Source organism: Mauremys reevesii, linkage group 2, assembly GCF_016161935.1.
Source record: "Mauremys reevesii isolate NIE-2019 linkage group 2, ASM1616193v1, whole genome shotgun sequence".
NCBI lineage: Eukaryota > Metazoa > Chordata > Testudines > Geoemydidae > Mauremys > Mauremys reevesii.
The window spans coordinates 242,752,807-243,041,164 of record NC_052624.1 but is presented as its reverse complement, the minus strand read 5'-3'; the positions used below and the strand labels follow the sequence as shown (position 1 = coordinate 243,041,164).

The following is a 288,358-nucleotide window of genomic DNA, read 5'->3' as shown; positions in this document are numbered from 1 at the left end:
TAGTGTGCCTCAGGCAGGTGCAGGGTAGAGTTAGTGTCCCACATTTAAGGTAATTTGAGTGAGGAGTTGTGGAGATAGTAGCAATTTTTCAAAAAGTTTATAGGTGGGTTTTTTTGCGCAGAGTTAAAGATCAAACTATTGATGAGCTATGGGTCAAAATGGTCTCAACCGGTTGAGTTTTACCTCAGGTAGAACATAAATCTTTGGGGGAGCCCACACTGAGGTTTTTGTTTTATGGGGAGGTTTACTGTGAACACAGCAGAATAGTCAGCAGCTGGTCTAACCAAAATGTTTGTTATATTGAGTGGGGAAGAGTCAGAGAGAGAGGACTGTGTGTATGTATGGCGGGTGAGGACAAGGGGGAAAAGATGAGGGGACAGAGGAGTTGCAGCTGCAGAGGGGGTAGGAAATGAGCCCTGCTGATAGGTAAGCCTTGATTGGTTATCTGACAAGTTCTATATTTTACTAGTCCCTTGAGGAGGAGAAGGTCAAGTTGCTACTTCCTGATCTAGGTGCAGATTAATGTGGTGTTTCCAAAGACACACAGCGTGAAGGTTTGGAACCGACAGTGCAGGGGAAAAGCAATATTGCATCGCCAGGATTGCCAGCATGTGGATTCTGGGCAGTTCCCAGATCATGAAGTTGCAGAAGTTTGTGGGAGAACATGGGTACACCATGACGTGGGCTTGGTGACTCCAGCGTGATTTGGGTGAAGAGAGGTGATCTGTGTTGGCATCATGCTTTGATTACACTGCAGCATCTAACCAGTGACTTAGGCGTTTGTGATCTACTGGACATTGTGTAATGGACTGGGGCATAGGTCGTGGCTGGGCTGAGGTCTGCCCTCCAGGGGTGGTAGTCTCTGGGCAGGAGCTGGAGGAATTGCAACGCCAGATTCCATAAGCAAGAGTCAGGGTCAGGAGCGCTGGAACCTGAGTAGAAGTGTGTGTGTGGGGGGCACCAGCGTTGGAACTGCGGCCCCGGGGCAGGGCCTCATGGTGTGTGGGGGTGTCTAAGATCCACCTCTGCCCCGCATTGGGAAGAGTCTGTCAGGGGCTGTGCTTCACAGCAGAGGAGCTGATCACTTTATCAGCTCTGCTGCCATGAAGTGCAGCCCCTGCGCCGCCACTCTGTGCCTGCCTGAGGCTTCTGTCACTCCGTGCCTGCCCATGTTAAAAAGTGAGCAGGCATGGCCCTCCAAGTTAGGATCAAGAGGCCAGAATCAGGGTTGGAGTCAGGCTGGACTTGGAGACTGGAGATTAGGAGATCAAGCAGGGTCTGGTGTTACGATTGGGCCAAAGTCTGTGTGGTTGCACAGACAACTTCCTGGGGCAACCCCCGGGGTTATTCCTTGTGTACACCTCATACAAGGTCTGAGAGCCAATTTGGACCACATCAGGGATTTGTGTCAAAGAGCTGTGATAGTTTTCTCTGAGTTGGCCGAGAGTCTGAGTAATTGCTATAGTGACAATATGAACGCTATTTAGGGCATCAGGCTCTGAAATAGAAGAAACAAAAATAGTCTCTTTTTTAGGGTTTTTTTGTGATGAAAAGCTATAATAAAAATTCTCATTCTGTATTATAGCATATTGTTATATACTGTAAATATAAAATGCATTTTTCGTTCAATATGTACCATTTCCTGTAATGTTAATGCTAAATTACTAAACCAATCAAAATTATACTTTACTTGTAGTACTTCAGGTTTCCACAGGATGGCAGAATGATGACATTTTAAACCAGATGTTCAATCCTTAAATGCCCATATCAGAGTTCCTAGTCTGAAATTTGTTCCTGTAAAGCACATTGTGTGTGTGTGTGTAGGAACAATTTTTCTCTTCACTAGCCACATCTTGTGATATAAATGATATTTCAAGGCTTTTAGTTATTATGAAAATCAACTATTTGATATATTAGTAGTTATCTTCCAAAGTGCTGAGTTGTGATTGGGAAAAATACTTAAAATAATACTCCCTTTATATTTCTGTCATAGTCTTTTTCTTTAAAAAAAAAAAATCAGTGGAAACAACTGGATGGCTTTCTGTAGGCTCTGCATCTCCTTCAGTTCTTTCTATACTGCAGATTATCTTTGCCTGCCTGCAGGACATCAGATTATTTGAGCTCCTTGTTCCCCGGAACTGTACTTTTCAGTTGTACCTATAATATCTGCCTTAGGCACCTAGCAGCCCATTGTACTGCAATGCCATTCAAAAGGCATTTTATGGCACTTTACATATTGTTTTATGGCAGTCATTACATTGCCACTGAATCAAGTGTAAGTAAACACTGATTCAGTAATATTTTTGAAAATAACACTGAGTTCAGTTTGCTGTTTTGTAGGATCATATTATCTTCCATTTGTGGGTGTATGGACAATTGCCAGTTATCTGTGAAAATGCTTATGAATGTTGAAATAGTCACAGATTTAGCATAAATGATTATTCATCCAAAAGTGTATATCAGAAGTTTGTTATTCTCCTGTTTGAAAAGGTTCAGTCATCCAGTTAGGGAGCAGAAAAAATACTATCTGACGTGCATGACCAATCACACAGCAAAAATAGTTAAAGACCACAGTCCATCCATACTTAAGACTAATGAATAAGGCCCAGATCCTGTAATGACATCCGTGTAGGTGTGTGCAAGAATCTGCCCACACAGGCTTTGTTGCAGGACTGAGGCCTATATTTGCAGAAACCAGGACCAAAAAAGAGGCTAAATCCATAAATCCAAATAGTTCTGACCAAACTTCAAAACATTTGGAAGCTGGAGTTGACTCAGATAACCAAAAAAAAAATTGGATGTTTAGTATAGGAAACTGGAATTGGAAATCTTCTGATCACAGGCTTTCTTACAAAATCTTCAGCATTTATATTTATGACCAGGACTGGACATACCATGAGCTGTCTTTCATGGTTTGGCACTTTTGGTTCAGACCCTAGTTGGAGACCAGGAAGTATCCAAATATTTCATAGTCCTAGGAGAGATTGGTTGAAATTTAGCATTAGAAATGGGTAAAGGTCGGAGTTTCTTGACTTTTTCCAAACCAATTTGTTCATCAGTATTGTCATCCACTTGATAAGATTATTGGCCAACCCTAAAATGCGAGGGAGCCAAAGTGTATGGACATACCTGAAACAGCTAACCTCTCTGATATAGTTAGACTAGAACTGGTATTCATAGGCAGCTGGTTTGTATAATTTTTGGTGGGGCCCAAAATGGTGATGCCCCCCCACTCCTGCCCTGTAAGCCGATATAAAATGAAGCTACAACGCGTCAGTGCCACAAGATTACAAGGGTCAATTAAAAGTGGAAAGTCAGAAGCAGCACTTGCCTACTTCAATATAGAGTATTATATTTTGTTGCACCTGTTGTGATGAAGTGGGAATGTTCTTAATATTTTCTCTGAATACTGTGTGGGTGCCTCAGTTTCCCCTGTGATGCCAACTGAAGGTGTTGGGGACAAAGAGATCAGGTGGCCTCCTTGTCCGGAAGAGACACAGAGGCCAGAGGAGGGAGTGTCAGTTTGGAGCTGGCTGGGGAAATGGGCAGAGACCCAGAACTTGGTTCTGGGCTCCCCAACCCCAAAGATGGACCTGACAGAGGGGTTCTGTTTTCTGTACCAACAAGCTCTGTTTAAACTGTGTTTCCGTCCTCTAATAAACCTTCTGTTTTACTGTCTGGCTGAGAGTCACATCTGACTGCGGAGTTGGGGTGCAGGGACCTCTGGTTGCCCCAGGACCCGCCTGGGCAGACTCGCCGTGGAAAGTGCATGATGTGGAAGGGCAAGCTGAATGCTCCGAAGTCAGACCCAGGAAGGTGTAAGCTTCTTGCCCTGGAGACAGTCTGCTCAGAGAGAGGAGGCTCCCCCAGAGTCCTGAATGGCTTTGTATGGAGTTGTTCCAAAGCATCACAGCATCCCCTTCCACACCATGCACTTCCCAGAAGTCCGCACAGGCACTGACACTCCCTCCTCTGGCCTTTGTCTCTTTTCCAGACATTAGGAGGCCACCCGATCTCTCTGTTCTCCAACACCTTCAGTTGGCACCTTGCAGGGGAAACTGATTTGAGAGAAATGAAGTAAAAGCTGCCCAAACCGAGCTTGAGCACTCCTGAATTTTGAGGTGTTCAAATCTGGAAGGCAGGTGCTGGGGGTGGCTGAGGGCAGGTGCTGGGGGTGGCTCCATGGGGGAGCATGGCAGCAACTATCTGGAGCTGCACGGAGCCAGACACGCTGGTCTGAGTGGCACAGTAAGCGGTTTGGGGGTTGGAGAAGGGGTAGGGGGTTCCGGGGGGCAGTCAAGGGACACGGAGCAGCGGGGGTGGGATGGGGCAGAGGTTCGGAGGGGCAGTCAGGGGATAGGCAGCAATTGGATAGGCATGGGAGTCCAGGAGGTTTATCAGGGGACAGGTAGGGGGTGGGGTCCTGGGGAAGTGGGGTGGGGTCTCAGGAGGGGCAGTTGGGGACAAAGAGAAGGGAGGCTTAGATAGGGGCTGGGGTCCCAAGGGGCAGTTAGGGGCAGGGATCTGGGGAGGGGGCAATCGGGGGACAAGGACCAGTGGTGCTTAGATAGAGGGTGGGGGTCCTGGGGGGCAGTTGGGACAGGGGTCTGGGGAGGGGGCAATCAGCGGCCAGGGGCTGGGATTCAAAGGGCTCTGGGCTACTGGCAGCCGCAGGGAGCCCTGAGCCCTTTAAATCCCAGTCGCCGCCACCGCAGCTGGGATTCAAAGGGCTCTGGGCTCCCTGCCCCTGCGGGCAGCGCAGAGCCCTCTGACTCCCGGCTGCGGCTGAGATTTAAAGGGCTCTGGGCTCCCCGCGGCTGCCGGCAGCCCAGAGCCCTCTGATTCCCGGCCGCGGCTGGGATTTAAAGGGCTCTGGGATTTAAAAGGCTCTGGGCTCCCCGCGGTTGCAGGCAGCCCAGAGCCCTCTGACTCCCCTGCGCTCCAAGCAGGGGAGAAACCTAGCTCCAAATATTGGTGGAGCAGAACCCCTGATTGTCAATATTCCTTTCTGAAAATAGTGTTTGAAACTAAGCGATTTCCCTCTCCCCTCCATGGGTGGCAAGTTTGTAGAAATTTTGGTGGTGCCCAAAACCTGCCCCCCCAACTCCACCCCCCCAAACTCTGCCCCCACCTGCCTAAGGCTCTGGGCGGGGTTTTGGGGGGAGGTCTGAGGTGCAGGTCCTGGGCTGAGGATTAGGGTGCAGGAGGGGTGCAGGCTTTGGGATGGAGTTTGGGTGCAGGCTCTAGGCTGGGCATTAGGGTGCAGGAGGGGTGCAGGGTGCAGGCTCTGGGAGGGAGTTTGGGTGCTGGGTGCAGGCTCCGGGCTGGGAGTGGGGGTGTAGGAAGAGGGAGGTGATGCACGCTCTGGGAGGGAGTTTGAGGATAAGAGAGAGTGCAGGGTGAGGGCTGTGGGGCTGAGGATGAGGGATTCATGATGCAGGAGGGGGCTCAGGGCTAGGGCAGAGGTTTGGGGTGTGGGGTGAGGGCTGTGGGGCTCATGATGTGGGGGGGGCTCAGGGCTGGGGCTGAGGATTAGGGTGCGGGGGGATGCGGGCTCTGGCTGGGGATGAGAGTTTGGGGCATTGGGGAGGCTCAGGGCGAGGGTGGAAGGGCAGGGTAAGGGCAGCCTGCCCTGCCATTAGCGAATGGCGGGCGCTAGGACCCTGGGGCAGCAGACAGCAGTTCTGCCAGGAGCCGATCTCCGGCAGCACAGAGCAGGCAGGGGAGAGGTGCGCGCTGCTTTCTGTCAGGCAGAGATGCAGCGGGGAGGGGAGGGGGACACGCGGGGCGGGGGTGGCAGGCGGGGGCTGGGACCTGCTCCAGGCAGGGCCGGGGGAGAGACCCAGCTCCAAATATTGCTGGAGCAGGGCCCCAGCCCTGAATATTCCTGGAGCCCGGGCACCGCACACATATATAACCTGCCGCCTATGCTCCCCTCTTCCAGCGTCGCAAACAAAGCTTTGGCCAATATGTTCAGTAAAGCTTCAGGGGATAAGGTTGAAGTGTAATCTCAATAGATGCATTTCACATATTTTTAAGCATATCTTCTACATCATGTTTCCAAAACAAGCCATAAAAGCCATACCATACTGTTGCTTTGAGGTTTTGTTTTGAAATTTAGTGTTCCCAATTTTCATTTATTCAATCATACATATGCATAAATCGTTTTTACATTCAGATAACCTGCTGGAACACTAGAGTTTTATCTCTAGTAGTCATGAAGAAGTTGCTCCCTGAATTGGGTCTGCTGGAAGTTACAGTTCCTTTATAAACAGGGTTTTGAGTTAATTAAATTCAAACAGTCTCTTCAAATGGTGATGTCTGTTGCACATTAGATAAGAAAGAATAATAAATATTCCATAGTTTTTTTAATATAGACCCCTACAGTATCTCTCAGGAGCCGTAGCCACAATACCCATTCAAATGTCAAGAAGAAAGGCTTGCCCAAAGGTTGACTTCCGGGTCGGATACCTTAATGGGACATGTTCATCTGTAATTAGTTGCAATGTAATAAACACAAGACTCTACAGATGGACCCATTGTAAAGAATAAATCTCTAGACTTTGAATCTATTTCATGCATGAGTCAGTGCAGTCAAAACAGCTTTAGACTCCAGAAGTTTAGGGGAGAAAATCAGTGGGCAACAGATTGAGTGACATCAATGGTCTCACGCCAGCAATGAATTTGTCCCAGGATTAACCTCTCTAAGACTCAGTGATTTTGCATAGTCCCCACATAACGCAGACATTTGCCTTACTTTTTCTTCTGAGTTACACTTTTAGGTTGGCATTTGGTGATTAAAGGTGAAACTCAGTGGGGCAAATCCTGACCTCATTTGCCCCTGTGCAACCCCATTGACCGCAGTAGGATTGAACTATTGAAAATGAGGGGAAAATCTGGCCCAATATTTGCAAACTTCCATAAATCAAAGCCCCCCCGAAATTTGTCAAACCTATATGAATGGAAACTGCCACAGCTCAGATTTCACTGGAAGATTCCTACCCATTTCATCTAAACTTTATTTGATTAGATATATCCATTTACCTTGTTACAATACATTACGTATTGCTTATATTAACTTATTTGACTACATTTCTTGTAGAGGAGACAAATGTCCCATCCCCCCCATGGAAGAATTTTGTGGGGCAGCTCTCCCATGAAGCTCCTCCCCACAAATCCTCAAAGGGAAGTGATGCAAACCCCATCCTGGGAGACATTTAAAAACTACATGGCAAAAAGCGATTGAATATGTACCATAGAAAGGCATCCTTCATTGCAGGGTAAGTCTAATTCTTAAAACTACTGAAAACCAACCATGAACTAAGTTGATTTTCAGGTTTTCAGATTCAAGAAAGCTGAGCAGGGAGTTTGAAATGGTCCATTTATAAGGTCAGACATGTGGAACATTTCTGTTGCTGTGCATTGTTTCAAGAAAGGTGACAAGACTTTTGAGGCCAGATAAGCTGTAATTTATTTATTTCAGATTTATACACATTGCATCTCCCCTTTGTTCTAGGCACGCCCTGGTACAGTTTAAAAATGCGATGATAAAAATAGAGCGCACTACTGACCAAATTTCCCTCCCCCCTCCCTTCTTATATTTTGTTGAAGTTGAGTTGATAATGCCCCTGTTATCTGGGATCAGGGAGTGCATTTATGTAGATTTTTGTGTATTAGAGTCTGAACAAATAGAAATGTGAAGGACTTTGTTGCTGTGTCTCCTCATCAAAGGGGAAATTTGAGAAATTAGATGAGAGGAGTAAAAGGGACTGACAGGAGGGGGGAATAAAGAAACAAGAAAAAACTGGAAAAAAACAGAAAATGTAAAGAGGAAAAAAGCATAATACCAGATGTGAACAGAAATAGAGCACAATGGAGCTGCACATCATGACACTTTCTTTAAAGGGAAAGTCAGACTGAAGATGTATTTCAAAGGGTGCTGTATAAGGATAAAGGAAGCCTGAAAAGAAGAGACACACAGAACAAAGACATAAAAGACAGATGGCAGTTTTCTTTCTTTTTGTTTATGAATCAGGCCTTCAAGCCTTTTTGCATTTGGTTTCCTGAAAAGTTTGAAATCTCAAAAGGTCATAATCATCTTTTCTTTTTGCTTGTGAGAGAGCGAAAGCAGAGCACACTGCGTTGCATAGAGGGCCTTTAACAATAAAATGGCTCTCTAGCAAGAGGACTAGGCAGACCAGATCAACTGCACGCTGAATATTACTCCACACGCAATAGAAAATGGGGGTCAGGTCAGGCTTTGATCTCAGTTACTGATTTTATCCAATGGGGCACATTCTTCCCTAGTATCATTTGAAAGAAATGGAGTTATACCAGGCATAAATCTGCCCCAATATGAACTTTGATCCATACTCATCATTCCTAGTAACTCCACTTTATTTCTCCGTCACCACCACCCTATCTCCTTGGCTTGCAACCTTGGAATTCTCTTCAGTTCATTTTTCTCTCCCCTATCTAGGCTGTCCCCAAGTCCTGCCACTCTTCTATAATATCACCAAAAACAATCCCTCCCTATCTGATCCTGCTGCTAAATTCCTTGTCCAACCCTTGGTTGTCTTCTGAGTTAATCACTGTAACCTCCCCTTCTCTGGTTTCCTGCATCTCACCTCTCCCCTGACAATCTGCATAATGCTGTTTTGGCCACATCGCCCCATCTAAATTTCTTTCACTGGCGTCATGACATTAAGTTCAATCCACTTGCGCCCACTTACTGCTACCTCATTTCTGCACTTATTTCTACCTGTTTCTCCCTTACTCATTGTGTTACATGGTGTCAACTGAACTCTCTTTTCATCTCCTATTCCCTCCTTCTGCTTCCTGCCCTCTTTCATGCTGCCCCCTGCACTTGGGAAAGTCAGTAAGAATGATGGGACAGGTACCATCTCTCAGTCATACCCCTTCTTATAGCTCATTTCTCCCATTTAGCCTGTTCCCTTGGTATTTTCATGATCTTTCCCCACACCTGCCCTGTTGTTTATTATTATAAACACCATAGAGGCAGCACCATAAATGTACACGGCACTTTACACAGGAAACTCAATGACACAGTCTGATCTAGAGTCTTGCAAAGACTTATACATGTATTTAACTTCAAGCACATTTAAATCCCCCGAGTTTGAGACTATTCACATGCTCCAAGCTAAACACCAGCTTTGCTGGCTCAGGGCCTTAGTCTCTTAGGGCAGGTCTACACTTAAAACGCTGCATCGGTGCAGCTACGCTGCTGTAGCGCTTAAGTGAAGACGCTCCTATGCTGATGGGAGAGCTCTCCTATTGGCGTAGTTAATCCACCTCTCTGAGAGGCAGTACCTATGTAGACAGGAGAAGCTCTCCCATTGACATAGTGCTGGCTATGTGAGGGGTTAAGGTTGGTATAACTATGTCACTCAGAGGTGTGGATTTTTCATTGACATAGTTCTGTAGTGCAGACTGGCCTTAGTGTAAGGCCATTCACTGTGCCTTATTGTAGTACAATGTAAATTTAGGTGACATCTACTCTGTATACCTCTGGCAGTGGCAGGTAGGATATGTATAGCTTTATGCCACAGTGAAAAGAGGCTGTGTCCATACTGCGGTGAGTAGCTACATGTGTCAGTGAAAGGCTCTGGTGAGGGGGAGGTACTGGGGAAAGGCTCTGGCAGCTGGCTGCAGTGGGGTAATCTCTGGCAGCAGGATACTACACTGCTAAACATGTTTGGTTTTTTTGCCATTTAGTTTTCCTAGTTTTTTTAAACAGAAAGAAAAATGTTTGTTGGTAGGAGTTGTGGTCATTTAGAAATTTGTAGTTCTAACAGCTTTTAGAGCACTAAGAAGAGTTGTCCTTTTAAGAGGAAGGGATTCTCAATCATGCACCACTCTAATATTGTAGAAATTAGAGGGGGAATAGAGAGGAGGGGCTCTACACATTCATCAGGCCCAGAGAGGTGTTAAATGGCCCATTCTCCACAATGAGGTGTTCTCAATTGAAAGAGAATACCTGCTGAAGATGAATACAGCCTGAGACACCAGCTCTTCCTCAGCCCCCAGGTATTCTTTTCTTTTGTTTTTGTTTTTTCTCTCTGCCCTCTAAAGCAGGGGTTCTCAAACTGGGGGTCAGAACCCCTCAGGGGTCGCGAGGTTATTACATGGAGGATTGCAAGCTATCAGCCTCCACCCCAAACCCTGCTTTGCCACCATTTATAATGGTGTTAAATATATTAAAAAGTGTTTTAATTTATAAGAGGGGGTCACACTCAGAGGCTTGCTATGTGAAAGGGGTCACCAGTACAAAAGTTTGAGAACCACTGTTCTAAAGCATCAGGAATGGCCCCAGCTGGAGATGGGCCATCTGACAGGGTGGGCGAGAGCTTGGAGGTTACATGGATCATTTGCTCAGGTGCTTGGCTGACTAGTCCTTGCTCACATGCTCGGGGTCTAGCTGATCAGCACATGTGGGATCAGGAAAGAATTTCCCCCCAGGTGACCTGGGTCAGGTCAGATCAGGGCCGCCCAGAGGGGAGGGCAAGCGGGCAATTTGCCCCAGATCCCGGGCCCCACAGGGGCCCCCACAAGAGTTTTTCGGGGGCCCTGGAGCGGGGTCCTTCACTCCCTCCGGGGGGCCCGGAAAACTGTCGCGGGGCCTGGGCCCCCGGAGCGTCTTCTGCTCCGGGTCTTCGGCGGCTGGGGGTCCTTCTGCCCCGGGGCGGAAGGACCTCCCGCCACTGAATTACCGCCGAAGTGGGACCCACCGCCGAAGTGCCGGGTCTTCGGTGGTAATTCGGTGGTGGGGGCCCCTGCCGCAGGTCTTCAGGGCACTTCGGCGGCAGGTCCTGGAGCGGAAGGACCCCCCACCGCCGAATTACCGCCGAAGCGGGGGGCCCCCCGCCGCCAAAGACCCCAGGCCCCCTGAATCCTCTGGGCAGCCCTGGGTCAGATTGTCAGTGACCTTGGGTGGGGGGAGGGGGGATCGTCTTCTTCTGTAGCATGTGGGTGCAGGTCACTTGCCGGGATTATCTAGATACATTTTACTTAATCATCTCCCTGCCTTTGCAGGAGTCTTGGGCACTGGTCACCTGGGTTCCTCCTATTCTCAGCCTGTGGCATATAATAGTCTAGTCTCCTGTGGGCTCTAATACCTTGGTCTAATTTTGGTTTAATTTCACATCATGGGCAGGTATGGGTGGATGGCATGTTAGACACAGGAAGTCAAACTAGATGATCTGAGGGTCCCTTCTGGCCTTAAACCCTATGATGTGTGAACTGCTCTGCTCATATCAGTGAGTGTTCCCTTCCCCTGTGTCCAGTGATGGAGAGTTTCTGATGTGTGCCAGTAGTGTGCTCTTGGTGCACACTCCAACCCACCCATACGCAAAGTACACAGCTGCATAGGGCACCAGGAAATGTGGGGCACCACATTTTCTGGTGTCCTGTGCAGCTGCGTGCTGCTCCAGTCCCTGCTCTGCCTCTTTCCCATGGCCCCCGCCCCTGCTCCACCCCAGCCCCACCCCCACTCCACCCTTTTCCCCAGCCCCTGCTCCGCCCCAGCCCCTCCCCCACTCCCCAGAGGACTGCTGCAGGGGTCGGGCCTGCACTCACCATGTGGTAAGTGGAGTGACCCAACCCCAGCCTGCTCCACTCCCCTGGCTCCCAGCCACACTGCCCCCCAAGGTTGGGAGCCAGGAGTGCAGAGTGGAGCAGGCTGGGGCTTGGGGGGTAGTTCCCTCCTGTCCTCCAGGCTCCCCCGTGGAGGCCTGGGGCCCCTCACACCCCCCCATGGGGCAGCTGCGTAGGGCACCAAAATAGCTAGGGATGGCTCTGACTCCAACCATGACTGTTCTCAGCCCTCATCCAAAGGGTTAGGGCTTCCCCAGATCTTTGCTCACAGGAGGAGATAAGGCTGGGGTTCTCAAACTGGAGGTCATGACCCCTCAGGGGGTCACGAGGTTATTACATGGGGGGGGGGATCGCAAGCTGTCAGCCTCCACTCCAAACCATGCTTCACCTCCAACGTTTATAACAGCGTTACATATTTTTAATTTATAAGAGGGGTCACACTCAGGGGCTTGCTGTGTGAAAGGGGTAACTAGGAGAACAGTTTGAGAACCACTGGGCTAGGGAGATGGGCAGACCCCCATAGATGAGCATTGGCCCCCAGATCCTGGCACACTCACAGAGGGCAGGGAGCAGCACTCAGAGAACTCCAGGAGACAGTGACTCCCAGCAGAAGTAGATTAGGGGTTTGTGGGGCCCTGGGCCAGAGCAAGTGGGGGGCCCCTCCCCAGTCTTCCACCTGCAGTCTCCCCTGCCAGCTCCCCCACACTCCTGCCAGGAAGCTGGATCAGGATGCGGGGGCTTCCTCTGTGCCCTGGCAGGAGCACTGGGTGGGCGGAGCGTGGAAAGCCCAGCTCCCTGACCCCACTCCCTTGCAGGAGTGCTGGGTGGGTGGGCAGAGCAGGTCAAGCCCCCGAACTCTGACCCCGTGTGATGGGTTGGGTCACAGAGACCCCCTTGGGACTACCACCTGATGCGCTGAGATTACCTCTAAGCCCGTTTTCCCTGGCAGCTTGGGACTTCAGTACTCTGTCTCATTGAGCCAGACACGCTAGCCTGCTACAAACACAGACCCAGGTCTGAACCACATCCCCCAAAAGCTGCAGACTTAACAGAAAATGGCTTAGAAAGTGCTCCTGTCACTAGCACCCAGATACCCAGTTCCCAATGGGGTCCACAGCCCAAATAAATCCATTTTACTCTGTATAAAGCGTATACCCTCTATAACACTGCTAGAGAGATATGCACAGCTGTTTGTTTCCCCAGGTATTAGTCACTAACTCTGGCTTTAGTAATAAGCAAAAAGTGATTTTATTAAATATAAAAAGTATGATTTAAGTGGTTCCAAGTAATAACAGAGAGAACGAAGTAAGTTACCAAGTACCAAGCAAAATAAAATAAAACACACAATTCTAAGCCTAACTGATTACAGATGAAATTTCTCCCTCAGATGTCCCAATAAGCTTATTTCACAGCCTAGACTCCTTTCTAGTCTGGGCACAATCCTTTCCCCTGGTACAGTCCTTGTTCCAGCTCAGGTGGTAGCTAGGGGATTTCTCATGACTGCAGTCCCCTTTGTTCTGTTCCATCTCCTTATATACCTTTGGCACAAGGCAGGAATCTTTTGTCTCTTTGGGTCCCCACCCCTCCTTCTAAATGGAAAACACCAGATTTAAGATGGATTCCAATACCAGGTGACATGGTCACATGTCCTGTGAGACCCCAAGCCATCATTCTTCCCAGCCTGACTCACAGAAAGGCTTGCAAGTAAACAGAGCCATCTACAGTCAATTGTCCTGGTTGATGAGCGCTATCAAGATTCTAAACCACCATTAATGGCCCACGCTTTGCATAACTACAACAGGACCTCAGAGTTATATTTTATATTCCTAGTTTCAGATACAAGAATGATACATTCATACACCTAGGATGAACACACTCAGTAAATCATAAGCTTTGTAATGATACCTTACAAGAGACCTTTTGCATGAAGCATATTCCAGTTACATTATATTCACACTTATTAGCTTATTTTCATAAAATCATAGGGAGTGCAACATCACACTCTGCTTCTCTGCAGGAGGGTGGAACAGGCTGGTGGGTGGAACAGGTCTGGGCATGGGGGCACCCATTTTTCTAGGGGGCCCCTACTTGCCCAAGACACCTGGGCAGAGGTCCCACTGGCCCAGTGGTTAATCCGCCACTGACTCCTAGCTCCCAGATCATGTGAAAGGGTTGAGGAGTGGGCGGTCAGACCCCGGAAAAGGAAGCCTCCTCCAGAACATGGCATACATGAGGGAGCAAGGAGGGAAGTGCGACTGTCATAGATGGGCAGGAGCCCCCAGCAGCCTGGCACATACACACAGGGGGCAGGGAGCAGGGCTCAGACACCCCCAGGGGGCAGGGACCCTCAGATTCCAACTCACATGGGGGACAGAGAGAGAGAGGCTCAGGCCTCCACCCAGATGGACAAGCCCCTTCCAGTAACTGACACATATGAGGGGGAGCAGGGAAGAGGGGGTCACACCCCTGTATACTGGGGGACCCAGTTCATGGCACACACATAGGAAGAATATGTGGGGCTGACAGACACCCCTGTCCCTATTCTCCCCCAGTCTCTGTCACTCATCCCATGTCCCCCTCCTAGTGTCCTACTCTTCTCCTCCCTCCCATTCCACCTGATCCCAACCCCTCTCTCCCTGTTCTTCCACCCTGATCAACCTCCCCTCCCAGCAAGCTTTTGCATGTGTCGTTTATCTTCTTTTCTAAACAATAGTTCCAGTGCCTTCTGAACACTCTGCGGTATGCTCAGTACTTTTCCCAAAATAAAAATCCCCCTTTGATAAAGGCAGATGGGAGACATGTGTATCTGTGTTCACTACTGCAGATTTTTGCCCTGGTGGATTTCAACTCATACTGTCTGGGGAGAAAGAACAGGAGTACTTGTGGCACCTTAGAGACTAACAAATTTATTTTAGCATTTTAGTAGAGGGCTTCCACATCCATAGTGGCCAGAATGGTGTTTTCTGGAAGATCACCAGCTATCTTTGAGACACCACTGACTTCCTGAGGAAACTACAATCCATCGGTGATCTTCCAGAAAACACCATTCTGGCCACTATGGATGTAGACGCTCTCTACACCAACATTCCACACAAAGATGGACTACAAGCCATCAGGAATAGTATCCCCGATAATATCACGGCTAACCTGGTGGCTGAACTTTGTGACTTTGTCCTCACCCACAACTATATCACATTTGGGGACAATATATATCTTCAAGTCAGTGGCACTGCTATGGGTACCTGCATGGCCCCTCAGTATGCCAACATCTTTATGGCTGACTTAGAACAATGCTTCCTTAGCTCTCGTTCCCTAACGCCCCTACTCTACTTGCGCTACATTGATGACATCTTCATCATCTGGACTCATGGAAAAGACGCCCTCGAGGAATTCCACCGTGATTTTAACAATTTCCATCCCACCATCAACCTCAGCCTAGACCAATCCACACAAGCGGTCCATTTCCTAGACACTACTGTGCTAATAAACGATGGTCACATAAACACCACCCTATACCGGAAACCCACTGACCGCTATACTTACCTACATGCCTCCAGCTTCCATCCTGGACACACCACACGATCCATTGTCTACAGCCAAGCTCTAAGATGCAACCGTTTTTGCTCCAATCCCTCAGACAGTGATAAACACCTACAAGATCTCTATCAAGCATTCTTAAAACTACAATACCCACCTGCTGAAGTGAAAAAACAGATTGACAGAGCCAGAAGAGTACCCAGAAGCCACCTACTACAGGACAGGCCTAACAAAGAAAATAACAGAACATCACTAGCCATTACCTACAGCCCCCAACTAAAACCTCTCCAGCGCATCATCAACGATCTACAACCTATCCTTAAAGATGATTCCTCACTCTCACAGATCTTGGGAGATAGGCCAGTCCTCGCTTATAGACAGCCTCCCAACCTGAAGCAAATACTCACCAGCAACCGCACACCATACAACATAAACACTAACCCAGGAACCTATCCTTGCAACAAAGCCCGATGCCAGCTCTGTCCACATATCTATTCAAGTGACACCATCATAGGACCTAATCATATCAGACACGCCATCAGGGGCTCTTACACCTGCACATCTACCAACGTGATATATGCCATTATGTGCCAGCAATGCCCTTCTGCCATGTACATTGGCCAAACCAGACAGTCTCTACGCAAAAGAATAAATGGACACAAATCTGACATCAGGAATCATAACATTCAAAAACCAGTGGGAGAACACTTCAACCTCTCTAACCACTCAGTGACAGACTTGAAGGTGGCAATTTTGCAACAAAAAAACTTCAAAAACAGACTCCAAAGAGAAACTGCTGAACTCCAATTAATATGCAAATTAGATACAATTAACTCTGGCCTAAACAGAGACTGGGAATGGTTGGGTCACTACACTAATTGAATCTCATTACACTAATTGAATCTATTTCCCTATGTTAAGTTCTCCTCACACCTTCTATGGGTCATCTTAATTATCACTTCAAAAGGTTTTTTTCCTCCTGCTGATGATAGCTCACCTCAATTGATTAGACTTTTCCTGTTGGTATGCATACTTCCACCTTTTCATGTTCTCTGTATGTATAAATATCTCCTGTCTGTGTGTTCCATTCTATGCATCCGAAGAAGTGAGCTGTAGCTCACGAAAGCTCATGCTAAAATAAATTTGTTAGTCTCTAAGGTGCCACAAGTACTCCTGTTCTTTTTGCGGATACAGACTAACACAGCTGCTACTCTGAAACCTGTCTGGGGAGAGTGCTCCACGTTAAGTACCATAACACATCTTCAGAGCCACCCAGACTCTGTGTCACAGAGTTCATTTTCCAGACAGCCTCTCTCTGTGCACATACTCAGTGCAATCCATTAGCCATACAAATAAGGGTGTGAGTTCTAGTATGCCTAACTGGAGAAGCAACTCTCTCTTTTTCAAATAATATTTTCATTTGATTTTCCCCAAAGGGCTGGTGGGTGCCATACACTCTGCTGGGATAACCCTCAAGCATCTGAGACCCTGGTGCAGTGATCTTAACTGGCATCACAGAGAGTTGGTGGGAGCAAGAGAAAGACAATGGAAAGGGTAGGCCCTCTATTTAAAAGGGAAAGGGAGTTAATAACTGTCAGTCTTCTTTAAAAAGGCTAATGGTGACCAGATATGCAACACAATTAATATTAACAACAGGGGAGGGAGGAATAGGGGAAGAACAGGTTAAAGACTATTTAGATAAATTAGATTTGTTCAAGTTAGCAAGACCTGATGAAGTTCATCCTAAGGTTCTTAAGGAACTAACAGAAGCAATCTTGGAAACATTAGCAATTATCTCTGAGAACTCATGGAGGATGGGTGAAGTCACAGAGGACTGAAGAAGGGCAAACATAGCACCTATCTTTAAAAAGAGTCAGAATTACCTGGGAATTACAGGCTGGCTAATTTAACTTTGATAATTGGAAAGATACTGGAATAAATTATTGAACAATCAATTTTAAGCACCTAGAGGATAAATAGGATTATAAAGAATAATCAACATGGATTTGTCAAGAACAAATCATACCAAAACCCTAATTTCCTTATTTGACATGTTTACCAGTGTCATGGATGGGGGGAAACAGTAGATGAAATATCTCTTGATTTTAGTTAGGCTTTTGACACAGTCCCACATGACATTTTCATAAGCAAACTGGGGAAATGTGGTCTAGATAAAAATTGCCATAAAGTGGGTGTGAAACTGATTTAAAGGCTGTACTCAAAGAGTAGTTACCAATGGTTTGCTGTCAAACTGGGAGGGCATATCCAGTGGAGTCCAATGGGAGACAGTTCTGGGTCCAGTACTAGTCAATATTTTAATGAATTACTTGGATAACGGAGTGGAGAGGATGCTTATAAAATTTGCAGATGGCACCAAGCTGGAAGGGGTTGCAAGCACTCTGCGGGACAGTATTAGTACTCAAAATAACCCTAACAAATTGGAGAATTGGTCTGAATTCAGCAAAATGAAATTCAATTAAGACAAGTGCTAAGCACTACATTTACGAAGGAAAAATCAAATGCACAAGCACAAAATAGGGAATAACTGGGTAGGTGGTAGTACTGCTGAAAAGGATCTGGGGGTGATAGTGGATCACAAATTGAATATGAGTGAACAATGTGATGCAGTTGCAAGAAGGGTTACTCTCATTCTGGGGTCTATTAACAGGAGTATTGTATATAAAACACAGGAGGTAATTGTCCAGCTCTACTTGGCACTGGTGAGTTCTCAGCTGGAGTACTGTGTCCAGTTCTGGGTGCCACACTTTAGGAAAGATGTGGACAAATTGGAGAAGGTCCAAAGGAGAGCAACAAAAATGATAAAAGGTTTAGAAAATCTAACTTGAAAGGTTAAAACAACTGGGCATGTTTAATCTTGAGAAAAGAAGACTGAGGGAAACTGTGATGAGGTGTCCACCCCACACAAGGCCTGAAGGGGTTAAGGTGACCAGGTCAATTAACTGCCTAGGCTGCACCTAGAGGAGAAGCCAGGGATCAAGGCCTAATGAGACACAAGGCTCAGCTGGACAAGAACAGGAGGGGGCTGTATAAAGCCAAGGAGCTGAGAGAGAAATTGCAGTAACTCCCAGTGTGAGAGATGGTGAGGTAGGAAAGTAGCTCAGGGATACAGCAGTAAGGTCCAGGACTGTACAGAACTTGACTGCTTGTTGTATGGTCCCTGGGATAGAACCCAGGGTAGAGGGCAGGCCTGGGTTCCCCTACCAGCATTGGGCAGTGGTGTCATTAAGGGGCAGTAAGAGAAAAACTGCCTGGGACAGTGGGTCCTGAGATCCTTTCATACCCTGGAAGGGGATGACTACTGTGGCCTGGCTGGTGGGCCAAGCAAGTGAGTCTTGAGAGAATGAGACTGCAGGAGTGATGGAGTGCAACAGCAGGAAGGTGCATTGGCCTAGCAGAACGAATCCCGAGGAGATGCTCCAGCAGAGAGTAGAGTATCCCATGACAGGGACTGATAAGTCTTCAAATATGTCAAGGGCTGTTATAAAGGGGATTATGATCAATTATTCTCCATATCCACTGAACAAAGGGCATGAAGTAATGGGCATAATCTGCAGAGGAAGGTGGAAGCTAGATATTAGGGAATTTTTTTCTAACTATAAAGGTAGTTAAGCTCTGGAATAGGCTTCAAAGACAGGTTGTGGAATCCCCACCATTGGATTTAAAAGAACAGATTGAACAAACAGCTGTCAGGGATAGTTTAGGTTTACTTGTTCCTGCCTCACTGCAGGGAGCTGGACTTAATGACTTGAGGTCCCATCTAGGGCAGCATTTCTATGATGCTATGGTCCGAGCCCTGGTTGGGTCTCTATCTGGGAGCAAAAAAATATTGCCAGAATCTGTCAACTTTTAAGAAAAGCTTTATTTTATTTTATTTTAATTTTTAATGGGATTTCTGAGATACAGATAGCTGTATCTCAGGAATCCCATAGTGGAGTGCCCTCAAATTTGGACCACTGACCATATCTTGTTCTGCTAGGTGGCAATTCAAATTTCAAGGCAATCTGACTAACCATACAGATTTTAGAACAGTCGAACTTTCAACAGAAAGCTCGTCTGAACCTTAATACTTAGCTATAATCTACGACCATAGAATCACAGAAGATTCATCTAGTCCAACTCCCTGCTCAAAGCAGGACAAACACCAACTAAATCATCCCAGCCAGGGCTTTGTCAAGCCGGGCCTCAAAAACCTCTAAGGATGGAGATTCTACCACCTCTCTAGGTAACCCTTTCCAGTGCTTCACCACTCTCCTAATGAAATAGTTTTTCCTAATATCCAAACTAGACCTCTCCAACATACCTTTTCTTTAGAAAATTAACTTTTTACAAAACAACAAACAATGAGGCTATATAAATTCTTTTGTGCCAGGGACCACACCCCCTACTATGTTTGAAATTTACCTATTACATTGTGAGCGCTACCAACCACAAATAATATTGAAATGAAGCTTTAAAAACTCAACTTTAATCAGAAGTTGATTAAAAGAAGTTGGACCCATGGGAAGGAGACTCTGGAAAAATTCCACCATGATTTCAACAGCTTCCACCCCTCCATCAATCTCAGCCTGGACCTATCTACACGGGAGGTCCACTTCCTAGACACCACACCGGTGCAATAAAGTGGTGGTCACATACCACCCCACCATATTGAAAAAACCACCTACCCTTCCTGCCTTCCTCTTCATGCCTCCAGCTTCCCACACCACAACATCCATTGTTGCCAGCCAAGCAGCCAAGGGTGACGTACAACAACTAATCCACCTGACCCGCAGACCAGAACAACACAAAAAGCATTCTCAGCTCTCTCAAGACTACAGACTACAACAGGAAAGGGAAATACAGAACAACCAAGCCAGATGTGTGACCAGAAGAAGCCCAAGACTGCAAGAAAAAAGAAAAAAACCAAACTACACCACTGGCCATCACATACACCCCCAGCTCAGCCCCCAACTCATCATCCAAACTCCTCATCTCCCCACACCCATCCTGGAGAATGATCCCACACTTTCACAGGCCTTGGAGGCCAGCCCACAGTCACCCACAGACAACCTGCCAACCTGGAAGCATAACACCACCAACAACTGCAGTAACAACTGTAACTCTAGCTCAGGAACCAACAACACCAACAACCCACCTGCACCACACATGCCCACACATACACCACCAAGCAAACACCATCACAGGACCCACACCATCACCCCCACACCATCACCGACGTCCACACCACCAATATACAATATCATGCCATATGCATAATATGCCATAATGCCCCTCTGCACTGGACATCGATACAAATGGGCAACTCTAAATGAAATAGACAAAAGGACAAATGGACACAAATCACAAAAAAAACACAAAATATACAAAACCTCACTTTAGCCACACACTTCCTGGCTTTAAGGTCCTACAGCAAAACTGCAACAAAAACTTTAATCAAAAGACTTTAGAAGAAGACAGACTGGAGAAACTGCTTCCAGTTCATCCATCACCAGCAACAAACACTGTGAACTCCACACTTGGATGGCTTGCCAATTACAGAACTGAACAGTTTCTCCTCCCCTCCCTTCTCACAACCTCAACAGGCTAGCTGCCTCCTCCTGCCCTCTATTCTCCTGCCCTGCTTCTCCTTGCTTGCTTATATATTCACCTGCCCTGCCTCCAAAATTTCTGCTCAAGAAGTGGGTATTCACCCACAAAGTCACAGCTGCAAAACGTCTGTTACACTTATATCTGCCAAGCTTTAATCAGTAAACTCTAAGGCTGGGGTAAATGTTTTACTCCCTGCCCTTTGGTGGAACAGATGTTTTTTTACATCCCACACTTTGTCCCAAGGCTGAGTAACTTCTTCACTGATTCCCCTTAATACACCACAGTGTTAGAGCTAACCTCTCTAGCACTTGTTTGTAAAGCAGTGGCTGTACTTTCACATCACCATCTCACTGAAGGACATTGCGAAGGTAAACACAGGAGCCTCCAAAGACTGAGGGTATGTCTACACTACCCGCTGGATTGGCGGGCAGCGATCAATCCAGCGGGGATCGATTTATCGCGTCGAGTTTAGATGCGATAAATCGACCCCCAAGTGCTCTCCCATCGACTCCTGTACTCCAGCTCAGTGAATGGCGCAGGCAGAGTCGATGGGGGAGTGGCAGCAGTCAACTCGCTGCGGTGAAGACACCATGGTAAGTCGATCTAGGTACATCGACTTCAGCTACGTTATTCATGTAGCTGAAGTTCATAGAATCATAGACTTTAAGGTCAGAAGGGACCGTTGCATAACTTAGATCGATTTTCCCTCCCCTCCTCCCCCCATGTAGACCAGGCCCAAGAAGGTCCCAGATGAAGCAGTGTTGGTGATTCCCTAGGTGGCACTCTTCGTCCTGAGTCAGTGCTGAGGCAATGTCCCAGCACAGTGCTATGATCTAACCTTCTGCTAGGTGCATTTCTGTGGTGAGGGAAGATAATTTTGTATGTAGTTTGTAAAATCAATTTGTGCAGCAATTTGGTTGCCTTCCAGAAGAAAGATGTTATATAAATGTGCATCATTATTTTTGACATTACTCCAGGGTAGATAAGGATACTAATATGCATGTATTTTCAATACCACTGTGACTGCAGTTGCCTGTAAACTAATTTAAATGTAATTTGTTTGGTACAACTGCTTGCTTATGGGCAAGAGGTAATACAAACACTGTATCTCTCAATTACATTTGAATTTACTGTTTTAGAATCTGTATTAAACTAAGTAAATTTAAGATCAGAGGCATAAGATAGTAGGATATTTTAAAAAGGAGTCTGTGCAAAGACATGGGATGGAAAAATGAATCTTCTGGTATTCAGAGATAACATTATACTAGCAAACTATTGCAGAAATACATTATTTCTGCATTTTGCTTCACCTTCCAACTAGAGCTTTCAGAAGCTGAAAGAATAATAGACACTATCATTGGAAGGGCAGTGAAGAATTGTTCTTACAGTTTATTTTGTGGGCTTTTCACACCTCTAGATAAATGTCCCAAACAAAGGAGCTTCCTCCATTTCCTTTTAGAAACTATTCCACAATCTAATATCTCTCATTATTGAGAAAACACATCTGCTGTTCAACCTGAATCATCCTTTTGGTAATTATAATCATCTTGGTTCTAGATATGTCTCTCCCTTGCTACCCTAAATAGTTCCTTCCCCACCCCTGTTTTTAATCTTCTTCAAATATTTGTAGATTGCAATCACTTCCCTCTTAGTCATCATTTAGCTAAGCTCTCTGTATTCAGGTCTTCAGTCTTTCCTCATATTAATCCTTCCAGCCACTTAACTATGGTTTTGCTCTTCCCTCAGTGCTCAACTCACCATCCACTGAAGTCAGTGAAGACTCCCACTGACTTCAATGGGCATTGGAATGGCCACTGAATATCCTATAACTTATGTCTTTCTAGTACTGAAATATCCAGGGCTAAGCAATATAGTTTTCGATCTAAATATAAAGGGTGAAATCCTGATTTCCCTGAAAGTCAATGGCAAAACTCCCATTGACTTCCATGGGACCAGGATTTCCACCAAGGTGTCAAGAAACAATGTGCAAGAAAAGGTGCATGTCTAAAGTTAATTTCAGAATTTCAATAGTAGGCTCTGAGGTTTTATTTGAGCGCTAAATAGTAGTTCTGTGTGGCAACCAGAACTTCTGTGCTGTGGAAAATTTCACAGTTCTGAAATGTTTTTCAGGCATACCAGAACAGTTGCCAATGTAAAATGTTTTGTGAAGCAGAAATTTTTGAGAATTCCATTCTGGAAGAATTTAAAATTTCTAAGCTGGACAGCCAGCTCCCTGACAAGTGAGCTGGGCAAACCAGGGAAACAGTTGTCCAGGGAGTGGGCCAGCCTACCTAGCAGCAGGGGGAGCCAGCCAGCTCAACTGAACTTACACACTGCTGTTTTGGTTCTGCCTAATCAGCATTTTCCAACCAAACTTCCATCAGAAATTTTTCAACCAGTGCTTGCTACTCCCCTAAAATCCACTCTAGTTTTTTATACCACTAATAATGCTACCACAAAAAAATCCACAACCTGGCCCACTGTGGATCAGCTAGAAATATAAAATGAACAACAATTTTCAGTTCCCAATTTAATTACAGGGGATGTGATGCGTGGTGCTAAAATACCTGACCAGGCTGGTCAAATTGGTAGGAATCAACAAAACACTGTTGGTATCTGGGAAACTCAACCTACTTGCTAAAAATCATGAGCTGGGTGGTTCGATGTCTAGAAATATTATTTGACAAGTGATTGACACTACATCAAGACAGAAGGAATGACCATAACATAGTCAGAGTTGCTGCAGTATTCCAGTGTGGTGCACTGAAGGAAAATCCATCCCCACTGTGCTTGCAGGTAGTGGCATCTATTAGATTGGCATCCTTATGGAGCCCTTATAAAGGATGCCAGTAAAAATCAGCACATTGGCTTAATTGGCCTATATTATTAATTAGCAGCTGCTCTCTTTAAAAGGACTAGAGTGAAATCTGTGCAAGCTGCATGGACACTTTTCAAAGACACCATAACAGAGGCCCAACTTAAATGTATACCCCAAATTAAAAAACACAGTAAAAGAACTAAAAAAGAGCCACCGTGGCTTAACCATATAAAAGAAGCAGTGGGAGATAAAAAGTCATCTTTTAAAAAGTGGAAGTCAAATCCTAGTGAGGTAAATAGAAAGGAGCATAAACACTGCCAAATTAAGTGTAAAAATATAATAAAAAAAGCCAAAAAGGAGTTGAAGAATAGCTAGCCAAAAACTCAAAAGGTAATAACAAAATGTTTTTTAAGTACATCAGAAGCAGGAAGCCTGCTAAACAACAAAAGGAGCATTTAAAGATGATAAAGTAATTGCAGAGAAACTAAATGCATTTTTTGCTTCAGACTTCACGGCTGAGGATGTTAGGGAGATTCCCAAACCTAAGCCGGCTTTTGTAGGTGACAAATCTCAGGAACTGTCACAGACTGAGGTGTCACTAGAGGAGATTTTGAAATTAATTGATAAACTTAACAGTAACAAGTCACTGGGACCAGATGGCATTCACCCAAGAGTTCTGAAAGAACTCAAATGTGAAACTGAGGAACTACTAACTATGGTTTGTAACCTGTCCTTTAAATAGGCTTCTGTACCCAATGACTGGAAGATAGCTAATGTAACACTAATATTAGAGGTGATCCCTGCAATTACTGGTAAATCTAACGTCAGTACTGGGCAAATTAGTTGAAACAATCGTAAAGAATAAAATTGTCAGACACACAGAAGAACATAAATTGTTGGGCAAAAGTCAACATGGTTTCTGTAAAGGGAAATCATGTCTTACTAATCTATTAGAGTTCTTTGAAGGGGTCAACAAACATGTGGACAAGGGGGATCCAGTGGACATAGTGTACTTAGATTTCCAGAAAGCCTTTGACAAGGTCCCTCACCAAAGGCTCTTACATAAATTAAGTTGTCATGGGATAAGAGGGAAGATCCTTTCATGGATTGAGAACTGGTTAAAAGACAGGGAACAAAGGGTAGGAATAAATGGTAAATTTTCAGAATGGAGAGGGGTAACCTTGTGGTGTTCCCCAAGGGTCAGTCCGAGGACCAATCCTATTCAAGTTATTCATAAATGATTTGGAGAAAGGGGTAAACAGTGAAGTGACAAAGTTTGCAGATCCTACTAAACTGCTCAAGATAGTTAAGACCATGAAGAACTTCAAAAGATCTCACAAAACTAAGTGATTGGGCAAGAAAATGGCAGATGAAATTTAATGTGGATAAATATAAAGTAATGCACATTGGGAAAAATAACCCCAATTATACATACAATATGATGGGAGCTAATTTAGCTACAACTAATCGGGAAAAAGATCTCCGAGTCATTGTGGATAGTTCTCTGAAGACGTCCACACAGTGTGCAGCTGCAGTCAAAAAACCAAACAGGATGTTAGGAATCATTAAAAAGGGGATAGAGAATAAGACTGAGAATATATTATTGCCCTTATATAAATCCATGGTACGCCCACATCTTGAATACTGCGTTCAGATGTGGTCTCCTCACCTCAAAAAAGATATACTGGCATTAGAAAAGGTTCACAGAAGGGCAACAAAAATGATTAGGGGTTTGGAATGGATCCCATATGAGGAGAGATTAGAGGCTAGGACTTTTCAGCTTGGAAAAGAGTAGACTAACGGGGTATATGATAGAGGTATATAAAATCATGAGTGATGTGGAGAAAGTGAATAAGGAAAAGTTATTTACTTGTTCCCATAATATAAGAATTTGGGGCCAGCAAATGAAATTAACGGGCAGCAGGTTTAAAACAAATAAAAGGAAGTTCTTCTTCACACAGTGCACAGTCAACCTGTGGAATTCCTTGCCTGAGGAGGTTGTGAAGGCTAGGACTATAACAGGGTTTAAAAGAGAACTAGATAAATTCATGGAGGTTAAGTCCATTAATGGCTATTAGCCAGGATGGGTAAGGAATGGTGTCCCTAGCCTCTGTTAGAGGGTGGTGATGGACAGCAGGAGAGAGATGACTTGATCATTAGCTGTTAGGTTCACTCCCTCTGGGGCACCTGGCATTGGCCACTGTCGGTAGACAGGATACTGGGCTGGATGGACTTTTGGTCTGACTCAGTATGGCCATTCTTATGTTCTTATTTTCTTATAATTTTTCAACATGGGCAAAACAATGTCATGTTTCCTAGTCTTGTTCTTAGAAACAGCTGAACTATTTTGGCTATAATTTCCCAAAACAATTCATCCTGAGTCAGACACCTGGCCTGGGACCTTTTAGACCAACCAGTTGAAGTCTGGTAAAATTATAAGCAACTGCAAACAGGATGTGATAATGGAAAGTGCTAGGAAAGCTTAATAATATGGATGCTATTAGCCTCACCTATAACAACAGCAACAACTAGCAGGCCAGATCTTGCAGTCCTGCAGATCATACTCGGGCAAATAGCCATACTGGAATCAATTCTAAGCTTTCCTCCCTTGGAAGAAAGCCCAATGAGATCCCCCTCATGGATTTCCTTGCCAGTTCTTCCATTGGAGTAGAGGATTTGGCCTTCCTTAGAAAAAGTGTGAGTATTTTACTGGCTTTGTTGCTGACACAAGAACTTTCAAAACACAATGTATTTTCTAACTTTTTGTTCTTGGCAAATGACTTTTAAATTAGCATCTCTTATAATACTGCAGTGACATGGCCTCTGCCCTGAATGTGCCCTGGCAGAGCAATTAAAACAATTATTGACTGATCTGTGGAGACACCTATTAAGGCACGTGCCCTGAAATCTGAAAATATAGTTCAGCTCAGGGGAGGGGACTCACTTTTGCCTTCCCCTCATCTTGGCTAGCCGGCAACCATACACTCATAGTGGTTAAGGAGAAATCCAGCACACAAATGCATAAATCCAAAAGTATATTAATATTCAAAGAAATGTCCTTGGATGGGCAGATTTATCTGTGGCCATGAACAAATACAGTATTGGCACAACAGCATTCAACTTCATAGCCATTAAACGTGCCCTAAGTGACCACACAAGGGCTCGGCAAAAATCAGCTGCATGTCAGAGGTAGTGTTCCAATAAAGGGGGAGCAAACTTGGACTCAGCAGCTGGGAGTTAACTTTGGGATGGTCTTCAGGAAACTCCTTGTCTTCAGAAAGGATCCTCTGGTCTCTTCTGCAGCTTTTACTCTACTAAAATTAACATACTTTTCTTCAGCTTTCAATACAGATGAGTATCTCTGCTCAAATTATTATTATTTGTATTATCATGGCACCTAGGAGCTCCAGTCATGGATCAGGACCCCATTTTGCTAGGTGCTTGTGAGGGGAGGGGGCCCTGTTGTTGGTCTGGGCTGCCCCTGTTGGCCCAGTGAGAGGTTGTTGAGATTCCTTGTTAGATCCGGTAATTGGAGTATGGTGGGCCCTGGTGGAGCTGAGCAAACAAAGTCAGTTGTCTCTGAGTCTCTGGCCTGGGGCCGACAACAACTTCTGGAGTTCTGGCCCTCTGGGTAGGATGGAACAATGGTCAGCCTGTAGCCAGGGCCGTCCCTAGGGAGATGCAAGGCCCGGGGTGGAAGTGATGTCACTTCCAAGTCAGAAATGACATCATTTCTGGGACCAATCGTGCTGGGGGCGGGTAGGGGAGGCTAGGGAGGTGGTGCCTCCCCAAACACCCAGGCATGGCCCCACCCACACTCCATCCCCCCAGGGCCCTGCTTCGATGGCACCGCAGGGCTCCAGAGGGCTGGGGCCATGCCACCCACCTTCCTGGGGCTGGGGAGGCTGCAGCAGCGCTGCTGAGCACTCTCCCTCCGGTGGAAGGGGCGGGGCTCCCCCAGCCAGCGGTCGGGTTCACCCACCGCCTATGTGGTGCCAGCCAATTGTGCTGGCCCACGGGGACCTCTCAAAGTGTGGGGCCCGGAGCGGTTGCCCTGATTTGCCGTCCCCTAGCGATGGCTTTGCCTGTAGCCCCCGGGCGGGGTTGAGCAAACAGTCTATGGCCCCCAAGCCTCCTGGCTGGGGCAGGCAGTAGTAATTGGGGTTCTGGCCATTTGGGTGAGACTGAACAGCAATCAGTCTATAGCCCCCGGGTGGAGTAGGGCAAATAATTAGTCTATAGCCTCTGAGCCTCCTGGCTGGGGCAGACAGTAGCAGTCGGGGAATTGGCCCCTTGGGCAGAGCAGAACAGCAATCAATCTGTAGCCCCTGAGTGGGGCAGACCAAACAGTCTATGGTCCCTAAGCACCCTCTGTGTACCTGGAGTGGCCACCAATACCCACTACAGCTACTTTTTTGTTCAGATTAAACATAAAAAATAATAGCTTGTAACCCCTACAGTTTGATTGGAAATGTGCAATCACCAGAGGTGCCTTCCCTGGCCTCATGCTCTGCTGCCAACTAGTCCTGTGAAGGGATGGGCTCCAGAGTTAAAAACAGTTCTTGGCTGTCGGGGAAAATGGATCCTCTGCTTATCCGCCTCACATTCTCCTCCTCCTCCTCTTTCTTGTCAACAATGTCCTCCTCATTGTTGCTCGAGGTCACCTGAGGCTCCTGGGAAGTATCCACAGAATGTTTTGGGGTAGTGGTGGGGTCACTGCCGAGAATCACATGTAGCTTCTCATAAAAGCAGCATGTCCATGAGGCAGAACCAGAATGACTGTTTGCCTCCTTTGTTTTCTGGTGCGCTTACCGAAGCTCCTTTATTTTCATGCTGCACTGCTGCGTGTCCCTAGTGTAGCCCATTTCCTCCATGCCCCATGCGATTTTGTCATAGATGTCAGTGTTTCTTCTGCTGGATTAGAGCTCTGGCTGACTAGGCTCTTCTCCCCACACAACAGTAAGATCCACCATCCCCTGTGTACTCCATGATGTTTGTGTTTGTGGCCTTGAGTCTCCATGGTCAGCTGTGCTGGTGAGCTCTCCACGCTGATCAAACAGAAAATGAAAATTCAAAGTTTTTGGGGCTTTAACAGGGGAGCGAGTGGCTGTTTCCTGTGTACCTGGCTGACGTGCAGTGGAGTTGAAAGTGCTCTCCAGAGCGGTCACAACAGAGAACTGTGGGACACCTCCTGGAAGCCAATTCATTTGAATTACACAACATAGTGTATACACTATCCCCATGTCGACCTGTAGATGTAGTATCAAGTGCTATGCCTCTCGCACAGGTGGAATACTGAAGTTGACTTTACAGACCACTTAGGCTGGCGGAAGGGACTCGGTAGTGTAGACACATGCATTATTAGATCTACTTAACGCAGCTTCTGTTGACCTAAGTTTGTAGTATAGACCAGGCCTAAGATTTGCTCTTCATCTTGCCAACTATCAATTTTAATGGCAGTTATATTACCCGATTTAGCTGTTCTGGCTCTTGCCCTGGGTACTGGGACCCACCTTCAATTCTGATCATGTGTTTGTTATTATTTATTCATACATTTAAAGAAATTTACAAGAAAATACCCATCATAGATAATATATAATTTCAAAGTCTTTTAATAAATAGATTTAACTCATTGGGCCAGATTCTGCTTTCTGTTACACCATTACACATCTGGAGTTAACTCCTTTGAAGTCAATGAAATTATATCAGCAACAAGAGAATCCCACAGTTAGCAAGGGAAAGAAGTGTACCATTTAATCATATAATCACTAAATAACCCTAATTAATTAAGACAGGATTAATTATCACCTAGGGAGAAGGTTGCTGTGAGGTGGTTGCGGCTTTCTCTCTGTCCCTCAGGGAGGGAAACTATGGCCCCTCGTTACAGTCACATTATTATAAAACAAATAGGAAAAAAAACCTTACTACCTTCCAGTGAAGACCAAGCATGGCTATAAGAAACCCAGTTGTAAAACATATCAGTTGATGGAGAACTATCTACAGATATCTACACTTCTCTCCTGGGCTGGCCTCAGTCACCTGGAACCAAGCACATAGTCTGAAATAGCATAACACAGGAAATATGCCACAGTAAATTACAAATTGTCAACTTTAAATAGTAATAATTGCTTACAAAGGTACCCTAAAGGTAGTCTAAAGCAAAGGAGACCAAATGTTTTTAAACCATTCAGCTCTGTATAACGATGAGCATGAAGGCAGTGGGTCAAAAGTAACAAACTACCCCCTACTCCTCTCAAAAAACTATAACAGAGCCATATTGTACCGTTAGTTTTTAAGCAGAAGTCCCTGATGGAGTCAACTGGGATTTGTGCTTAAAAATCAGTGGCATGATACAGCCATAGCCTGTGCCAGTTCCTTTGTTTGTACATTGAATCAACATCCCCTACCCTTTGTGTTTGAGTCTTTAGATTGTAAACCCTTCAGGGCAGGGGTTGTCTCTTCTGTGTTTTTACTGCAACCAGCAAAATGGGTCCCTGGGGCCTTCTGGGGACTTACTGCTGCTACTGCTAATAATAGGCCACATACAGCAGCCTACAGCAGCCCTGCAAAGGGGTCACTGACAGCAGAGCAGCACTAGAGAACAGGTGTTCTGGCCAGCCTTAGATGCTATAGCAAGTGCAGCATTGAAGAAAATTCTTTACACAATAGTGCTTCCCTGCTCAGAGGCACATTACAATCTGAGTTTAACAAACAGAGCTGGTTGGAAATTTTCCAATGAAACAGTTTCATCAGAAAAATGCTGGTTCATTGACCCTGAAACATCTCACAAAAGGTTTCATGAATTGTCACCAAACCAGAGGCAGGTTCCTGGTTCCCTGCCAGCTCACCTGGCAGCCTGCTGTGGAGCCTGGGATTCCAGGGTGTGTGGCTCTGGGGCAGCACTGGGGATCTCAGGTCTCCAGTGGAATCTGACTAGAATGTAAAGTTCAGTCAGCAGCTGGCAGACGGAGAGAGCATATTTCATTTTGGAAACACCGTGTGTTCGTGTTTCTGAAGTGAAAATTTTTCAAGATTTTCAGTTTGCAAGAAAACTCAGAAAAAATGGTTCGGATCCAATTTGGAATGAAACCAAATTTCAAAATATCAAACTGGAAATCCTGAGATTCAGCCAAGTCTTCAGAGCAGATATCTGGGCTTATTTACTAACAGTTCTGTTTCATATTTTATCAGGTTATACCATTCTATTAAGTGAGGATTCCAGCTATTTAGATTTATAATTTGGTTTCCTCAGCCTCTTCTCTGTGACTACTCTCAGTATAGTTCATGGTGGTTCCCCATTGTTTGCACTGGGCCTGATCCCTAGACATTCCCAGTGAAATCAATGGGAGCTGTGGGCTTTCAGCTACTTTTAAAATAAGCCAGTCTCTTTTTAAAACAGGCCCCTAACTTTAGGCACCTATATTTGAGAATTTTAACTTCAACTTTTCACTGCCTTAGCTCGTCATTCTGTAAAATGGGGATAACAACTTGTCTCACAAGGATGTTTATGAAACTTACCTAATGTACATAAAAGATCCTAGAGATGAAAAGTCTCATTAGTACAAAGTATCATTAATACAATAATGTATAAAACATTTATAAAAATTGAAAAAGTGCAAGACAGCCAGAAACTCTGAATATTTTATGTTGTTTGTTGTTTTTTAATTTAATATTGGTGAATTTTGTTCAGTGTCTTTTTCTTTCTTTGTTATAGGATCACAGTAAATATCCAAAACCTATGCAAACTCTAGCATCATATTTGACTGAAAGTACTAATGTAATATGAATGTTTACTAATTACAATATCAATAAACATTTCACCTCCAGGTCACCCAACCCTTCCTCTGGAGAGTAAAAATAATGTTTTACTGTTTGCAAAATCTATAAGCCTTTAAGCTATTTAATGTCACTGTCAAGGTAACACAGTAATTACCTTAGCACTAGCACATTTAGTTTTTTCCTTAGTTCAACTAAAATGGGTTCCCATATTGTGCTCCCTCTATAAAAGCAGTGGTTAGAAGTGTGGTAAGGGAACCCTATCCCAGAAACAAAGGTTTGACATATTTGAGGATGCCTGTTAACCTTTCTGAACAGGCTTGAAATACTTTACCCTGACTGTCTAATAATATGAGGCATATTGGGAATTATTTATAAGTCTCCATATGTATTCAAACAAATTAGTATAAAACTGCATTAAAACTGTTATATTCCCATTCACACTAACAATTTACTCTTCCCCTGCAGTCTAAGGACTCAACTATTACTGAACTTTAGATATACACTTTGCACAGTCTGAGGATACTAATGTGGGAAAGGATGAAGTACGGATACTTAAGAATTCTCAGTGACTATATATGCAAATAGGTGAGATAAACCTTTGAAGTGCTGCAATATTTACAAGTTACATGACAGATAACTAATATTTGGCTAACAGCTTATGGGCTAATCAGTTTAGAATCAGGACAACAGGGCTGGCTCCAGCAGCTAAGGAAGCAGGTGCTTGGGGTGGATAATACAAAGGGGTGGCACTCCATCTGGGTCTTCGGCAGGAATTCGGAGGCGGGTCCCTCAGTCCCTCTCTGCCTCTTTGAGCTGCCACCAAAGTGCCGCCGAAGAGGAAGGGAGGGAGTGAAGGACCCACCGCCGAGCTGCTGCCAAAGAGTGGAGTGGCGCGACTGAGCTGCCACCAAAGTGCCGCCAATCGGCCTTTTTTTTTTTTTTCTGACGCTTCGGGCGGCAGAAAACCTGGAGCCGGCCCTGCAGGACAATGATGAAAAAGTGATGGATGTAGAGCTGTAAATTAACATTTGGAAATTCAATTATCTTGATGTTTTGTGTATGTCTGAGAGGGGGCTGAGATTTTTTTTTTTAAAGCTAGAACTTCCGGCCTTGCCTTCACTGCAGAATTTTGTCGCCAAAATTTATGCCATTTTAATTAAAGCACTTTAATTAAATCGCTGTTGCATGTCCACACTATGCTCCTTGTATTGGCAGAGTGCACCTACACTAGCAGCTCTTGCATCGACACAGAGACCAGTGCACTGTGGGTCATAGGCACTGACTTCAGGGGTACTCTGGGGCTGGAGCACCCACGGGGAAAAATTAGTGGGTGCTCTGCGCCCACCGGCAGCCAAGCTCCCCCCTCCTTGCCTCCTTCTCCCCTCCCAAGTGCACTGCATCCCTGCTCCTCTCCCTCCCTCCCAGAGCTTCCTGCCCCCCTGCTGCCTAACAGCTGTTTCACAGTGCTTAGGACTTTCCAGGAGGAGTGGGAGGAGTGGGGACGCGGCGTTCTCAGGGAAGGAGGCGGAGAAGAGGCAGGGCAGGGGAGAGGACTTGTGGGAAGAGGGTGGAATGGGGGTGGGGCAAGGGCAATCCAGGGGTGGGGCCGGGGGGAAAGGACCCACTGGGCAGAGGGCAAGTCGGCGCCTATGCTGTGGGTAGCTATCCCACTGTGCAACTGGCCACAGAGTGCTTTGGGAAGGGTTTGCAATGCCTCACGGGGCAGGGACAGCATCACATGATACAGGTTTCTCAATCCCATCATTCCATGGGCATCCTACTAGATTGCCAGCTGCTTTTCAACTGAAGTGTGGGGGAGGAGGAAGACTGTATGACAGGGAGCATGTGTGTGTATGAAGGGAGAAAGAGAGCCAGAGCGTGTGTTGGAAGAGTATGTGAGAGAGTGGGGGCGGGGGGGAGTGTGTATGTGAGAGAGACAGTGTGTGTTGGGGGCGAGTGTGTCGGCACACTGTCTCTAATTTCAGACAGCCACAGGAAGCAACCAGTCCTGAGGAAGGAAGAGCGGGACTCCCCCCTCGACATCAACCCCCACCTCCCTCCCTGACTCTGCACAGTACGGCAGACTCTCTCTCTCTCTCTCTCACACACACACACACACACAGAAACACACATCCGCCCTTGCCTGCCTGCTTCTGTGTTCCTAGTGTTGGAGGGAGCAGCATTCCATGCTAGTGATTTGCTCTTTGCTGCGGCAGTTGAGTGGCTTGCTCAGCTGTCAGAACTTCCCGGAGCTTTGAAAGGGGAGGGGTGCATGCCTGTGTAGCCGGAATGCAGGGCAGCCAAGTTTAAAACAGTGAGCAGAGCAGTCACAGCGGGCATTGTGGGATACTGAGGGAGGCCAGTTATGATGATATAATGAACAACATCTACATTGATACTTTATCACTTTTAGTTTGCCACAAAAAGCTTCATGATTCTCGTCGAGGTGGTTTTATTTTGTCGCTGAAACTGAAGAGTTTTGTCGCCAAAAGTGGCATTGCAGCGTGTACACCTCCACTGTTTCATCGCCAAAAGCTGCCTTTTGGCAACAAAACTCTGCAGTATAGATAAGGCCTTACTGAAGCTGTGTGTCAATGATAATGTTATCTTAAGGGTGTATTAATATGGCAGGTTTGGTAATTAACTGTTTTACATGCAATAGGCCAGACTGTTCTTGGCTTTTGCATGTGGAGAGGGCATAAGGACCCTTCCTTTCTCCTACCCTAAGACATCTCATGTGAGGGCTACACTAACCATAAGGAGTAGGGCTGGCCAGAACCCAGAATTCCCATTCTGTTGGAAATACTGAAATTTCAAAATAAATCAATTAAATGTGTTTGGCATTGGAACAGAACCTTGAAGACTGGAATTTTCCCATTGAAAGGGAATTCCAAATTTCATTCTGAAAAAAATCAGAACACCATTTCATTTAAACTTTTTTTGAAACAAAATTGAGGAGGTGCCCTAAGCTGCCTGGAGAACCCCAAACTCTGCTTCTAGACTTCTTGCTACACAGCCAGGAGCCTGGCTGCCCTAGAAGCCATGGCTTGAGCCTGGGACCAACCCCTGAAAGTTCACTTGGATGTTTGCATTCCACATGAACCTTCTTCTCTTCCCTCAACTCGTCCCAAAGATATTGAAAGTTAAGTAATCGAGCCAAGAAAGTTGTGCAGCTGAAGGCAAGCTGTAAAGTGGTATGACTGGGCATAAAGCATCAGCCCAGGTTCAGGAAATTCGCACAGTCTGGTCAGAGCTTTGCAAGAGCAGGGGGTTGGACTAGATGATCTCCTGAGGTCCCTTCCAACCCTGATATTCTATGAGTCTAAGAGCAAGGAATGCCAAGCACTAGTGACTGAACACTCAACCCATGTGACTGGGGGTTGGATTGTGGGCTCTATGCCAACCTTATCTGACAGTAACTTAAATGAAAAAAAAAAAACCTCCACAAGTACTAAAATGAAATGAGAACTTTTGAAATGTGATAGGGAAAAAAGATTTTATTGCTCCTCTCTCTCAAAAAACCCCAAACAAAACAGCATAACTGCAGTACTTTGATTAGATGCTGTATTATCTAGCTCCAAACCATGATCTCTTAAAAATAATTTAACAGTAACCACCTCTGGTCATAACAGTAAATCAAGATCTTATCTTGTTTTAAAGGCAGCTTGCTGAATAACATTATCCGCATGTTACTTACTGTTTGGGAAAGTTTACTATATATAGCTTGATTCTACTGCTCATTAAGATCAGCTGGCAATTTTTCTTGACTGCTGAGCTCAAGCTTCCTGCAAAAAATCTTAACATCTCCATGAAGAAAAGTTGTTAGAATACTATGTTAAACTCAAACTCATCCCCCATACTGTGATGGTTTGGGGAATCTATGTACAGCATATGAATTCTGATTGATTTTCCAAACTCTCTATGTAACTCTAACCCTCAGTGTATATTGAATCAGCCATTTGTTTACAGTGACCATATCACACGTACTGTCTGGAAGCAGCTACAGGAGAATCAAGAGTGGTTAATATGGAATGACTCTGCCGTGGAAGAACAATGAATTTGCTAAAGAGGTTGGCCAAGCTAAATGAGCTTGTCTGCAGGGAGGTGGGTTGGAGCAATTGAAATTCTCCAGCAGAAAGGAGAACAAAGAAAGAGGTGTCAGATGCTGCTGTTAAAAGGGGCATGCTCTCTGAGCTAGGAGGAAGCTGTTGACCACTGGACCTGAACAAGCTAGGAAGAGCTTGTTTGTTGCAGGGGAAGGGAGTGAGAACCTGAAAGCTGAGAAGGAGGGTCTTGGGTTCCTGAGAGGACTGACCAAAAACCCAAAGGGCTCTTAAAGTGGTGAGGACACTGGAGGGTTTGCACATGCAGCTTTTGTTGCTTTTGCATGGATCTGTAAATCTCTAGGCTTTCATTAGGAATAAAGTGTGTGTGTGTGTGTGTGTGTATAAGAACTTACTTTGCAAAACCTCTGATTTCATTGCTGTAACTGTCATGAGGCCCCAGTGGCAGAACCCAGAGAGGGCAGAAGGGGCAGTTGTCCCTCACCCGGAATCCTTTAGGTGTATATATGTCACCTTTTGAAACATATTTTTCAGTTGAAAAATGGCCACCAATGACTCATCACACCCCGGTTCCCCTTAGTTACAAAACCTGGCTCTGCTACTGTGTACCCCCAAAGGTTTAACCTGTAAACTGGACTACCCGGGGGGTGGAGCTCTGGGAGAGGATGTGCTTAAGCTTCTGGGGAGACTTAGAATCACAGGGTTAGAAGGGACTGCAAGGGTCATCTAGTCTAACCTCCTGCCAAGATGCAGGATTTGTTGTGGTTACACCATCCAAGATAGATGACTATCCAGCCTCCTTTTGAAACCTCTAGTGAAGGAGCTTCCACAACCTCTTTTAGTAGTCTGTTTCATTGTCTTACTGTTCTTACAGTTGGAAAGCTTTTCCTGAGATTTAATCTAAATCTGCTATGCTGTAGAAACCATTGCCTCTTGTCCTGCCCTCTGTGGAAGGAGAGAACAACTTTTCTCCATCTTTTTTATGGCAGCCTTTCAAGTATTTGAAGACCACTATCATGTCCCCCACTTAATCTCCTCTTTTCCAAATCAAACATACTCAGTTCCTTCAGCCTTTGCTCATATGGCTTGCATTCCAACCCTTTGATGATCTTTGTCACGTGCCTCTGGATCCTTTATGTACATCTTTTCTATACATTGGTGACAAAAATTGGACACAGGACTTCAGCGGAGGCCTAAGCAGTGCCAAGTAGAGCGGGACTATTACCTCCTGTGCCTCTGTTAATGCAACCTAAAATTGCATTTGCTTTTTTTTTTTTTTTGCAACAGCATCACATTGCTGACTTATGTTGAGGTTGTGATCTACCACTATTCCCAGATCCTTTTCAGCAGTGCTGCTGCCAAGCCAGTTATCCCCCATTCTATATTTGTACATTTGGTTTTTCTTCCCTAAGTGTAGCACCTTACATTTGTCTTTAATTTAATTTTCTTATCTATAGCCCAGTTCTCCAATTTATCAAGAGCCCTCTGAATTTTAGTTCTATCCTCCAAAGCGTTGGCAACCCCCCCTAGCTTTATGTCATCTGAAAATTTGATCAGTATCATACATCCAGGTCATCAGTACAGATGTTATAAAACACCGGACCCAGAACAGATCTCTGTGGACAGGGGTGCTGGAATGGGGTGGCCGGGGGCCATGGCCCCATCACTTTTTACCAGCTGTAAGGGTGAGCGATGGCAGGGGGGGCTGGAGAAGCAAACAGGGGGCAGGGTCTGGGGGAAAAGGTGGCATGGGAGTGGGGCTTCAGGGGAAGAGGCATCATGGGGGGTAAGTGGCTCCCCCCACTTTTAGGGAGCTTCCGCCACTCCTGCTTGTGGAACCCACTTGAGACTTCCTCCACTCTGACATCATTCCATTAACAGTTACTGTTAGTATCCACTTAACATAACCACTTAATAGCAGTTCTGCCAAGTCCGCATTTCTCCAGCTTACTTATCAGAATGTCATATGGGGGACTGTGTCAAAAGCCTTGCTGAAGTCCAGGTATATTATGTCCACCACATGCCCCCTATCCACCAAAACCGTTATCCTGTCAAAGAAGGAAATCAAGCTGGTTTGGCATGATTTGCTCTTGGTAAATCTATGCTGGCTGCTAGTGATCACCCCTTCAGCCTCCAGTTATTTGCAAATTTAATGTTTAATGTTATAAATTGCACTAGCAGCTTCCCAGGTACCGAAGTCAGGCTGACTGGTCTATATTCCCCGGTTCCATCTTTTCCCCCCTTTTAAAGATGGGCACTACATTATCCCTTCTCCAGTCTTCCAGGACCTCTCCTGTCATCCATGACTTTGCAAATATTATTATTACCAATGGCTCTGAGATTTCTTCAGCTAATTCCTTCAGTACCCTCGGGTGAATAGCATCAGGCTCTGCTGATATGAATTCATTCAAATTGGTTAGAAGATCTCTGATGTGTTCTTTACTTATCCTGATCTGCATCCCTTCCCCTTTATAGTCTATAGTAACATTGGTAGTCATCCGGTCATGTTATTTTTTGTGAGACGACTGAAGCAAAGTAGGCATTGAGCTGCTCTGCCTTCCTATCATCTTCTGTTATCAGCTCACCATCTCCACTGAGCAGCGGACACACACGGTCCTTGATCTTTCTTTTTTGTCTGTCATATTTGAAGGAACCCATTCTTGTTGTCTCTAACATTCATTGCCAGCTGTAACTCATTCTTGGCCTTGGCTTTCCTGATTTTTGTCCCCACACACTTGTGCTATTCCCATGTATATCTCCTTCCATTTCCTGTATGTATCCCTTTTGGGTTCTGGATAGCTAAAAAGCAACTTGTGCAGTCACACTGGCCTCCTATGACTCTTATCATTCTTCTGCATTGGAATAGCTTCATGTTGAGCCTCTAGTCTAGTTTACATCTTTTAGAAACTGCCAGTCCCCTTTGACTCCTTTTCTTCTTAATTGGTCTTTCCATGGGACCTTGCCTACTGTTTCTCTAAGTTGGTTGAAATGTGCCCCTCTGAAGTCCAGTGTCCTTATTTTGCCATTCTCGTTTTGCTGTTCTCATATCCTCTTTTCAATAGAATCTTGAATTCTATCAGATAATGATCACTTTCTTCCAAGCTCCTGACCACCTTCACATTCACAACTCATCCATCCCTGTTGGTCAAAAACAGATCCAAAATGGATGACTCCCTAGTTGTTTCATCAACTTTCTCAATCAGAAAGCTGTCCCCTATGCATGCTAAGAATTTGCTGACCATATTATGTTTTGCTGCAGTAGTCTTCCAACATTAATACTAGCTCATGTGTGTTAGCAAATCTTCTTACCTGCATGTAGAATGACTCATGCACTTCCTCTTCCTGATTTCGGTGGTCTATAATAATAGACTTGGTGGGTTTAGCACTGGCCTTAGCGTCTAGGGCAGCTGGACTGTGGAGGGGTCTCACTTCTGAGAAGGGGTAGTAGACAGGGTGTCTGCACCCTGGGAATGAGCCTGAGAGGCCAGAGACAGTTGCCTGGATGCTGCTCAGACTTAGTAGCCTTAGGCCACGCTGGGTGTGTGTGTGTGTGAGATTGACTTAAGATACGCAACTTCAGTTACGAGAATAACGTAGCTGGAGTTGACATATCTTAGGTCAACTTACCTCATGTCCTCATGGTGCAGGATCGACTGCCGCCGCTCCCCTGTCGACACCGTGGCGAGAGGCGGAAGTGGAGGAGTACAGGAGTCGACGGCAGAGCGATCAGGGATCGATTTATCGAGTCTACACTAGATGCAATAAATCAATGCCCAACAGATCGATGTGTAGACATACCCTTAGAGGCACACAGGAGCTGGTGTTGGGAACCAAACACAGCAGCCTTGTTTGTTCAGCATTGGGAGCTCAACCAGGTCAGTCACACACATATTAGAAAGAAAGAATAGATTCCTACAGCACTTCATAATTTGGGGACTATTGCACAGGCTTTACTTACAATTAGCATGAAAGATACCCTTTATTCCACTTTATTATTCAAGAATCAAACCTTATCTTCCATCTAGCAAAGAGGGCATGTGCTATATATTGAGCTCTATCATTTCAGAGACCCAGTTAAGTCTACTAAAAAAGGCACTTGTGAAAAATCCCTTTCCTTTTTCAGCTATTATCTTTGACTGTAGCAATGACTCACTTGCTCCAACCTGAAACCCAACTGTTTTGAGTATTAGCCCAATGCGTCTTTAAAACGATTACCTTTGTAAACCACAGGGATTGTATTGCAGCTGCCTACTTCTATTAAACACAACAAATACAATAAGCTGTGACAAGCCTAACGTCTTCCTGGTCTGTCAATGCCTAATTATAAAATGTTTTTGAAATAGTGTCTGATAGTGTCTGTTAGTGCTACTGTGCAATGACTATAGTTATGGCTACGTTTATGTCACAAAGGCCATAGAAATCACAGAATCCCTGACTTCCAGAGACCTCCCTGACATTCTTTGCTTCAGTCCCAGGGGCTGCAGGACTCTGGAGCTGGCATCCAGCAGGACCCTGGCAAGGTTCCAGTGACAGGTGACAGCACAGAGAGGGGGACGCCTTGGCGAGTGGCTGGGGGTGTCTCATTTTCTCTCTGGGAAATATGGTTATCCTGCAGCTCCCAGCTGCTGTGGGTGGAGGGTGCACCCCTGAAGCTTCCAGCTGCTGTGGGTAGAAAGGGAACCCCACAGCTCCCAGCCACCATAGTGGCAGAGTAAACCAGGAAGCCGCAGCAGCAAAAGTCATAGACAGGTCACGGTCTTCTATGAATTTTTGTTGATTGCCCATGACCTGTCTGTGACATTTACTAAAAATAACCATGACAAAATCTTAGCTTTAACTATAGTTAATCTGTTTCCATTATCTACTTCCAGGGGTTTATAGTCAACCCTACGGATGACTATGATCAGCTGATGTGATTTGAAACATGACTTTCCCTGTCTACATGAGATGACATGAGGGGCAAAGTCCTCTTTAAAATCATGTTAGTTAACAAATTTTACAACAAGATCTAATTTCCTAGTCCAGGCATGACTTTAGCACCTCCTGAAGCACTAGCCATAGGGCAGGATTCATGGGAGAGGCATGTTTCACCTCCCTCCTGGAAGGTGTGGTATGCACACTCCCGCTGCACACTTGTTAGCTCCTGGGAGAAACACAGATGCTTGCTAAACTCTCCTGGGTAGTTAAGCCCCCAACATGAACGAGTGTCTATCAATTATATGGATCATGTCTATCAGTAATATAGTCATTTTGCAGATTAGCCAACTGCATGAATGAGAAATGAGAATCTCAAACCCATGTTCTTATGGCCTCAGACAATTCTGTTTTAGTATAACAATTGTTACACAAATTCTGTCCTTTCCTCCACAGTGGTTTCTGGTTGGAGCCTGCCTCCACATTTGATGTCCTCCCTCTCCAAAAAGTCCTACATTATCTCCCTGGTCAGAAAGTCCCTGACAACTAGTGTTTCTCCCCAATTTCCACTACAGTAGAACCTCAGAATTATGAACATCAGAGTTACGAACTGACCAGTCAACTACACACCTCATTTGGAACCAGAAGTATGCAATCAGGCAGCAGCAGAGACAAAAGGGGAAAAAAAGCAAATACAGTACAGTACTGTGTTAAATGTAAACTACTAAAAATATAGGGAAAATTAAAAAAAAAGATTTGATAAGGTAAGGAAACTGTTCCTGTGCTTGTTTCATTTAAATTAAGATGGTTTAATGTAGCATTTTTCTTCTGCATAGTAAAGTTTCATTTCTCCAGTTTGTCCAGATCATTTTGAATTTTAATTCTATCCTCCAGAATCATTTGCTATCCCTCCCAGCTTGTTATCGTCCACAAACTTGGTAAGTGTACTCTCTATCTCATTATCTAAGTCATTGATGAAGATATTGAACAGAACTGGACCCAGAACTAATCCCTGCCGGACCCCTCTCATTATGCCCTTCCAGCTTGACTGTGAACCACTGATAACTACTCTATGGGAATAGCAGCAAAGAATCCTGTGGCACCTTATAGACTAACAGACGTTTTGCAGCATGAGCTTTCGTGGGTGAATACCCACTTCTTCGGATGCAAGTGGTGGAAATTTCCAGGGGCAGGTATATATATATGCAAGCAAGAAGCATGCTAGAGATAACGAGGTTAGTTCAATCAGGGAGAATGAGGCCCTGTTCTAGCAGTTGAGGTGTGAAAACCAAGGGAGGAGAAACTGGTTTTGTAGTTGGCAAGCCATTCACAGTCTTTGTTTAATCCTGAGCGGATGGTGTCAAATTTGCAGATGAACTGAAGCTCAGCAGTTTCTCTTTGAAGTCTGGTCCTGAAGTTTTTTTGCTGCAGGATGGCCACCTTAAGATCTGCTATTGTGTGGCCAGGGAGGTTGAAGTGTTCTCCTACAGGTTTTGTATATTGCCATTCCTAATATCTGATTTGTGTCCATTTATCCTTTTCCTTAGAGACTGTCCAGTTTGGCCGATGTACATAGCAGAGGGGCATTGCTGGCATATGATGACGTATATTACATTGGTGGACGTGCAGGTGAATGAACCGGTGATGGTGTGGCTGATCTGGTTAGGTCCTGTGATGGTGTCGCTGGTGTAGATATGTGAGCAGAGTTGGCATCGAGGTTTGTTGCATGGACTGGTTCCTGAGCTAGAGTTACTATGGTGCGGTGTGCAGTTACTGGTGAGAATATGCTTCAGGTTGGCAGGTTGTCTGTGGGCGAGGACTGGCCTGCCACCCAAGGCCTGTGAAAGTGTGGGATCATTGTCCAGGATGGGTTGTAGATCCCTGATGATGCATTGGAAGGGTTTTAGCTGGGGACTGTATGTGATGGCCAGTGGAGTCCTGTTGGTTTCTTTCTTGGGTTTGTCTTGCAGTAGGAGGCTTCTGGGTACACGTCTGGCTCTGTTAATCTGTTTCCTTATTTCCTCGTGCGGGTACTGTAGTTTTGAGAATGCTTGGTGGAGATTTTGTAGGTGTTGGTCTCTGTCTGCGGGGTTAGAGCAGATGTGGTTGTACCTCAGTGCTTGGCTGTAGACAATGGATCTTGTGGTGTGCCCGGGATGGAAGCTGGAGGCATGAAGGTAGGCATAGCGGTCGGTAGGTTTTCGGTATAGGGTGGTGTTAATGTGACCATCACTTATTTGCACTGTGGTGTCTAGGAAGTGGACCTCCCGTGTAGATTGGTCCAGGCTGAGGTTGATGGTGGGGTGGAAGCTGTTGAAATCGTGGTGGAATTTTTCCAGTCTCCTTCCCATGGGTCCAGATGATGAAGATGTCATCAATGTAGCGTAGGTAGAGAAGGGGTGTGAGTAGACGGGAGCTGAGGAAGCGTTGTTCCAGGTCGTCCATAAAAATATTGGCATATTGTGGGGCCATGTGGGTTCCCATAGCGGTGCCACTGATCTGGAGATATATATTGTCATCAAATTTGAAATAGTTGTATGTGAGGAGTTTTCCAACCAGTTATGCACCCACTTTATAGTAGCTCCATTTAGGTTGCATTTCTTTAGTTTAGTTATGAGAAGGTCATGCAAGACAGTATCAGAAGTCTTACTAAAGTCAATATATATGCCACATCTACCACTTCCCCCGTTCACAAATCTTGTTACCCTGTCAAAGAAAACTATTAGGTTGATTTGATATGATTTGTTCTTCACAAATCCATGCTGACCGTTACTTATCACCTTATTATCTTCTAGGTGTTTTGCAAAATGATTGCTTAATTATGTGCTCCATTATCTTTCTGGGTACTGAAATTAATCTGACTGGTCTGTAACTCCCCGGGCTGTCCTTATTTTCCTTTTTATAGATTGGCACTATATTTGCCCTTTTCCAGTCTTCTGGAATCTCTCCAGCCTTCCATGACTTTTCGAAGATAATCACGAATGGCTCAGATAACTCCTCAGTCAGCTCCTTGAGTATTCTAGGATGTATTTCATCTGGCCCTGCCAACTTGAAGACATTTAACTTGTCTAATTGTTTTAACTTGTTCTTTCCCTATTTTAGCCTCTGGTCCGACCTCCTTTTCACTGGCATTCACTATGTTAAACGTCCAATTGCTACAAACCTTTTTGGTGAAAATCGAAACAAAAAAGTCATTTAGCACTAATGCCATTTCCTCATTTTTTGTTATTTGTTTATATTAATCCTTTGTCATTTGACCTAGTTTCCACTTTTTGTAGGACTCTTTTTTGATTTTTAGATCATTGAAGATCTTCATGCTGGTCTCTTGCCATACTTCCTGTCTTTCTTATGTAGTGGGGTAGTTTGCTCTTGTGCCCTTAATAATGTCTGTTTGAAAAATTGCCCCCTCCCTTGAGCTGTTTTTCCTGTTAGATTTACTTCCGGTTGGATCTTACCTACCAACTCCTTGAGTCTGCCGAAGTCTGCCTTCTTGAAATCCCTTATCTTTATTGTGCTGTCTTCCCTCCTACCATTCCTTAGAATCATGAACTCTACCATTTTATAATCACTTTCACCTAAGCTGCCTTCCACTTTCAAATTCTCAACCAGTTCCTCCCTATTTGTCAAAATCAAATCTAGAACAAACAGCCTCTCCCCTACTAGCTTTCTCCACCTTCTGAACTAAAAAAATTTCCCCAATACATTCCAAGAACTTGTTGGATAATGTGTGTGAAATCCCTGTAGCTACTCATTTGAAACATCTCTTTCCTGTAAAACACAAGCCCACAGAAAACGTTCTACAAAGCAATGACGATATGTGACAATGAATATGTTAACTATAGAAAAACATGTTTTGAATTCAGCACAATGACTACACTAGCATGGGTGAACTTAAAAAATGGGGAATTACTGTGGGAGCAATCAGGAAGCCCCATCTATCTCCAGTAACAGATGATCCTTAGGAATGGATTTCAGCTTTCCATTTGTTGAAAGCCTTTCTGCGGAAGGAATATTGATAACTAAAATGTTAGATAAAAATATTCAGGAACACTGCCAGAAAGACAATCAACAATCCCTTTGCATCTGTTCTTTATATTAGAGAAGCCATCAGAGACCAGACAAAGTTTGATCAAATGTTATTTAGCTATTTGGAATGGATGAAAAACTGGCTGGTGCATTTAAGAACCAATATTCTCTTAGCTAGAAGATCCACTCAGACAGAAACATTAATTAAAGCTAGAAATAGAACAGAAATGCATTCAGATGTTAGTTGTGCTTAAATCTAAATGATTACAAGTATATCCAATATCTTATGCAAGGTAGTGTTCTGAGATTACCATGGAAAAACTGAGCCCACAAATAAAATCTATATTACAGGTTAGGATAAATGAGTTTGGAATAATTCAGATGAACTCACCAATGACATTTTGCAGCACTGTAGAGATAGGAAGCTATAAATCTACTTTGCTGAAAAATATATGGACTAGTGTAAGGTGACTAGAAACTGGTATAAGTGTTCTTATATGTACAAATGTCAAAATGCATAAATGTTATGTAGTGGAGAGAATTTTTAAGGAGAGTTGGGAACAGAACTCAGGCCATTCTGTCTCCTAATCCAATGTGCCTTATCCTAGCTTGAGTCAGGAGAAACCCATTTTAACCTGAATTGCTTTCAAGGTAGTCCTAGTTATTGTCAAATTGCATCCGATGAAGTGAGTATTCACCCATGAAAGCTCATGCACCAAAACGTCTGTTAGTCTATAAGGTGCCACAGGATTCTTTGCTGCTTTTACAGATCCAGACTAACACGGCCACCCCTCTGATACTAGTTATTGTCAGTAATTCAGAGGACTTAGTATGGTTAAGTTACCTAGGCACAACTAAACCTTCCTTAGGGGCACACTTATGAAACTGAGCTTGTGTACACACAATGTACATATATGTATAATATATACATGCTCATTGTCACAGTTCCCAAGGTAACTGCCTCTGTGATCCATTTGTGGCCTCTCTGAGGGCATGCTGCTTTGGTCTCAGGCCTCTACACATCACCCTTCTCAGGGACAGATCCCAGGGATCCTGGCCCTCCAGGCTGGGGGCTTAGTCTGCAGACTCCTGCAATTCAGTGTGATTAGCTCAGCAGGTCTGAGTTTAGTTCAGCACCTGCAGACCTGTTCTCTCAGGGGCAATGAGGGAGTTAACCAGTGACCAGCCTGCTTGCATAAAGCAAAGTACTACTTATTCAGAACAAAAGCATTACAGAGAAGACATAGCATAAAACAATAAACAGCCTAAATTCAGGTCTAGCTTACCAGGCAGCCATCCATCTTCCTCATGGAAACCCTGATAGGGTTAAAATACTTCAGGCACTTTCAGCAGTGTTTGTCTCTCTTGGTCACGGTTTCATGTCAGTACTTGGATTGGGTGTGAGTGACCTCTCTCTCAGATCAGGGCAGCTACTTTATACAGTCTCAAGTCCTTTTTGTTTGTAGGCTTCTTGAACCAGGTCAAACCAATATATGCTATGTCTCCAGGGGTAAAACTTCCACAGACTTGTTACCTGCATTAGGGATTTGCATTAATTACCCCCCGCCCCCAAGTGAATTTGGTTCCTGTAGGAAATGATCCTTTAGCTCACCCAGTGAGAACAGGAATACAATCTCAGGCCAGACCATAAAGATACACATAACATTTATAAAGTCTCTGAATTATCCACATGTCCATAACATCTGTCACAGCCCACTATAATAGTCTTTGAATATTCCATGTTTCCAAAGCATCATATCTGTCACACTCATTACATTATTTTCAGATAAAAAACAGTTTCTTCCAGACCATGGTTATACACTGATGCTCAATGAGGGCTATTTTCAAACTGGACTTCAACTTTCTACCTCAGGCTTTTTCAGCTGTAGGGCTGTTCAAAAAGGGTTTTGTCAATATATATATTTTTAATACGGGGAAGAGCATATTCTTTCATTCTTCTCTCACTCATGTCTAGCTGATCCTTTTTTGCTTAATCTTTAGGAAACAAATCACCTTCAGGAAGAATTCAAGAATGAAAAATGTCATCCCCTAAAGGTTCAGAAAGTTATAGGTCTCTCACATCAGGGGGTTAGAAAAAAAATAGACCCTTAATTGCAGCAGGTCACAGCCAGTTCCCTGCCATCTACATTTACCTCCACACATCTATTAATATACACAGAAGGGGGTTATGAAGGGAATTTCATAGATTCCAACAGCAGAAGAGACCACTGTGATCATCTAGTCTAGCAGTTCTCAAACTGTGGGTCAGGACCCCAAAGTGGGTCATGACTCTGTTTTAATGAGGTCACCAGGGCTGGTGTTAGACTTGCTGGTGCCAAAGCCCAAGCCCCACCGCCCAGGGCCGAAGCAGAAGCCCCACCATTGGGGCTGAAGCCAAAGCCCGAGGGCTTCAGCCCTAGGGTGTGGGGCTCAAGTTACAGGACCCCTGCCTGGGACTGCATCCCTTGGGCTTTGGCTCCCCCACCCAGGGTGGTGGGACTCAGGCGGGCTCAGGCAGGCTCAGGCTTCAGTCCCCCCTCCTGGGGTCGTGTAGTAATTTTTGTGGTCAGAAGGGGGTCACAGTGCAATGAAGTTTGAGAACCCCTGAGCTAGTCTGACCTTCTGTATAACACAGGCCATAGAACTTCCCCAACATAGTTCCTAGAGCAGATCTTTTAGAAAAACATCCAATCTTGGTTTTAAAATTGTCAGTGATGGAGAATCCACCACGACCCACAGTAAATTGTTCCAGTGCTTAATTACTCTTACTTCATTCCTTATTTCCAGGGTGAATCTGTCTAGCTTCAACTTCCATCCATTAGATCATGTTATATCTTTCCCTGCTAGCTTAAAAAGTCCATTATTAAATATCTGTCCCCATGTAGATACTTACAAACTATAATCAAGTTACCCCTTAACTTTCTCTTTGTGGAGATAAATAGACTGAGCTGTTTGAGTCTATCACTACAAGGCTTGTTTTCTAATCCTTGAATCATTCTTGTGGCTGTTCTCTGAACCCTCTCCAATTTATCAATATCCTTCTTGAATATTGGGCATCAGGACTGGACACAGTACTCCAGTATTTAAACTGTGTAAAGCACAGATAGATATGTGATTATTTGAAATAAAAAATATCACAAAATTAAAATAATTGGAATAGGAAGCAAAACCATAATAATAATTTCCCTCTCTTGCCCACCCCACTCACTGTTCTATTAGAAATCAATCCTGTTTTCTTCAGAATTGATTTTCCAATTCCTACTGTTTATTGGTAGCTACCAGTAACCAGTGAGGCTGAAATGCTATTTTTACATTATGGAGGCTCTTGTATTGTCATTGCAGCTAACCTGTGGGTGAGTCACCCGTACAGATGACTTCACCACAAAGTTATTTCTTGTTACCATACCTTTTGGAGTTCAGGAGGCACAGTTACAGACAGAGTATCCTTTCTATATATATTCTGTTTAGCAAAGATGTTTCAGACCTTCAGTAATAGTTCAAAGAGCAAAATCAGAATAAACCATCATGAAAATATGCAATACGATAAAAAGAGAGAGCCAGATATTCTGCAATTTATACACAGATGATGCAAACATCTTCAGGAAAAGCATAATTAATGTAACTATTATTTCCACCTCCCTGCAATCTTAAAATGTGTATTGGAGTACAAGAGGTGGGAGAGGAAGAGTTTTGAGGCAGGTAAAGAGAAGAAAATACATGCTTTCCCGACAACCCTGAAGTACCTTGCTCCTTTCCATTATTTTTTTCATGATTTGTGGTCACAGTGACAATACAATTGATCCGGATTATAATCTCCTTGAATCTTAAACACAGTTTCTATGGCACATGCCCTTGCAGTCATGTAAGAGGAGTTTGGGATATTCAGTAACATTCATATCAGTTTAGAAAATAGTCTTGAATATTCATGATTTATTCCTGTCCTGGTATGTGAAGATTCAGAAGGTGCCTTTGCTACCTTCTCCCAGCGATGTACACAAATTCCACCAGTACCCACAGCACTGGAGATGACTGAAGCAGCTTATTGTGTATGACATGGACATATCAGAAGCATCAACAAATTATAGTAGGTATTTAAGATGTTTCCCAATGGGTTCATATTCATCTGCTTTACTCATTGATACTGGCTGATTGATTTATTTTCTTTTGTCACAATGTACATAACTCTCATAGACACTGTGCTGTCCCCCTTTACCTGCCAATGAGATCATGCAAAATAAATTCTTGGCTAAAACTGAAATTCCAGTCCTCAATGTCAGTATGTTTTCATGTATTCTGAGGTTCAAAGCCTTGCAGGATCTATGCAAGGGACCAGAGGAGATATATGTGAATCAGAACAAAAGATCAGAGTGCTCCAAAATATAACCTGATTTGACTGAAATAACCCTTTGTGTTTTTCAGAATCAAAATGTAATCCCTGCCACAAGACAGGAGCTCTCATGAGACCGTTACATACAAACAAATATAAATAAATTGGAGATTTCATAGTAATTTAAAGATCTAACAAAGTACCTATAAGTACAGTTTCCTGTATAGCATGTTAGAATGGAACAGATTTACTTTAAGGATTATAGACAAAACATTCAACATTTTGGCTCCAGACTTAATTCTCCCTGAATTTTCTGTCATTCCAGGCAAAATTATTTTTTCTACCAGCAAATCCTTAATTTTCAACCTTCACTTCAGCTCATCTTTCACCTTCAGTCTAAATGCACACAAGCTGTCCCTTGCAGCTGTGGCATTTCCCTGTGGCAGCCCTTTTTATTCTGTAAATTATCGGGAGAGTAAAAGAGAATGATGATAAAGCCTGCACATGGAAAGCACACAAATGTATGTGTATGCCTATGAAGAATGCAGAAATTGCAAAATCAACATTGACAGCTATGAAGTGGGGCATGATAGCAGACAATACTGTTTATATAATACTAGGTTTAGCAAAAGACCCATTATCCTAGGAGTAAGGATTTATTATTTTTAACAGCAATGAGATATGGTATGTGTGTGAGATCCAAAGGTAGAATACACTCACCAGCAGGTCTGCTCTGCACCACTCGCTTGAGCCGATCTTCTGTACATGAGTGAATTTCACTCCAACTATTTACTAGATCTGAAACTATTTGAGCGCTTTCATTTGTAATTGTCCTGCTTGCACCGCTGCGTGGAAGACACATTGAACTGACATGTAGAGCTGAGTGAATAATTGATTCCAGGGCCAAAGCAAAAAACAGAGACAAAAATTTCATTTGTGTTGAACAAAATATTTCAAATGGCGATTTGAATCGATATTTTGTTTTGAAACTGTTGATTTGAAACAAAATGTCGAAACAAAATGTTTCACCATGTTCATTTTTTCCCAATTTTTTTTTGGCCAAAAGTATTTGCTAAATTCAATCCAAATTTATGAATAGTTTGAGTGCCCCCCAAAATGGATTTTTTTGTGAACAGTAAATTCATCCCTCCCCCCCCAAAAAACAAGTCAGACAGCTCTACTGGTAAAAAAATAAATAAAATGCAAATTATTTATTTATTTATTTATTTAGGTTTGTGGTACAGTTCAGAAAGACTGCATTTAAATAGGATCAATTTTATGGATAAAAAAAGGATTAAGAGGTGTTCTAAGACAGAAAAGCCATGTAAGATGAATGGCCAAGAAAACAGTGGATAGACTGTATACAAGAGAAAGAATTGAGTGGATATGAAGCAAACATTGGACTGGGAAGCCTGGAAAAGACTGATCTGGTGACCTGATCCCAGCTAACCAGGAAAAGAAGAAGTGGTGATGAAAGAACAGGTTAAAGACTATTTAGAAAAGCTGGACATATACAAGTCCATAGGGCCGGATGCAATGCACCCGAGGGTGCTGAGGGAGTTGGCTGATGTGATTGCAGAGCCACTGGCTGTTATCTTTGAAAACTCGTGGCTATTGTGGGAGGTCCCAGATGATTGGAAAAAGACAAATATAGTGCCCATCTTTAAAAAAGAGAAGAAGGAGAATCTAGGGAACTAAAGACCAGTCAGCCTCACCTCAGTTCCTGGAAAAATCATGGAGCAGGTCCTCAAGAAATCCATTTTGAAGCAGTAGTGAGGAGAGGAAGGTGATCAGGAACAGTCAACATGGATTCACCAAGGGCAAGTCATGCCTCACCAACCTGATTGCCTTCTACAATGAGATAACTGGCTCTGTGTATATGGGGAAAGTGGTGGACATGTTATACCTTGACTGTAGCAAAGCACAGTATTCTTGCCAGCAAATTAAAGAAGTATTGATTGGATGAATGGACGATAAGGTGGATAGAAAGCTGGCTACATTATTGGGCTCAATGGGTAGTGATCAACGATGTGATGTCTAGCTGACAGAAGATATCAAATTGAGTGCCCCAGGGGTCAGTTCTGGGGCCGGTTTTGTTCAGCATCTTCATTAATGATTTGGATGATGGGATAGATTGCACCCTCAGCAAGTTCGCGGATGACACTAAGATGGGGGTAGAGGTAGGTATGCTGTAGGGTAGGGATAGGGTCCAGAGTGACCTAGAAAAATTGGAGGATTGAGCCAAAAGAAATCTGATGAGGTTCAACAAGGACAAGTGCAGAGTCCTGCACTTAGGATGGAAGAATCCCATGCACAGCTACAGGCTGGGGACCGACTGACTAAGAGGCAGTTCTGCAGAAAAGGACCTGGGGATTACAGTGGATGAGAAGCCGGATATGAGTCAACAGTGTGCCCTTGTTGCCAAGAAGGCCGATGGCATATTGGGCTGCATTAGTAGGAGCATTGTCAGCAGATTGAGGGAAGTAATTATTCCCCTCTATTTGGCACTAGTAAGGTCACATCTGGAGTACTGCATCCAGTTTTGGGCCCCCCACTACAGAAATGATATGGACAAATTGGAGAGAGTTCAGCGGAGGGCAACAGAAATGATTAGGGGGCTGAGGCACATGACTTATGAGGAGAGGCTGAAGGAACTGGGTTTATTTATTCTCCAGAAGAGAAGAATGACGGGGTGTGACGTTCCCCTATGGTGTTATCTGGACCGGTGAATTGCTAGGTCACTCCAATCCTTGAATGTGGGAGCCAGCCTTATCCTGCTCTGCTGTGAGAACTCCCACTCTTGGGCTGTTCACGCACAGCCTCTGGCATGTAAGCTGCTCCTTGGATTGTGCAGCCAAATGACACTAGCCAATATCTCTGGTCCCAGACACAACCCTAGGAACCTCCGTCTTGCAGTGTCCAGTTGTGCCTGCTGAACACTGCAAGCTTATATAAGTTCATCAATTTAACAAAGAAATTGATATGCAGTGCATTTGTTATCCCAAGGGGAGTCTCTGACACGCTTTAAACCAGACGCACTGCTTCAGGGAGAATTAAACAAACAAAATTTATTAACTACAAAGATAGATTTTAAGTGATTATAAGTGATAGGCAAAAAGTCAGAGTGATTACCAAAAAAAAGAAAATATAAGCACGCAGTCTAAATTCTCAACCCTATTAGACTGGGCAACATCTAGATTAAGCAGTTTTTCTCACTCCACTGGATATTGCAGTCCTTAATATACAAGTTTGGCCCAGGTTTAAGGAACAACCTCCGCTGTTGAAGTCTTGTCTTCTTCTGAGTGTCTTAGATGCTTGCAACGAAGGTGGGGGCAGGAGAAGGGACCAGTATGTGTCCACTCTGTCTATTTTATACCTTCAGTCCATGTGCTTGGGGAGCACAAGTCCAGTCATGTCTGGGGGGCTTTGCTGAGACTCTCCAAGCAAGGTTGAGCAATTCCCCTGGTGTGGCCTCATGCAGGTGAGTCATTGCATTGCTGGACAATGGTTGTTGATGGTTGTTTGACACCCTGCCCGGGTGTTGGTTACTTTCCTTGCTGTTGCCTCTGGGGAGCTAATATCTGGCTGATTCCCCAACTTACAGCATGTTTTAGTGACCACCATACAACACAATTCTTATAATTTCATATGCATTAATGATACACATATATGGATAGAGAAATGACTTTCAGTAGATCATAACCTTTCCCCCGATACCTTACAAGGCATGCTTAATATGTAAGATCACAATTATATGAAAATGAGGAATATGAAGGTTATAGTACTCTCCTCCAAGGTATAGAATGTCACAGGGGGAATTTGATAGCAGCCTTCAACTACCTGAAGGGGGGTTCCAAAGAGGATGGAGCTAGGCTGTTCTCAGTGGTGGCAGATGACAGAACAAGGAGCAATGGTCTCAAGTTGCAGTGGAGGAGGTCTAGGTTGGATATTAGGAAAAACTATTTCACTAGGAGGGTGGTGAAGCACTGGAATGGGTTACCTAGGGAGGTGGTGGAATCTCCTTCCTTAGAGGTTTTTAAGGTCAGGCTTGACAAAGCCCTGGCTGGGATGATTTAGTTGGGGTTGATCTTGCTTTGAGCAGAGGAGTTGGACTAGATGACCTCTTGAGGTCTCTTCCAACACTAATCTTCTATGATTCTAAGTAAGATGGAAAATCAAAGATTGGTCAGAGATAGTCAATATGGTTTCAGAAGGTCTTATTAGCCTTGTAACTGTTTCATGGGATTTCTGCTGAGGTACATTAAGAAAGATGAAAATATGTATTCTTATGGTAAGTATTCAAAGATATCTTACCACAACAGGGATTTACTACTGGCCAAATCTGGAAGGCCATACTCAGAACTAACTTCTGTTCTCAGTCACTTAATTGTAAAGCCAAAGGGGTACTTCTAGATTTACACAAGCATGACTGAAAGCAGAATTTGGCCTTCTGTTTTTACTCACAGGCAAAACTCTCATTGTCTTCAATGGCAAGACTTAGTGAGGATTTGGCATAAGGCAACTTCACACCTTTGCAAAAAATGTGGTAAAGATCTGCTCTCAATTAGTCCAGGTTCACACTGGTGTACCTAAGAGGAGAATATTGCCCAAAGTTTTGCTTGCAGTAATCAAAAAAGTAAATACTAAATCAAGGTCAAATACCAGGAGACAAATAGCTACTATAATTGGGACCTTTTTTAAGATGTGGAAAATATAATAATTTGACACTAATTTCCAAAAAAGATTAAAGGTTCAATATGACATATCAGCTTTTCATTATTTAAAACAACAACTACTAAGAGAATGGCATGAAATGTAAGAGTTGTAACTTATGTAACAATCTGAAGGATGTGTATTGTAAAAAAATGACTCATTGGTTACATATCACTCAAAAATCGCCCCCGTACTCCACTGCTTCTAGGCTATTTTTGTGTTGAAGCAACAGAGAGCAAACTTAGCCTTACTGCAAACTATATGGCTTAGTTTTATATTCCAGTTACTATCCTCATCACAAATACCAAGGATTTTATTTGCATTCCTGTGGAGCGAAATTCTTAGTATCTGTGTGGGTTGGGACCAGTGGAGATATGTACAGTTATATATGGAAAGTATTCTGTGTGAAATACTGGTATGTACATTAGGGTAGAACAGAGAGAGTACATTGCCTGGTCTCCACATTCAGAGGAAGAGTAGATGCTACTGGATTTTCTTTACTGGAAGTAGAGAAACAAAAATTTTATTGATCTTTTGCTTTTGACAGTGTTTGGTGGGTCTGCTAGACACTACCAGGGAGTAAACATGAACAATCAAGAAGGCTAATGAACATTGCACAGAAGGTAAATAATTTCTTTGTATGAGTCTTTACTCCAGAGGCTGTACTCTTTTCAGGTGAGCACTGTCGGAGAGATTCACAGGTCAAAAGAAGAGGTGCTGGAATATATTGATAAGTTAAACAGCAGCAAGTCAACAAAACTGGGTGGGTGGTGCACACTAGAGTGTTCTGAAGGAATTTAAGAATGAAGTGATTGAGCTGCTGACAAATTAAAAAAGAATTTTTTCATTAAAGCCAGCTACTTTTCTGGGGGATAGCAAACGTTGTACCCATCTTTAAAAGTTAAATTGGTTGAAACAATAATTTAAGAAGATAAATGATAAAACATAAGACAAATGATAGCATTTCACGTTGATCCTTTTATTAACTATTCCACAAATAATTTGGTCTCTAACCAGTCCATATGTTAACTGTTCAAATTTGTTACATTCCATGCAGACTCATTGCTCCCATGTGATATTGTCCTCACAGAATGCTTTGTAACAGCTTCTCACAGTGTCATCTATTAAGTGCTATTACTTACACTTCTGTAACAGGATATAAATGGGCAGACATGCATGCATGGAGTCCCACTGACTTCAATTAATCTCTGTGCAGGCGTAAGCGCCTGACTGCATGGATCCAATAGCAAGTATTGGATCCGTATTCATATAATACTGGGGGTACACATGGCATCTTTCACCTCTACAGACAACTGTATCCCTAGGGAATTTACAATCTAGGTCAAGTAAGCAAGTTTATTATATAGACTATTAAAGAACATAGCTGCATCTAACAACCTTTTCACAGAATGATTTAAAACATTTATAAAGGTTGCCATAAATGATGTGAATGTCTATTACACTGGGACTCTACTCAGTACTTTTAAAGTAATACCCAATTGGCAGAAACACCTCGAAGGGTTAACGCCCAAGAAGAACATTATACTCTATCAGCTTTTTTGGCAGCTGCCTTTTTTTCAAGTAGGCAGAGATAATTAACTGACTCAGTTTGCTGCAAGTGGGAGACACAAAGAAAGAACCTCAATAAAAACTGAGAAAAAACTTCAGATGAAGATTTGGTTTCTGAATGATGGAATTGATACAAAGTAGGTCATTTCATCTCAGATCCATATCAAGAATAGCTTTTAGATTTTCCTATATGTGAAGAGAGAGACTGTAATTTTTACTCTACAGTCAGAAACTAGAAAACCTCTTTAGAATAAGAGAAATGGCTTACAAAGCTTTCAGTGTGTTAAGCAATGACACTTCAGACACCAGAATGATATCCCAGGAGGAAAATAGTTATGTGAAGGCAAGTGGCAACTACTTCTAAGTTTTTATATATATATCTATATCTATCTGCAATGGGTTTATAGATCATTACACAGGAGTGAGGGATTAGCATAAACAGAGCTGCATAAAACAGATTTTTTTTTATTAGTATCTGATGTAAAATAATGTTGGCAACTTCTCTAGGTTTTAAACTGGAAAAGCCACAAGGCAAAAATGTTAGGGTAAAATATTCCTTAATAGAGAGAGAGAAAATATATTTTAAATAGGAGATGAACTGGTCACCTAAGGTTCATGTTTTAACAAAGAAAATTATTGTATATTCAGAACAAACATATGAGGATGTGCCACCGCATCAAGAGGGAGGAGGATCAGATGAAGAGGCTGCAAGGCTCTCCTTGGAATGAATAAGGCCTGGCTGGCATCCAACATCATTTCAAAGTCTTAAGTGTAGGATTCACTAGCTTGCTTTAATCATACTAAATGAAGACACTTTGTTAGGGTCATGCTGTTACTTTCTCCTGCTCATTCTGACAGGGATGCTGAGGAGGGGAGCTTCTAGCAAGGTAATGAGTTGCAGCTCCATTTTTCTTTCTGCCCTGCTTCCTCGCGAACCAAGTTGACAATAATGCTGTCACGTACGTTCAGCTCAGATAGGAAAAACCCTTAGTGGTGGCAACAAAAGGGAGTTGTAACCTGTGGAAGTCAGTTGTGGTTACAACCTCCGTCTCACAAAATGGCCTCCTTCAGCAACAGCTGGCTGTTTTTCTGAACCATAAAGGACCTACTGCCGGAGGGGATACATAATGGGAAAGGCTTTGGGATAAAAGATGCAAGCCCAGAAATGAGGGAATTGTGACCAATCAGTCAGGGTTTGTCTGCACATAACGGTTGTATCACTTTAACTACATTGGTATAGTCAAAGCAGTACAAGTTGTATCAGTACCAAAGTGCTTGTACTAGTATAGATGTTCCCATACAGGAAGGGAAATAACTAGTCTGGAATACGCCACCTTTGTATCAGTGTTCACACTACAGCTTTTACTGGTATAAATATTCTAGAAAAAAAATCCCATCCCTAACTGAAATAGTTATGCGGGTACAACTTTAAAATGTAGCCCAGGCCTTAGTAACATCTTCACTCTGGGTTAGCAAGGGATAGCCTTAGGCCCTGAATTTTAACACGTGTGTGTAGCCTCATTAAAGTCAAACAGGGCTACCAGGGGCAGCTCTAGCGATTTCGCTGCCCCAAGCACGGCGGCATGCCGCAGGGGGCGCTCTGCCGGTTGCCGGTCCCGCGGCTCCAGTGGACCTCCCGCAGACGTGCCTGCATAGGGTCCGCTGGTCCCGCGGCTCTGGTGGACCTCCCGCAGGAGTGCCTGCGGATGCTCCACTGGAGCCGCGGGACCAGCGGACCCTCCGCAGGTACATCTGCGGGAGGTCCACTGGAGCTGCCTGCCGCCCTCCCGGCGACCGGCAGAGCGCCCCCCGCGGCATGCCGCCCCAAGCACGCACTTGGTGTGCTGGGGTCTGGAGCCGCCCCTCAGGGCTACTGTGCACTTTCTTGTATCTTTGCAAGAGTAGAGCCTTAGCAAGAGAAACTGAGGTTTTGCTCACAAGGGACACCAGTTCTTTTCGCTTGCTTGCATTGTGTTGATCTATGGCTAGCTAATAAAAAATAGGATGCTTTCATAAGCTCCTGCATTCTCACTGACACATTCACAACTACACCCAGACCTATGTTACCAGAAGTGTGGGGCTGATACTGTAGTGATTATCCAACCCAGATGTATGAGTTTGGCAGCCTCCGCTCATCAATTCTCTAGTCAGTAATACTGGATGTAAAGAAGTCAGCAGGTATTTCCAAGAAATGTGTCCCTTAACTGACACTCAGGAGGCCACCTGGAACAAAATGAGTCAGCTTCATAGTAGCCTTAAAACAATGGTGGAAAAATATTTCTTGATTGCTGCCTAGCCTGAGAAAATAGCAATGAAAAACAAATGTTTAGTATTTTGCTTACTGCATGAAATGACATGCTACAATTGGTAGATTCTTTTCTTTTTTTGCATTGTGGGAATGGCTTTTACCTTTTTAGGTCCTGATCCTGTAACTGCCCCTCCATGGGTGGACTCCTGAGACTGCATGGTGTCTCTCCGACTTTAAGAGGGCTCCAGATTGACGGAAGGGTGTGCCTGCACAGCTTTAGTCTGTAACTCAGAGGACAGGCTCTTTAAAATATCTGAAACCATAACTCTGTGGCAGTAGAATGCCATTTTAACTGTAAAATCAGTTTTAAAAGGTTTCTTTTTGTTTCTCTGTCAGCTGTATGTCACTTGGCAGGAATACTGGTTGTATTTAAACTTTAAGTGTGATAGGGAAGAGAATCTTGGAAGAAAATAGAGTTTTACCTCAGCAAACCAGAGTGTAACATTTATTTACTTCTGCTACACAGAAAAACTCATTGGATTCCCCTCTTTTTCTCCCAGCTGTGCCTTCACATAGGATGCTGGTTTTGACCATTCCAGATAAATCATAAAAATGTTGCACACATTAGCTCTAACCTCCAACTGTTAATATTTCACAGCTCACTGAATCAAAACTTCATAGGGACATTTGCTTTGTTGATATCCTCACCAACCCCTCTGAGCTCTAAAAAAAAATCAGACAGCCCTGATAATAAATATTTATAAGGTCAAATTGTATCTTCACATGGAAATTCTTGTGAAAGGATAAGCATAGGCCCAAGAAACTCCATGAAAGTCACCTTATGAAGTGTCTATCATATCTTCCCTTAAAGGAGAAAGGCCTTAGGAGGCCCCCAAAGGAAGCAAGAGGTGCAGCCTTCCAGCTTTGCAAATCCCCAAGACCCATAGAGAAGGGAACTCTAGACCCACAAAGGGGCTCTCTTTACGCTGCTCCTCCAGTCATTGTCCTGCCAAAGTTCCCCGACCATGGCACGATGGCAGCTGGAGAAGTGACTAGCAGGAGCTGATGATGTTTGCATTAACTAATGTTAATGGGACTACTCATCTGCTTAAAATTAAGCATGTGCTTAAGTATGTTGATGAATTGGGACCATAATTGTTATTAAATGTAACCCTAGAATGCCAGGTTGTGCACTGCAGCAGGATTTTCAGTTCTCTGTTGTGTGTATTAAAGGTGACTAGTATTGAACTGGAATTGAATGTGTTGGTGAGAGCATTCATGTGTTGGTATGATGGAATATTACAGTGGCCGTGGGCTAATGATTAGAGAGTTGGGCGTGACTGTTGCCTTCTTAACATGATTTTGTAGAGTTTGCATTGTTCTGAGGAAATGTATTTGTGCAAGTGTAACTCTGAGTCAACAAAGTTGTTTGCATGGGAACAGATGTATAATACCACTTAGTATTTATCATATTAGACTTTAATCTTTATATTAAATGAAAAGAGATTTACTGGATGAAATACATCCCTGGTGTAACATCGCTTATACCAAGAGAGTTACAACACAGCAGAATTTGGACTATTGTGCCTCTTTAGTATTTGCTCTTTCTTCCCATCTTAGTCTTTTTTCTGCCCCTGCCCTTCTGTATATTTTGGCACATATTTTCTCTTTATTCTTTGTAATATTTATTAATGACTTCTCTTTCTTTCTGGGAAGGAATGCCATTCAAGATAAAAATCATATTAAATTGAATACAAATATATAGAAAGGGAAATGTTTATATGGGGAGCCATACTCTGATTAAACCAACAGTTCAACGAAGGAAGAGATTCCCTGAAAAGGAGGAGGCGGGTAACTAAAAACACTTCAGTCTGAACAAGGAAAGCTATATTCAACAATTGTGTGTGTGTAGACGCAGTGCTAGCCACCACCTTACTGCTACTTATATATGTATTCAGCCTTTCATGTTAGCAAATAACTTTTGATCTTGTTTACGTCTCTCAAATGCTGCATAGGGGGTCCAGACCTCAGTGAAAGAGGTCTTCTGTTTGTAAAATAGCTAGAGAGGAAACAGAGATAAACTTACTGCAAGGGCCTGAGGATGAGAAAACATAAGAATGGCCATACTGGGTCAGACCAAAGGTCCATCTAGCCCAGTATCCTATCTTCCGACAGTGGCCAATGCTCCGGCTCCACTCCAGCTCCAGGCAAAAACCTGCAGCTCCACTGCTCCCCACCAATTTGTTATCAGATTTGCCCATTTCTTTGGGGTATGCTCATTTATTCGGGTTATTCTTCTGGGGGAGGGGATTCTGTAATTCTATCAATGTACTGCTTGTGTCACTTGTGTTTTCATATGGAGCACTACTTCTCCCTTCTGCAAGTCCCTTCCCAGTGGAGCTATCCTGCAGGACCTAGGTTCCCTAGGGCTGGGTTTCTCCTGCCCCAGAACTGGATGAACATACCCACACCCACACATGCATTAACAGAGCAAGTCTGAGCAAACTGGGTCAGTCAGCACTGTCAAGCTGACCCCTTATATGTCTCTGGACTCACTGGGCTGGATGAAGCAGCACTTTCAAGCTGCCTCTCCTTATATGCCCCTGGGCTCCATGGACTGGGTCAAGCAGCACTTTCAAGCTGTTACCCTTATGCATCCCAGATTCAGCACGTCCCTATCCCCACTCTCACATCACAGTTGTACTGGCAGTAACCTACTTGATGAGCAAATCCCACAGTATTTTGGGCACTGCAGGGACCTTTAGCTTAAGTAAAAGAAGCGTTGCTGTAGAGTGAATGGGGGAAGCCAAAAACACAAAAGAGTAAAGTTCAGCAAGAGAGAGAGAAGCAACCAAAAAGAACAAGAGTACTTGTGGCACCTTAGAGACTAACAAATTTATTTCAGCATAAGCTTTCGTGGGCTACATAAAGCTTATGCTTATGCTGAAATAAATTTGTTAGTCTCTAAGGTGCCACAAGTACTCCTGTTCTTTTTGTGGATACAGACTAACACGGCTGCTACTCTGAAAGAAGCAACCAAGTTAACCATAAAAGTAATTTATTTAATAGTGATAACTACACAAGGAGGGCTAAACCAACATAACATACATTATTAAAGGTTAATACCTAAGGTAGAAAGGAAAACAGAGAGAGAGAGAGAAAGAGGGGGATCTCACCCATCCATGAGGCTTGAACTGGTCAGGGTTCCCAGGTGATGGTGGTAGCTGAGGGTCCTGAGTGCGGAGACAGACCCCCAGCATGATCAGCTAGGAGAAGATGGAGTCCCAGTGGAACTGATGCATAGTTGAATCTAAGCGTCAGAACACTGACTGGAGGGTGAGTATGGATTTTTGTAGATAAAATACAACAGTTCAAGGGAGAACACTAGATTTGTTTATAGGTATGACTCAAGGGTTGTCTTTAGGCTAGACAATAGGAGCTGATCACTCTTGGCTATGGGTGGTGTTTTCTTCCAGGGAGCTCACAATGCAACTAGGCAGGGCTGCTTCAGTATTTTGGATATCAGTCAAGGATTCATTACTAAAATTGGTCTGATAACTGCTGAGCTGGGTGTGTGCAGGCATAGGTTCATTAGTATCTGGAGCAGAGATTCTCATGATGCAGCGCTTCCCTGCTTTTTCTGGTCCCAGAGTTCAGTGCGGTTCTCTGTTCTCCATTCTGTATGCAAATTGAGATGTCTCCCTGTCCCATCTCTCATGCAGATGAGGCTAGGGGAGTTGTCTCTGCTCTCCATTTTGTATGCTAATGAGATGTCTTAATCTTGTCACCCTTATCGGGATGGGTCTAGGTGTGTCTCCCAACGCCCTTCATTGCTCTCTGCAAGTCTTTTCTCTGATGGGTTTTGGTTTAAGCAGAGGCTGGGGGGTGGGAGGGAGAGAGGTCTTTCATGAGTCAGACAGGCTGGATACTGTGCCCTGGTTCCCCAAGAACACAGAGCTGACTGGTATCACACCCAGACATATAGATATGGAAGCACCCATAGAAAGTTACAATTACCAGGATCCTCATGTGGAAGAGGCTTAGATATCTGGCATGCTAGATATGCAAATACTGTGCTTTATTGTTTAAGATCTGTTTTTCTCTGAAATGCTTTTGTTCTAAATAAATAACGCTTTACTTGAAGATGGCTGCTTGGTCACTAGTTACCACAGTCATTGCTCCTCCAGGGAACAAAACTGCGGGCACTGAAGATAAGTCAGGCCTGTTGAGGTGACCATGGCTGATCACAGAGGACTGCAGCCCAGAGAGTGGTCTGAGATCCTGACACCCCCCAGAGAGAGGTGATGGTTTGAAGTCTGAGATCTAAGGGGTTGTACTCAACAGGGGCGGCTCTAGAAAGTAGGCTGCCCCAAGCAGCGCGGAGCGCTGCGCCGCCCTTCCCCGGTCCCGCGGCGGGTCCCCTCTTCCCGCGGCTCCGGTTGAGCTCCTGCCGGCATGCCTGCGGCAGGCCCACCGGAGCCCGGGTTCCGCGGAGCTGCCGCAGTCCGGCCTGCGGGAGCTCAACCGGAGCCGCGGGAAGACGGGACCCGCCGCAGTCATGCCTGCGGCAGGTCCGCTCGTCCCGGGCTCCGGTGGACCTGCCGCAGGCATGCCGGCGGGAGCTCCACCGGAGCCAAATGCCGCCCCCCCGGGAAACGGCCGCCCCAAGCGCCTGCTTGGCGCGCTGGGGTCTAGAGCCGCCCCTGGTACTCAAAGAGACCGGGAGGGGTCAGAAGTAACTGGGACAGAGTGTCCCTCCTCAGCCTGTACTTGTCTTCTATTGCTCCCATCCCCCACAGCTTGCTCCTATCATTCCCAACCTATACCTTCCCCCCTCTTTTCCTATGTAGATGTAGAGGTCCCCCTTAGCTCCTGGGATGGAGCATGCCCAGTCAGTCTGTGGGAATCATATATGACGAGTCCAGTCAGCACATAGAAGCTGGGAGGGGATGAATTAGAGTTAGAGCAGATGGAATCTTTGGAGAATAATGCTGGCAACCTCTAACAAACCTTGACTGACCATGCGTGAACTGTGATTTTCAGAGTCTTACAACTCAGCCAAATGTGGGTGAATTTTCCTGGGGATGGCAAAAGGCACATACAGGACACCAGGGTGACTCCCCTGCTAAATATCAATTAACTGCTCCAGAACTTGGAAGTGCTGGAGCTTTTTAATAAAAGAAGATCTAAGATTCAAAACTTTGTAAAATGAGCAAACATATTTTGCCTACCTCATTCACAGGAGTGATGAAGCATGTTAGCTGAAGCATACCCCCAAATGCAGCCTGATGCAGAGACCTGGCATAAAAAAATTCAGCCTGAAGAATTTAATTTTGATAAAGTTATAAGAAATTGAAAATTGAATCTTATATGGAAAGTATTAGCTAACCTTAACTATGAGCATTGCCGCCAGTAGCAACTACAATAATATTGAAAATATATTGTGTTCTATTTTGGTAAAATAATAAAATCTTAATAAGATGAGACCTCACTGCAGCACTCCACTATTAAATCTTTGAGAGCTGGGAAGCAACTTAATATTTTTGTGTGAACATTTTGGTGTGAATTTAGCAAAATTCAAATTAGCAAATGTATTATGGATTACTTTTCACAGAGTACATGAAGCATAATTTGGACAACTATTTCTTGTGACTAAGGGCCTGATCCAACATCCATATGACTTCCATAGACATTGGATTAAGCCAAAAGTTTGCAGTATTCTAGTGACGATAACTTCAATAAGAATAAATAACGCTAGCAACTGCTTTCAGGGTAATAATGCGTGTGTGACACTTTGGGGTTCAACCCAGATCAGCAAGGGGTTGTGGCACTGCCTGACCTGTAACCCCAGATGTGTCTGTGCTGTGACTTTAGGCAAGTTGCTTAGGGTATGTCTACACTACAAGACTATTTCGAATCAACTTAAGTCGAATTTGTGGAATCGACCTTATGAAGTCGAATTTGTGTATCCACACTAAATACTGTGTGAGTCCACAGTAACGGGGCAAGCGTCGACTTTGGAAGCGGTGCACTGTGGGAAGCTATCCCACAGTTCCCGCACTCCCCGCTACCCATTGGAATTCTGGGATTTCCCCCCAATGCATGCTGGGGGAAAAAATGTGTCGAGGGTGGTTTGGGTAACTGTCATCATTGAACCATCAATCACGCCCTCCCTCCCTCCCTCCCCGAAAGCGCCTGTGGGCAATCTGTTCGTGCACTTTTCTGCTCAGTGACAGCGCGGACGCCACAGCACTGCGAGCACGGAGCACGGTGCAGTTATGGCCGTTGTCAACTCCTCGCACCTTATCGTCCACCTCTTCCACAGTCAGCTGCTGAGAAATAGGGCTACTTTTCAATGGTGCTGCGAGCACTGGTGGACCATGGGGGACGTTTTACCAACAGCAACGTTGGGTGGCCAGCCAAAGTTCATGACGCGCGTGTTTTCAGGAACTCTGGTCTGTTTAGACGCCTGCAGGAAGGTAGTTTCTTCCCGGACCACAAAATAACTCTTGGGGATGTGCAGATGCCTATAGTGATCCTCGGGGACCCAGCCCACCCGCTAATGCCCTGGCTCGTGAAGCCCTATGCAGGCACCTTGCCCAGCGACAAGGAACTCTTCAAGTACCAGCGAGCAGCGAGCAGCGTGACCTGTGACTGTTCAGTTTCTTTACAGAGAAGCTGAACCTGCCCCTGTTTCTTTACCAAGTTACTGTTGACTAGCATCTGCAGTTACATACCCCGTCCACCCCGCTTCCCCCACTTCCAACACACGTTTAAAAATAAAATACATCTTCCACTGTAACTTTACAAAGGTTTCTTTATTGATGACTTTGCATTAAAGGGTTGAAACTGGGACGCAGACTGTGCTGGGTAGGGTGTGCGGTGATGTAAAGACCGCCTCTAAACTCGAGGAATGACAGGCTCCTGCTCCCAGAGCGCTCTGCAGTGCCGGACTGGTTGTTTCAACGGAGCCTGCCATCCCTCCTTTTTGGGACTCTGTGTGCAGGGGCTATGTGGCCTTGTGGCGGGGGAGGACGGATACAGATTCCTCTGCTGCGTGGCTCTGTGGTCCAGGACAGGGACCATTGCATGAGATCTGTAACCTCCCTCCCCCGCTACAAAGTCACGTACCCCCCCACCCACACAGAACCTGCAAACCACGTTCCATACCAACCAGGGTGCCTACTGACTGCACTGTGTGTGTGACCTGCTGCTGATCCTGCCCCCGTCTCTGTACCCTGCTAAAGGTGACTGTCCTATGCAATACCCTACCCCCTTCCCCACCCACCCACCCACCCACTCCTTCAAACACAGTGTTGTGTAAAAAAGCATGACGGAAACAGTAATTAACAGCAAAGTATTTTTAATAATTAACCAGACAGTCAGGGGATGAAACTGGGATTGGGGCTTGGGTGAGTCAGGAAGGGAAGGAATTCTCAAAACTTAGGGTATGAGAGCTTTTGGGTACTTGAGCACTCTGCTGGAGTGCAGTGACAGTTTTCACGGCCCCTGGCGCCACTCCTTCTGGTTACTTTGGGTGACGGGAGGTATGGGACTTTGTGGCGGGGGAGGGAGGTTGCAGATACACTGCGGGGGGGCTCTGTCCTCCTGGCTGCGGTCCTGCAGGACATCCACAAGGCGCCGGAGCGTGTCCGTTTGCTCCCTCATTAGTCCAAGCAGCGTTTGAGTCGCCTGCTTGTCTTCCTCACGCCACCTCTCCTCCCGTTCGCTGTGTGAGCGCTGGTACAGAGAGATGGTCTCCCTCCACTGGCTCTGCTGGTCCGCCTCAGCTCGGGAGCACCCCATAACTTCAGTGATCATCTCGTCCCGTGTCTTTTTCTTTCGCCGCCTAATCTTTGCCAGCCTCTGTGAGGGGGTTGCTGTGGCAGGTCTGGAGACAGTCGAAGCTGTGTGATGGGAAAAAGGGAGTGAATTCCTTGCAGAGATACATTTTTGCGAACAATGAACACAGTCTAGTCTGTCTCTGTGAATTCTGGGTTGAGATCCCAGTGCCTGATGGGGCAAAAAACATTTTCACGGGTGGTTCTGGGTAAATGTCGTCAGTCATCCCTTCCTCCGGGAAAGCAACGGCAGACAATCATTTCGAGCCCGTTTTCCCTGGATTGCCCTGGCAGACGCCACAGCGTGGCAACCATGGAGCCTGTTTTGCCTTTTGTGCCTGTCACCGTATGTGTACTAGATGCCGCTGACAGAGGCGGTCCAGCAGCGCTACACAGCAGCATGCTTTTGCTTTTGCATGACAGCAGAGATGGTTACCAGCCATACTGTACCATCTACCATACCATAAATTGGTAATAAGATGATCATGGTTACCAGTCCTTTTGCACTGCACCATTTGCTGCTGTCATAAGTGCCCCTGGCTGAGATCAGCCAGGGGCGCAAAAGCCAAAATTGGGAATGACTCCCAGAGTCAATCCCTCCTTTTTGGTATCTAAAAATAGAATCAGTCCTGCCTAGAATATGGGCAAGTGTACTAGAGAATCACTGTATCATAGAACCAGAGAGCACAGCTGCTCTGTGTCAGATCCTGCAGAAATTATGAGCTGTATGCTATTCACAGGGGGTGCTCCTGCAACAACCCTACCTGTTCATTCCGTTCTTCCCCCAGCCTTCCTGGGCTACCATAGCATTGTCCCCCCACTTGTGTGATGAAGTAATAAAGAATGCAGGAATAAGACACAGTGACTTGTTAGTGAGAAATGAGTGGAAGGCAGCCTCCAGCTGCTATGATAGTCCAGACAGGACATTAAGGAGTGTGGAGGAGAGGAGCCCAGCATCCCTCTGCTAGTCCCGGGGCAATTGAATCTTTTCTTTACACATGAAGGGTGGGGGCTGATGGAGCTCAGCCCCCTGTTGCTGTGATGAGGACGGTTACCAGCCATACTGCACCATCTACCAGGAAAAATTAGGACCAGGCGCCCTTGATCGACCTCACTGATGCTAGTCGGCATGGTTAGCAGTCCTTCTGCACTGTCCCATGTGCCAATAGGCTGATGATGACAATGGATATCAGTCATATTGTACCATCAGCCACCCATGGCGGGGGGGGGGGGAGCAAGGATATTGGTGTTGAGTGCTGCAGCATTGCATCTATCTGCAGCATTCAGTAAAGATAGGGTGACATGTAAAAGAGTCAACAGAGGATTGTTTCCCCTTTCACTTCTGGGGGTGGGGGGGGGTGCGTAAATTGCCGAGCTATGCCCTGACCCACCGCGGACACTGTGTTTGACCCTAGAAGCATTTGGAGCTCAGCCAAGAATGCAAATGCTTTTCGGAGACAGCAGGAACTGTGGGATAGCTTGCGTCCTCAGTCCCCCTCCCTCCATGAGCGTCCATTTGATTCTTTGGCTTTCCGTTACGCTTGTCACGCCGCAGCGTGCTGAGTCTCTGCTACGCCATCTGTCTGGAGATTTTTTAAAAATACTTTGGACCAGGCGTAACATTACAGTAATTCCCCTAATTAGATGCAGGAGTCTCCGAGCGAGATCACCCTGAGGATGGTCACTGAAGGAGATAGAGAGCGCATGCTGCGTGAAAGCCAGCACAAACCAGGGGCCTATGCAGCCGTGCTCGGGGAGGCAATGCTCCCTGAGTACCTTATGAAAGCCTGGGGCGGAAAGGTGTGCTACCACGGAGCACCCAGTAAGGCAGCTCTCCCCAGGAACCTCTTGTGGAGGCTTTTTGATTCCCTCCTGGAGAGCTTCGTGGAGATCTCCCAGGATGATTTCTGTTCTATCCCCATATATAGAGAGACCTCCTTTTCACATACTTCAGATTCCTGTAATATTAAGAATAAAAGTTTACATGTTTAAAGCACTTACCGACTGCTCCTTCCCCTGATTCAGGGTCCGGGTTAACGGCCGGGGAGGGTTGGTAGGGGATCTCCGTGAGGGTGATGAAGAGATCCTGGCTGTCGGGGAAACCAGCGTTGTAAGCGCTGTCGCCTGCCTCGTCCTCCACAAACCCTTCCTCATCTTCCCCGTCCGCGAACATCGCCGAGGAACTGGCCGTCGACACTGTCCCATCGTCAGAGTCCACGGTCACTGGTGGGGCAGTGGTGGCAGGCTCCGTAGCGTCCGTTTGCCGCTTTGATTTTTTGGTAGCCTTGTCTGGGGTCCTTGATTTTCACGCGGCGCTGCGTTGCATCACGGCTGTATCCTCTGTCTCTCATGGCTTTGGAGACCTTCTCGTAGGTCTTTGCATTCTGTTTTTTGGAGCGCAGCTCCAAAAGCACAGACTCCTCGCCCCACACACCGATCAGATCCAAGACTTCCCGGTCAGTCTATCTTTCTATTCAAGACTTCCCGGTCAGTCTTTCTATTCAGAGATTACATGAACTCCTCTGCTGGAGAGCTCTGCATTGCTGCCGGTGCTGCTGAGCTCGCCCCGATGTCCAACCACGAAATGAGATTCAAACTGTCCGGACAGGAAAAGGAATTCAAATTTTCCCGGGGCTTTTCCTGTGTGGCTGGTCAGAACATCCAAGCTCGGACTGCTGTCCAGAGCGTCAACAGAGTGGTGCACTGTGGGATAGCTCCCGGAGCTACTAAGTTCGATTTGCATCCACACCTAGCCTAATTCGACATAGCCATGTCGAATTTAGCGCTACTCCCCTCGTCGGGGAGGAGTACAGAATTCGAACTAAAGAGCCCTCTATGTCGAATTAAATGGCTTCCTGGTGTGGATGGGTGCATGGTTAATTCGAATTAACGCTGCTAAATTCGAATTAAAGTCCTAGTGTAGACCAGGCCCTAGTCTCTGTTCCCATCGGAAAAATAAGAATAGAGCACTTCCCTACCTCACAGTGGCATTGAGAGGATAAATATATTAAAAAATCATGGAGTACTCATGTACTATGGTAATAGTGGCCATATTGGTACCTAAAATAGACAGAATTTCATGGGGAATCCGGTGAACCTACTGGGACTTCTTGTATGAATAGAGTCAAATCTGTGATTAATGCTTTGCAGCCGCAGGCTCTAAGTCAATAAAGTATTTCACTCAGCCATCAGTTGGGAGGAAAAATAATACATACGTATAGTATTTCTTTTGTTTTTTTTTTATAGTGCAAACACTTGTAATAAAAAAATAAATATAAAGTGAGCACTGTACACTTTGTATTCTGTGTTGTAACTGAAATCAATATATTTGAAAATGTAGAAAACATCCAAAAATATTTAAGTAAATGATATTTTATTAATGTTTAACAGTGAGATTAATCACAATTAATTTTTTAAATCGCTTGACAGCTCTAATATTATTAATTTGCTTCTGGTACTTCCCACAATGTACTAGGTGCCTTCCAAATGTCAAATAAACACTGCTCTGAAAAGCATACATTTTAGGGTAATAAAAGAGAAGATAACTGAAAACTATTTGCTAGAAAAGCCCAATTCAATCCCCAGGGAAAAATTAGGTTGCAGTTGTGTGAATGGAGGGCTCAAAATAGACTTAGAAGATAGTAGAAGATTATATAAATGAGTCATATGCTGGAAAATACAGTAGAAATGTGTCGAGTGACCTACTCTGCTAAGTGAAGTTACTGAAGTTAAAATGCTTGTTTCATCCAAGAAACAATTAAGCAGTGCCAATGGGAGTGTGATCTGGAGAACTGAAAGAGAATGAGCTTAGATGACCAGAATGCCCTTTTAATATTCTCCCTTAATTTGTTATTATGTTCTTACAACTCTGGTCTATAAGGAACAATTTGAAATGAAGGATCTGATGCTCTGCTGGAGGTCAGTCTCTATTTTCTGGTTACTCAGCATCATTAGCTTTAATAGCTTATAGCAGACTACAGTGGAGTCACTGCAGATTTACACTGATGTAACTGTGATCAGAATCTAGCCCAGTTGCCACATATAAACACTATACTTTTAAAAAGTCAAACACAGCACTATTCAGAAGGAAGGCAAGAGTTAGTCAGTTTCCAGTTAACACTTAAAAATAAAGTGCAATATGAACTGAAAGAGCCTAAGCAAAATTAATAAGTTAAAAACCCCTGCATAGCTATATCCACTTCCTAAATTCTTTCTAAAGGTATATTTAGAGATACAAAACTGTAAAGCTGGCAATCAAAATGCAATATGCAGGATAATTTTTAATTAGCTTCAGTGTTTATAGATTCTATAATATTTTAAATATTTCGTGCCTTTTATTTATATATAAATTCAAATCATATTAAAGGGGATAATTCAAGCTAGTGACATTCAATTTAAGAGACCACAATAGAGAGAGACAGTACGGCATAGGTATCTTTCCATTTTAGTCATATTGGTCTGTCTTGATTTTTATAGTGATAACCATCACTCTAGTATCTATTTGTGGAGACAGACTCCTGGAAGCAACAGCTGAATTTTGTAGCATGGAAAAACAGACCAAGAATGAAGAAAAAATACTGTAGGATATTCCAGTGCATTATTTGAGAAATAGGATGAGCTCACATAATTACAGCCTGTATCATAATGCATGCACATCAAGGGGAAGAGTAAAGTAGTGTATATTACCTCAACTGTGTCATTTCCTGACTTTTGAGTGCTTCACTTTGCAATCATAACACTTTTTAATGTACTTTTTTCCTGTATAGGATATGTAACTATCACAGTGAAATAAGAAAGAAAATGGCATACACCAAAAAGGGGGCTAAAAATAGAACATTTTTGTTGCTTTCTTCTGATTTTTCATTTCAAGTATCTAGTGTCAATGGAGTAAATCACTCCCTAATAAAGAAAAATAGTAATTAAGAAATTAGGAAAATATTTCAGAAAATAAAATAGATAAATGGGGTCAGGAGAGGTGAACTAGATTTAAATTCAACCGATATTGTGGACATGCTGGATTCTTACATGCCAGTTACAGTGGTGGGGTGATGCACTGAAATCTATGGAATACCCTGATGCATTTCTATTTGTGGTGTCTGTTGAACTGTTCTAGAATGAACTGACAGAAAATGGAATCACATAATCCTCTCCTAAGAGAAGGAGTATTTTGTATTCCCTTTTACAAGTTCAAAGATATAGCCAGCCAGCAGGTTGCCCTAAGGAGACAGCCAATCATGGAGCAGCAGAGGAGTTTCACAGAGAAATAGAACAGGTACATACACAAGACTCTAAATTTAACAGGCATCCCGCTGAGGAAAGGTTGAGAGACTAACATGAGTCACCTTGAAAGAACTGTCATGAAGAAGAGGACAGGAGAATAGAGACTCCAGGCAAGAATTTGAAAATTTAGAAAATTGCTTCACTGTGCCATTTTGGAAGAGAGATGTCCTTGGACATGAGCCTTCTAGAAATAACTCTTCACTGATGGAAATAATATTTTATGGATCTATCATATTCTGACTACTTCTCATTTTTGCCATATACACTCCACTATCTTGTATTACTTAACTCTGCCAAGCATTTTAGGTTGCTGACCATGTGAAAGAACAACTATAATTGAGTTGTATTTGCATTTACCATGATGTTGGAACACCTAATCCTCAGCGAACCTGAGCTTTACAACAGCAATACTTTTGTTTCAGGTTTGGCTGAAGGAAATCACCTCTGTTGACTGAGTGACTAGGTGTTATTACTATCAGAACTAGAGGCTGTATGTCAGGCTAATAATGCTGTCTTTTCCCAAGTGGGACACCTGATCTTGAAAGAGAAGTTACTCCTGTAACTTTGATCTATTTTATTAACATTCAGGATGCTGTATATATGTACACATACTCATATTATAAGCAAGACTGGTAGCACCACATAGCAGTAACGTTGCCTGACACTTCCCATTCAGACCCTATTTTCAGTTGTCTATATCTTTGCCACAATGTAACCAGTTGAGTTGAAATTTTCCAAGCAGGAGTCTGTCCTAAGGATAAATGTTTCTGGAAATTTTCAGCCAAAGCAATTCAACCATTTCCAAGAATGAAACTAGGAAAAAATAGGTTGCTTTGCCCATGTTAAATTCTGGTGCCTATTTTTCTTTTGAAAGCCCTAAAATCCCCATGCTTTGAAGCACAGACTTGAAATTTGACAGGGGATGGCCTTTGTGTCAGGGATGTGTCTTTAGCCATCTCGGCGAAAATCCACTCAAATTTTGCCAAATTATAAGCCTCTGAACTATAGAAGTTCACACATGCTCAGTAGAGACTTTGAGTTTAGCTGCTAAATTGCCCAGAGATGCTGTCTGTATTGGCTGAGCAGGATTTTCCCTGCAGTTGTAGGTCTGAGCTGCTTCAGGCTATGCTGGCTCTGGGTGCGGGCACCAGAATTGAGAGCAAGGAACTTGCCTCTTCTGTGCTCCTAATGATCATCCTGTTGGGTCCTAGCAGGAGGAAGATATCGGATCCATGCAGAGTGGGCAGGAGCCAGATGTGCAGAGGTGGGAGAGCGGTGTGGGAGACTGGGACTGGAGGGAGAGAAGAAGAATATTGGGACTTAAGGGGGTAATTGGAACTTAGACTGTGAGACGGGGCAGAGACTGAGAGTGGGAGCCAGGGAAGGCTGAGACTGGCTGGGCAAGGAGACTGGGACTGAGAATAGTGGGGGGAAAGAGGTGAGATGGGAGGGGAGACAGATGTGACCAGGAACAGGGGGAGAAGTGGCACCGGCTGGGAAAAGAGAGTGGGACAAGAATCCAGGGAAATGGGGGAAGTATGGAGATTGGATGAGAAGCCCAGGATGGGAAACTGGGATTGGGAGCCACTGGGGATGGGGAATGTGGGTGAGAGGCTGACTGGAGTCCAAGGTGGATCAAAGACACAGATTGGATGAGGTGCTAGAGGAGGAGGGGAACTGGGACTAACTGGGAAAGGATACTGGGGGATACGAGGATGGGGAACCCAAAGGGGTGAGACTAGGCCTTGCTGGGAAAGGAGACTGGGGCCTGGACGAGAAATCTGAGGACTGGAGCCTGGGTAGGTAAAAAAAATGTGATTGGGACAAGGAGATGGGCTGGGGAAGAGACAAGACGGAGAGGTTGGAGGGGATTGGGTAGAAAAGAACACAGTGGAGCAGAGGAGACTGTGCCCACTAGAGCACGCTCAATGTTCATTGGGGCAGAGAGCGTAAGAGTGACTCCAGAACCTGGCGGTTAGGGTAGTCACCTGGGATGGAGGACACTTGAGTTCCCATCACTACACAAAGTGGAACAGCTTCAATAGGAGAGATTGGGAGACTCCCCCCCGCCATCCCAGAATATTCCATAGCCTGGGTTAGGGTGCTCACCTGGCATGTGGAAAACAAGGGTTCAATTGCCACCTCTAAGGTGGGGATTTGAACCCGGGTCTCCCACATTCTAGATGAGTGGGGTAATCACTGGGCTTTGGGATAACATCGTTGTCCAGAGGTCACTTTGCACTGCCTCTGCTGGGAAAAAGTGGGTGAAAATCAGCCATACCCTTCCCTGTCCCTCAGGAAATACTGCCCAGAGTAGGAGCCCTCCTCAGCAGGCATAAAGTTGGTGTGTCCCTGCCTGTAGTGTCCCCTGGTGCAAGAGGTGGACTAGGGAAAGGAAGAGGCATAGCTACGGCATCTCTATACCCAGGGTATTCCATGGTGGCATAGTGCCCACAGGAGCAACGATAGCTGGGGCATAAGTTAGAGCAGGCCTTACCGGTGATGCAAACCATCCCCACTTGGTCTCTGTACTGCACTCGGCACAGATGTGGGGATAAATTCCCCTCTAACACACCAAATTGCCTAGAAATGGAGATGCTCCTTGTGAGCTGCAAGAAACAGCTCAGCAGGCCTCACACAGTTCTCAGGTTGTACTAGACGATAGGGTTGTGGCACACAATGCATCCCAGTTCACTAGAAAGGCCCCTAGCGGGGGAGTTAAAGGAGGCATGTGGAGGAGCACCTTCTAACATGGTTTTGATCTGAGCCCCTTCTCACTGCTGGGCTCCCTATGGTAACACTAATTACATCTTCTCTTTAATAGCACTGCCTTTAAAGTAAAGCTTTAAATAAAATCATTTTCAGCACTGTGGATAAACTGGCCCTCTCCCAGCCGCTGGTTTCATTGCCTTGCTCTTGCTGCTGCCTCAATTTACAGACTTCCCGGAGCAACACAAGCTAATTTATTCCCATATTAGATTTATATATATATATATTGGGCTTTTAAAAGCCTTTGTGCCGAGCTCAGCTGGATCCTTCAATGATGAAAGCAGTGAGAACAAGTCTGCCTCTGTGTTCAAAAGCAAGGATGCATCTTCCCCTACCTACTCTCCCTTTCCACACAGTGATGCCAGGGGGATTTCACCAGTCTTAAAGACATCAAAGAGCATTTGTATAGTCAATGAAATGAGAGAGATTTTATTTTCCCTTCTAATGAGTAAAGTGAAGTGGACAACAGGAGCCAAACTCAGGAATCTGACCTTCACAAACCTCCAAAATATTTGACTACTCCATTTATACAGTGAAATGCTAAGGGAAGTTTATCACGATATTTCATATTTCATATAATCATAATTCCAATTCATATATCATATCTGTTATTTGCTCTCAGAACATTCAAAACACTTCAGTTAATCCCCACAGGAGCCCTGGGGAATGGATAATTATTACTGATCCTATTTTACACACAGGTAAACTGAGCCAGAGAGTATCACAGCAAGCCAGTGCCAAGAAGTAGCACCCAGAAGTCCTGATTCTCAGGCCCTTGATAGAATCATATAGAAATTTAGGGCTAGTCCATCCCCCTCCCACATTGAAGCAGGACTGAGTATATCTAGACTATCCTTGACAGGTGATTGTCTAAGGGCTTGGCTACACTTGCAAGTTACAGCACATTAAAGCAGCCCCGGGCGAAATGCCCTAGCGTCAGTGTGGACAAGGTGTTGCATTACTGCCCTGTGATTGGCTTCTGGAAACGTCCCATAATCCTCTGAAGTCAAGTGGCCACTCTTCTCATTGTTTTGAAAGCTCTGTTTCTGACAGCCAGCATGCTTATCTGCTCTGGGACAAAACAAGCCATTAGTGTGGAATGCTGCTGTTGTAAGTGTGTGTGTGAGAGAGGGGGGTCTGCTGCTGTCTGAATTTACAAGACAGCATGCTGACAAGCTCTCAGTCCCCAAACCATACTGTCTCTCCCTCCACATACACACAACACATTCCCTGTCACACTCCACCCCCTCATTTGAAAAGCACGTTGCAGCCACTTGCACACTGGGATAGCTACCACAATGCACTGCTCTTTGTGGCGTTGCAAGAGCTGCTAACGTGGCCATGCCAGTGTGCTTGCAGCTGACAGTGTAAACACTCGGCAGCATTTTCCCTGCTGCGGTCTCCGAAGGCTGGTTTAACTCCCGGCACTCTACATCTGCAAGTGTAGCCATGCCCTAAGCTATTAAAATCTTAAAATCTTCTAGTGACAGGAATTCCACAGCTTCCCTAGGTAACTTATTGCAGTACTTAAACATTAAAAAGTTTTTTCCTAATATCGAAACTAAATCTCATTTGCTCCAGATGAAGTCCATTACTTCTTCTCCTACCTTCAGGGGACATGCAGAACAACTGAGAACCATCCCCTTTATAACAGTCCTTGACCTATTTGAAGACTATCAGGTCCCCCCTCGGTCTTCTTTTCTCAAGACTAAATATGCCCTGTGTTTTAACCTTTCCTCATAGATCAGGTTTTCTAAACCTTTTATCATTATTGTTGCTCTCCTCTGGAGACTCTCCAATTTGTCCACATCTTTCCTGAAGTGTGGTGCCCAAAACGTGCACATTTCTCCAGCAGAGGCCTCACCAGTGCCAAGTGGAACAATTATCTCCTGTGTTGTATATAGGACACTCCTGTTAATACAATCCAGAGCATTTGCTCTTTTTGCAACTGCATCACATTGTTAACTTCTCTCCAATTTCTTGGACAAGCTGTACTGCAGCAGCATTCTACAGGTTGGCTGATAGAGAATTCTCTTCAGAGCATTGTAACTTTCCCCCAAAACACTGCCATAGTTATGACTCAAAGCTTTCCTTCCCCAGAGAGTTCTGAGCATCACCTCTTAAAAGGTCTCCTTTCAACTTGCTTGGCTTCTAAGGTGTATTTTGTCTAGTGCTTTGATACAAACTATTTCCAAGTACTTTGCAGAGTTAAATAATACAATTAAGGAATAAGAACTTATGCTGTCAAATGATCTTGTGAACCAGGTGGTGTGTGAAGTCTACAAATTGCTTACCATTCTCTTCAACACTGATTCCAGCTGCAAAGTCTCAAAGATAATCAATGTGAGACTCAGCAAGTTGGGGGTGGGGGTGGCGGTGGGGGTGGGTGTGGGAGTGGGAAACCAAGTTAGGAATGAATGAACCCAAGGGGATTTTGGTTCTGGTTTCAAGCTATAAATATTGATGCCTCCTGAACACAATGTGATGTGGGGATTGTTGTGTTCACAGCATACATACACAGAAATTAGATAACAAGCATCAATGCTCTTGCTGGAAGCGTGCAGTGTAATATGACTTTATTTCTTAGAATTCAGAATAACACACAAGAACCCAAAGAGAGAGAGAGAGAGAGAGAAAACAGGCTGCTCCTTAAGGCAGCAAGGCATAACTCATCCCACCTTGCTTTAAACTGGCTCTTTCCAGACTGATTCTGATTGCATCTTTGACACAGAGCCCCTTAGCCTGCAGACAGGACCAGGAATGCTCCTTCCCACCCCCTGCTCTTAAATGATAGCATGCAGTCCTCAATACACCACCAGAATGACAGCAAGTCTTTAGATTGTATCTTACAGATTGTCATTAACTGTAGTAGGCCTTGGGCTCACCAGTCCTCTCCAGTCTATCCAAAATGCTGCTGCTTAAAAAATCTTTCTTCTGGCTATATGGTTCCCATCTTCAAATCTGGAGACTAGCTTCCTTGCCCCACTTTCTACATCAAGCTAACATTTCTCCTTGTTACCTGCAAAGTTTTGCCTTTGCTTGCAAGTCTGGTATCTTCCTTCTCCCTCACACTGCTCTAGTGAAGCCTCTTTACTAAATGACCCTGTGATAGGGTGTACCTGGCCCTTTGAGGCTCCCTGTTGGAGGCCCCACAGTCCTATTATGCCTTGTCCCAGGAAAGAGCAGTAGAACTGGGTCCTCCGGGCTTTCCTAGAAAGGCTGATCAGATGCTTCAAATCAGAGTCCAGCAAACTCAGATAAAAGGAGCTGCAGGAGGACCTGAGCAGGTCAGTGCCCAGCTGGGACCAGAGAAGCAATAAAGAGTGCTTCTTTCTGGTCATAGGTGCTTGAGGGAGAACTAGAAGATAGATTCTGGTGGAATTTGCATTTAGCAAGGAGGATGAGGATCTGAGAACTTCAGCCTTGAGGTGAGGATGAAGAGAGAGGAACTCTGTGGGGAAAGGCCCAGAGAACAGCAGCAGCGAATTGGAGGCAGAGTATGTGGTGGCTGTTCATAGGGTCCCTGGGTTGGGACCCAGTGTAGATGCAGGCTCAGATTCCCCCATCAGCCATTAGCAGAGTGGCCTAAGCCCTGAGAAGGGGGCATGTTTCCTTTAGAAGCCCAAGTGAAGGGGCTGGATTTAAAGAGCCCAGAGGTGGGGCTGAAGACCCAGGTGAGGGCAGATAGTTTGTTGGACTTTCCCTACCCCAGAAGGGATTCCCCTATTGTTGATTGTGTGACTTGGCCAGAGGACTGAGCCACTAAAGACCTGCCTAGTGAGGTTAGAAACTGACAGGGGGAACCAGAAATGGGGAAAAGAGGGTTACTGCATCCCACCCAGCTGATGGGAGGTACTCATGACAGGTGAGTGCCCCATCACGGACCCTTTCATAGCTTTCTCTCTGTCTTGGTATTGTACCTAGCATAAGGAACAGAATGGCAGACTGCACAACCCCCCAACCAGCTAGTGTATCAAACAGCCTTCCTGTTCCCCTTCAAAACTATCCTCAAAACACACGTCTTCTTCCATCAAGCTCTGCAAGATCCATCACTATCACCTTGAAGTAAAGCTGACACTGAAGTGATAATGTTCTTTATGTGGCTGAAATGTCTTACCCGTGGATTGTAAATGTCTGAGAGCAAAGACTATATTTCTAATGTGATAACACAGCAGCAAGCACACTTTCAGCACTCAATAATTGACCCCTTTGCTAGGAAAGGGTTGCTTTGTGGTTAAGAGTGTGGGATGACGCTCAGGAGAACTTGGTTCAGTTCCGGGCTCTGCCACAGACTTCCTGCATGACCTAGGGAAGTCGCTTAATCTCTGTGCCTCAAGTTCCTCATCTGTAGTATGGGATAGTAATTTCCTCCTATCTCACAGGGCTGTTGTGAGAGTAAATTCATGCATGTTTGTGAAGTGCTCAGGCACTAGGATGATGTAGGGGGGAGGGGAGGACTAGTAAAGTACCTAGATAGATATTTGAATGGTTCTGAGATTGAAACAGGTGGTATTTTGCTTGCTCATACTATTATCCTCTTTTTATCACAGTCTTTCAAGGACTGTTCTACAGTTTAATGTGATGAATATTCAAAATCAATCAGGAAAGCAGAGTTTCATTAAATTGTCTGAAATGCTTATTGTAATTACACTTCACCAAGTACTCAGTCACATCTTCTGAGTTATTTCTCCAGTGAACAGTGTTAAGATAGCCAGCATTGTTGCTGCTCCAACTTGACAACAAATGTTCCTACCTTGGCATAACACTTACATTTGCAGAAAACAGCAGCTAAAATATAAAATCTTGACTAAGTACTGAACAGTTCTTTGGCTTTCCTATACAAATAATTAAGAAACTGATGTCTATATACAATTAAAAAAAAACCCTTGGACTCAGTCTTTTGATTTTGTGATCAGTGCTCCATCCCTCCTTGCAAGAGAAGAGAGTTGTTAAGAGGGTTCGATTCCTCGGCCCTCTTTCTCTGCCCACAAGATCTGCAAGGGACTACAGAATTGGTTCTTCATATACAGCTCCCTCTGGAGAACTTTAGAACTGCATGGGTGGGATAATGAAAGCCCCATGTAGGACTCCCAGGCAGTGATGTGATTGGAGGGGATCCATCAGGACAGTTTTGTTCAGATTCAGCCACCAAGCTGGTGGGAGGATTGAGGTGGTTTCCGTGGTTGTGTTGAAGCTCACATTTCTCTCTGGATACTGTTAAATCATCCCTGCTCAAGATCACTTTTATCCATGGGGCTCATAAAGATACTTCTGAAGAACAAATGGTTTGGCCTTGGGATTACACAGCAGTGCTCCATGCACCAGATAATTTCAAAATAAGTTTTCCTGTGACTAGACTCTATAAAGTCCATAACTCTCTTCCCTCCATTTCAAATGGCTCAAGTGGAACAAAGTGCTCATCTGTCAATATACTTGGCATATTTTTCAGGAGGATTTAATTATACTTGGTTAATTAAATGAGTGTTTAAGTAACTTTCTGGCAAGAGTTAATTGTGCTATTGCCTCTCTCCTATGAAAAAGTGGTTGAATAGGAAAACCCTTCTTCTTTACCACATATATCTCTACTATGAGGGGAAAAGTAGATCTTTGATAAAACACTGGTGGATCATCACCGCCAGAAGGAAGGTCACTATGGGTCTATCTACACTGCATTGTAAACTCGGGTTTGTGGGACCCAGGATTGTGGACTCAGTGTTTCCAAGCCCATGCTTGAGCATCCAAACTGCATTGTAATCCTGTGTTTACAGTTGCTGGACCTGGGTCTCAGAGCCATGCTAATGCATCGATATTGCACCATGCAGACCTTCTGGCTCAGGTCTGTAGCTTGGGCTGTGTCCACACTGCAAAGTGAGAGGGCTTGGACTTGAGTCACAGCAGGACTGGGCTCTGACCAATCCTCTAGCAGGGTCCAAGGACCCAAGTCCTGAGTGCTTGATGACGTGAGTCAGACTGACTTGTGTGTGGATGGAAGCGGGGGCTTGGGCTGAAACCTGAGTCAGATCCCGTACTTAGTGTGCAGCGTAGATACACCCTTGAATGAAGTGCCTTGATGGTGACGGTAGCAGGGAGGAATTGAGTAGTATTCTTTTAAATAGTTTGGGAGTCCTCTGGTGGGCTTCCCTGTCTTCTAGTGCAGAAACCAGCAGAACCCAGCAGTCTACCAGTGTATATACATCGCTAAGCCTTGTATGTTTGTATATAGTTAATAAACATGGTTATTTGGAACCTGGCTGTGTCTGTGGTTTCTACCATTGTGTAGAAAGCAAAGACACAGCAGTGATGGAAACCAGAACAAAGCCGTGATCATAGAGTTTTGGAAAGCTGTGGAGGATCAACTGAATGTCCTAAATGAAAAATCCCTGTCTTGTAAAGTCATGTGCAGAGTTGCTGATGCTATCGTGATGAATGGTGATGTGTGGCCACACAAATGAGATCAGGATTGGACCTTGAAAATATTGCACATGTGACCAAAATCACATTGCAGTTTATTTTCTTTCATTGAAATAGCAGTGATCCAACCTGCACAGCCAGTGTTAGTGACTACCAAAGTGCAAATACAGCGGTAAACCCACATGGCTAAAAACAGAAGCCATGATTGCTTGTACTGCTGTAAAATGAAACTGATGAATTTCACAAAGCTTTGTCTACAACTTCTTGTTGGCTACAGGGTAATGTTTGGAACACTCACTTTTGGATCTACAATAGGTGGCTAAATATGTAAATGCTATTTAGTATGCAATCTAAAATAAAAATAAGAGTTAATTTTTTAAAGACAAGTTAGTTGCCTTAAAATAGAACTTAAAACTTTTTCTGAACAAAGGCAGTAGATCTCCCCACCCCCAAATCATCCAGTTGTCTGATCTCAAGATGTGCAGTTTGTGCCCTTCCAGACCAATCCTTACTTTAAGCTTTATTACTTGGTGTTGCCATGGCTACAGACCAGGAACTGAAATTGCTGTGTAATACACTTTATTTCCAGCTATAATTGTGCTGAGAGTCTAACAGTCAGTTTCCAGTAATGAAAGGAGACAAGCTCTAAAGTGGACTTGACAGAAGCCTCTAACGCTACAGGTGGTAAAACACGACCGGTTTATTTTTATTTTTTATTTTTTGAACTGCTTGTTGTTGACTTAGAAGCTGCATTAGTATAGCCAATGTAATTGCAGATGCAGCCAAAAGTGGAGTAAATCACTTTGGCTATAAATGGCATCCTTTCATGGAATTAAATGGCAGTAACTTGGGGCAGTAAAGTCCATATTCAATGGAATGATTCTGATCTCACTCCCGCCAGTTTTACACTGACTCTATGACTATTGGCATTACTGCTGATTCTCACTGCTAAAAGTGAGATAGGAATCAAGCCCAGAATGAATACGGGGATTTTATATTCCGTGTTCTCCTATTACTTACAGCCACTATTGTTGTAATCCTTCTTGTAGGATCTTTGTTCTGCTGATGTCATTTCAAGCTCTGCAGAAGATTTCACAACAGTACCACCTTGTTCTCCTCTCAGAATTCAAAGTTAACCGGGCCAGGCTGGAGTAAGTTATCTCCTTGGAATACTTTTGTTGTAGGAAGTTGGGCTGGTGACTGTGACACTCTTCCATTTTGAGTAAGAAATGAATCAATGCTCCATAGAAAGCTAGACAACAAACACTGTGCTGTTGGAGGTGCTGTCTTTCAGATGATATGAGACACTAATTAAAAAAAAAAACACCTCACAGCATTTTTTGTAGGAGTAGGTTTGGTGACCCAGATGTCTTGAACAAATTCCAACTCAGCTGATTACACTCTGTCAGCCTAAATGTCTCTTGTTGTTTCAGCTGGATAAGGTATTGAATGTTGTTGTGTTCCATCACAGTGCTAACTGCATTTCAGTGGTGAATGAAACAATCCTGGTGTATCACTTGCTTACCCTTACAGAGGGTTGGTGCAGCTTAATGAGTTAATGTTTGTAAAGCACTTGAAGAGCACAATCCGAAAATATGTCTAGAAGTGCAAAGTAGTACACTGATTACCCAGATGTTAGGGAGAAGTGGGATGTTTTCCGGTAGTTAGTATTATATCAATCATTTACATTTGTTTTCAGTGAGAGCCTCCACATCAATTTCACCAAAATCATCGGATATGCCCCACTGCAGGCATGGAGCACATAATACACAGAATTCACTGGTCCAAATTTAAATGCAACCCATGTTCTCACCCAAGGGCACTGTAACAGTGGGGAAATCACTGCACGTGAGGAAGGTTTTGCTTAGTGATTAGCAACAAAATGCTCAATAAGACCAGCTAAAAGTAAGTCAGCTTGACAATGGGGCAGCACTTCCAGCTACTGCCTGAGAGACCCTAGCTCAGGAAAGACTGGAGCTCTCCTGCTCCTGAGGCTAGTGGTTTTCAGGCATATTGCAGAGGTGATCAGAACTCTGACACCATCTGTGTCTTTTAGGGCTGCCATCATTGCCTCTTAGGTCTGCAAGTTGTTATTGCTTATGCTTTGGTGGCCCTCAGCATGAAACTCACTGCCCTTTGGCATTCATCTAAATGCATTCTTCCCCACTTTTAAATAACAGCTTTAAAACTGTTTTCAAAAGGTGTTATAGGCATGACCTTTTGTGGCTCTTTAGGTATATATATCCCCCCCTCTCTTTCTCCACTATTGTCCTTGCCAGATGTGCCTATTCCTTGATCAGGATGGTTTTATGATATGATTTTATTATTTATCAGTTTATATTTTGCATTGTAAAATGTGCCATGCCCTGACTGCCTCCTTGCGGGGCTCCTTAGAATTGAAATTATTGTGCCAAATTCAGTGACGTTACAGCAGGGATGAATGTGGTCTGTTGTCACTGGCCTGTCCTAGTTTGGAGCGTTTGTTGAAAAGTGATCACGTACTCCTTATGCTTCACACTGGCTTAGATCCTCGCTGGAGGGAGAGTGCTCTGACTTTGGTCTTCTGGAAAGAGCTTTTAAGGGGGTTCACAACAGGACTGCTAGAAATACCTCTTACCCTGTGTTCTGAAATCCTAATGCCTGTCATTTTTGGTGACATCTTTCCCCATTCTAACACTCTCCCAATGCTACAGTTAGGCCAGAGGTCTTCAATCTGTGGGACATGCACCCCTAGGGAGGTGCACAGTAATATTTGTGGGGAGCATGGCTGGAGACCGGACCAGCCCCCAAAACGGGGTGGGGAGGAAGTGGTGCCCAGCTCCACTCCTGGCCCTGTGCTCGGGGTCCTGGCCTCGGACTGGGGATCTGCTCCCACCCCTACTCCTAACTGTGTCCCTGGCCTCAGCCCTCTTACCGCTGTCCACATTCCCCCTTTCTGGAGCCATGGCCTGGCTCCTGGCTCCATGGGAGGGAGTGGACAAGGGTAAGAGGGGGGCATGAGGTAAAAAGTTTGGGGACCACTGCTTTAGGCTGTGAACAGAAATGTTTCCCCATAACTATTGAAATACAGGTTCACCATGGTAGCCCCTCATCTCCAAGCACAAGCATCTTACCTGATGTGCTTCCAGGGGTGAAAGTATCTTAAAGGACTTACCGGTACGCCGGAGTCCTGAGCGGGGGGCGGGGCCTCAACCGGAAGAGGTGGGGCCTTTCAAGATTTAAAGGCCCTGGGGCTCCAACTGTGGCTGGGAGCCCCAGGGCCTTTAAATCACCCCAGAGCTCCCAGCTACAGAGGCGGTTGGGAGCCCTGGGGCTCAGGGGCAAATTAAAAAGCCCGGGGCTCCAGCCACCGCGGAGTTCTGGGCCCTTTAAATCACCATGGGAGCCCAGCTGCAGGAGCTCCAGTGGGGATTTAAAGGGCCCGGGGCTCCCTGCAGCGGTCGGAGCACCAGGCCCTTTAAATCCCCTCCCGAGCCCAGCTGCCAGAGCTCTGGCGGGGATTTAAATGGCCTGGGGCTCCCCGCAGTGACAGGAGCACCAAGCCATTTAAATCACTGCCCAAGCCTGGCTGCTGGAACCCCGGCAGTGTTTTAAAGGGCCAGGGGCTCCCTGCAGCAGCTGGAGCCCTGGGCCCTTTAAATCACCGCCGCAGAAGCCGGTCCAGTCCGGCACAGCGTACTGGCTCTTGCCGGTACACTGTACCAGACCATACCGGCTTACTTTCACCTCTGTGTGCTTCTTGAGAAAGTTTTCCCAGACTATTTCTGAATATGTACTAATATAGTGTGCTCAGGACTTTGTGTGTTGTGACCCAAGGTGACTCGGGTGGCCCACACTGAAAATGCCAAGGGCCGGGCAGGCTGCAGAGAGGAGAGCAAATTCTCCTCAAACTGGTGATTAACATTATAGTTAGATTCAACAACCAGTCCCAAACTGTGCTTCTGATCCACCCTACTGGTTATGAAGAAACTTTAAAAAAATCGCACAGCCCCCTTTATTGCATTCCAGTCTCCGGCTCCCAGTCAGTAAATAGGTCCAGTAAAGGGAAAAAATATTTAAAATTCTATTCACTCTACAAAATATTCTTCTTATCCTAAAGGACCAGTGACATTATCAGATCAATATTAGTTTGGATCTTACCCAAAATACCACGCTGCCAGCCAATCCTTTAGTATCTCAAAACTAAAGGTTTTATTATAAATGAAAAGGAAAGAAAGAGAAGAGAGTTGTTAAATGGTCAAGCAATCAGATACTTACACATCACTTCAGAGTCAATATATCAGGTTCTTAGCAGCATTGGTGAGTTTGCTGGCTTGTAGAGTCCCCCTGGAACACATCCAAAGCTTGGTTCTATGATGGGTCTGTCAGTCCTTTGTTCAAAGCTTCCGTTTGTAGAGAAGTTACAGTACTCTAGAGGTGAGAAGCAGGACTGAAGACAAAGTGGAAAAGATGCAGCTGCCTTTATATATTCTCTGCAATGTGGCTTGTACATCCTCTGGCCTTGGCTACACTTGCAAATTTGCAGCGCTGCAGCAGGGTGTGAAAACACACCCTCTCCAGCGCTGCAAATTGCGGCGCTGCAAAGCGCCAGTGTAGTCAAAGCCCCAGCGCTGGGAGCGCGGCTCCCAGCGCTGTACGTTATTCCCCACAGGGAGGTGGAGTACGGACAGCGCTGGGAGAGCTCTCTCCCAGCGCTGGCGCTTTGACTACACTTAGCGCTTCAAAGCGCTGCCGCGGCAGTGCTTTGAAGTGCAAGTGTAGCCATACTCTCTGTCCCAAACACACTCTCGCAGCACATGAGTATGGAAAAGTATTTGGAGTCCATAGACATGTCCCTACATAACTGGTTCTCACAGAGGTAGGCAGAGGTCTTCCAAGGGGTACATAAACTCATCTAGATATTTGCCTAGTTTTACAGCAGGCTACATGAAAAGCACTAGTGAAGTCAGTACAAACTAAAATTTCATACAATTACTTGTTTATACTCCTCTATATACTATACACAGAAATGTAAGTACAATATTTATATTCCAGTTGCTTTATTTTATAATTATATGGTAAAAATAAGCAAATTTTCAATAATAGTGTGCTGTGACACTTTTGTATTTTTATGTCTGATTTTTATAAGCAAGCAGTTTTTAAGTGAGGTGAAACTTGGGGTACCATACACAAGACAAATCAGGGGTACAGTAATCTGGAAAAGTTGAGAGCCACTGCCCTACATGTCCATTAGACTCATAGGCGTAGCCCCAGGCTTCTTCCAATGAGTTCTCTCACTATACAGCTGATTGCCCTTGATGGGCCATCAAGTGGGCTGGGTAGTGCTGATGTCAAACTGTTTGGGAGAGTCACATAGATACACAGCTCAAGTTGAAGATATAAATATACCACACATTTATAATTCATGATACAAGGATGGTACATACATATAAACAAGATTATCATATTTAGCAAATCATAACTCTTCCACTGATACCTTACATGGCATATCTGGTAAGATTCAATGTAATATTGTTTCAGAGTAGCAGCCATGTTAGTCTGTATCCGCAAAAAGAACAGAAGTGTTTGTGGCACCGTAGAGACTAACAGACTGATTTGAGCATAAGCTTTCATGGGCTACAGCCCCTTCATCGGATGTAGCCCACGAAAGCTTATGCTAAAATAAATTTGTTAGTCTCTAAGGTGCCACAAGTACTCCTGTTCTTAATGTAATATTGGTGTCAATAATATTGTAAATAGTCCAAACCGCATTACTGCTTCTGAGTTCTGTTATATGCCGCATGGTTTTATACCTCATGGAAAGCAATGTGGACATTAGAGCAAAATTCAGTGACTCCCCAGAAATGCAGTGGGGTGGAAGTAGATAATCCAGCTAATGGACTAATGCCAGTCCTGATTCATAGTTGGTAAGCAGCATAGTACACTACAGAAGGTCCCCTGGATGGTTTAGTAGCACCTTGGCTGTTGTGCACCTGTGTATTACTGTAACATCAAGGAAGTAAGTGTGGGTTTTTTGGTTTATTTTTAATTGTCTCCATAACACCTAAAATAACATCTTGATTTTTGCAAGTGATTTGGTATTTAAAATCAATGACCAAAATTTTTTGTTTCATATGGTAATAGGCCAAATTCTACCTTCATTTACACAGGTAGAAGTCCAGAATAATTTACTGAAGCCATTGTCACCAAGATCAACACTAGTTTGTACAGTGAAATTCTCCACTTTAATTGAAAAGAAAAAATGTTGTGCTAAAATGACTCTTAATACCAAACAAAAAGGTTGGATCTTTTAGTGATAAAGATGCTGATAACAACTACCCCATGCCCTAGAATATCTGGATGTACCAAATAAATGATAGAAGTCAATGGAGGATCCCTGCCTTTCTAGTTTGCTTGTAGTGGTGGAATCAAATTAATCTGAAGCCTGACGCTTGGTGGTGTCCTGCCAAGTTATGTTGAAAATAATAATTATTCTGACTTGATTTTAAGTTTTGAACTTACTGTTTCAAAGCTACTTAATTTCATGACAAAGGTCAAAGGAAAGTCAGTTGTATCACTTTCTACAAACAGTTTCTAATGCTGTAAAACACTCTCTACTCTCTTGTAACTGTTCTTCTATTCAAAATATTAACACATTCCTGTGAGTTATATAAAGGAGGATGAGACCAGTTTTGATGCAGATCTCCTCTTCTATGTCAGCAGGAGTATGATTGTTCTGGACAGTGATTTCTGCTTCAATGAAAAAGTTGCACACTGTTTTCTTTAAAAACATGACAAAGATCTCTATACAATCCTCTGCAGGAAGGGCAACATTTTGCACTCAGAGCTGTATGGTGAGATTATGCTCATACTCCCTGAATGAAAGTGCCACTGATGTCACTGGAAGTTTGATTCACAGAGCTGAATGTGCCATGCAGATCTGAGAGCAGAACTTTGCCCAGACCTTGTATTGTACAGATTGAACCAATGTACTACACAAATGCTCTGTCACTCCAGATAGCACTGAGATGAGATGCCATGTACAAATTAAAATTTGACAATTATTGAATTTTAAAAAGTATTTTATAAGTAAGACTTTGGAAGCTGGGCTTGGTCATTAGAACCACAGTCAGAAGCCCTGAGTCCTATTCCCAGCCCTCCGACTGACACATAATATCACCAGTTCTCAGAGGTAGCCAGGCTGCGTGCCACTCTTCACCTCTCCAGTCCTGTGACCAGCAGGGGATGGTCCAGTCCATAGCTCAGGTTAGCACAGCCTCTGAGTTGCTCTAATTTGTGCACAACTACTTATGGCCCAAAGGGGCCCTTATGGCAGCTGGGCATGACTTGATCACAGTATTGCTCTGGCCACGTGCTCCGTGCCCAGCAAGGCCTCTTACATTGGGGGCTGGAAGGTGGCTGGGGATGAAATAGAGTCAGATATGCCAGCTCTGTGTAGTGCAGAGATTCTGCCAGTCCCAAGGGAATTCTCTGATGGCTGGATGTGACTTCCCCTTAGCACCAGAGACTGTGCATCCAATTCAGCAACTCAGTCCCGTATCTCACTATCTCCCTCTATCTCCCGCCCTGCCCCAATTGTTCTAGTAGGCACCAATACCTGGACTAATAATTACATGTTCTGCCCTCTCCAAAAACAGCTCATCCACATTATATAAAGTGCAAAAGCTAAACCAAACCCTTAATTTTAACACTCCTCTCACACAAAGTATCAGTAAATGTCTCCTCAGCAGCTCCACTCTACCCTTGCTCAGCTGCTAACAATAGCCATCCAGTTGTAGTGGAATGTTAAACTGTTTAATACAGTTCTGCCACTAGGTGGCGCTGTGCAAAATACCTTACTTAAAGCTAAACTTAGCCATACTTGGCAGAACATTAAAAGATCTTATGATGAACATATCTGGCGTGTATAAGCAAGCTTTGTAGCCAGTCCATATCTAATACAGGAGTAGGTGAAACCAGTGCTGCTCCAACTCTCTGGATCCTGGCTCTCTCAAAGCCACACCATCCTGCACTCTCGCCACAGTCTAGCAAACTGCCTTGCCTTCTGCAGGCAATGAGCATCTTGACTGTTCTACATCTTCTCATGTCCCTATTTCTCTATGCAGGGGCTCCCTTAACAGACATCTGCAAAGGTGCCAAAGTGCAAAACTCAAAGCAGCAAGGGTCATGCCGGTACACCCCTGTATCGCCTCCCCAAATATTACAAAGCATATTGTTACCTACTGTCAGGGGTGCTGAGTTTACTTCATGCACAGGCCTTGCAATCTAATAAATTTCACACTACTTGCCCTACTGTTTCTGTGACTATTTTCACAACTTTTCACTCACCAGTCCTCTGCAGAGATATTGGCTTTTGGCCTATCTCTAGCTGTTCTGAGGCTAGTCCCTGGTGGCTGCTGGGATTTTCCTTCAACTCTGCTACTGCTGTTAACCTCTATCGACCATTCCTATAATTCCACTCCACCAAACCCTTCTCTGCCTCAGCACCAGTTGCTGGTGTCACAAATTCAGTTATGTGGTTTTTTTTCCTATGAGCAGCACACTCCACACCTCATGGCAGCGTACCAGCAGTAGCCTGTTTGATCATTTCTGGGGCATAGTGATGCAGACTCCTGAATCTGTCTGGGGAGGCCACATGTTTTCTAGGGGATCATCCTGTTAAATCAACAAATTCCAAACTTGGTTATAAATAGTGTCCACACCATTGCTGCCTTTCACCGTATTATTTCACAGTGGCTGCAGATTATTGGGATGCTACGCTGTAGAATTTATGAAATATGACAAGAAGTTGGATTTATTGCTTTGTTGGAAAGGGAGCGCATTCACCGTAGGTATGTCAATCAGATTATGCAACAATGAAAGGAGAATGGCAGCGTAAGCCTCTAGAAATTCGGTAGGCTTTTGATATGATAGTCTCAAGCTTCCCTGCTTACAAACAGTGTAATAAACTGAAGAAAGACCATGATAACGTCAATCACAAACAGGGAATTTGATATACTTTCAAAATGTCATTGGTGGCACATTGTAAAATTCAGAAGGGCTTAAAATAATTGAATTGTTCTCTGACCATAAAAGCTGATTATGTGAATAAATGATTGCTGAGGAAAATAGTGTTTGCTTTTTCCTAATTAAGATAACTTGACTGACTGACCGGGGACTGAGAATGTTCAACTTCTTTTGACTTATTGCTTCATTAAAAAAGATAGCCAGAGTACCAAAATCCTGATGTTTGACAAACAAGATGGGACAGTGGCACTGACTGCACATATTGTCTGTGTCACCCAGAGAACAAAAGAGGCAATGGGCTGGGTCCCCAAACCTGATTAATGCTGCGACCCCATGTGCCACGTTACCATGCCTGAAGCCAGGAGCCTGGCCCTGTCCTGTGGGACAGGAGCTGGGCCACCACTGTGACCCCAAAACCTCTGTGCAGCCCTGTGTATTATAAAAGCAATATTGCACTGGGAGAATGAGTATTTTAGTTTGGCACCTTTTCTAATGTACTGTTAATGAGAGAGCCATCCAGGGGCTATAAAGTCAACCTGGAAAGCTGTAACATGTTTTTTCTATACACAGAGTACAGCCATTTATTTTCACTCTAAATTAGTTACAAATTTTAGATTAAGGAAAATAATAAGAAAGAACAAAAGTAATGTCTCCAGAAGAGAGCACAGAGTGTCTTCTATGCAACAGGTTACTGAAAGCAAGAGAACAAAATGCTCTATACACAGATTTCTTAGTCATGTAAACATGATACTCATAACACAAAGGCATGACAATTTCATAATTGTATAAACTGCAGCAATGACATATTTAAAAAAAATACATGCAAGTTAGAATTTTACATGCCCTTTTAGTTTTAAAGCTTGGATGCAAACGCTGTTGGTTGAACATCAAAATCATGGAGATTTTACATTTTATTCCTTCAGTCTTCCCCTTGAAGACTGAGACCACTTCACTGACTATAACACTCTGATAACGCACCTGGCCAATGGAATGGAAAGTGTGAGTGAGGATGTGAACCTGAGTTTCCCACAAACATCGCCCTTTCCCTACCACAGCCTGCCACTGGCTGCTCTTTTTATTGAAGTCCTATCCCCAAAACCCAACTTAGCCACAATAGGTCAGACCTGCTTTTCATGGGTGTCCAATTCTGGTCTGCTTTCTGGCTGGCAATGGGTTCTCAAACACTAGCTTCAATTACTTAATTTTTTCTAGTAGTTTAAAAATGCTCCGTGATAGAATTCAACTTTATTGGCAATAATTAAGGAATACAAAACTTCAAGAGAGGCCTGTTTCTTAGTCCTGAGAAAGTTAGAAGCTAAAATGGCAAGAAAGAGGCAACCTCCATGGGATGGTTAAATATTTTTTTCTAGGATTTTCAACAAGAAAAATAAATCTGAAAAATATTGCTTTACCCTCTTACATTTAATCCATAAAAATGCTATCAGATGGCAAATTAAGTCTCATCAGTTTCTTCATCTTTATGGAAAACATGGACATTAGTTTAATAGAGAATGGAATTTATTTTTTAAATTGACCTATGGAATGCTATAAATATGAGAGTGTTCTGAATTAAATTCTATAGAATGGTTTTAAAAAAATACCTACAGAAAGATGAACATTTTCTATTAAATATTATAGGATTTTTTCCATAAAGGTTAAGGCTCTGCTCCCACCTATGTCTCAGCTCTTGTTTCTTCCAATGACCCTTAAGTTTTGATCAGTCCTCTCTTCCTAAAGTTCCCTCTGTCTAATCCTCCCTCATCTGACCCCATGGCCTAATCTTAATGGCAACCCACCATTGTGCACCAGCTCCCCAGTCAAATCTCTCCTTACTGGGTGTTGTTCCCTGAACATCAACAGTGAGAATCAGAGCCAGTGTTTCCTATGAACAGGTGTGAGTCTATGATTTTTGCCGCCCCAAGCATGGCAGTCAGGCAGCCTTTGGCGGCATTTCTGCAGGAGGTTCGCTGGTCATGTGGATTTGGCAGCGGCTCTGCGGGTGATCTGCCGGTCCCACACCTTCGGTGTACCCACCGCTGAATTGCTGCCGAAGCTGCGGGACCGGCGGACCTCTCGCAGAAATGCCGCCGAAGACTGCCTGACTGCTGCCCTGACGGCGACCGGCAGGCCGCCCCTGGCACACACTTGCTGCCCTGGTGCCTGGAGCCGCCCCTGCCTATGAACCATGTACAGGCCTAGATACCACAGTGACAGGCATTTCAGAAATGCTCTATAAATAGTTATGGCTATATTATTAATTCATAATTTTAAAATGATGGCTGTTCGGTAATGAGAGGAAGGATGGCTCAGTGTTCAGGATACTAGCGTGGGACTCAAGAGACCAAGGTTCAGTTCCCTAGTCTGCCAGAGACACTTGTGAGACTTCAAGCATGTCACTCAGCCTCTGTGCCTGAGTTCCCGACCTCACAGGGTTGCTGTGAAGATAAATACAGTAATACATGGTGAGATGCTCAGATATTACAGGAATAGGGGCCTGTGATGGGGCTTAAGCCCCATCACTGGCAAGGGAAAGAACCCCAATTAGTCATGCCCTGCATGTATGGGGTAATTAATTAATTGTTTGTGGGCCAGAGGAGGCAGAGCTAGGCCTTATAAGTAGACCAAGGAAGCTCAGCGGAGATAGGTCTCTCTGGTGGAAAGAAGCCCTGGGATAGGGTTTGACCAGACAGGTGGTAACTCTATAGGCAGAAAACTGAACACCCTTGCCCACCCCCTGCCATGCCCCTTCTCTCTCCATCCCCCTCCATCACTCACGCATCTCCACCCTTACTCACTCATTTTCACCAGGATGAGGCAGGGGGAGGTGGGGGTGCAAGAAGGGGTGAGGGCTTCAGGTTGGGGGGATGAGCTCTGGTGTGAGGCCGGGGATGAGGGGTTTGGGGTTCAGGAGGGGGCTCCAGGCTGGAGCTGTGGGTTCGGATATGGAAGGGGGCTCCCAGCTATGGGAAGGAGTCAGGGCACGAGAGGGGGCTCCAGGTTGGAGCACAGGACGGGGCTTGGAGTGCAGACTCTGGGCGGCAATTATTTAAATGAACATATAGGATTTCTGCTGCATTAATAGCCAGGGCCGCCCAGAGGGGGGGCCAGTGGGGCAATTTGCACCAGGCCCCGGGCTCTGCAGGGGCCCCCACGAGCATGGCTGAGGCTCCACCTCCTGGAGCCTCAGCCCATCCAGCAGCGTCCCGGACAGCTGCAGTGTGGCTCTGGCGGGGCCCCTGAGCCCCGCCCTGCTCAGAGCCGCGTGGTGAGGAGGCGGGGCTGCGAGCTCCAGGCTGAGCGGAGAGAGCTGAGCTCAGCGTGGAGCTCCCAGCCCCGCCCCCTGACCATGTGGCTCTGAGGGGGGCAGAGCTCAGGCCCCACCGGAGCCACGCTGCAGCTGTCAAGTGAAGCTCCTGGATGCGCTGAGGCTCCGGGTGAGAGGGGAGCCAGGGGTAAGGGGCCAGGGCTGGGGGTTGGCTAAGGGGCAGGGAGTCCTGGGGACAGGGAGGGGGCAGAGGTTGGGGGCGGGCCGGGAACGGGAGGGGTGGATCGTGGGCGTTCCAGGGGTCTGTCAGGACTCAGCAGGGTGGGAGGTGAATAGGGGTGGGGGCAGTCAGGGGACAGGGAGCAGGGGTGGGGTCCTGGGGTGGTAGTGGAGAGTCTCTGGGGATGATGAGGGGCAAGGATCAGGATGGGTTGGGGATTCTGAGGGGGGGCGGGCAATCAGGGGGCAGGAAGTGGGTGGGGGGTCAGATGCGGGTAGGGCCAGGCTGTTGGGGAGGCACAGCCTTTCCTACCCTAAAGCTCATTCAGCAGTTTGAGGCTTGCAGAAGAGGCAAGCTGTTAGCTTTTCCATTAGGGCTACCATCCCTTTCACTTCTCAAATGCCAAATTATAGTCTATATTTAATTTCAGTGCTATAGGGAGAGTCATGTCAGGGGAAGGTAGCTTCATTTAAAATTAGCCACTGGGGGAGGGATCACATGAGAAGAGCAATATCCTACACCACCTACCTCCTTCCCAACCCTACCAAGGGAACCCTCCCCCTACATTTCCTGAGACTCCAGAGGAGTTAATTCAGTGGTTCTCAAACTTTTGTACTGGTGATCCCTTTCACATAGCAAACCTGTGAGTGTGATCCCCCCCCTTATAAATTAAAAACACTTTTTTATATATTTAACACTATTATAAACGCTGGAGGCAAAGCAGGGTTTGATGTGGAGGCTGACAGCTCGTGGCCCCCAGTTTGAGAACCCCCAGGGTAATTTAATTTTAACACCCTGTGTCCATTCACATGCATGTGCTATTTTGAGCATTTCAGTTTTCACAACATAGGCTCATCCCAGATTTGGAACAAGCTCAAATGCTCAGTTTGTGGAGTATGTACATAAGCTATAGTAAAGAAAAACCCACAGTAACCGTCTCCAGTTTGTGAGGGACCACATGGAGCCAGTCTCTAGGAAACAGATAAATGCATGGAGGTTAAGTCCATTAATGGCTATTAGCCAGGATGGGTAAGGAATGGTGTCCCTAGCCTCTGTTTGTCAGAGGGTGGAGATGGATGGCAGGAGAGAGATCACTTGATCATTACCTGTTAGGTTTACTCCCTCTGGGGCACTTGGCATTGGCCATTGTCGGTAGACAGGATACTGGGCTGGATGGACCTTTGGTTTGACCCAGTATGGCTGTTCTTATATTCTAACCTAAATGAACCCAAAGTTATGGAGACAGATATGATGAGTCAAGGAAGCCAGCAGAGTATCAGAAACTTGGAAAAATCTCTGACTGGATGGGCTCAGGAGTTTGGTCGCAAGCTGAGGTGGTTCAAAAAGTTTTGGATTTTTTTTTAAGCAGAATTTTTTTATTGTTTCTTTAAACAATCAAACACAGCAAGCAGCAGATATTTGGCCACACACTTCTGAAACTCCAAACCATATTCAGGTTATGGCAGACTAATTTCAGCTTTTCAATAAAAAAAAACACAACACATTTTGAAGGAAAGCAGATGTTGTCCATGATTTTTTTCTGCTTTTTAAAAACCCCTAGTTTTCGATCCAGAAACAGTTTTGATGGCACATATTTGTCCAACCCTTTTAATGAGCTTTAGTGCCTTTTAGCACTAGCTGATGTTGAGAACCAGTGATACCTTGTAAAGAAGTTTTCTCAAAACTGGATTTGTGCCGAGATGCAGAAGGTTTATTTTTCCCAGGGGCGCCCATGGATGGGGGAGCAAGTGGGGCAATTTGCGCTGGGCCCCGCAGGGACCCCCATGAGAATATAGTATTGTAATTTTTTTTTATGGAAGGAGCCCCCAAAATTGCTTTGCCCCAGGCCTCCTGAATCCTCTGGGCAGCCCTGAGCTGCACCTCAGAGCCCTTTGCAATCCCTCTTGACTTCACCCCTCAGGGGACAGGCTTTGCTTACTTGATCTCTCTCGAGGGTGGAAATACTCTTAGACTGGTTCTCTGAGTTGCTGTCCTCTTTTTCCAATGTTGTTAACATGAGAGGCCCATGTATGTATCTGGCACCAGCAAAAAGTTACCTTCTGTGACCAACAAGTGATTAAGGTGGTTCAAAACAGCTTCTTCAATACAAATGAGTTAAAACAACAAAAGGCCATTTCTTTCACCTAGCTTCCCAGATCTATGCCACAGGACCTGCATCTCAGTACATCTGCTCTCCAGGAACAGCCCCTCCTTCTGTAGAGTAAGAGTTTTTAACTGTTCGGTATCTTAGGCACTTGGCCTTGGCAACCCAGCTGTGTAACTCTGCCTGGCACCTGGAAATATAGTAAAGCCTGTCAAAAGTGACCACTCATGAGAGTTAGCAAAAGTGGTCACTTGTAAGAGGTGGTTTCTCTTCAAAGGTTTGCTATAAAATGGCATTGCCACCCTTACTTCTGTGCTGCTTTTGGCAGCCATGCTGCCTTCAGAGCTGGGTGCCTGGCCCTCAGCTGCCGCTCTCTAGCTGTCCAGCTCTGAAGGCAGAGCCACCACCAGTAGCAGCAAAGAAGCAAGGGTGGCAATACCATACCATTTCACCCTTACTTCTCTGCTGCTGCTGCTGGCAGCCGCTCTGCCTTCAGAGCTGGTTGACCGGAAAGTAGCAGTTGCTGGCTGGGTGCCCATCTCTGAAGGTAGTGCCACTGCCACCACCACCAGCAGCCCAAAAGTAAGGAAGATCAGTTTCTCCTACAGGTTTGTTTTTCTGGATGGGAGTGAGAACTCACTGGCAGCAGATGACAGGTTGTGGCTCTTCACGGTTTCTTCATGATTAAATTTTAGGGGAAAATGTTCTGTGGCCTCTGCTAGTCGCTCGTGACAAGTAGGCTCTCTTCAGAGGTGGTCACTAAGGCAGGCTTTACTGTAGCATCTTCTCAAACAGTGGCCCAGCCAATGTTATCTTACTGCTTGAAGTTGTTCACCCTGGGGTGTCTTATTTCTGGCCATTGTTTTGTTTCCTGCTTGCTCTTCCATAACAGCCTCTTTTGCTTTACAACATGCTGTCAAACAGAATATTACCAAGCAGACAAACTGAGGTACAGATAATATTCATACAAAAATACAGGTATCTCCCTCAGTTGCTTACAGGGCTACGATAGATGAAAGCATTCCATGGTTAACACCCTACACACCGATGCCTATAAACAAATTACTAGTATCACACTTTGCTGCAATACTGATATTGGTGAAGCCTTCCAAAAATCAGAGCAAGAACATTATCAATCAGCTAGTTTCTTCCTTCTTCACTAACAGAGCCATGTAAGACTTTGTCTACATTTGCAGGGTACATGTAGGCACACGCCACAATGAAAAGCAGGCACGCTGTGGTGGGTATCCCCACATGGCAATGGGGAAAGCCTATGGAAGTGGGGATGTAGTGGGGAGAGGCTCCAACATCAGGGAACTGCTGGAGTCTTTCCCTGTTGCCTTCCCCTTGTCAAAGGATTTCCGCACTGCCAGAATCTTTACCTGCTGCAGCAGTGGGGAGTTGCTGCTAAAAATATCAGTGTAGACAGGGGAAGCAATGCTTGGGTGTATAGAGAGCTATGTATGCTATATACTCTAAAGTTCTGGGGTGTCTTTACTCTACTCATCTAAACAGTGCCTCACCATCTACACTGCTATGTATACATATGGGGGGGGGGAAGGGATGCAGACTGCTACATATGTACTCTATATGCCACCATAAGCGTGGACATAGCTTAAATCACACTCAGAAGTTGGGAATAGATTAGCTAGATTCAAACAGATGGTATGATAATTAAATATACATTACATATACTTCAATCACGTAATCAGACACTACAGCAGAAAGAGCACACATGATACAAAAGTCTCATGCTTAGCCATATATTTGTGTCCAGTAAAACTAAAGCATAAGTGCCATCATTTTTTTCATATATTTCAACTGCAAAATTGCTAGATACCTGCCAAACCAGTAATCATTCCTACTCCATTTTTTACTGTAGCCTTTATTACTTGATCATTTAACATGCTCATTAGCAACCCTCACAACTATCCAGTTCAACCCCAAGTAAATGTATATTCTCTTCTCTGCTATGCTGCCTAAAAAAAATTGACAATGGTTAGGCAACTATATGCTATCACCAATGCTTTTCACGCTGACCAGTTTTGTCTCTTTGTTTCCTTGTCTCTCCCTTGTCTTTGTATGTATCTGTTTTCTGTCTCCTATCATATTTAGGCTGTAAACTCCTCTGGGCAGGGACTGTCTTTTTATTATGTTGTCCAGTTCCTCGTATAGTTAGGTGCCAGTTTCTGATTGGGGTCCCTGGGTACTATCACGATACAAACAAAATTAGAAAATGACAGTATGTAATGGTAAAGATTAAGTGGTATTTTCACGAAGGTCAGCAGAAAGCAATCCTAAACCTGGCAGAGTCAGACCCAGGAGTAGCTCTTCTGCAAAGGGCTCCTCAACTGGCCTTGAGCCTCTAAAGCAATTCCTACACTGCCCCTCTACTGACATGGGCTGTGAATAGGGGCAAGAAACACCTGCATGCATTGCATTCAGCCTGACTGCCTAAAGGCTGCATTTACTTGTGCCATAGCACAAAAGGTACCTTTCCACTCATACCCGGTCCCACACCCAGCTGTTTGGAAATCTTCTACTGTGTAGAGGTAACCTTTATCAAAAGCATGGCTTGGAAAAATATTGTAATTTTAATCAAATCAACTAAGTTCTCACTGAAACCCTGTATCCAAGGGATGAGACTTTTGACTAACTTGTCACTTTCACTCCATAGTTGCAATGGTGAAGGTGATGTCTTATTTCTAAGAAATACAATCCAAAGATTTTTAAAGAGGCTGACATTTGGATAACAATGAGGTTCAAAATGAAAATAATGAGGGTGGTCACAAATGAGTATTTGGTATAAAGGTTTTGCTTATTGGACTTTAATGAATGCAAAGATATGCAAAACGATCAGGGCAAGGACTCCAGATGAGACAAATTAGAATAAATTAAAATATTGCTCAACAATACAATTAACCTTTCAAAATTGCAAAAGAAATACAGCAATAATAATGTGCTTGCATTAGCTTGATAAAATATTATATTATTAAAAGGGGACAAAAATTTACGCTTAATTAGACTGGTGTAAATCCAGTGTAAGTCAGCTGACTTCAGTGGAGTTCCAGATGCACGCCAGTGTTGGAGCAAAATTGGCCCACTCACTATAAAGCCATTTCCTCAGCTGGTGCAAGTCAGCATAGTGCCAATGAAGTGCTGCTGCAGACACATGTTAGCTGAGGATCTGGCCCAGAGTTTTATATTTATCGTTTGTCTCACAACCAGACAGATTTAATTTTCTAAGGTGGCAAATGCTGTGGGTAGCAAAAGCACCTGTTTGCTGGGCCCCAATCCACCCTCCTTACATGAACTAGTACCTAACTGAGGAAAGTAGTCCTATACAAGTAACGCTGTATGTTACACGGGACTGTTGTGTCTGTGACTAAGGACCTAATCAAGGTAGTGGGGCCAGAATTGGGGCTCTTGAGATGCTTTCATCTCTAAGGATTTTAAAGCACTTTAGAAACCTGCCTGGGCTTTTCAGAGAAGCCTGAGGGAGCTGGGTGCCTATGAAAGGAACCAAGGAACCCTGCTCCCTAAGGATATGTCTACACTGCAATAAATAAATAAATAAATAAAATTAAATAAAAAAAAAAATCCTGCACCAGCAAGTCTCAGAGCATGGGTTAACTGAGTCAAGGTCATGCTGCTGGGCTAAAAACAGTAGTATAGATGTTCCTACTTGGGCTGGAGCCTGGGCTCTGAGACCCTCCTCCCTCGCTGGGTTTCAAAGCCCCACCTCCAGTTTGAGTGGGAATGTCTACACTGTTACTGTCTACACTACACTGGGAATGTCTACCCCTCGCATCACCGGCTTTCCCTCCATTCCTTCTCTTCTCCTTCCAAGGCTTTGGCTCCTGCAACCCTCTTCCCCATTTGTCACCCCTCTGCATTTGAGTCAGACAGCCTTGGGTGACAGCAGAGGGAGCATTGAGAACACAAGAGAGACACAGTCTCCCTGTTCTTAGTTTCAGTTGCCCAGCACTGCACAGCCCTAGGCTGCCAGGAGCGGCAATTGCAGGGAACATTATGCCATGCCCCTGCAGCCCAGGATGGAGCGTGCTGAGTCCAGACGGAATGCTGGAAGAATTTAGCTGCCAAACTTTAACAAGTCTCTATGGAGATTTTTCAAAGGCTTGTAACTTAAGATAGCTTTTCACAGGGATAGCAAATGACACATTGCTGACAACAATGCAACTCCATCTGTCAAATTTGATATCCCTGCTCTGGTATATGGAGTGCTAGAGCTTCTCAATGAAACAGCTGTAAGATTTTTTTTTTTAATATAGGCAAAATTATGTATTTCTCCCTAGTCTCATCTCAGAAATGACTGGACCACTTAAAAAAATCAGCCAGAGATAGGAATCCAGCAAGTAAAATTTCAGCCCACGTGGTTAAAGTTTGGCATAGTTATAAGCAATTTAAAACAGAGTCTTATAATGGGAAGTGTTAGGAAATTTTTATTATAGTCAGTGCTACAGGGTCCTCTAATGATGCACACAGCACAACTTCACTGTCCCCAGGATGGCAACCAATCAGCATTCAGTGCACCGGTATGTGTGTTGCTCCACTAGACACTTGAGGCTGCATAATAAAAGACTCTTAAATAAGTATTTAAAAACAAGCAGTGACGCAGCCAGTCCAGTCTGCTTCCCTGCTGAAGAGATCCACTCAAGCTCACCATTCATCCCTGTGCTCTTTATTAAGCCCAGGCCTTGGTCAATGAGTTACTTGTCCCTTCCCAGGAACGGTGTTTTAACACTGAAAGTTTGTGCCTCTGTCATTCCTTTCATGTTCTGCCAGAGAGGAAAGGAGGGATTTTGACTAAAGATGGATGCACTTCAACCAGCAACTGAGCTTTGAACAAAATGCATCAGAAAGTTGAGAAGATGGGTACAACGTTTCCAAATATATTTCAGTGTAACAGCAAAAGACACCCCCTCCCCATCTGACCAAGCTGCAGATCTCCACACGACAGCATTGTGCAGGAGAACAAGCCCAGGAGACTTATGACACAATCACATTGACAGACCGGACCAGGCTGGATTTATTTGTTTATTTATTTATCAACTGCTTGAGGATTATTGTAGTCTAAAGAAAAATATCACCTTTCAGTACAGTTGATCAACATTTGCAAACAAAACCAAGATTAAACAATAAATAAGTACCAGCTCCTTAAGTAGCCTCAAAAACCTGCCTATGAAAGTCAAATGGACGTACTAATTTGTTATTCACCAGATGTACCCTGATTAGCACTGTTGTTTTGTCCAAAAAAAAAAAAAAAAAATTCAAGTAATCATGGATGACACATTGCAAATTGTGATGAAATTATGGGTTGGTGACTCAGCTGTGATTTTTTGTTTGTTTGTTTGCCACCTGTCTCACATACCGGGGCCAAGAGTGATCACAGGGGATCTGTCTTTTCATTTTCTTTGTAAGGCAAAAAAAAAAAAAAAAAAAAGGAGAAACTCTTCCTCTTGTGATGCAGCTCTGTGTGGTGTATTGGAAAAAATGTGTTAAAATTGTGATCTATCACTTTAAATTCTCTGGGTATTTTCCTGATCCTGCGTGCAGGTGGGATGGCTCTGTTGTGAAGTGTGTAAACTGGGTTTAGCAGTGGTCAGTTAGTAGACAGGCAGCCTAAAGTGAGGTGGGGCAAGTTGTGCCTCTGTTTTAGGGTGCAGCCTTTGTCTTTCTCTGTTTTAAGGTTCGTGTGTGTTATCACTTTAAATTCTAAGAAATAAAGTAGTTGTGTTGCAACCTTCCAGCAAGACTCTTTATGCTTTTAGCTAATCTTGTTGTGTCTACACCATAAACCTAACACAGAGAGGTATGGAAAGTCCTTTCCCTCTCACTGGGTGCAGAGAGCAAGAGTGGTGGATTCTTCATCTCAGTATGCAGGATGGAGGGCAACATAAGCCAGAGTGGCTGGTCTCTTCTCCCCCCTGCAAGGCTTTGTGACAATGGGAGGAAGCTGTTGGGTCATGCAAAAAAGAAAAAAATAGGGAGTCATGGAATCTGTGACAAAACAACAGCCCCACCTATGATCAGCTCCAGAAGGAATGGGAGAGGGCAACAAAAACTAGGATGGTTCACAGAAAGATGCAGGCCTTAGAGAGCCCTCCAAGGAGTGAAGGGGAGTAGGATTACTCAATCTTAACACACTGTATAATATGTATTAGTAGGCATGGGTGTGGAAGCTAGGATGCCTGAGTTCTGGTCACAGCCCATAAATCAAACCACTTAATCTCTCTCTGTTTCAGTTTCTTCCTCTGTAAAAATAAGACTGTGATACTTACCTACCTCACAGGGGTATTGTGAGGATTAGGTAGTTAATGTTTGCACATAGCTTTAAAGATGTGAAGCAATGTATAAGGGCTAATTCCTGATATTATTGGCTAATCAAAAGACAGAGCTATTTGCTTTTTTCTCTCCAAACCTGCAAAACTGTAAGTTATTCCTGTTTAAATCTTCTCTTTGGCCCATATGCAAAGTCTAACTTCAGCTCAGACACACTCCCAAGGCAGAGGTTCCTCTCATAGACACCTGACTGCACACAGTTAATAAAAGGGTGAAGTTCCAGCTTCCTAGCATGACTTCCTTCCTGGCTGCGGAATCCTTATGATAATCTGTGGTAGGTTAGTTCTTAGCAATAGGGTCAGTGGGCAGACAGACCTAGAGCTCATTCCAGTCCTCATTCAATTCAAACTGGTCCACCAGGGCAAGATTGTGGTTTAACTGTTAATGAATGACAGAAGGAATGGTAAAGAGCGTTTCTAGGCTCAGAACAGCTGATGCAGGCTGATATCAGGCTCAAGACAAAGAGAAAGCCTCAGGGGATGACTGCTGAGGATCAGGAGTTTGATGAGCCATTCACTTCAGCTCAATTGAGAACTCTCCAGCACACTCATGGCTAGCTTTTGAAGAGAGTGAGACAGTGGCCTTATGATAATGTAATGATTACTGTAGACAGCACTTCCATTGATTGGTGGTGCTGTATCTTTATCTTAATGGTAAGTTGTCTTGTTTTGTTGTAACACTGCTGTATCTGAGGGTATGTGCGGGTAGCGATCGGTTTATCGGGGATCGATATATCGCATCTCATCTAGACGCGATATATCGATCCCCGAACGCGCTCCCATCAACTCCGGAACTCCACCAGAGCGAGCGGCGGTAGCGGAGTCAACGAGGAGCCGCGGCCGTCGATCCCGCACCGTGAGGACGGGAGGTAAGTCAAAATAAGATACTTCGACTTCAGCTACACTATTCACGTAGCTGAAGTTGCGTATCTTACATCGACCCTGCCCACTAGTGTAGACTAGGCCAGACTGGGGAGATGGATTGTACACTTCATCTTGCTTGTGTGTGCTGCAGTTATTTGCAGGGTTCCAATAAATCCTTTGGTTTCTAAAACTGAATATTACACTATTTATTTGGACCATGCAAAATGCTCCACTTAAGGAAGGAACAATCAGTTTCACACGTACAGAATGGGAAGAGACTGTCTATGAAGGAGTACGGCAGAAAGGGATCTAGGGGTTATAGTGGACCACAAGCTAAATATGAGTCAACAGTGTGATGCTGTTGCAAAAAAAGCAAACATGATTCTGGGATGCATTAACAGGTGTATTGTGAGCAAGACACGAGAAGTCATTCTTCCGCTCTACTCTGCACTGGTTAGGCCTCAACTGGAGTATTGTGTCCAGTTCTGGGCACCGCATTTCAAGAAAGATGTGGAGAAATTGGAGAGGGTCCAGAGAAGAGCAACAAGAATGATTAAAGGTCTTGAGAACATGACCTATGAAAGACGGCTGAAATAATTGGGTTTGTTTAGTTTGGAAAAGAGAAGACTGAGAGGGGACATGATAGCAGTTTTCAGGCATCTAAAAGGGTGTCATAAGGAGGAGGGAGAAAACTTGTTCATCTTAGCCTCTAAGGATAGAACAAGAAGCAATGGGCTTAAACTGAAGCAAGGGAGGTTTAGGTTGGACATTAGGAAAAAATTCCTAACTGTCAGAGTGGTTAAACACTGGAATACATTGCCTAGGGAGGTTGTGGAATCTCCATCTCTGGAGATATTTAAGAGTAGGTTAGATAAATGTCTATCAGGGATGGACTAGACAGTATTTAGTCCTGCCAAATGACAGTATTAGGGCAGAGGACTGGACTCGATGACCTCTCGAGGTCCCTTCCAGCCTTAGAATCTATGAATCTATGAATCATCACATGATGGGCTGGAGCCTCCTCCTAGGATCCTCTAGCATTTGACATAACAAAACAAGTTAATTGAATTTGTTCTCTTATGACTTCAGGACAAAGGACTTTTACCAATTATAAAAATGTGTGGTCATTAAAAGTGTTCTTAATGATGCAAATCCAGTAGCAAAACTGAAATACAATAGGGCCTCTAAGAGTAGACAGAAAAATGTAAGTAATCCATTAAAGGAGGGAGATTTTACACTGACGTAATCTTGGCAAGAGTAAATATGTATACAATAAGAAATATGGTTTGGCCGGATTTTCTTTTATTCTCTTTCTTACTGAAGATACTCATGTAATTATTAACAGTCTACATCCCAATCTAGCTGCTAGAGCCCTGCCCCAATGTGATCTACTTGAACCTTGTCTTCTTGGTCTTTCTATGTCTTTTCCCATCTCCTTTTCTTATTCCCTGTTATCTTGACTTCTCTTCCTGTATTCTTAATCTCATGCTGCGTAACATGGACATTACCATTAGGATCATAGCCTGCTACCACTAATCAAAACTGTTTACCACCAAAGCCTATTTTGTTAATGGATATTCCATGAGAGCATAGAAGCCTACTTTCTTAAGGCTCCCCGCAGATCCAGGCTAGGACTTGAGTTCTTTCTGTACCAATATTGATCAGGTTCATAATTCAATGACCATCACTGGTACACTGTATGCCATGGTCACCCAAGAATGGTGTATTAGCCAGGCAAGAATGTTCAGGAGCCACTATATGAGATAGTCAAGGATAAAAGATTATCAGAGAATCCTGCAGGACCATCAATAGAATTGTTTACTGTTTGAGCATTGTTATCTGTCAGAGATATATGGAACCTAGCTGGGCCCATCATTCTCCTTAGGGGGACCATTAAAGTAGAACTTGTGCATGTTCTGTTGCAATTTATAACCTGTATAAACATCAGCAGCTTTTCCAAGTTTTGCAAGTACAGTTCATATTTGAATGATGCTCTTGAGGTTACCACAACAACACTGTGAACTGAACAAAGCAGTGTCAATCCCATCATGTCTTTTGTACTGGAGTCCCAGTCACCACTCAGGATTTATGACTAGAATGTGGCATTTAAGCATAACCCTGCACTGGGAGTGATGTAAAATCAGCCTGCCCCATGGGAGCAGCAGGAGGCATTTTGCTTTGCATCCTGTTCCTACACCCCTTGTAGGGTGCAGCTTATTCCTCCCTGTGCTCCTTGATACAGTGCAGAGGTGGAGCAGAGTCATGGCCTTACCTCCGGGGAGTTCAGAGTCTGTAATTCTGCCTGATCCTTGAGTGGGCCATGCAGGGCGTGGGGGAGGAAATCTCCTCACGCTCCCATGCAATATGCAATTGTATAAGAGCTAAGCCCTTAATGAACCAAATGAGACTATTGGTACGCAAGCTTGAAAATCTCTCTGATGGCCCTGAAAGAGAAAATCACTGAAAAGAAAAAAAACCCGATAGTACTGTTTTTTCTGATACAGACACTATGACCTCAACTGTCAGGGACATTAACAAAGGGGGAATGATGGGGGTTGGCCATTGCATTGACAATAACAAGATTGCAAAGCTGGAATTCTACCATTTGAGAGAAGAAAAGTATTTCCATGGTAACCGCAAATACATTATTCAATGAGAGAGGGAGAGAAATGAGGTTTCTTAAAGGGGGGCGATTCCAATGAGAATTGTTGAGTCTGTCTCCTAAATGGAAGTACACCTTAAACACGGGGAAGCAGGAATAATGTCTGTGTGGAACACAGTAAAAGTGTTGATTGGTGTGTGTTTAAATATTTTTTCTAAGTCTAAACTTTGGCATTGAAAACCCTATATCTGGAGCATGTAAACATGAGCTAGACTAGACTGTTTAGGTCTTTTTGTCATCCACTAAAAGTTCCTGATGTAAGAAAACAATGATTATTTTTCAGTTTGTGTCTTTAATGTATTTGTGGAGAATTTCACTCCTTGTGGTTTATATTTTCACCTCGGTATCGTTCACACTAGTTCTCTCCAATAGCCTTCATGGCAGCTGATTGTGTTCTATTCTACTGGCATCTAGGTTCTTATGCCAGGCCTGTAATCGTGTTATTGGAGCACTGTCCATAGAGGAATTAAGGAACTTGGCTGGCCCCTGTCCATCAGATCTCCATTTCTCTCCCAAACAGGAGGAAAAACTGCATATGGATGTTGTTGCTCTTATGAAGTGCTGTGCGCTTTTATTTCGAGGGGGCAGGTCAAACACATGCCCCTTGCAGCTGGAGCAGAAACGGGTGAGGATTTGCAATGGTCCGTGAATTCACCAGATTTGGACTGGCCCTCTGAGGAACCTCCATCTCCTGCACAGATAAGCTTTCCCCCAGCACTGTGCCATTCTGGTAGGTTCTCAGCTGGAGAACCAGAGGACAAGTAACTAGGTATATTAAGCGGGGTAAATATAAGTAGTTGAATAGTCCAATACATCACAACAACAACAACTCACATTCGTAGTAGTCTCCTGAATTCCAAAGGATCACAAAACAATTAGGAGTTGTACAGGCCATCAGCACAAGCAGCATTTCACTGCTCTTCACTCCTCCCCACCCTCACAGCTTCTGGAGAAGTTGTAGGGCCTCCTCATCAGTCCCTCCATAGACTCCCCATAGTAGCTGGGGGGAGAAGATGCAGACAGCTGAAGTCCTCCGCTCTGCAGCCATGGGGAGCGAAGATGGTAATTGCCAATGTTCCTCACATGGCTGAGAGCTGCAGTTATATTATGCACAGTCATGCAAGGTGCAACATGTGGGAAGCACTGATACTCTCAGCTTCTCTCCGCACCTATGGGCTCCTGAAGTGCCCATCTTCTTTTGGTCATTAGCATTCACAGGATGCTTCATAGAACACAGGTCCCAGGTGGAGATGTGATTGAAAGGAGGAATCAGGGTGGGTCCCTTCCTCACTCGCCGGCGCTGTGCGGGAGTGCCAGTGGGACCCATCCTCACTCCCTGGGGCTGTGGGGAACCTGGTAGCCCCTCTTTATTTTACACCTCTGCTGGGGCAGCAGTCCAAACTCTTTTCTCCTCCTTGTGATTCCTTTGCATTGGAATGAAGGCTGGGAAGGTACAGCCCTTACTGCTGACCAGGTAAGTAAGAAATGCTGAATTTACTTATGCAGCCACTCATCACTATAATTTGAGGGAAATGTCACAATAAATGGAATGTATCTTCAGTTGAAGTGAATGAAGGTCCCTTTAATTACAATGAAGCAATTTGGGACTTTCTTTCCGTTTCTCCTCTCTCACTTTGCTGTGCAGGTTCATTATAAAGACATTCCTGTTAAAACAACTCTGTGCACAGGCAGCTTTGTTCTTTTTTATGGTTACAGGTGTGACTCTTTTAGTCTGGTAGTTAAGTCATTGACTGAAGGATAATAAAATACCATCTCTTCCACTTCATCTGCAAAGAGTTTTACCTTAATACCTCCCACTATTGCTAATTCTGAGGGAATGCATGGGGTTAGTGAGACTGGAAATAGGCTAGCCTTCTGGGCAGGGCCCCTGGATGGGCATTCAAGTGACCTAGGTTCAATTTCCACTTCTTCTACAGGCCTGCTGGGTGAGCTTGGACAACTAATTCCCCCCGTGCCTCAGTTTCCTCATCTATAAAATGGGATCATGATTTGACCTCCTATATAAGAGCTAGTGCAATTGTGGGAATTCTTCCTAAAATGGCCCACGTCAAAGCAGTCATATGTTGATCCAGTACAGCTGGAGATTCCATTCATTTGAAAGGACATTCCACTTTGCTTTCCACAATGCTTTTTGTGACAATAAAAATAGCAGACCATGCACAGGCTGATACCTGAGTGACTATCAATACATATAAGATAGGAACATTGTACCAAAGATAAAGAAACAACATTACATAGTGGGCCAAATTCAGCCCTTGCATCAAGGGGCACAAGTCTATTGACTTCAGCTGAATTCCTTTTGCTTACTTACACCATGAGTGAATTTGGCCCAGTGTTAATATTTTACTTTTCATTTTAGTGTATATTTAGTAAACTGACTGTATCAGGAACCTAGATTTTTGTTACCTAGCAACATTGTGTGAGGGGTTATAACCAATGTCACGAACAGTAAAAAAAAAAAAAAAAAAAAGAGGAAAAGAGAGAGGCGATTCCAAGGCTGTGAGTTTTAAAGATGAAAATTCAATGCCATAGCTGGTGAAAATTAGTGGAGCTACAACAATTTACACGGCTGGAGATCTTTACATGCTGTGATAGATATTTCAATACAAGGCATCTTTCCTCTGACCAGCCAGCACAGGGTTACCATCATTCCAATCTACCAGTTCAAACCTCAGGTTTTGCCTCTGTTGCAATACATCCGTCTCTTTGGCCTGCAAACAGAACTCTTCCTGCTTGTCAGATCCCCTAACTCTGTCCCAGATGACTCTGTGCTAAGCTTCAATGCCTTGCACCATCTGCCAACTTGCCCATTGCATTAAGTAGAGTGAGATGCACTCACCCCTTGTGTTCAGCTATAATGCTCACACAGGTATTTGGAAGGGTCCAGGCCCCACTGCACATATCATTATCCCCATTTTCCAGGCAGAAACACCGAGGCATGGAGACGTTAAGTGAGCTTCTTGGGCCGGTAGGAGTGGGTGCACTGTGTTTTAGTGGAATATGCATGAGAATTGGAGGCAGAAGACCTGGCTGCTAACTCTGGTTCTGTAATGACTTAACCTATCTAGGCATCAGTTTTCTCATCTGTAAAATGGGGATAATGATATTTGCCTTCTTCATAGGAGCATAAGCTAATAGCCAGGGATGCAGCCCCATGTGCGGAGTGTCCATAGCCTCTGATTCTCAGAAGCTGGGAGTGGACGAGAGGCAATCACTGAATGATCACCTATTCTGTTCATTCCCTCTGAAGCGCCTGGGACTGGCCACTGACAGAATTCAGGATTTTGAGCTAGACAGACCATTGGTCTGACCTGGTATGGCCATTCTTATGAGTGTTACAAGACCTAACCACATAATCCTTGTAATATGCTATGTCTCTGTGCTCTTCCCTCCTCCTATTTAGCCTGAGAATGGGCACCACCAACATAACGATTGTCCACAGAATTCATAGGAAGACTTCAAACAGCAAAAGCAAAACAATTTGTGACAAATATTTTGACCAGCTCTAGTGGCCGCTCAAACCACCTTAGAAACCACTGGCAGCCGGCAGTGTGCAACACAACCACACAGATTATGAGACAAAAGAAAGTGCTAATGTGGCCTTTTAAAAGATCATTCATCCCTTATTCCCATCAAACACCCATGACATTAGTCCTAGCTTGTCATCTTCCTACTGTTTTATTTTTTACCAAATATAGTAACATAGGGGGTGCGTGCGTGCTTGCATATATTATTTAGTGAAGTCAATTAAAAAGATGACGAGAAGGATGACAATGAGATAGAGGGTCTTCTAAATGCCTTTTACAGCCTGTTCAGTGTTCATGCATAAAAAGGTGCCGAGCCAAGAAATGACAACATTCACGCTTTATTCCTTCTTCCACATCTACTGTGCTCCCTCATCAAGTGCTTCCTGAAAGTAACATTCTCTACATTCCTATGCACAATCATACTATACCCCAGCCCCCCTCCACCATTGGGAAGCTATTCATCATAACACACACCACAGTTATCACCAACAATTCATATACCTGGAGACTGCTACTGCCTGAGCTGCCCCCTGCTGCTTTCTCCCTGGAGCATGTTTAACTATATTATGTAGCTTCCTCTGTGCCTGACCCATAAAGGATGTGAGGCTATTATGAGGTTGTGTATAGGGGTCTATTACAGGAGTGGGTGGGTGAGGTTCTGTGGCTTGCAATGTGCAGGAGGTCAGACTAGACGAGCATGATGATCCCTTCTGACCTTAAAGTCTATGAGCCCAGCTAGAAAGCCTAGTGCACGCTTCAGTCTTGTGCTTTCAGCTCTAGAAGCTGCTGGTTCAAGCCTCAGTCTTGGCCATCACACATACACAGGAGCAGAATAAGTTCTTCCTGAGAGATTTCAAGACCTGCTCTTCCTAGAGGACGCTTAGAGTCAGTTATTTCTGTAACTTGAATCCTTGCTGGAAGTGAAAGAAGAAATTCTTTGATTCTTCTGCTGCATAGTCTCCCTTCGGTACATCTGTAAGAAATGACAATTATCATCTCCCTGTCAGACTGGCATATAAGCCTACTTCTACCATATATGTAGTACTGGGAAACTTCTGATTTATTTTTATAAAGGAATGTGTGTGACCATAGGTGTTGACTCTGTGGGTGCGCAAGCCGGCGCCTGTGTGTGTGACTCAGTTTCCCTTCTTATCTTGTATGGTTAACCACTGGGTGTGAAGAGGTTAACTTCTTTCTTGAAACAAGATAGATGAGGTAATATCAAAAGATATTGTGTCTCTCATGTACTAGGACCAATGCCATTATAACAATATTGCAAACAATTCTTCAAACGAGACAACCAATGCAGAGACCAAGGGGAAGTCACTAAGAATAAATGAACTATTAGGAACTAACATTACCAGGGGAGTAATTAATGCAAATCTCTTGCTAGATAAACACATCTGCGGAATTGCCGCCCCATAAAGGGAATTGCATATACTGGTTTTGACCAGGTTCAAGAGGCACAACAGACAAGAACTGAGAATTGTATAAAGTGGCCAGGGATACAGAGGAGGGATCACCCTCACTGGATCCAAAACCTGACATGAGACTATAACCAAGAGTGACAGGCCTTGCTGGAAAGTTTGAAGGACTCAGAAATCTATCAGGGTGTCCATGTGGAAGGTGGGTGACACTTGGTCAGACTGGCATGCGCATGAGTATCAGCTTTTGTTTTCAAGATACAGTTTCTCTGTTGCTTTTGTTCTAAATAAATATGTTGCTTTATGCAGGCTGGCTAGCCACCTGTAAACCCACATGTAGCCCCTGAGAGTTAGCAGAACTGCAGGTGTTGGACTAAACTGAGACGTAATATGGTCACAGTCACTGCAAGAGGAAATTGCAGCCCAAATACCTGGTCTGGAGGGAGAGGAACGCAAGTTTCCACCTGAAGAAAGGTGACAGCGAGAGCCCTGATTCACACAGTTAAGAAAGTAATGATTCAGAGACTAGGGTTTCTGCGATGGAAGGATGCAATAGTAGTCTGTATGCTACAATAAACTGTATCATAACCTGCCTGAGCACCAAATGGAGAATTAGTTTAAAAACACTTAGTGGTGTCATTATAAAAGACAATGAATTACTCCTCCGAAAATCAAGAAACCTTGAAACTTTCATGTGATAGGTCAAAATTTTGCAACTGCTTCTTGTCATAAAGTATCTTCCTTCCTGGAGCCCAAGTTACAACACAACTTCATTTTCAAATTCTGTTCCTCAAATTATTAAGTTTCAGAGTGGTAGCCGTGTTAGTCTGTATCAGGAAAAAGAACGAGGTGTACTTGTGGCACCTAGAGACTAACAAATTTATTTGGGCATAAGTTTTTCTGGGCAAAACCCCACTTCATCAGATGCATGGAGTGGAAAATACAGTAGGAAGATATATATATATATACAGAGAACATGAAAAGATGGGGGTTGCCATACCAACTCTAATGAGACAAATCAATTAAGTTGGGCTATTCTCAGCAAGAGAAAAAAAACTTTTGTAGTGATAATCAGGATGGCCCATTTCAAACAGTTGACAAGAAGGTGTGAGTAACAACAGGGGGAAAAATTAGCATGGGGAAATAGTTTTTAGTTTGTATAATGACCCATCCACTCCCAGTCTTTATTAAAGCCTAATTTAATGATGTCCAGTTTGCAAATTAATTCCAGTTCTGCAGTTTCGCGTTGGAATCTGTTTTTGAAGTTTTGTTGTTGTTGTTGAAGAATTGTGACTTTTAGGTCTGTAATCGAGTGGCCAGAGAGGTTGAAGTGTTCTCCAACTGGTTTTTGAACGTTATAATTCTTGAAGTCTGATTTGTGTCCATTTACTCTTTGCATAGAGACTGTCTGGTTTGGCCAATGTACATGGCAGAGGGGCATGGCTGGCACATGATGGCATATATCACATTGGTAGATGTACGGATGAACAAGCCCCTGATGGTGTGGCTCATGTGATTAGGTCCTATGATGGTGTCCCTTGAATAGATATGTGGACAGAGTTGGCATCTGGCTTTGTTGGAAGGATAGGTGCCTGAGTCAGGTAGTTAGACACCTAAATTAATTTCCAATGAGACTTGACTCCTAAGAGCTTACATCACCTTTGAAAACGGATTTGATTTAGGCTCCTAAATCACATAGGAGCTTTTGAAAATATTACCCCAAGTCAGCTTTTCCCATGTTCTTTAAGATTCTGTGGGTTCAGTGTCATGCTCCTGGTTTGCTGTCACTACAATATAGGGATCTCAGCTCTGATACCAATGTAAATTGATTCTCCCTTACCATCAACCTTGTCTGGGTTTAAAATAATTGTTTTTAATGTATAGTATCTCTAGTTTCAATTATGATGCTAGGACTGGCCTATTATAAACCCTAATGCATCTTGTCAAGTGTCAATGGGCTTTCAAAGGCAGCTGAGAGTCTGTGATGTGTTTCACAGCAAAGGGCAGGAAAAGAAAAAGCCATTCTAAAATGAATACATTGAAGTTGAGGGGCACTACTGTAAGTATAGCAGTGGCTTCACACTTAGACATCTACTTTCACACTATGCAGAGCTGCATAACGCTCTCGCAGAATGATGCAAGTATTGATTAGCTTTCTACAATACTCTAGTTTATCTAAATTGCTGTTAGTGTTATTTGGCACTTAATTACAAGAGTCTGTTAGAGAAACTTCAAACTATCTGGAGAGATCAAACCTGAATAGAACTGGAGTGTAACAGCAAGAAATGTTTAATCTGACACACATATTTTCAGGGCTCAAACTTTGAGGGGTGGGATGAGAAAGTGTCTCTAAATTATTTTCTGATACCCTGAACCCGGGCCAGCTAAATGCCAAAGTGGCCCTGGCAAGAACTTAGAACGTATGACTTCACAGCGACTGAAAGGTGGGAGGGACCCAGAGCTTGGGCACCAGCCTTAGCCCAGAAGTCTACACAGCATTGAAACAGCCCCACAACCGGAGCCCTGTGAGCCCGAGTTGGCTGGCATGGGCCAGCTGTGGGGCTCTCTTTGCTGTGACACCTCATATTTCACACACAGTCAAATTTCAGCTGCTGTCAATCAGTATTGATAGACCTAGGCTGATTTACCCCAGCCTAAGATATGGCCCACCGTTTTTACTACCAATGAATATTTTTTTCAAATCAATCCAAGTTCAAGTTCAAGTACAGCTTGGGAGCCTGCCAGCTAACCCTTTTCTAGGGTGCTTAATAAATGAGTAAGGCAATCGCCACAGTGGAGATGAGAGCTTCACTTTTCCAGAAACGATTTCAGTTTGTCTCTAATAATTCTTCACTAGAACTGATGATGCTGTACACTTTTAAAAGGATCCATTTTCTAGAAAGACCAGGCCACTTTGTGGTCTGATTCAAGATCCGTCTTTCATAGCTGTCTGGTAGGCTTGTAAGTTGTATACTCTACACAGGGCAATGTAGCATCCAGGAATTGAGTAGTATCCCTTTAAATAGTGTGTGAGTCCTCTGGGAGGCCTCCCTGCTGTCTATGTTTCTGAAGCCACCAGATCTGTTCCAGAGCATCAGTGTGCATATATAGCTAGGCCTTACATGTTCTATATGATTATTAAACACGGTTATTTGAACCCCACTGTGCCTATTAGGTTTGTTCTGAAAAGAGCAAAGGACACAACAGGTTGCAGCTCAGCTTGCAAAATTCAGATTTGGATCCAACTATCACCAGGTGCAGATGGGAGCAGGTGTCTCATCGGCTGTTCCAGTTTCTGCCCATCTCTAGTTATAACATTTAATAAAATGCTTGAAGCACAAGTAGCGACTGCACAGTTTTGTTTGTTTGTTTTACAAAGCTGAGATTTGAGAGTCTACCAGACCCTCAGACTATGGGGCTGGAATATGAACCATTTCCTTCATCTTTTCCTAACCTTGTAAAGCCATTCATTGGAGTAGTCTTCTTGCAACATTCCCATTAAAATGCTATCACAAAACATTGCACGCCCACTTAAGCAATCAGTAGCCTTGTGCATCACTGATTTTAAATTACCTAAGGCTGTGGTTCTCACCCAGGGGTACGCGTGCCCCTGGGGTTACGCAGAGGTCTTCCAGAGGGTACATCAACTCACCTAGGTATTTGCCTAGTTTTACAACAGGCTACATAAAAAGCACTAGCAAAGTCAGTTTAAACTAAAATTTCATACAGACAATGACTTGTTTAAACTGCTCTATATACTATACTCTGAAATGTAAGTACAATATTTAATTTCCAAATTATTTATTTTATAATTATATGGTAAAAATGAGAAAGTCGGCAACTTTTCAGTAATACTTGTATTTTCATGTCTGATTTTGTAAGCAAGCAGTTTTTAAATGAGGTGAAACTTTGGGGTACGCAAGACAAATCAGACTCCTGAAAGGGGTACAGTAGTCTGGAAAGATTGAGAGCCACTGACCTATGGTACTAGGCTTTAAAGAAAAACTGTAGTATAATGGATGGAAAAATCTGTGCTCGCCACTAGAGCCAATCCATACAAGTCCAAATCACTCATAAACTGTTTTTTAAAATATAAAATATACTAAATAATGATTAACAGCCAGAAATGAAGCTGCCAGCTTCTCAGGTGCCTTACAAAGGCAGCTGCCATTTTTGTGAAGTATTCCCTTACCTTATCTTTGAAGTAACGTTACTGGGCTGTCAGATTCACATTCATTGAACTTTTCAATTTTGGGTGGTGAACCACCCATGTAAGACTGGACCATAATGGGAGTGGAGTAGTTTAATCTCCAGCAAGGCTCTGGATGCTGAGGAGATATAGCACCAATTCGGGGAATTGTATAAACAGGAAACAATCTCATTTTATTAAATGATGCGAAAGTCATGGAGCTTATCAAGTAACCAGCGTAGCCTGATATTTTTAAACAAGGGAGTTTCTTGGTAAGACAATCTCATTTTAGCATGAGTAACTTTACATTCACATTGGTCATTTTGTAGCTTTTTGCATTACTAGAACAAGGAATGGGAGCTTCACATTACGTTAAAATTCAACCACTTGCAAAGGGCCAACAGAAGAACAATCAGGCAGAAAGGAGAATACAGAGATGGTCGTAGTGATTCTTCAAACCTGGGCCTAGCCTATGCCTGAGCTAAAAGTTGCTTAAGTTTTCAAAATTAGATTTAAGTGGTCTTAAGAAGTGCATATAGACCTTGAATTGGCCCTCTGCACAGGAATGGGTTCCCCCATTTGGAAATGAATCACTTGTCATAGTGTCATATGTTGCTGATGGCCTGTTATACCTAGTCAAATCAGGAGCATCTCTACCTGCCTTTCGACAGCTACTTGAGGGCAATTGATGGCTAGAAATCTTGCCATAAGAGGATACAGAGGAAACTGGTTATCCAACATTGAAGTCAATGGGTGTGCATTAGTGTCACTGAGATAAGAATCTGGTCATTGTCTCTGGATCTTTATCTTGGGTTCTCTCATTAACCCATTTAAGAAACACTTTAGACTATCAAAGAGTTTGAGAAAGGGCCTCACTGATGGCATGGAGTTAAATGAAAAATCATAAGAGATGCTGTACCTAGGTTTCTAAATGAAAACCAAGAACTTTAATGCTATTTTAACATCTCTTTCATATTTAGTAATGCTTATTTTTTTTAAATTGTGATGCTGTCCTCAGGGAGCCCAGAGCCATAAGCCACCGTGTTACTACTCTGCCTCAGCAAGAATGAGCAGTCCTGGAGATTAGACTGTATGACAGCTCCCTGCCACACCAGTCTGCCTGCCTTACTAATAAACTCCTTGAGACTCTTCCAGTCTAAACCTTGCCTTCCAGGTAACACCCAGTGAACCCCAGTTCCCTGGACGTGTCTTTCTGCAGTGTCCAGTCCCTCTCACTGGAGACACACAGAAACTAAACAATCCCCTGGCTCCAAAGAGACAGAATGCAGACCAGCTTTCAGCTGGGGAAGCACACCTTATTTTAATTATAGCAGTACTTAGATGGTTATTAGTAAAACTAAGAATACGTTTATTAATAAAGAGCAGAGATTTAAGTGATACTAAGTACGAGAAAAAGACAGGTAGGGCTACAAACAAAACAAAAATATCAGACTTAAAACTTAATTCTAGCAAGCTACATCTTTGTCTAAAACAGATTCTCACTTACATCAAGCTGTCAGCAACTCCAGTCCTTCAGGTAGGAGGATCCACCTTTCACAGAATCAGAAGGTGCTGTTCTCTTTGTCCCCAAAGTGATGGGAAACTAAAGGGTTCTCTTTCTTCCCTTTTATAGTCCAGAAAAATCTTTGAAATGTATTCTCTGAGAAGTAACCCAGACAAAGTTCCTCGGCCCTGCTGCACATTCTTCAGAGTGCGGATACCAAGCCCCTTCTTCATCCAAATTGCTTTTTTGATTGGCTTAATCACTTTGTTTACCTTCTATGTAGATGTACTTTCATTTAAATAAAGCCAGGCACATTAGTAATGCCACATTCTTTTATCTAGAGCAGTTGTATTTATCCACTGCCTCTAAAACAAACATATTTCCAGCACACACACATAACTCTCTATATACAACCCATACATACATCAAACAATGATATTCATGATCAGTGTGCCACCTGTATTTAAATGATACCTCACAAGACACTGTTTGGCTAAATATTCTGACAAGAGTGTATTGATTGTGCTGTTTGCTGATTTGGCATAAAGAAGCACTTTGGGTCATAAAAATCTTCTAAACTATTTTGTCAAGACATTTTTAACAGCCCCCTTTGATAATTACATTACATTAAACCACTATAATGATATGTAAAGTCCACTAGTTTGGACATTTTTGCAGTAGAAGTGTGCTAGTACTATATAGATGAGTTTCTAATCTCCTGTGTCTCTGAGACAGACTTGCCTTGTTGGCTGGCAGAGAAATGCATTTTCAACTCTATTTTTGTAATAACAGGTTTGTTGCCTTCCACTGGTTAATTATATTAATTACATGTGACTATTTTCCACTGTTATCTTCTGTTTACCTATTGAGTGTCCAACTGCTGCAATATAGAGCCAACCAAAATGTCATTTGGGCCCCAATCCTGAACCCTATGGGCCTTAGAATTCACAGTTGAGCGCCATGTGGAATGAAAGATAATACTGAAATAGCACTGTCCTGTGATACTGTAACTTGAGGAACAGATGGCATGATACTGAGATTATCCAATCTTAATTATCCACATTTAGTTTGTGAGCTGAATGAATAGTGGATGGTGTAGCTCCGATATGATGCACTGAATATAGTAATAAAATAGTAAAGACTCTTTACATTTATAAAACAAATACAACATCCAATTGCCAGAATTTGTGCTTCGGAGAATGCCTACAAATTGCTTATCAGTGACACACAGCACCTGGTTCACAAGATCGTCTGACAGCACAAGTTCTTATACCTTAATTATATTATTTAACTCTGCAAAGTACTTGGAAATAGTTTGTGTGAAAGGCACTAGACAAAATACAGCTTAAACGCCAAGCAAGTTGAAAGGAGACCTTTTAAGAGGTGATGCTCAGAACTCTCTGGGGAAGGAAAGCTTTGAGTCATAACAATGGCAGTGTTTTGGGGAAAAGTTACAATGCTCTGAAGGGAATTCTCTATCAGCCAACCTGTAGAATGCTGCCTCAGTACAGCTTGTCCAAAAAATTTGAGAGGAATTCTCCAGCTTGAAAACACAGGGCATGTGTCTTGGGACGAGCGCCAGCAGAGAGGGAATTTCAATGGACGAGAATGCAGACATGTAAGCAAATTCACGGTAAAGCCTCAGACCCATTGCTAAGTCTATATTCCTGATGTAAATCAACAGGCTTCTGACACAATCCCACATGACATTCTCATAAGCAAACTAAGGAAATATGGTCTAGTTGAAATTACTAAAAGTAGTCTAGCGACAGTCCAAGTTAGAGTGGAGTAGAAGGCAAATTCAAAAGCATTGGTGACCCAAGCTGACCTAAGCATGCCCACTGATTTCAATGGAATTGAATGAACTGAATTGAAATCAACTATGCAAGCAGTGAATTTGGTCCAGTCTATTTCCTCAGGGACATAAGTTTCCAGACATAATGCCACTAACAGATGATCTGCTTTTAAGAAATGAAGGGGTTTCATATTTAACCAGCACCTATTAGCCAAGAGAATCCCAGCTCACATTACATAGGTTACAAATAGCAACCCTGATGATCAGCTATGGCATCTCGGGTGGGGAATGCACAGCTGGCTTTTGTGATCCCTTGATCCTAGGCCCATCCTATGCAGGGCTGATCCCCTGGCATTGCTCCAGCAACCATCAGAAGCTGAGGTGGCACTCAGAGATCAGCAGGTTTTAGGAAAGTCCCTGTCACATACTTTCCCCTTGGCCATGCTCCATACCTTACCCTGGCAGCAGGGAGGAGAATGGCATGGGAGCTTCAGCAGATCCCCCTATGACCTGATCCTTTTTTTTATCTCAGATCTGCTTAACCTTGGTCAGGAGAAGCTTGAGATGCAAGACTGCGGTCTCCAATGCCAGTCTGGATTATCGTGGTATTTCTCATGGAAAAATGTGTACAGACTCTGCACATGGACTTCCTATTGGATTATAACCTATGGAATTGATTCTGAAAGAACTTTTTGCAACTCAGCAGCTCACCATCTCTACTATGAAACTCACCTAAGAACTTTATTCATATCTGTATGTACAATACTCTCTCTTTTTTAATAAATCTTAATACGTTAATAAGAATTGGCTGTAAGCGTGTATTTGGGTAAAGTCTGAAACATTAACTGACCTGGTGGGTAATGTGTCCGATCTTTTGGGATTGATAGAACTTTATATATAGTGAATAAGATTTTAAGTAATCCTCACCATATTGGATTTGGTGGAACTGTCTGGGTGGGAGCCTAAGGCTGGATTGCTTTAAGGGGACTGTGGTTTTGGTTTCTTGGTAACCAGTAAGGCAGCAGTCCTCAAATTGTGGATTGGGACCCCAAAGTGGGTTACAATGCCATTTTAATGGGTTTGCCAGAGCTGGTATTAGACTTGCTGGGGCCTGGGGCTGAATCCTGAGCCCACTGCCTGGGGTTCAGGCTTCAATTTCAGCCCTGGGGTGGCGGGGCTCAGGTTACAGGCCCCCCCCCGCCTGTGGCTGAAGCCTTTGGGCTTCAGCTTTGGCCCCCCTGCCTGGGACAGAGGGGCTCTGGCTTTGGTTTTGGCCCTCCACCTGGGGTGGTGGGGCTCGGGCGGGCTCAGGCTTCAGTCCTCTGTCCTGGGGTTGTGCAGTAATTTTTGTTGTCACAAGCGGGTCGTGGTGCAATGAAGCTTGAGAACTGCTGCAGTAAGGTATTGTGTATATATATATACTAGGAGCTATACCAATCTCCTAGAGCTGGAAGGGACCCTGAAAGGTCATCAAGTCCAGCCCCCTGCCTTCACTAGCAGGACCAAGTACTGATTTTGCCCCAGATTCCTAAGTAGCCCCCTCAAGGAGGGAAGTCACAACACTGGGTTTGGCAGACCAGTGCTCTAGCCACTGAGCTCTCCCTCCCCTCTGTAGAAGCTGTTTTGTTGGTGGCTTGGTGAATCTAATTATTAGACTAACCACCAGTTGGGGGCTCATCTGCCCCATTCTTTGCAGTTTGCCCTGATTGAGCAATCAGTGTGGGCCTTCCAGGCAACAATGGTCAGAACAGCAAAAAGGTGGCATGGCTTTGCCTGAAGGTGGTAGTAACTCTGAAAGGCACCGAGTCTACATAAAGGCAAAGGCTCTTACTGTAAAGGAGGAAATATCTATTTTTAATTCTAGACACGATGCTTTTTCTGCTTGTTAAAAAATTCTGACCACAAACATTCTTTATGCATCTGTTAGCCAGTGCCGTTTCCCCTGTCTTTTGTCTGATGGCTACAGTGTATTGATGGGCAGTAGCTTTCAAGAGCCAAATCGTTGTATACCATGCCAGATCAGTTCTATTGCATCATTATATTGTAAATGATGTGTCAGGCCACATTGTTTGTGGTGGAATGACACAGCATGACTAAATTACAAATGATCGCTCCATGGTAGGAATTTAAAGCAACATATATTATTGCCAGCTGGAGGAACTACTATTGACTCATATAGCTATTTTCACAGTGGGAAAACGAAAACAAAATAGCATGAAATAATAGGACCGAAAGCATGTAGCCTCCATCAACTGGCAAGGACCACCTGGTTTCTTGCATTCGGATGACTGGTAACCATTAATTTACATTTCTATTTTTGACAATGTAGATGTGTTCTGCGTCGTGTAGGATAGGGGAGATTTATGCACCGGTTCTTTTTTATAACTCAAAAAACATTTTTCACAAATGAGCTGAAATGGACCAGATTCTACATATCACACAGAAGGGAAGAGTAAAAAGAAAACTCATTGTGATGTCATAACTTGAAGCACAGATTACTGCCGACAAACTGTTTGGAGTACAAACTAACTAGGGAAAAGAAGCTCACCAGAATTACACTCTTTTGTGTCTGCAATTCCTGGCATAGCCTTTGCTCCCCCAGTGGATTTTATGCTAGCACATAAGAGAAGGGAAAACTGCTGTTGGATGGATCAAGATGCCAGTGTTGACAACAGAAGATTCCAAAGCTAGGAAACTTTTAAAGATGTAGAATGAATCAGAGGCAGTGATTATCAGCTCAGGAGCATGTGTGTTTGCGGTGGGGATGGTCATATGAGCTAGTGGAGGTAAGTATAGTTTTCAACAGGTTACTGTGATTTGACCCAAAGGAAAACCAATTCAGGCCTCAATCCTTTAAAGCGAGTGATGCTGGCAGATTCCTGTGGAGACCCATTGACCCACATGGCTCTTTTTGCAGGATCAAGGCCTAATTCATTAGGTAAAAAGAAGTGCTTTCAGGCAGTAGCCAAAGTAAGCCATGTGAACTCCTTTAATGTAACATGAGGCTCCTGTCTCCAAGGAAAAGAGTAAAACTTTGCAGTACGTGTGCAATTCCTGTCACTTGGTTAATCTATGTGGAACATTTCAATTCACTGATTACTCAGTTTGGTGACCTTCAGGAAAGACAGCAAGACCCATGTTTCCTTAGGGAGTGGGAGGGATGTTCAGAGGCTGAGGGACGCTGGGATAGGAAATGTTAGGGATAGTAGGAGTAGGATGTCCAGTGGTGTGCACACATATGCAAGCTGTGGGTGTACTTTGTTCTGGGTATAGAGGAGGGACCATTTGTGAGTTTTGGACCCAGTTAATTTTACTTGGTTTGATTTGTACAGTGCCCAAAGCATTGGCCGAGTCTTTTATAGATGTAAGCAAATGCACATATGCCTTCTAGTGCAGTCTCATTAATCTCCCTCCTTCAAAGCATCCCTCTGTTAAAGAATCATTGCAGAGAGATAGGAAAACAAGCCCTGATCCTGTAATTGGGTTTTTGCAGGTAGGCCCTTGTGCCCATGGGGCACTCCATTGAATCGATGGCTCAGCAGCGTGTGTGCTTCCACAGATCCAAGGGGATCCATTGGACCCATATCTGAGTTGCTGTCGGTTAGCTCCAGAAAAACTGTTAAAGGACCACAACTTTTCCTCAGATGTGCTTTGTCTGTAGCTCCCACAGAGTTCAGTGGGAGTTATGTGCTGCTCTGACTACTGAATCTGTCCCTTAGGTAGGAACATCTTTAGTACTCTTGTCATGTGAGCATATGGTGTCTAAATAAAAGCTCAGGAATATGTTACCAGAAAATAAGATTCACTGTGATCTACATTTTAAGGCTATGTAGAAACCTCTTTTCATAACCACATGATCTAAATATTTTAATACAGTATGACTGATGAATAATTCTATTTTAATGTCAGTCATGCAAGGTCATATTACTAGAATACATTACAAAAAAACGATTTAGAAGCTGAAAGAATGTTGCTGCTATGTATCTAGATGAGATGCATTTTTTAACTTGAAAAGTATTATTCAGAAAAATAGAAATGCTGACGTATTATTCTTCCCTTCTCTTTCTGTAAACTTAGAACGGCATCAACAAGTACGTAAGCACAATGCAGAATAGCAAAGTATAGATCTAGTTGTATGGGTATTGGGAACAAAGTTACATTTTCTATTGTATCTAAAAAGCTACTCTGAGAAAGAAGCACATTGGTAGAACTATAAGAAGGGTCCTTGTATTTTGTGGCCCTTTATGCTCTGCTGTGAGGGAGTTAAAGTTGGGAGAACAACTGTTACAATATTAAACATGTCTTGACATTAAGTTTAGATTTGCTGAACAAATATCCTCATCAGAACAAAGAAGATTCCAAGTTGTATGGCAAAAACAGGGATGTGTAGCTCAGGTGTTTGCTTGAAATGTGCTAAAAAGAACAGAAATCTTTATCCTAATTATTGCCTGAAACTATGGCGCATTGGGAAAAGGTTAAAGGGAAAATATGGTTGTACTGAGGAGGGATCATCCTGTCCACCAAGAAATCTTTTTGTGGTATGATCTGAACATTGTCATGGGTTATAAAAACAACAGCATTTTCTGGGAGGTTCTTCAGTACCCAGGTGTGTATTGTCCTGGGCCAGTAAAGCCAGGCTTGGTCTACACTTAAAACTTATACCAGGGGTTGGTCGGGGTGGAGAAAAAACCCACTCATACTTCCCAGCGACATAGCTGTGCAGACAGAATCCCCAGTGCAGTAGAGTACTTTGGGCAGCTTAGCTAATGTCATTCGGAGAGGTGGTGTTCCTACACTGACAGAAAAACAGTAGGTGTACACTGTGTCTACACTAGGGGTACACTGTGTCTACACTAGGGGGCTATACCGGCACAGCTATGCTGACATCGCTGTACCAGCCTATGCTCAGTAGTGTAGAAATAGTCCCTGTCTCACACATACAATGGTACAGTATTGATGCAATTTTATGAAGAGTTCTCCATCAGCGCACTCTAACGTCACACTTCCAGGAGAACTGGGTTCTTCAGTTACAATATGGTGGCCTCAAAGGGTCTGACCTTTAGAGGGATGGCCATACTAAAAGTAAGGTGAGCAAAGCACACATGGTACAAATGCATATTCAATATCCTGCAAAATAGACCATTCTGTTCAAGAGGAAAGGAAGATGATTGTGAGGAGGTTTGGACTCCTACTGGATCTCTCTAATTAATAATGTTCTAAAATAGCCATATTGGCTATAATTTTGTTCCTATTTGAAGTCAATGGGAGGAAGGACCAATATGTGCCAGGTAGTTTTATGGTATGTTTCTATACAGTATTCTAGTAATCAGATCTTTGATACTTTTTTAGCAAAGTAAGGACTGTTGGATTTAAATACAAAAATGCTTGAAAGTTAAAAAATGGCATCTCCAGTAACATAATCCTTCCTAACGCAATACTTGTTCTGTACTCACAGGAAAGAATGCTGCCAAATGAATCACCAGCACACACCCTACAGCTCTTATGGGCTCCTTGCAAGAGAGCAGTTGGCCTGGCCGTTGAATAGTTTGCTGTCCTTGGGCAAGCTGAAACCTTAAAGGGTTCAGGCATTCTCACAGGCAAACCAGCTTTGTTGCTTCCCTTTCCTGGTGGGACAGAGAAGATCATGATCTTTGCCAGGGTGAACTAATGGTCAGATCAGGGGAGTGGGATGTTTCTCATTCCAGTTCACAAGAGATGAGGCTTAGCAGAGCAGTGTGGTGAAGTCTGCATTCATTCATCCCTAGACAATAGAGTCTCTATGGCAAACAGTTGCTAAGTGAGCCAAAATATTCTCTGAGAACGTGCTGAGTTCACATCAGTGCATGTTAGCTGAAGACAGTTTCTAATTTAATGTTGTTTATGTAGAACCCTGCTTTTCTTCATTATGTAGCTCATTAGAAAACATTCAAATTAATGTACTGAATCACGGGGGTGGGGAGGAAATCAAGTTCTTAATAATTTATGTATTAAATCGAGGGGTCGTCACTTGCACTTCAATGAGGACATCACTTGAACTCAAATGCGGTGCTGTTTGAGTTTCCCCATTTTCTTTGCCTTAATTAACCATCTTTAATTCATGATCTGGTTCTATTAAAATTGCTGAATTTCTTCAATTATTATGTCAAACTCAGTAGACTCTCTCATTTTAATGAGCATGATCCAGATTGCCTGCTTTTAAAACATTTAAAAATCATATTTAAGCTAAACACTTTCAATGCAATGTTTCCAATTAGCCAAAAGTTACAATCAAAGATCTAAAACAAATACCTGTAGGATTTTTTCTGACTATACTTTTAACTCATAATCTACTGACTCATCACAACATGAGGATGACACACTATAAAGCAAGACCAACTATAGTTGATGTCAGGGTTTGTTCATGGGCTGTACAAGCTACAATAGCTGAAGAAATCAGAATACAAATCATCAAGCATGTAATGAGTAGGATCCACAGATTCAAGGACCAGAAAGGACTATTAAATCAGTGGCTCTCAACCTTTCAAGACTATTGCAACCCTTTCAGGAGTCTTATTTGTCTTGCGTACTCCCCAGGTTCACCTCACTTAAAAAAGCTTACAAAATCAGGTATAAAAATACAAAAGTGTCACAACACATTATTACTGAAAAATTGCTGACTTTCTTATTTTTACCATATAATTATAAAATAAATTACCGGTAATTGGAATATAAATATTGTACTTATATTTCAATGTATAGTATATAGAGCAGTATAAACAAGTCATTGTCTGTATGAAATTTTAGTTTGTACTGACTTCACTAGTGCTTTTTCTGTAGCCTGTTGTAAATCTAGGCCCAGTATGGCCGTTCTAATGTTCTTATGTAAATAGACCTGACCTGATATTAACATGCAGATACAGAAGAAACTCATATTTCTAGAGAAAAAGCTCCAAAGATGAGTGTTCTCATTATGTAGTTAGCAGAGCACAATATTAAGGACCAACAATAAATCTGAGCATATATCCAAACTTTATAGTAACAACACCAGACTCTTCAATGGTGCATTATCATCATATATACAGCAAGTGTAACAGTTATAGACAAAACTAGCCTTCCCATGAATGAGTATAATATAATTTAAAGTTACTAATGTATTCTTGGAAATGCTAGCATAGCTCAAGGTTTTCCTTCCTCTTTTACTATTCATTCTGAGAGCAAATATTTCATATGACAATTTCTTTACAAATTTTCCCCAAATTTCCAATTTATCCATACTGGCCTTGTGAAAAAAAATGGGGGGTGGGGGGAGAAAGGCCATTTTTTTCCTGGAAGTTTGTGGTTTTTTCCCAGATACTCATATCGCTATTGGACAGGTTCAGCTAAGGGCCTGTCTACATGGAAGGCGTAATCCTTAGCTTTTTTATGAAGATCAGGTAACACACAATATGCAAGCTGCACAAGTAGTGTGTGCATGGGACGGTGTGCCCTCTTTTAATGTACATCATTGTATACACATGGCAGTGGCTTACTGTGTACTGAGGGCATGGAGTTCTCACAGGATATGCCATGCTCCTTTGCTTATCTGCTGAGTGGTGTGCATTCTGGGATTTTAACCAAGTGTGGTTGATTTCTGTTGGGATTCAAGGTTGACAACACTTTGTTAAAATGAGTTTGCTCTCCTTGTTTGCCACTGCCACAGCAACTTGACAACTGAATTCAACACCAATTTGGGGACAGCCAACTCTACCACAGCTAAAAATTTTAGTGCAGAAAACAGCCACATTGCTTTGAAGTAAGTTTTATGACCAAACTGGCAAAAAATGGGACTTAGAGTTCACACCAGTGCAGATCCACTAGTGGAAGCTGTAGTGCAGACAGGACACCAGCATTTTCCTTAGCATGTCATCTAAACCTGGCTCTACCATTGATGTTGTGTAACCTTGTGCAAAACACCTCTGTGCCTCAATTTCCCCATCAGTAAAAAGGCAGATAATGTTACCCACCTTAATAAACCACCATGGGATGTATGGATGAACATCTCTAGATAAGTACTGTTCAGAATTTTTACACTTCAACCTTTGTTTTAATATAAATATACTTGTTGTTTCTTTGACTTGAGAGGCTAGTCAGAGTCTGTCTCTGGAGCTCAGATTCCACTGTTTTGCTAAAGATGGTTATTAGCATTCCATGTGACAATCTCAAAATGCACCACTGCAGAAAGTTAGCTTACATGTCTGGTAGATATTACAGGTGCTAAGGCTTACTTCATAACAAGATTCCTCCTTTTCAAATGGCAGCTTTGACTTTAACTTTGATTTTATAGACTACGCACATCCACCCGCCCCTCTAAGTTTCTTTCCTTAATGTTTTCTTCTACTTCATTTCCAAATAGTGCTAACGGAACTAATATTTCCAAAACCTAATGAGCCACTGTGTTTGATATTTTATTTGCTAGGAAATTTATTCAATCAGCATTGGAGTGACATGCCTATTTTCAATTTAGCTTTGTGCCAAGTGTTGAATATCTAGTATTGGCAGACTGGTAACCCAGAAAAGCATTCTGATTTATTTAGTTGAATAAGATTCTAAAGTAGACAAAGCCGGGGGGAAGACTTCTGAAAAAGACATGGAGATAATTAGTTTTGCAAAGAAGAATGATGATTATCTGCATATGTCCTAGCCAGAGGAAGACTAGAGACTATAGAATAAATAGTTGCTGGGGGCATGGATCAGCATTCAGGTTACACTCCCTGTCAGTACCTCGCCCAAGCCAGGGAAGCTAATGACCCAACCAGTGGACCAAATTCAGTGATAAATTCTGGTCATGTGCCACCTGAGGCATGTTGCTCATAGTGTAAGAAGGATGCCTGCTAAATTAAGACCCTCATTTCACATATACACACTGAGCCCTCATGGTGAGCAACACAAATTGGTTTACAACTACTGAGAAGCAGACTTTTTAACTTCGACACCCTCCACAGCTAACATTTGCTTATCTATTTTCCCCGCTGCTGTTATTTCCATATACAGCTTTATGATATAAGGTAAGAGCTCTTTAGTCTGATATTATTTAATACTGTTATGTGACCTGTTTATTGGTAGGCTAGCACAAGCAGACCTGATCCCCAGAATAATGACAGAATAATGATCATCAGTCGGCAAGAGCACATGGGACAAATGCCCAGTTATGCCAAAAAAGTGGGGCGTGCCCCCTAGGGAGGTGCAGAGGAATATTTGGGAGGGGGTGAACAGCAATGCTGGGCAGCAGGGCTTGGGTTATCAGTCCCAGCCCCGGGTGGCTCAGGCCAGCCCCGCGCAATGTCCCATTTTCCCTTAGGGAAATATGGTCACCCTAACTTTCAGTAAAATGTAGTTAGTAGTTAATATATGTTTTTATTTTTTCACAAAATGTAAACCCTAAAGATTCTCTGCAAAAATGCAAATTCTGTGTTTTTCCATGGCAACGGATTTCTAGGATCTCTGATAATCACAGAGTTCCACAAAAGTTAATTAATTAGGGCTATATCTATCCTATGGAAGTTCAGCCTTAGCACCTCACCTTGCTGATTGCATGGAACCAAATGGTGGCACTCTCTGCCCTGTGCTGATTGCTGCACAGGGGTTGCTGGCATAGCACATATACCTGCAGTTCTCCTCACCCTCCCTTGCATGTCAGAGTCGCCAGTCCCACTCCCCTTGGATGGAGAGCTGCTGTGAGATGGAAGATGATAAACCAAGAATGTTCAATGTTGCCGTTACACAATTTTAACCTGTGGTCTCTAGCACTTAACCTTCCAACATGACCAGCCCTACTTAACAGCTGGCCCTTTGGCATATAAGCACAGGCAGAAATTCTCATGCAGAATCAAGAAAACCAAGGAGCCTCTGTGCCTTTTCTGTGCGAATGCATAGAATTCCATACAGAGCACTGCGCCCATTGAGTGAGTCCCACAATCCCCATGAGGTACTGCAGACATCACTGAAGCTGTCTCCCACCTGCAAACTCAGGCTAGGCACCACACAATTAAGTTTTCCTCCCATGGGCAAATGAGAATTAGAAGTTGTAATGATGAGAAAGGATGGAAGTGGAGAATGGATCTGGGTAGGTTAGTGCGGGGAAGACGAAGGGGAGGTTTTGCTGGTGGAGAATTATGCATTGGTTGGGGGCTGGGCGATAAGCTATAGTAAGGATTAGTTTGGAGGTAAGCAGTCTGTTTTGGGAAGTAAATGGCAGCATGTTGGAGTAAAGAGCGGGAGTACAGTCAGGGGCGGCTCCAGGCCCCAGCACGCCAAGCGTGTGCTTGGGGCGGCATGCCGCGGGGGGCGCTCTGCCGGTCACCGGGAGGGCGGCAGGCAGGCAGCCTGCGGGAGGTCCACTGGAGCCGCGGGACCGGCAACTGGCAGAGCGCCCCCCGTGGCATGCCACCGTGCTTGGGGTGGCGAAATGTCTAGAGCCGCCCCTGAGTACAGTAGGCACACACTAGAAGAGCGCTAAAGTCAAGGGGAAAGGTGAAGATCATGAATAACTCCTCAATTACAATCACTATAATACTGCACGATATTAAAAAGACATTATACTTACAAATAGCATCTCTGAATGCCTAGCAGCACTTCATCTGTGTGTGAGGAGTTGAAACAACAACAACAACAACAAGAAGAGTGCATGTAGGTTTCTATGCTGCTATTAGTATAACAAAGCTAAGAAAATATTGTAAACTGGAAAAAAAATGATTTCAAGGCTGGAAGTTGTCCCTTTAAGTATAAACAGAATTTCCTATTTTATAGTAGCATCATTATCTGGTTTCTTTCTTCTTGTCTTTTACACATATTGCTTCATCTGAAATTAAGTTCTCTGATTGTCTCAGTGGGTGTCTGAGGCAATATCTGTAGTAATTATGCTACTTTGAAGGAAACCTATGAAAATTATTCGATGCCATTATATATCTCTTCACAACCATCCAAACACCATTAACAAAGAAACAAAAGTGCATTGCATTCAGAACATCAGTATAAATATCAAATTTCCCCCTGAAAGCACAGTCAAACAATTAGCAGGAATCTCCTGACTAAACAAATACATTTTGCACGTCTTGGTCAAAATAGGGCTTGGTGGTATGGAATGCAAGAGATGGGTATGCATGCCATTGAATGAGAAAATAGCCATCTTTAATGGTACAACCTACTCTACTACAAAGAACATTTTAGAATTATTTTGACAGCCACTCCAGAGAAGAGAAGTGTTCCTAGTGGTAGGAGCTTTGAAATTGCTTCTGGAAAGTGAAAGACCATATGAGACTTGCATAGCTGCACCACCCAACTCTGATATTTTATTTTATTTTATTTCTCCACTGAATGTGTTGACATTAGTCTCGGCATTGAATTGACGATGCACCAATGTGCTCCTGGCAACCCCCAGATAGTCATCTTCTATCTCTTGTTGAAAGGGACCCTTTATGGGGTCTGACCTGACCTAAAGCACAGACTGTTGAATGTACTAAACTGGGGATGTTGTTTCCCCATACTTGTCTTTATTTCAGTGTTTAAGAGACTATGTCTACACTACACGGCACAGCTGCAGTGCTATAAGGTCTCCCTTGTAGACACTCTGTGGCGGGGAGAGAGCTCTCCTGCCAACATAATTAAACCACCCCAAGGCTACGTCGTCAGGAAAGTGTCTCCCGCCGACATAGTGCTGTCCACACCAGTACTTTTGTCAGTGAAACTTATGTCGTCAGGTGGCTATTTTTTACACCCTGACCGACAAAAGTTTTACCAACAAAAGTGGTAATGTAGACAAAGCTTCAGTATTACAGCAGTGTCAGAAGATTCAAACTTATCTGAAACAGTTGCACAAATAAAGCTACCTGAATACATTGGTTTGGTAGATGATCAAGCACAGAATTAGAGGACATGGTTCTATTTCAAAATTTTCTTTGAAGCAAGAGGTATCGCAGAATTTTAGGGAGGCTGAATTTTTCTATTCTATTTTATGTGACAGGCCCATAGACACATGGATGAAACTTAAAAAAAAAAATTCAGCAGGAGCAGAGAGAGGAATCAAAACTGACAGACAAACGGCATCCAGAAGTATCAATGTCTGTATGTCAGGTAGGAAAGGCAGAGCTTTTATACAAGTAACCAGCAGCCAGTTGAGACAATTGATTATTATATTTCACACATAACAAACAAGATAAAAATGAAAAAAAAAACCCTAACATTAAATATGTTCAAATTTTTTGAATTTTCAGCTTTTGGAACTGATAAGTTTTGGTTTTTAATAGGGCTGTCAATTAATTGTAGTTAACTCAAGCGATTAACACAAAACAAATTAATTAGATTTAAAAAATAGTCATGATTAATTGCAGTTTTAATCACACTGTTAAACGATAATAGAATACCAATTTAAATGTATTATAAATATTTTTGGATTTTTTCTACATTTTCAAATATATTAATTTCAATCACAACACAGAATACAAAGTGTACAGTGTTCACTTTATATTACTATTTTTATTACAAATATTTGCATTGTAAAAGAGAAACAAAAGAAATAGTATTTTTCAATTAACCTCATAAAGTATTGTAGTACAGTCTCTTTATCGTGAAAGTGCAACTTACAAATGTAAAATTAATTTTTTTATATAATTGCACTAAAAAACAAAACAGTGTAAAACGTTAGATTCTATAAGTCCAGGATGAAAGGGCATACAAATGTTTACCAGATATGGAATGTAAATACCTTGCAATGCTGGCTTCAACAGTGCCATGCAAACACTTGTTCTCACTTTCAGGTGATATTGTAAATAAGAAGCAGGCAGCAGTATCTCCCATAAATGTAAACAAACTTGTTTAGCTTAGCAATTGACTGAACAAGAAGTAAGACTGAGTGAGCTATTCTGCCTCTGCTACTGTCTCCCAGGTTTCCACCTCTTCAAAATGATGACACCTTCTGAGACATTTATTGTGGAGTTTTTATTCATCTTAGGCCTGGTCTACACTAGTCTGTTATTTCGAAATTAGCTGAGTTAATTCAGGAAAAAAAAATGATTCCGTCCACACAACCAAACCATTTTTTTCAATTTAAAGGGCTCTTTAATCCAATTTCTGTACTCCACCTTGGCAAGTGGAGTAGCACTTAAATCGAGATTGCAATCCCGGGTTAAAGATATTGTGGATGCAATTTGACATTATTGGCCTCTGGGAGCTATCCCAGAATGCTCCCTTGTGACCACTCTGGACAACACTCTCAACTCCGATGCACTAGCCAGGTGGGCAGGAAAAGCCCCGGGAACTTTTGAATTTCATTTCCTGTTTGGTCACCATTAGCACAGGTGACCATCAGCACAGTCCACCATCACAGGCGACCATGCAGAGTCCACCATCACAAGAGATCACACAGTCCTGGATTCACAGACAAGCTACAGCATGGTCTGAATGGGAGGTACTGGATCTCATCATATGTTAGGGAGACGAGTCTGTTATGGCAGAACTATGTTCCAAAAAAAGGAATGCAAATACATATGCTAAAGTCTCCAGGGCCATGACGGAAAGAGGCTACTCCAGGGACACAGAGCAGTGTCGTACAAAAATCAAGGAGCTCAGGCAAGCGTACCAAAAAGCCAGGGAGGCGAACGGGCACTCTGGGTCACAGCCCCATACATTCCACTTCTACCGTGAGCTGCATGCAATTATGGGGGGTGATACCATCACTACCCCACCACTGTTTGTGGACACCTGAAAGGGGGGAGTTACACAGAGCGAGGAGGAAGAGTCATTGGAGGACAAAGAGGAGGAGGACAGTACACAGGTGGCAAGTGGGGAATCTGTTTTCCCTCCTAGTCAGGAACTATTCTTAACGCTGGAGCCAATAGCCTCCCCCACTCCCAAGGTGGACTCCCGGACCATGACCCTGGAGAAGGTACTTCTGGTGAGTGAGAGCCTGATCGGAGCCACGTGGTGAGGGGCGGGGGGGAACCCAGCTGCGCTGGGCTGTTCGCGTTTAGTTTAAAGGGCTCATACCTGCTCAGAGCCTCATCGGAGCCACACGGTAGGTGCGGGGGCGCTGGGGGATGTTGTGTGAAGCTATCATCCCAGAGAGCCCTCAGGCCCTCTTTTTATATGGCAAACCCACCAGACATTGCTTGCTATGGGAAAGGGAGCCCAGCAGTTTGAAAGCACTGAAATGAATGTAGAAGAAGCAGAACCCCGCGTGTCCCTAGGCTGCCTACAAGCTGAATTCTGTTGCCTGGCCGTGTATGACGGCTTACTCACACCAAAGTGTCCCCTTTGTTCTCTGAAATGTATCTTTTAAAATACTACCCTCCCCTTTTCTCCTCTCACAGGTGCAAATGTTTCAATGCGGCCCCTATCTACTCCGTCCTAGAGGCTGGTCCAGATTAGAAGGCAGAAAAAATGAACTCGGGACGACATGTTCGCTGAGCTCATGCAGTCCTCCAGCACTGATAGGGCCCAGCTGAACGAGTGGAGGCAAACAATTGCAGAGTCCTGTAAAGCATTACAGGAACTCGAAGAGAGGAGGGCCGTGCGCGATGAGAGCAGGCAGAACGCTATGGTCAAGCTCATGGGGGAGCAAACTGACATGCTCCGCTGTATGGTGGATCTAATGTGGGAAAGGCAGCAAGACCACAGACTGCTGCTGCAGCCCCTGTATAACTGCCCTCCCTCCTCCCCAAGTTCCATAGCCTCCTCACCCAGACGCCCAAGAACATGAGGGGGAGGCTACGGGGATCCACACACTCAACCCCAGAGGATTGCCCAGCAGCAGAAAGCTGGCATATGTTTCTGGATTTGTTTCTGGATTTGTCCTTCCCTCCTCCTCCACCCCCCTAACCCCATCCCCTTCGCTGGTCTACCTTCTAATTTCTCTCAATGTGTTGTGCAACAAATAATAAGGAACAGTTTTTAAACAATTTTGACTTTATTTCCTTTCAAATATATAGGGGCAAGTAACTTCAAGAGAAACAAACACAACTGTCTCACCGTACCCTGGCCAGTCATGAAACTGGCTTTCAAAGCTTCTCTGATGTGCAGCACGCCCTGCAGCGCTCTTCTAATTGCCCTGTTGTCTGGCTGTGTGAAATTGGCCACTAGACAAGTTGCCTCAGCCTCCCATCGTGCCATAAACGTCTCCTCTTTACTCTCACAGATATTGTGGAACAGACAACAAGCAGCAATTACAATTGGAATATTGATTGTGCTGAGATCTAACCGAGTCAGTAAACTGCACCAGTGCACTTTCAAACGTCCAAAAGTACATTCTACCACCATTCTGCACTTGTTCAGCCTATAGTTGAACAGCTCCTTACTACTGTCCAGGGTGCCTGTGTATGGCTTCATGAGCCATGGCAATAAGGGGTAGGCTGGGTCCCTGAGGATAACTATAGACATTTCAACATCCCCAACAGTAATTTTCAGGTCTGGGAAGTAAATCCCTTCCTGCAGCTGTTCAAACAGACCAGAGTTCCTGAAGATGCGAGCGTCATGCACCTTTGCCAGCCATCCCACGTTGATGTCGGTGAAACGTCCTTTGTGATCCACCAGTGCTTGCAGCACCATGGAAAAGTACCCTTTGCGGTTTATGTACTGGCCGCCCCTGGTGTGCTGGGGCCAAGATGGGGATATACATTCTGTCTATCGCCCCGCCGCAGTTAGGGAAACCCCAGCGCATTAAAGCCATCCACAATGGTCTGCACATTTCCCAAAGTCACTACCCTTGATAGCAGCTGGTTAATGATTGTGTTAGCTACTTGCAGCACAGTAGCCCCTACAGTAGATTTGCCCACTCCAGACTGATTCCCGAGTGACCAGTAGCTGTCAGGCGTTGCAAGCTTCCATAGTGCTATGGCCACTCGCTTCTCAACTGTGAGGGCTGCTCTCATTTTGGTGTCTTTGCGCTTCAGGGGACAGGGACAGCAAAGTTCCATGAAAGTGGCCCTACGCATACGAAAGTTTCGGAGCCACTGGGAATCATCCCAGACCTGCAACACTATGCGGTCCCACCAGTCTGTGCTTGTTTCCCGGGACCAGAATTGGCATTCCATGGCATGAACCTGGCCCAATGCAACCATGATCTCCCAATCACCACATGCCGTGCTTCTAGGAACGTCTGTGTTCATGTCTTTGTCAGTATAGTAATTGCACTGTTGTCGCTTCCTTGCCCGGTTTTGCGGTTTTACATACTGCAGGATAATGCGTGAGGTATTTACAATGGGGAAAACTGCAGCGGAGATCTGAGTGGGCTCCATGATTGCCGTGCTATGGTGCCTGCATGGGTAATACTGGAAAAAGGGTGCGAAACGTAGGAGAGCTGTTCGGTTCAAGATGGCTGATAAAAGGTGGTAAATGGTTGTCTTCTGTAGCTTTCACGGAGTTGGGAAGCTTGCTAGAGCTGCAAGAGCGGGAGAGCAGAGTTTGCGGCGGAAGCGTGAGCAGAGTTTGCGGTGGAAGCTGTGTGGCTCAGTTCACAATGACTGAAAAACGGCGGGGAATTGTTGCCTTCTGTAGCTTCCCTGGGAGCCCAGGACAGACAACATGGAAAAAGCGGCGGAAGCTGTGCAGCTCAGTTCACGATGGCCAAAAAATGGCGGGGAATTGTTGCCTTCTGTAGCTTGCATGCGAGCCCATGACAAACAACATGGAAAAATTAGTGAGCGATGCAAGAGCAAGAGAGCAGAGTTTGCAGGGAAGCTGTGCTGCTTGGTTCACGGTACCCGAAAAAAGGTGGGAAATGGTTAGATAAAAGAGTAGATAGAAAGATGAGAGGACATGCGAGGTGGATTCATAGTACCAGGAGACAGGCGGTGCACCATACTGCACTGTCTGCTGGCAGTATGGCATCTGCCGTAGCTTTCACGGAGGGAGGAGCGAGTAACGGCACACACCCAGAAACATCCACGAGAATATTTTTGCCCCATAATGCACTGGGAACTTAACCCACAATTCCAATGGGCAGCAGGGACTGCGGGAACTGTGGTATAGCTTCCCACAGTGCACCGCTCCGACATTCGATGCTAGCCTCAGTACTGTGGATGCACTCCGCCGAATTCATGTGCTTTAGTGGGGACACATAACACCAAATGTATAAAATCGCTTCAGAAAATTCAAATAGAATAAGTTCGAATTAATACCCTAAGACTGAGTCAGGACTTAGGGATTTGGCCCACAGTGACTTGTCTGCAATTAGGGCACTCGGGATATCAAGTCTAGATGAACCTACTGTAAGGTGAGCACACAAGTGGTTGGAAAACCAAACTCAGAGTAGTTATCAATGGTTCACAGTCAAGCTGGAAGAGCATACTGTCCTGGGTCTAGTTCTATTCAATATCTTCGTCAATGATTTGGATAGTGCCATAGTAGAGAGTACACTTATAAAGTCTGTGGATGATACCAAGCTGGGAGGGGCTGCAAGCACTTTGAAGGACAGGATTAGTGTAGTAAGAGGAGGCCCTGAGATATAAACCTTGGTATCAGAGGTCCAGTATGAGGCCTAAGGCCTGAACTAAAGTAATGGTCAAGACTTTGCTAACATAAAGCAAAGTTAAGCTGTGAGCCAGAGGCAGGCCCTGCTCACAGAAGCTGGCAAGGAAAGGGCTGATGCTGCAAAAAGAGACATACCGAATAGGTACTGGATACCAGATATCAGAACATTCGCATACTTGTACACTCCACACAGATAACAAGGAACAAGCTGACCCAGCCCAATGACAGGGCCAAAAGGGTAATCTGATGGATAGATTTGTTTTGTTCGAACCAACATGTACAAGGTGAGAGGTGACACCTTACTACGTAGAAGGGTTGCACCTTGCTATGTAGAGGGGTTGCACCTCAATACATCAGGAGTGATGTGTAACTTGTTAGTACCTGCGTATAAGAATGCACCCCTGGGGCAGTGTCTTTGTCCAGCCTAGGGGGCAGTGGAAAGTCCCACCACTGACTGAGCTGAATCCATTGCCAGGGGACACATATTCGTAGTATGTCCTGTAGAGTAAAGTCTAGAGGGAACTATTACTGTGCTTCGTTTGACAATAAACCTGGCCGACCTGCCTTCGTACCTCACTAGAGTCTGTGGTCTTTGGGGGTTCTCTTGGGGTCTGCTGTGTCAGCTGTCTGCGCAGAGCTGGGACAGCACACAGAGGGAACAAGCACGCAGCCGATTTATATCAACATTGAACAGAGCAGAGCACCACACCGGTAGCATCTGACAACACTGGTGACCCCAACATGATTGTCAGATGAAGTCAGATGAAGTCCAGAGAAGAGCAACAAAAATGATTAAAGGTCTAGAAAACATGACCTATGAGGAAAGATTGAAAACATTGGGTTTATTTAGTCTGGAGAAGAGAAGACTGAGGGGGGACATGATAACAGTCTTTAAGTATGAAAAAGGTTGTTCTAAAGAGAAGGATAATAAATTGTTATGTTATATATAATTGGAGATATACCAATCTCCAAGAACTGGAAGGGACCTTGAAAAGTCATTAAGTCCAGCCCCCTGCCTTCACTAGCAGGACTAATTTTTGTCCCAGATCGCTAAGTGGCCCTCTCAAGGATTGAACTCACAACCCTGGGTTTAGCAGGCCAATGCTCAAACCACTCAGCTATCCCTCCTCCCTCATAACAGGACAAGAAGTAATGGACTTAAATTGCAGCAAGGGAGATTTACGTCAGACATTAGGAAAAACTTCTGAACTGTCAGGGTGGCTAAGTGCTGGAACAAATTGCCTAGGGAGGTTGTGGAATCTCCCTCACTGGAGATTTTTAAGAACAGGTTAGACAAACAATTGTCAGGGACGGTCTAGATAATACTTAGTCCTGCCTCAGTGTGGGACACTGGACTAGATGAACTATCAAGTCCTTTCCAGTCCTAAATTTCTATGATTCTATTAAAAACTTAGCTCTGAGTTTGAAACTATTTGAATTCACTGTACGGTAGTTCATTGCCTAATGTTTTAAAATAATAACATATGGTTCATTATCAAAGCACGAACAGAATAGATTTTAGCTTCTAAGGGCATGGCTACACTTGCAGATGTAGAGCGCTTAGAGTTAAACCAGCCTTCGTAGAGCGCAGTAGGGAGAGTGCTGCAACCTGTCCACACTGACAGCTGACAGCGCACTGGCGTGGCCACATTAGCAGCTCTTGCAACGGCCACAGAGAGCAGTGCATTGTGGTAGCTATCCCAGCATGCAAGTGGCTGCAACGTACTTTTTCAAATGAGGGGGGATAGGTGGAGTGTGACAGGGAGTGTGTTGTGTGTACGTGGGGGGAGAGAGAGTGGGTTTTTGGGGGGCTGAGAGCATGTCAGCATGCTGTCTTGTAAGTTCAGACAGCAACAGACCCTGCCTCTCTCTCTCACACACAGCATTCCACAGTAATGGTTGCTTTGTCTCAGAGCAGATACGCATGCCGGCTGTCAGAAACGGAGCTTTCAAAGGGCATATCGGCATGCCTGCAGTGATTCCAAAACAATTACAAGAATGGCCACTTGAGGGAATTATGGGATGTTTCCAGAGGCTGATCAGAGTGCAGTAATGCAACACCTTGTTCACACTGATGCCCGGGCATTTCAGCCAATGCGCACCAAGTGTTAATCTTCTCGCTGAGGTGGAGTACCAGGAGCGCTCTACCCCTGGAGTCAGGGCGCTCTACGTGCCTTGCCAGTGTGGACAGGTAGTGAGCTAGGGTGCCCAGGGCTGCTTTAATGCACTCTATCTCACAAATGTAGCCAAGCCCTAAGTTGCCCCAGTCAAAACACAGTAGTATTCCCAGTACAGCACTATGCTGGGATCACAACCCGGCCATGAATATGTTTCCATTTCAGACCACTGATGGTCTATTTTTTTTTCTGATTAGTTTTATTTGGGCCTTGTTAATCAAGTAAAAAACACTGAAAAATATAGTCAATTTTCTAGGATCATGCCACATGGCTATTGTTTTCAATGGCACCTCTAAATGAATAAGCATTCCATTCAGTTGCTTATCCTTAAAATGATTTCTGGCTTCATATATACTAAATAAAACTTTCAGAGCTTGTTTGATACACACAACATGCTCTCATGAAACGTGCAATTATGTGAGTGGTTGGTACTGTTCAGAATTCATTTGTTTTCAAGTTGCTACTAAAAAAAAGCTTTAACAGTTGGTCAAAATATTATCTACCAAAATGATCATTTAAACTGAGACTCTCCTTGCATTTTCTGTAGTACACAAAACTGCACTATGAAGGAAGAATGAAAACTAATATTTATGTTAGAGCTAAAACCACAGGAAATATCTTACTGGAGTCACAGCAATGATAAAAAACTGTTCTCTATATTTACCAAGGGTAGGACAAGAAGTAATGAGCTTAATCTGCAGCAAGGGAAATTTAGGTTAGATATTAGGAAAGACTTTCTGACTATAAAGATAGTTAAACCCTGGAATAAGTTACCAAGGGAGGCTGTGGAATGCTTGTCACTGGAGGTTTTTAAGACTAGGTAAGACAAACATCTGTTAGAGATGGTCTCGATATACATGAGCCTGCCTCAGTGTGTGGGGGATCGATTAGTTGACTTCTTGATGTTCCCTTCCAACCCTATATTTCTATGATAACAAATAATTTCTGAGTTCTATTCTTGCTTCTCCCACTAACTTGCTACTTTGTCTTGGGCAAATCACTTCTGTGTCTTCTCTTCCCCATCCATAAAATGAAAAAACAACAATACTTACATCCCTATCTCATAAGGAGGTTCTGAAATTTTATTTTTCACTGAATGTTTGTACAGTGCTTTGAAAATGTCAAGAGCTACATAAAACTGCTATGAGATATGCTGTAGTAAATGCACACAACTTTGATTTCAGCATCTTCTGTTATATTGGTTCTATATTTTATTAACAATTTTTGTGTAAGGGGACAATAGATTACTACATAATGTACTAGATGATGATTTGCATTTGGAGAAATATTATAAATTGATCTTTACCAGCACATGAGAACCAAAAGGTATTTAGAAAATGTTCTTACAATAAAAATTACTACTAATCAGTTGCAGGTGGAGCCAGGGGGAGGAAGGATAGGGGACCTAGCACCTCCACAATGGAAATATTGCAGGAACTCCACCCCCCGTGTAAACTTTCCCGCACCCAGGGGATGGGGTAGAGAACCAACACAAAAGTGGGACCTTGGGGGCCTGGGAACTGCTAAGAACCCCTGGGACCCTCCTTCCCAGCCTGGAGCCAGCTGCTTCCCCTTTCCTCCCACCACGTCTCAATAATCCCCCTCCTATCTCTCCATCCTTCCATTTAGGGAGCTTCTGCACCTTCCCCCCACCCCTGCCAGCTACTAAAATGTTGGCAAATATTCTTTTAAAATAATTCAAAAGATGGCTGCATGTAGTGGGGGGCCCTCACACCTTGAGTGCACCCTGGTGGCCCAGTGGAGCACCACCATTATGACTCTGTCTCAATTTCCACTAGTGGGCTTCCAGTCCAATAAGGCTTCTGTACATTGAACAGTGCCCCTTCAGGGGCCTCCTTTATTAACCCAAAGGTGGAACATTATACAAATAGGCCTCCACCCCACCATATCTAGCTGGAGAGGGATATGGAGGGAGCTGAGTTAACCTTAGTCCATCAACACCTCTTACATCTAGGTCCCTTACCAGCCAGGCCATCTTGGTCTGAAACCCCCTTTGGCAGCCTGGGCCTCATGTCATCAGCTGGGGAGAGTCTCTCCCATTGGATCAAGGTCCCCCCAGAGGTCAAACCATAGCAACCCTTCCTTGGAGCAGTGTATAATTCCTCTGATCTGGGGCTTATGGACAAGGTTTCAGTGAGATTTGGTATTCGTAGCTGCTCCCTTTCAGAGAGCTCCCACCTAGGAGCATTCTTCCTTAGTTTCCTTTCCTGGTAAGCCCACCCACTAAGTGCTCCCTGAGAAGCCCTCCCCTTTGGATCTCTCACTTTTTGTTTTCTGAGGACTGTTCCTCTACCCAGGAGCCTCTGTTCTCTAGCCCCTCTTGGGAATAGCTTCTTTTTATCATGCTCAAGTGCTTCCCTGAGTAAGTAACTCAGTGAGTTAATTTGTCCCAGATGAACCTGAGTTGCCTCAGTCATTCCCTCTCGTTTAGTTTGACAGAGGTAGGCTGAGCCTCTTACCCCTTCTGAGGGTCAGCTACACTGTGTTATCTTTTCAAAATGTATGTCAAGTCGAAATCAACACATTCCATAACTGGCAGGGGACCATATGTGAGGGACAACTGGGCAAGAATTAAAACTACTATGAAATAAAACTGTAGAATTATGATAGGTAATTGTGAATTATCAATGCAGTAGAAAGTCAATAATAAAACAGGATTATTTGTAACAGATCTTTAATCTTTGGAATTCCCTGACGTCTTAGTCAGAATATCCTTGCCCTAGTGGAAGAAGAAACAGGTATAATGGAGAGAACATAAATGTTTTATATGAAAACGTAACTCCATCATGTTCTCCATCATGTCAAGGAAATTCCAAACGTGGAGAATATCAGATTCAGGAGTTGGTGTGAATCTGGCAGCAGCTTTATCTTAAGAAATGTCAAGTGACTATGTTGTTCATATCAGAGTTGAAAGATAAGATTCTAGTAAGGACTAGATTCAGCAAAGCAATTGACTTCAATAGTGCTATTCACATGCTTACATTCAGACTTGCTGCTTAAGCATCTTTCTGAAATGGGATCTATAAATCAAGGAAAAGCCTAAAGATATATGGCCTTTACATCTAACTGTTCATTCATATATTCATTCTGAATAATCAAATTATGTTTAATACTATGGAAACATAGACCTTGCTCTACTGAAATAAACAAATGGCCCAGTGAAGCATCATGTCTTTGACAGTGGCCTATATCAGAAGTTTCACTGGAAAACAAAACAATACTGTGCCTTGCCAGTTGTGTAATAGTCTCCTGCATTGTCAAAAATGTTGCTTGGGATCAGCTTTTGTGCTGAAGCAAGAAGATTCATAGCTTCTATATTCAGAGTACAGTGGTAGCACCCTATAACAGTGCACCAGACTGACTTGAGTTAAAAAGTACAAAATAACTAATCAACTCAAATGAACAATAGTTGCAGGAATATATTGTATTAGCAATTTGGTATACTAAGATGCAAAAAAATTGTTTAAATTTTCAGAAAGTGCTTTTCATAAGAAAAAGTTTTGATTAAATTAAAATTTTCTTTCCCTCCATCCAGGTTACCTAATGAGAAGAATTTTATCATGAAAAGGTTTGCGAATTCTAAGTACTGTATACTGAACACTTTAGACATCAAATTTATCTTTTCTGATAGCTGTTTTTATAAATTAGCATAGTATTATTTAATTTCTGCTTAAGTTGACTTCTTTGTGTATTGCACTCCATTACCCAAGGCTAATTTTAATGATTATATTTTTAATACGGAGTCAGACACTAATTTGCATTTTGATTGTCTGTTGTGATATTGTGAGCTGTAAATTATTTTCATTATTTCCTCTGCAATAATATGACCTGGTAATTCAGGCAGTTTTTCCACTGCAGGGTCTTTTATTCAGAAATGTAATTGCGTGATCCTTTACACTTACAACGAGAATGTCCAAAATCTTAAATGTTTAGTTGATTGCGCCTTGTCTTCATTAGAAAGTTCATAGTTTCAAGCTGCATTGTATGAATCTGCAAATTAACATGGTGAGAAACATGTTCAGGTACTCTCTGCACTCTCCTTATCTCTGTCACAAGGGAATTTTTAAAAAATACATTAATTTCAGAAGCTCTGGGGTTTAGATGCACCATTTGTCATAAAGTAGATGAGTGATTCAAGGCCTTAGCAACAATGCGGATGTCTCGATTTGTGGGCCCTTATCCCACAAGCAGGCAGTAAATTGGCAGGCACCTGGGCTGCAGGACTGAAGGAGTCTGTCATCGACGATATGGCATGAAGGGTGTGTTGTGGGACCATCCCATGCCTCTCTTGAACCGCCTGATGGGAGAATCATATCTTTCTAATGTCTTGATTATTCATTTTGGGGAGAATGATCTTGGGATTTGCACTGAAGTGAGTTTGTGAATCAGAATTTAGTGGATGTGTGTTGGATGGATCAATTGTGGCCATGCACAAAAGTGATTTGGCCTGAAATGCTTGAAAGATGGGTGTGACAGAGCTCTCAAGCCTGCTCATGTGGACTGGGCCTGCAGGAGCGTTAACCAGGAGGTCTCCAGAATTTTGTGGTATGTAGTGATCACGCACATGGAAATCAGGTCTGCAGCAGTGGAGCCGCTTACTGAGCACCCCCTCACAGCCAGAGGTCACTTTACAGGCACCCTGCCCCAGTTAGCTTCCTCTTGCAGGCCCCTGAAACTCTCCCAGACCATCTCTTTGTGGCTCACAGTACCTCTTTCGTGGGCTGGTTTAATATCAAGTAAAGTTCACACAGTCCTCAGAGTCCTTAATCACAAAATAATCCAAAAGGAGCAATGACATTCCTCTCATTGTTCCAGGACAGGACTGCACATTTTGGAACACATGCTTCTGGAGAAATCTGGGGCTGAGGTGAATATGGCATCACATTATCAGTTGTTAACCAAGGCTGGTGGGGAACAGTGGATGTCTGTGGTATTGCAGGCAGGCTCCTGGATCCAAAGCACTGGACCAAGGCTGCCCAATAAAGAGACATAAACGGCATGCTTGTTGCTGACTGTGGGCATCACAGGCAGAGAACTACAGCAGCAAAGCTTGATTCCAGGGCAGCATACCAGTTTTTTTTATCTTTATGGGCAGTGGGTTGGGAGCAGGTGTGGAGCAGCAAGTAAGCAACAAGTAAGCAGCAGCCAGCTCCCTCCCAGTGAAGCAGCCATTTCCTTCTCCCCTGGTGATATTACTGCAGTCCTCTCTGGCTGGATTCCTTCTGCAACCTCCATATGCATATTTTCAAGGAATTCCTTGTGTGCATGGATATGTCTCAGCCTAGCCACCACCTCCTGCAGCTCGCCCTCTTCAAACGTAGCTCCAGTTCTTCAGCCACATCCAAAGCTCATTCTCATGAGCCCCCAGCCCTTTCTGGCTGGAGCTTAGCCCTCTGGCCCTGCTTCCTTCTACTCTTTGGGTATGTGTACACTACCAAATTAGGTTGATTTAATAGAAGTCAATTGTTTAGAAATCGATTTGATAGTCGATTGTGTATGTCCCCACTAAGCACAGTAAGTCAGTGGTGTGCATCCACAGTACCGAGGTTAGTGTTGACTTTCAGAGCATTGTACTGTGGTAGCTATCCCACAGTTCCTGCAGTCTCCACCGCCCATTGAAATTCTGGGTTGAGCTCTCAGTGCCTGATGGGTCAAAAACATTGTCGTGGGTGGTTCTGGGTACATGTCGTCAGGCCCCCCCTCCCTCAATGAAAGCAACGGCAAAAAATCGTTTCTCGCCCTTTTTCCTGGGTTACCCATGCAGACGACATACCACGGCAATCATGGAGCCCGCTCAACTCACTGTCACCATATGTCTCCTGGGCGCTGCTGGCAGACGTGGTACTGCAGTGCCTCACAGCAGCATCCCCTTGCCTTGCCTTGCCGATGGCAGACAGTACAATATGACTGCTAGCTGTCGTTGTCATCCCGTGGGTGCTCCTGGCCAACCTCGGTCAGGTTGGTCGGGGGCGCCTGGGCAGACCTGGGTGCTCCTGGCCGGCCTCAGTGAGGTCAGTCGGGGGTGCCTGGACAAAAATGGGAATGACTCCAGGTCATTCTCTTCTTTAAGTTTCATCTAATGGAGATTCAGTCCTACCTGGAATATCATGCCAGCTGGAGGCTTCTGCCTCAGGCTGCTCTCCCAGTCAGCAGCACTGTGCCGTCACACCTACCTCAGCCTACCCCTTGCTCTCATGGCTCATGAAGCCTGGACAGTAGTAAGGAGCAGTTCAACTATAGGCTGAGCAAGTGCAGAATAGTGGTAGAATGTGCCTTTGGATGTTTAAAAGCTCACGGGTGCAGTTTACTGACTCAGTTAGACCTCAGCGAAACCAATATTCCCGTTGTTATTGCTGCTTGCTGTGTGCTCCACAATATCTGTGAGAGTAAGGGGGAGACGTTTATGGCGGGGTGGGAGGTTGAGGCAAATCACCTGGCCGCTGATTACGCACAGCCAGACACCAGGGCAGTTAGAAGAGCACAGCAGGGTGCACTGTGCATCAGAGAAGCTTTGCAAACCAGTTTCATGACTGGCCAGGCTATGGTGTGAAAGTTCTGTTTGTTTCTCTTTGATGAAAACCCGCCCCTTGGTTCACTCTACTTCCCTGTAAGCCAACCGCCCTCCCCTCCCCTCTTTGATCTCCACTTGCAGAGGCAATAAAGTCATAGTTGTTTCAAATTCATGCAGTCTTTATTAATTCGTCACACAAATGGGGGGATAACTTCCAAGGTAGCCTGGGAGGGGTGGGGGAGGAGGGAAGCACAGGGGTGGGCTAGTTGTAGGGGCACCCCCTAGAATGATATGCAGCTCATCATAGAAGCGGCATGTCTGGGGCTCTGACCCGGAGCGGCCGTTTGCCTCTCTGGTTCTTTGGTAGGCTTCATGTGGCACTGCTGCGGGTCCCTGTTATAATCTCTGTCCTTCATGCCCTTGGAGATTTTTTTCAAATATTCTGGCATTTTGTCTTTTGGAACGGAGTTCGGATAGCACGGATTCATCTCCCCATACAGTGATCAGACGCAGTACCTCCTGTTCGGTCCATGCTGGAGCTCTTTTGTGATTCTGGGACTCCATGGTCACCTGTGCTGATGAGCTCTGCATGGTCACCTGTGCTGATCAGCTCGCCACACTGGCCAAACAGGAAATGAAATTCAAAAGTTCGCAAGGCTTTTCCTGTCTACCTGGCCAGTGCATCTGAGTTGAAAGTGCTGTCCAGAGCGGTCACAATGGAGCACTCTGGGATAGCTCCCGGAGGCCAATACCATTGAATTGCATCCATACTACCCCAAATTCGACCCAGTAGGGTTGGTTTCAGTGCTAATCCCCTCGTCGGGGAGGAGTACAGGAATCGATTTTAAGAGCCCTTTACATCGACAAAAATGGCTTTGTCGGGTGGACAGGTGCAGGGTTAAATCGATCCAACGCTGCTAAATTTGAGCTAAACTCGTAGTGTAGACCAGGGCTTAGTGTCTCCTGATTCCTGAGCTTCTCTCAACCATATTCCCCTGTGCTGCCTTTTAACTTTTAACTCCCTGGTTCCCCTCAAGTGGACTCATCTTGTAATAAAGCTGGCTTAGTCCCACGCTCTCCAGCCCCAGGGCAAGCCACCCTGTTACAATAGCCTTGAACTTTGTGAAGAAAATGATTTGTTTATCAAACAAAGGGTCAATACATGGTGGGGAGAATTCAGAGACTGCATTGATGAGAAACAGATACCAGGCAATGGAGCGAGTATCAGTGCAGATGAGAGGCTCAAAAGGACCATCTCCCAGAGGCAAAGATGAGTAAGAACTCAGGAAATGGCTGGTGAACTCTAGCCCAGCATTTCTCAAATGTGGCCATCGTGGCCGTATGCGGCCACCAGGCACTTTTCTTGCGGCCAGGCTCCTTGGCTGTTATCTGAAGAAAGAAGTGGCCCCTGCCCCGCCCCATCCCTGGTGCTCCTGGATGAACAGCCTTGGTATTGGTTGCTGGGGCTTCCAGCAAGGGTTGGGCAACCGGTTTGTTCCCCACCTTCCTAGGGGCAGTGGGGCTCAAGATTTGGGCTTCAGCCCAGAGGTGGCAGGGTAGGCAGGCTCTGGCCATGAGGCTTCAGCCCCAAGCTCCAGCCATGGGGCTTCAGGCTTTGGCCCCCATGCTGCCTCCTCTGGCCAACCCTCCCCCTCCCATTGCCCTGGCCCCTGCTTCCTCGCCTGATCCACCATTCAGGGCTTAACTTGTCACCAGACTTCCTGGGGCTGAGTAAGTCTGCTGTGAAAAGTGATATTTGTATGTTGGTTAATATCACTTTTCACAACAGACTTACTAGCTAGTAATAAATAAATTACAATGATGTGGATGTCTATATGTGCATAGTTATTTATTTTTCCTAAAGCTAATTAAGTATTTTAGGAAAAAATGTGAGCATGGCCACCAGCAAGAGTTGGTGGCTGCACTCTGAGGCCACTAAATAATTTGTTCCGAGAACCTTTGCTCTAGTCTGTAGGAAGAAGGAACCAGTCATGTACTTTTAATTCCCGTTGTGGGGTGAGAGTGAGAGGATTTAGCAGTGGGCTGAATCCTAGGCATTAGGATGCAGGAGACCAACCCTTAATATTGTGTATATGGCATGAGGTCATTTAACACTGCACTGGACATAATAAAATGCCTGCTATTTTGGGAGCGGAAGGCTACTTGTGGAGTAAAGTGCTATTCAGTGCGAGTAAGGTATCAGAAACTGCCCCTAAATAAAATAGTTATTTCTAGTTGAAACTATCTAGGCAGGAGGACTCACCCCTGGAGACAGATGCTCTTGGCCAAATCATCCTCACAGGGACTGGGGGGCTGTTCTGTCAAGAGTCTAGCACAACGCTACTCCGATCTCTATTGCGGCCTCTCAGCAGTTTTGTAGTACAAATAAAAATCATAGGCTGAAAGTTTTGAAGCGGTGGGAAACCTGGAACCTTTTGGAGTTATAAAAGTGTAAGAAATAAGTTCTAATAAGTCATTTCTTTTGTGTATAACTTTCCTGCTTCATTTCAGAAAAATCATGGATATTTCTATACAAAGTAACAAAACCTACTGGTGCCTGAGACCCTACACTATATCAACTGTATGTTTCTTCAGCCCCAACTCCACCCCCACACTATTTGCATGATGGCAAAAATGGGTACGTCAAACTAAAACCAATGACGTTCAGATGTTAAGGTCTGACAAATCCACCCAAGGAAAGCCATGCAGAGTTAAGGGTGGAACGTCCCCTTTAATTCAGTGTGCTGTATGATGATGATCTGGCTGACATATCACATTTGCTGCAGAATCTGGGGTTGAGATTTCTCTGATTTTTAATTCCCCATCTTTCATTTCCCTTGCCAACCTTTGTGGCTTAATATGACTGTATAATGAACATGAGGAAATTTTCAAGCTCCCTTGGGATGCTGACATCTATTAGTGGTTAAGCAGATTTAAAGTGTTTACTGATGTGCCATCTGTAGATAACCAAAAACCCTGCACTACCTCTATATGTGAAACCAAGTCAGATGCATTTTAAACCAAAGTGGTGAGAGAAGGAATAAAATATGGAGGGAAAATGTTTCTGATAGGATAAATGAGAGACTAAGATAATTCTGAATAGAAAATGTACTATATGAAACTTGACTGAACCAGTTTCAGTTTCAAGCACCTGTAACTACAGGGGGTCTTTGTTCTTGTGAAATAGTTGATTGCTCACAGGTTACTTCTGACCTTGTGAAAATAGCGTTTTCACTGTTGATACTTCCCACAAATACCTTTCCCTTCCTCTCCCCCTGGTAAAAGCTGACTGATGCTCTGACATCATTCCTGAACTTCTAGGAGCACCTGCTGGTCTGCAAGCTCTTGACTGAAGAGGCTATTTGAAGAGACACTGTGGGATACTGACAGGTAAAATGTCTCCATCCTTGTCTATGGCTGCTATAAATCGTGAATAAAGGTGTCAATAAGTGACAGCATGCGCATATGCCTCATGATACAACCACATTAACAACTGGGTGTGGGGGGGGGAGAATTCTTTGAATAAAATGTCAGCAAAGCCTGATGTGGAGTGGGAGATTTTTTATTTTATTTTATTTCTTTCAGTAAAGACAGAAAACGACACCAGGGAGGAGATTAGGAAGGTCTGGCAGTACCAACGAGACAACACATTTAAAAGGCACATGTAGAAGGTTTGAGACACTGAATTATGTGGCTTAAAACAGGATAGAAATTTAAAACAGAAAAAATTTTTTTAAATTAATTAGAGCTCGCAAATGATTCTTTATTCCCTCCCACTCCCCCCGAAAACAGCCAGGGTGTTTCCCGCATCTAAAGTGATATAGGACACATTCCTGAGGTTAAGAGACCTTAAATATACTTCCTGGCATACGTGCCCAAGAATGTGACAAACAAGATTGTCGGTGTTCAAGAGCAAATTGGAAACATTCAAAGCTCTTAGTCAAAATGTACTGTGTTACCATTGCCTAGCTTCAGTATAAAGGAAAAATTCTGCCCTGCTAAGTTTGAAATACATTGGTGGGGAAGCAGAGCAATAGCTGCTGAGTAAACAGCCCCTGAGCCATCCTGCCTGCACACAGAGTCATATAATCCTAGAAATGTAGGGCGGGAAGGGACCCCAAGAAGTTATCAAGTCCAGCCCCCTGTGTTGAGGCAGGACCAAATAAACCTAGACCGTCCCTGACAGATGTTTGTCCAACCTGTTTTTAATACCTTTAATGCTGAGGTACCACCACAGCCTCCCCTGGAAGCCCATTCCAGAGTTAAACTACTCTTCTAGTTAGAAAGTTTTTCCTAATAGCTAACCTAAATCTCCCTTGCTGCAGATTAAGCCCATTAATTCTTGCTCTACCTTCAGTGGACATGGAGAATAATTGATCACCATCCTCACTATTCACCATGGGAAGCCTTGGTGAACATGCTCAGCAAGGCTCCTTTTTGCTGCTCCAAAAAGGAGCATCTAGGCACCCCTGTGTAGCTTGTTGCTGACAGCAGGGGAGCTGACCTCGGAACCATGGTAACTGAACACAACTTTCTGCGGCTAGGGAGTTCCACGAGGCCTCTTAGCAGGGCTCTCCACATCCTGCCTAGTGCAGGGTGCTACCTCTGTAGCCTGCTCTTCATGTGTGTGGTTCAGCTAGTGGGCCTTTTCCTGTGGGCCTGAACCTGCAAAGACTTAGTCACATAGTAATAGAGCTGGGCAGGATTTTTTGTGCGAAACCTTCTTTTGCCAAAAAATGCAGATTCAAGTTGACAAACAGTTGCAACTTCGGGTAGCTTTGCACAAATTGTTTCACTCAGAAGAAAAGGCAGGGGAAGGCCTAAATGGTATGTTTGGGCATTGCCAAAATGAAATGTTTCAACTTTTTGTTTTGGAAAAACATCCTATTTCAGAATTTCCCTCAATTTTTTTACTTAAAAAGAAATAAAATGTTTTAAAAAACCCTCAAAACTGAAACGAAACATTTTGTTTCAGGTTGACTGAAGTGCTTGGGGTTGACAATTTTGAGATATTTCATTTCTGGCTGACACAAAACCAATTTTTTGGACATGCAATTTACCTGAATATTCAGTTATTCACACAGCCCTTTGGAAAGTTAGTCTTTATGTTTTGAAGCCACTACCTAGAATTAGCGTATATATATGGGGTTTGAGTTTTACTTTTCTTAGACTATCTACATAAACTTGTGTTAATACAATTTATTGTTGCAATTTGTCAGCTTTGAAATTGGTATTTATTATTTTTAAAAATGGATCTAAAATTAGTTATTGTAAATATGATCCCAGGGTACAATATAAGGATTCCTTCCTCAACCTATAGTTTTGAGCCCCCCCAACTAGTAACATTTTAAAATATATTTTTCATTTCTTTCATGTTAGTTGGATAATGCACGTGGCTAATAAGTAAACTCTTGAAAGTACATGCCAAGGTGGGCTTTGATCTCACAAGGTGCTCAATGCCCCCAGCTTTCATTTAAGACTTTTCTACTGAAAATCCCTACTCATGGGACTACTCACACAAGTAAGGGTTTGTGGGATTATGCCCCTAGTCAATGGAAGTTGGAGACACTTAGCACCTTGTAGAATTAGACCCCAAGAACCCACAGTAATCATCACCAAGAGTCAACACTTCATATTAGTTCCTGGTTTTAGAAGAAAAATTTAAGGCTAAAACCTCAGGGTTTTGGCTTGGAACTCAGGCTTTTGGAAGATTTCTCTACCCCTTAGGACGGCACCAGAAATCTCATGACTTTTGCAGTAGTATTGCTGTGGATACCTCACATACCCTGGCTGCAGACACTACACATGTGAAAGCGATAGTGAATATAAGGAGATGGGTCCTGTCCAGGCAGCTGACAAAGCCTGCCTGAGTCCTACCTTTGTTCAGAATCACTAATGTACTAGTAAGGGGTAGATTACTTTCCATTTTTTCTTAAAATTGATTAATCTGGGGTCATATCTACAGAGGTAGTCTGATAAATCCAAGAGAGTATGGAGATGCCAGCCAATAATTGAATTTCTAACTCTTCCATTTACTGTGGTAGAAATATGTGATCATTGTGCTGCTGATGTTGTTATTGTTTAAAATGTATATTATATTATATTATAGCACTTAGAGGCCTCAAACTTGTCTGGGCTCCATTGTGCTAGGCACTGTACAAAGATATAATAAATGACTAAATATCTGCAGTGATACTATCTTTGCTACCTGAAACATATACCAGCAGTGTTTCTCATTTTCCCTGAGCCTATTTTCTGCCATTAGTTATTAATGAATTATATTAATTATATTTACGTACTTAGGAATGCCAAGGGAGAGCAGCTGGAAAATTATCCTCTAATTGATTCTGGGGTGCCAATTATGACTCTGTGCTCGGCAAAGTTCTTGGCAGCGTCTCCTTCACTGACTTAAACACAAAGACTAATTGGATTTTAATAAGTAATCATGCTTCAAGGAACAGGAATTTTTAGCAGTGTTGTGTCAACTGATTCACTAGAAATACATAGGAGGCTCTACACTTATGACAAAAAATTACTTCTCCCCCAACCCTGTTTTATTCGTCATGCAAACATAATAAATTACACTTAATAGTCCAGAACAATTGACAATATTACAGCATGCGTACTCCTTTTTTTCTGTTGCTCTATCTTCAGATAGGCTTATGATGAAAACATTGTAAATAAGCCTGGGCAAAAATTTTCCATCTAAACCGTTTTTAAATAGAAAACAGAGTTTTTAGCTAAACATATTAAAAAAAATACATGATGCCCAAAATATTTTAACCTGGATACTTTGCTGCAGTGCCTCATGGGAGTTTTAGTTTGGTGTCTTCATGTCCCCATTCTCCTCTATGGGAAAAGTTCTCTTGCAGGACTCCAACTCCTGTGAGACCCCACAATCAGAGACTCCAACAATGCAGCCACCTCCCTCTCACCGTGGAGGGAGACTGTGATGCATCATGGGAGATGTAGTGTGATCAGGAAGTCTGGCCTATTATGACAAATAGGAGCATGAACTGCAACTCCCATGAGGCTCCTTGACAAGATTTCTTAAACAAAAATGTTTGGTTTTTAGGCAAAAAAAAATTGACTTTTGGTTTTTTGCCAAAGTCAAACATTTCCACTGAAATGTTTTCAGCAAAAGCACATCTCCCAACCAGCTCAAGTTGTTAATAAAGGGGCCAAGTCAATATATTTGTTATTTCGAAGGCCTGGGAATATGGGTTTTTAAAAATAATATAGGAAAAAGTATCTTGTACAGGGATTAAAGGAGTTGGGGAAAGGGTACATTTCAGATACATTTCTGTGAGACAGCATGATCAGATAAAACACTTGTCACCAACGGATGCACAGTTCTTGCAGTGTAGCCTACCATATTTTGCCTCTACTGGAAACTCACAACTCCTGGTGTTGATATGCTTAGTAGGCATTAGTATATCATCTTTGTAGGTGCAGTCTTAAAAAATGTAATTTCTATCAGCGAGATCTCTAGGGAGACAAACTATACCCGGTGCCTTCATAACTGATTGAGAGATGCTCTGACCTGTTCATGAACATCTGTATGCAGCTATTTTTTAACATTATGCAACTGAATACAGCCTATGAGGCATAATAATAACAACAATTAATAATAAAAACATAACACTTATGTAGTGTGTTACATTTTCAAAGTGGTGCACAGGCACTAATAATTATTAACTAATCCTTAGCAGATATTGCCTAATTAAACATGAAATGAAACTGACAGAAATGCATCTTTCTCAGAACGATAAGCTGAGAGCCTGATCCTGCAATATACAAAGGATCCTCTGAGAGAGTGCCCTCTCCTTCCAAAGAAGCACCGGGTCCAAGGAAGCACTCAGGGTGGCATTCATGAAAGTACTTAGGTGCCTAAACCCCAATCTTAGGTGCCTAAGTCCCAGTTTTGACTGCACTGAGATCCACAAAACTCTCACTGAACTCTGTAGGTCCATAAACTCATTCGGCACCTAAGTTTTTTGGGTAAAAGTTCCCTGACACATCGTATGTTTTAGCCTCTGGGCATGCCACTGCTACTTCCCTTTTGGCTCCCAGCGCCCCTTTAGGCATCCCACCTAAGCCCCAGAGCAATTCATGAACCAGGAGAAGCAGGTGTTTGGCCTCCGAAGTCACGTATGGGGCCTGATCTGATAGACATGCTCACCTACCTAACTCGACTTTGTGGATTGCAGTGTTATTCCTGGATTTTCTAGGCCTCAAAATGGTCAGCATTGGAACAGCACTGAGATCTCCTTCATGAATCCCCTCCCAGGCATCTCACAAGTTTGGGCTTTTGGGGGCAGATCCCCCCTCCCCTGCAAAGATTTCACTGGATCTGTGACAATTTACATCAACTAATGATGTGCCCCATAGATTTTCCTTTCTTAATGGGTTTTGTTTAAATATAAAATATGAACTGCTATCTGCATGATTTCTTCTTAGCTATTCTTCCCTTTGTTATCTTTACACATCAAAATGACAATTAGCCCAACCTTGCTCCATCAGCAGAGAAATCAACAGAACAAGTAAGCACTGGGCATGGCTCACCTGTCCAGACAATATCTATAATCATCTGATCAGTTTCCTGGGGCACACAATGGATTTAGGCTTTGAGCCTTTCCGGCATCTATTTGGATATATGGGTTCAGTGCTGTGGTCTCTTTTGCGCATTGCTTATCAAAGTGAATGGGAGCAGTGTGCGCGGAAGGACTGGGTGAGAAGTTTTTATATCACATACTCCATCGTTCCTTCTGCTTTTTACACAAACTCAAGAAACTGTGTCTGCCTAGTCTAGAACTGCTCTACTGAAACAGCCTTTCCCTGTTAAATAGTTTGTATTGTACTGCAAGCGATCAGCAATAAAATGGTTTAAGGGGACATTGGTATTTGCCTCAGGTATGTTGTGTTGCCTTGTTTGTTCAACTGTCCACATGCTCAAACCATTCTCTGGGAGTCTCAAAGGGAGTTTCAAAGGAAGAGGGCATGGCAGCCTGCAGGACATATGTATCCCCTACATTAATCTTGGACTCCTGATCCACTTGCACAGTAAAACTACCTGGGCTGGGCTGTACCTGGGCTGTGCTGACCCATGGAGGGAGAGTGACTATGTTTTGCCACTCCCTGAAAAAATCTGGCAACTTACAATATTTTTCTAGGGCAAACAACAGTATAACTAATGCAGAGCAACATTGTTGGGGAATGTGGATGAGAGGAGGGGAAATGAAGAGTATATTCACTGGGTGGGTTTACTTAAAGGCCCGATCCTGAGATGCAGTCCATGAAAATTACTCCTATTGACACCAGTGGTAGCTACACACAGGTAAATAATCATCTGGGAAGTCAGGCATTAACACTATGGAGTCATTTCTAACCTGGTTCCGTATACTTGATGAACATCGGTCAATGTGATGAAATCATAAATGCTTCAAGTGAACTCCTCTTTGTTGTGTCCCCTCAGGAAATGAAATTAAAAAAAAACATTCTGGTCATGTTTATATTCAAGGCTTGAGCACTGATCTTGCAGCTACAGTAACAGGACACCATGGATTACACAAATGGTGGGATTTTTATCTTTTAGCAGACATGGTATTGATGGGAATGCCCTCCAAATTAGCAGGATGAGAACTGAAATCCTGCAAAATGTAATTAATGATTGTGCTGCCAAATTAGAACTGTGCATGAGTCATCAAGCAAAGTACATCAGTGATGCTTAGCTGGACTCAACTGCATGCAGTTTAACAAGCACCTCTCAGCAAACACATGATTATTTTAAATTCCAACATCAAGATGACCCATAGAAAGTTACTACAAGAGAGAATATGGGATTCATTAGGGATGCAAACCAGTGTTGCAACCTCAAGCCTTCACACACTTTTAGAACCAAGCTCTGAATGAACCTACGTCTACACTGCAGTGGAAGCCTAGGGTTAGTGGGACTCCAGTCAGCTGATCCTGGGTTAGAGAACTCAGAATTTGAGTAGCTACACTGACTGTTAACTCTACATGAAGGATGTTCTAACCCAGGCTTGGACCTGGGGTTCTGGAATCCACACTGCAGCATGCAGACCCAAGTCAATCCAACAATATCCAAAACTCCCTAGTGCACTCCCAAAAGGTGACCACTCTAGCCCTTTGACCATGGTGCACTATGGGAAAACTTGACTGTTCATCTCGCATGCTACAGAAAGTTTGAACACCTGCCAACACATCCTGCTGAGCCACCATTTTGGTCTGTGCATGCCCAGCTACCAGAGTGAGCAACATGGAGGAGGTGCCTTTTGAAGAACTTCTCCTGCTTGCACTTTCACTCCTGTGCCAGGAAGCAGGCAGAGCTTCCGAGGGATGCTGGCAGTGATTTCAGCAGCATTTTCTGACCCACTGAAGACACCTGACAACGCTTGTGATGCTGTAACCTATGTCTGCTTTGTGTAGCACTCTGTCCCCCACTAGTGGCAGCTATACAAGCTAGAGATTGATGAGCCTGCTATAGCCTTGGCTAAGAGACATGTGACTTTTAGCTCAGGCACTTGATGTTCATGCATTACGCTCCAGAAGTGTCCCAGGTTTGACCCCAGCCAGCACTGACCAAGGTCTGTCGGCATTACAGTGGAGCATGAGGAGGACACATGCATGACAGACTTGAATTGGCTGATGCTGCCTATGATACAGTTGCTGATATGAGACCGGCACTCTAGAACAGGGCCACAAGCACAGACTGGTAGGACCGCATTGTCATGCAGATCTGGGATGACGCATGAAGAAAGCTACATTTCTGGAGCTTTGTGAGCATCGTGCCCCAACTCTCCAGCATAAAGACACATGCATGAGAGAGGCCAGGCTGGTCCAGAGGTGGGTTACTTTAACTGTCTGAAAGCGGGTTCTCTCAGACGGCTGCAGCTCTGTTGCCAACCAGTTTGGTGCTGGAAAGTCAATTGTAGGGTAAGTGGTGATGGGGGTTTCTGAGGCAATCAGGCATGTGGTTTACCCTAACATGGCCGGCATAAAAGACATTCATGAAATAATGCTGGCTTTGAGGGAAATGGGTTTCCACACTGCACTGGGATCACTGATGGGCCTCATGTACCCATAGTTTGCTCTCCTCAAGTAGCACATGAGTACATAAACCACAATGGCTGCTACTATTCTATTGTTATGCAGGCTTTTGTGGCCCAAAGAATGCAATTTATGAATGACTACCTGGGTTGCACTGGAAAAGTTCACGATGCCAGAGTTTTTCACCAATTGGGAGTCTACATTGATGGACAGACTGGGACACTATTCCCACCAAATGACATCAGTGAAGGTACTGTTCCCACTGTTATTCTGGAGGGCCCCTGTACCACCTTTTCCCTTGGCTTATGAAATGGTACCCTGATCTCAGAGGCCCTGCCAAATGACATTTAATTACACTCTTAGCAGGTGTAGAATGATTGTTGAATGTGCTTTTGGCATATTGAAATCCCATTAGTGATGTTTACAGACCCCTTTGCATTGAAGTGTCACATTACTGTGGCTTGCAGTGTTCTTCACAATCTTTGTGAAGCCAAAGGTGAGCCAATCCCCTAAATGGACCTACAGCCACTAGGAGCCACTGAATCACTCAGCCAGAAAGTGCACCCACTACAGCTGCAGCTGGATTCACCCAGGCAGGAGAAGTTAGGGACTCATTGTGCTCCTAAGAGGGGGGATAGCACTGCTATGAATGTGCTTGTGGGATGGGAGGGATCGGACTCATTGCTTGTGATGGATTTCAGTGCTTGGGAAGGGGAGGGAGGTTGATTGCCATGCAACGTACTTATGAATGACATGACCACTTATTAAATGGGATGTTGGGAGGGGGAGGTGTGAGCATGGATTCACAGTATGGATTGATGTAAGGAAGTGATTGAAGTATGGACTGATATAGCTAACTGTATTGAGGAATAGTGTTTGCATACTAGTTCCTAATTGTCCCTGACCATGTGTTTACCTTTATTTTAATACACATTGTATGATGTGATGTAGTGACAGCACTAAACTCTCTTGATAAAATAAAAAGCTGTATTTATAAACAAGTACAACATTCACCTGTTGCCATGCAAGTCAACTGCCATTACCACATTAACACACAAGTAACAACAGAACCTACAAACAAACAAACAAACAAACAACAAACAGTGCATTAACAAGTGCAAACAGTGAAACCATGTAAAAGATGGAATCCCTCTACTGTTGCATGTCTCCTGGCCCCCTGGATTTGGATGATTTTCTAATTTTCTAGTCATCTTAATTATTGCTTTTAAAACAGAACATCTGTAGCCAGGTGGGACGGGATGTACCAGCCCTGCACTGGGCCACTGGGGGCGGATCAATCATTGTGGGCCCCTTTCTCCTGCTGCACATGCTCCAGGTGGAGAAGCCAGATAAAAGGAGGCAGCCCAGCTCAGTCAGGGTGGGCGACGGAGGAGGAAGGACGTACCCTGCAGGTTCCTGCGACTCGCCTGGCGGTAGAGCCCGAAGACCCAAACTACGCGCCAGGTGACTCACCAACTGCAGAGACTACCTGGGAAGCCAAGTCACCACCCGCTATGGAAGCTGCTGCCTGTTCTACATCTCAGCCAAGAGAGTAGTAAGGCCTATAGACTGTTTGTTTGCTTTGCCAGGGGCCATGGACTGATTGATATTTTTCCCTGCCCAGAGGGCTAATTTCCCCCAGGGCAACTGCCTGCCCCAGCCAGGAGGCTGCAGGCCACAGACTGTTTGCTTGCTTTGCTCTGCCCAGGGGCTGCAGCCTGCTCGCTGCTTTGCCCTCCCAGGGGACTAATTCCCAGAGTGTTCCTGCCTGCTCAGCCTGGAGACTGCAGGGCTCTAGACCGGTTGTTCATTTTGCCCCAGCCAAGAGGCCACAGGGCTACCGACTATATAGCCCAGAGACTACGGACTATATGTCTAAGTGACTGTCAGGGGGCTGGGACCCACTTGGCCGAAATCACCTGCTTAATGGGGGGATCCCAATGATGGGGTAAGGTACACCAATGCCACACTGGGCCAACGGGGGCACCCTAGCTCGACACAGGGCCCCTGTCACACCAGGTTTTCTCTGCTGTGCCTAACTCCTCTGCTCCACCACATGGGTGTACTTTGATGGAGGGGAGCAGGGGGAGCGTTGTCCCCCCAAACTACAAGCCTTGGGCAGGTGTGGAATTTACCTCCTCCATATGTAGCCCGTTGGTCTGACTGGAACTGCCACCCCCCCAAATATAGAAGTCAAACTACACCTCTGCCTTAGTAGTGCAAAGGGCCTCAGCTGCTCAGCTGAGAATCCACTTGGTGGGACAACGCTTAGCTAGCATGAAGAGGTAAGGGAGGGCAGCCACCCACCCATAGAGGACATGTCATGGGAGGGAGGGAGCATGAGGGGGGGTGGGGTGGAGTACATCTGAGTTCCATGAATCCTCAACTGGTGTATGTTTCTTTAAGATACATTGGAGTCAGAGTAGCTGTGGTACCAGAATCAAGATGCCAGAACTGGCTCCCTAATGACACTCCAATCCTCAAGTCCCCCACCCACTAACCCCCCACCCTATCAGATGTCTGTACAGAAGAGAATCTAGTCCTGAGTGGTTTAGAACATGTATCTGCAACAAACTGTCCTTTGCTCTCTTATAGGAATATGTTTTTTTACAGTTTCTATTTTTTAAAGAAAAATATTTCAAACACATTTCAAATGTTAGTGAATCCTAGTTGACCAAGTGCCCTACCCATTCACATTCAAATAAACTCCTAAAGACTCACTTATTTCACAATTCCCATAAGAAGTTTGTTAATAACTTTTCTTTTTAAAATGACTCCCTCTGCTGGATTTTCCATTGTACCTTCTCTTATCTGGGTCAGTCTGCTAGGGTCTGTTCCAAAGCCCATTGAAGTTGAACAGGAACCTTTTCATTGTCTTCAGATGAAGTGCCAGCCTCTTGGGTTCAGAATCAACAGGACACATGAGACATATTTAATTAGGACAGGGGATCTCCTTCCGCTTAACTCAAATAATCTTGCAAACACTGTACTTCTAACATGCAAAGGAAGAGAGAAAATTGTGTTGTTCTGAAACAGAAGAGAAGGAACTAGAGCTGAGTGAATAGTGGGAAAATTTTTTCACAAACATTCATTCAGATTTGAAAATGAATTTGAGTTTGACCACAATGATTTTCTGTGGTATTAGTTATGACTTCCTAGAACCACTGTGTAGATTGGACCACAGGGGAGCTGCATGAATGTCTAGGCTAGCCAGTTAGATAGAAATAGAGATCATTCAGTTACTCATCATGGCTTCCTGAATTGCTGTGCATTCTACAAGGACCATAACAGGTCTGTTTTACAAACGTAGTGTTTCCCTGCTGTAAAGCTACCAGCAACCGACATTGGCAACCACAAAAGAAGAAATGTCTGAGGGACACCACTTTTCCTTTTGTAGTGTTGTTTAGAATTTAATGCAGCTATTGTTTATACCACTGTGGAAGAAGATGGAGAAATTCTACAAAGCCTCAGAAGAAATGGAAAACACAGTATTAAAAAGAATAGCAGGAAGAAGGAACAGGTGTGACATGACTTCACAAGGAAATGCTCTAAAAACAGAGGTTAAAAAGTATTCAGTACTGTACTTAGATGAGGGGAGACATGCAAACAAGAATACATGATCAATAATCGTTTGTAGAGAAAAGAGGAATAAAAAGGTTTAATGAGTTAATGCTCGCTAAAGGAGGTGGGAATAAGAAGAAGGGCTTTTGCAAATAAATCAGGGAATCAGACTAAAGAAAAAGTAAGCCCATTAATACACAAGATAAGGCATGACATTAATGCTGACTCAAAAATGACCAAGATACTGGTTTTTAAAAATGAGCAATTTAAACAATTATGAAGTGATGGAGACCTTGTAATAACAGCTGTTGATAAAATGTAAATAATAAAGTGAAATAAAATGAAAATAAATCTAGCTGCTGACTCTAGTATATTAAGATAAAAAAATCAACACAACTGTAGAATAATGGAACTATGAGCAATAAGCAACATGGGATTATAAAGGACATCAGATAAACATGATGATTGCTTTTTTAATAGTACTGCAAAATTAGTAGATGATGGGACTGTAGTAGAGGAAATTGATTTTAGTTAGACATTTGATAGAGAGGCTCATGAATTCTTACTCAAAATTAATTGAAATCAGCTTGGATATGACAACTATAAAACTGACTAAAGGACAAACGACACATATTAGCACACATAACAGCAATATATCTAGCTAGTGGGAGTTGTCTAATGGGATACCATTACTATTATGTCCCATCTTATTTAATATCGTCATTAGCAATCTGGAAAAGGGGTAAACACACCACATTAATGAAATTTGATTAACACAGCTTGATTAAAAGAGCTAAACATTCAATTGTCTTCAGGTTCTTATACCAAAGCCTATCACTGTGGTATCGGAGTGCCTTCAAGATGTATGAATCACTGTGGTGAGCATCTGTCACATGTGGTTCTGTTTCCATTACTCTTCTGATGGGGATATGGTAGATTGCTTAAGCAATGGCTAGGGAAGACACAATAGCAATATACAAGTTTTTGGCCTGAATCTCCCCTTTAGAATGAAAAAGGTGCACAAAGAAATAATATGCTTCAAAAAGTACTCCAAAACAAGACACTATCAACTGAACTCTATACACCCATCAAATCCACATGGGTCTGCAAAGTGAACAGAAATACCAGTGGGCATGTTTTCAGTGACAATGAATGTCTCACACAAGGATGAGGCTGTGTTCATCTGTGTGGTAAGCACATTCATTTTTGGCTCCTGGAGACTCACCAGACAGCTGATTACCCATAAACATAGCAACCAACTCAGGTGTGCAGAATCTCTATTATGCCTAGGACAAAGGTAGTGACAGCTGATAGTATCAGCAGAAGCAGGTGCAGGAAGACAGACAGTATGTGTGTGTAATACCAGTGGATAATGAGAATGCAGTCCCAAAATTCAGGCAATATAATTATAGTTGATGTAAAGCCAAGGTGTATGAAATGGAATGATCAGCTGACTCAGATGTGTGCACAAACACTGTTGCTGTGGACCATGTCTAATTGTGCTGAACACACAGCATTAATTTTGCTGTCTCCACAAAAGCTCTTCAGGTCTGGAATAAGTGTTCTTATTGACACGCATTATTGGAAATTCACTGTATAGTCCCACACCCCAAGAACTTCAGTTCGGCAGTAAAATGAATAGGGAGCACATACATACTAGATACTTTACCGCCTTAGAAATAAATTAGAAAAATTAAGTGAATGAATCTGTAATGGACACTCAGTTACACACACCTGAACACAAAATGGCACCTTATGCCCATATGCATCTGCCTGTCAGCCACGGGTTTTAAGATAGCACTCATCACCAGGGAATTTGTATTTCTTGCATATTGTCAGTATACCCTTAATATAGACGACAGACATATCATATCTGACTTGTATTCACATACCTAGAGTCTCTTCCCCAAAGACTGATAACTCTACACCAGCACCAACATCTGTTGTGGTCCTGTGGAAGAGAAATACTCACATTACAAGTGCTGTATACAGCTTTGACTTTCTCCTTAGTTTTAACTGCTCTTGGAGGGGAGTGCCCCCAAGGGAAGGATTTGGTCCTGGTCACTCCTGCTTTCTGAAAAACTACATTCATGTTTTCTACAGCAGTACATTGGAAAAGTGAGCAATTCAGGTGGTGAACCATGTTATTGCCTGGGCTACACTGGGGATGCAACTAGGGTAACCAGATGTCCTGATAAAATCAGGACCATCCCAATATTTTCTTCATCATCTCATCTGGTCACCCTAGATGCAGCCATTGGAGATCAGGCAGAGCAGACTAGGTAGAAGCACTACAAGATGCAATTTGCTTATGGCTGCTTGAAACCAGGCCACCCTGCACTGATGCAAATTACTAAAGGTTTGTACTGTTGCAGTTACATTTCTGGGCAGCCACAAATGGCTGCAACTGAGACAAATCCTCAGCACAGACACATTCTTAGTGCCTTGCTCAGAGTGAAGTTGTGTCCTGGTGTCACTTGCACTCTCCCTGAGAGGGCTGGGTGTAACTTAGGGTGACCAGAGAGCAAATGTGAAAAATAAGGACGGGGACAGGGGGTAATAGGAGACTATATAAGAAAGAGATTCCAAAATCAGGACTGTCCTATAAAATCGGGACATCTGGTCACCCTAGTGTAACTAGTACCCTTTTTGTCAAATAGGCACCTTGGGTTGAGGAATTGGGCCCCAAGGAGAGAGAGAAATAACTGATACCACAAAAGATTATACATTGGCTGCATTCTGAACAACCAAGAGAGTAGGATTCGTCTTTGAACTCAGGTATCAGAGGGGTAGCCGTGTTAGTCTGGTTCTGTAGAAGCAGCAAAGAATCCTGTGGCACCTTATAGACTAACAGATGTTTTGCAGCATGAGCTTTCGTGGGTGAATACCCACTTCTTCGGAGGCAAGCAGACTTTGAACTCAGGTCAAGCATGCTAATACAAATACCAGATAATTTGTCCTGCCTTTGTATGCTCCCTACCTAAACCTAGAGGAATTTTCAGCTCATCATTCAAATAGATAAGCTTTTTGCTAATAACTGTTTAAAACTTTGTACTAGAAAAGACTGGACTTATATATATCATGTACAAATATGAACAGAGGAACATAGGATAAATACTAGAAGATAAACTAGGCTTTATTTTCATGGCGTGCAGGGGCGGCTCCAGGCCCCAGCACGCCAAGCGCGTAATTGGGGCAGCAAGCCACGGGGGGTGCTCTGCCGGCACTGCGAGGGCATCAGGCAGGCTGCCTTTGGCAGCTTGCCTGCGGAGGGTCCGCTGGTCCCACGGCTTCGGAGGTCCCCCTGCCCCCCTCCGAAGCCGCGGGACCAGCGGACCCTCTGCAGGCAAGCCGCTGAAGGCAGCCTACCTGCCGTACTTGGGGCGGCAAAATGCCAAGAGCTGCCCCTGATGGTGCGATACTTAAATGTGATAGCTGCAACAACATTTGTGTGCACAATCATCAGATTCATGTCCTATCTTCACTAATTAGCCACAAGGGTGTGCACTAGTTGAATTTTCTATTTCCCCAAGAGCTTGTTCTCTACATATGCACACACTGTTTTTATTAGCAATGCACACACCTTGTGAGACTTGGATTGCTTTATTCTGCATTATTCTTATAGGTTTTCAATTAGTAGAAACCAAAACTAATTGTTCTGAAACCAGACTAGTGGCTTCTTAGTTTTTATATTTAAGAAGATAGTTGGTTTGTTTTTTTAACAGGCAAAACTAAATATTCACCACTGGAGCTGAGAATGTCCTTTATCTGGCATTTATTGCCCTTGTTTAAAAGGGAAACAAACCATTCTTCTTCACTGAACTTGAATAACACATGAGCAGCCAAAGCTGGTTTTCTGACATGCAAACCTCTAACAGCTATCTGATCTTTTAATCTGTTACATATGCTGCATCTAATCTCTTCACATAGCACAATGTGTAACTGCAAGAGACATCATAACTCCTACTGTATATACATTCAGGGGCATCCCTTTAGCCGGGGATGCCAAAACTGAGTGACAAAAATGTAAGCAATGAAATCTCTGTGGTGGTGGATTTTCCATGTATTGTACAATATTCTATTCTGACCACCCAGGCTTAGGCTCTAGGACAATAGAAACCAGCTCTCTTTTTTCTTCATTCATTCTTTTAATCACTTAAAATGGTTGCCCATTCTATGCAAATCTCTGTTTAACCCTCTCAAGCCAAATATTATCAACTGTGATTAGCAGAACATCAGGCAAATGTTAATTTGCATGTTACTTTATCAGCCCATTGTGCATCATCATCGGGGATCTCTCCATTCAAGGATGATCTCTATCACAGATTTACATATGGGTCCTGAGATGACTCAGGAGTCCGATCCTGGACCACAGATCTGCCTGCAGTAGGTACAGACATTTCCTAGCAGGCCAGCTGCCTGCTGGGAAAAAAATCTTTCATTTTCCTTCCTTGTCAGTCGCTTTTCAGCTTTGAAGGCAAGGTGCTTCTTCTCGAAGTGGGTCACTGCCTGATGGAGAATGTGGCACCATTGGGGTTGATTGGTGGCTTACTCCTCCCAGCTTGTGATGTCTACATCAGTTTTCTTGAGATATGGTTTCAGTGTGTCTTTGTAGCATTTCCTCTGGGATCTCTGGCCATGGGTGAGCTGAGAGTAGAGGGAGGCTTGAGTCTGGAATCCGCACACAATGTCCAGCCCAACAGAGTTGGTGCATGAGGATCAATGCTGGTGACATTGGCTTCAGCAAGGATGCTGACATTAGTGCAGCGATCTTCCCACTTGATGCAAAGGGTCTTCAGGAGGCATCATTGGTGGTACCTCTCCAGTCTTTTGAGGTGCTGTCGATAGGTCACCCAGGTTTCGCATCCATAAAGGAGTTTAGGAATAAAACTGTCTTATAGTCCTGGATCTTGGTGTCTTGCTGTAGGTCATAGTCTGTGAAAATGCATTGGAGCAATTTCCCAAAGGAAGCACTTGCACGCTGGATCCTGTACAGGATCTTACTGTTGATTTTTGCATTTTGAGAAAGTTGGCTACCGAGATAGCAAAAGTGCTTGACTGTCTCCAAAGTCTATCCTGCTATGGTGATTTGTGGTGGGTTATGTGCAAGGCCTGAAGCAGGCTGATAGAGAACTTTAGTCTTCTCAATATTGTGTGAGAATCCTAGGCTTCGGTAAGCTTGTGCAAAAAACATCTAGTGTGGACTGAAGGTCATTCTCAGTGTGCGTGAGGATGGCACAGTCATCAGCATAGTGAAGATCAGAAATGGACATGCCAAGGAATTTAAACTTTGAGCAAAGACATCAAAAATTAAAAAGTTGCCCATCCATTCTATATTGAATGTGAACTCCACTGGGGAGGCAATCTTTAATGAGGACCAAAATGACTGCTAAATAGATGGGTAACATGGTTGGGGCAATGCATCCTTGCTTAATCCCAGTTTTGATGATGAAAGGGTCTATCTCAAGGCCATCACAGAGAACTGTGGCAGTCATCTGATCATGGAGGACCTTAAAATATTTTGGAGGTCAGCCAAATCTGGCCAGCACCTTCCATAGGGCTTCGCAATTGATGGAGTCAAAGGCCTTTGTCAAATCAATGAAGGCCATGTACAGGTCCTGATTTTGCCCCCAAAACTTTTCCTGGATTTGACGGGCAATGAAGATCATGACGGTTGTCCCGTGGGATGGTCTAAAACGGCACTGAGATTCCAGCAATATTTCCTCAGCAAGAGAAAGTAATCGGTTTAAGAGGATATGGGCAAGAATTTTCCCTGCTGTAGATAGCAATGCCTTGATAATTTCCACACTCCGACTTATCTCCTTTATTAAAGGCTGTAACAATGTTGGCATTTCTCAAGTCTTCTGGAATCTTCTCATTATACCAGATATGAAGATAATGTTTGTGGAGCTTCCCTACCAGTTCTTCACCTCCAAACTCGTATACTTCAGCTGGTATGCCTTGTTGTTCTTGGTTTGTATAATGGCTCATGTTACTTCTTCAAGGGCAGGGAGATCAGAAAGAGGTTCTCTTTCATGTCGTTGAGTTATATATGTTGATAGTGGCATCAGAGACAGTTGACTCACAGTTCAGGAGTAACTCAAAATGCTCCTTCCACCTGGCTTTGATGACTTTGCTGTCCTTAAAATACATTGACTTGTCTTGGGCTCGGAGTGGTGTGGAACCACGGGAGCATGGCCTGTTAATGGCACTTATTTCCTGAAAAAAAGTTTCTCATATCATGTTTATCAGCTTAAATCTCATTCTCCTTGGCCTTTTCTTACCACCACTTATTTCTGATGTAATAGATTTTCCTTTGGGCTTCAGCCTTGAGTTGCTTGTATGACTCTTTCTTCTGCTGGTGTAATATATCACTTTGCCATATGCAATGAGCTTTTCTTTTCTGGTCGAGCAAGCCCAAAATCTCAGCATCGTTCTCTTCAAACCAATCTTGGTGATGGTGGGTGACATAGCCAATGGACAGTCTTTAATCTCTTCCAGAAATTTTCATTTTCCTAGTCAGCTGTAGGCACAGTGGCGATCCTATCTTGGGGACACTGCTGGAGTTTCTCTCAAATCACTATATGTTCAAAGGATTTGATGTTGAATTTCTTTCATACTGATTTTGCCTGCTTGTGATGCCTTGAGCCGATCTGGAAATTCATGATAGATCTAACAAGGTGATGGTCTGTCCAACAGTCATCATTCCATGCATGGCCCTCATGAGGTGGACATCCTTCTGATCTTGAGCTCCAACAATAACATAGTCAAGAAGGTGCCAATGCCTGGAGCGAGGGTGTCTCCAGCAGGGGCGGCTCTAGGCATTTTGCCACCCCACGCAAGGCAGGCAGGCTGCCTTCGGCAGCTCGCCTGCGGAGGGTCCGCTGGTCCCGCAGCTTTGGTGGGGGAGTGGATCCGCGCCTGCGGGAGGTCCTCTGAAGCCGCGGGACCAGTGGACCCTCCGCAGGCAAGCCGCAGAAGGCAGCCTGCCTGCCGCCCTCGTGGAGCCGGCAGAGTGCCCCCCGCAGCTTGCCACCCCAAGCACGCGCTTGGCGTGCTGGGGCCTGGAGCCGCCCCTGGTCTCCAGGTGGTCTTATACTTCTCACTTTGTCTAAAGAGGGTGTTTGTGATGACCAGGCCATTTGCTCAGGAGAAGGATGCTGTTGGAGTTGGCCTTTCCCACTCCTTCTTTTCCAATAGTGCCATTCCAGAGATCAGACTCCCGCCTGACTCTAGTGTTAAAATCTCTGAGGAGAATGATCTTGTCCTCCTTGGGAATGTTGGTCAAGACTCTGTCAAGATCTGTATAGAATTGTTCAGATATCCTCAACAGCATTGAGCATAGGGGCATATGCATTGATAACAACAGCAGACTGGTTGTTGCTGAGCTTAAGATGAAGAGTCATAAGACGTTCATTGATTCCTACAGGAAATTCTATAAGCTGACTGACACTTATTCCTAATTGCAAAACCGACACCTTGAATTTGCCTGTCCTCTGCAGATTTTCCTTTCCAGAAAAAGGGGTAGCCTCCGCCTTCTTCTCTCAGTTGACCTTCATCTGGGCATCTTGTCTCACTCAGGGCAGCGATGTTGATGTTATACCTCACAAGCTCCTGGTGACGATAGCAGTTCTTCTTTCCGGTCATACATTATCTTTGTTATCCATCAGGGTGTGAACATTCCGTGTTGCAAAAGTCACTGACTTGTTATAGCTTCAACTGTAGGCAGAGTGATCCCACTGAATGCGATAATCCAGTCAGGAATGGGTGAGACAGCTGAGGTTTAGGACACCTTTTCTAGCTCTCCTCACATGTGAGGTGAGCAGAGGGGTCCTAAAGAGGACTGCTCAGTCGCAATAGTAGCTGCCTAATTTCATCCCTGTCTCAGTCCAGGTGCCAGATGACCGTCTAACTACCACTGTCTATGTGCAGATTTGTGGCTAGGAACTGCCAGATTCATTAATCCTGTCCCCGTCACCACTAGTCCGTTGCCACAGGACTTGAAAGGTTGGAAATATGTCATTTCCCATGGTAGAAGCCTGTGTGTGATTTCTTTTAATGTGGGGAAGCTGGTGTTTGTACATCAGTACATGTGAAGAGATGAATAAGATGTCAGAATGGGAAATAAAGAAAGTTTTGGGTTTAGAACTTCCTTTTTCACCAAACCATATTTGGCAGATAGAGTTTCCCTTTAGCTTCACCCTGGGTTCATAAACAAGAGGGAAGTTGATATTTTAGTTTATCATTGTATGACAATATAAGGAAATTCATGGATTTTTCCCTCCAAATGGTGGGTCAACCCATTCCTTCAAAATAGTTGACTATGAAAGTCTTGCATATATAAGTCAGCATGGTCTAGTGGATTACCCACTAGACTGGTACACTCAAAACCTGTGTTCTAGTCTTGGCTCTGCTGTGTGATCTTAAGTATGTCACTTCAATTCCCTGTGCCTCTGTTTCCCTTCCTACCTGTTGTCTCTCTTGACTGATTATTGCCCTGATAGACCATCAATTGTAGATGAGTTTCCAGTGTGATATTAGAGCTAAGAGAGTGAATAGGATCCTTGGATTCATACATAGGGATAGGGAGAATAGTATTACCTCTATACGTGACATTAGTGGAATACTGTGTCCAGCTTTGATGTTCACCCTCCAGAAAGGATGTGTTGAGAAAATGGAAAGCATTCAGAAAAAAGTTACAAAATGATTCAAAGTCTGGAAAGCATTCGTGAGAGACTAAAGAGGATCAATTTATTTAGTTTGCCCAAGAGAAGGTTAAGAGGCAACTTGATTTATTGTCTGCAAGTATCTACGGGGTGAAGAGATTTCTGATAGCAGCTGATTCTTTAATCAAGCCCAAAAAGGAAGAGTGAGATCCAATGGCTGGAAACTGAAAATAGATAAGTTCTGACTAGAATTAAGGTGTAAAATTTTAAGCAAGAATAATCAACCATTGGAATGACTTACCTAGGCACATGGTGGATTCTCCATCACTTGAAGTCTTTAAATCAAGACTGGATATCTTTCTAAATGATATGGTATAGTTCAAACAGAAGTCATAGTTTTGAGGTGGAGATTGCTGGATGAAGGTCTCTGGCCTGTGATACACAGGAGGTCAGAGTAGATGGTCACAATGGTCCCTTCTGGCCTTAAAATCTATGAATTTATTATTATATTGCAAGCTTTTTGGGTCAGGGACTCTCTCTTACTATATGTTTGTACAACACCCAACACAATGCAACCCTGATCTCAGGTGGGGCCTCTACGACCACTGATGTCCTGTATATAACAGTAACAACACACTTTTGGTCTCTTAGTAAAAATTTAATTTATTTCAGACTATTTTCCTTTTTGATACAGAAATTGCTATATAACTTTATAAAACTATGTTGAGAAAGCATAGTTTGCCTGTTTATGCTAAAAAAAAGACAGAAAATGCCAACATTAACATTGCCTGGGCAACCTTAACTCTGTCCCCTAGCACATGTGCATTATGATAGCCTTCAATTACATGATCCCATACTGGTACCATTTGAGAAATATTTCATAGAACTTTTTCTACAGCCTTAGATGTACATATGTTTTAATTTTCTACTTAACACTATTTTAATTTTCAGTGGGGTTGTAGCTGAATATGAGAGAGACAAGGTAGAATGGTCCAGTAAACCTTTGGTGACTTTGACTTTTTATACAGTGTTTTCGTCCATCTACGGTATGTATGCAGGATGATGTAAGAACCCTATGGTAGGCAGATGTAGGGTAATCTGATTCCAGCATTAGGTGTTATCCTGAGCTCTAATATTTAGAGATTGATTTAAACCCTGAACCATGAGGTTTAATAGCCCTTCCACAACATTTTGTTATCATTAATAACTCTGGATACCTTTGATTTCCATATAAAAGCTCTTTTTGAATACTAAATTTGTGCCTTCAGTAACTTCCTGTGGCAGTGTGTTCCAGAAAAAAATTAATTACAGATTGCATGAATGTATTTCCTTTTATGGGTTTGAATGTCTCCCTTTTAATTTCATAGAACTTTTCCTTGCTCTTCCATTGTGACACAGGGAGGGCAGAAGTTCCTGATCGCTCTTTGCTGTGATAGTTATCATTTTATATACTTTTATCATGTCCCCTCTGATTCATCGGCTTTCCAGGTAAACAATGTATACATTTGTGCAGTGAAGGCTAGTGGGCAATGTATAGGTGTCAGAGAGGGCATATTTGTAAGCCAATGGGGTAGCATAGCCTAGCTTTAGTATTGCATATATAACAACACACACTAAACTCAGGCTATTGGAGACTGACTATTGCATTGGATAGCCAGAGACGGCAGACATACCAGGGACTACTGAATTCAGAGATAAAACATTCTAAGGTATGTGAATCATGGTATGTCAGAGCAACATATAGCCACTGTGGACAGCAATGTCAATAACAATGTGTGTTCCTCCAAGATAGGTTCTAATTTTGATAGATTATCAGCAGGAGCAGCTTCATGCACACACACACATGCACACCTCTCCATTATTAAAAGCTTTACTTTACATATGTCTTTCTCTTCCAGCGCAGGTCAAAATTCCCAAGTATCAATTGAGAAGTGTTCTGCTCTATTGTATCGAAATGCCAGAAATTAGAGTGCATTTTGATACAATAAGGCAGAACACTTCTCAATTGATACTTGGGAATTTTGACCTGCGCTGGAAGAGAAAGACACATGTAAATAGTCAAATCCTCTATGCAATGAGATCAAGATTTGACTTAGCAAATATACAACTGCTTGAATGCCCATGTACTCCCTGCATTGCAAGGGTGCTGTGTGCTGCTTTGCTCTGGGTTGAGTACTTTGTTAAAATGGAGAAATTATAGGCAATTATCAGATCCTGGTATTATTGGTGATGGCTATAGGATAGCAGTGCTCCTACTACTGAATGCTAATGGAGATTTTCTGCTACCTCAAGTCTTGAGAGAAATGTTGCTGGTAATTTTAGCATCTGAATTGCATCTGTTTTATTTGAAACACTCTCCAGCTTGCCCATTCAAGGGTAGGATTTTCTTTCTTGCATAAGCAGGATTGTGTTCATATTATGCAATTATTGGGCACATCTTCGTTATCTGGAGGACATCTGTCAGGGAAATATTAATTGATTTACTCTATAATGATGAGGTGTAACAGTCAATGACACCATGGGGGTTGGCTGACAAATGGAGTGTCAGAGAATATGTGCGCTTATATGTGGGACTAATCTAACCTTACCAAGCAAAGCCAGGCTGAGGAGAAAGAGGAGCACCACACAATTGGCAGTGGTACGAGATCCTATGCCTTTCTAAGGCATGTAGTGTAATGGGTGTGTGGTGGCGGGGGAAGGAAAGAGTAGTGCAGTAAGCAATTGGACTTGCTACACCTCTCATAAAGCATAGCCTGCACCCCATCCGCTATTCTCCTGCTAGTACTAGTAATGCGTGAGAGGGAAGCCCTGGCCCCCAGCCCAGGCTTGCTGATCTGGAATCCTCAGTGCTACAGACAACAACTAGCCACCACAACCTTGTATTTCCTCGTCCCCAGAACCTGCAGCCAAATGATGTCTGCCTCCCTGACAGAGCCCTACAAAGCCAAAGGGGCTCTCTGCAGCCCCTCTAGCTTTTAGCACAGCTGTGTTGGGACAGCCATAATCTGGCTTTAAAAGAGTCATGAATATGCAGTGATCAGATTTAAAACTAAGATCCTTATTAAAGAAGTTAGAGCTATAAGGGAAATCAGACCTAAATAGGGTGACCAGATGTCCCGATTTTATAGGGACAGTCCCAAGTTTTGGGTCTTTTTCTTATATAGGCTCCTATTAGCCCCCACCCCCGTCCCGATTTTTCACACTTGCTGTCTGGTCACCCTAGACCTAAAGTGCCTATGCTGCCTACTAGTAGGGTTGCCAACTTTCTATTTGCAGAAAACTGAACACCCTTGCCCTGCCCCCTACATCGCCCCCACGCTGCCCCCTTCTCTGAGGCCCCACCTCCCACTTACTCCAACTCCCCTCCCTCCATCTCTCACTCTCCCCCACCCTCCCTCACTTGCTCATTTTCACCAGGCTGGGGCAGAGGATTGGGGCATGAGGGCTACAGCTGGGGGGAGGCTCTGGGGTGGGGCCAGGGATGGGGGGTTTGGGGTGCAGCAGGGGGCTCCAGGCTGGGGCTAAGGGGTTCAGAGTGTGGGAGGAGCTCCTGGCTGGGGGTTGGAGTGTGGAAGGAGGTGAGGGTGTGGAAGGGCTGGGGCAGGGGGTTGGGGCATGGGAGAGGGTGTGGGGTGCAGGCTCCAGGAGGGAATTTGGGTGTGGGAGGGGGTTCCAAGCTGGGGCAGGGGGTTGGGGCATGGGAGGAGGTTTGGGGTGCAGGCTCCGGGCAGTGCTTACCTCACGCTGTTCCCGGAAAGCTGCTAGCATCTTTCTCCGGCTCCTAGGCAGAGGCACGGCCAGGTGGCTCCGCGCACTGCCCCTGTCCGCAGGCGCCACCCCCGCAGCTCCCATTGGCCATGGTTCCCAGTCATTGGGAGCTGTGGAGCCACCGATCTGGACAGGGGCAGTCAGGGGCGGCTCTAGACATTTGGCCGCCCCAAGCACGGCGGCATGCCGCGGGGGGCGCTCTGCCGGTCACCGGTCCCGCGTCTCCGGTGGACCTCCCGCAGGCGTGCCTGCAGAGGGTCCGCTGGTCCCGCAGCTCCACCGAAGCCGCGGGACCAGCGGACTCTCCGCAGGCAAGCTGCCGAAGACAGCCTGCCTGCCGCCCTCCCGGCGACTGGCAGAGCGCCCCCCTTGGCATGCCACCCCAAGCACGCGCTTGGCGTGCTGGGGCCTGGAGCCACCCCTGGGGGCAGTGCACAGAGCCCTGGAGGCCACCCCTATGCTTAGAAGCCGGAGGGAGATGCTGGCAGCTTCCCAGGAGCCGCCTGAAGCCAGGCAGCTAGGGAGCTTGCTTTGGCCCACTGCACCACTGACCAGACTTTTAACGGCCCGGCCAGCAGTGCTGACTAGAGCCACCAGGGTTCCTTTGGTCAAAAACGGGACACCTGGCAACCCTACCTACTACGTGTGTAAGGGTATGTCTACACTACAGAATTACTCCAATTTGACAGAAGTCAATTTTGGGGAACAGATTGTATAAAATCGAGTGCATGTGTCCACACTAAGCATATTAATTTGGTGGTGTGCATCCATAGTACTGTGGCAAATGTCGACATTCCGAGCGGTGCACTGTGGGTAGCCATCCCACAGTTCCCACAGTCCCCACTGCCCACTGGAATTCTGGGTTGAGCTCCCAGTGCCTGATGAGGCCAAAAAATTGTCACAGGTGGTTATGGGTAAATGTCGTCAGTCAACCCTCCCTCCGTGAAAGCAACAGAAGACAATCATTTTGTGCCCTTTTCCATGGATTGCCCGAGCAGACACCATAGCACGGCAAGCCTGGAGCCTGTTTAGCTCACCGCAGCAGTTATGAGCGTTGTAAACACCTCGCTCATTATCGTGCAGTTTATGCAGAACCAGAAGCTGAAAAACCAGGTGAGGAGGCGACGGCAGCACGGTGATAAGAGTGATGAGGACATGGACACAGACTTCTCTCAAAGTGCGGGCCCCGGCAATGTGGACATCATGATGTTAATGGGGCAGGTTCATGCCACGGAACGCCGATTCTGGGCCCGGGAAACAAGCACAGTCTGGTGGGACCGCATAGTGCTGCAGGTCTAGGATGATTCCCAGTGGCTCCTAAACTTTCGCATGCGTAAGGTCACTTTCATGGAACTTTGTCACTTGCTTTCCTCTGCCCTGCACCACAAGAATACCAAGATGAGAGCAGCCCTCACAGTTCACAAGCAATTGGCAATAGCCCTCTGGAAGTTTGCAACGCCAGACAGCTAACGGTCAGTCGGGAATCAATTTGGAGTGGGCAAATCTACTGTGGGGGTTGCTGTCATGCAAGTAGCCAACGCAATCAGTGAGCTGCTGCTATCAAAGGTAGTGACTCTGGGAAATGTGCAGGTCATAATAGATGACTTTGCTGCAGTGGGATTCCCTAACTGTGGTGGGGCGATAGATGGAACCCCTGTCCCTATCTTGGGACCGGACCACCAAGGCAGCCAGTACATAAACCGCAAGGGGTACTTTTCAGTGGTGCTGCAAGCACTGGTGGATCACAAGGGACATTTCACCAACATCAACGTGGGATGGCCGGGAAAGGTTCATGACGCTCGAGTCTTCAGGAACTCTGGTCTGTTTAAATGGCTGCAGGAAGGGATTTACTTCCCAGACCAGAAAATTACTGTTGGGGATGTTAAAATGCCTATAGTTATCCTTGGGGACCCAGCCTACCCCTTAATGCCGTGGCTCATGAAGCCGTACACAGGCACCCTGGATAGTAGTAAGGAGCCGTTCAACTATAGGCTGAGCAAGTGCAGAATGGTAGCAGAATGTGCATTTGGACGTTTAAAGGGTCACTGGTGCAGTTTACTGACTCGCTCAGACCCCATCATCGGAGTCCATGGACAGGGGTAGGGTACTGGTGGAGGCCCCCCCTAGAATTTCCTGCAGCTCAGCGTAGAAGCGGCATGTCTGCGGCTCTGTCCCGGAGTGTCTGTTTGATTCTTTGGTTTTCTGGTACGCTTGTCTCAGCTCCTTAAGTTTCATGCGGCACTGTGTTGAATCCCTGTTGTGGCCTCTGTCCATCATAGCCTTGGAAATTTTTTCAAATGTTTTGGCATTTCTTCTTTTGGAACGTAGTTCTGCTAGCACGGATTCATCTCCCCATACAGCGATCAGAACCAGTACCTCCCGTACGGTCCATTCTGGAGCTCTTTTTCGATTCTGGGACTGCATGGTCACCTGTGCTGATCAGCTCTGCATGGTCACCTGTGCTGATCAGCTCTCCATGCTGGGAAAACAGTAAATGAAATTCAAAAGTTTGCGGGGCTTTTCCTGTCTACCTGGCCAGTGCATCCGAGTTCAGATTGCTGTCCGGAGTGGTCACAATGGAGCACTCTGGGATAGCTCCCGGAGGCCAATACCGTTGAATTGCGTTCACACTAACCCTAATTCGAACTGGCAATGTCGAGTTCAGCGCTACTCCCCTCATCGGGGAGGAGTACAGAAATTGATTTTAAGAGCCCTTTATGTTGACAAAAAAGGCTTCGTTGTGTGGACAGGTGCAGGGTTAATTCAATTTATTCGACCTAAACTCGTAGTGTAGACCAGGCCTAAGAGACACAGATTTTCAGGACCAAGGTCTCCTTGCCATTCTCAACCTCTCAACAGCCCTGGGGAATTTTTGGCGGATGGTTTCATTGTTTGCCCTGCTTCTTTGTTGCTCTTGTGCTAAAGCCCTAAATGGTTTTATTAAGCAGCCACCTCCTCCCACTCGCTTCCCTGATGGTTACACTTCCAAACACAACACATCAATACCATAACAAGAAAACCAAGCTTTAAAGCACTTTAATTGTGAAGTGTTTATTCAAAGAGCTCAATGGAGTGTTAAGTTTGTGTTTAAAAAGAGGCTTATGAAACCTGGCCAGTGAATAGGCTTTTACCAAGCCCATTGAGCATCATTTAATTTCATGTGCCAGCTGTTATACTAGGAACTTCCCCATCTCTTCTTACACACCCAGTCGCACAGATAAAATCATCCTGTTTGCAGAAGGGCAAGTGACAGCAACAGACCAACAAGGCATAAAAAAATATTACCTCTATCTACAACCCCATTTTAGATAAACCAAGAGGTTTTCTTTTAAATAAATCCCTTTGGACTCTTGGCCTGAGTGAACTCTCTGATCTGGTTTCTCCATGCAACCACATTAGCTGAGATCATTTGATGATGACCACACACTGGATGACCACTGTATCAGCCATTTAGCTCTACCTCCTGTCTGGAAGTTACCTTGAGACATCTGGGTGCAACAATCTGATCTTGTGCTTATATCTGAAATCCTAACAGGCTTATTTCTTTAACAAGTAGAAAACTGTAATGTTCCTGGCAGGGTGCTGACTCTGCCTGTCTCCTCTTATCCCATGCCTATATTTTCCGTGCCAAAGAAAGTTACTATTTCTAACAACAGCTCCATTTGCACATGCACAAAATTGTGTGTGCATATATACCTACTAGCATTTTGCAGGTGCAAACACCTGTGCTCATGATGAAAACCAGACTTCACGGAAATGCTGGAATTTGCATCCGCACCATCTTTTGCACGCAGACATTCACAAGTTCATGCATTATGCTCGCATGCAGGCAGATGTCAAACAACTTAGAGTGTTGGCTCAGTTGTCAGACTTTTAAAGTGCATGTAATGTGTTTCCTCAGCAAAGTGGGTGTGATTTTGCACCCATATAGGTGGACGGCCTCTCAAAGAAGGCCCTCAATCTATTTAGGAATGTTTTTTGGCATAAGCAACACTTGGTCCCTTTTCAGATTGCTGTATGATTCTGCTGTCTGCAGAGGCTGGATCACTGCAATTATACTGGTTTGAACCAGTGGTGCAAGTAAGCCAGTATAGTCAGGCACGTCATACCATTAAGACATTTATTTCTGGTACGGCGTACCAGAAAGACACATTTTCAGAACCTCAGGGCTCTCCTGGGAACCGCAGCAATGAAAGGAGCAGAACATGGGGCTGCCACTCCCCCATGCCGGCAGCTCCTCTGGCACGGCTGTACTGCCCCCATCCCCATCCCCAGCCCTGTCCTCTGGTCTGGTGGGGCTGTACAGACACCAGACAGGAGATGCAGCTGCATGGAAGGGCTGGGGGAGGGGTTGGGGGCAGTACAGCCGTGCCGGAGGAGCTGCCAACACGGGGCGCTGGTTCCTGGGAGGGGTGGCCCCATGTTCTGCTCCTTTTGCTGCTGCCGGGAGAGCCCTGCGGTTCAGCAGAAACCAATTTCTATCCTCGGATATCTGCATCCGTGGGTATAGATTTGTATCTGCGCAGGGATCTAGTCACGGAACACTGGGGGTGGGGGGGAAGGGCAGTACCGTACCGGTAAGAGTTAAAATCTACTGGCACCACTGCTTTGAACCCTTTTTACTAGAACAGTTGCTCTTTTCCCTGTTCTGGGGCCTTTTTCCAACAATGTGATTCAGCCTCCTACTGCAGAGATAAGCAAAGTAATTTGGATAAAATAAGTACCCAGGTGAGTCTTTATCAACATCTTGAATCCAAGATTTTTTTATTTTGAGTATTTGTTTTTTATTTGAAAGTACTAAATGATATTTATGTTTCATTTTTGTGACCTGATTGTCTCCAGAAGTAGAAATACAGCAAGAGGCTGTTCAGGTAGTATTTCTAGTCTGACTAGAAAAAGGCTGTGCAGGAGATCATCAAGGCCTGATAGCGGAGTTAATTCCAAGTGCAGATAAGGCCTATGATCCACATTGCTGCAGTTTATATATATTTTCAGTGAATAGGCAGGAGGGAGGTTTGCTTGGCTCATGGCTCTCCTTTCATTTATCTTTTGCATTGTTCACTTGTCCAAGTCAAACAGTTCTGTCCTGGAGCTACCTGGGATCCATTGTCACAGACTAAAGGAGGCAGCTTCTACTTTATGCTAACTTCTTCCTTTGACACCTCCTGGGAATTTTTTTTTTTTTATAGCTTAGCTTAACAAAACTGGGGAAAAATGATGTGATGGCTGGCTTGTAATTGAAATCTAGCTTGACTGAGTTCACACTGCCGTTTCCAGAGTAAAAAAGGCTCTCAATCTTTTCATCCCAGTTCCCCCACTCCCCAACATTTCATTATGTAAGTCATAAACTAAATAGAAGAAATATGCATTATCTGTAATTGAATATGCAATAATATTATGCTATATCAGCACTTGAATGTGATTTGAAAAGGGTAATTAAATTACAGTAAATGTCTACACTCAATCACTCAGTACAAATGTATGTTTGAAAAAATCCCCAAAACAAGTAGATTAACACATAGACTGCACTTGTAATGATCATTTATACTTAGAGGGCTGTTGCTCCTGCTAGGAGGTCAGGCAAGAATAAAGGGGAGAAAAAGCCCTGATGGTTTAGGCCTTGTCTACACTAGAAAATTAGGTTGGTTTAACTAAGTTGGTCAGTGTGAAAAATCCACACCCCTGAGCTGCGAAGTTAAAGTGACCTAAGAGCCAGTGTAGACAGTGTTCGGTTGATGGAAGAATTCTTCTATCGCCTCTCCGGGAGATGGATTACCTACACTAGTGGGAGAATCCCTCCCATCGGCAAAGGCAGTATCTACACTGAAGCGCTACTGAGACACAGCTGCAGAGGTGCCGCTGTAGCATTTCAAGTATAGACAAGCCCTTGGATTCATAGATTTCAAGGCCAGACGGAACAATTTATGATCATCTAGTCTGACCTCCTGCATATTGCAGCCCAAAGAACCTCCCTCAATAGTGGGTAGGGCTTTGTGAATTCTTCAAGAATAAACATGCCCCCAAATGAAATAAAGCAGGGTCAGCCCTGGCAGACAGTCAGACATTGATTGTTATAGATGGATGAGATAACGGACAAGGTAGCCGGGTGGGGTGGGGAAGGAGGGAAGGACAAGGCCACATTGCTTATTGTAGCCACACTAAAAATCAAATTGAATGACAGCCTTCAGTTGCTTGGGCCATCCTCTGCAGTGGAATGGCTGGGTACCCGGAGCCTGCCCCCACGTTCGGGGTACACGGAGCCTCCATGCATTAAGCTGTGCCCTATCAGTGCGGGAGGACTGCATGAGCTCAGAAAACATGCCATTGCGAATGTGTTTTTTTTGCCTTCTAATCTGCGATAACCCCAGAGATTGAGATGATGGGGGAGCGTAGAAACATTCTACACTCTACGATTCTGGGGGGACTGCATGGTCACCTGTACTGCTGAGTTCGCCACGCTGCACAAACAGGAAATGAAATTCAAAAGTTCCCAGGGCTTTTCCTATGTACCTGGCTAGTGCATCGGAGTTCAAAGTACTGTCCAGAGCGCTCTGGCCAGGAGCTTTCCCAGAGGCCAATACTGTCGATTTGCGTCCGCACTACCCGAAAAGTCGATTTTAGCACTACTCCCCTCGCCGGGGAGGAGAACAGAAGTCGATTTTAAGAGCCCTTTAGATCGATGGAACGGGGTTGGTTGTGTGGATGCATTCATGACTCCCTCAGGAAACTGATGGGCAGGATCCCCTGGGAGAATAACACAAGCATCCGAAGAAGTGAGCTTTAGCTCACGAAAGCTCATGCTGAAATAAATTTGTTAGTCTCTAAGGTGCCACAAGTACTCCTGTTTTTTTTACAAGGGGGAAAGGAGTCTAAAGTTAGGCTCCTAATCCCATATTTAGGGTCCTAAATAGGGGCCTGATTTTAAAAGTGCTGAGCATCCTGGTGCTGGGAGCTAAAGACCTGGAGAGTGAGGATGATCTTGTAGTTCATAGACTTTAAGGCCACAGGGGACAATTCTGATGATCTAATCTGACCTCCTCCATAACACACGCCATAGAATTTCACCAAGTGATTCCTGCATCAAGCCTATAATTACTGGTTAGGCTACAGTAGAAAGACAACCAATCTTGATTTAAAGAATCCATGTGATGAAGAATCCACCACACCCCTAGATAAGTTGTTCCATTGGTTAATTACCCTCACTTAAAAATTCTAGTCTGAATTAGCCTACCTTCAGCTTGGATCTTGTTTTGCCTTCGTCTGCTAGATTGGAGAGCTGATTTCTTTCAAAAATCTTTTCCCCGTGTAGGTGCTTACAGACCATAATGAAGTCACTTCTATATCTTCTCTTTGAGAAGGACACTGCAGATCTTGGTTCAATCCCCGGCTCTGCCACAGACTTTTCCTATGTGACCTTGGTCAAGTCACTTAATCTGTTTCTGCCTCTATTTCTCACCTGTAAAGTGGGGATAATACTACTTCATTTATTCCTATCCTTTGTCTTATTTATCTAGACTTTAAGCTCTTCAGGGCAGCGGACTCTCTCTTACTACATATTTGTACAGTGCTAGCACAATGGACCCCTGATTTTGGTTATGACCTATACGTATTACCATAACAAACATTAATAATAATAATTTGCACTATTTCAGATTGCTTGCATTCTTTTATTAAAGGAAAGAAAAAGTAGCTGCAACCAGATCATAGCTATTGCACTGATTCACACCATTTTGCCCCTACCCAAAGTACAAATGTCATGTCCTACAGATGGATCAGGTTGGGCACATATACAGGTGTTCTCAGTCTTTTCAAACTGTCACTGATCATCATACTTCTGGGGATGAATTGCTTCTAGATGAGGTCTAAATAAAGATGCCTGGATTTCAATCTTACCATGACATACACATTTACTTCAGATATTGCACTCAGCCTTGGACATACATTGATCTTAGAATAAAGATGTTTTCGTTTGCTGAGTTTCTAGGGCAGTTGTCATCAACGAGTTCAGGTGGGCTTTCAAATATACCTTTAAGTCAGTTTCCCTTTTAAAATTATGTATTAATCAAAGCCCATGGACAATATTTAAAAACAGCAAACTGAGATCATGGTAGCTCAGTGACATGGATTGTTACTGGACTACTGTTCCCATGAAAAATGCATGACTTCAGTCCTTCTTAGTTCTGCACCAAATATTTGTGACATCAAAAAATATTCCCTGCCCCCAGTCAGGATGAAAAGTCAAAGTTTTGAAAACAATACAAAAATATTGAATTTGTATCATTCAAGGCATTTTGTTTAGATTTCCAGTCTAAGTTTACTAAATGTTCAAAATAAAGTAATTTTGACTCCCAAGCCCCAAACTTTCCAGTTTGCCTGTTTTGAAACTTTTTTTTTCCTAAAAAAACTTTTGAGTCTGGAGATTCATCATAACTGAATGGTACCTTCTCAAAGAGTTTCAACCAATCAGCATTTTTCAGTGCAAAACAGTTGAAAATTCCCCGACCAGCTCTAGCTGCTATACAGCCTCTAGGTGGCACTACATATCAGCATGGTTTCTGGGCTCATCCATTTTTTGTTTTCCACAAAGGTTTGTATCATCCATTCTGATTAGATGGAGAATTTTCAATATATCAGATGTTGATGTTGCTATTTGAGGGTGTTGCCACCATTGACTGCAAAGGCAAATGCTCACCTGTATAACAAGACTATCCTGCAAGTGAAAGAACAATAAAGTCTTCAGGGCATGGAATATCTCAGAGATGTATTATGGGAAACCAGAGTCTAGACTTACAAGGTCAACATGTTTTATAAAGTAGGGGCTTAGGTACATGTATACAATATATGCCCAGTCACCTGCACATGCATGCTAAACTCTATCCATTGCATTTATAAATAGGTAACGCTGCCTGCAAATAAATATTTGTGAACACAATTAAACTATAGAGATTCACCTTTATTTCAAGCGATACAGACCTTTGTTTTTAACACCAAAGGCCTAGGTTTTCTCCATGTGAGCAGAGATCCACGATGTGTGTATATATTATGAATTCCTGGTCAGACTGATTCTTCTGCTGTCTTTCATAGTCAGAAATTAACAAATAGTGAATAATCTTCCAATCTGTCTTGTATCTGTTTGTGAATTGTCATGGAGTTACAATAATGAATAAATCCCAGCAAATTGTAAGTAAGTTACTTGCCATTTTTGGTCTATGAACAGTTTATTGACAGTATTTGATACCTGAAATTTAATTCTGATTGGACACAGTGGTCACATGGTATTGTTCATGTTCTCTGACTGGACAGCCATAATTCTTAAAATCCACTTTTCATTGTGAATATCTCCATTTAGGAGTTCAAAATTCCCTTTCCACAAATATTCTCTATTATCCATGTGAAGTTTTCTGTTTCTAAAATTATTTCAGTTGGTAAACTGCTTTATTAGACTATTCACCAGAAGCAAATGCAAAATATGAACAATCACGGAAAGGAAATTCAAATGTTTAAGAGCAAACACCCCTAGGGGGGAAAAATAGGTATTTTCCAGTTTTACTCATAATATTTGCTACACCTTTTTCTAGACTAATTCTGGGATCTCTATTTATTAGTGCTCTGTATGGGTACGTTTACACTGCAAAAGTGGTGTGTTCTTAACTTGGGTTAGCTAATCCACATTAGCTAATTTAATAGCAGTGGAGACAAAGCAACTCAGCTTTTCACTCGGGTTAGCAGCTCAAATTAAAACCTATAGGGGAGCCTGGGGTTGAACTTAAGCTCCTAACACACTTTGCCATGTCTTCACTGCTATTTTAGCCCTAGTTTGCTAACCCAATTTAAAAATACACCTTTTTTTGTGGTGTAAACATATCCTATGCACAGAATTTGCATGCGCGTGAGTTTGGATGCTTGGGGCATGGAGATTTCTCTTGCCTCTTCTCCAGAGGCTCACACACTGTTATGTGCTTATAAGGTGTGACAGATTGGTATAATGTCTGTATGTGTCTGTATCCCATTGTGACCTTCAACTGATATTGGAATCACCATTTTCATGTCCTACATTTTGAGTATGTAACTGTCACTGCCTACAGATGTCACAGATACCTGACACCTCCCTGAAAGGCTAACACAAAAGTCAACATCTGTGATTATCTTCCAGTCAAAGGGGTCCACCTTTAGAACAGTGGTTTTGCTACAGAGAGTGTCCAGACTGAAGGAAACTGGTTTTCTCAGTTTGGACAACAAAGAGGCTAACCCCCCCAAAAGGTGTTCTGAAGATGATCAGAGGGGCAAAAACCTTATCTAAAGGCAGGATCCGCTCCAGGCTCCTTCTCCACAGCTGGCTATCCCTAGACAACAGAAGGACTGCAGGAGGCAGAGGGCAGGAGGGGCCTGACACAAGGACTGGGCCTAAGGACTTGCAGAAGTGCATAGACTTGTGGGGAGAGCATATCAGCTATTGTTGTTTTGCCTAAAGATCTGTAACTCGTGGATGCTTTAAGGATAGAAGTCACTGTGGATAAGAAACGCCTGTGCAAAGCCTGCATGCTTTACATTAACCGCCATGGAGTCCCTGCAGAATCAAAGCCAAAAGTGCCCACTGAGGTGAAACTCTTGGGGAGAGCATGCAAAAAACAACGGAGAGCCTTGGAGGTCTTAGCATGGGTTTGGGGGCATAGGGTAGTTGGAATGAGGCGTTCTGCAACCCATGGAAGTGTGCCAGATAGGTGGGCTGACCACGGGAATACACCTCAGAGGCCTAAAGCTAAAAACAGTGTCTGGACTCTGCCCAGACTCAACTTGTTTGGATTCATGGGGGATCCAAAGGTTGAGTCAAGTTACAACATGCTGGTGAGCAGCCACAAAGGAGACTCAGCCTGGGCTGTAACATGAGGTGTAAAGGAAAACAAGCTGCACCTTAAAAACTGGTAATAGAAAGCCAAAGATGTGTAATTTTTTAAAGGGATCACTGTGATTTGCTTCATCAACATGTCTCAGACCATGGCTATGCTTTCTTATGGCTGGTGCTCCACAGGCTGCCTCTGATCGGTTTTGCATTATGGTCCACAGAATACCTAAATCCTGCTACTGAGCACATGCCAACAAGAAATTACTGCAGTCTGAGATCCACAGGAACTTTTAGGGAGCACTACTGCCACTGTGAATTTATCTAAAATGCATGGGGTCACACTCAAGTACTAGGCTGGGATTCGAACCCTACCCTAACTCTGTCCTTTCACATGTCTATTTCGGCCTTTCAGCATTTGTGCAGAAGAAGGAAGTAATCTAAGGTCAACATGGTGTGGCAAGAAATGCACCCTGTGGAGTACTCTGAGCAGCTCAACAATGCCCAGCCCCTCTAATCCAGCATGCATGTGGCTCAGTTCTCTGCAGAGACATGTCTTGATTGATTACGCTCTGATATAACAATCCCTAGTACATTCAAAACACTTGGAAAACTCCTACTCTGATAAAGAAGTGACACACAGGAGTATTGAAGAGACTGGTTCTTATTTCCTAGTCTGAGTCACATGACATGAGTCAGGCTTATAAAAAGTCATAGTCCTGTCACAGGGCAGAGTTCAGTAAACACTAGCTTCAGTGGCTACTGTGACACTGTCATGAAGTATGTTTCGGTTTTGTTTTCAGCTGTTTGTGTGTGCCTGGATCAGGTTCACCTAATTTGTGCAGGCACACCCGATATTTGTGAGCATACATTTGGGCATGTGCAAAAATGTCCTACTGCCTCAGTTTGGAAATCTATCCTTACTTTTGGAAGTAGGTTCAGGACTTTTTAGCTATGTGACATCCACTGACTTTAATTAGAGACATGCTGTTAATGCCTCACACTGAACTTTGGAAAAGTTAGGGGGAAATGGCCATTCAAGAATACATATGCTGATATTTTTCAAAGATACAGTTCTTTTAGGAAGTGGCAGCTCTTGTTTCATACCTTGTGCAGATGCAGCCATGTGAGGATATCTATGACAGATCTCACAATTTTTTTAATCTTATTTAATCTTTTTTATTTTGGTTTAGTCTAGTATCTAATATAGATTTGTAACACTTGGATATGGGCTGTAGTTCTTAGGTAATCTTCTTCAGCGGCGGACTGAAAGCCAAAGGATTATAGGGCTTAGTAAATAAGGCAACAGCCTTTCACCTGTCAGACAGATTGCTGCTTCAGTTTAACCACCCCCCGTGCCATGACTTTGTTTTTAAGTTGTAAGTTTGTAAAGGGAAATTGTGCCTCACCAATCTACTAGAATTATTTGAGAGGGTCAACAAACATTTGGACAAAGGTGATTCAGTAGATATAGTGTACTTAGACTTTCAGAAAGCCTCTGACAAGATCCTTCAAGTCACAGGATAAAAAGGAAGGTCCTCTCATGGATCAGTAACTGGCTAAAAGACAGAAAGCAAAGGGTAAGAATAAATGGCCAGTTTTCAGAATGGAGAGAGGTAAATTGTGTCCCCCAGGGATCTGTACTGGGACCAGTGCTTTTCAACATATTCATAAATGATCTGGAAAAAGGGATAAACAATGAAGTGGCAAAATTTGCAAATGATACAAAATTACTCAAGATAGTTAAGTCCAAAGCAGACTGCAAAGAGCTACAAAGGGATCTCACAAAACTGGGTGACTGGGCAACAAAATGGCAGATGAAATTCAACATTGATAAATGCAAAGTAATGCACATTAGAAAACAAAATCCTAACTATACATACAAAATGATGGGGTCTAAATTAGCTGTTACCACTGAAGAAAAATGTTGGAGTCACTGTGGAGAGTTTTCTGAAAATATCCGCTCAATGTGCAGTGGCAGTCAGAAAGCAAACAGAATATTAAGAACCATTAGGAAAGGGATAGATAATAAGATATAAAATATCATGATGCCACTATACAAATCCACACCTTGAATACTGCTTGCAGTTCTGGTCACCACATCTCAAAAAAGATCTATCAAATTGGAAAAGATACAGAGATGGGGGCAGAAAAATGATTAAAGGTATGGAACTGCTTCCATATGAGAAGAGATTAAAAAGACTGGGACTTTTCAGCCTGGAAAAGGTATGAGTAAGGGAGGATATGATAGAGGTCTATAAAATCATGAGAAAGTGAATAGGGGAGTGTTATTTACCCCTTCACATACCACAAGAACCTGGGGTCACCCAATGAAATTAATAGGCAGCAGGTTTAAAACAAATGTAAGTAAGTACTTCTTCACACAGCACAGTCAACCTGTGAAACTTGTTGTAGGGTGACCAGATGAAAGGAAGAAAATGGCTGGGGGGGGTGGTCGCCAGTGGAGAAAAAAAAAAAGAGTGCTGCCAACCAAAGATCAGTCAGGACGCGGGACAAAAATGCCTAAATATCAGGAGGGTCTGGTCACCCTAACTTGTTGCCAGGGGGCCAAAACTACAACATGGTTCAAACAAGAACTAGATAAGTTCCTGGAGGATAGGTTCAACAATGGTTATTAGCCCAGATGGTCAGAGATACAACCCCATGCTCTGGGTTTCCTTAGCCTCTGAATGTCAGAAGCTGGGAGTGGACGACAGGGGATGGATCACTCAATGATTGTGTGTTCTGTTCATTCCCTCTGGAGTATGTGGCATTGGCCACTGTTGGAAGACAGGATACCGGGCTAGATGGACCATTGGTCTGACACAATATGGCCATTCTTATGTTATGTTCTTGTTCCTAAGCAGACAGCAGTCCATCTCACTAAAAGCCACAGCACTGCATATTGTGCAAAACAAGAGCAAGGACTCTGCAGACCGAGAACTTGGAAATCAAATAGCAACCTAAAAAAACCACTAACCTGCTTCTCCCCTCTTCCATACCAAAAGCCATTGTCTGCCACAGAGATATATAAAGCAGGATTGTGGGGTGGGTTGGAGGGGGAGGATAGATCTAGCATAGATGGCAACACTGCATTTTACTGGGACCGCACTTGCAGTGTATATGACCTTTTTTTTTTTAAATGGTTATTTGTTGCACTGTGTTGAGTCTTCTGATGACAAGACACTAACTGAAATTTGAAAAAGATGCAAGAGACAAAGTGGATGAGGTAATTTTGGGGGGGAGGGCAACTTGTGTTGGTGAGAGAAACAAGCTTTCGAGCCACACAGAGCTCTTTTTCGGGTCTGGAAAAGGTACTCCAAGGGTCAGAGCTAAAGACAAGGTGTTAACACATATTGTAAGGGACCATTTAAGGTACAGTGGCCCATAAACATCTCTGCAGTCATAGGAGAAAAGGGGGATTCATGGGATACAGATTTTTGTAATAAGTCATAAATCCAGTGTCTCTGTTCAGTCCATGACTTTTGGTGTTTATCAAAATAATGAATTTAAACTCATAGGCTTGTCTTTTGAAAGTGTTGTGCCAGTTTCCTTTGCAGATGAGGACTGATAGGTTAGATATAGAGTGATTGCTTGGTGAAAAGTGTTCAACCACACATGATAGGGTGTTTTTGTCTTTTATCATTTGCCTGTGTGAGCTCATTTAGGAGAGTAGTGAAAAAGAATAGTTGATTAAAATACTGACATCATATAATTAATTAAACTCATTCATGTAACTCTTTCAGGATGTTTTTATTTTACTTACTTGTTTTGGTCCAATATCCAACACCAAAATGTTTGCAGAGGAACATAATAAATACCACTCTGGACTAGACTAGGGGTCCATCTTTTCTGGTTTCCTATCTCCGATAATGGCCATTACCAGATGCAAAAATCCTCATAATATACAGTTATGGTATAACCTGCCCATATGGGAAGATTTTTCCTTTCCCAGGCAGTTGTGGTTAGCTAATGCCCTGAAGCATATGAGTTTATACCACTTATAAATATTTATCTCACCTAATGCAACTGCAAATGTTCTTATTTATTCATATAAAAATCTAATGTATTTTATCTTTGCTAACAGGGCTTTACCTAGGGTGACCAGATGTCCCAATTTTATGGGGACAGTCCCAATTTTTGGGTCTTTTTCTTATATAGGCTCCTATTACCCCCCACTCCTGTCCCGATTTTTCAGATTTGCTGTCTGGTCACCCTAGCTTCACCAGGCCACAAGTCCCAACTTCATGACTGTCCTGAAACTGAATCATCATGGACACTGCTATCTTTTGTTCCATATTTCACTTTCAGTGTTAACTCCCTGACAGTTAATGAATATATGACCAAGTAGAAAATCAAGATTCTGCCTAGACCTGTGCAAAGCCCCTATGTTTTGGTTTGTGAGAGTTTTGATGGGACACTGACAAACTCATTTTACATGGTTTTGCAACCCCTTCCTTTTGCTTAGCCTTTCATGGTTGTATGAATTCGATATCAAATTCAAACAAAACTGCAAGTTCCATTTGTAAAGATGATGTTTAACAATGAATCACTAGTGACAGACTCAACGGTTTGGAGCAAATCTTTCATCTAATTCCCTCTGTTTATTGTCTCCAATCCAGAGCCAGACAAAAGACTGGGCAAATTATTCACAAAAACCTCATCCATTTTTCACAGCGGGCCCAAAATCCCAAAGAATTTCACCCAGTTTGAGAACTGCATATCCAACCCTAATTCCCAAAAGCAACAGGTCGGTAAATGAACATGCCTAACTTATTGCAGCTGACTTACACTCGAGCTATGATGAGAGTCTGCAGTGCTCAGTCTCTCGCCAAATGTATAGATCTAGATTACTGTTGCCAAGAACCCACCCATAGTGCCTATGACTGACTGGTGCATTTCCTACCCTGCATGTACTACAAAGGATATATACCTAGTGTATCCGAGGCCCTTTTAAGTAACACAGCCTTTGGTCAGAAGCTTTAAATAAAAATCATTAGCACCTCTTTTTAAAGAAAGAAGGCTAAAACGACTATAGAGTCAGCGGAGTTTATAAGAAGAAACAATAGTGATCATTAAAGACAAAAAAAATGCCCTAATCTGGAGCTGTGAGGGAGGTGCTGTTTAGGGACAGTGAGTGGAGTGGACCTGTGGATCGTTTAGTACTCAATTGTCCACAAGAGGCTTTACAGAGTCAAAATACAGCACTGGATGGAATTTGATCTTTACACACTCTCTGCATGAATCCCTCACCACAGACACACCACCAAAGAGAAGGTTTCTTGGCAGCTTTTGCAGCGAGTCCCTGGAGATCTCTTGATAGTTAGTGGAATCATTGACAGGATTCAAAAATAAAAAGACAGGGAGAGATATTCATCCAGAACTGACGGAGAAAGTAATAACGATACCACAACAATAATGCTTAGCATATATACAATGCTGTTCATCATCAAGGCATGTTGCATGCAGTAGCTAACCAGTCTTCTCTACAACCCTGCTAGGTAGATAGGTATTATTATTGCCATTTCACCAATGGATAAACAGAGGTAGAGAGACATTTTTGATTTATTATTTTGAGAACCCAAAAGCTCAGTAGGCACTTGGCAGAAAACATGTGAAGAGGTAGTAATGCAGTGATCAGTTACTAGCCCTCTGCAGGTAAAACCCACGTAGGGGAAGATCTGAGCTTGGGTTCATAACATTTATGATGGAAGTTCTTCCCTCAGATACAGAATGAGAAACTGAGTCTTTGTGAGCTGCTATTCTCTCTAGATCAGTGGTTCTCAAAGCCAGTCCGCTGCTTGTTCAGGGAAAGCCCCTGCCGGGCTGGGCTGGTTTGTTTATCTGCTGCATCCACAGGTTCAGCTGATCACAGCTCCCACTGGCTGCAGTTCGCCGCTCCAGGCCAATGGTGGCTGTGGGAAACATCGGCCAGCACATCCCTTGGCCTGCGCCGCTTCCCACAGCCCCCATTGGCCTGGAGCAGTGAACCACGGCCAGTGGGAGCTGCGATGGCCCGAACCTGTGGACGTGGCAGTTAAACAAACCAGCCCGGCCCAGCAGGGGCTTTCCCTGAACAAGCAGCGGACCGGCTTTGAGAACCACTCATCTAGGTCCTGATTTTTATTTATCGCACATTGAGCTTCTTTGCATAAAGAAATACAATGAACACAAAATAAAGAGCAAACCAGCATTATGTCCTCCCTTTCCCTCTTCTAATTATTAAACAGTGTTATGGGCAACATAAGAAACAAATTTATTGCAAGTGACACAAAACCTATGCTACATCCACTTCAGTCTTCCTTACTGGTTCGTTTAGATTCAGCCTGAGCAAGGACTGCAGTTCTGCCTGGCCCTTGCATAGGCCAGACAAGGTGTGTATGGAAAGGAAAGGAAAGGATCCTCCTCCTCCACGGTATGTGTCCAAAGCCAGACTGGGCATATTGTACTAGAGGATCTGTCACTTCAGTCAACGCTTAACATAGCAGAGAACTCCAACCCCACTGTCACAAGCCTCTCTTCCCTTCATATCCTGGTCAAGGAGACCTAGTGCCACAAGCCAGCTCTCAGCACTCTACTTCCCCAGCAGACACATGCTAGTGATTCACACAGCACGTACTCTCATGAAATGTGGGTCTAAGTAGGGGGAAAGATGAGAAGGGAAATGGAAATAAGGAGCTATTAAACTTAAAATGCAGGAGGAGCATGGATCTAGACACCCATCTTTCCAAAGCAGTGCTAGAAGTCATCTTAAAACTATTTCATATATACAATCTGAGGAACCCTCACTGGCTGCCCTGCCCACCTGCCCTCTTGCAGGCTTCCTAAATTGCACACAAGGAATCTCTTCTTCTGGCCACTGTAGCTGGGCAAAGTGCCTGCACAGAAGACAGTAGGGGGGAGGGATAGCTCAGTGGTTTGAGCATTGGCCTGCTAAACCCAGGGTTGTGAGTTAAGTCCTTGAGGGGGGCATTTAGGGATCTGGGGCAAAAATCTGTCTGGGGATTGGCCCTACTTTGAGCAGGGAGTTGGACTAGATGACCTCCTGAGGTCCCTTCTAACCCTGATATTCTATGATTCATTTCCTCCTGCAAACCTCCCCATGCTTTCCCCAGAGCACCTGCTCCAGCTTCACTGTGACAACCTCCTGGTATACTGGATAGAACTCTGCTCCTGAGCACCATAGGTGCCCCATAGCCAGGGAAAATACCTTCCCTGCAGAATACAGATGAGCCTCAGCACAGACTCCTGATCCTGTAGGCCTCCCTTTCTGCCCCAAACTGCCTTCTGCTCCCCAGATCAATGCCCAAGTTCACCTACCACGTCTGCACTCTGGACACAAACTTCACTATGGCTAGACTATATCAGCTCCACATAAAGTGCAAGCAAATAAAGTTCTACCACATTGTTTTCTATGTATTTCATTGTGGGACACATATGCATTAGCAACAAACAATGCTAAAGTACCATTCTTTATGATTGCTTTTACTTTAAAAAAATAGCCCTTCATAGGATTATTTACCAATACAATGCTGACTTTGAATTTAGCTTGGATTTCAAACTTCTGTCAACATTTTGAAACAAACTCTTTTTTAAATATCTGTAATTCTAAACTGGTTTGTTTGATTTAATTCAAATGTTATCCAACCACTTCCCACCCGCTCCTGCAAAAAAAAAAAAACCCAAACCCTCCTTCACAGTCAGAAAACATACAGACCTTTATTTCAAAAGCTGAAATCAACTTTATAATAACGGAATCCTGGTTGCAGCCCACTAGTCTTTCCAGAATGGGCTTTGGTGCAAACGTTGTTCAGGGTTTATAATACACTGTTCCCTTTTTGTTTAAATCTGTGCGGATGCATGTTTCACAGCTCCATGTTTGTGTGATTAGATGAAAATCAAGGGATTAAGGTTCAGGTGGATGGCATGTGTGTTGGATCACGTCACCTTCTAATCAGTATTACTGTGCCATAGCTCACTGCACAGTCAAACCTTTGATTCCATCACACACACTGTCCCTAAGGTAAGGAAACTGGGCTGGCAAAGACCTGGCTTCGGTTCTCTTTTCAGTGAGCATTTTCAGGAATTCAAACCTTAAAAACCTGTGCAGTTTGAGAGATAGCCTCACCTTTCTTCTTCCAAAACAAGGTGCAAATTTGCAATGGAATAGTATTGCAAGCTCTGTTTCATTTTCTAAATGTTCATTATTTAAAGCTATACTTATCCTGGGGAATATATGCAGAAACACTGATTTTTAAAGAGATCTTGGCAAAGTTAATATTTTGGCCTTCATTATCAATTATTTTATAATGAATCGTTATCACTAGAGGTTTGTATCAGAAACATTTCATATTTAAATGATCTTATACACTATAAATTTGTGCATGTGTATATAATGTACATACACACAAAATCCTAAAATAGACATATATATATATATATATATATTTAGATTAGCAGGCTTACAAAATTCTGTCTGTCCACTCACCTAGGGGCAATTTTTTGATACATGTGTAAAATATTAATTTTCTTTAATACACTCCCTCTTTATGGAAAGGGTAAGAGATGGTGTGCCTGACTTGGTAGTTTACTGGTCACTATTTTGCAATATATAGGTGACTATTTATGCACTCATAGTTTAGATATATAAAACCTGGAGATATGTATCTATAACAATCATACTTGTATATTAATGACACTATTGTCTCCCATATGTAAATAGCAGAATTTGAGTTTTACATTACAAAACTACTGCCAGCTAGGATTGCTTCACTGGTTACATAATTCTATAATCACTACAGAAATACCAACTGTAGGGCCTCACCTACAGTGGAGCTTTGCCTGTTTCATCTGGTAATCCGGAAACACACTGTAGACAGGATTTACGGTGATAGGTCACTTAGGGATCTCTTGCTTTACCTTCCCTCGGAGAGTAATCAGTCCAGCAAGCAACAGTGCCCTCCCCCTTCTTGTCTATAACCAGGGGCGGCTCTAAGTATTTTGCCACCCCAAGCACGGCAGGCAGGCTGCCTTCGGCAGCTTGCCTGCGGGAGGTCCCCGGTCCCGCGAATTCGGCGGCACACCTGCGGGAGGTCCGCTGAAGCCACAGGACCAGCGGATCCTCCACAGGCATGCCGCCGAAGGCAACCTCCCTGCCACCCTTGCGGCGACTGGCAGAGCACCTCCCGTAGCTTGCCACCCCAGGCACGCGCTTGGCGTGCTGGTGCCTGGAGCCGCCCCTGTCTACAGCACCTCTGATTAGAACACTTTGCTTGTGATATATGCTGACTCCCAGTATTCTGTTTCTGGAATACAGTAAGCGCCAAAATATCTTCCTTTATAGATAACTTGTCTGCCCACACAGCATGGCATTCAGCATCCAGTCTGGGAGTTTTTAAAATCAGAGATCTTAACTATGTCCTATGGACTTGGCCCTGAGAAGTATTGAGCATTTCAAAATCAATGGAAGATCACCACCCTGCAGGGCAGAAATTCACAAAGTGCTTTGGGAGCTTTTGGGACAAAACTCTTGCAGCTGAGCACATGGCAGGAGACATTCAGTACCTGGCAGGATTGAGTCCTTTATATAGGGATCATCACTTCACCTATCACAAAATGCAGTCTCTTCTGCTAGGGAAGAGAGGGAAGGGGAGAAATCAGTGCCAGGGACCTGCATACTGTCCTCACCACAATGCAGAGCAGGCCAGCCACACGGGGAAGCATATGCTGCCCCTAACTAGGAGACATTTCAGTAGGCTGCTCTCGTTGCATGCCAGGAAGCTCCTAGCCATCCCCGATTTCAGGCCATAGCTAAAAGCCATAGCAGAGCCCCATATATTTGCATTAGCATATACTTATACAAGACTATACTGTATAAACTTACCAGTGTGCCATTTATTTAAGAGGGCAGCGATGCAGCTCTTTTAAACATGGGAAACAAACAAAATGTTTGTATAGTGGATGGAAAACAATGGACAATAATAGTGTTCAGAAAGAAAGCACTCAGCATGGCAGCAATATTTACATAGCCAATGTATTTACAGTAGCACAAATACAAAGTTGAGAGAGAAGCCCCAACCAACCCTTACAGCTGAACTTCCCCAGACTTTGAAATGCAGATTAAGAGCTGCGTTTTGCAGCTTGGGCCCATTAGAATTCTTGTGAGAGCAACCAACAAAAGTACATCGCACTATGACTTCCATGGGAGCCTGCCTGAGTAGGGGTGAAAACTGAGCAAGGGCCTTAGGTTTCAGCCCACTGGCCACAAAAACAAATACTCACTACAGAAAGATGGCTCGTGAGAATAAAATAATGACAAGAAACGGAAAGATCAACAGTCTGGGTTTTGACAGCTGAGCCACTGGATGAAAGATGGAGCAAGTGGAATGAAGAGATCCAAAATAAATCACTGAAATGACTTCTGGGACACAGTCTGCAGTTAAGTTTTTCAAAGCAATTAAGAGTTTGGTTTATAAGCTGGAATATTGTCACTTATATTCTTGAAACAATCATCCATGATGGAACAGAAAAGTAAATTGATTATGATCCATATTGATTGTGGTTGGAAAACATCAAATGTGAATATTCAGAATACCTGAAGAGAATGCTTTTACGTTGCTTGTGTTTCACTAAAGCATGATCACGTAAAGAAAGAGTCTTAAAAAGGCCAGTAAAGATGGCACTTGATAAATGGCCTGCAGTCCTATTTTCAAAAAAGAGTTTAGGGTTGCAAGATTCCTTAGTACTGGAGCTCTGAGAGAGGCAGAACTGTCAGCCAGAGAATATTTCCTGAGGAAAGATGGTTTGAGGTAGAAGGAGATAGAAATGGTGGCTGTTTGAATACAATGATCTGGGATCAACATATTCAAAATATTGATGCACTGGGGTTGAAATGTTGCCATTTTCCAGAAGGAACTGTCTCCACCAGCAATTTGTCAGCATGCACTTCCTATCCACAGGACACTTAAACATTTCTTCAGATTACTAGCCTCCTATATAGGGTGACCAGATATCCCGATTTTATAGGGACAGTCCTGATTTTTGGGTCTTTTTCTTATATAGGCTCCTATTACTGCCTACTCCTGTCCTGATTTTTCACATTTGCTGTCTGGTCACCCTACCCCTATATCATACAAAATATATCACCTTGCACCTGGAATAGTGGAACAAGTAGACCCATGTTAGACCCAGACCATGATATCATTACTCACATTGAGTAATACCTTACTCCACACTTAGCTCTATTGACTCCAATGGTATACGTGTAATGTAAGGTACCATTTCAGCATGAGTAAGGATATCACAGCTGCAACTGGTAAAGTAGGTCATCCCCAGTCTGATTTTCTGCTTCTCATGTACCAATATGATGGGAATGCTATCACATTGTGGCAGCTTACACTTTTTTACCAAGCACAATGCTGGTTCCCATGACAGTGACCTTTCCTCCAAGTAGATAAGTCATTACCAGGCCCAGTGGTGTCCCCGTCACATGTACAGGGAATATCTGCTTACACAGATCATATCTTATCTACTATTAAAAAGGTTTTTAAAAACTACATACACTCAGTGTATATCCAACTCTGAATGTGCAATCAGTCTTGCTGTGAGACAAAAGAACCACTTCTTTCCTCAGTTTCCATACTTCTTATTATAAATCGCAATGAGAGCCCTGTAAAGTTTGCAGAGCTCTTCACAAAACAGAATAATACACCTTCCTTGCCCCCAAAGAGCTTACACTGTAAGATAGAGAAGAGAGACCAACTTTAAGGAATAACTCAGCAAGTGTATCTGGCTCACACTACAACATTCTATTGGATAAAACTAAAGTAAAATGTCTGAAAGCATCTAAGAGTGCTCTTAAATGATATACACCTCTACCCCGATATAACACTGTCCTTGGGAGCTAAAAAATCTTACTGCATTATAGGTGAAACTGCGTTATATCAAACTTGCGTTGATCCACCAGAGTACGCAGCCCCCCCACCCCCGAGCGCTGCTTTACCGCGTTATATCCAAATTCTTGTTATATCAGGTCGTGTTATATCGGGGTAGAGGTGTATATGTATATAACCCTAAATATATGTTTACCGGAAAGGCTAGACTTCAGAGTAGACAATATTAACATTCACATAAGCATGGTTGGTTGGTGGGTTTTGAGTCACTGTTAAAAATCAGGCAAGCTAAGCATATAAGCCATAATTTTGATATTTCCAGCACTCTGACAGTTGTACTGTAAATATTGGGCCTGATCCTGAGAGATGCCAAATACCAGCAACCCACTGAGAGCTACAAGGATCACACCATTAATGTTATCTAAAGCAGGAGAGTCTCTGTCACTAAGGTTTTATTTTATTATCTTCTAGAACACTATCCACCTTGACTGAAAAAGCCAGGCCTTAAATAGTACCCAAGAGAGTCATTTTATAATTTATACAGCACACAGCAAGAATGGAAAGGTCACCTTCCCAGCAGCAGAACTGAACTGCTGTGTAAATTAATGTGCTAACAATCCCTGGGTGTCAAAAAAACAAAACAAAATACAAAAAAACACTTGAGGCGGCAGCTGGGCTAAGAACAAGTCAGGTGATGTAACAATTTCCTAAATTGCTTTCCATTGCAGTTTAGTGGCCAGGAGAGTTGGCAAATAGAGCCAGCTGTGGAAATCCTCACTGCTGAGGGAACTGGTGTAATACATCGGAGAGCAAGAAGGCTTCCATCCACACCCCTTTCCCCCTCTGCAAAGCCCTGGATATCACTGCCCTTTCCCTTGGAATACACTGGGCTGAATTTTTTGCCTGACAGAGTTTTCCTGTTTTTATGGCCGGGTCAATCATCTTCTCTGATCGGTTTCCCTCTAGCAGAGTAAGGCAAGATACCGTTGTGCTTTGCCTGTCAATATAAAAATATGGGTATTCTTAGGCACGTGGAAGCTCTCCAGACTGAAAGGAACCCTAAATGGTCTATACTGATCACAGCCTCTGATCACAGTCCCACAGCTTGTTTACCTCTGTTGCCTACAGGAGGCACCTCAACCTAATTGAGGCAATTGCCTCTAGAATTTCTGGAGCAGTTAAATCTAGACAAGAGTGTGGAGAAGGAAGGGGACAAAGATATTTCTCCATCTGCAGTAGGATCAGCCAAGTGACCTGAGATAGGCTCATGCTTGTTATCTCAATTAGTCACTTTTTTCCATATCTCCAGCAAGCTAGCATAGGCCTTGGTAGCAGAGGGCAACCAGGGGCAAGGTAGGGGCCAGAGCTACCAGAGATCCCGTGGTCTCTGCTAGAGTGATGGAGGGTTTTATTTTTTTATGGTTTCCTTTTAGAAAAGGAGATGTTTAGAGAGAAGAATGTGGTATCTGCTGTGAATCTCAAGAATTCTAATCTGAGAAATTGGGTTCAAAGGATTATTCTGTATTTACCTGGAATTTCAGAAATATGAGGTGTTAACTAGGATAGCAGATTTGGGAGTTTTTCTGCATTCAAAACACTGTGTAGGCCAATGAGGATTTCACATCCAAGGACCTTAGGAACTAATGCCAATCACTATTACCCTCTATGGGAAATTGATTTATTTCTTTTAATTCTAAATGCTTTGGGATACTGAGAAAAGCTTTGCTCAGATCTAATTTTGCTTGAGAGTTTCCTTTGAATACTACAAGTCCATCCATGAAGAATGGCTGGGTGGCCATAAAATTGTTAATAGTTACAGATGTTTGTGAAAAAAACATGGCGATATCTGTATTATTTTTTCATAAATGATGAGTATCTCTGGCTATCTGATTACTACCATGCTGTCTGCTACATGGGTGCAAAGAGTTAACTCAGTTCTGGTTGGTTTTATACATCTACAAGAAGGCAGACAATCGTTTTAGATAGCCCCCAATCACTGATACTTAAACTATACAGGTGTCATTTCCTTTGAAGGTATTCCCATCACAGGCTGATCAATAACTGGCTGAATACTCTGGGGTGGTAGGGGTGGGGACAAGGGTAATCCAAGGCCAAAATAAAGCAAAGGACTTGGAGGGGGAAGGGGTTAAAGTCTCAGCCCTGAAGCTGAGAGGGAAACAGAAGGGAACAAGTGACTTCCAAGAATTCACTGATCCTCCACTCTCAGAAGCTTTCATACCTGGGATAAGCTGAGCCTACCTAATTCTTGAGAGGAAAGCTAAAGTTTTAGGTTAGAGAATATGCATTTAGGCAGTTGTTGTTTTAACGCTTTCCTCTCTTTTATGTTCCTATGGATAAATAAATAATACTTTGTTTTGAAGAAACAGTTCTGCGTCACTGCACATAGCTGTGGTCACAGCTCCTGGAGGAAGACTATGGCAAGGGCCAAACCCAGTTGGACCTGCTGAGGAAACACAGTTGATAAATAGAAGTGCTGTAGTCTGTGGACCTAGTCTGTGGATGAAGTATTGTGGGATTCCACCCTGAGAGAAGTGAAAGTGCAGGGCCTGCCTCTTGGAAAGGTGCCCAGAGAGAGACTGACTGAGGAGTCAAAGGCACAGCTCGGCCAGAACCATGGTAATGTAAACCAAGAGAGAACCGAGGACAATGAGAATAGAGAACTGAGGACAATGAGAGAGAGCTAAATTTCAGCCACCCCGAAATTTCAACATCTAAGTAGAGCTGGGCAGGAAATGGTTCTCCCTCCCATAAAAGTTTTCAAGATTTAAAAAAATATTCATGTCCAAACTGAGACAATAGGGGCTCTCAAATTTTTGCAAGCCCCCCCCCTCAAAAATATTGGTTTGGGGCAATCAAAATTTAAATAATTTGGAAAGTTGTTTTATTTCAGTTTCAACATTTATTTATTTTTTTACTCTAATTAGCTTCTGTTTAAAATGAAAAGCAGTTTTGAACTGGAAAATCAGAATTTTTCATTTTGAAAATAGCAAAATGGCACATTTTGACTATTTCAATTTTTTTTTCAAAAATATTTTGAGTCAAGGAATTTATTGAAAACTGCTCTTTCCCATGAAAGATTTTGATTTTGACAAATGGATATTTTTGACCAAAAAAAAAATCATTAAGAAATTCCTGACCAGCTCTACATCTAAGGGCTTGTGCATTCTGGGATAAATTACAGTCCTAGGATTATGACAGTTCTGTGCTGAAGTGTTTCTTTCATGCACACAATATCTGACACCTCATGCAAAAATAAAATATACCTTAAAACCCCACCAAGTATATTTCCTCTTCTAGGGAAACAGGCTCTGAATTATGCCTCACCAGATAAAATCCCAACAAGGAAAAATGCTCCTGTGCCTCTCTTGACAATATCCCTCCTAGCTCTCCCTCTTCCTGAGCTCCCAAAGCAAGGCTTTTATAATAGCATGCAGAGCCCAAGCAGCCAAGAGGTGAACTAATCCCTCCTATAACCCTACCCCGGTTAGGCCCCATAAGATCCCTTATAAAATGAATACACAAAAAGGTTGTTGTGAAGAAGGTAGAGTTGCTACACATGACATTCCTGACACAAATGTACAAAAGCAAAGAGATAAAAAATTAATCCATCTCACAGTGCATGCCTGCTACTTCTCCACCCACAAGTATGCACCTTACTATTACCACAACTAGTGTGTGCCACAGACCAAACTCTACAACCTTTACTCTGCCTCCTCTTTCCTCCTTCTGCAACCCCCCCTTTAAAAGCCATTTCCCCAAAGACTAGTAACTATATCTGTTTAAGGATACTTGCTCATGTTGAGAGAGAATAACCTGGTGAAATGCTGTGCACTGAAGAGTAGTTAAAAGGAGTAATGGAAGGCTGGCATCTCTAGGGCATGGAATTAAGGTTGTGGTGGGTGGTGTATGGTTGTTGTGGTAGTAGTAAGGTGTGTCCTTGTGGGTGAAAATACCATTAGATGGCTTAATTTTTCATTTCCTTGGTTCTGTGGGTGTGTGTCAGGTATATTATGCTTGTAGTACCCCTAACCATTTCCCAGCAAAGTTTCTGTATATTTATCTCCTACGTTGTTTTAAGGCTTAACTAGAGAGGTGCAAGTTGTTCAGATGGGGACAGACTCATGGAGCGGGTAAAAGTGCAGTTACGCATGAACCTTCATGTTTCAGCATTTTCACATTATTCCTGAGGGAATTCTGCACCAAAAAAAAATAAAACTTCTGCACTCAATATTTTAAAATTCTGCAAAATTCTGCATATTTTATTTGTCAATAAATAAATATGGAGGCTCCAGCATGGCAGTGGGAAGCACAGGCCACTGGCTGAACAGAGGTGGGAGATCATCTGCTGGAGAGGGGTGTATGACTGCTCTGGCAACTTCCCTGTGCTTCCCCCATCAGAAAATCATTTTTCTGAGAGGAAGCAACAAACATCTGTGGGGGTTGGGGACATGAATTCCTGTGGTGCAATGGTGCAGAATTCCCCCAAGAGTAGCACACGAGCCCTTCTCTACTGCAGGATAAAATCTGACAGGAAGCACAGCTCTAACAGAGAAAGATTTATGTGCCCCTGGCCCCAATCAACCAATCAGGCTTGTGTGCACCTAGCCCCAGTCAGCAAACCTGCCATTATTCAGGTTTGTGTTCACTGGGCATAAAACGTTCAGCTATAATGTGAAAAATGGCTAAAAATAATCTACATTCAACACAGTTTTTAAAAACATATGACTCTGGATCTAATCAGGATCCACCTCTCTGCCAAGTTCGGTGCAGATAGTGCTGATAAGAGATATCTGTCAACAATGAAAGGTAATACTGCCAAGGAAAAAAACTTTAGCCAACACCCAAAATCAAATTTCCAATTAAAAATGTAAGAGAAAGGAACCAAGAAATACATAGAAAATTCAAAGGGCATAAAACTAACCCTTTGTGAAATTTCACACTGAGTGCCCACCTACTTTTAGAGAAAACAGGAATTTATGCCCCATTTTAAGCCCAGTTTAGAATACAACCTTAAGTATAGAGTCGCTACAAGCATCTCTGTAATAAATGTGGAGCCCCTGCTCATTCAGGTCCACTGGGTGACTACTCCACCACAGCTTGTGAATGAAGGGCTCCAACTGCTTCCTTTGCTAGGCCCTGGGAAATATCTGTGTGTATTGGGTTTCCTACAATTGAGTACAGTACCTCAGCCTGAGTACAGTACTAGGACATGGTTTGGAAAAAAAGCAGGTTGAATCCTTCTGCTAGTATGCAGTCACTGTACCTGCTTTTAACTATTTGCACTTATGTTGCCTACTCAGCATATCTGAAAAATGACATTCATTTGTGTGCGAAAAATAGCTCTGTACACCTTATTTGAGTTTAGGGCTGGACCATGGCCTGAGCAAGTCCACAAAGTGGGGAGAGGGTGCACAAGGCTCCCTTCCGTGCTACACGTGCATAAAGGGCTGCCACAATCTCAATCCATGAGCTGTCTGGGCCCAGTTCTTCTCCATCAATAAAAGTTACTCATGTCTTGCTGGAGGAGATACCAGCCTGTGAGTGCAAGGACTGTCAATGCCACCACCACCACCAGACATTTCAAGGAGTGCTGGGCAGAGTGCAGGGCAAGGGTATGTCTCTGTCCCCATCTGTTCACAAGTGAAGATGGCAAGTGTGTGCGGGGAGGTGGGGAAGAGGGCAATGCAGATGCATTCAGACACTGCTTCTGAGCATGCTCTCTCCCAGCACCCTTGGAGTCATTCCACAGGCTATAGATAACATTTTCAAAAGTGCCTAAATGATTAGGAGCCTCAGTCTCATTGGAAGTCAATGGATTTAGGCTCTTACATCATTAGATGCTTTTGAAAATGTTAACTCATATGCTTTGGGGAATGGAGCTAGTTTGCTTTGCCTCCAACCCTCTCTCCAGTGCAAATATGCCTTGTAAAACCAGGTGCAGCCATTTTAGGGCTAGACAATACATTGTAAGTGAAAAATAAAGTGTAATCCTGTGATGTCCATTTGCCTGACTGGAATGTATGACAACAGGGCAATGACAAAAAAAGAGGACCACTTTTAATATTAACATTTATCTGAAAATAACCTAGGTCAGCTTATTACAAGCAAGGGGTCCTGTGACTATGTCAATCAATTGCCCTCTCCCATTTTGATTTTTTTAACCTGCGTATTTCATGAAAAAAGAACTACAATTACATTTGGTGATTATCTTGGGGAACATCTTCACAGATATATATAATGCACCTAATTCCAAATCAGGAGATTAATTCTCCTCTTGATACCTAGGGGATGGAATTTATGCACCTAACTCTCATAACATTAATTGCTCTGTTGCAAGTTGCAAGGTAAATCCTCTGTGTATAGAAAAGAAAATAGATTTCTCACCGTCTTCAAATCAGATGCACACAAGATTAAATATAGACAGGGAAAAACTCTCTCTCAGCCACACAGGGCTAGATTGTACCTGCTAGGCATAGCTCGGAGAAAGGGACAGTGGAGAACTATACTGTCCCAGAGGGAGCACCATCAGTCATTCTGCTTCTGTGAATCATCTCAACATCTAGAACTCCCCAGCATGCCAGGGGAATATACCCACCACTGCACCAGCATGCAACGAGGATGCAGCCCACTCCTCACTGCATGCCAGCCTCCTTTGGGAGCCAGTGCAGGGAGTTATAGGTGAAAACCTACTTCTCTTTGGGACCATGTTTTCCTGGGGGATTAGAAAAAGGTCAGGCGTGGTCCTTTGAGCCCGGGGAGTGCCATTTCTGCCTAGACTTTATGTGGGCCTCTAAAAGCTGGAAGAAGGTTCCTTATCTGGTGCAGCTTCCCCCACTGCACACCTGCATAAGGAGCAGGCAGAATCTGGACCATAGAGATTCATTTCTTATTTATGGGTTGTTGTTTTTTGTTTCATTTTTTTTAACAGTTATCTTAAAAGGGGTTAATAAAGCAGACAGCCCCTGAGACAGCAAAATCAAAACAGTAGCGGAGATGGAAATGAGAGAATCAGGCACATTCCACCTATTCTGTGTTAGAAGTTTTAGTCAATTTCTCTACATACACCAGTTAAACAAAGGGAGAATCACAGAGACAGAGAGATCTATTTGTTTTTCACTTTGCAACAATGTTGCTGAAGCTCATCTCAGAAATAAAGTGATCAGCTATATCACTGAATGGCATGTACAGATTTTTTTTAAAACAGAAAATGAGTAGAGATTTTTGATCGAGAGAGAGAGAGAAATAAGGAATCCATGAAAAGTTTTGAGACAAGTCAAGATTTGCTGCTATGTATAAGAAAGGATAGCAAGGCAATTAAAGAGTTTGTTAAAAATAGCCTTCCCTTGGTACGGTAAAAGCAGCTCTTATTAGGACACATTGTTACATTCTGTAACCTTACAAAGAAACAACATTATCAAATAAAATGACCTGGTTTACTTTAACATCAGCTAAATCTGTACCATCCACATGCCATGTTTAGGAATCAACCACACTGCATACTGTGGAGTAGTTTGTGGGTAATTATGCAATCTGATGCAGTTGGAAGCCAGGGAACTGTATGCTTACCCAAGACAGAATTGCAGTGGTGTTATCTGTTTATATAGAACAAAATGATCAAATAAATATTTCTAATCTTACTTTGGAGACTAGAACAAATGCTGTGGGAGGCAAGTATACTATCTGATGTCAAATCTTTCAGATTATGGAATAATGCTGAGTGTAAAGAATTTTTTTTAAACAAGGCCTGTTCACCATTAACAATTATTTGAAATATCAAACAGACAAATTTTTCCAATTAAATATTCATCCACTTCGGGGAGAACCAGTGTAATAATGATAAATATATGATAAATTAATGGCAACTGCATGCAGGCTCTGGAGTTCACATCATTTTTGTAGTAAGAGGTCAGGAAAACTACCAAGGGGGCAATCTCTTGCAGCAACCTCAGAACTGTGGCTACAAATTCTTTTCATAGGTAGCTGCAAAGTTCCTGAAACTTCTCAGTTAAGGGACGGATTTTCAAAGGCACGAATGACAGTTCAGATCCCAACTCCTATGGACTTTCAATGGGAGTTAGGAGCCTGTCATTTTGTGCCACTGAAAATCTCCCCCTAAACTATTATGGCCAAATTCTTCTTTGCCCTATATATCTCACTGAAATCAACATGAAACTTACTAGCGCATCCCATGATAGGCTCTGCACTTCATGTGGAACTGCCATTGCCCTTGCTGTCTGCCTCTACTGATCTCCCGGGGCAATGTGAGCTAGTGGTACCCCGTCCATTTCGACTGGACTCTTATTTTTTTTTTTTGAAATGGCTAAAAAGGGCTTTTTTTTTCTTCTCCAAACTAACAGATAAAACAAAATCGTTTGTGAATGAAATGAGGCCCGCCCGGGGGGAGGGGGGGAGGTAGATAGATCAACAGGAGGGGGGGGGAGGGGAAACAAGCAGTGATTGGGAGGAGTGGGAAGAGGAGGGACTGGAGAGCGGGAGGCGCAGAGCAGCGCAGGGTGAGCCTGCTGCCCTGCTGCCCCCCGCCAAAAAAAAAAAAAAAAAAAAAAAAAAAAAAACACCCCCCCCCCCCCGAGGCGTCTGCAGGATCTCTGGGGCGCTTTTCTCTCCGGGGAGCCAGCTAGGAGTTCTAGTGATTTTGGTCAGAGAAGAGTGTCTTACCTTTCAGCCAGGAGAAGCATAATAAGAATGGGCACTATTTAATAGGAGAATGGAGACATAGCTGCAATAAAAGGAAAAGAGAAATCTAAGTGTGTGACTCTCACTTTCCCGTGCCTAAAGGCAAGAAAACAGTAAGTCACTAAAGCTTAGAACTCGCTTGGTGTAGTATATTATCGTGCAAACATACTCAAATACAGCCGGCCTCTGACCAGCCTTTCTTGGAAGTACATATGGAGGGAGGTGGGATATAAGGAGTTCCCCCACTATTTCATACAGCCCTGCACAGGATGGCTAGCCAGAATCCCACTGGGGAGTGCAGCCCCTATCACTCATACAGGCAACTGTTGTTTGAGAGGTTGTGGGGAAGGAAGGGTCGTGACCTCTTTCCTTTCACACTAACCACCAGAGTTGACTGTACTTGGAGTGCAGAGTATACTACTTCCCCTTACGGGCAGCAGAGCTACCACTCTGTGTGCACGCTCGAGGCATTCACAGGAGGAATTCTGGCTGATTCTAAATATAGAAGTCAGAGAGTTCACATGCATTCTGACATAGAGCAGTCAGAGAGTTCATGTGCATTTACAGATTTTTGTCACAATAAACCTCTGACCCATACAGGTGTTTCTGTATTCTGTGGAATCTGGCACAACTTCATGGTGCTGTAAAATATATATATAAAAAATCCAACTTCAGGTCATCAAGGGAACTAATAGCTAGGAACTGCTTTTCCTGATACTGTAGAGTATTTCATATTGCCCACATCTAAAATATCATATTCAGAAACAAATTCTATCCCACAATCCGAAAAATGTAATTACTTGATATACATGCACACAAACACTCTGGGTTTACAGACTCTTGAAAAAGAGCCATGCTGAAATTATAAATACCTGGAATTACAGGGCCAGGCTGCTTTTACACCATTCCAGCTGTACAGAGCAGCTGCCTAGCTAGCTTAACCATTCTCCTCTGGAGGATTTCCCTTATGTAAGAGAGTCCCCGGGTGGTATAGTGCCAGCAGAATGGTTCCACATTACAAGCTGTGCTGAGCACTGATGGGCCAACTGCCAGCATCTGGCTCATTATGGGTACCTGTGAACTGTTTACTTCAATCCCCTTTGACAAACTATGTCATTTCTAGTCCACTGTGTCTTTTTATCAGGTTTTCTGGGAATATCAACACGTAACTTATTCTGCAGCCTCCTCCCTGCAGCAGGAGACATGTGGGCCATTCTGTTGCATGTCAGATTGCTTGGTAGTTCTTGAAGAAACCTGATAACAAATGATTTCCTTCTAGGTCAGCAGTTTGCAAACTGTCTTTCAAACTCGATTACAATGGTTTATTTCCCCAATGGCCTGAGGATAATAAATGGAAGAATGTCTGTACTTAATATTTCTCTCCTTCAGAAAGCCTTCATATTTCTTGGATGGGAACTGAGGTCTGTTGTCAGACTGTGTCTCATCCATTTTCTTCACAAGTGAAAATTAACAAGGACTGTTATGAACATAAGCTGAGACTTTAACTCTCGGGGCCTAAGTCACCACTGTCCTGACACCAGTGCAAAATGACTGCAAAAAGGGTGAAAAATACCACTCTGTTTATCCAGTAACATTTTACACCCTAATTGCATGGGAGCAAATGGCTATGCAGAGAAGTGATGAATCAGGCACAAGTCTGGCCATGTATTTGCTGAAGTAACCAATTAATACACTAATGGCTGCTAATCACAACTGCCATATTAGGCTCACACAAATCCACACCCCCAGGAAAATCACCTGTCATTAGCTGGTGTTCTCCCACCCCACCAGTGAGTGTGGTTCCAACACACACAAACTAATGGAAAAACCACAGACTTCTTCCTTTTCCTGGGTTTAATCTTCTCCATATCAAAGTTCTCCCCTTTCCAGGGTACAGCAATGCAAACCACTATCTACTTGGGTTTTCCACCACCACCAGCCATACTCTTGTTCATCCTGTTTTCTTTTAGGGGCAACTAGGCCCTGTAATTTAAACAGCTCTGGCTATATTGCTGTGCCAGCTACTTAACCCTGCTGGTCTGATTCTCTGATCTACAGACCTGGCAAGAAACTTAGGTCATGGACTTTGGTCCTACCTGGGCAACCATGACCATGGGGGTCCTGGCATCAGGATAAGCAGTGTCCCATCAGTGCAAGAATCCTCCACTGGTGTAGGAGCTCTGGCTACAACACCTCCTATGCCATCTTCTTTTCAGGAACTCCACCCTCCCACCACCGTCATGTAAGAAATATACCTGAGAAAAAGGGTACATAGCTAGGTTGTCCTTGCCCCCTGACTATCCCCAGCTGCAGAATGGCCTCGGCAGACTGTTGACAGTTGGTTTAGTTTAGCTGGCTTTATTATGGCTTTAATTTGCACTAGGAGACCAGCCTGACAGTTGAGGATTGGGGGACTGAACAGGTGAGAGCCACCTTTGTCCATGCCTCTCCAGTCTTACACCAAACACTGCTCATCTGGACCGTAGAATCTGGGCCAATGTCTTTGCCCCAAAGTGTACCAGTAGAATCCAGTGGGGTTACCTGTGTGAGGAAATACCTTCTCATGTAAGGAAGGAATTGCAGCATCAGTCCTTGAATTATATGATAATGATAAAGGAGTCAGAGCAGGTCTGTGTACATACACACACACACAGTTTAATGGCATAGTCCAAACAGTTTCAAACATCTTTTTGCAGATCAGATAGCCATCAATTATCTTTGATTTAATGATTGTCTGTCACTGCCATAACCGTATGTTATGCCTGTAATTGACTATATTGCCATTAATTATTGAAATGCTAGATTATCTCCATTTAGTTAACAGGAGAAGACACTTTTCTGGTTTGTATTAAGGATGAGTTGAGCATTACAGACTTACTCATATTCTCTTTACAAAGAGAAACGGATGTTTCAGCTTTGGTATGTATCAGTTGCACACCATGCACCTAATACTTCTGTATATATTTCACCAATGCAACTAATTCTATTTTTATCAGTAATGAATACAAAACACAGTCCTCTATTTTGGTCTGTAGAGGATAAATTACTTAGGGTCTAATATGTGTATTTGTGTTAACATTTTTCCAAAAGCTTTTTAAACACCCAAGGGAACCAATTTTGGGGCTAAAACAACATAGGATCCAATCTTCTCATGGTATTTCAGTTCATGTATGATGGAAATATAATGAGGACACTAGTTCCTGTGTTTTTTGCACTCATAAATGACTCTCTAAGACATTATAAATGTCTGGTAAGAAGCAAATATGAATACCAAGCTTTACCAGAATGCTGTTGCTCCTGTGAACTAGAATGCACAGCCCTATCTTTTGTGATGATTTGATCCAATAGTGAATTTAAGCAAATCAGACCTACTAGGGGTAAAAATAGCTTTGTTTAAATTGTATTTTCATATATTGCCTCATATTTCTGCCACCTATAATTTACCATGAACAGAGAGGCTTTAATAAATACCCTATGTCTGCATAAACTTAAATAGTATGGAACTCCAATGACTAAAAATTCATTCATTTACAGAAACTAATCACAACTGTTGAACAAACCATTTTCCACAGAGCTGAAGAAAAATCCAGTGAAAGGTTTTAAAGCCACACACTAGCCTCACCCAACCAGCTTTTTGGAAACCCTCCCATTTATTATTAAACAAAATGAAAATGTATGGATGCCTCAAAAAGGGGACAATTCCTGCTTGCCTTTCTTAAAGGAGTAATCCACTGAAACTATTGTGCGTAATTTTTCTCCCACTTCCACCAGTGCAATTCCATTCTTTTCATGGAGTTACTTCATGGAGTGAAAGAAGAATCACATAGGTTAGTTCCGATTCACAGGTGATGTGCAAAGTGGTTTAAATTAGACTCCTTACATTAACATGGATTCCTCTAGATCTACTTCCTTGAGCTGGTCAACATTTTTTCGCAAAACATTTTTTCAATAAAATTGTAAAATTGTAATGGCAAATTTTCATTTTGGTCACAATTTTCCAGTTTTGTTTGTTGACAACCAGAAATCATAATGCAACAATTTATCATAAACATTGTCATTTTTTCATTCAAATATTGGTTGTTTTTTGTGGGGGGGGGCATTCTTGGTAAAAATTTAAGGGTTTGTTTTTTGAAAACTAAGCTTTGTTTTTAACTGAAAAATGCTTTCAGAAGCAAACAGTGTTTCAGGTTTTCATTTAATGTTTTCATTAGAAAATATCCACAATCAATTTATAAAAAGAAGAAAAATGATTGAAAGCATTCTGCAAAAAAATAATTGGCATTTTAGACCACTTACAATAATTTACTAATGTGTGTGTGCGAGTGAGATAGAGAGTCTAGATTGTATAACACTCATTGAGGGTATTGGAAGATGTACATTTCACCAACTTGGGCCCGCCCTGGACTTAGACTCCCTTCTGAATATGGAGCAATGAAATCTCTTTTATAAGGAAAAAGAGCACAGTCTGAGCCAAGGTAAATTACTGCCAAGTATCAGAGGGGCAGCCGTGGTAGTCTGTATCCACAAAAACAACAAGGAGTCAGGTGGCACCCTAAAGACTAACAGTTCTATTTGGGCATAAGCGTGTGTGAGTAAAAACCCCACTTCTTCAGATGACTTCTGTTATTTATAGAAGTCAGCAGAATAATTTCAGATCAGCAAACCTAGCAGTAATGGCTGACTGCATTATTCAACTAAATTCCTATCGTCCCATTTCACTTTTTGAAAGCCATTGAATACAGTTACATTGAATCATTGTTAGCACTTCTTCTCTTCAGAATCTGTTTAATAATGGCAATCTTTCAGGTACCCATGTTTCAAAGGGGTTTGTTTGTAGCCTTGTCTACTTATAATAGTGAGTTGTTTTGAGATAAAAGTAAATCTAGCTAATAAAGACAGCATTGTAGATTTTTCTTAAGTAAATCAATAGTAAGAGTGGCAGAAAGGTAAATATTAGTTAAGCGACCTCTTTGGCAATAAAGCAAGTATTTGCTTGATCACATACATATATTAACTACAAACAATGAGAATGAAATGGTAAGGTTGCACAGTTAAATGAGAAAATGTCATGCAAAAAGAAAATGAAGAAATCAGCATTTTGTTAAATGCATTTTACTTTGGAAAAGAGTAATATATTGTATTATATTGCACCTTTTATCAGAAAATAGAAAGTAATACACCTGTGTCTGGCTGACATAACACTGCTGTTGATACTTCACATTTCTGACTTTGTGTCTTTAACCTTGCGACTTTAACACTGCACCAATCCCATTTTTGCATTTAGTCGCATGCCTAACTCATTTGCATATTTGCAGAATTGAGGCCAGGCGTAACATGATAGATTTTTGAAAAGTGCTTTGATGTTGTTCCCTCTCCACTCTTAGCTTTCTTTTGACTGTAAGGGTGGAATGATGGCCAGGTAGAAGTCAGTGAGTGGGGCAGGGTTGCTATTGACTTCAACAGTCAGGATTTCACCCTCAGATCAAGGCAGAGACTATGTCTTCCTAGAAGTTTGTACAGAACTTCAGCTATTTGGGGTACAAAATGTAAGCAGTTATAATAATAGAGACAAGAAAGGGGGCAGAGTTCCTTACCTGAAGTCTGGCTATTACTGGATAGGAACCTATAGATTTATTTAAAAAATGTTAAGATATAAATAAACTAAGTATTTCACATTGGATATTTTTGGTGAGCATTTTTCAATGTTCATAGAAGTTTTCCTCCTTTGTTCCCCCAGTCTAAGAGGCACAGCAATGACCTTCTCTGTGGAATAGCCAAAAAAAGCTGTACAATGCTCCCTCTGGTCCTGGATCCCTAATAATGTTGCTCTGTCGATCGGCCAGTGGAGGGTATCATGTCATTCAAAAGCAATGCAAGCTCAGCAAAACTGAGCTTGGGACCCAAAACTGTACCCTCATATGGTGATGGTGCATTATTCTGCCACCAGGACATGAGGCCAGCCTTTACGTGCCATATAAGTCAGTGTTATTTACCCAGGAGAGATATTCACCACAGCAACCAATGCATCAATTAACATGCACCTAAAATGTATTAATCTATGTTTAGTTCTTGGAATCAACATAATCCACATTTTTATTTAAGAAAAAAAATTGAAACCCAAGGAACAGCAAGTGGTCTCTTTTAAAAAATTACTACATTGTTCTAAATCCATGGAAGAACATTTGTTGTGTTCTAGTTTCTCTGGCTCATTAAGCCTAGAAATCTGATAACAGTCTTAACACCACAGGATAATGTTAAATTTTAAATAGGAACAAAATAAAGCATGCACAGGAATATATTAACCTGTTATGTCCCCAAAATAAATACACATACTTGCACTGAATGGGCATTTGCAAAAGAGATGTATAGGGCAGATGTATAGGGCACAAATAGACTAATACATAAACATATGGACATGGCCCGAATGTTGATAATGGATAAGAAAGACTCATCCATTGTATATACAAAATAAACACCATCATCAGAACCAGTTTGCTTTCTGACATTGTTGTTCGCATTTTCAGGCTGAGAGGCAGAGACTATAGCTGCAAGTAATGTTAGAGGGCTTAGAAGACCACAAATTCACATGCCACTGCCCTGGGCATCATACAGAGAGACAAGCAATGGTATGATTCTTTATTAAAAACAAACAACAACAGAAGCAGTCACAGGATGCTATTTCCAACCATACTCATATGGCTGCAGCAATGTGAGGTGCCCTCATCTCCTAAGGTAAGTTCTGATGGGCATCGATGACACTGCTTCACCAAATGCCTACCTCCTTTTCCTAGGTTGCCAGCATTTCTGTTTTGACTGCAAATCCATATTGGAAGAACAAAGTTATGAATGCCTAGCTGGACGCTGATAAACAACATGGTAGTACACTGAGCCCTAAATATAATGAAAGACATGAACTAGACCACAGTCCTACAATTCTAAAAATATATGGGGCTAGGTAGTAGCTTTAACCCTAGCCCTGAGCAGGGAAGATCATAGGAAGAGAGGCAGTGTCTCAGATACCTAGGGCCTAAGCCCTGTTTATACACTAAAACACCTAAATTGCATCCAGAACCAAATAGGAAGTTAGCACAGCTAGCAAAGGGCTTTTGTATTGTGTACCCTCCAGCTAACACAACTCAAGAGATGAGCATTTGCATGCTATATGAACAGTTGTTTCCCAGCAGTCACAAAGGCATGGGCCATAGGATCTGAAAGAAAAGGTCATAAATGCATAGCTAAATACAGACAGAAAGAGGCACTCTTGACCATCAGTGCCACTTGGGATTCCAGAAGAAGTAAAGTCACCCCAAACTGATAACCACTTTGGTAGGAAGTGGACAAACACTTGAATACTGGGGGTGCAGAAACCATCACCTCAAGATCCTTCCTCACTCAACTACAATAACCTCCATGCTGTCCAGACTAAGCATTAGCCATCTGGCTCTCATCCAAACCCCAGTTTCAGCTAGGCACTGAAAAAGCAAAGACATCTCATTATTTGGACTTGATGAAATTGAAATCTAGAGCTGAGTGCCATCCTTACACTAATGGAACTGCAGTCCAAATCCTTTCACAATTTCCACACACCCATAAGGAACAGGAGAAGGTAGCAAAACAGAGCTTCCTGGAACCATGCTTCAGAGATCATATAGCAGAGATGAGCAATTACTCAAAACTGCCCCCATGCAACCTCTGCATGCAGCAAGGAAAGAACAAAGCTGCTGCTGAATGATATGATCCCTCCCAGGGTCTATAGATGAGTTAATAAAACCTAGTAGTTGATGATATATAAGGTTGCTGGCAGATACAAAAGAATCAGCATGGACACCACACTATTTTCCTTTGCTAGGAAGAGGCTATCATGCAATGAGACGCAGTTATTTGCTATGCTATACTCAGGGGAGCTGGCTGGGGTAAGGATATCTAAGAATTTCAGATGGCAACTTGTCACAAACTTCTCAATAACTTCCCTGGAAAAGGGAAAGTTGCGTTCCAGAAAGGGGAAGAGGCTGGAGCTTCCCCCAAACCTGGAAGATTCCTACCGTACTGAGGGAGTATGCATGGGGGGATGACCCTGCAAATCAGATCATCACAGTAAGAGGCCATTGGCGTGAGGAGCAGTGGGTCTAGGGGAGCTGGTAGGCTTTGTGGAGGTCTAGTTTAGCTGTTGTGTTGGTTTTCAAGGAGGGAAGAAGTTAGGGACTAATGGGTTTGAACAAAACATTTCATTTTGTTTTGAGAGTTTTTTTAACCTGCTGTAAAATATGAAATGAAAAGGCATTTCAAATTAAAAAATCAAAACGTTTCATTTAGAAAATATTGAGTGATCAACTCTGGCCTCTGATAGGCCCGTGATGCCATTCTTGTTTGCCCACTTGTTGAATGTTCAAATAAGATGACAGGGGATGGATCACTTGATGATTACCTGTTCTATTCATCATGGCCGGCTTTAGGATGTGCGGGGCCTGATTTGAAAGAGCTGCCGCCGAAATGTTGCCAAAGACAGCAGCAGAGATTGAGCTGCTGCCAAAGATAGTGGCAGCAATTTGGTGGTAGCTCAATCAGTTGCTGCTGTTTCTAGCGGCACTTCAGTGAAGGGTGCGGAGCCCCTCTTCCAGATGCTGCAGGGCCCTCTTATGCGCAGGGCCTGATTCCCGGGAATCGGTGGAATTGCCCTAAAGCCGGCCCTCTAGTTCATTCCCTCTGAAAAACCTGGCACTGGCCACTGTCGGTAGACAGGATACTGTTAGATGGACCTTTGGTCTGACCCAGTATGGCCGCTTTTATGTTCAAGCACCTGCTTGCTTCTGGTGCCCTCACATTTGGGACAAACTCCCTATAAACATCCACAAACTGAACTCATTATCCTCTTTCAAATCCCTCCTTAACACTCTCCTTTGCAGTGATGCCCACAAAAAACTTAAGAGCGGTTAGGCTGCTGCTGTGTTGAGACTACTGCCAATCATGCCAACCAGTATTGTCTGATTGTTTCCTTCCATTCCCTTATCTGTATCCATCTGTCATCTCTTGTCTTATACTTAGATTGTCAGCTCTTTGAGGCGAGGAATGCCTTTTTGCTCTGTGTTTGTACAGCCCCTAACACAATGGGGGTCTGGTCCACGGCTGGGTCTTTTAGGTACTATGATAATACAAGCAAAGCATCATAATATTAAGTTTTAATTTTTACAAACAAAAAAATTGGTTTTTTCCCCCAACCAAAACAAATTCAACCCAAATTCATGAAATTCCTCAGTCAACCCAAATCTGCATTTTTTTGGAGGAAAAGATTTTGGCCAAAAAATTGTGCCCAGCTCTCTTAGAGTGCAATCACAAGATAGACCATGGGGACGTACCAGGTTATGGTGAGGAATGGGAGCTGCTGAGGTTTCCCATCTTAGAAAATTAGGAGGCTATGCACCCATTCTTCTGAATACTTATCAGATCAAACTTCTGACTCTTAGGGCTAGTCTACACTTACCTGCCGGGTCGACGCGGTGAGTTCGACTTCTCGGAGTTCGAACTATTGCGTCTAATCTAGACGCGATAGTTCGAACTCCCCGCGCGCTCCGGTCGACTCCGGTACTCCACCACTGCAAACGGCGGTGGCAGAGTCGACCTTGGAGCCGCGGACTTTGATCCCGGGGTGTCTGGACGGGTAAGTAGTTCGAACTAGGGTACTTCGAGTTCAGCTACGCTATTCACGTAGCTGAACTTGCGTACCCTAGTTCGACCCCCGCCCTTAGTGTAGACCTGCCCTTAGAAAGCTCAGGCTGTTTTAAGGTGTACCAGGGGACTGGCTGAGCATGGAGCAGCCCAGGGTCAAGAACTGCAATGGGCACCTTTACACCCTCCCTTTCTTTGCTGCGGCAAGTGTTCCTTGGCCATAGTTGAGAAAATCTGTTAAAGCCCTTTATAGAAAGACAAGTTTGCTGTACTCTGTAAACTGGGGAGAGAAAAGGACATAAGTAACTTCTTAAAGTCCTGTTCCCCCAGTCAGCATGTGGCAGACCTTCCTAGGGGCTACTCTCTTTCTCAGGTTACTGTAGCAAGGGAACCAGTAATTCAGCAGCTACTTGATATCCTGACAAAGAATGCAGATAAAATCACCAGCCATGGAGGGGAGTATATGTCAGTTACCGGGCAGCTCCAAAAGGCAGCAGGCCACCTTGAGGAACAATGCTTTACAGAGCTCCCAACAGAGAGGCCTGGCTCCCTATCACTCCTAGTTCTGAGCTCTGCCTTAAAGGCACAATAAAGGCCCTAAACTAGACAGTTCCAAGAAGAAACCAAGCATGAAGCTACAGCGGGGATGAATTTGGCTCGACATAACTTGACTGAACTGTGCAGATGGGTAATGGGTGAATATTAGCGTCAAACGCACTAAGAAGGCTGCCTCAGAAAACTTTCTTTGATGTCACAGGACACCCATAGCACATGCAGTACTTTCCCAAGTGTTTCACTTGGTCTTAAATGATGACTGACAGGGCTTGAGGTTGAAGATCTGTGTGAATATCAAACACAAGGCTTTACTCCAAGTTTCCTGAATGTTTTGTCATAGGCCTGGTCTACACTACGCATTTATACCGAATTTAGCAGCGTTAAACCGATTTAACCCTGCACCTGACCACACAACGAAGCCCTTTAAATTGATATAAAGGGCTCTTAAAACCGATTTCTGTACTCCTCCCCGATGAGGGGAGTAGCGCTGAAATCGGTATTGCCATGTCGGATTAGGGTTAGTGTGGCCGCAATTTGACAGTATTCACCTTCGGGCGGTATCCCACAGTGCACCATTGTGACCACTCTGGAAAGCAATCTGAACTCGGATGCACTGGCCAGGTAGACAGGAAAAGCCCCGCGAACTTTTGAATTTCATTTCCTGCTTGTCCAGCGTGGAGTGCTGATCAGCACGGGTGGCCATGCAGTCCCAAATCCAAAAAGAGCTCCAGCATGGACCGTACGGGAGATACTGGATCTGATCGCTATATGGGGAGACAAATCTGTTCTATCAGAGCTCTGTTCCAGAAGACGAAATGCCAAAGCATTTGAAAAAATCTCCAGGCTATGATAGACAGAGGCCACAGCAGTGACTCAACACAGTGCTGTGTGACAAGCGTAATGGAAAGCCAAAGAATCAAATGGATGCTCATGAAGGGAGGGAGGGAGGGAGGGGGGACTGAGGACTCGAGCTATCCCACAGTTCCTGCAGTCTCCGAAAAGCATTTGCATTCTTGGCTGAGCTCCCAATGCCTGAAGGGTCAAAAACATTGTCGCCAGTGGTTCAGGGAATATGTCGTCAATTTACCTCTCCTCTCCCCCCTCAAAGAAAAGGGAAAAAAATCGTTTCTCGTCTCTTTTCAATGTCACCGTATGTCTACTGGATGCTGCTGGTAGAAGGGGTGCTGCATCGCTAAACAGCAGCATCGTCTCCTCTCCTCTCCTCTCCCCTCCCCGGTGGCAGACGGTATGGTACAAAATGACTGATAGCCGTCCTCATCATCATCCCGTGAGTGCTCCTGGCTGGCCTCGGTGAGGTCGGCCAGGGGCACCTGGGCAAAAATGGGAATGACTCCCAGTCATTCCCTTCTTTAAGCTTTGTGTCCTGGAGATTCAGTCCTGGCAGATGGTGCAATAGGGCTGGTAACCGTCCTCATCATAGCAACGGGAGGCTGTGCTCCTCTCCCCCCCACACCCTTTAATGAGTAATGGAGATGTCCTGCCTGGAATATCATAGCAGCTGGAGGCTGCCTCCCCCTCATTTTATCTCACTAAAAAGTCAGTGTTTCTTATTCCTGCATTCTTTATTACTTCATCACACAAATGGGAGATAACTGCCACGGTAGCCCAGGAGGGGTGTGGGAGGAGGGAAGCAACGGGTGGGGTTGTTGCAGGGGCACCCTCTAGAATGGCATGCAGCTCATCATTTCTGTGGGATATCTGGGGCTCTGACCCAGAGCGGCTGTGTTCTCTGGTTCTCTAGTAGACTTGCCCCATATTCTAGGCAGGACTGGCTCTATTTTTAGACAAAACATAAAGAAGGGAATGACCTGGGAAGTTATTCCCGTTTTTGTCCATGCGCCCCTGGCCAACCTCAGTGAGGCCAGCCAAGAGCACCCATGGCAGCAGCAGACGGCACAATATGACTGGTAACCGTCATCGCCAATTCCCAAAGCAGCAGACAGTGCAATAGGGCTGGTAACTGTCTCTGCTATGTTGCAAAGGCAAATTAATGCTGCTCTGTAGCACTGCAGTACTGCCTCTGTCAGCAGCATTCAGTACACATACGGTGACAGTGAAAAAAGGCTAAATGGGCTCCATGGTTACCATGCTATGGCATCTGCCAGGGCAATCCAGAGAAAAAGGGCGCAAAATGATTGTCTGCTGTTGCTTTCATGGAGGAAGGATTGAGTGATGACATTTACCCAGAATCACCCACGACACTGTTTTTGCTCCATAATGCATTGTGATCTCAACCCAGAATTCCAATGGGCGGGGGAGATTGCGGGAACTATGGGATAGCTACCCACAATGCAACGCTCTGGAAATCGACGCTAGCCTCGGTACATGGACGCACACCGCCAAATTAATGTGCTTAGTGTGGCCGCGTGCACTCGACTTTATACAATCTGTTTTAAAAAACCGGTTTATGTAAAATCGGAATAATCCCGTAGTGTAGACATACCCATAAAGAGCACTGGAAAATGCTTGCTCACTAGTGACCTAAGTCTTGAGGCCACTAATAGGGATTACACAGGACATAAACAGTTGGGAAAAACACTTCTTGTACAATTCTGAGTCAGCCCTGTTTTAAATATTGCATATACTATCTACTGATTCAATTGTTATGCCTGCCCCTCATCAGACTAATCTCTCGAATTCCACAAGACTTAATTGGATTGATGGTGATGGGGCAGAAGAGAATCCTTGCATTTACTTATTAACAACACAGATCCACAGGATCCTGCAGCGCCTTTTGGGAAATTTTACTGTGGTTACTGCAATTGCCCCCACTCTGCCATTGACCATTTGACCTCACTTGATCCCCAAAATACAAAGAATCACTCCTTGATGATGGCCCACATACTGTATTGATCACAAAATCAAAGGTAGAGACACTTTGAGAAGGTGAAATTACATACAGGCAATTCAGCAGATTTAATGCTTGTCTTTGTGCTTTCTTCATTGAAGTAACCAGTTGTGCCTGCAAGAACTTTGCCACTGGGGGATCCAGTTCTGCACTATTCACAGTTTCTGGGCACAAAGACCGAGCTGATTGAAGAGGATGCACTAATATTATTCTTTGCAGAACAATTTGCTATATAGCTGCCTTTTAAAGAGGAGGCAAATACATTTTCATAAGAGTTCTTGGGTTTCCAATTGATAAAGAATCAAGAAATCCCTCCTCATGCCTGGGTAGAAGCCAGGATGAATAACTGAAGAAGCAGTAATTACTGAATACTACCAAACTGAGATCTTCTGGAATTATTTATCTCGGGTGACTTTGTTATGGGGCTTGAAGTGCAATACAGACCAGTCAAGGATTGTGTCACCATTTGCCCTGTAACTCTAGGTACCTCACAATGCTTTGCTGCTGTAGCTCCAAACGTAGGATGTTATGCCTAAAAGCATGCAGGTCACACCCTCTGTGTGTGCTAGACAGCCCTGGTTCAGCAGCTCTGGCCCCAACAGCCTGTCCACAGCCCCACTTAGGCAGCAAGGTGACCCCAACACACTCCCAGTTCTGAATTTTCCCAAATTCATGTGTACTGTAACGTCTAGCCGTTTCCTAGACAGTTCAGAGAAATGATAAGGTCTGTTTTTCTCTAAAGGAAAAAAAAAGCATAGAATAATTTATTAACTTTAATTAATTTATTAACACCTTTCCCTTTAAACACAACACTGAATTGGTTTTTATTAAAAATAAAACAAATTTATTAACAATAGGATATTGGTTAAATGATGCCACGTAAGAGGCATAATGTTAGAAAGCGCTATGAGTAAAACCAAAGCAAACACACACATCTAAAAGTCAAAGCTTAGTCTAGCAAGGTACTATCTTTCCTAAGCAGGTTTCTCACCTATATTCAGTTTCCAGAGACATTGATCCCCCTTTAATTGAAGGACCCATCTTTCTCAGCTTGCAAGAGCCCTGTGCCCTTGTCTCCAGTGGCGGATTACCGCATGGGCTGACGGGCCCCCAGCCAATTTGGGGACCCTGCAGGTGTGCTGGAACACTGACTCCACCCCCTGCTCCTCCTCTCCACCTCAGGGGCCCCTGCCACCCTGGCCCTCCTCTTCCCCCCTGAGGCCCCACCCCTGGCCTGGCCAGAAGACGGAGTCAGTGGTAGGGTGACCATACTCCTGGCCTCCGCACAGAGTTGGCCTGAGCGCCCTCCCCCTCTCCCCCCTGTGTGATGCAGAGCTGGCCCAAGCCTCTCCGCCCGCCCCCCCCCTGTGCAGGGCTGGCCTGAGCCACTCACCCAAGCCCCCCTCCTTCCCTGTGCAGGGTTGGCCTGAGCCCCACTGCTCACCCCACCCCACCCCCACACACCCCTTTTCGGCAAAACTGGTCATTTGTCCTGTTTGCTCTTGCCAACTGGTGCCAAAAAAGGCGGGATGTCTGGGGCTGAGGCTAAATTCCAACATCTTAGATTTCACATTTTGCTGTACATGAATAGTTCAAGTTCTCTTCTAAATTTAGAAGAGTTCTCTTCTAAATTCTCTTCTAAATTTCACCTGCAGGTGAAATCCTGGGCCTATTGAATTCAATGGGGGTTTTGTCGTTAAACTTCAATTTGGCCAGAATTCATTCTGTAATTTTTGAGTGGGTTCTAGCAAAGTGAGTCTTCCCATCCCTAGAGTTAACCCTTACAGTCTTTGATGCTGTCCCATGTTTTTGCTGATACTAGTATAAAATATATTTTTACTTATATTATATATGAATGATCAGAGTTTTGTTATTTTATATTAGATACCCCTGCCAACAATTACACCAGAAACTCCCCCCACTCTAGTCTTATTCCAGCATTTTACAGACCTCTCCCAAATCTCTGGCTGAATCTGGCTCTATAGGCATTTTTTGCTCAGTCTTGCAAAAAATGCCTATACATTTTAAGGAAAATTGGGACTCGTGTGTTACACCTTACATGATAGCGCTGCACCGCATAACTGGCGACGGCAGTGGCTTGATACTGGCTCAAGTCAAAAGTGTCACCTATTGACTCATCAACACTACTCTCTGTGCCTCCACGGATTTTCCTTGGAGAGCTTCTAGCTTAGTCCTACCATGCTAGACTCTGCGCTACGGGTCAAATCAGATGAAGTCACACTTGAGGAGATACAGTGGGCACATTTCAGCATTTCTTTCTCCACTAAGCCTGATGAAAGCTGTAATGATCTGCCAATCGTTAACTCAGCAGGAATCCTGCCTGTAACCTTTACAATCTTCATTGATGAAGTGAGGCCGAGTCTGCTGTCAGAAATCAAAGCCTGGGGGATGATCCATAGAATATACGAAATAATATATTGTAACAGAAATAGGCCAGTAAGAGCAAAACTCAGTAGCTGTAATAAAATTGGCTTTATGGTGTTGAGGGAGGGAACCAGACTCATCTTGACTGATTTTTGTGGGAGGGAAGGGAGAGGAACTAAGGCCTGGTCTACACTACGTGTTTAAACCGGTTTTAGGAGCATAAAACCGATTTAACACTGCACCCGTCCACACCAAGAGGCCCTTTATATCGATAAAGGGCTCTTTAAACCAGTTTCTGTACTCCTCCCTAACGAGAGGAGTAGCGCTAGTATCGGAATTGCCATATCGGATTAGGGTTAGCGTGGCCGCAAATCAACGGTATTGGCCTCCGGGAGCTATCCCACAGTGCACCACTGACCGCTCTGGACCGTAATCTGAACTCGGATGCAGTGGTCAGGTAGACAGGAAAAGCCCCGCGAACTTTTGAATATTTCCTGTTTGCCCAGCGTGGAGCTCCGATCAGCACGGGTGGCGATGCAGTCCGAAATCAAAATAAAAAAGAGCTCCAGCATGGACCATGCGGATGTGATTGCAGTAAGGGCAGGCAAATCCGTTCTATCAGCGCTCCGTTATAGAAGACAAAATTCAGAATCATTTTTAAAAATTCTCCAGACAGATGCCATAGCAGGGACTCAGCACACTGCAGCGTGACAAGCGTAACGGAAAGCCAAAGAATCAAATGGACGCTCATGGACTGGAGGACTCAAGCTATCCCACAGTTCCTGCAGTCTCCGAAAAGCATTTGCATTCTTGGCTGAGCTCCAAGTGCCTCTAGGGTCAAACAAACAGTGTCCATGGTGGTTCAGGGCATAGCTCGGCAATGTACACCCCCCCCACCCACCCCAGAAGTAAAAGGGAAAAAATCCTCTCGTGACTATTTAACATGTCACCCTATCTTTACTGAATGCTGCAGATAGACGCAATGCTGCAGCAGTCAACACCAGCATCCTTGCTCCCACCTCCCCCGCTATGGGTGGCTGATGGTGCAATATGACTGGTATCTGTCCTCATCATCATGAGCTTTTTGGCACGTGGTGCAGTGCAAAAGGACTGGTAACCATGCCGACTAGCATCTGTCAGGTCCCCCAATATCATGTGCACCTAATTTTTCATGGTAGATGGTGCAGTATGGTTGATAACCATCTTCATCATAGCAACAGGGGGCTGAGCTTCATCAGCCCCCACCCTTCATGTGTAAAGAAAAGATTCAATTGCCCCTGGACTAGCAGAGGGATGCTTGGCTCCTCTCCTCCACACTCCTTAATGTCCTGTCTGGACTATCATAGCAGCTGGAGGCTGCCTTCCACTCATTTATCACTAACAAGTCACTGTGTCTTATTCCTGCATTCTTTATTACTTCATCACACAAGTGGGGGGACACTGCTATGGTAGCCCAGGAAGGCTGCGGGAAGAACAGAATCAACAGGTGGGGTTGTTGCAGGAGCACCCCCTGTGAATAGCATACAGCTCATCATTCCTGCAGGATCTGACACAGAGCAGCTGTGCTCTCTGGTTCTATGATACAGTGGTTCTCTAGTACACTTGCCCATATTCTAGGCAGGACTGATTCTGTTTTTTGATACCATGAAGGAGGGATTGACTCAGGGAGTCATTCCCAATTTTGGCTTTTGCGCCCCTGGCTAAGAGCAGCCAGGGGCACTTATGACAGCAACAGATGGCGCAGTGCAAAAGGACTGGTAACCATGATCATCTTTTTACCAATTTATGGATTGGTAGATGGTACAGTATGGTTAGTAACCATCTCTGCTGTCATGCAAAAGCAAAAGCATGCTGCTGTGTAGCGCTGCTGAATCGCCTCTGTCAGCGGCATCTAGCACACATACGGTGACAGTCACAAAAGGCAAAACAGGCTCCATGATTGCCATGCTATGGCATCTGCCAGGGCAATCCAGGGAAAAAAGCCGCGAAATGCTTGTCTGCTGTTGCTTTCCCGGAGGAAGGAGTGACTGACGACATTTACCCAGAACCACCCGCGACAATGATTTTTGCTCCGTCAGGCACTGGGATCTCAACCCGGAAATAAGGCTGCGGGAACTGTGGGATAGCTAGGGAATAGCTACCCACAGTGCAACGCTCCAGAAATCGACGCTAGCCTCGGACCTCGGACGCACACCACCGAATTAATGTGCTTAGTGTGGCCGCGCGCATTCGATTTTATAAAATCTGTTTTACAAAACTGGTTTATGCAAATTCGGAATAGTCCCGTAGTGTAGACGTACCCTAAGAGAAGCTCATTCATCTTTATACAGTTTATTTGGTGATAAAATGAGAAGTTGATCAAATATTTAATATGTTGACCCAGGGAGTTGTAGCTGACAGATCAAGTGCTTTCACATTAGATTCAAACATTCAGGAAACAGGAACAGCCAGCATAAGACCAGTATTTCTGGCTAGACCTGAGGGGCAGGGGAAGAAGTGCTGGCAGACAGCTTCTTTCCCTCCTTGAGTACCTGGCAAAAGAACACAGGGGGAATAAAATCCAGGGGAAAGCAGATAGAACAAATGCATCAACTAGGACTTTTCATATTAAGGGGGCATGGCCAGTCAGGCTGAAGGCATGTGCAAGGGAACATATCCCTGCTAGCATTTACCATCAAGGCCCAGGGAACCTGTGTTACTTTTCAAGACAGCAGTAGGTGCTGCTGCTGAGTGCACACATCCTCAGGGAGCATGCCAGTGATGTCCTTTAACCACAAGACAAATCCTTCCCCCAGTAGTCCAGCCTGCATTTCAGCACAGTATAGAGTTAGGGGTCATTGGTAAATTCTGGTCCAGGAGCAAGTTTGGATTTTGAACATCTCCTAGATTTGATGGTGGTCAAAGAACGAAGATAAATGTGGCATGTACAATAGCTGCATAGTGCCTCAACTGTAAGAGTCTTCTGTCAGTTTTACCTATAGATCCTTGGCCTACATATAGTTTGGTAGCCCAATTCCTTCTACACCCCCACCTATCCCATAGTACAAAGCAAGGATAAGGAGTAGCTCTTCAAAAGCCATCTATCTATTTGGAGTAACTTCTCTCTTTCTATGCAGGTTGGAGTGTAAGGTCCCTGGTGAAGGTTAAAGGCAGTTAAATATCCAGAATCTCCTGCTAAGAGGATCTGGTAAGACCCCAAGCATGGAGCAAGCTTTGCATACATTGAGGCTCTTACAAATTCTGTTGATTAATTCATCAATCGATGCAGTAAGGACTCTCCTGCTAGAATAGTTTTACTTATCACTCTCCGATCACAGCAGATCTGGATTTGGTCTGATCCCATTCATGCTGCTGCTGTACTGGAAATCAATTGTGGAGCATCTAAGAACCACATTTTCATTCCTGGGGGACACGTAAAATCATGCCGTGGGCTCCAAGGGATCATTGGAGCCCTGAACTTTATAGTGTGGTCTAGACCTTATGAGACCAGGCTTTCTCGTGGTATTTAGGTACTGCTGCTACCAGTCCTGTCTGGAACATACACAGAGGCACCAAAAAATGAAGACAATATGAGGTGGGTAAGAATATAAAATACATTTTCCAAACTCTATTAAAGACTCAACACAAATTTTGGGTGAAGGTTTCAGCTGGTACTAATCTTATCCCAAGTGCTTTGCCATACCTTACTTTTAACTTTTACTGGGCCTAAGCCAGAGACATGCTGACTATTTGAAAACCCCATTGGTTTCTACAGCACCTGTAAGTGCCCGGCACTTCTTCGGTCAGGTCCGTATTGTGCAAGATTGAAAGTAAACAAAAAAGTTTGGAGGATTTTTTTTTTTTAAAAAGAAGTGCTGATTTTTCCATTTTGTATTCCCACTCTTTTTATTTAGTGTCTGTTTGGAAAGATAATCTTATTTCTTTTAGTCATGTCAATGACTCACTTTTTGTGGAAGAATAGCAATTTTGTGCCATTTTACACAGCTGGTGTCAGCTTTAGCTTAATAAGTCAGGAAGCACAAAAATAGAGAGATTCAAGGCCCAGAATGAATGACAGATAGCAATGGATGACTCCCCCACCTCCCCAGGAATGCAGCTCTTTCATATTATGCAATTATATACTAATGTGATTCAAACAAGAGTTGCATGTGAAGTAAAAGAATGAACTTTTGCCTGGTTTCGGAAAAAAACATCTTCATTGCTGAGTTTTGATTATGTTGTTGTTAGATTGGAAAAAACACTGAGGCAGGGATTTGGACTTTCAGTTTGTCCTGGGAAGCACCTAGCAAACTTCTGAGAGCTGTATAAATAACAAGTGCTAACTGTGAGAGCAGGTCTGCACTTAAAACGCTGCACTGGCACAGCTACACCACTGTAGCCACTGTAGTGCTTTAATGAAGACACTTTATGCTGACAGGAGAGAGCCTTCCCGCCCATACTTAATCCACCTCCCTGAGAAGTGGTAGCTATGTTAACGGGAGAAGCTCTCCCTCCAACATAGTGCTGCCTACACCGGGGGTTAGGTCAGTATAACTATGTCGCTCAGAGGTGTGGATTTTTACACCCCTGAGCAATGTAGTTATACCGATGTAAGTCTGGAGTGTAGACCAGATCTCAGTTTCTAGTGAGAGGCAATTTTGTCTACTAGTGAATTGAAAAGCCCTGGACTGGCAGTGAACTGGTAATTGGATTCTCATCAGTGTGGGTTAGTCCAGTCTGAACAGGATCACTGCTAAGGTTATTAATTCTCTGGGGCTCATTCAGTCTTTGGTCTCTGCTAAAACTGCCAACAAAGAAACCAGTTGTGACATTGGGTATTTTTATGGTGAGGACACCTTTCCATTAAGAAATGGACTGAGATCACCAACTCACGTCATACTGGCTACTGGGTAGCTATTAGAATGTAAAGATTTTTGGCCTTGGGTCAGATTTGATTCACTGACTTGAAAGTGAAAAGATCCATGTCCCATTACCTAGCCTCTGCGTCTGCATGAAAAGCAGGTTCATTTTATACCAGGAAAGTTATTTTTGGCTTTAGAAAAGCTCCCCTTGTGAATTACTGCAGTGGAAGAAAGGTTTGAAGGTCAGGGTAAAATGTGGTAAAATAATTAATCAAAATTGTTTTAAAATTGCTATATTTTCCATAGCCCTTACATTTCTATTTGTCTGTTAAAACGGAAAGGAAGATGAACTGATATTCCTATTTAGTCTTTTTTCACACTAGGGAGTGAATCAGAGTAGGGTTGGGAGTTGGGTATGGGGACTGTGATAAAATAGAGGGGAAATGCAAAGTTAAGAGAGCAAAAGGAAAAGAGAACCACTTTTATTTCTTCCTACCTGACCCCTTAAGAATATTTGGATTTAACACACTGGATACATTCTATTCTAATCCATTCTAAATAGGTTCTTATACTGTATTAATCACCATAGTATCTGAATCAATAAGGCCATCAGCCAATTTTATTCGTAAGCCATGCTGCCTAGAATTGCACGGCTAGAACCCTACAGCAAGCAGGCTTTGCCATGTATCTCCATGGATGCAGATCCCCCTCTACCTGCAGAACCCTTGATTTATGAGTTGTGTGGCTGTTTTGTGCCATGGACAATTACTCCCAGAGACTTGGATAATTTATTTCACTTGTGATGTCAGACTGTCAGCTTGAGTCTCCTATAATGACTTAAGTTTGAAGGAGGGGAGGAAATCTCTGCTCTCCCTCTGTATTTTAACTCTCAAACAAAATAATACCAAGCTTCATGCTATCCATTTACTCCTCCATTGGGAAATTAGTCACCAGCACACCTTAGAAAGTGAGGTCCATGGAGTCAGATTCTGAATAGGTGCTTTAAAGATGCTAATAGATTAACAAACAGCAGCGGTCCATATTAGGTAAATAGGAATTTCCTCTGCATTCCTACTTAGGAGAAGAAAACATTACCACACTAGGACGATCCCCTTAATTTATGCATAGGTGAAGCTATTCTTATGATAATGAAAAAAAATAGGTGACAATAAAGAAAAGAGCCTTCAAATTAAAGGGAAACTAGATAGCTGTGGCCACTGGCCAGCACAGCCTCCTGCATTACACGATCTTCCACAGCAGTGTCTTTAGCCTGCCCTTCCTGCCTTCCGCTATACCTGAGATGTCTTTAACCTAACCTTTCTGTGTCACACTATACCTGCAGGGCCTTTCACTTAACTGTAAATACTGCAGCTGGGGTATTGTTACTGAAAAAAGAGAGCAGGAGGAGAAACAAAATGCCACTACATCAGTTTCCTAAACATAAACCTTGAAAACTTCCTCAATAGTGTAGTGTGCAACTTTCTGTTCAGAAGGTGAGATGGAAGTCAGCTATAGCTGTGAAGATTAAAAGGAATCAGAGACTTATCTTCCATAACAGCTGTTGGCCTCCCAAAATCTTACTGCTAGAAGGGGAAATAAATAACAGCATCCAGCTTCCCTATCGCTTTGTGCTGGTTTATTTCCAGAATCTAACAATTATTTTACACAGAGTGAGTGTGCAGGATAGGTGGAAGATTACAGTATTTCACTGACAAATCCCTTAATAAGTTACTGCATTCCCCTCTGTCTTGGCTCATTTTGCACCTTGCCCCAGTCACACACACTTCCGCTGTGGAACAAACTCTTAAAAGCTGGGAAGAAATGAGAGTTTAAGGTCCCTGAGTTTCCATTTACCACTGACAATACTATAAAACAAGATGGTATTGTCAGGCTAACAGCATGGTGAAGGGGCATGGGACATTAAATATAGATTCAGTTAGCTCAGAGAGATAATTTCATGTTATCTGCTTCTAGGAAAAAGTTTCATTTATGTTAGTGTATTGATTCAACTCCGATTCTATGATTCCAAATTGCAGAGTTTAACTCAAGTGCCAACACTAAATACAATAGCAATGTCTTAAAAAAGAATCAAGCAATTTCTTTTATTGAGTCATACACTGCTGTTCATACAGAAGATCATAAACAAAACTCTCAATACAAATTCAAACAAGCCAATGTTTCCAGTTTCCATCCACCTCCACCCTTTCTATCCTTTCCTTCAGCGAGCAGAGCAGCATACAACTATCTCATCATCCTTTTTAAACATCCTGCACATTTTACCATGTCAAACACCAGGCCGCTCAGTTTCCAAAAGTTTCATGCGCCTCAGCAATTTCAGTGCCTGAGATCTGAACATGAATGTGGGAGAAAGGCTATTTTGCAATACAGCCATCAGCTTTCAAACCCTTATAAAGATCTTATACGACTCTGCAGATTTTCAGTGTGAATTTCTAGATGAGGCAAAATTTCTTTAAGATATATTTTAAAATGTAACAGCTTTATGGGACAAACCCTGAGGTGTTTATTCAGGCAATACTCCTGCTGAGTCTGTGGGAATTTTATCTGAATAAGGACTAAGTAGAAATTAAGGCTCAGACCCTATTCCAGGGATCTGTACACTATAAGGATTTCACTCCAGGCCCAGTTCCCCCTTCCAGGCACAGCTGTTCCACTGGAACTCTGCTCAGAAAAGAATTGGAGAGTTTGGTGATGAGATGAAAGGTGAAAAGGGCAGAGTGAGGGTCTGGTCATGCTCCATAGCACCATCTAGAGGTAGCCCAATGCTAATAATAATAATAAGAATTCTTTTTGTATTGTATTACCCTGGAATCCTAGTCAAGGACCAGGCCCCATTTTGCTAAATACTGTGCAGTTAACAAGAAGACAGCCCCTGCCACAGACAGCTCACAATGTCCATGTCAGACAGGCTGCAACAGGTTGATAAATCTGAAAATGGGTGGGAGTGAGTTGCAAGGTCAATGTTACACTAAAAGAAACAAAGTTTAGCAGAACAGCAGAAGTCACAACTCTCCAGGTGCCTAACCAAGGCCAGGTGTCCCAGTTACAGGACTGTCTGCACCTCTGTCCCTGGCACCCCTTCACCTCTCTTGTGGTGGAGCCGCAATTCCCCCCTCTTAAACCAGCCTTGGGCTACAGTATCCGGTGTATCAACCACGCTTAACCAGCAAGTCTGACTGAGTTCAGATATCTGTGGTTCTTCATTTCAGGAGTCTGACCAGTGGTATTCAGTGACAGAACAACCTTCTTCAAACCAAAGTACTGTTTGTGTTCATTGTAGGAACAAAGCATTAGAGAAAAAGAACTTTAACCCTCAGCTAGTCTACTACATGCATGTCTCTTACCTAAATTCTTATCAACCCCTGTTAGCAGCCTAGGCAGGCCTAACTTCTTCAGGCAACCCAGCAGATGCTGGTGTCAGTCTACTCCCCTCGAACAACTCCCCCGTCTTGAGAGAGTGCTCTTTTTCAAACTGCTATCTTCCTTTTGCTCTCCTGTGTTCCTGGGCTTTTTCCTGTCCTGGCACTCTCCCTTAATAACCCTGCAGTATTTGTGAAGAAATGGCTTTTCCTGAGTCATTCTTTCCCTTCCTGGTTGGTTTTCCTTACAGCCCCTATTAAACTAAACCAATATAGTAATATGGTAAACAACTCAATAGCCAGGTCAACATATAGTATTCATAAGTTATTACAGAGACATTCCAGTTCCATCACATCAGGCAGAAGTGATTTGTAAGCATCATGACAATGGAATGAAAGTTAATGCTGGCTGAAGCAGTACTAACTATCCCAAGGTCCGTTATCTGACTGCTGTTGAGCAGCCTTAGGCCAGTCCAGCTATGTTGTGTTGACAGAAGGCTGGGAGGTGGCGGAGAGGGTCATGGACTAGAATAAAAATCAGAAATATCATTGGCAGCTGGCTCCTGCCTTGACATACTTGAGGTCCTTTCCCTGCAGATCCACAGGTGGGGAGATCTCACTCCTATATGACATCTATAGGACTTTGAATTCTTCTCCTGTTAGTGACTATCTCTGTGTGAAGAAGCAATCTGAGCCTGAGCAAGGAAGGACTTCAGGATTAGCTCCTTATCCTTTCTGTTCTTATGCCCCTCTACACTCCCACCCACATAAGCAGAGGACCAGGAATCATGGAGGTTAAGTTCATTAATGGCTATTAGCCAGGATGGGTAAGGAATGGTGTCCCTAGCTTCTGTTTGTCAGAGGGTGGAGATGGATGGCAGGAGAGAGATCACTTGATCATTGCCTGTTAGGTTCACTCCCTCTGGGGCACCTGGCATTGGCCACTGTCAGTAGACAGGATACTGGGCTAGATGGACCTTTGTCTGATCCAATATGGCTGTTCTTATGTTCTGTTTAAACAGCTTTTGCCTTCATGTTCACTATGCTCTTCTTTTCCATGTGCTAGGGAATGTATTTATGGATGTAAGGACCAGAGGTTGTGGCAAGGATACCAGGTGCCCTTTCATGGAATAGTTGTGTATTTCACTGCTAATGTAATCCTGATAACATTATTACATATAGTCAACAGTAAATGTTAGGTACTCACTAAGAACATTTCTGCATTGACAGATATTTGATATAGAAATCATATTTCCCTCACTTCTAAAGCTCTCATGGCTATGATTGATCTATAAAATATTTCTATTAACATGCCACTTTTTAAATAATACTTTGCCTCCCAGCCCCAATGTCTACTGTAAATTCTCCAGAGCTGGAGATACAGTATATCTTGATGTTACAAGACACTCTTCACATTTTAAGTGCCAGATCGGCAGAGCAGGAGACAGATATCTTGCATTTATTAACAGAAGAAGGTTAGCCTGAAGGCAGACTTCCCTTAAACAGACCTGCCAATTTCCCTCAACCCTGGTTTAAATGGACCATCTCATAGCTGACAGGGATAGTTAGCCTTCGTATCTCTTTTGAGGCTTTCAACAACCAGGCCAATGAGTGCCAGGAGGGGAAGTGAATTTTGTGATGTAGAGTTCTCTGCTCATAAGGAACTGAACAGAGACCAGAAATTTATTTCCAATAGGTCAAAAAAATAGCCATCATTTGTTGTCAGACATCACCAGTATGGTGCTCTGATCTGTTCAATGTTGATATATGTGTATGTTCCCTCTGTGAACTGCTCCGGCTCTGCGGATCACCGACAAATTAGACCCCGAGAGAACCCCCAATGACCACAGACTCTGATAAGGTACAAAGGCACCTGGCCAGGTTTATTGCCAAATGAAACACAGCCTCTAGCTCCCCAGATCAGATGGCTACAGTTCTGCTAGTACATATGTGCTCCCTGACAATGGACACAGCTCAGTCAGTGGCAGGACACTCCACTGCCCCCTAGGCTGGACAGAGACACTGCCCCAGGGATGCATTCTTATACACAGGTACAAACAAGTTACACATCATTCTTGACATATTGAGGTGCAACTCCTCCACATAGCAAGATGCCGCCTCTCACCTTGTACATGTTGGTTTGAACAAAACAACTCTATCCATCATATTACCCTTTTTCCCCTGTCTTTAGGATGGGTCAGCCTGTTCCTTGTTATGTGTATAGAATGTGCAAGTATTGGAGTGTTCTGGTATCTCTAGTGTCCAGTACCTTTTAGGTATGTATATTTTTGCAACATCAGTCCTTTCCTTGCCAGCTTCTGTGAGCAGAGCCTGCCTCTGGCTCACAGCTTAACTTTCCTTTATGTTAGCAAAGTCTTGACCATTACTTTAGTTCAGGCCTTAGGCCTCATACCGGGTCTCTGATACAAGGGTTTATGTTTCAAGGCCTCATCTTCCCACATCGTTTTATACCCTTTTTTTTATCATTACTGCCAAGGGTTGGGTCTGGCCCAATTACCTAGAGATGAAAGATTCTGTATATAAGAAGGTACAACTTTTAGCAGGGAGACGCATTTATGTGGTTGGTGCCTCCTGCTATTGATCTCTATTCTTTTTCATTTTTTAAATTTTCTCATAGCAGGATGTTGATATACAAGAACTATTTCTAGTTCTTATTGAAAAAAATGCACCAACCAGTGCAAAGACAACTGTTGAACTTTCCATCGGTGTAGCTGTTGTTTCAGATCTTTCTCTGTAATCAGATTGCTGGTGTGTTTACTGCCTAGACACTCTCCCCCGCCCTGCTGCTAACTGTCATACAACACAGCACTGAAACCTGTGGAGGTGTTTATGTCTCCAAACGCTCATAAAAAAGAACTGTAAGAGTATTCTTGCTGACTGTGCAGCAGGGACTCTAGAAAATAATTAGCTCTAATAGCACCGTCCAGACACTTTATACTTCCAAGTTAAAGAGCAAACGACCTAACTGCAGAGATGCACAGGTGCCTGGGATAAGGAAATAGTATTGTTTACCAAGGCTTTTTTCCAGTGTCTCATGCACTCAGCAAAAAGCACTTTGACACACACTAATCATTTGTTGTAGAATTTTCTCTTTGAAGCCAAGTGTTGTGGTTATAGTCGTTTGGATTCTAGAAGTTAGATATATTACTTTCCTGCCACCTCTCTTGCCTTTCGGGATCTCATGCCTATTAAACTCCCCATTACTTGGAGTCATTAAATCAAAATTGGATGTCTCTTTATAAAATAAAGTGCTTTACTTCAGCTTCAGGTTAGTGGTCGTGATCAAGGCATCACTGAGTGACATTCCATGTTCTCCAGGAGATTAGCCTAGAAGCCCTAGATGATCATAATGGTCCTTTCTTGTCTTAAAATCTAGGAATCTATTCTAACTGTAAGTAAAGCACCGGTGACAATGTGTGTGGGGGAAAACCATTCCCTTTGCATGGTGCTTCTATAGATGGATGGCCATTAATTAAAAACTGTTGCAGAATCAATTAACTAATGATTCAGGCCAGTGCAACTGTTGTAATGTGTGAAATTATGTACCACTGAAGAAACAAAATTTATTTAATGGCTTAAATTGCACAAAATAAGTTTACAGTATTTCCAGGTTACCATTGAATGGGTTTCAATACATAATCCTAGAAGTATTGCTAGCATTTTGTTCACAAATAAATATTTTCCCCATAATGAACTGCCTATTCATATAAGGGAGGGGGAAATCTTTTGCTCTTCCCATCACCTCCAGGGCTTCCATTAAGGGTGGGATTCAAAAAGGGAACTGAGATGCCTAACAGACATTTTAAGTGCCTATGTCCAACACTGAGGCAGCACTGACATTCACAAAACCACTGCTCAGCCTAACCCAGTAGGTGCCTAGGTTTCCATCATTAAAGTTCCCCTTGGTGCCTAAATTTCAGTGGATGAGCACACATATAGCTGCTTAAGTCCTGACACCCCCCAGCAACTCTCCACCTTACTTATGCCCAAACCTTAGTGGTATTCACAAATGAGACATTCCCCACCTAGCTTGCCTTTAGGGACTAGTCCAATAGATGCATTCAGAGCTTGGCTAAACTCACAGAAAATGGCCAGAAGAATAGCCAGTAACCATCCCCTCCCTTCCCCCCTTTAGCCTAATCATTGGAGCATTCACCAGGTGGGAAGACACAGATTCTATTCCCCTCTCTGCTTGATACAAGGCAGGGATTTGAATGTAGAGCTCCCACATCATGTATCAGGAGAATGCCCTAACCACTGGCCTGTGGAGCAGGGCTCTCTCAGTCTATTCTGCTGAAGCTGTTCCACTTTGCATAAATAATTGAATATTAATTGGAGCAGGGGGTATTATAGCCACTGGACTACAGAATCATTCTCACACACTCATTCTCTCCAGATCAATGACTACTTGCAATAATTGCAAATTTTCCCAGAGATGGTTTTCAGTCATTTCAAAAATATCTGGTTTTGCAGGTAGCACTGAAATTTTCCAATCCGAAGTTATATCCAAGCTGCCAAGGTCATTCTGAGGTTGAATTCAGGTGCAGTCCCAAGATGTAGAGAATGCATATTTCTACTGGAGCTGCTTGTTTGAAGTGTGTTTAATGATCCATGGCCTCAAACGTATAATTACTACAGAAGTCAACCCAACTGCATACACATGGTATCAGGAATAGAAATCACGAATTTCATCTTCAAAATTCAGTCCTGTATCTGGTGAATTAAAGGAGCAGCTTTGCTAACTCTCTCGGTAAACAGAAATCATGCACATGAACAGGAGTGACACCCACCAGGCAGTGGGTAGCAGTGATAGCTTACACATAAACTAGACCATCAGATAAAGATTCTTGAACATTCAAAAAGGGACTTTTGGAAGAAATCTAAAATCCCAAACATTTTTAAAATATCTTTAAGCAATCATCTCCCCTACCAACCATCCCAGACACTTCTGCCTCCAAATTCCAAATCATACAACATTCTTGAGTGATCCCTGGAGTCTGGTTTTGTTCATGCATCACAGCCACATATTCATAAACAATGTGCCAACACACAATCCCATGTTCATATTTACCCAAGACTGTGTTTTGTTGCACATGTGTAGTCAGCCTCTGAGTCTGCAAGAGGCAGCGTTGCTAATGTTGCCAAATCACTGCTGAATCTGACCTGTGCACTAAACTCAGACAGTCACAGGACTGAAGATGAGCAAATCAAAAGTTTTAGAAAAGAAAACAATCCACAATTGTTAAGCCGAACTTTAGCTCTCCAGTGCCTCTGGACCTGGCAGATGTAGGCCTTTCCTTGTCTGATAATGACATTTGCTTCTGGGAAAAATTTGAAGCACTGCAACCATCCTCTTACAGCTATCTACTAGGTTCCCTTCAGAGAGGGAGATTCAAGTGGCTTCATCTCCTCCATTTTTTGCCAAAGATTTAGTTTTCTTCTTACACTGTGGAATAAAGGTGAGTTATGCACGGGTGCTGACAAGTGAGTCTGAACTATATTTTCTAGCCCCAATCACCTGACATTGGCTAGGGTTATAAAATGTTCATACCACCAGCATATGACAGAAGTCAGTGTCCTTGACTCCAGTAACTACTGTTCTACCACCACCACATATGGATATCAGATATTAAGGCCCAGCCAAATCCAACTCACATTTCAGCTTCTGATATCTAATAATAAGATATGATAGATAGAATGATGGACTGATTGATATGAAGACATGCAGTGTAATTGGTAAGGCTTGGAGGGGCTCTCTCCCCACCCTGCTTCCCATATCATGCCCCAAACTCCATCAAGGAATAATGCACTACCCCTTCAGTCTGATGTTTAACTCCTATCTATGGTATCAACACATTTCCCCTATAAAAATAGAACATAATTCTACCAGATTAAATGTTAAATGGTAACAATACTAAAAATACTTCCCAATAACTGAGGAAATTACAAGAGTGTACTGTGTGTAGGCTTCCATCCAGCAATAATATGCTGTAGGCCACAGGCTGATATCACAAGAGAATGTGTACATATCCCTTTGTAATAACTAGAGTAACTGCTAGGCCAAATATAAAGTCAGATCCTAAAGGAATTATAGAAGGTAATAACTGTGCTAACTAGGCCAATGCCTGCCTGCCAGCCAGCCAGGCACAGGGGCTAGACTAGGAGAAAGAGTGTGTGTGTGTGGGGCGGGGGGGTTATTATGGTTGGGGAGTGTTTGGGGGCTGAGAGGGAAAAGTTAGATTTTTCCAGCTAGCACAGACAATTCAACTGAAATTCGGCTTCTTTTTCTTTTTGAGAAACCGACGGAAATGGACTTTTGCTGTGCTGTGCTGACCCTCCTGATCACATGAGACAGGCTCAGCCAATCCAGACCGAGCAGCAGTATTATGTAATTTCTACCATCTGACTTGACCTTTATCCCAACAAACCAGGCTCATATTCAAAATGCATGTAAACTCTAATTATTTGAATTTCAGAAGATCCCAAATATAGATTCATCCCCCCTGTCCCCAATCCAAAATGAAATCCATTTCTATATGAATTTATCTGTAACTCCAGTTATCCACATGTTTCAAAGAATTAGAACTTAGCTGCGCACTACAAGCAGCCTAGAAACGTTCACAGATATCCAGGTAGAGTGGGGAAGGGAAATCTCAAATATGTTCCATGGAGAACTTGCAGCCATAAACAAATTTTCAGTGAACCTTGGCTGGTTCAAGGATATTGTCAGTTGCTACTCCAGGTCCAGATTTTAGATGGGGCCTTCTAATTTGCTTTAAGTATAGTTGCTGGCATGGTTGTTCAATGAAATCCAGCAGCTGCTGCTGCTTTGGAGCCCCCCCCAGTGCAAGTCTGGGGGCTTGACTCTGCTCTGACTTACCTGAGCTTTACACTGGTATAACTTCTTTGGTTTGACTGGAGTTACTCTATTTACCCTGGCGTGAAAACAGAATCAGGCCCTGGGTCCCCAGAGCAGCTGCATCTTTCATCTCTAGGAGCTATTCCAGTGAGTTAACAGCTGTGAATGACTCATAGGATTTCAATAAAAGTACACTTATCTTACTCTACTTTGTTTTTCTTATTTTCTGAGGGAGAGAATGCTCAGGTACCCAAAGGTAGAGCCTCCATGGAACATAGCTGGAACTAGGGTTGAGTTGATACCTTTTGGTGGCTCACACCAGAAATAGACATAAGCCACAAAGTTGGTTCCAAATCCTCTCTCAAATTTTGAAGTTTTAAAATGTTTAGAACAGGATTTGCATTTGGGCCTCTCTTGACTTTGCAAAGCACTCAAAAGCAGAGGAAGATGACACTGGAAATGCATAGTGCAAACCCTCTGGCCAGAAGCTTCAAAGGGGAAAGAGCTCTCTACTCCCTCAGTTGGAGAAAAGGGAAATGTGCTAACATGCACAGCTTCATTTGCTTAGGCTACCTATCCACAATTCCTCTAGCAGCACATGGGAAATCATCATATACATGAATCTGTATTTTAGGGAATATTGGGCTCCCAGAGATGCTCTGGTGAAAGAGCTGTGTCCTTGTGGCAAAGAGCTCATTTCCAAAAAGCCAGGACTCTGCTCAAGAGTCGTAAGTGTTTTTCTTCCCCTCCCGTGAAGACTGAGGGCTCCATAGCAAGAGACGACTCAGACTGAGGACTTTGTTGCAAGAGCTACCACGGAGAATTCCATGGCAGGAGATGACATGGAGGACAGGAGCAGAGCTGAGTGGACTCCAGTGAGACCCTGTCTATTCAACCTCTTGATAAAGCTGAATCACTGAACTGGGTTAGGTGGTGGCACCTCCTGGCGGGATTAGGCAAGCAGCTCATTTGGGACCTGTAAAGAGGCTCACAGACTGCTGCTAGCTGCAGGAATGGGGTTTGGTGGAGGTATGAAGTTGTGCAGCCAAAGGACTACCACCACTCACTGTTGGGTGAGAAGAGAGTTAGGTAGACTCCTGCTAAAGTTACTGGAAGGAGGGTGTTTTATTATTTCTTTGCATATATATTCTGTTGCTGTGTTTTGCCAAATTATGACTGTGTTCCCTTCCCCCAAATAAAGATTTCTTTGTATGCAGTCTCAGAGTGAGAGTGGGGAATTTCTGCCTCTTAAAGGAACTCAGGGAGGATAAATTAGATTTTCTAGGTTTCTGGTCAGTGGCTTGAGCTGGTTTAGTTATTTGTCAAAAAGTACCCTAGGTATATTGAACCCGGCTCTGTTTTGCTGCCCTTAATCATGTGGCAGAAGGATTAGAATACTCCTAGCATATCTAACTCAAGTAAGTTTGTATCTGGCACCCTAGTGAGTTTTGATAATTGAGCATTCAAAAATCATCAAAGCCACTAATAGATGCCATTCTGCTGTCAAGCTGCTCCAACCCTTCTCCTTCCTTATTAAACCAACTGCTGTAAAACTAAGACTTGTTGCAGAGATAATAAGAACTAAAGACCTGACAATTTTATTTAGCCTTCTAAGGAAAGACATAGTGCCTGGACATGATAAAATGGCCCAATTATCCTCTGTCCAGCAGCACCTATGTTGATATCTTAAATATAAAATGCAAACATTGGAAGTGCTTTAATACAGAGCAGAGCACAGTTCAGTCCCCTTGCACAAATATCCACATTATAAAGATGACAAAAATGGTGATGCATGGACTTGTTTTTAACATCTCTTCTGTCTGGATCCCACTATCATGGAGCACTTTCAAGTAAGCTATCAAAGCAGCAGAAAAAGCATAATTTGAAACTAACTCTTAGTCTAGGATAAGTTTGACTTTTGGATATAAATAGCAGCTAACCCCTGCCTAAACTAAATGTTCCTTTTACTTTAAACTAGTTTAATTTAAGCAATAGGAGTGACAGTTATTTTTAATGGGAAGCAGCTGTTCATTAAAGTTATAATGACATTTAGATACCCTGGTGATACGCACCTCAGAAATGCCATAGATGGATAGATATTCATTAATCGCCCAACTGGCCTGGACATAAAATTAGCTTGAAAATAAACAGGTTACAGGTTTCTGGGTGTAATGTGGAGGCCTGGAGATAGGGTATTGCAGGAGATGTACATGTGCCAGTGAACCTGCAACTCTGAATGTGCTAGAATCCAGTTTAGAGTAGATACATTGCAGAGGGGATGTTCTTGATCTTTGGGGGAAAAGGTGTCCACTGTACTGGATGAGTAATTAATAGACTTGGGTGAGGCTGCACATTCCATTTTGATAGCTGGGGGGAAACTGCTCCGGAAAGCCTGAAGCAAGTAATAGGATTATCTACACTGGAGCAAGAGGTAGAGTGTCCAGCTTGGGTAGATAGAACCTGCCTGGCTTTGATCAAGTTAGTGCTCTAAAAATAGAAACATAGCCATGGTTGTACAGGTGGCATAATGGGTTAGCCACCTGAGTATGTACCTAAGGTTTCCGATGGGATTGTACTCAGGACAGCTAGCCCATCCCACCACCCATGCACTTGCAGCTATGCTGATATTTTTAGCATGCCAGATCGGTCAAAGCTAGCATGCATGTGTCTGCCCGAGTTGAAAATTATACCTTACAGCTCCAGCATAGACATACCCTGAGAATCTTCCTGATCAACAAGAGGATGAGCCCTATATAGTCATGGAATGTGTCTGGAAAATGACTACCACTGGTTTCCATATTGGTGAAAATATATATATTCACATTCCCATAAAGTTACAAATGCATTGAAGAGTGTACATACAAATATTAACACACAGTTTATGTATGTCTAAACAACTCTTTATTTCTTAGGGCTTATCTACACTACAGGTTGTGTCAGTATAACTTATGTTGCTCAGGGCTGTGAATAAGCCACTCCCCTGAGGGCTGGTCTACACTGGGGGGAGGGGGAAAAAAATCGATCTAAGATACTTCGATTTCAGCTACACTATTCACGTAGCTGAAGTTGCGTATCTTAGATCGAGTTACCTACCATCCTCATGGCGCGGGATCAACGTCTGCGGCTCCCCCTGTTGACTCCGCTACCGCCGTTCGCGTTGGTGGAGTTCCGGAGTCAACAGGAGCGCGTTTTGGGATCGATATATCGTGTCTAGATGAGACACAATATATTGATCCCCGAGAAATCGATTGCTACCCGCCAATATGGCTGGTAGTGAAGACGTACCCTGAGTGACATAAGTTATACCGACCTAAGCGCTGATATGGACAGCGCTATATCGGCAGGAGTGCTTCTCCTGTCAACATAGCTACAGCTGCTCGCAGAGGTGGTTTTATTATGCCGACAGGAGAGCTCTCTCCCATTGGCTTAGAATATCTTCATTAGACATGATACAGCAGTACAGCTGCATCAGTGCAGCTGTGCCTCTGTAGTGCTTCTAGTGTAGACTAGCCCTTAGGGTCCAGGCCTTGTCACACTGAAGCCACTGGGAGATTCCCCCCCCCCCCAGTGATTCAGTAGGGTGAGGGTTCAGCCCATAAATCAGGGATTAATCCAGGAAATAATTACCAAAATAAAAATAAAATTTTAGTCTTATTATTCTGAATCCTGCATTCAGTCTCTTTGACCATTTATTGCACACTAATTTCTTCCTACAGTCTTTTATCTTGGGTCTCTTCCTCATCTAAAGTGCAGTTCTGCTCTGTAAAATTAGCATGGTTAGGCTCCATATTTATTATCTCTCAAAGACTTCCATCCTAACTGCGATCAATTTACAAGTAAAGAGGGTTTTTTTCCCCCCTCCACTGGCCAGTCTTGAAAACTCAACATGGGCTCTGAGTCAAACTGGGCTCTTCCTTCCTGGCACATAATCAACAGTAATCAAGGTACTCCAGGCCAAATTAGGACCTCAGTTACACCTGTGGAACCCCATTGTGTTCTAATTATGACTTCAGTGACACCTTTGCAACCCCATTGACAACAGCGGGGTTGCACAGTTGTCACTGACTGGAATTTAGAAAGCAATTCTGTTGCTGATACACTAAAAGGAATAGAATACAGCTCATTCCCTCTTTCGCAAGGTTGGCTATCTAGGGCTAGCAGGAGTAAAAACCAGCAAATATGTATTGGCATTAAAGTCAGCAGCTATGACTCTGAATATAGATAGGCAGAAGGTCTGTGAAGTATGAAGATACCATTTCTACACAATAGCTGTTCAGAACAGAACTGTACTTTAATTAACAGCTTTGATTAATTAGAAGGAGCACACATAAGTACTGTTTTCTTTGTGCATCTCTTATTTTTGTGCTCTCTTAAATAAGTACTAACATAGCAGGAAGTTTATTAGCAAACTCTAAGTAATGCTTAACTTTGAAACAAATGTACTTGCATGAGAGTGTTTTGATTAATCTGCTCTTCATTAACTGAACACCTTGGCAACTGTTTAGTAAATTATGTGTTGATGGAAACCAGCACAATTATACACAATTGCATTTTTTTAGAATCCAGTACTCTGACAACATTTAATTATCATCGAAAAAACATTCATTATTTGTTTACATCAGGTCTAGACCCAAACTTGATAATTGCCAGACATATGTGCAGTTGTGGGAGGACTGGCAATCTGGATATCCGTAGGGCTCAATTCCAAGGCAATAATCATTGGCTGGCCATAAAAAGCTCTGGCACGTTTACAAACTGGACAGGGTTGTACACTGTGTGACCTAAGAATTAGAGATGGAGAACATATGGGAATTTTTCCCATCCACCAGAGCTGTCGGGGAACTGCTATAGAGACATCCAGTACAAATTAAATTCTCCTAGTTTTCCGTTTTATTACAAACCCAAAACTGACCACTTTTTCTCAGTTACACATATATTTTATTGAACTTTGGCTGTGTTTCTAGCCGAGATGAACACTAAACTGGGCCCAATTTTTGTGCTAACCTAGGTCAATTTGTGGGTTATAGCGTAAGGGGAAAAACACCAAGTGAAATTCAGTAGTTTTGCATTATTGGCCTTGAAAAAAAGCAACATTAGGCGATTTCTGTATGTACTGCACCAATGCTCTACCATGGTTTAAAGAGCACTGTGCTGATGGAGACGACATCAATGTTTTGACATGTGCTACTTACAGATCCTATGTCACTTGTCTTAGCCACAATACCTAGGGTAAAACTGAATAATTACATTCTTCTGACCTAACCTCCCTGTGCAGTTTCTACTAGATAGCATATTCTTCACTGTAGTGCTGCTGTGTATTGTTAATAAGCTGGCTTGTTTTACAAGGTGCAGCTGGTGGCTGCAATTTAGGCCATGTCTACACCAGAGTTAAGTTGACTTAAGTTACACAGATCAGTGGTTCTCAAAGCCGGTCTGCCGCTTGGTCAGGAAAAGCCCCTGGTGGGCTGGTTTGTTTACCTGTCGCATCCACAGGTTCGGCCAATCGTGGCTCCCACTGGCCGCGGTTCGCCGCTCCAGGCCAATGGGCGTGGTGGGAAGCGGTGCAGGCCAAGGGATGTGCTGGCTGCCCTTCCTGCAGCTCCCATTGGCCTGGAGCAGCAAACTGTGGCCATTGGGAGCAGTGATCGGCCAAACCTGCGGATGCGGCAGGTAAACAAACCGGCCGAGCCCACCAGGGGCTTTCCCTGTGCAAGCGGCGGCCCGGCTTTGAGAACCACTGACATAGATGATCATAAACTGCTGTAAGTACGTTGCTTGTGCATGTTCACACAACGCTCCTTGTGTCGATGAAGTGCATCCACAGTTGGTGCTCTAGCACCGACAGAGAGAGCAGGACACCATGGGTAGCTATCCCACTGTGCAAACCAGCACCTTTTCCTGCTAGGAATTCTGGGAATGGATCGCAGTGCATCATGGGGGTGGAATCACCATCTCATGATGCAGTTTTCTCCATCCCATAATTCCAAGGGCTTACATCTGCATGTTGTGCCATTTTTCAACTGCCCCTGTAAACTTTGCACCCACCGTCTTTGCCTGAAAGCATGGATACTGCACTGCTCACCAGTCTTGTGATAAGCACTATGAACACAACGCGGCTGATCCTGCAGTATTTCATGAGCTGTGAATTTGAACAGGAATCCGTAGGGCCTGCCCTGATGTGTGCCATGGAAAGAAACAATTCAAGATTGATGCTGGCATTCACGGAGCAGTTGCACACAATGGACCATCACTACTGAGCTTGGGAAACAAGCACCAAACGGTGGGATTGGATTGTGATGCAGGTATGGGATGACAAGCAGTAGCCACCTTCCTTGAACTCTGTGTGGAATTCACCCCTTCCCTGCGGTACAAGGACCCCAAAATGAGAGCTGCCCTAACGGTGGGAAAGCAAGTGGCAATCACTGTGTGGAAAGTGGCAACTCCAGAGTGCTACCAATCAGTCACAAATCACTTTGGAGTTGGGAAGTCCACTGTGGGGGTTGTGGCCATGCAAGTGTTCAGGGCCATTAATTCCTCCTCCTACGAAGGACTGCGACTCTGGGCCATGTGCAGGAAATCGAGGATGGCTTTGCGGCCATGGGATTCCCTAACTTCAGCAGGGTGACAGATGGCACACATATTCCCAATTTTGGCCCCAGACCATCTTGTGATGGAGTACATCAACAGAAATGGCTACTTCTCTGTGGTATTGCAGGCCCTGGTGGATCACTGGAGTCATTTCACTGACATACATGCAGTGTGGTCAGGGAAGGTGCATGACGCACACATCTTCAGGAACACTAGCCTGTATAGAAAGCTGCATGCAGGTACTTTCTTTCCAGAACAGAAGATTCCAACAGGAGATGTGGAAATGCCTATAGTGATCCTGGGAGATCCAGCCTACCCCATACTCTCCTGGCTCATGAAGTCATACACTGGAAACCTTGACAGTGCCAAGGAGCACTTCAACAGCAGGCGCAGAATGACCACAGAATGTGTGCTTGGCAGATTAAAGGGTCACTGATGCTGCCTTTTTGGCAGGTTAGATATCAGTGAGGAAAATATTCCCATGGGCATAGCAGCCCCCTGTGCTCTGCATAACATTTGTGAAGTCAAGAGGGAAAAGTTTCCCCGGGGCGGTGTGGGGGGAGTGTTGAGGTGGATAGCCTTGTGGCTGATTTTGAGCTGCCAGACACCAGGGTTGTTAAAGGCGCCCAATGATGGGCTAGGCAAATCAGGGTGGCTTTGAAGCAGCATTTTGACAGTGAGCCCCAGTACCAGGAATGTCTTTCTGCAATGAATTGAGCCAGGCATTGTTTACTTGCTACCTTGAATGACCCCTGTATGAATGATTCCTTCCTGAGCATTAACTGTAGTCTTCAAATGTGCCAATTGCCTGTGTATGAATTTCTGTTGCAACCACCCTGTGTAGGTCACAAGTAAAGCCTAGATTTTTATTAAACAGAAATACACAGATTAACATTTCTCTGAAGTGAGGATCTCACATCTGTGTGTAAATCCAGCTGTCACTATGGAAAATGTCCCTATGAGTGGAGTGCAAGGGGTACTGCGATGGTCTGGGAACATGAGTGCAATGTGTGTGGGGAATTTGGGGATGGCAAGGCAGGCAGTTCTGCATGGGCTGCAGAAAAATGAGTACTTACCGCAGCTCCCGCCTCCTGCTTCAAGTATGCCAGAGCCAGACTGCTGGGATTGGCTACATCCCGCCTGAGTCAAAAAGAGTTCCTGGCTTACCACGTCACCAGATGAGCCTGTTACCTGTCCCACATTCTCCTCCAACTTGACCTCCTCATCCACTACTTCATCCTCAGGGTTGACTCTGCTGGCTGCTGCCTCCATTCCCCCTGAAGTATCTGCAGGGCTCTCGGCAATAGAGAAGGGGTCGCCACCGAGGATGGCGAGCAGCTCCTTGTAGAAGTGGCATGTTTTCAGTGCTGCACCAGAGCAATGGTTGGCCTCCCTAGCCTTCTGGTATGCCTGCCTCAGCTCCTTGATCTTAGCATGGCACTGCTGTGTGTCCCTTTTGTTCCCCTTCTCATCCATGCCATGAGCAATCTGCTTGTAGGCATCAAAGTTCCTACAGCTGAATTGGAGCTGTGTCTGCACAGCTTTCTCTCCCCACAGACCCAACAGATCCAGTAACTCCAGTGTACTCCACATTGGAGCCCATTTTCTGAGGAAAGCTGGCATGGTCAGCTGGGAAGATGCGATGTGAGCTCTCTGAGCCGAGCAAACAGGAAGTGGAATTTCAAAAATTCCTGGGCCTTTAAAGAGGAAGGGGCAAATGTCTGTGTATCTGGCTGCAGGGCAACAGAGTAGAAACTGCTTACCAGAGCGATCATGATGGGCATTGTGGGACACCTCCTGGAGGCCACTTAGGGTGACATAAGAAAGTATAATGTCTATACCGACATTGCGCGGCTCAAAAAAAAGCTCTATGCTGCTTGTTGAGGTAGTTTTATTACGTCGGTGTAGCAGGAGAGTTAAATCGGTGGGGGGGACATTGTAATGTGTACAGCTCTGTTATTCTGTTGATGAAACCTGACTCGTCAACAAAACTGTGTAGTGTAGACTAGGTCTTAGTGAAAAATGAAAAAATCCCTGTGTATAATTTGTACTTTTTGGTTTCTAAAGTACTTTAAGAAACTTCAGATAAGAATCCTTATATAAATATAAGATCAAAGAATTATCACTTTCCTTCTAGTTTGCCATTCATTTCATTTTCCATTAGCATAGCACAAGCATAAGATTCACCTGTCACATCCTTTTATGCTAAAATGTACCCAGATAGAACTGCTCTGCTCCGACCTCCTCTTCAGAAGTTCATTTCAATATGAACTTCCAAAGACTACAGAAAAACCACTCACAGGTCACACCCAGCCACTGAGCAAAAATTGATCACAATGATTTATCAGTTAATAGCTGATAAAAGAAAATGGATCTCCCACCCTAAGTGGGACTCTTATTCTGCAGTTCTTAAACATCAAACAAGGCAGAGCTAGGGGGTCTGCTGTTGCTTCTTCAATTTCTGTTTCTGCTGTAGCTACAATGAGAGTGGGGTACTGTCCAGCAAAAAAACCAGCAAAAAACAAAAAGGAAAAAAAATCCCACCCCACCTGAAACACAGCACAAAAAGCCAAATGTTCAGAGGTAACATGAACATGTGCAGAAATTTACACAGAGCTGTTAAAAACATAAATCTCAGCATTTGTGCATTTGCAAATGTGAATCAAATAATCATATAAATGAACAGGTAGCTGTGCAAGCAGGGCTGGGGGGAGGCAGCATGCAGGGGAACTCCCCGCCCCAGCTCACCCCTGCCCTACCTCCTCCCTGAGCATGCCTAAGCTGATTGGCGCCGCAAGCCTGGGAGGCGGGAGAAGTGAAGCAGCGATGGCATGCTTGGGGTGCTCGTGCACGGAGCAGGGATGAGCTGGGGCAGGGGGGTGCCTCAGGGTGGAGGGTGGGGAGCTGCCGCAAAGGGGGTGCCTCAGGGCCGGCGCACAGTGAGGGGAGGGCGCAAAGTGGAAGTTTCGCCTAGGGCGCGAAACATCCTTGCACCGGCCCTGTGTGCAAGCAACTAATTTTTACAGATAGGCAGGGGCACTGGAACAATTTGTATAGGGGGGTGCTGAGAGCCATTGAAACAAACTGTAAACCCTGTATATGATGGAAACCACTTCAAGCCAGGGAATGTGGCACTCCCAGCACCCTTAGTTCCAGCACCTCTACATATAGTGGCATGTACAAACTAAGTGCTCCCATAGCATTACCCTATGGAAATTTGTCCCAAGAGGCCAATGGTCCCTTTTCTTTCTCCACTGCCACTAACACAACTGCTGTAAAACCAAGACTTGTTACAGAGACAAGAACTAAAGAACCATGCCCTTTATATAATCACTCAGTTAAGGAGAAAGGATTTCTGAGAGTGGTGACTCAAGATGAAAGCCTTTAGAAAACTCTGAGGGATTTCCCCTTTGCCCACAAGAATCACTGCAGTTGCTGGCTTACTATCAAATTCAAAATCAAATATTGGCATATAGAGATAGGCTTGAGACAAATGCCTGGATCTGAACACCCCAGATTTTGGAGCTAGATCCAAATCCAATCTTTGCCACTTAGGCCATCTCTATCCATGTGCTATATACTGCATATGTGCAATTCTACTGATTCATCTCTGTTAAATACAATCAGATAATGTATGATCAATCTGCACTTACTTACAATGAGTGAGGATTCAGAAGAGATGTATTAAAGAGAAAGTCCACAGCAACTGCAAGAAAAAAAAGAAAATGTATTCACATTGTCCTTTCATCTCCTTTCCTTCTTAAGTTTCTGTTCAAGGACAGTGGTGTTACAAGCTAAGAAAGAAAAAACATTCAGTACAACCCTAGCCAGTTTGGGATAATTGGCTATTTATAACCTGAGCCAATCTAGTTGTTTAGGGGCTGTGTAGGAGTCAAAATAAGTTGCCAAAAATGGTTTCATGTTTGGTACTCACAGCAAACAGAAGTCATTTTGTCTCATTACGTCTTCACTAATAAGACCTGCTGCTGCAAACCATTACTAACATGATTAATTCTTACTCAGATGAGTAGCCCCACTGAAGTTGATGGGACTACTGGTGGGCCTGATCCTGCATGCATGCAATTAAAGGGAGCTCTGCCATTGACTTCATAGGACCAGAGCTCATGTTCACAAGCATTATTCATGTAAGTGACAGTTGCAGGATCAGGCCCATATTCTGTTAGCACTTGATTCTGGAACACTTGAGTCACACAACTAATTTCACTGTCTTTATGAAATTACTTACATATTGTGACAAAGCTCTGTCCTTGTCTCCGTGGGTCCTGCGTTTCCTGACGGATTTCGCTAGCCTCAGAGGCTCACTGTGACCCTCCACTTAACCCTTCTCCCTCTAGAAACAAGGGTCAGTCTACTGAGCCATATTCATCATAAGCCAGCGAGGGAGGTGAAGAGAAGTAACCCTCCCTTGCACAGTCTCTGTTGTCTCCCAGTCTCATGTGATTAATCAGGGGGGCAAAGGAGGGAAGCCCAGGCCCGCCCTCTACTCCAGGCTCCAGCCCAGGGATCCTAATAGTATCAGCTATGGTAGCTGACCTTTTAAGAACAGGACATGTACAATTTCCTGGGCTACTTCCCCACAGCAGCCCCCACTTTCTCAAGCTCCACTTCACCCTTACCTCAGGGCCTCCTTCCTTGTGATTGATATGGTGTGTACAGTTCAGTCTCTCCAACAGTACAACTTCTTACAGCCCCTGACATGCACACCCACCTAACTAACTGGGAGGCTTTTAACTAGTTTCAGACAGCCCCTGATTGGCTTCAGGTGTCCCAATCAACCTAGCATCCTCCCTGACTTCTGGAAAGCTCTCAATTGGCCCCAGGTGTCTTAATTGAGCTGGAGCAGCTGCCATTTACTTATCCTGGTACCAGGGATTTGTTTAACCTGAGGCTAATATATCTATCTCCCACTTCTTTTCTATAGCCATCTGGCCTTGCCCCGTCACAATATATAAGGTATACAGGATAAAGTCTTTCAGATTTGATCTTGTACTATTCGAGCCAATGGGAGCTTTTCCAGTGGCTAAAATGGGAGCAGGATCAAACTCTGAATCACTAAGGATTTCAAACAATTTTTAAAGCAATGCAGCTCACCTTCAAATAAGCCTTATTGCAATCTTGTCTACTAAACAGGAAGCACTTTCACTTTCTTAGCACACAATGCAGTGGGAACAAATCAAGAGATTGACAGTAAAATAAATAAAGCTCTGGGTTTTCCTTATAGTATATTGGTATTGAAGTTTCCCCACTACATTCCTTTTGTATGTATTTAAGAGTTTGATTAATTTTTTTCCAGTATATAAACTCACCACATCTCTGGGGATGACATCCAAGTTATGAATCGTACAGACATATAGTAAATGTATTGATTTTATATTACCTCAATATAAAAATAATAACATAATATATGTTTTATGAAATGTTGCACATTATATATTTTTTATGTGTAAATGCAAGAATTATGTAGTATTTCAATAATAATTATTCATATGCATACATAAGAACAAGGACCATATATATTCTTTTAACCCCTTTAACTCATTAGCTAGGCAGATTGCTTTTTTTAGATAAAGTCTGAGGGAAAAGTTATACCCAAGGTGAATTTTGAAACAACTGTGTCACTCTGAAACTGATCCCTCAATGATTCTCATCTGCAAACGATGGGATATTTGTTCCATTGAACGTCACAAGGATAAAATCGGTCTAAAGTCTCATGTTAGCTATTGGCAACCGCATAAGAGCATTACATCTGAAAACAGGCTTTACTTTATTGACCATAAAAGTAAACAACATATCTTATCATTCTACTATTTAAGTAGCAAAATACTTTTAGCTGCACGCTTTCAAAGACTTTCCAGCCTATTAAATATACAATTGTCTCAATATGGGCTAGTACTTTATTTAATATAGTTCTTACAACAGACCTTATAAAACCCTGCCATGAGGTCAAGAGATGTTCTGTCCAAGTAACTACTCAGTCAGAGAGCAAGAAATGAGATAACATTTCAAAAGTGCCTAAATGCCCATTTTCAAAAATGACTTAGGCACCTAAATACAGTCAAGGATCTGGGACAAAGTCACTTTTGAAAATGGTGTCTACATGGTACCATTAAAGAGCTCTGAAGAGGTATGATTTGTAAAGCACTTTGATGTGTTGCACTCTAACTGCCCCATGTAGATCCTGCTGGCCTGCTCCAAAAAATAACTAGTTTGGGTTAATGTAGTTCTGTTTGAAACTTGTTTGAAACATGACCATGTTAACACGAAGTATGTACCTTTTAGAGCATGCCAGAGAACAGTTAGGGTGCTTTACAAATCACACCCCTCTGATACCTTTTGTCATGCCATATAAACAAGCCCTTAGACGCTTTTGAAAATTTTATCCACAGTCTTAACTTTATTTTCCTACTGGAATCATAGGACCAAATTATCTTCCTTGATCCAGCCCCTTTGATTTCTCTGTGATGCAAAGAGAGAGAAAAAATGATGGCTTTCTCCAGCTGAGGATTCTCTCAGGGTTGGACATTTCCCAGATGTCATAGAGATAGCATACCCAGCCACTGCACCATGCCCCTGCAGCCCCTGGCAATGGGAGCATGAGCAGGGAAAAAGGCACTGCTGGAGCTCTGTTGCTTCATACCTATTCTTCAGTGGATACTGGGTGCAGCCAAGAACATGGCCAATAGAGTCAGAGAGTTAAAGTCAACACTGGAGTAAGCTGATTCAATTTTATTGGAATGAATTTGATTTATGTAAATTAGACCTCTTAGGTCATTCAGTTCCATCCACACTGACACTGCAGGATTATTCTCTACTATATTTCCTACTGCTTTGTGCAGTCTGGTTTTAAATGCATCCAGAAGAGTTAATTCTGTATCTTATGTCAATAATAAATTTTATATAACCTATCATAAAAGATGATTCATTCTTTCCTATATTTTAAAGTATCCAAGGTTATTAAATAAAAAATATGGATCTGGATAGCTTTAAGAGCCACATTTGGAAACACTAAGACCAATTTGTGTATGTGCTTGAGGCTGGACCCAAAGTTCATTGAAGTCAAAGGGATTCTTTCCATTGACATAAATTGGCTTTCATTCAGACTCTCACTGCACATGCAACATACATATTGATGCATTTCAAACGAGTAAGCATTTATATACTTGTTTGCATGTGAATGAGGAAATGTGGAATTTGTGGGAAATTGGGTGCTGCCCCAATTTTGAAGGCACATTTATTTTAGGTACCAGTGTCTCAAATTTTCATTCAATGGATCTTGAATCAGCAAATGCCAGGAGACTGAAAGTTATAGTTAATACATCCCTGATTCTTGCTCTTTTTATTTTTCACAACATGAGTGAAAGATGGAGAGTCAGCCCTAATTACGAATTTCAGTGCTTTTGTTAGGTTAAAATCAGACTTTCTGTAGAAGCAGGGTTTTTATTATATATACCAGTATTTATTTTTTGCTACTTGATTAATAGGAAAGGAAAAAAGTATGTAGCCACCCCAAATATAAATTGTACATTCACAAATTCATATTTAAAGGTGAACTAAAATGCAATAAATAAACAATTCAGCTGTTTAAGATTTCAAATTATTAGCCAACTCATGTAGATTTAAACAACATAATAATAGTTTAAATTACCAATCAATTTAGTTTGAAGCCCTGGCTCTGATCACTGGCTGTGGCTGAGGGGGATATGGTGTAACTCAGGAGGAGAGGTACCAAGGTAGCCTTAGTGTCCTACCACAGTTCTGGGACAGCAATGCACTAAGCTCCGACCCCGCCTGCCCCCATCCAGTGAAAGTGAGAGCTCTGAAGACTGCTCTAATGTCGACCATCTGACAATGGCCTCAACATAACATCCTTCCCCACAGCCACACCCCAATGCCAGCTGCAGGAAGAGGGGTGGCACAGGAGTCATCACACTGGCTTTACATCCTCACAGGATCTCCTTACCCTGGGGTGATCCCCCAGGGTCAGTTAAGCTGGTGTTAGGGCTGCTTTGTGCTGATGAGGCAGTGGGCACAGCAGAGATGAGAATCAGGATAAAAATATTTGGAGTTTGTTTCTAAGGGAGTGATAACCATTGAGTTTGGTGAACGGTCAGTGACAAAGTAGTGTGATCTGGTTTCCATCAGATAATGGATCTAATTCTGGAGCACCCTGAGGAACAGGAGATGCACAGACCTGGTTGGAAAACATTAAAATTATTGTAAGAAACAAAAAAAAAACTTTTGGAAACTTTGTATGAAAAAATGTCAGGCTTTGTTTGTTGGTTTGTTTGTTTTGAAAAACCATCAAACCAACAACTTCTCAGTTATGTGCAGGTTTTTTTGTTTTCAAACTCTGAAAACAGGGGCATCCATAGCCGTACGCCAATTACTCAGCATTGGGCCCACCCAATGGCAGTGGCTCGGGGGTGGCAAGGCCAAAATTGAGCATGTGATGTCATCACCTGATGCACGGGAGCCTCAGCAGTGCTGAGGTTTGCTGCCCCCCTATCATGACTGGGGGGCCGAGGGGCCAAACCTGAGTGTGGAGTGGGGTGGCTAGTCCTGTTCCTCATCGCTGCTGCTGTGAGACCCTCTCCTGCATCAGGGCTTCTCCAGCCTCGCCCCACTTCCAGCAATCTGTGTCCCCTCTGCTCTGCCTGTGGGACTTGCTCAATGACAGCCTTGAGACCTGCTACAAATAGAGGGAGCAGTAGGGAGTGCCCATATAGGAGAGGAGGCTGGGAGAGACATGGCGGGGACCCCTGGGGTATACCATGTGATAGTGTTCTGGGGGTGCTCCCTGACTGATAATGTTCCAGTTCTGTTTTTCATCCCTGAAAAAGATCAAGAAAAAGATCATTTTTAGTCACCAAGCTCCAGAAAGGGTAGGTGAAAGGTGAGGATGCAGAAGTTAGTAATGAAGCCTACAGCATGGATAACTCTACGCTCTTTGAAATCTGGTTGAAAACAATGGGCATTGCAGGAAGTGCAAACCAGGGCAGGATTTAATACACAATATACATTATAAGAGCCAGATTTTCAGATCTTACAGAAACACTTCAGCATTGTCAATAAAATGCACTGAAGTAATTGTGCCTGCCTCCATGTCACATCTCAAAGTATTTTTACTCGACAATATATAATACTTGCAAGTGAAAATACAAGTTATCACTTCTTAGCCATTTTGTCTTACAGTTTAAGATGAAAACAATGAACTTTGCACACAAGTCTCTAAAAGACAAGTACACTGCATCTACAGGGTCTGGTATACTTGGGAAATTTTAGGTACTGAGACTAACACCTGCTAACTAACACAGAATTCTATATTTAGGCTCTGTTACTTCATGCTTGGTTAACCTGGAGAGCATGTCTGGGAGAGCAACTGGTGTTAACCAGTCTGATAGGGTGCTGCCTGCAGCACTACAAACTTGTTAACCTAGCATTTAAAATAGATCTCGCACACTATCTCATGGCTAGTTTTATCCTGTATTGTCCATTCTCCTTCCCCTCCACTATTACTGATGTTGGGAAGAATGAGATGCTGCTACAAATGGCTCCATTTTGATAAAGTCCCTCATTAAGAACTGTATCTAAACAATAGGAAGAGCAATGTATGACTCATATCATCACAGATGAGGTATTTTATACATTGCAAGACTAAGGGATGGGGCTCAATTAAGTTAAATGGACCACAGCCCGTTTGCTTAAGCACCCAGTTTGGTACTTTCTTTAGTGTAGTTACATATATGCTTCGGAGCCCAGAAGAGGTAAGTACACCAGCTTGTTGTAGTTAAGATCACAGTTTAGGTATGGCATGGATCGAGAGACCGGTTTGTGCTGCTTTCAATGTACAGGGAAATGTCTGCACTCTACCAGCCTGCAATTATAGCTCACGCTATAAATGGCCACTAAACATTTTGCATTCCCGGCTAGATGACTGCCTGTTCTGCCTGCAGGACAAAGCCAGCCCTTCATGAATTGATACTGAATATCTGTAACTTCCATTGACTTTAATGAGATTTGTGGGTAACTCAGTGCTTCTGGAAAAGGCAGATTGTTTTTATATAGGTTCCTAAGTATAGATTTAGGAGTCTGATTTTAAGCACCTAGGTTTGAAAATTTCAGGCAATGTGCAAACCCAATAAATGGGTATATTATACCCTCTAACATTAAATCCTACTAGGGTTGCTAACTCTTGAGGAGAAATAGAGAAAGATTTGAAGAATTCAAGTACAAATATTGCATTTAATTTGCTTTTAAAGTTTGTTAATTACAACTCTGGTTCAAAGCACTGAAATTGGTACTGGGCATTCATTTAGTTTAAGTTCTTGAATAACTTAATCGACATCATAAATCCTCATAGACTTTAGTATCACTGTATCAATGATCAATAACTGATAACAGACATTTCAAAGATTAAAAGAAATTAGTATTTTAGCTTTCTTGGAATTCAGGCTATAGCTAATTTGATTAGGTAAAAGAATTAGCTCATCAAGGACAAGGCTGAAGATGTTTTCTTGATTTTTGGGCTCATTTCTCTCCTTTGAGCAGTCTTTTTTTTAATTTATTTATTTCAATTGTACATCAAACCAGGCCATTTTGTAGTTCAAATGAACATACAGCCCTAATTTCATAAGCCCCACAATCCTCCTGTTCCTATCCTCAGGCCACAATTTCCTTGTGATGGAAAATAATTTCTCCACATAAACCTTGCTTACTGATATGGGTGGGACTAAGATCAGAATGGCCTTTGGCACTATCACTGCTCTTCCAGTCAGGAGCTGGAGGGTAAGGAGCTGGGGGCCAGCCTACTGCCCTCAGCCCAGGGAGCAGATAGCTACACTCACAGGCTCCCTGGATGCACTGGTGAGCTGTAGAGCACTATCTGTTCTATGTAAAAGAGGCAGACAGAACTGTGCAAGTGTGCTCCACACAACCAAGACTGCCACATCACTGCCATTCTAAAAAGTATATTTTTCAGTATCTGAAAAGACATTGCATAAATGATTAATGCTGTTACCACTTAATGGGAGAAAGAAAAACAATTTTCCATGAATTAGGGATATTTGAATATCCCAACAAGATCTGTTAAGGAAAAAGGCCATTGACTAAAGACAATCACAAAACATTCAGGACAGTTGCAGCCTTAACTCTTATCCACTATGAAAAAGTCCTTGTCTACACTCTGTATTAAGTGTGAATGGAATCACTTCAATTGCACTCAGGTCACCTGGTGCACTGGGGTCTCATGGTGTCCTATACTAAAGGGCGTCTTCAAGATGCAAATCCCAGGTCCATTTTAGTTCACAGAAGTGAGTATGATATTACTGCTTATTTCTACTTCCCAAATTCCCTTGTAGCTATGCTGAGGGAGAATCTTCAGTGCTTGGGATTTTCCCTTTAAAAAATTACTACCATTAAGAGAGCATCTGGTAAGTTTGTCATATCAAGAATCCTGTCAGCCCCTCCCACCACGTGTGTCCTTTTGAAAGGCTCCTGTCCTTTACTGGATTTTATCTGCTTTATCAGTTTTAAGATAGGTTGACCTTGAAGCTGTATGGGTGGGCATAGATCCCAGCTATGGATTAGGGCTGGGATCAGGGTCTTTGTTCTGGGATCAGGTGGGATACAAGGAAAGTGCAAGTAGGCTCATACATAATGACATCATGTGACAGTGGCCATTTTTAGTATTAATTAGCTAACCTTATTTTCCAAATTAGATGTATAAGAATACAAAACCTGGCCAAATGGTGCATCAGCAGTATTTTTTTAATGTCCTTGCTTTGTTCTCCTTAATTTAAACCTATATAGACCTTTTTAAAAAAATAATAAGCACTTGGTTACTTTCCTACACTGCTTCTCCTTGAAAGTGTGTGCAAGGAGGGCACAGTCATCAGCAAACAGGAGCTTTCTTAATAGCTGTTCGAGTAACTTAGTGTGTGCCTGAATTCCTGTAGACTAAATAGACCCCCATCCAATCTAAACCAGATCTGTACACCTCTGTCAAAGTCCTGGAATGTGAACAAGAGCATGGCTAGGGTGTCCAGACAGCAAACATGAAAAATCGGGACAGGGGGTGGGGGGTAATAGGAGCCTATATAAGAAAAAGACCCAAAAATCGGGACTGTCCCTATAAAATTGGGATATCTGGTCACCCTAAGCATGGCTGAAAGGACAATGGCAAAAAGCCATTACACATCCTTGTTTGGTGCCATTGGTGACGGGGAAGGCTTCTCATAAGTCACCACACTCCATTGCCCAGGACATCGTGTCATTGTAAAATAAGTGGATGACAGCAATCATCTTCTCTGGGCAGCCAAATTTATAAAAGAGTTTCATTAGGCACTCACATGTCAAAGGCCTTGGTCAGGTCAACAAACGCTATGTATAGGTCCTTGTTCTATTCGTGAGCCTTCTCTTGTATTTGTCCGGCTGCAAAGTTCACATCCATGGTGCCACAGTAAGGCACAAACTCCACACTGTGACTCTGGCTACACCAAGTCCACTAGATGAAAGACAAGCCTATTGAGGACAACCCGTGCAAAGATCTTCCCCACTAAAGACAGCAGTGAGATTATGCTATGGTTGTCACAGCTAGATATGTTTCCCTTTCTTTTGTTTAGATGGACTATGAAAGCATCCTTATATTGCTGGGACATGGTACCCTGTTCCCATATACAGTAACTCCCCACTGAACATCCTCTCACTTAACGTTGTTTCGATGTTAAGTCCCTGCTCCATTACAGAACATGCTTGTTTAAAGTTGTGCAATGCTCTGCTATAACACTGTTTGGCTGTGTGCTTTGTCCACGACTGGCAGCCTCCCTATCAGCTCCCCTACGCCCCCCCCAGCGCCTCCCACCCGCTGGCAGACCCCGCGGATCAGTGCCTTCCCTCTGCTCCCCCCACCTCCTGCCCATGGCAATCAGCTGTCTTGCAGGGTTCAGGAGGCTGGGGGAGGAGCAAGGAGGCGGCGTGCAGCCTCCCCCCTTCCTCCCCTGCCTCCTGCCCACAGCAGTCAGCTGGTTTGCAGCATTCAGGACGCAGGGGAGGGAGCGGGGAGGCTGCGAGCTGGGTCCTCGCTCCTCCCCTCAGCCTCCAGAATGCCACAAGACAGCTGATTGCCGTGGGCAGAGAGTGGGGGGATCAGGGAGACAGCACTGATCCGCGGGGTTCACCGGTGGGCGGGAGGCATTGGGGGGAGCATAGGGGAGCTGATAGGGAGGCTGTCAGCATGTTGAATACATGTATTAAATTGCTTGTTTAAAATTGTTTAAAATGTATATAATGCCTTTTGTCCAGCAAAAAATATTTCCCTGGAACCTAACCCTCCCCACCCCCATTTAATTCTTATGGGGAAATTGGATTTGTGTAACACTGTTTTGCTTAAAGTCGCATTTTTCAGGAACATAACTACAACATTAAGTGAGGAGTTACTGAAGTCTTGAAAAAACTGGTGAGATTCCTAACCAAGTGGGCACTTCCAAATGTGTACACTTCAGGTGGAATGCCTTTGGGGCCTGGAGACTTCCTGTAGATAGCTGTATGATGGCCTTAGTAACCTTGTCTAAAGAAGGATCCACTGACAGCTCCTCCAGGACAGGATGCTGGGAGTGAGTTGATGGCTTAGCTGGACATAGTGGATTGACAGTTCAGGAGACTATCAAAGTGCTCTGCTTTTGAGAATATATTTTTTGTTTGTGAGTAGCTGGCTACCATCTGTTGTGAGGAAATGGGCTGTAGCACTGGATTTTGGGCCAGATATAATAAAGAGACTTTTGTAGAAGGGTTTCATGTCATGCTTGCCAGCTACTTCCTGCAGTTCTGCAGCCTTCTGCTCTGACCAGTCGTTCTTCATTACCCTTAATTCGGTTTGTAGTGTATGTTTGGCCTGAAGGTACCTGGGCATTCTTTGCTGCTCATTTCTTCTCCAAGATGTAGGATTTGTGTGTGTTGAGCATGGACTCCAGGAGTTGGTCTATCCCAGGGACATTCTAATCAAACCAGTCTTGGTATTTCTGCCTGTCACTGGCTCCTGGTGTTGTCTTTTGAGGGGTTTTTGCTGGTCCTGACTGGAGCTCCTTAGCTTGCCTTTAGTCAAGGCAGTTCTTGGACCCTCACCTCTAATTAAGTCTAGTAGTCTACTTCAGTCTCCTGACTATGTTCATGGAGGCAAACTAGTGCAGGAGTATCACCCCTTTGCTGTCCCAGGCCTTTCTGCCTCCCTTTCCTTCTCTGTATTATCCCTTTATAGCAAGCCTTGTTTCCTCTATTGGCTGCAGCTGTGGATGCCTGCCTTCATGATTGGCAGCTCTGACCACTGCTTGGTGGTGTAGTCCAGCATATGCCGCTGTTTTGACCTAGGATGCATCCATGTTGTCTTATTTTGTTGGCCTGTTGGAAGACTGTGTTGGTGTTAGTGAGATTGAACTGAGCACACTTGGAGAGAAGTAGTTGGCCATTGGAGACTGACCTTCCAATACCATGAAGGCCTAGCACCCTGCTCCACATGTCAGAGTCAGCTGCCATATAAGCATTAAAGTCTCCAAGGACAATGAGTTTGTCCTGGTGTGGCAGACCTCTGATGACTCAGCTGAGATTCTCATAAAATGCCTTCTTGATCTCATCGGTACAAGTCATTGTTGGTGCATAGCCACTGATAATGGTGGCATATTGGTCTCTGGACAAGTTTATGCAGAGCACCATAAGTCGGTCATTGAATCCCTTAGTGAGTGAGTCAAGCTTGCAGGCAAACTCACACCATACGGCAAACCCTAACCCCGACTGTTTGGCTCGTCCTTGACCTTGCCAATCCAGTAGTAGGTGTAGCTTGCTCCCATGTCTTCAAGGTGGGACTCATCAGTGAGTCTGGTTTCACTGAGGGCAGCAATGTCTATTTTATACCTATTCAGTGTTTTGGCATTAAGGGCTGTTCTACATTCTGGTCTTTGGTGATTGTCAAAAAGAGTTCTGAGATTCCATGACCCAAATGTCAGTCTGTGAATCTGTGTTTTATTTCAACTGCTGAGTTGACGACCAGCCAGAAGTGGTAGCCTGACAGTTACAGAAAGGGCAGGCTGTGTTTAGGGTTCCTTTACAGTCCCCTTTCCCTGGACTGGGGAGAATAGCACTACGCCTAAAAAGGCCTGCTCTATCAACTCAGGAGGATAAGACCTCCCTATTTGCCCAGGTCTATGGAGAATGACCATCACCCTAAGGCCTGTCTGTTTGAAACGTTGTGACTAAGGACTGCTGGAAGCATCCTCTGCCTGTCCCTGTCACCTCTTCCCCATTGCCCCAGTACTGCCGTAAATTAATTAAGATGAGCTAAATGAGGTGAATGAGTTGGTTGAACAACCTGCACTCTGAATGGATTTAAATGAGAGAGGTTTGTGCAGAGCCTCTCTCACTCTCTTGGCCAACCAGCTGTTGCTGCGCTGGTGAAGTAGATGCCACAATCACAGCAGCTGGCATGGGTGTGGGATTTGTTTTTGGAGCTGTCCTCCTACATGAGTTGCCAGTTTGCGCTAAAGAGCCTCATCTGCCCCTGGGTATAATGATTGGCCAGTGACTATGTATATAATGCAGGGTACCCTGATATGCCATCACAAGAAATGCTTCATCTCCATCCTCACTGCTATCATCCTATTTGTTATAACTAATGTGTTCTTTCACATCATCTGCCAATGAAGATTTCATGGTGATCCTGGCAAGGAGGATGAGGTTTGGGGGTTACTCACATTTTCTAAGGTGTGACTCCAAGACTAGTGGAGGGCAGGAGCATCTCACTCTTCCCATATAGACCTCTGGAGTTCTGCACACTGCTCACTTAATAAATAGGTAATAAAGATAAAGATCTTTATGAGTCTGAAAATCAGGTTTTCGAGGTTAAAGTTGTAAGCTGATAAGTTGGCCTGCTTGCACTGTAGCATTGTGAAAGCCTAATGCTTAGCTTCTATTTGTTTTACCTTACTACCCGCATTTTTCCATTCTCTAAGCATTGTAAATGTCACTTCTTTCCATAAGCACACAAGGTTGTGTCCTGATCTTTGCTCACAAAGATTCTAGTTCTGCCATCAGTTCTGCACTGTAGCTCTCCATATTTTTAGTGGAAACCGTGTACAGTTTTACAGTGTTTATATTATCAGCTGTTGCAGGGAAGATATACGATCATGAACTCCAGATTAGGCAGGTAAAATAGATCAGATTTTGAAATAGTTTGTTTTATAAATGCTTAGAAATGTAAAATTTGCAACTCCCAGGCAGCCACTGCTGCTAGCTGATGATGAAGTCATCCCCAGTAGCTACTTAGGAGTAGCTGTCAGTTCTCTACAAAAGCTATTCAAACTTGCGTGATTAGCCACAAGGATCCCTCATGAATAGAACCAGGTTTCTCTGTTCTGAACTGGAACTTAAGTGATATGGAGTCAATCATTTACATTTTACAGAAAATTAAACACTTTCAATGGATCATAGACATTAGTGATGGGGGAAATATAAAAATACCCTATTCATTTTTCAGGGGTGGAGGAAGGGGCAGTGGGGAAGAATGTGGTGGAGAAAATGCACAAAAAACTACAGGAGAATGCTATAGGCAGTGTAAGTAAATCTCTGAACTCTTAAAGAGCTCACATAATTGGGGGAAGAAATATTATATAGAGGAGCTACTCTCCCCTTCACATGCACACTTACCAGCCACTAATCTTAAATGAGAGCCATACACATGGAGACTAGACCTTAAAAATAGATGCAGTCTCATCCTGCATCCAGGGAATAATAAATTGGCGCCAGATAGCCCCACCACATAACATTAAATATAATAAAGCCAATACTGCACTTGCTCCTTTTATATAAGAAAAGGGGGGATTGATCCTGCAATCAGCTCCACATGGACAGAAATGTATGCCCACAGAGAGCCCCACTAAAGTTAGTGAGGCTGTTAAGTTAAAGGTCCACATATGCAGATCAGATTGCATGTTTGGGGTCTTAGTTTGTAAAGTAACCACCCATCCCCAGATACTAAGGTGAAATCTTTGTCCCCACTACTGTCCATTATGCTGGGTAAAAGGGCCAGAGCAGTATAAAAGGGTTCTAATAGCTCCAGATTTGGCTGTGGGAGATTTCCCCTCAGCTGCTGCCTTAATGCAGGTTTAAGTCCCACTTTCACTGCTGAGAATTACCAGGGCCAGGAATCTGACTTAATGAAGCTAGAACTTTGATTTCACTGGTTACTTCTTTGGGAGCGACTGGCCTTACTGGAGCACCCAGCCAAAGTCTACTGAAGTCACTGGTAGTCTCTCACTTGAGTTCAGTGGTTTTGGATCAGGCCTTGAATGATTGTAAGAAAGACTTGTGATACTGGTGTGAGAGACATTCTGGTATCTTTCCTTATGTGGAAAATGTGTACCTACCTATAATGTCAAGGAAATGCAACAATCAAACATGTAGTAAAAATTGAACATTAGTGTTAGTAATAATTTTATAATCAAATATTAGGGACATACAGGGCCAAATTCCTGTTGATTTCAACGAGAGCAGGAACTGATCTTTAATAATGGATGTTTATAATTAATTTTAAAGCACAATTCATCCTATTTAAGAACACACATCAAGAGTCACATGAAATGGTCACTCCTAGAATGACTTTGCACAATAAAAACATAATGTTAATTTGTATCAGAGCTTTTTGTGAACATTGAAATAAAAAATTATAAACTTTAGATATTCTTGTTTGCACTCTCACAGCACAATGCCATCCTGCACAATACTTGTGCTATAAGGATCACGGGGAACATAATTATTGCTCAGGAATGTATTCATTATAGCAAAGTTATAGAGTACAAAAGTCTTTTAATAGGTAGTCTCAACCCCTAGTGAATAATGGAAAAACTTGGGTTATCTAATTCCAAATTCTTTTATTACAGTTATAGGTCAAACTCATGTGACTTCAAAAGCAATGAAATTACATGACAGGAGACTCAATAAAGTGTAATATGGAAAAAACAACAACTAAAAGCAAACAACATTAAAAGGTTCACAGGTTCATCTTCCAACACCGTTGAACTTAAAACTAGCTCAGCAGAATGACATAAATCCAGCTATAATAAAAGTCTCAGTTACAGTGTACTATTACTTAGCAAACTGGATTCCCTGTATTGACAGAAATCTGTGTGATCAGCTGGACTACCCAATCCATCAGCCTTTATACAGCAGAAACTCTCATTGATTTTAATGGAATTCAATAGTGGTTTTGATTGAAAGTCTGTAGGATTGGGCTTGCAAGTCTATTTACTTTTTCAGTATAAAATCCCAACAATTGCAATTCAATTCTAAGGTCTATTCTCCATATGTGTGGCTCTCATTTAATTAGTGGCTGGTAAGCGTGCATGTCAAGAGGAGAGTAGCTCCTCTGCATAATAATTTCTCCCACAAATTATATGAGCTGTTTAAGAATTAAGAGATTTATTTACATTGCCTGTAGCATTTTCCAGTAGCTTTTTGTGCACTTCCTCCCCTACCTTCTTCCCCCGCCACCTGCTGCCCCTCCTTCAAAAATTTAAGAGAGTATTTACTCAGCCTAAGGGACTGTAGTGGGAACAAAGATCCCAACTTAGTATTTGGGGATGGGTAATTACTTTACAAATTAAGATCCCAAACATGCAATCTGATCTGCAGAAGTGGACCCTTAACCTTAACAGCCTCACTAACTTTAGTGGGGCTCTCTGCGGGCATAAGTTTATGTCCGTGCAGAGCCGATTGCAGGATCAATGCCCTTTTTCTTATATGAAAGGAGCAAATGCAGTATTGGCTTTCTGGTATTTAAGGTTATGTGGTGGGCCTACCTGGCTCCAATTTATTATTCCCAGGATGCAGGCTGAGTCTGCATCTATTTTTTTCCTACTGGCTCAACAGATATTGAAGTCTTATAATTTGGTTAATGTCTTATCCACCCTTTCATTAAATAAGTTAAAAGAGTTACCCGTGATCCAGTCATTAATACTTATTTTGAGATTTGGCATAAAGTTAATTGTCTTCTAAAAATAGTCCAGCGTTTCTCCATTATGATCCTTTATGTTAGTTCATGTTTCCAAGATAACTTTAAAGTGTTGTTGTTTGTAAGTGTTGTAAGATGTTAAGAGAGATATTTTATGGAGGAGTTCTAATGCCTTTTTCCATACTGAAAGATAAGCAGAAAATGCCAGGGATTAACTTTTTCAATTGTTTATTATTTATTTAATGGTTGTCTTCAGGAAGACAAGATGCCAGCAACCCTGAAACAGGCTGTGGTTAGACTATGGCTCAAGTAACTGATCATCATTAAGTTTCAAATCTTCCTTTTTTAGGGAAGGTAGTAGAAGAGATGGCGATGAAGAAATATCAGTCACACACACAGACCACAGATTTCTTCTCCCTTCAGAACTGGGTATAGCACAAAGGCATTGGCTGACCCCCTCCTAGAAATCAAAAAGAATAATTGATTTATGGTGACTTATTTCTGCTGTCACAGCGTGGGATTTGCCTTTCTGGGGTTCCTGCTAGGACATTCCCATTTGTCAGCTCTCCACTTTGGGACTGTTTTTGCTCACAGTACATCAAAACCTAAGTTTGGCAAGCTTCTGATCATGCTGCAATGCTTTCTTTCTTTCTTTCTTTCTTAGTCTGGCAAAACATTATTTTGTTGTTTATTTCTTGTTTTCGTCTGTGGGATATTATAGGTTGGATCAGTATTATATGAAGGTCAGGACATTTTTGAGCCATTTTGATTTCCTCCTGTCTTAATAACCCCTCTAATGAACCTTGGGAAATTAGTTATGGATGCTGCAAAGACATGTAAGACAAAAGTCAAAGTGAACAGTTATCAGAAAACCCATACTCTGAAAATTATTCATCCAAACTCTTCTGTGAACATTTATGACTAACAAATATAGTCAGAGAAAATCAGGATCACTTCACAAGCAATTCACTAATCATGGACCATGGCTAAAATAATAAATTTTGAGCCAGATTCTCAGTTGATTTCATTGTAGCTATTCTGACTTAAACCAGCTGCGGATCTGGCTCATTATCTACAATGAGAAGCCCAACTAGCTCTAGCTAAAATGAACTACAAAGGCTACAGTTTCTAGTTTGTTAATCAATTGATATTTGTACAGCACTTAAAAAGTATAAATGCTAGGGCTCTGATCTAGAGTCCACTGAATTTAGTGGAAAGCTTCCTATTAACTGGATCAGACCCTCTATATACTTGTATTATAAGCAAGGCTACGATTTATTCATGGAGGTCGTGGAAGTGACAGAATCCATGACCTCCAGTGACCTCTTTGACTTCAGCCCATGGTGGTCAGGAGCTGCAGGGTTCCCCCGCTGCCTGTGGGGGCAGAGAGCTGCAGCGTACCTCAGCGCCTGTGGTGGCTTGGAGCTCCAGGAGCTGCCAGAGGCAGTGGGGGAACCCCCAAGCTCCTGGCCCCTGGGGGCAACAGAGGAACCCCTAAGCTCCTGGCAGCTGGGGTCAATGGGGGCCTCCAGAGCTGCCGGTGGCAGGGGAACCCCTGAGCTCCTGGCCGCCCCGGGCAGTGGGGGAATCCCCAAGCTCCCAGCCGCTGTGGGCCCCCAGAGCTGCAGGCGGCAGGGGTATCTCACAGCTCCTGGCCGGCGGCAGGGGCACCCCATAGTTCCTAACCGCCTCAGGCAGCAGAGGAACTCACCAGATCCCATCCAACGTGGCCTGTGGAGCTGTGGATGGTGGGGGTACCCTGCAGCTCCTGGCGCCACAGGAGGTTGGGGCACCCCACAGCTTCTGGCCCCCACAGGCATCAGGGTACTCTGCAGCCCACAGCTGCTGCAGGCAGCTCCTAGCCCCTGCACAGCTGCCCCAATTCAGGTGGTGTGGGGACCCCAGATCCCCATTTTGTCACGGATATTTTTAGTAGAAGTGCCCGTGGCCTGTCCATGACTTTTACTAAAAATACCTGTGCCAAAATCTTAGCCTTAAGGATGATATATCCCAAGACTATTCTGAGCTGGCCTGCCTCTTCCAGAGTCAGACTTTCAGGTCAGAGATTAATAAGAGACACAGAAGTTGATGTGCCAATTCAAAACAGAGCACAGCAAGTAGCAGACCAATGTAAGATGCAAGTAAGAAGACTGCATAAACTGGTTCAGTACTCAATTTCCACTAGTGCATGCAGCTGGAAGATGAAATTCTGTGCTGTACTGGGAAATTCAATATATTTGGCAAGTATAAAAGGTTGCTTCATTGGTGGAGAGCTGTTTATGTCAAAAATTATGAAAATGCCAATTACATTTTTGTAGCCTTCTAGTGCCCTGTCCTCACTCTAGCACCTCACTGTTTTTTCAGGTACCGTGTTTGGTCACAGAAACCCTGACAAACAAACTTGACCCACTGCTCTTATCCCTGGCACTACCATTACTACTCCGTGTGCTTGGTCCTGATACTGACACACTCATCAATTTTACATTCTCTTGCTGTCGCTGTTTCTCTGTGGAAACCCTAGTAAGTTTAGATCTGTATTTAAAGACAAGAAAAGAGCAAACTACAAAAGATTCAGGATGATGCCACAGCACAGGTCATTTCTCAATTAATCTGAGCCATCCACAGCTAAAAATGTTCATTGGTGGGAGCTTTGTCAAAATATAAGAGCACAACTGCAATGAAATATTGTCAGTGATTTTGTTTGATTAGTATATTGCAAATCTATAATGATCACTATGATTTTAAATTTATTTCAGACATTTTGTACTTATAACAAATAAGATGTTGACCTAAATAAATTAATTACCATATTCCCAGATCCTTCACCTTAACAATAAGTATTATTTAATGTACACTGCCCACAACATGCTGGGCACTTTAAAGAATACAGACATGTTCCCTGCTCTGAAGGGCTTACATTCTAGCAAGGGAGACCTAACAAGAGAAAACTGCACACAGTAAGTGGGGGAAAAGGAGAATGGAAACATATGGGGCACAAATAGACGGACACATAATAATTTATGTGTAATGCACACATCTTGTTTCATAATACATACAAAATCCCAGCCACCCAATCCATTAAAATCCTGCCCAGGGAAAATTGCCCCTTTAACTCTCATCCTCTGAGACTATCCAGGTCCTTTGACCATCACCCCTGCTCTTATTCTCCACCAACCAACCACCTTCGTCCTCACACCACATGACACCCCTAAATATGTAATCCTGAAAGAATCACCCACACTAATACATTAGTCTTGATATCTGAGGCTCCCAGGTCTGCAGACAGTTTGGATCCCCACCCGCATCAAGCTGCCTGCTGACCAGAGAGTTGGTAATATCCTGTCTGCTGATCAGACAGTTGGCAATGTATCTATGGCAGAGTCAGCTCCAGGAGATAGTCAGGAGGATCTTGCCTCACCTGAGGTTAGGGGTGATGGAAGAGGGGTGCTGGGGCCTGGTGCTACTTGCAGTGGGCATCCCAGGTGTGCAGGACAACAGAATGAAATAACTCGTCCTAATGGGGACAGAACCACCCTATGGTTACAGTACCAGGTTCCCAGGTGAGGGAAAGAGAGGACCTCAGTTGACTGCTCTACTCAATGCCTGCCAACCCACTGATGCAGCAATTCCAGGAGAAATTCTTGCTCCTCAGCTTATAATAGCTATGGGGGTCCTTTCCTTCATTGGTGTCTGGATCTTAAGTGGGAAGGAGCTCAGCTGGGAGATCTCCTCCAAGCCTGTTGGTATAGTAGCACCAGCTTAGGGTGGAGCATTTTCATATTGTGCCTATCCCAAGCACACACCATGGCATCTGAGCACATCCAGGGTTCCAAAGAGTTTTGTCTGAGTGTAAAGACAACCCCTGGTTTGTAGCTCTCTACCTGTGTTACCTGGGGACCTGCCTACCTTGAAACTTTCCCAAAGGGCATTAGTGACTGTCTTTACAGAGACATTCATTCACATGTACACCACACCTCAGGATGTGTGGGGGGAGCATGTTCAGACATAATCAGGCCCCGCAATTACCCACAGCTGCCCCAGCTCCAGCAGCAGCACACATTTAATGAACCTCCTTGGCAAAACTATCACCAGCAACCCCTCCCCAGCGATGTGTGTGTGGTAGCTTCTCCTCTCTGCTGCTGACATGGCTCTGGTCGACAGGGCCGATCAGAGAGGCAGAGATGTGTGTGTGAGGAAAGACCAGGGCTGTCTCAGGGCCCCGGGGGCTCTCTCTGCTAGAGGAGCTGCAGCTTTCCAGCTGGCCCGGGTTGCCTGTGGTGGCTTTTAGAACGACGTCGGCCCCAGACGCCGGGTGAGGCAGGGAGAAGGGAGGCAGCTGGGGCCCCCGCCCACCTGGCAGCGAGCAAGCCCTGGCGGGGCAGCCTCGCCCCCCGAGAGGAGGAGAGAGGCGGGGAGCGGGGAGGCGGGAAGGAGGGAGGGGGCGGCCAGCGGGGGGCGTGGCCCAGGCGAGCCAGACGCGATAAATAGACAGCGCGGTGCCGGCGGGAGGGTCAGCACCGCGGACAGCAGCGCCCTGACCCAGCCCCAGCCCCAGCCCCAGCCGCCGCCGCTCTCCAGCCCGCTCGCCCTCAGCCACACGCGCCATGGCCGCGGAGACTCACCTGCAAGGAGTCGAGATCTCAGCCGCCCAGTTTTTCGAGATCTGGAATCACTACGACTCTGATGGTGACTATATTTCATTGCACCCCCTTCCCCCTGCAAGCCCCGAGCCGGGGGGGCTCGGGCTCCCCCCCATCCGCACACACCCCGGCAGGCTCCGCTGCAAACTTTCCCCCAGGACAAGTCATAACTTTTCCCAGCCCGGAGCTCGAGCCCCTTGCGAAGCAGGCGGCCGGGGTGGGGCTGGGGCTATGCACTAGCGCCCAACCTCCTCAGCCTAGGGCTTGTGCGCCTTTAGCAGGGCAACTTTCAGGTTCCCGTAAGTGGATTCAAATTTCAATGCCTCCAGACGCAGCTAGGACGCCGCTGTTTTCTCTTCAGTAACTTTGCATGTAGATGCCTTTGGAGGGGCGAGGGGTGGCAGGAGGCTGAGCCTAATTTAGCAGATCAAACAACCAAAAAGCCACCGATTTTTTAACACAAGGTTTGCAAATGTTATTTCCAGCAGCTGGAAGGGTTGGAAGGGAACAAACCAAAGGGTTCTGGGACACTAACCATAACTCTTTTTGTTGTAGGCAATGGGTACCTGGATGGGAAAGAGCTGCTGAACTTCATCCAGGAGCTTCAGCAGGCACGAAAGAAGGCAGGATTGGTAGGTTCATGTTTCTTCCTGCTTTATTTCATCTTAAAGAAGAATTTCAAATGTTCAATCACTTAGCTGGTCAGGCAAAGGCAACGTTTAGAAATTGACACAAGTCAGGTAGGATGCTCAGTCACTTAGGGAAATGTGGGGACAAGGGGTACCTGACAAGATACAAGGTAATATATAGATTCCATCTTGGTACTAATGCAAATAATTATTCTGGCAATATTAAAAAGTAAGAATCCAGAAAAATATGGAACTGACATTATTATATAATAGATTTAAAGCAAGACTTCTCTCTTTGCCTCACTCAATTATCTACCAATATTTTTAAAGAACTAATTTTTCATGAGCTGGACTCATTTTTAACTCCTTCTTTCATGGGAAGTGTGTAGGGTTATCTGCATTTCTGCCCCTTGGTGGTCAATAAACAGATCTGCAGATCATTCTTAACTATTTGCACTTCATTGGTTTTATGAAAGAGGAAAATCAATACTAAACCTTGATAATCAAAATTGGACAAGAGAACAGAGAAATTACCTGGAGAATATTAAAATGTGGACAAATAAAGATGCATATTGGAGTTTAATTTGTAACAATTATACATTCAGCACTTTCCTAAGCAAGAGAGAAAAGGTTTAAAGTAAGATACTATTATTCTTTTAACATTCTGAAAAAATAAAACCAAATGCCTCTAGATAAAGATATTAATTTAAATACATAGTGACACTTCCTAACTGAATAAATAACCCCTAAAAGAATCAGAAAATAAAATAGACCACTTAACATCACACTAAAATATACAGCATAGTATAATGAAGCCTACTTAAATCCACTGTAAAAGATACTTCTAAAAGCATATAAGATAAAAGTGCACTAACTAGCTGGTGTGCGGGGGTGGGGGAGGGAAAGGGTTATAAATTTATATAGGGCTACATCAAAATTAAGAAATAAATGTTAGCTTTTGGATAATTAATTATTGTCTTTGTTTGGGTCTTCCTGGAGAACAAATGTGTACCGGTATTTTTATTTGTTTTGTGGAAAATAACATCTTCCTACTAGCTTCATGAGTTAATAAGCAGCTGGAAATCTGTCATCTATAATATTACATGTAAAATTACATGCACACTCTAGATTCCTAATTTTTTTTATAGCTGTCACTGTAGAATTAATATCCAAAAGCATAGGTAAATTTGATTTAAAAGGATACTCAGAGTACTGAAAATTATGTGAGATTGCACTTGCTAGAGGAAAAGGTTATGTATAATCTTACTTTCTTTCCACAAGGCGAGTGAGGCAAGTAAATTACATTTAAAGAGGGAAGGGGGGGGGGAGAAAAGCCTATTTTAATTCTTTCATTAGAACTAAATATTTTTAACATATTGAGATGGCAGTAACCATAAGTAAACCCAGTTAAAAGATGATGTTCAAGACTGTATTTAGAACATATTTATTACTATTAATTGTACTTTTAAAAATAGTCCTAATGTAATGCTCAATGGATGAAAGATGCAGAGGTTTTACAACAGGAAAATGTCATTTTAAACTCATCTTCACATTTCTCAAGAGGCAATTTGTGTCATAATAAGTCGTCTTCTACTTAAAAAATTAGAGTGTTCACAAAGTAATGTATAAGATGCTTGTGAGATTATTGTTGTCTCCCACCCACTTTACCATTTATGCCTTTTTAATAGACTCTGCCTGCACAGTAGGTTATATTTTGAAAGTGCTTAGGTGTTTAATTAACTTTTCCTTTGTCATTGCTCTGGTACAAGCTTATTTCTGGAATATTCTGCTGAAAAGACCAATCTACACTAACAACACTGAACTTCAGTACTCTCATTGGATCATCTAAAGATTCTTGATATCTTGATCCCTGAAGTCTTTTCTGGATTATGGATATGTGCCATCAGAGGTTTCAAATCTAAGCTGATTCTTGGATTTGGAGGGTCATTTGCCAAACAATCATCTCACTAGTTCACCTATCTTGCCTCACTGGATAACTAATTCAGTGGCTTTGAATTTTTTGCCCTTTGCCGGAAGGGACACAATGAGAAGATAATGGATGTTATATGTGATTTCTGTGGCTGTGCTGTCCCTTCCCCTCCTCCCCCATAAGCTTCTCTCATCATTTGCATTTCAGATAGTTTCTCTTGCTCTGTATTTTTGGAATATTCAATTATGCATTCTTCATAGCTGGATTATACATCAGTCATGCTACATGCCTTGTAGAATCTCACTGATTTCAGTCTTTGAACAAGATGGTTTAGCATTTCTCAGTGCTCTTCCCAGCTTCTGAACTGTCCTAATTGTTTTGTCGTTACCTAACAGCCATGTGATTTTTTTTTATTAACTAAATGACTATTGTGAAGACCATCCTTTTGCTTTCTATTACTTCCAAAGAACAGTAGCATGCAATTTGATGCATGTTATTTCTGTATCATGTAATACTGTCAGAAGGAGGTTACATTTTTAGTTTTGTGTTTGAGCTATTTTTGGTGACATTTCATATTTTCCACCACCACTCCACCACATTACAGTATGTGAAATACAAAGTTGATCTTTTACAAATGCTAAAATAAAAAATTATTTTGCAAAAAATAAAATCACAATTTTTAATCCCAAAAATATATGTTCAACCTCTTTTGGCCCACATTATACTTAGTATGTTCTCTCTCTTGTTTCACTTTTGCCAATTGCCAAGAGAGAAAACATGTGGGGAAGTGGTTACTAAAGGGGTTCCCAGCTCTCCTGCTGTCTCACTGGGTGACTTGGGGGAAGTTTTTCAACATCTGTTTCTTGATTTATCCATGTAAAATGAGAACAATATTTACCTACTTGACAGAGACAGTGTGACTTCATGTTCATAAGTGCAATGAACATGTGCAATGGTGTTACTATTGCACCATTTATCCTATGATTTCAAATCACTTTACAAAAACTAATGTGTACATAACACCTCTCAGTCAGGTAAATATCTCCATTTTAAAAAGGGGGAAATGAGGTACAGAGAGGTCAAGTTACTTGTCTATGGTAACAGAGCAGCAAGTCTGTGGTGGAACCAAGATTAGAACTGGTTGAATACTGGATACAATTATTTGTCACATAATATATCCGACAAATAAGTTTATTCAAAAGATATTGTTCAATCAGTTATAGAACTGATAAAATTAAAAAATGTATTAAGTGATTTTTTTTTTTAAGATTGTAAGCGGTGATTGTGCCTCTTTGTATGATTGTACATATTGTAGGTCCTATTGGAAACAAAATAATATCAAAATATTTAATCAGGGCTAATTAGAATGCAGATATCTAGACCTTCAGGCCTGGACCTCAATCACTAAGCAAATACTTCTTCACTTTGAAATCCTTCTGTGAAAGGTGACATTGAAGGGCAAAGTATTAATAATCATGTCTTAATTACAACAATTTCAAATTAACTAACCACAGCAGATGACTTTGAAACAAAGAGGACATTGGGCCATGATTTGCTTTGTCATAAACACTTACATGTAATGCATTTTAGCAATTTCTAGTAATACAAATTTTGGGCACAATCTAGTGTATTTGACTCAGGCAAAATTCCCAACAATTCCAGTGGGAGTTTCACCTAAGAAAGGACTGCAAGACTAGACTCTTCATAGCATTATAGTCACTTTCATTTTGATAACTGAGATATTATTTATACTACAGTTCTAAGCCTGATCCTGCACAAAGGATCCATTAACATAGATCCTTGGACTCATGAAGAGTCCAAAAGAAATCAAATGGGCTCCTCAAAGGTGAAGGAGTCTATACTAGTGGATCTGAGTCAGACTGATCCTTGGTGTGACTCCACTGCCATATCTTAAAGAGAAGCTGTCATTTTGAGACAAGTGTGTCGTGGGAGCAAACATTTATACCAAAAGCACTTTGACATTGACTTTGTGGATTTACCTTGTTATTCAGGATTGTTTTATATGTTTCAATAAGGGATTACTCTCTCCCAGCCCAGCCTCTCCTTACCTTTGTTCTGGCAATGAAGTAACAGTCCTGCTTTTATGACATCATAAACAGTGAACAATACAAATGGCTGATGTACAAATTCCATTGTATGACTTCATTGTGAGATCTGTTTGGAGACTGGTCAAAAGAGGATAAAATCACTTTCATTTGAAAGTAATATAGAAAAATGTGAAAGGTAAATATTTTGGTGTCCCAATGTGTTCTATAAAATTTTCCCCCACTCTGAAAGACTTAAGCTTGTCTCAGATTTGTTCATTTAAAAATGAAAACTGTGGAAAAACTGAATAGTAATCAACTGTGAAATTTCATTGCCATTTGATTTAAACAAAGGAACAGTAAGACCCACCTTCCAGCAGATTTGTCTTTACATGTGAATGTTCTCATTTTGAAAGGTTAGATATTCAGATCTTTTATTTTAAGGTCAGATTCTGAAACTCATCCTATCAAGTAATATCTTACTGCTCAAGTAGTCACTGTCATTGCAACAGGATAATTCAAAGTAAAGCACTACTCAGCATAAGACCGTCAGAATCTAGGCTCTAACTAGGTTTTTATATATTATCTGGTAGTTACTCGTTGCTGAAATATTTAGCACATATTTCTACATATCTTACAAATAATAATTCCATTATTATGAATTTATAGGAATTAACACCTGAAATGAAAGCATTTGTGGACCAGTATGGGAAAAGTACTGATGGAAAAATAGGAATAGTCGAGGTAAGCTAGTTTCTTTATTTCAGGCTCAGTCATTTTTATGTGCACAGAATGCTCTTAGTATAGTAATATGAAGATAACTTGAACATAATGTATAAATATATGCATTGTCTTGTATTTGCTGTAACACAGACTTCTTTTCTCATCTCAGGACCTTTAGTATCTTTTTTTTCCACTGAGACATTAGTGGAAAACAAAATATTTCTTTCTCCTCCTCAGACATTTCATTAGACTCCATTGAACATTACAGGCTTAAGTCAATAGAAATAAAGGAGACCATCATTATAGTTTTCCTGTAATGCAACTAAAGTCTGCATCTTTTCAGGAAATTCAAGTTATTAAAAACACTGATGTGCTGGAATACTGTGAACTTTTTTATCCTGAGTTATTCTGGAATTTGATTTTGAACTGGTCCTCAATCCCACAACTCCTGTAGTGGGTGTAAAGTATAATTCAATGTAAATTGGCTAAGAATCTGATTTCCGTCCCTCTCCTTCTTTGTAATCATTGTACATAACGGTTATTATTTATAATTAATGCATATGGTAAGGACAGAAGGGAAGGCTAAAATCTTGTTGGCATTTTCAGCAATATTTTGACAATCTAGTTAGTGAGAGATTTTGATTACTTGTGAATTCTTTTATTGAACACAGAGAAAGCGGAAAACTTTTGCTTGCAAAAGTTAGAAGTCCCTGGCACCTGCACTGCCCTGGGTTATATGGTACTCATGCTTTTCCACTGTGTAGACAACTTTCTAAGAAAGAGGGACACTCCTGGAACCACTTCCTTTCCCAATCCCCACTACTTGGTTTTCAATGTTTAATTCTACATATCAACAGGAAGGTATCCATGGGCTGGTGTACAGTTTGTGAACCACTGTTTTAGGACCAAATTCATGACTCACTGAAGTCAATGGGAGTTCTGCCTTTGAATTCAAAGAGATCAGGATTTAACCCTTAGAAAATACAATCATGTTCCCAGTTTGACTATCAGAAAAATATATCTGAACAATTTATAAAGAGCTCCTTGGAAACATGCTATTACTGCAACATTTCTGTTGACTGACTTAGCTACAGCTATTTAGAATTGATATACTGAATGGAATATATAACAACCAATGAGATTTACAATATAAAATATCCTATTACCAGTATATATAAATTATTACCTTGGAGTATATTCTCTTTAGGTGTAATTCCCATATGTAACTTCCACATACTTGCTAAAATATTCATGTCATTTAGTCTAAACGTACATGGATAAGTGAACTGTGACTCAATTTGTTAATTTCTTATTATATTTAATGTTAAACTGACTAAATTTTGACCAAACTTTGATTCATAATCAGACTGAAAATTCTGCAAGTAGGAAAAGTTGGCGTAGGCATCTTTCTTTTTTTGATAAATACATTATTAGTGTATGAAATTAAACAGGCCAGTTTAAATACTTTTTTTTTAAATAGAAGCATGCCTTTTTTATTTAGAGTACACATGACAGCAGACTGTCACATGAAACGCGTACAGGCACTTCCTGAAGTGGTCTATTGGTTAGACAAGGCAACTGGAGGTTGTATCTCTTGAGTTCTATTTTTGACTGACTCATTATGTGACATTGGCCAAGTCCCATAGGGCCTGATCTTGTAAGGTGCTGAGCACCAACAGCTAGAGTGTTGAGCACCATCAACACTGACTAATGTCAATGGGTTCTGAGTGCATTTAGCAATTAACGGGAGGGCCTCAGCAGCCTGGAAGGTTATAAGTAACTTTAATACTACTTAACCTACATCATTGTATCAGTGTGAAGCTGAATTGTTTATAAAGTGCTGTGAGATCTCAGATGAAAGGTGCTGTATGTGCAAAGTGTTATAATAATCTTACAGATGATCAGTTAGACTTTGTTTTCCTGACCCTTTAAATTTTCTAATTTAAAATATTTCCAAAATGAATGCAGCTCATTTATATGCTGTATTATGAAGTCTCCCCACTCCAAAGTTCATGTAGAGTCCATGAACCATGCTTTTTTTTTTTAGTATAAATAAATGCAGCACTCAGTCACTCAATCACCATAACATGTCATCTGAAGATTTTTAAAAATATCCTGATTAATAATAATTCCTCAGGGAAGATCTATTAAAGAGGAGTCCTGAATGGCTTAAAGTAATGCATTTTCAGCTCTGCTGACTAGATCAAGTGAAGCCTTAAAGTGCAGATTCTGTCTTTGGTAGTACATGGCTGCAGTGAGTTCTCCAGCTTTTAACCAGTTTCCCCTAGCTAAATGTAGAATCTGACATCTCTCTTACTCCCCTTTATAAGATACTCCCCACCCCAATATTTGATCTAGTCAGTGCTTTCACTGACATGTAGATCTTAAAGTCCAAGCTTTTTACATCTCAGGACTGCAGTTATTCTGTATCCAAATGATTTAAATGCTTATTCCTGTGAGGCAAAGTAACTACTTACCATACTGAAAATGCTTTTCTCCCCCTTCCAGATTAGAATTTTAAGACAAATATATTGAAGCATGTAAATCAGGTATTTTAAGGAAAGGGTTAATATCAGCAAAGGAGATCCATTCAGAGTGATTTCTAGAAAAATGTTCATGCTGGTCTGTTTTAAATATTGTAGCTCCTTTTCCAATTAGGTAACAATCCCCTTCTTTCTTTAACAAGTTCATAATGAGAAGTAGAGGGGTCAAGCTAGTCTCAGCAGAAGCATCTCTTAATGACTTAGTCAAATCTGCTCCATTTACAAGTAAAAAAGATGGTATGCCTAACTACTAACCCTGCCAACTCAACTAGTAATAAAAATTCTGCAGCTGGAACTTCATTAATGCTGTTGATGCATGAATCAAAAGAATCTAGCTGCCTTTCTCCCACCATATTGGTCCTACAATGCTAACAGGAGCAAAATAAATAAAATAGGAAAAATTTACTTTGTCAAATCTAGGCAAATATGATTTAATACCGAGTTATCAAATGAGACAGTTCACTTATCTATAAAACAGAGAAAGTGGTACCATATATGTTTCTCTCAGGCCTATGTGGAAGTTACACACCTGCATAAAGGAAAGTAAAACTTAAAGTAATATTTTTATTGGCAGTGGTAAAATATTTTGTACGTTAAATGCAGCTTAGTACTGGTAGTTGGTTGTTCTTTGGAAGGTTAGACTAATCCTTTCAGAATTCACTATCAGTTAACTGTAGTTACCAGTAAGTCACAATGGGAATGTTGCAGTGGCAGCACGTTTCTCCTTTAAACTGTACACATTAAATATCTTCTGATTGTGAAACTGGGAACTTGTCTATATGATCCGAAGGGTTAGATCCCAGTCCCACTGAAATCAGTGGAAGGAATTCCTTTTGCTCTCCATGAGCTTAAGATATAAACCTAGAAATAAATTCTCAAACTGGTCCATGGACACCTTCCTTTTCTGCAGAATGAAACAAGTAATGTTACAGTCACTGAACGTTACAAAAGGGACCAGCCCTGTGCCCCATTTACATAGTCATTTTTTACCATAACTACACTAATGGAGGACATTCTTCCTGATGGAAATAAATATTGCTTATGCCAGTTAAGTCCCGATACTAAGGGACAACTTGTAGCAATTAGCTACTGGGTCAAGTAAGGTGTGGTGTGGAAACTGATCACCCTAAGGGGAGCTTGGGGAGATGTGCCTTAGGAAAGCCCAAATCCCATTTTGAACAAGCCAGGGAGTAGGCTACACTATCCTTTTGGGCTCCTTGCAGGGCCAGCTCCAGCTTTTTTGCCACCCCAAGTGGCGAAGAAAAGTAAAACAAACAAAAGGCCCGGTGTGCCGCCCCTTTCCATTGGCCGCCCCAAGCACCTGACTCCTTGTGCTCTCTCATCAACCATGCTCGGCCTGTCATGATCTGGCCCTAAAATAGCTACAGCCTTAAATATAAAATCTGGAATTTGTTATATACTCATGAAGATTTGCAAAAACTAATGTCTAAATACGCATATAAGAGCCTAATTTAAGCACGTAGGTGGCCTGATTTTTCAGAATTGCCAACCACCCACCAACTTCCATTGACATATGCAAGATGCAATATTTCAGTGGGAGCTGCTGGGTGTACAGTGCTTCTGAGGCCATTTATTTGAATGCCTGATTGTGGATTTAGGAGCCTAACTTTAGGCCACCATTTCTATAACTCCCATCTTTACAATTAGACAATGACAACATCCAGTAGTACTGCAAGGGCTGTGCTGTGCTAAACTAACTTTTCTTGACAGTAACTGGAAGTCCTTGTAGAGGCTGAATATTTTATGGTCTTATACCTAAAGAGCTGAAATTACTATGCCTGTTATCCTCTTACAAATACCTATATAATAACCACATGTCCGTATCAATGTGCACCACTTCCCATTGTCAAAGTGCAATAATCCCATAGCCCATTGACATCAACCAAGTGAATGGAAGTGGTGTTTTACTTCTGATGTCACAATTCCTCCACTGGGAGAGGTAAAGGAGGAGACCTTTGGGGAAGGGAAGGAAATTCCACATCTCTGAACCTCTCCCATGTGCTAATAATACTAAAGAAACAGATCACACACCCATATCTATTACACACACACACATGTATGTATGCACACTCGGTTTCTACCTATCAAGGTATGGAATTTTGAACATTTGAGTCAGAAACCTCATTTTACATTGATTAGGTTTAGCACACAGCAATTTAGCAAAATCTCTCAGGATGCACTTTGCTATACTTGATAGTCTATACCAATTGCTCTATTCTTGCAAGTCAAATGAGTGGTGTGCATTTTAAATGGTATCAACATTTAACAAATATAACTGATTTTTTTGCAGTGGTAATTTTTGAAATACAGATGCTCTATTTCCATCTCATTGAAACATGTTAAAAGACACCTATGGAGTGAGGGACAGAACTTGCAGGCAGCTATGGTCCCATTGGAATCTAGCAACAAAGCCCCAGTTTTGCAATCCCAATTCATTGCAGTGAATTGGGATTGAAATAGGGGTGGATTTGAGATCTGAAAAGAACAGAATTTTGAATTCAGTCTTTACAAGGAGGTGGCACTTGTTACTGCTGTTTTTACAAATGGATCCATTTAAGAAGAATTTTAACACCAAAAGGAAGGTGTCTGCCTTCCCTTTCTTCTGTACCTATGTTTTCAAATTTCTTCTCTTTTCCATTTCTTCTCCCCGGTTTTCCTATTTTAATTAGAGCTGATCAACATTTTTTTCAAACAAAAGTTTTTTGTTCAAAAACATTTTTTAATCTTTTTTTTTCCCAAAAAAATTAACAATTCTTTTCCTTTGGAAAAAAGTCATTTTTATGTTTTAAATGATAGAAAACATTATCCAAACCATCATCAAGTTTTCATTTTCCAAAACCTGGGTTTCCAGTAAATGAAAATTTTCAATAATTATTTTAATAAAGCTAAAAAAATTTGAAAAATGAAAATGGTCTTTTTCAACTACTTCAAAATGAAAACCACGTCACTATTTGTGAAAACAGATTTTCATCAGGTTTTGAGTTTTAAAGGCATATTCCTTGAAGTCAATGGGATGGGTTGAAGGGCTGAGTCTCCCTAACCTTGCTGTTCTGTTCTTGAATTGGCTTTTCCTCAGCAAGGTCTCATGCTTGGGGCTGACAAATGGCTGTGGTTCCAGGATGGATTTTCATCTATCTTACATATTTTCTTTCCTTGTTCTCTCTTCTCTCCTCCTTTCCTCATTGGTTTCTCTGCTTGCCTTACTGCACCTTTGCCTTCTCCCTTTCACTATCCTTTTCCCTTATTCAGTACCCACATCTCCATAGACTTCTCCTTCGCCCTTGCTCTCTGTATCCGCCATGGTTCTCTGTATTCTCCTCCCTTTGCTCTCCCATTCACTGTTACACACTTAAGCTTTTACCACACTTCATAACTCCGCATTTTTGAATGTGAAGCACATCTCTCACCCTTTCTCTAGGCCTGCTGGTTCACTCCTTTCTCTCTGATTTTCATTTGTGTCTGCTCTTGAGGAACATATCAAAAGCAGGGAGCCAAAGGCCTCTGAGAGGCATGCTCCCCGTTCTAATGTAGAGGAGATACTCCAGCAAATGGCACGTGGCTCCTTTGGTCATCATGGAGAGTACTGATTACCAAGAGAAGAAAGGAGAGCTGATCAGGGTTGTAGAGTGGTCATATCAAGAGCAAGATAGAGAAGGCATCTCTGATTTCTATTAATAAAGGGGACAGGTGGGCCTGTTTGAATGGGTTAGAGAGCTACTGAGAAAGCAACATCACTCTACATGTTGGAACAATATGGAACAACCTGTAAGGACCTGATTCTGTGGGAATCTGCACAATGAGCAGATGAAAAATTAGGGCCTGAGAACCTGATCCAAAGATGCCTGAAGTCAGTGGGAGTTTCCTAATGGCTTCAATGGCATTAGAGCAGAGTCCAAATTAAATGTAACAACCTGTTCGACAGCTGGGAGTAAGAGCACACAATTAAAATCTTACCTGGAGAGTAAGACAATGTAATGACTGTATTTGTAAAGCTCCCCGACACCCAACGGAGGTTCTTGGTGTGTGCTGCAAGACACGTTGTAATACAACTAAACAGCCAAATAACGGGAATTGAAAACAATTTTTAACTTGCCACTAGAGCCCGACTAAGGAGGTTTATCTTTTCTCAAAGAAACAGTTTCAGTTTTAAAACAAACTTTAAACTTGCTTCAAATCTGTTACAGCTTGCTCAGATATTACCAACAGAAGAGAACTTCCTATTGTTCTTCAGGTGCCAGCAGCTAAAGTCAAGTGAAGATTTCATGCAGGTACTGTATCCCATTTTTCCTTTTGTAAAGTCATCCAGGTCTAGGATTTCAAATCAATAGATACATAAATAAACCTCTTTTAATTACTAATTGCAGACCTGGCGAAAATATGACACTGACCATAGCGGCTTCATTGACACTGAAGAACTTAAGGTAAATTGGTGATTATTTCGCAATGATTATATAGCTGTGTGTGTGTGTGTGTGTGTGTGTATTACACAATAGTACTGATCTATATGGCTGTTGAAATATAAAACAACTGGCAAGTGGTAGAAACTGATGTTTCTATCACAGACAAATTGAAGTGCAATTTTTATTCTGCTAAATGACTCTAAAAATGGCACTTAGTGCAGATCCATGTTTGTCCCCCAGTGATTGCCAAATAAGTGCTCAGTTTAGAAGTAAAAAGATGTTTTTAAACTAACTGCCCTGCAAACTTAGCTAGGACTGTGAGAACGAAAGTGGGTTCTTTCTCCCAGCTGCATCACTACCATGACTAAACATTCTGTGGTCCAAGTTAAGCCCTCAGTAGTACCTGTGCAACCCTGTTGTTCCCATACTAACCCCTGTGCAACACAACTGCAATCCCATTGTCTGCACTCTGTTTGCATAGGTAGGACTGATGGGATCTTAGTACATTTGATGCACAAACAGCAGCAGCATCTAGTTTGTTCTATTAGCTGTGTCGGCTCTGCAGTTAACAGGAGTAAAAAGCAGCCCATACTTATTCTTGTCACTAAAGCTGGCAGATACTGTTTGACTCTGAATATACACGGGGAGCAAGACCAAGTGGGAAAGTGTCATTTGTACATAACCATCTTTCTATGTAGAATTCCACTTCAGGTAATGCTCTGGTGCAGATCCTCAGTTGGTTCAAACTATCATAGCTCCACAGGACCTCAGCTGAGCACTTGGCCCTGCGTACACAGTGATCGAGACCAATTGTCTTGTCCATATGCAGAATTCTAGACAAGAACTGCACATACATTAACCAAAGCATTCAAAAGTCAAATTGTCTGAAATCCTTAGTAGAGCTTTATAAAAGCAAAACTTACCTCATAAATCCATGTAGCCAAATTGTCTTTTTTCTCCATCCTCTTTGAGCTGCTCTGGTAGTACATAAGAGATGAAGAATGTCTGTATCGCCTCTGCTGAGGATTCCCACCTCACAGAAGAGATGTCAGTTGGCATAGCTAGCTCCTATGACCCTGGTATACAAGTGGCTACCTCCTCCCATCCATGCTCCCACATGTGTGTCAGAAGGGAGGTGAGGTCAGGAAAGAGGCACAACTGGTACACACTGTATCTAGCAATCCCCAGTTGTTGGATAGTCCTCAAGCGACTGCTTCCAGAGAGTATAGTTTAGACCAGCCACTAAAGGCTGGGCTAATGAGCAACCAGAAAATCTTAAATGGCTCCCTGATGGCTCCCCATCTCTGCTGTGCTGAGCAAATCTCATCATCTGCATCAGAAAATCTGGATCCTTTTCATCCTTTCAGAACTATATACTGTAGCTTGCTTTTTTTTTTTTAAGGTAGTGATCAATAAAATACTTCTCTTGGAAAGTATGAAACTATTATTATGCATTTGCTGAAACTGGCTTTACTCCCCGCATAAAGCACATATGATCTAAAATGTTTACATGAAATCTGTTCACAACATTTCTGCAAGCATTTGAATATATAACACAGGTACAGAGAGACCTGATGAGAAAATATACAGTTTGGTGGTGACAATAGGACCCAATAGCTCTCATACTTGTATTTCAAGTTCAGGGACAATAAGCATACATGACTAGGAGAAGAGATGGCTCATGAGGAAAATCCTATCTTAAAATGTGGTCCAAATTGTGAAAAAAGCAATGGCACTCCAGAACATGAGATAAAGAGGTTAAACCAGCTTGGTGTGTTCTTCACTGAAAATTGACAGGCATGCACAGTTCTCAAGACTTGCAGATGCCTTGCTTAATAAATTAAGATTTTTTTAATTTCACTTATCTAGGACAGTTGTTCAAACTAATCAGTGGGGAAAACAAAACTTCATTCTTTAGGCTACGTCTACACTACCGCCCCGTGTCGTAGTAGCGATCGATTTTTTTTCGATGATCGATATATCGCTCATCATCTAGCGGATATATCGATCATCTAACGCTTATCGACGATTCCGTACACACACACGGGCGGTGGCGGGGCGCGGCGCGAGACGGACATCGCGCCCGCGTGATCGAGAGGGGTGGCGAGATTATCGATATATATATTCTACTTCGTTCACGTTATTCACGTTTATTCTCTATATCTTATCGTATTTTTTCAGTGTAGACCAGCCCTTAGAGTAAAAGTAGCTGTTGTTGAAGGTCATGAAGAAACCTCGCCAGTTCCTCTCAAACTAGCAAAATGGGCAAAGTGCATTTGCAGTATGTGTGTGTGTGAAGGAGCAAGAAGGTTTCACCTTCACCTGAAGCATCAGGTCACTGCTGTAGGCAGGAAAGTAGACTGGATTAATCATTAATCTTTTCTGTAAAACTATTCCTCTATTTCAAGCAGTGACTAGGAATCCAAGTTTTCCTATGGGTCTCAAGGTTAATTAATGTAGTTTACTGTTAAAATTAATTAGTACACAGTATAGCTGGATGCCAAACTACTTTTCCAGACTTCTGTGTAGTACAACAAAAGGCATATTATGCACAAAGCTCCGTGGGAATCTTTTTAAAAATAAGGTGATACAGTATACTTGGTCTGGTTAAAAGAATTTTTGTTGTCAGATATATTTAACATGGAACCTACTACTTATTTTCATTCCTATTTTACATTTCAGTAATAAATATGTAAAACTAGAATTTCCCAGACTGCTTCTAGACTGAAATTAGAGTACAATAAGGAAAGTAACTATTCTGTAATCATTTTGGCTCTGGGGCAAATATTCACCTGTGCTTACTTTACTTTCACAGAGTTTTTTGAAAGATTTACTACAGAAAGCAAATAAGCAGATTGATGATTCCAAGCTAACAGAATACACCGAAATAATGGTAAGATTATTCAGATATTTCATCCAAAAAAAGCACAATACTGTGCACATCTATGGCCACTAACTTCTCATTTAAAGGCTCTCATTGACTTGAATGAGAATCAGTTTGGATCCCTATTGTGCAAAATAAGACATCACACCTTAGAGATCATAGTCCAAGCCAAGGAGGCATATCAGGTAATTCGGTAGCTATGCCACCTTTGGCTGTGATCTGTAAATCGAGCCATGTTGGGCCTAATATAAGTATAGGAAACCTTCAAGGAAATTTAAGTGTTGTTGACAAACCAACACCACAGCCTGTACTAAGGAGAACTTTGCCACTGAAGGTTCTTTCCTTTCAGGTAAGATTAAAAACTGAAGCTCTGAACACTTGTTATTAAAGATCCCATGGCACTTGTCATAAGAATAAGCAGATTAAACTGTGCCTGAGCCAAATTCCAATTTAACTAATTATAGTCTACCTACCCATTACTTTTTAGTTTACTTCATTTCTTGTCCTGCACTGTTGTCCTGTATTGCTTGCACTGTTAAACAGGTGCTACATTTCAGCCTAGACTTGGCTGCACCTCAGTGATGAGTGAAGCAATTCTTTGCGTAATCTGCAAAGGCCAATGGCAATGAGATAGTTCCGGATGAAAGGCTCTACACCTTAGCTTTAAGTTACTGCATGGTTTAGCGTAGGGCACAAGGAAAGAAAAGCTGAGTAAGATTGCCCAAAATATAAATTCTGGTATGCATTCATTAAATACTTAAATACTGGAGTGATCTTTGTTTTTTAATTCTATGCATAGAACCTGATGATTATCTAAAATGATCTATAGTCTATGATACAGGCACATTTGTTTGGCATATAGTTATTACTTTTATCTAAGCGTCCCTTGCATATCACTGATGGAATAGTAGCACACACAAATAGCAGTGGGGTTTAATCCATCCTCTCAGAGCAGGGCCCAGAATCTCTGGTAACCATTTACCATACTTCTTTGACCTTTAGAACCCTAAGGACACATATGCCTGTTCTTACCCTTCTCAGGTAGGGAATGGATGCAGAATATATTCTTCTCCCTACTATGCCTCCCTCTGTTCCTCCTCATTTACTTTCCTCACAGCTACTAAAGGAATCTTACCCTACATTTGTGACCTCTCCCCCAATAGATACCAAATATGCCTCAATCCTCCTTTTCTATGAATGGGCAAGGAACATACCTGCTAGTCTTCAAGTACAGAGTGCTAAATGGATTTGGAGTGGGGTTTTTTTGTCTCTTTTTTTTTTTTGCCAGTTCTACACTTTTTACTGCCATCCTTGTGCCCTACGCTAGTGTGAGAAGGGGAACCTGATAGCAGGGCAAGCCTCATAGGCAGGTGGGATAGAACAGGCTCTGCTTCAGTCCTAGCCAGGCCCATCCTTAAACATAGCCAGACTCTCCCTCCCCTCTAACTCCTGAACACAGGTCTCTCTAGTGGCCTCCATGCAACTGTCAGTGAGATTTGTGTGTTCCAGAGAAAGGGAAGAAGAAAATTCCCTGTTTTAAGAATGGCCAAAGTCGTGATATTTTTCTTTTGCTTTGCCAGCAACTTGGTTTCACCCTAAAATATTTTAGGGGTTTAACATTTCAGGCTGAAATGCCTCAAACTGACCCCAACTATGAGAGAGGTTAATTAAGATAAATATCTAGCGATTTAGTTTTCTTATGATAAGCTATATGTCTAGAAATCTCATGACTGATTAGTTGCAGAAAGTGTTACACACTGGAGAAATAAATCTCACATCCTTAACCTTCAGGCGCTGCAATTTTTTATGACTCTTTAGCCCAGATTGTGCCCTACATTTGGACCTCAGCAGGTTGAAACAGTTATAAAGAATTAACACTATAAATAAGTGATAAATGTGATGATATGCCATCTCCTCGAAAATCAGAAGGGAAAAACTAACAAACAGAAAACATAACAGGAGTTAAGAACACTTACCAGTTAGAAAAAGGGAGAGGCATCTAACCACCAGACATAAAATAGCCACATTAGGGCAGCAACTACTTGCCTCTGCCAAATGTAAAGCCCCCTTTCCCTTAAAGGTACACTGGGAAGAAGTTCCTATAAGGGGTAGGGAGGGTTAGAAGGAGCCAGGTGGTCACACTGGATTGTATGCCTGCAGAAACCGTCACTTCTCTATACTATCTCTGTATCACTCATTTGTTTTATTAGGCAAAACTTTGCTTTTTCCTGCAGCATGAATTTTGTATTTAAAGGGGTACAAACAAATTGATATGGGTGTGTGATTCTACCCCCAACCACTGTACAGCTAAGGTTACTGTAATTGAAACTAAAGGGGTGGGGGAGAGAAGGGAGAAACCCTCTGTTTTCAGTTACACCCCCAACTCCTCTTTGTACAGTAAGTTTTCCCTGATGCTTTTTCTCAAACTTTCACATAGCAAGAGGGAGATAACATTTGAAAATAGGAACATACAATTGTACAGTGACTGGGAGAGGAAGTCACAGGCAGTCTAATACCTCAAAGTCCTGCTAACTAAATTTTAAAAGGTCTTAATTTCAAATTAGCCATGTCTCTTAAGAGATTAGAGGCAATGCAATTTGCTGACTTTTCACTGTATCTATGATACATTAAATATTACATTTTAGGCAGGAAACCAATTTCTAATACACAACAGGATCCTGGAAAATAGTTTAAAATAGTATATAATATTTTGTAAAATCACATTAACATACATATTTCTATTAAATGAAAACTCAATTTGATGGAAGTTACTTATAGTTCTTATATAAAATTAACTACATGTCAATAGTGGAGACCTTTTGTTATTAATACCTAAGTGTTTATGGGGTTTAAAGCTGGGAATAAGCTAAGCATGAGACATTGTCAGTCCTGTTTTCATTCTATATGAAAGATATTTATTAGCTACTTAATTCACTTGTAATACATCACAAGATCAAAATTTTCTTGAAGTGCATGGCACGAGGCAGATTCTGATCTCATTTACATGTGCATGTGTGTGTGTAGACTTTGCAACCAATTGAATAAGGATTATAAATGTTGTCTTTTACATCAAGATAGCACATCTAGATGGAATTGAACACCCCAACCTACGTTTTAAGATTTAATTTTAGCTACTATGCTTTATTAGATTTTAAACTGAATTATTTTTGTCCTTTTATATGCAGATTTATGTATACTATATATTAAATCATGCCTCAAGGCCAAATATACTATTCAGTAGCTTAAAAAAAAAGATGTACTTTTTAATCTCTTTATTCAATAGACAACGATATGGCACTGAATCTTGATCTGAGCTTAAAATAATGTTTAAACAGGTTCAGTAGAGGATGTTGGATACCAGGGCTATAGCTTATGTGTCATTTGTGAGGGGCCAAATTCTGACCTCAGTGATACAGGTGTAAATCTGGAATATCCCTATTCAAATCAGTTGAGTTACAAACAAGAGCCTTGTTGCGTTGCATGCGGGCCGGATAAAGCACAACAACCAATATGATTGCAAGCAGAATCCTTTATTGAGTACAATGCATCATATTATATAGGCTTCTCCATATTAGCAAACGTCAGACACACCAACATTACATTGCTGCTGATTGGTTCTTTGTCCAATACACACGCTTTTCACATGCATGGCCCTTTGCTTACTGGTTTCCCATTTCCCATGCAATTCATCTGATTATGGCCTTGTTTATCACCTTGAAACCGATCCCAGCTAGGCCACCTGGCGTCTGCCTCCCTCTGGCAGTTCCCTACTTTCTCACAACAACTTTATCTCACCCCACTGTCCTTGATGTCCGCTGCCGTAACTTTCCACCAAGGCAGCATAGGGATAATGCAATCCCACAGAGCCTTTGTGGGTCTTTTAAATCTTTTGACACTACAGTCCACACATAAAACAATCAGAATTCAGCAGTACAAAATAGAACCACAGTTGTCGTGATTACTGAGTATACTGGTTATTAAGCATAGAGATTAGATGACTATGCATATTGCTACTGGTGCAGCTGTTTGAGTCCCTCCTTTATATTGACCAAGTGAGGAATTTGGTTGTAGGGACTGAAGTGGAAGCAATTTCTTTTATTTGATGTTTTCAAACATAGAAAGGTGAGAAACCCTTTCCTTAAAGCCCTCTGGCTCTGGACAATGAGTGTTGCATCTTGTGGGAGTGACAATTATAACCTGAGTGACCTGTCATGATTTAAAAATACTTAAGTAGACCTTGCTCAGTTTTTGCAAGATGTAAATTGTGCTTCCATGCACATATCTGACTTGGGAAGTTCACTGTTGAATGGAACTGGATTTAGTGAACATTTCAACACAACTATCAGAGTTGCGCAAACACTTCCTTACCAGGATTTTATAGTAGAATAACTAGTTATCAATTTATATTTTCAATAATTTGTAAACTTGCTTATATTAAATGTTCCACCTAATAAACGTGAGTTTATTGAATTAGGTTCCTATATTATATTTAATTAGTACCTTCCCATTGCTTTTAGATTTCTCAAATACTTTATTTCTTTGCTGTGCTGATCAATACTTTAATAATAAATATCGACATTTATTTCAGCTGAAGATGTTTGATTCAAACAATGATGGAAAGCTGGAACTTACTGAAATGGCCAGGTATGTTTTTATACCTATATCATCTAACTATTGCATGTCAGTTACTATTATGGAAAAAAAATAATTGTTTGAACTCTCATTTTTATCTCCAAAGTTTACTACCAGTGCAGGAAAACTTTCTTCTTCAATTTAAGGTATGTAGCTTTACATTCTGAAGTTTTAACATGTAACACTATATTATAGTCTCATAACTCTTGGCTTTCTTTTTGATTTTAGAGTGTCAAAATGTGTGGGAAAGACTTCAATAAAGCTTTTAAGCTGTATGATCAAGTAAGTGATCTGAAAATTATAAAACTCGCCTTTTATGCACTGATTGAATTCTCTTTGATATCACTTAAATTTTCTGAATTAGGGAAAAATAGATTAGGTGTAATGCTACAGTAGCCAAAATGAAAAATAAATGCTCAAAAATAAACCATTGATATTAATATTTTTCAGGATGGCAATGGATACATAGATGAAAATGAATTAGATGCATTACTGAAAGATCTGTGTGCAAAGAACAAAAAGGTAATTCTACAGCTTTTCTTAATGATTAGTTTAAATTGGGATTTTAAGGAGAAGTTTAAATCTACCCAATTACTAAATCATAATTCCTGAAGTGCGGGACAATTAGAAATCTTGGCAGAAGTAATGTAATTCCTTAACTAAGTGAGCAACGTTGTTATAAATTGGCTTCAGAAACTATTAATATCAACCATCTAATGTGCATGGATGTGAATTGTATGCAAGCACTTAAACAAATGGTACTGTTGGGTGGGCAGGCACCAGACAGATTCCCCCCTCCCCCCTCATTGGCAACTGTAGTTGGTAACAAAACTGGATTATAAAGTATTATCTGTTCTTTAAATAGGACTTAGACATTAACAACCTGGAAACATACAAGAAAAACATCATGGCCTTGTCTGATGGAGGAAAGCTTTACCAAAGAGAACTTGCTCTTATTCTTTCTGCCGAGCAGGATTAGAGACCTCCTGTCACTTCAGTTGAACTAGTGATATACTGTATCAACACAATAACTGTGCACTATAAGGGAGTAGCCTGTACTTTCTTTTATATCTGTAAATTTAAACCGCATATAAAATTAGCCATGATGTGTGGCACATTCTTTTCAGTCTGTTTCTATACTGTTTGTAATGTACAGTTTTTGTAATTATAAGATTGATAAAGAGAATGTCTGTTTGGGCCAGTCTGTATATTCAAGAAGAAACTAAAAGACTTTTTTTGCTTTCATAAAAATGGCTGGAGAAAAATTTAAAATTCTGCTGAGACTGTTTTGTTCATCATATCCTTTGACACTTGCAACATTTCTGTTCAATTACACATATTAAGTAAAAGCCCTGAGAGCTCTTTCAGTGCATGACTAAATACAGGTTTTTAAATGCAGAACGTAAAGATGCTGTTTTCAAGTAGGAAAGATGACCAGGGATGTTTGAACTGAAAGATTTACCAAGCTGGTGAGAAATATTTTCAGTAGTCTGACTAGCTACTTGCAAATCTATGCTCCTTGCAATTTTGCAGTAAACGAGGAGAGCTTACGAACTTATAGCATACAGACATAACAGCTATAAAGAGCAGATATCTGGAACAGCTGCCAGTGCTGCTGTTCACAAACAATGTTATTTTCCATTTAGCTGTTGTTTAATTTCACTAAATTTAAACAAGGTGATAAGCACCTAAGAAATACAAGAGACAGAGCTTCTTGACAAACCTTTACTCTATTGTGGAAACCTGGCTAAACTACAGATAGGATAATTAATACACACATTCGCATAATACAATAAGTGTAACTCATGAAAATTGCTGTGTCAGAGAATATGACAATCCATTTTCTAAACTATTTGCACATATTGCAGGTTAAAATTATTGTAGTAAACTGCTGTTTTTAAATCATATTCGGTGTAACCTATAATTAAATTTAATATACTAAGACTACCTGTGTCTAGTTTGTCTAGTTCCTGGATTTTCTTAGCAAGTAGAAAACAAGGAAATAAATTTGTTTTTAAAAGTGTGCTTCCTGCATCTTACACTAAATTTCTAATGGAGAAAATTATTGGAATTTAAGACTTAAACAATCCATTTCTCAAAGTATTAATTCAACACCAAGTCTAGTCATTTATATATCAGACTCTAAATTAGTATCAGAGGGGTAGCCGTGTTAGTCTGGATCTGTAAAAGCAACAAAGAATCCTGTGGCACCTTATAGACTAACAGACGTTTTGCAGCATGAGCTTTCGTGGGTGAATACCCACTTCTTCCCTTGCATCCGAAGAAGTGGGTATTCACCCACGAAAGCTCATGCTGCAAAACGTCTGTTAGTCTATAAGGTGCCACAGGATTCTTTGTTACTCTAAATTAGATTACTCTGCAGGGGAATTCTTTTTTTTAAAGCAGAAAGCACACTATGTAATTGTTCCTGTCTTTTTTATAATTGTGCTCTGTAGGCCTGGGTCTAATTTTACTTACAACAGTTTTATGCCAGCATAACTCCACAGACTTCAGTGGCGTTGCTCCCAATTTATAGCAGTGTGAGAACAGAATTAGGTCTATGTCTTAATGTCAATCAACCTAAGCTGCCTCTACTTAAAGTATGGTGTTTCAGAAGCAATCCCAGCTCAATAGATTATTTTATTAGCTGGACACAATGCCTAAAATGCATCCACAGTAACTTATCTGACAAACAGGGGCAAATCAGTTTAATTAGATACAAGTGGTCTCAAGCAGCAAGTGTATTGGGTACTCTCCGATCTTGAGATAGATGTAATTAGAAGATAGGAGGAGGAGGCAACAGAGTGATTCTTGGTGGGGAAAAAATAACACACTAAGAAGTTTAAAGTCAGATCAAGACAGGTCAATGACAACCTCACTCCAGGCACAGTGATCTAATTACTCAGCTTCTGGTTCACCTCTTCTCTATGCAATGTAAAGTATAATTGTGTATTTTAAGTGAAGGAACAGTGAATAAATTATCTGCCTACAAGCTTAATATATATGATTAAAGTGAATTGTGGATAGATTTTGTTCATACTGTGCACATGAAGCAATGGATTTTGCCTTATTTTAACACTGAAAAGTAAAGGTGAAAAAAATCTTGTACTGTAATAATATCTGTGATTTAAAGTGACTGTTTGGTACAATAATTAGACTGAAAAATGAGGTAGTTAAATTGTTTTGACAGAAAGTCATCATCTAAACTTGAATCTGGCTTCTAGAACACAAGAAAAGTTGCACATCAAAGATTTGTTCTAGAGTCTCGCTTCTACCATTCCTATTACAACCAGCTGCCTTGTGGTACTGTACAGAATATATAAAGAAGATCTGAGTCATCTACATGTGCAGTGTTTCCTAAATCATGCATAACAAGCCCATATTTCCACTGAAGTATAGCAATTAAAAAAGACAGGCTAACAACGACATGTCTTATGTTAATACAATGTCAAGTCTAGCAAATATAGTAAGGCGTGATCACTGTAAAAACACTTGTTTTTAAAAACATCTGCACCTCCCTGGAATTGTTCCTCAAAGTCTGGCACATGATTTCAAGAGGTGCTGGAGACAACAGGAGTTGGGTGATGGTCAAACCCTAAATTTGCTTATCCTGGGAGATCATACTGGAAGAATAATAGACAGCTAAAATATTAATTATACCTGGGGCTCCTGTAGACTGTATTCAGATTCTATAAAGAAACCTATATAGAGGTAGTTAGGAAATAAAATATTGTAGTTACTATGTTTAAATTAGTTATTACTCAGTAACTAACAAAATAATCTACTAAAATAACACTATACAATATGCCAGTAAATGTGCTATATAAGATGAGAAGCTATAATATTTTGGAGTTTAAATATATACATTTTACAAAATATGCTGTTGTAATGGAGACCTCACCACAATATCTGCTACTAAATTGACTGAGAAGACCATTGTCTATGTGCATTTTAAAGTGTATAGTTTAGTGAAGCGTAAAATAACAAAGTTCTATTGTACTTTGGAAAAAAAATGTCATCATTACCTTTAAGTCAGACACTTCAATTATATGCATTGTAAATAAATTCCTTACTTATGGAATTGATCTAACTAATTAAAGCTAGGAGGTGCCAAAACACTCCCCAATCTTGGCCTACAACACAACATGATAGTCTCTCTCTCACGAGGGGAGGGATAGCTCAGTGGTTTGAGCATTGGCCTGCTAAACCCAGGGTTGTGAGCTCAGTCCTTGAGAGGGCCACTTAGGGATCTGGGGCAAAATCAGTACTTGGTCCTGCTAGTGAAGGCAGGGGGCTGGACTCAATGACCTTTCAGGGTCCCTTCCAGCTCTATGAGATAGGTGTATCTCCATATATTATTATAATCTCTTAAACAGAAATAGTTAACAATGAACAATTGACATCTGTGACAAAGGACCACCATACAGAGTAAGGAGAAACCAAGCTTTTCACTGGCAACTTAATAAGGATTTGAACATAGATCTTGAAGTGAGAGATTTGTACATTCATTCACTGTTGCACATAGGTCTGACATGTTCTGTTTCAAAAGACAAGGTGGCTGAGGTAATATCTTTTATTGGATCAACTAGGTTGGTGAGAAAGACAACTTTTGAGTTTACACAGAGCATTTCCTCAGGTGGAACAGATTGTTTAGCAGAAGTAAACACATATTTCAAGGGCCCATTCAAGGTGAAGCAATCCATTTACACCCTTCCAGTCAGAGGGGGGAAAAGGGCATCTGGGAGGGGAGGGGTTGATAGTGGGTTATAGATTCTTGTAATAAGTAATGAAGTCAGTATCTCCATTCATTGCTTGATTTTTAGTGTCTAGCAAAGTTATGAATTTATGCTTCCAGGCATGGGTGCTGGGGATGGGACCACACCACCAACAGGGGGGGGTGGCAGATATCATAAGCCTCTCCTGACCCAGACAATGGCCCTGCCCATTGTTGCACCCCAAGGCCCAGCCCTCACTTTCCACCCAAAGGCCATTGAAAATTTTAAATTTTTTTATGATAGCAACTCTCACGCTGTGCAAAGGTCAAATATAGATCAGTACACTATTTGCCAATGCTGTTTTCTTAGTAAGATGTGCTTAATATAACAAGACAAGCATGTATTTTCAAGATCTAATTTAACTGACAAAAACTGTATTTAAGGAAGGACAAATGGCTGATTTCATTAGGCAAAACTAACTTTGTGTGATGAGAACTTCTGCACTGCATTGTTACTAGAAATCAGTACATCTTCCATCCTAAGAATTTTTTAGCAATACACACTGAAATAACATTCTTCAGAGGTGCCTAATAAGAGAGACTCAGAAATCCATAGTTAAGCACCTAAATATAAGTGGCCTGATTTTCAAAAGTGCTGAGCTCCTTCAAATCCCACTGAAATCAACAGGTATTGCTCTACACCTTGAAAATCAGGCCAATGTATTAAAACATCAAGAATCATTTTATTTTACTGGATTATGGCTGCACGTTAATATTTTACCTAAGACAGTGTAACAATGTAAAAGCAGGGATACAGGTTACAGCACACTGTTCAGCAAAACAGCTACATGAACTAATTCTACAGGAAAGAGAAGACTGATTTCAGAATTAGAAACCAGCTATATGAAAAAATGCTAGTTAACACCAGCATGAGATGCAACCTGGGGTAAAAAGTCAGTTTACAAATTACCTTCCACTTCAACTTTTGTATTTATTAAAGTGCTGTCAGTGCATACCAGGATGTAAAGAACAAAGAGGAAGACACAATCTCTGTCCAAAGAGTTTAGAATCTAAAATGGACAGAGACACCCCAAAATAGAAATACTGTATCATACAAATACAACACAGATTCTCAGATTGGTACACCACCACCACTGGTCTTAGCAGAACTTGTGGTGTTCTACAGGAGAGAATTCCTATGTGCAACAAAAGGCAAACAGAAACTGTAATATCACAGTGAGGAATACTTCAGGTCATCTCTATTCAGTCTTCAATAGTAACTGCAAAATTATTCTGCACTCCCTATTTCTCCACATAAGATATCTGAAATGGGTTTAATATAGTATATAGTCTTATTTATGTGCACACTGTACAATGCAATACAATACAATTCACTTTTACAGAGCATCCTTAATGCACAAAATTATAAAAGGTTCATCAAGACAGCAAACCACCTACTAAAGCAAAAAGGAAAAAACTTCAAGATACAGTTGAAGAGACCAGATTTAATTCTGGTTTCAAGAGGGATGATGAGTAATCATTTGCACCCTCTCTCCGGGTTGAGGATGAGTTCATCCTGAGGTCACAGGGCTGATCGTACATTTCACTGACGTGATAGCTACTGTCCCCTAGAAATGTGATTTTACTTCAAAAAGCAGCTGTAACATCACATCCAAGGCAGTTTGTCCATCTCTGCAGCTCCCACTAGCTCCTTTCCTCTTCCCCAGTACTCCCAACGCTCATTACCTTCCTTTCTTGCTTCCTCCCCTCCCCTGCTTGCCTCTTTAGCTGTTGCTCCAGCTTCATCCCCATGCTGTTCATCCATTGCATAGTGTTTTTTTCCTATTAGCCACCTGACTCATCCAGC

General features: G+C 43.2%; 1 protein-coding gene and 2 long non-coding RNA genes across 3 annotated transcripts; 2 read left to right on the top strand and 1 right to left on the bottom strand.

Annotated features, from left to right (window-relative positions):
* The first annotated feature begins 80,105 nt into the window (after window positions 1-80,105).
* Window positions 80,106-85,835, top strand: LOC120399085. Its single transcript, XR_005594949.1, has 3 exons — window positions 80,106-80,200; window positions 80,569-80,670; window positions 85,669-85,835. It is a non-coding gene; the product is annotated as an uncharacterized LOC120399085 (long non-coding RNA).
* A 68,857-nt stretch (window positions 85,836-154,692) lies between these two features.
* On the bottom strand, window positions 154,693-243,063 carry LOC120396620. The gene is made up of 5 exons (XR_005593255.1): window positions 242,956-243,063; window positions 241,976-242,024; window positions 201,143-201,203; window positions 159,173-159,231; window positions 154,693-156,746 (listed from the first exon to the last, which is right to left on the bottom strand). It is a non-coding gene; the product is annotated as an uncharacterized LOC120396620 (long non-coding RNA).
* An 18,795-nt stretch (window positions 243,064-261,858) lies between these two features.
* On the top strand, window positions 261,859-283,724 carry CALB1 (calbindin 1). The gene is made up of 11 exons (XM_039525082.1): window positions 261,859-262,016; window positions 262,526-262,602; window positions 267,244-267,318; window positions 274,046-274,129; window positions 274,226-274,282; window positions 277,077-277,154; window positions 281,734-281,789; window positions 281,884-281,923; window positions 282,006-282,059; window positions 282,228-282,299; window positions 282,643-283,724. Exons 1-11 carry the CDS (start codon window positions 261,935-261,937, stop codon window positions 282,754-282,756), a joined length of 789 nt encoding a protein of 262 aa, XP_039381016.1. The 5' UTR covers window positions 261,859-261,934; the 3' UTR covers window positions 282,757-283,724.
* The last annotated feature ends 4,634 nt before the right edge of the window (window positions 283,725-288,358 follow it).

What these genes read in the sequence shown, in the direction of transcription:
- CALB1 (XM_039525082.1), top strand. Translation starts at nt 261,935, where the DNA reads ATGGCCGCGGAGACTCACCTGCAAGGAGTCGAGATCTCAGCCGCCCAG. An exon ending in TTGACACTGAAGAACTTAAG is followed by an intron (nt 274,283 to 277,076) that starts GTAAATTGGTGA and finishes TTACTTTCACAG; the next exon opens with AGTTTTTTGAAAGATTTACT. An exon ending in GAACTTACTGAAATGGCCAG is followed by an intron (nt 281,790 to 281,883) that starts GTATGTTTTTAT and finishes TTATCTCCAAAG; the next exon opens with TTTACTACCAGTGCAGGAAA.